General features: G+C 41.5%; 5 protein-coding genes and 1 long non-coding RNA gene across 12 annotated transcripts in view; 2 read left to right on the top strand and 4 right to left on the bottom strand.

Annotated features, from left to right (window-relative positions):
• Positions 1-5,805, bottom strand: part of NDP (norrin cystine knot growth factor NDP) — a 19,190-nt gene extending 13,385 nt beyond the window's left edge. For 2 of the 7 annotated variants that reach the window (XM_032680583.1, XM_032680580.1), the window contains exon 1: positions 5,673-5,803. Coding sequence is in view for 2 of the 7 variants with exons in the window: in XM_032680578.1 (XP_032536469.1) it covers positions 4,611-4,722 (112 nt within the window). In the remaining 5 variants the exon portion in view is untranslated. Of the gene's footprint in view, positions 1-4,610; positions 4,937-5,672 lie in introns of those variants that run through there. The other 5 variants (XM_032680578.1, XM_032680579.1, XM_032680585.1 and 2 more) reach the window with 5 other exon arrangements.
• A 62,187-nt stretch (positions 5,806-67,992) lies between these two features.
• On the bottom strand, positions 67,993-128,380 carry EFHC2 (EF-hand domain containing 2). The gene is made up of 15 exons (XM_032680586.1): positions 128,286-128,380; positions 118,365-118,550; positions 113,920-114,070; positions 106,096-106,319; positions 102,833-103,087; positions 101,169-101,279; positions 100,701-100,839; positions 92,486-92,651; positions 91,333-91,475; positions 87,138-87,334; positions 82,922-83,055; positions 78,373-78,570; positions 77,716-77,808; positions 70,704-70,809; positions 67,993-68,311 (listed from the first exon to the last, which is right to left on the bottom strand). Exons 1-15 carry the CDS (start codon positions 128,325-128,327, stop codon positions 68,216-68,218), a joined length of 2,241 nt encoding a protein of 746 aa, XP_032536477.1. The 5' UTR covers positions 128,328-128,380; the 3' UTR covers positions 67,993-68,215.
• A 12-nt stretch (positions 128,381-128,392) lies between these two features.
• LOC116783230 lies at positions 128,393-136,882 on the top strand. The gene is made up of 3 exons (XR_004355572.1): positions 128,393-128,430; positions 130,190-130,282; positions 136,732-136,882. It is a non-coding gene; the product is annotated as an uncharacterized LOC116783230 (long non-coding RNA).
• A 19,084-nt stretch (positions 136,883-155,966) lies between these two features.
• FUNDC1 (FUN14 domain containing 1) lies at positions 155,967-168,718 on the bottom strand. Its single transcript, XM_032680230.1, has 5 exons — positions 168,639-168,718; positions 166,451-166,607; positions 164,546-164,621; positions 158,193-158,321; positions 155,967-156,612 (listed from the first exon to the last, which is right to left on the bottom strand). Exons 1-5 carry the CDS (start codon positions 168,667-168,669, stop codon positions 156,535-156,537), a joined length of 471 nt encoding a protein of 156 aa, XP_032536121.1. The 5' UTR covers positions 168,670-168,718; the 3' UTR covers positions 155,967-156,534.
• A 27,993-nt stretch (positions 168,719-196,711) lies between these two features.
• Positions 196,712-203,959, bottom strand: LOC116782908 (formin-like protein 20). Its single transcript, XM_032679989.1, has 2 exons — positions 203,441-203,959; positions 196,712-198,170 (listed from the first exon to the last, which is right to left on the bottom strand). The coding sequence occupies exons 1-2, from the start codon at positions 203,909-203,911 to the stop codon at positions 198,066-198,068; spliced, it is 576 nt and encodes a 191-aa protein (XP_032535880.1). The 5' UTR covers positions 203,912-203,959; the 3' UTR covers positions 196,712-198,065.
• Positions 203,960-204,709: 750 nt separating this feature from the next.
• Positions 204,710-288,358, top strand: part of KDM6A (lysine demethylase 6A) — a 150,709-nt gene continuing 67,060 nt past the window's right edge. Inside the window, 6 exon segments of the mRNA XM_032677455.1 lie at positions 204,710-205,044; positions 205,273-205,336; positions 237,890-237,998; positions 250,372-250,421; positions 278,881-278,939; positions 287,078-287,198. Coding sequence (XP_032533346.1) covers positions 204,887-205,044; positions 205,273-205,336; positions 237,890-237,998; positions 250,372-250,421; positions 278,881-278,939; positions 287,078-287,198 — 561 coding nt within the window. The 5' untranslated portion in view covers positions 204,710-204,886.

Genomic DNA, 288,358 nt, shown 5'->3' with positions numbered 1-288,358 from the left:
AGCCCATCTTCTGGTTCTACTGAGGTTGTGCTGTCCTAACATCTGTCTGTTGACAATACATGGTGCTAATAATGCCAAGGTCATGGATTTGATCCCCATAGAGGCCATTCACTTAAGAGTTGGACTCAGTAATCCTTGTGAGTCCCTTCCAACTCAGAATACTCTGTGACTTTGTGACATTGTCCTGCAAAGCCCAAGAAGATAAAAGAGACAGTCAGAATGTCAAACACACTGAGCTGATAGATGAGGGAAACTCCTGCAAATCATTTTCTGCTGTGAGGCTTCCTTAAGTATTTTATTATTTCAGGAGATGAGTAGCTGTGACTGTAAGCAGATTGAAAAAAAAGAAAAATAGGAAGATCATGGCATTTGAAGCGTAAGAAACAACATAGTTATTGCAGCAATATAATGGAAGCACCCTGTGAGCATCAGAATGCATGGGATAGGCACTCATGGGACTGGTTCCTTGGGCTTTGATGGGGCAGCTTGTGTAAGGCCCCCATAAGTGTTCACATCGTGGGGACCCGGTGCATGAGATGGAACAAATTCATCTGAACAGCACTTGAGCTGGGCTGAGCTTCCCTCTCCTTTTGAAGTTTCCAAGAGCATTTCCAGCCCTTCAGGTAGGTGGGAGAGGGGGAGCTAACCGTGCCTTCCTGCTAGGCGGTTGAAATAACAAACCCTAGTGGGTACTGCAGGCTGGCACCTGGCCAGCAGACAGGCACAGGCCAACACAGAGAAAAGGATTTAATGCACTCACAAAGAATAACTACTGGGGGACAAAAGAGTGCTTGTATTTTTATTCTTTCCTTTTCCTGCTTCCAGGAAACTTTAAATAGATTGATTAGGGGCATGCATGGGATATCTCTCTAATGAACCAGTAGAGCCATTTAATGGTGAGGTGATGCCAGCCTTGGATTCTTTCTTTCTTCTTGTGTCTGGCTGAATATCAGAGTAGTCATGGTCTTGAATCTGGGGCAGGAGAGGAATACAGTTTTCCACTTGGTCATCCAGAGAGTTCTGGATGGCATCACTCCTTGGTGAAGCACCAGGCACAGTGCCGAGGTGTCTAAGTAAGGGTGCCCATCCCTCCCAGGAGGCAAACCAGCAAGGGTGGCTGCTGGCTGCAGTGCAAATGTTCCCAGCCAAGCATTAGCTATAGGATTTGCTTCAGTAATTACCTCTACTTTAGTCTTATGACTCAACATGAGGCAAAATGACTCTTGGCCAAATTACAAGTTGCTGAGAGAGGTCTAGGGCATTCAGGCATGTGTCCTCTACCTGTTGGAGTGTGTTGAAAGCAGGTGGGTGGGTTTTGTTCCCTGGTTTTTGCATATCTCACAGAGAACTCAAAGGCTGTAATTATCAGTAGATGCAGAAGTAGGAATGAGTTTCTTATTCTTTAATATTAAGCAAAGACATCCCTGCCACTGGGACCAGCAGAGTGCTATGCATTCTGGAGACAGCACATGATGGAAGGCGATGTTCCCTCTTTTCTGATGTCTGGGGCAAAATCCTTTCTTCTTTTATACACAGGCAAAATTCAGACCACCATCCATATACTTCTAATAATTAGGGGACCTAAATATTTGGCTCATGGCAACAATTTTATGTCTTCTAACAAGGGGAACAGTGTTCCCCTAGGTCCCACTCCCTTTGAGCCATGCTGCTATGACAGTAATGTGATTGTCACTGCCGTGGTATGCTTAACCTTTGCCAAACCAGAGCTGAGGCATTAACTCAGATCCTCAACTCGCCTCTTAAAGGGCAACATAACCTGTGCTGCCTCCACACTGCTGGGCTCACACAGTCTGCAGCTCAGTAATAACGAGCATGTAAATGTGACAAGTGTGAGCCGTAAGAATGACTGATGCAAAAAGAAAACTAACAAAGGGAAGCTGAAAAATAGCGATGAGGAGGAATTCCTAGGACCAGTGTCTCCATGGCACCAGCAGCCCCCTGCCCTGACACCAGAAGAGAGGCTACGCTTGCCTGGGGTAGAAAAGATCCCCATGCCACACAACGGAATTCCAACAAACAGGACAAGGACTGATGGTGTCTGGAAGTGGTAGTGCCACTGCTACCCAGATAATAGTCTGAATTAGATGATGTGAAAAAAGAAGGAATATATAGACAGCCAGCTGCTCAAAGGCTTACTACAACCTTGCTTTTATTGTTCTGCTAAGTTAGAGGTGGGGCATCAGAGGGATTCCTTACATACCACTACTGAGAAATTTTAATATGTTCCACACTGACACAGATAAAAAGGAAATAACAGCTGATCATAGTCAGCCTGCAGCATCTCTTCATATACATGTACAGAATACAGGCAAAGTGCTCTTGGCTCGGACACCCACACCAACCTGACCCAGCTAAACCTTTCTCCTGACACTGAGCTGAGTTTCAGCAAAAGGACTGTCAAGTGGAAAGTCAGGCAGCAGAAAAAAAAAGAGGTGATCTGGGCATGGGTATTCACCCCATCCCGAGATACCAGGACATGGAGAAGGACGGGGGAGCTGAGAGGCAGAACACTTAACACTGATGAAAAGAAACACATGTTTACACAACCGACAATGATCCGGTGGAACAAGATATCACAGAGGGCAAAAGTTGAGCTGGGCTCAGCAAAAGGAGCTGTTATGCATGGGAGGGTTACAGGCACAGGGGTTTTACTTTTAAAGAGTTTTTGGAAGGGCTATAAACTCTTAGGACGCTGAAGGTTCAGTTGATGGGGTTAGGGAAAAATCCTTTGCCACAGCGAGTTACCCTGTAGCTGACTGCCACGGGGTCTCTATGTCTTCCTTTGATGTGGCCACTTCCAGCCATGCTCAAGAGGTGGATTGCTCAAATAACATGGGTCTGTGGCACAGCCTCATGTAGCAAAACTTTTTTAAAACTCAAGACTCCCCTGATAATCAGGAGGACATTAGAGAGAGAGGAATTTGTAATACTGATAATACAACTATAGAATATTTATAATTGTATTTACAATAGTGATATTTGGGTGTGGGGAGAGATTTTTTTTTCTACTTTCAGTTAAACAAGCAATCCACAAGATCTGTTGCAAAAACAAATGTCTCAGTGGCTTCATGCAAGCTTTGCGCCATAGATGGTCAACTCCCTTCAAGGTCCAAGAACAACCTTGAGCACTTCCTAGTGCATCTGAGAGCAGACAAGCCAGGAAGGGAACAAAGTCAGCCTCACGGGAGGTGGGGAATGAAGCCAACTCCAGGAGAACTGCCTGTCAGATGAGTCAAGGTAGACATCAATGTGAGCTCCCACCTGGGCAAAAGAGACTGCAAGCCTGGCAACACAAGCAGGCAAGAACATACAGATGCTATCACGAGCCTCAATGGCACGTGAGGGATTGTTCCAGTGGGACAGGTAGCTTTTGTGGAAGTCAGCCATGCATAAGCAGCTACCTGGAGCACTGCTACTGCAAACTGTACACAAGACTACCCATAGCAAGTATCCTGCTCTGCAAGGGGCAGTCAGCAGCATACAGGCATCTGATCAAAACCAGGTGCTGCACAAACCCAGGAAACCTACGTGGGACACCTTCAGGTAGAGAAATGAGCTTGTAACTAACCAGCAGCAGCTCCTGATTATACCCTGCCCCTAAATCAAATTGCATTTTACTTTGTAAACTTGAAACATCTACTCCTCGCACATTTGCTTTTAACTGGAAAATCTTTAAAGCATTGTTTTATGGTACCAGTTTCCTAAGTAGGATTTCATTATTCCAGCAAGAGCATGTCCATGTATGTATAAGTCACATTGGGAACCCCCTATTCAAGCTGGTAAGTAATTACTCATCAAATAGTTCTATTTAGGTCCAGGGAATTATTCATGTGTATAACTACTCACAGATATGAGTAAGATCACACAGGCTACACACAAATGAGCACTGAGCATCATTAGTAACTTAAAAGAATGGGGGAAAAAAAAAGAGGTCCTGAAATGTAGATATTCTTATATTCTTTTGAGGAGGGACAAATAACATCACTGTGATTATTATATCCACATTTATTGACCAAACCAGACAGCTGAGTTACTTCTATTAGAAAGTAACTTTGCAATAAGGAACTGATTTGAAGTTAATTTGTCCCCATTGCTGGTTTCAAATAATCATTTGCTTTCAAGTGAATTGTCCCCACTACTGGTTTTAAATTTGCCTGTCCTTTTTCAATATGCTGAGTTCCTACCTCTCAGCCACTGGGACAGTTACAAAGCTTTAGAAACTGTAATTAACATTTATCATATAGGAAACATTTTTTTTCCATCTTTCAAGAGCTGCAGAAACCTTAAAAGTTTACTTGCCATGCCATCTGTCTCAAGCAGAAACAAATAAGACGTGTTATGGTGGGGTTATGAGACCCTTTTAAACGGGGTAGGATAAGAAATTTGCCTGACAGTCCCCCGAGAGTCAGTCCACACATACACCATCTTGTAAATTCAGGTTTGCCACAGGAAAATTGTCCTCCCCAGCACACACTGCAGCAGTTATCCAACCCGGGACTGAGATTGGTCTGCACATGGTTTATCTTTGTTACTCTGTTATTTGCCACTGGACCCATTCATTTGAACCTTTATAGGATGAATTCACTCACCTGAATCCCAGCAGGGAGACGGGGCTCTCTTCCTCAGCCAGGATCCCCCGGGGCAGTGTCCGTTCCCGAGCCTCGCAGTGCCACTACACTGACACTTTGTCACTGGGCTCATAACAGTGAAACTCTTCTTTTGTCCCAAAGAAACAGAGAACAGTTATACTCGTGCCTCTGGCGGTGACACACAGGGAAGTGATCTGCCGGGAACGGAGGAGAGCCTCCCTCTCTCCTTCAGCTGGCGGTCTGGGGTCCTGCAGCATCCTCCCTGTCAGCTCCCGGCTGCACAGCCACGCCGCATTACGTGTCACGCTGACGGGGTCGGCTACCTACTAAATATACCCCTCGGCATTACAGCAAAGGCAAACACCGTGGCTTCCCTCACAGGTTTCAGCCAATCAAGAGTGTATGTTAAATCTGTCCTAATGCACAACCAGCCAAGCCCATAGGGAAAGCCTCGCAGAAGTTTGGGTAAATAATAAGAGCGCAAATTAAGAGTGCTCCCGCGAAGTGTGACACACAAAGCTAGAAATAAATGTTGCCTGTTGTTTCAAATTATTCCAAGCACTCCAGCAGATGACTGGCAAGAGCATAGCATGCGTAAGGAGTGATAAAAGTAAACAGTCCAGCTTTAAACTATCTGGCTTGCCTGTGCTCATAGAGCCCTGTTGCAGTGCGACAAAGAGGGTGCTGGCGATACCAGCGCTCTCTCCACGAATTCAGGGCAGAGTCCAGCCTGTCCATTCACTCCAAAGACATACAGCCAGGAGCAGCACAGAGCTGCAGACAGGAGCCCAGCATACTCACAAGAACTGATGTTTAACCAAGTTGCTCAGAAGCACCCTGGGCTGCCTATTTGACTGCTTACAGACATCCTTAGGACAGGAGATAAAGGTAGAAGGAAAAGAAGACGACACGGGTACTAGAGCTGTGTCGATTCCATTTAGACACACTAGAGTTTAAAAAATGGTACAAGGACAACATGTATGTCACAGAAAGACAGTAAGCACCCAGTTTAAGTCCATGTAATACCCAAAATCTGTAGGAATCTCTAATTTGTGTTCTTACCTTTGGTAAATGCACCACTCCTTCCTCCCCTTGAACTCTTCAGAGAGCTAAAAAGAGGTCCTGTTACTTCCAAATGCTTTTGTTCTTCTGTCCCTCTGTCACATGGCTTGCCTTTTATATTTGCAACACACAAAAGTTAGGGCTGTTGTTTAAGAGAGAGAGGGGGAGAGAGAGGGAGAGAGAGGGAATGTCAAATGGAAAAGTGCCATTGCAGTCATATATCAATCAGGGCAGCAGCAGCAGCAGCTCACTGGCAAATGGGAATTCCACAGAAATGTGAAGCTCTTGTTATCTGAGAAATCACAAAACACCACCAGCCAAGCTCCCCTCTGCAGGGACTTATTATTGGCAAGCCAGGAAATAGAAGGAAACGTAGGCGCTTTTTTAATTGTTGTTATTGTTTTGGATCTGGAGATACTTACACTGTGGTATATGCAAGCCAGTGGAATATAAATCCTGAATCAAATTCCTTCCTGAACAAATGCACTGTGGGCAGGATAAAGCAAACCACTGAGAAGCAAGGTAACAGAGTTAATTGAAGAATCTGACAGTAATGATTTAAAGAATTTGATAACTGTTTGCACTGGGAAAATATCCATAGAAAATCTACCTTTTTCCTGACTTACTCATTAATCTCCTTTTTTTTTCCTGAAAGTTTTTCCTAGATTTTTTTTTAACTGTGATTGATCTCAGATATTCTGAATTCAAGCTGTGCTGTTTCACTACAATTGGTCACCTAAATCATCTGACATTCCCTGGCTCTCCAGTTGGGTAAGCAGACAAACATTTTCTATATAAAATTCCGCTTCTTCAGACAACCTGCCCTGAAATTCTGAAGTTTCTCTCAAACAAACTCAGAAGGTTGCTCACAGAAGAAAATGTTGTCTTTTTGCTTTACACACCTTTCTCTGAAGAATTTCAATTTAGAAAAAAAAATCTTTCAAACCTTGTACAAAAATATTTTGGTTTATGCAAAAAAAAAGTATAATTTCCTGAGGGACTGAAGGCAGAAACCATCCACTGGACAACTCCATTTACCACAAGCACATCACAGCTCTGGATGCATCAAACCCTCTTCTCTACTTCCACAGGGGAGAGCATTTCACTTCCCTGTGGAGTTGCCCCTAGTCATCCTGCAGCATTACAGGAAGCACAGACCTAAGCTGGTTAATTAAAAAATAGGCAACAGAGCTGACCATTCACAAGCTGAATCTGTTCAGAGGCACTGGCCAGCAGATGGACGGGGTCCTGTGCCGATTGTGTTTGAACTCTAAAGGAAATTCGGTTTTTGATGGATGATGATATCAGCTAAATGCCTTATGTGGTATAAGATCAAACAACAGATGGAAATTATGCCTTAAAAATAGAATAATCCAAAAGTGGAATGGCCTGTAGTTGAGTAAGCATCATGGAAACAATAAAGGAGACTTTCTTTGGCTTGCTTTGCTGTAGAGCCAGGTTTGACTGGTGGGATAAACAAATGACCCACTTAGGACTGAGATCCTTGGAGTGTGAGTTTTGCTGCACATTTTTTCTCTCATATTCAGTGTTTACATTGTTTTGCCTCTTAAGTCAGTCTTGGGTTTCTTTCACCAAACATGTGTGTCCCAGATCTCTGCTTCCTCTCAGATGCCACCAGTCACTCAGGGTGGGTGATGGCAGAGCTCACCAGCATCTTTTCCTTGCTGTAACTGCAGGACGAAACATTACTGATAATCTGGCACTAAACTTCCCTTAAACAGACAGATTACACACAGCAATCTTTTTTAATTTAGCTAACACCTTCCTTTAAAATGAAGGTTATTGGCCATTTGGTCATTGTACTGTTGTGTTGTCTCTCTTTTTCCATAGGCAAGAAAGTGATTTACACATTCCAGTTATTTGCACTAAGGACCTGCTAAGTAGCTCCTGCATGAAATCCTCCAGGAGACAGTAGATATCCTACTCATGGACCTTACTGAAAATGTTGCTTCAGATTTTTTTACTGGTACAGTTTAGGTTTCTTATATTTGTGTCATCTACAGGTAAAAATATCTGTATTAATTTTTGTTGGGTGCCAAGCATACTTTACACACTCAACAATTATCAATAATACCTCTAACAGTGGAATTTCTGAGTGCTCAGAATTTTGCTACCACAATATAAATTCCTAATACAGGAAAATAAGCAAAATATTTCAAAAAATTTAAAGTGACTTTAAATTTTTTTATCTTCAGCTTCCAGACCCTGTTTGGCAGCCAGTGGAAGTTAATCAGCAATTAATTGACTGCACAGGCTGGTGACTTATAAACTGACACTCTCATTTGTGGCCTTCTGAATGAACTTGCACAAGATCACAGCCACAAAAGTAGAAACATCGAATGTAGCCTCCCCCCACCTCAAAAACATTATGGCCCATAACTTTTTCATAGCTGTTCATAAATCTTCAGCCTCTCTCAACTTCTGTGACTTAATCCCACCCATAAAACGAGTCATTTTGAAGAAACAAATAAAAGTGGAAAGCACAGGAGCTCAGAGCTCAGTTTTCAAAGACGATTAGACATCTGAGATGACCCCAGATATTAGATAATATTTCCTGAAGATTTAAGGTATCTGCTCCTATCAGTTCTGATCTGAGTTCCCTTCAGAGGGAGTTTATCTCACTTCAAAGTAGTTGCCTGAAAACAAAGTGTAGGCTCTTCCAGCAGCAAATGTAGAATTCCTGTCCCAAATTACTTTCAGTACAAGCCCATTTCAGATTGGCATCAATTGAAAATTTTCTCTGTCAACAACCACAAATATTCTGCTGACTCAGTTGAGCTAAATATCAATTTTTTTAAATAGAGAAAACCACGTGAGACAAATCCCTCCCTCAGGGACTCATGCTGTAATTTTGAAGAGATGGAGATCCAAGTGTGCATGGAGTTCTACCAATCTCCCTGGTTCAATCCCCATAAATTCCACCACCATATGACCTACAAGACTCATGTTTGTCCTCAGAAAAGTATTGTACTGCCACTACCTGCAATTCAGTGGGATCCAGTCGTTTGCCCTGTTGGCAACACCAAGCTCAGTGTTGCTTCCTCAAAGGAGCAGGATTTCATGTCTCCATCATGTATGTGTTGTGAAATGCATTCAGAGTTGTGCAGCAAAATCAATATGTCGTTTTCATCTGAAGGGTTTTACAGTGCTGCCACTTTGCAGTCTTCCCCAGGCAACTTTTACATTCTGAGACAGTGGATAACAGACCTCCATGTCCAGAACTCAAATATGCTGTCAGAACACACACTACTTAGTATTTGTGCTGGTTGTACCTGCAAAGATCATGAAAGGAGTACACATGCAAGGACAGTTTTTAAATGTACATATATACTCATGCACAGACTATTGTTGCAAGCAGTCAGAGGGAGTAGGATGCATTGGAATGCTTTTCAGGGAAGGACAATGCTTTGTTCCATTACTGAATTGGTGAAGGGGGTTTTATATTTGGGGATTGGCCATCAGTATTCTTTTCATAGTTGGGAATGTAGGAGGAACTGAAAGTATTGTATTGACAGTCTACAGCAATAAGCAACATAATGCTTATATAACGAATATATACTTCATGCAGATAAGAGGTACCCAGAATTCTTAGAAGAAGTATTTTCTGTCACTTTAATAATAATAAAAAAATATTAGCCAAATAATATTCCCAATAAATAAAATTACACACCCACATACAGAAATGCAGGACCAGGAGACACAAAAGTCTGTTTAGGCACTCAACGTTTTTCATCTCTTCTTTCTCCCCATGCTGCTTTATTCAGATTCGTTATGGAAAGATATTTAAATACCAAAACACATATATCCTTCAGTAACCAGAATGTGCCACTTCTTCCAATGTTTAGATGTATCAATGAATGTGAGTTGTTAAGAAACAGCATCTGGAAATATTTTTTTGGTTATTTGTACATACACAGTTATCACAGCAAGGCTCCCTTCATCTAGGGAATAAGGCTGCTATGGAAAAGACCGTGAAAACTGGTGAAAGATTGAACTATTTTCCTATTCATTTTGTGACAGAAGTCCAAAAGACATATTACCTGTGGACAATAGCCTGTTGGTTGACTTGAAATTGTGACTCTCCCACAGATTTTTCAAGTCCTTTTAAAGCCCGTACAGGATTGCTGGCTGAGCAAGGGGCAGCACACCCTCACTGGATAGCAAGCACATGCTGTGCCTCCTCAGACTGCCAAAGTGTGGGTTCTTTGGTGTCCCTCTCCAGGACAACAATAAGATGCAATACTCCTACTGAAGCACCACAGCTTCTTACATGCCCAAGGAATTGTCCAGAAATTTAATTTTCTCTGAGACCTCAGCCTTGCTGTTAAAATTGGCTGAATTTGGACATCTGGTTGAAAAACTAAAAGGAGACATAAATATCCAGACAGAGAGAAAAAAAGGCAATTCAATCCTATGAGTAAAGCATAAATAAGAGAGTAAAGATGTCTCTTTTCTACCTTCAGGTTGCTGCCAGGTAGAGTGTCTTTCTTCTAGAAGACACTGGGGCCACCATGATCCCCATTCCCATCCTTTGGAGCTACTGGCTGCACCTCTCTGATGTCCTTTGCCACTACTTTATACCTAATAAAGACAGAGGACAGTTACTGTGTTTCCCTGAAATTCAGGGACATGAATAAGACTCTTGGGAGATTTATCCACCCTCCCTGAAGGCAGCTATCTCAGTCTCATCTGGGCTCCTCTTATTGTTGGTGGAAACCACAAATAGGCACTGCCTGAAGGGCTGTTCACTTGCTCGTGATAGGACGAGGTGGGACTGCCTTTTGACAGTACCTATTTATCTCTATTATCAACAAAGGGAGCCAAGAGTGACTGGTTCAGATTTAGTCATCCAGCTGTTGAATGCCTTGGTTAGGGCAGATGAATTCCACCTTTAAGGTTGTTTCAAATTATCTTATAAGCATATGTGGTAGATACGTAACATACCAGGTAACTGTAGTTGCACATGGATCAATGTTAAATATCTCACTTTGTTTGCCAAGGCTGCAGGGAAAGTTTTGCATCAAACAGTGTGGGATAATGACACCTGATGTGCAGTGTGCAGTTTGCAGCATATGCCTTCCATCTGATAGGGGTAGAAAGAGTCTCCCTTTGAAAACTTGTAATATGTCAAATGCTTAGCTGATTATCAAAGAACAGTTAGGATGTGTCCTACAGGATCCCCAAGACAAAAAGCAGGCTGTATTAACCCCAGTCTCTTGTAGGAAGGAGTTACAGTCATGCCCCTCAGGTTTGCAATGTGGAATTGCAGTAATTTCTCCCATGCTTCTCCAGTGTTTGCATCTGCACCTCCCCACATGGGTGACACATGGTTCATCTTGGGCATCAGCATCAGTCTCTCTACCCCACCATCCCAACCCACAAGCAATAACTTTTCTGCTGTTTCCTGCAGCACGGAAAGTGGTCCTCGCGAGGTCAGAGTTTGCCAGAAAGTCCTAAACAGTGTCCAGTGGCACAACTGGCAGTTTTGCCAGAATACAAACTGTGGGTTAATGATTCTAAATGTGGTTTGAAGTATTTTATCTCAGCAAGGATCATATCCTGAGGGCTTGCTTGGATCTTGCATGTCACTGAGCATCAAACTGTAGCTTCATTTCTAGGATGATTTGCATAGAGAGAAAAAACACTAAGGTGAGAGAAGTATCTTCACCTAATTGAAAAAAGCATCATTGCCTTCCTTGGGTTAGGATTGTAATTTGAACAACATTTCCATAATGACAAAAAACTTCCCATAAATTTGCTTAGAGCTGCAAGAATGACCTGGCAAGGTACAGCCAGCTACTAATAAAGGCAACCTTATTTTATTGCAGTCTCCTGCCAATACCCACACAATATGATTTTCTTGCAGTCCAAATGCAATAAGCAAAGTGGAGGGGACATTTTTCTGTGCTATTTACTATGAAAAATTAGAACCAAATAATTTGTCTGTGACACAGGTTTGTGAGGCCACTCCCTGTGCAACACCTCATGTTTTAAAAGGAAGCATTAAATGGGAGTCAGTCTCAGCTAACCAATTCGGGTTAAAACTGCAGGGCAGCTTGGCGTATGGGAAGTTGCTGAGAAGAAATACCATTTAGAGAAGGAAACTGGTGATTCATAATAGACATTAACTCCAGTTACCCTCCAATGAGCATGCTGTACTTCATGTGAAATTATTATAAGCAAAGGAAGGCCATTCCCTTGAGCAAGTTCAAGTTAATGTTTAGGAAACCATTTCAGTTATTATTAGGACAAAAGTCATTACAGTGCAGTGGTCAGATGCTCAGACTGCACCCTCAGCTGCAAAACCTGTGCATTTTAATACCTCTTTGCAGGGAGATCTTTAGACATATGCTCATTTTGGCCAATTCACTGAAATCTCAGCTTCACCAATGTCCCCGGACAAATCTCCCACCTACTAGACAGAGCCAGAAGCAAGTGCTTTTTTAGCACTCCCCGTGGGCAGCTGTCCAATTGCACTGAAATCCGTGCTGGTCTCTAGTTCTATGCACACAAGTCCCTCGAACTCAGAGGAACTCCTGGAGACCCAGCAGTAGGTGGGAGCAGAGCCACAAGGACATGCCCACACACAGCTGCATTTGGACCCCAGCTTCAATGCAGTACTGTGCCTCACCTGGCAGATGTCAAAATTGCAGAAGGCAGCTTGCTGCAGTTCAGGCTAGAGAATGAGACAGCCCAGGGGCTGGGTCCTCACCTAATGAGAGCCAGCAATGCTCTGGGGCTTTTGCTACAATCTGTGACCTTTTGCCAGGGGCAAATTTGGTGCCACCACTGGCTGGTCCTTAACAGATGGATACTTTGCAGTTTGTCTCCACAGCGGAGGTGAAGCTCACTGAAGTTCCTCAGAGTACTGCCCTTTATTCAGTCCAAATGGACATATGAACTTAATTATTCTACCATACTATAAGCCTAGAATAAGGAATTAAATAGATCTTGTTATGGATTTTGATGCGAGTAAAGTTTTGGCATCTTATGCAGTTTTTTATGATTTTTTTTTTCAAGTAGAAGCAGAAACATCTTTCTAATATAGAATATACCTTAAGCTGCAAGTGTAAATCAGACACAGACTTCATGTACAATATCCCTGAGCTTGAGAAAAGCACTTTAAACCACTGCCTCATTACCACCTTTACAAAAGAGAGATTTGGATTCCTCTCTACAAGGAGAGACACTCTGCTGTGCATGACCAAGGACCCCATAAGAAAAACCAGTCACTCTCCATGGCTGGTCAAGTTCCTGGGACCCTGCTGACTCCAGAGGGATACTCAGGGCACAGGGGGGTGACAGGTCATGGAAAACCAAGGCATTTGCTGTCCTTGGCCCTTGCTTGGCCTTTGATAAGCAAAACAAAAGCAGGACTTTTTGGGTAGTAAGGACAGCAGCACACAGCCTCAGGAGCAACACAGATTAAGAAAACATTCTTAGTGTAAGACCTGACAGAACTGAAACACACTGGAGTTGAAGAGGACACTGGAAGAGGATATAAATTGTGGTGTACTGAGAGTGAGTACAGTAAGGATAACAGAGGTTGCCAGCAAAAGGCAGCAGAGGCAGGAGAAAGATCCTTTTCTTGATGGCTCCAAATAATCCTAGGTTCTGCTGGGCAAAGAAGCCATTGTAGAAATGTGAGTCCTGTAGTTCTCCTGAAAGCTAAAAAGATAAATAAGAGATTACCAAATAGAGGCTAAAAAAAGGAAAGTTTGCCCTCAGTTAGCAGAGCCGAATATACAGCACAGCTTCAGGAGATTTAGGAGCAGACCCTTGGCAAGAGTATTCCTTGGAATTACTGCCTGGGGCAGAGCCTGGAGGCTACTGCAGGAAGCAGAATTAACTCTGGAGTAAGGAATTAGGATTTCCCAAGCAAAGGAGGTCAGTCAGAACAGGCCGAGGTTGATGTAAGGACGTACAGAGACTATGAAAAGCACCCTGAGACTGAAGGGCAAGCCCAGTCTGCACTGCACTGGGAGACACTGAAAGACCACATATTATTCACATACCGTGATAATGTACAGCTGTGCCCAGCATTTGGGAAAAGATGGAAGAATCACAACAGATTACCTTGTCTGGGAAAGAATCAACATGAACCTATGGTGCACAGCACGGGTGAGGAGGACAGCGACAGCACCATTAGAGGCAAGCAGTTATTCACAGGAGCCATGAAAAATGCTGTGGTGCAAGATAAAAGGACAACAAGGCAAATGGCAATAATCAATTTTCAGCTGGACAGAGCTGCACAAGCTGATAAGGTGCCTGACAGGGTTACGAGCACTGAAAGAAAAGCTGCAGGCAGCACAAGGTAAGAGAAGAAAGGCCTCAGAAGGGCTGTTCCCCACTGAAGGAGATAAAGGCATGTGCAAATGAAAGAGAGAGTTCATAATAGTGTCAGGGATTTTTAAAATGTCACATCCTTGATCTCACCCCAAGGGTGAGTGCACTGGAGTTAGAACAATAGCAGAAATGGCTGAGGGACTCTTCAAACTGCAGAGCAGAGCACAGAAGCACTTCACTGTCCCCATCCCTGCTCCAGGGGGTTGGCTGGAGCCTTGCACCCCCAGCCCAGGATGAGGTTTGAAGGGCACTGCTGGGAATCAGTTGTCCAGGGAGAAATTCAGCCCTGGAGAGACTCCACATCCATCCACGGGAAGGAAATGTCACTTCCTTAACAAATAAGAAAAATAAAGTCAGTCAGTATGTGAACAGAGCAAGTTTTCTTCTTCTCCCAGTGGGAAGGGGTTCTAAGAGGCACACACACACACTACACTGACACACCAGGCAGTGCTCCTAGGCAGGAGCCAGTATTGAAACAGAGTCCAGAGGAGGGACACAAAGATGATTAGAGGGGTGAAACACCTCTCATACAAGGAAGGGCTGAGAGAATTGGAATTTCTTTGCCTGGAGAAGAGAAAGCCTTGGGGTGACCTTGCTGTAGCCTTTCAGTACCTAAATAGGGCCTATAAGAGAGTGGGAGAGGGACTTTAACAAGGGCATGGAGTGATAGGACAAGGGATAATGGCTTTAAACTAAAAGAGGGTAGGTTTAGATTATATATTTGGAAGAAATTCTTTGCTGTGAGGGTGATGAGACACTGGAACAGGTTACCCAGAGAAGTTGTGGATGCTTCATCCCTGGAAGTGTTCAAGACGAGGTTGGATGGGGTTTGGAGAAACCTGGTCTAGTAAGAAGGTGTCCCTGGCCACTGCAGGGAGTTTGGAACTAGATGATCTTTAAGGTCCCTTCCAATCCAAACCATTCTGTGATTTTGTGATTCTTTGTTCCTGTGGTTCAGGATCCTCATTTCTGAGATATTTTTGCCTCACTGCCTATGAGGCAAACTGGAGGTTCTTCTCAGGAAAAGAAAAAGAAACCTGCCAAGAAAATCCACCTTTTGACTTCACAAATCTTACTGGTCCCTCTTCTTGTCCAAAGGGAAGGCAATCTACAAATCTGAGCTGGGGAAATGACTCAGCCCCCCCCGGGCTGCAGCAAAGTTAGCAATGACTGCCAGCTCCATGCAACAGGGATGGCAGGCCTGGAAGGGGGAATAGCACAGGGAGGGTGCAGGCAGATCGTGGTAGGGCTGAACTCGTTCTTGATGCACCTATCCCAGATGAAAAAGAAAGGATGCCAAATGTCACTGGAATGGTGACCTGCATGGGGAACCTACCTGCAGCACCAGAAAGCTGACAAGGCTCGTGGGCAGCTCTAGCCAACGCTCACAGTGTGTTTGTGCTAATGAAGACTTTATTAATACAAAGAGGAAGAAACCTTTAAAGAATCCTTAACCCTCCACCACTCTGACAATAAGCTTAAAACTAAATTTCTTAGAGACAACTCTAAGCAAATGAGTCCAATGCCTGGAGAGTGGCATTTTGTGCATCATGACCCTGAGGTATGGGTTTGGAAATGCCACTGGCCATCCTCATAAGCCCTGCTCAGTTTTTCCCATTGAGGCAGGCTGGGGCTGAGCTTCAGAGCTGAGCAGTGGGTTTTCTGCTTCCTAACAGCACTGGTGCAGACATTTCAGGCAAAGACAGCATCTTCACTTGGCAGCAAAAGGCTCTTCAGAGGGCCAGCAAGCAGCACTAATTAGTACATTGTTTTTATGGCATTAACTTCTGTGTTGCTGATTCCTTCTCGCTACTTCTATTTTTAACCCTGTAGGAAAGGAACAGGAAGCTTGTTTGGGATGCTTTCCTAAGAACTTGCTGGAGTTATGGCTTTGAGTTGCATAGTTCCTTGCTGAGCTATGCTGGTCACTTACAACTCAGTCACTGCATGAATGAATAAAACAGTAAATGAGCACATTAATTACACAGGTCTTTGTCAGGTTCCCTGGCTTCTGAGCTTCACAGACTTGGCTGTGACTGCCAACAGCTCTGCACTGTGGACTGGCTTAGAGCTGGTCCAAAGCTCATAAAAGATCCAGTTTTCATCCCCTCCTCAACTGTACCTTCCCTTGACTGCACTGGGATCCTGGGTAGCTACAGCCTCTGTAAGACCAGGCTGAGGTCACACTCTTCTACCAGCCTGTAGCATCTATTTGTAATGACTGCAGTGATGCTCTGGAACTGGAGAGCTTCATCCTGTTAAGCTCATTCCTTCCATTCCAAAAGACCACTTTGGAAAGTAAAGTGACAAGGCTGTATCCCTAGTTTGCAAAATAGGAAGGCTTGCATTAATTCCACCAGCAAGTCTCCTAAATTCACATCAGCACTAAATTTTCCCTTCCAGTTATATAGTGATAGTCCCTATTTTGGTATTTTCAATACTTACTAATCTAATAAATCCAACTAATAGGGTGGTGCAGTTGTATTGTTTCAATGCTTAAAATACAGTACTGTAGGATGCTGATTTCTCAGGTAAAGTTTGGGAAAGAATCATGACTGTGCTCTAGGCATCCTAAAAAATCTCTGAAGTTTGGGGACATGGTACCTGTGGTTTATTGTGCTGATGTTGGACACAGAAAAGGGATGGTCAGTCTGTATAAATTGTTGCTATGTTTTTCTTCTGTCATTGATGTTCTGGCTTAAAGAAAAGAGAGGCCTTCAAAACTAGTTGTCAAAAGAAAGAAACCAACAAGACTGATGGCTTTAGTGCCACAGAGCAGACTGTTGGTGCAATGAAGGCTCTGGGAACTGTACATAAAATAAGTGCACCTCAGTCCCTGCTGTCACAGCTGCAGTCCCTATGTGTGCCCAAGCTGCCTCAGATTTGTCATCTGCAAATAGACACACAAACTCACCTTTCTGGTGTTTCTGAGGTGTAGATTAATGCTGTAGGGCCACACTGGAAGCAGGTCAAGCCCATTCAACTGTCTGGAGGACTTGGAGCTGTAGTGTAGCCAAGACACCAACATTTTTGGTACTATGTCTTCTAAAGCTGCTTACAGCACCACGTTAGATAACATGGCAGGAGAAATACTTGCCTTCCTTTCTTCATCCAAGTCTCTCCCCTGTTGTTGCTGGGGAGAGAACTGCAGCTCCTAGATCCAAACTGCAGCTTCCACAGGAGTGAAAAGTCATGATGCCAACTCCCTCAGAAAGTGCTGAAGGCAGGAGGGCTTTGTCACCATGGCAGGGCAGCACAAACATCAGCACTTTACAGAGGGCTCTAGACCATGAGGTTAGTCCTGGGAACAGTCCTCCCCACAAGTTTGGCTGCTCCTCACCACCAGCATCTGCTGCTGGCCACTGTGGAGCAGGGTGCTGGCTGGGTGAACATCTGCCTCAGACACACTGAGGGCTCTGTGCTTGATGCAGTAAGACACTTTGTATCGTGGCACAATAGTTTACTGAATTAAGAGAATCAAATAGTGAAGTCCAAATGAAATGGTTTTGCCTCCTCAGAACAGAAATTCTCAAAATTTGTAAAATCAAGCCTTCTGATAAAGAAATGCAATAACATGGTTTGTTGATTTTGTTTTGTCTGGAGATTTGTGTTGGGGTTTTTTTTCTTGAGATTTTTACATTTTCACAGAACATTTAATTTATGTTTATGCTGTACTTTCCTGGAGAAAATGATGCTGTTAGAAAACATAATTTATCTCTTCTGGAGTTTTATAATAGTAAAATTACAATTCGGGTTCTCTGTAGTGGTAAATCAAATACATTTATTTTAATGGCCTGGTCTACAGAGCTTGAGAGACCAGCTCTGTTTATCCAGTTTGTAATAAATTGATGAACATCTTTGTTCAGCACAGCAGTCTCAGACTGCTCGTAATACTCAAGCATTGATGTCTCTATATGAGCAGTTTCTTTAATTACCATTACCAATTCTGATTTTCCAGGTAAAGACAACCACCTTGCTGAAATTTTGAATTCATTTGTCACCTGTCATGAAGGAGAGAGTTTGTTGGAGTCCTCCTGTGCAGCGAGACGTGCTTTGATACCAAAGTATTCCATCTATGGCATAGTAAGACAAAGCACCACCTGCTATGAAGTTTGACAGACTATATCAAATTTAATTTATGTACATTACCATCTTGTCTGACATAAAAGCCTCTCATAGAGAACAAGAAGCAAAAAAATTTGTAACTGTAGTGTCAGGCAAAAACATCTTTAATTTATGACAGAGTTAATAAGACAGTTATTCTTCCAAACACACAACTCTTCCCAGGAGCTATGCAGCGACTTCATTTATATGGCCTTAAATGAAAAGATTGCCTGCAGTCAATGTAACGGTACCAAATCAAAAATACAAAGATCCAGGAGATCTGATAAACCTGTCTGGTAATTCTCATGTATACAAAGGACCAGAAATCTAAAAATAAGAACTAAACCCACCAGTCAACATCTGCAAACATTCATTTGCAGATCTTCAGCTGGTAGAACTCTATCAGCAACAATACCATCCTCTATGCACAGGAATGGGCAGGAGCATCGCCCAGAGAGATGAGCTCCAGTTTTCACTAACACACATCACCACATCCAGGTCCCTCAGATGCTCCAGAGCTGCCATCCAAGTCCCAAAAACAAAACAAAATCCTTTCGTTCATTAGCAGATTATAGATGGACAGGGACCATCTTAAAAAGGTGTTTGATGCCAGAGGAAGCTGGTGGAATGGCCTTGGGTTTGGGGGCTGCAGTGTCAGGGGTGGAGCAGCCCCAGCATCACTTTGCAGGGGCTGGGATAGTCCAGATACATCCCCTCACAGCACCCAGAGCATCAGGATCCTTTATAGATATGGTATGTTTGTGGGGGCACTGTTTTTCAGGCACGGACCACAGACATATCAACTGCAATGACTTAGAGTATTGTATTGTCGTCCCTACTGTGTCCCTCAAAATATTTGGCTTTATATCTGGGGTTAGAGAGTGAAGGTCCCTGATAAAGAACAAATCCCTACTTGCAATCATGTATGCTGCAACACTCAAAGGTAAGACATAACAGGGGCTTGTGAATCTCATTTTAAAGTTTTCATTCTTGTCTTCAAGTCACGCCAAAGCAGGGGGGATGAACAACCCTCGTGTGGAAAAGTCTGTCTGAAGCATGGTCTGGCATCATTCTTCACCCTTATGGAGAAGTGGGGTCTGGTAGGGTCAGTTGGGAGCACTTCTACCCCAAAACTTGCTTCCCAACTTTAGTCTTTGTGCCCGGTGCCCTCACCAGAGATGTGCAGTGGGGTGCTGACACCCACAAAGCAATGGGGAAATTTTGGCATCTGGGAACTGAAACCACGTGTGAGAAAGCAAATCTCAAAGAGGTGGTTGGAGCAGCTCTGACTTGTGTCGGGCAGCAATGGGCTTTCTCAGGAGGGCATTTTTCCCACAGACCAGGAAGGGAGGTGAGAAAAAGCCTAATGCATCCATGGGATGCCTGCACTGTCCAGATTCCCTCCAGGCACGGACCAGGGAGTCCATGTTGGAAAGCCTCTGGTGGACTATAGGGTCTTGTAGTTCTAAAACAGCAAGTCATTTTTACATATATAGGTCTGGAAAGGAGCATGCAGGCTTGGAATTTTTAAGGAATCATTGCATGACATTTTTTTAACTTGATGCATCTGAACTATCACTCCTTTTCCCAAAACAAGTGAGAGCCTTTGGATCAAATACAGAGATGGCACAACTCTGTTTTCCTGCTTTGCAGTGTAACTGCAGAGGCTGCACATACAGACCAATACAGTGTACAGTTCTCATTTAGATTCAAGTGCAGTGCCAGAAACTGGTAGCAAGGGTTACTCAACCCTGCAAAGTCTAGTTTTCTTCTTGTTTGCCTTCCAAATGAAAAATATTTTTCAGTCCCTTTTTTGATGGGGAAAACCAACATATCTATTGCCCTTTTCTCATTTTTTAATTCCCTCAGTAGTGAACCCCAGCCTTAATGCAAGAACTTTAAAGCAAACCAAAGTGATTTTTTCATGTTAAGAATTTGCACAGACACTAAACATGTTTAAATGTCATCTTCCATTTTCTCTAATGTCTGTACAAATTAAGTTATCCTGATACCGTTCTGCAAATTTGTTTTCAAGAAAAAAATTCCAAGCCAGTGTATCTCCTTTGCCTCATTTCTTGCTTTCTATTGAAATCTGAAGTTTGTTGTTAGAACTTTCTTAAACCAGAGTAAAAATGATTCAACTTATTGCCGAGTTGGAAAGAGAAGTGTTCAGTGGGAAAAGGGCAGGGAGATATCAAGAGCAAACAAGGGGAAAAAAAAAAGGGGTTGTATTTACTGAATCTCTAACTTTCGAGTGTCCAAGCTATGCCTGCTATTGCCAGCAGAGTCTGATGTTTCTACATTTTCTTCTGACATTTGAAGATTAAGTAAATTATGTTTAGGTGTGATAGTACCAGCAGACACTTGACTCCGGTCTCTCCCCACCTCTTCAGGACTTGTCGCCAAAGTGATTCCATGGAAACAGCATCAAGTGGAGATGGCCGGGAACATGCGCCAACACAGGAGACCACCACAATTAATTCATCTCCTAGTTTAAGGGAGCACTAACATAACCTCCAGCTCTGCTTCCCTTCTTTGTTGAGTGGTTGCTATAGGTCTACGTTCATGTGCAAACCTACCTGATAGGCATGTGCTTGTTATCTCCAGATTTCTATTTGCCTCTTAAATTTTTAGTAAAGATACGATTAAGGATACCAGCTAATGGCTGCTGTTTATTTTATAAAGCAAACATGAAGCAATTGACTGTGAGTATTGAGTCTGTAGTGCTGTACTGAGGTGTGATTAGAAAAAAACTAAAAGGCTACTTAAAAGTACTTCAGTTTCTAAAGGTTTCTGAAAGATATCTGAGACTGACTTGCAAAAGCAGCATATTGGCATTGCCTTTATTGTCATTTGCATTTGATCCTGCTTTTTGGGGCTACAACTTAATTTCAGCAACTTTTGCTGATGATGGGTGAGAACAAACTCAAGGCTTTCTTTTTCCTAAGGATTCCCATCCTGTATGGTGAATGAAAACTGTTAAGTGACAGACATGGATGAAGGGGGGAATGGGAGAAAGAAGGAGAAAGAAAGAAAGAGAGAGAGAAAGGAAGGAAGGAAGAAAGAAAGGAAGAAAGAAAGAAAGAAAGAAAGAAAAAGAAAGAAAGAAAGAAAGAAAGAAAGAAAGAAAGAAAGAAAGAAAGAAAGAAAGAAAGAAAGAAAGAAAGAAAGAAAGAAAGAAAGAAAGAAAGAAAGAAAGAAAGAAAGAAAGAAAGAAAGAAAGAAAGAAAGAAAGAAAGAAAGAAAGAAAGAAAGAAAGAAAGAAAGAAAGAAAGAAAGAAAGAAAAAGAAAGAAAGAAAGAGGAGGAATGCAAAGAAGAAAAATACAGAAAAGAAAGTGAGAGCTTTTTTATAACCTTGATTTAACACCCAGTCTGAGCCAAAACTGTTTTACAGAATATGTTTCCTTGGGGGTTTATAATGCAACTACTATAGAGAAAGCAGCATGATCTGACACAGCATGAACTATTCAGCAGCCTACTAAAAATACAAATAGCTCATAATGACAGGAGAATCAAACTGTTACTGCCTGGAATGTGAGATTATAAAATGTGAGATGACAAAATATCATGATCCAGATTGAAATTCAATATATTTGTTAAAGTTGTCGGCAAAGGCACGCAGACTATTGGAAAACAGTCAGTATGTTCCCTACCGTTGCTAACAGCAGCCTTTGGATAAGGCAAAGGGTTGCAAGTTTAAAACGAAAATAAATTAAAATAAGGGGTTCTGATATCAATCCATAGTATTCAAAAATAGAAAACGCAATGATAAGCAAGCAGTGGAAGGCCAACCCTGGAGAGGTGAACAAAGACAACCGCAGCCTGTAGCACTGGTATCTCAAATGCAAAAGGAGCTTTACCCTTACCTGAAGAGTCTTCAGAAGGTACTTTGCTGCAAGGCAATGCCCTTCTGAAGGCTGCAGTGCCTAGGGATTGCAGTATTTAAAGGGATTTGCTTGGATTAGGTAATTTTACATGCACCAAGCTAAATATCAGAGAGAGAACTAGCCAGCCTGACAGGCTAGTTACTAGGGCTAGTGAAGGTAAGTAATAGCTCTAAAGTTTCCCTGTTTGGGTGAGAAGTCAAACAAAAATTTAGACTAAGCATATTATTTAAGTGTTTACTAAAGTAATTTAGTACATCAAGGCCAGATTAATGAAGTTCAACTGCTATTCATCCCACCACACAAGAGCACCCTCCATATCAGAGATATGAAAGCAAATAAGATAAAAGAAAAGATGAAATAAGAAAAGAGGTGCTACTTACCTGTGCTATGCATTTTGTCTTTTTTATGGAGCCATTTGTAACTAATCTTAAGCATGGTTTGTATTAAGTCTGGATCACAAATGACACCTATCATGCAGCTGTTTGCATCTGGCTCACAGGTGTTTAACTGGTGTTTCCCAGGAGTAGTTGGATGCCTTAGAGGGACCTTTCAGGATTGAGATGCAGAGCCAGAGAGAAGGAAAAGGAGAGGGTCTTTACTGTTCCCTACCTCTGTTACCTCCCTATTAAGCCTCCTGTTAGGAAATACAAGTAAACTTGCATGGAGAGTGCTTGGAAAACGCTCCCGGTTTTCCTCTAAGATAGTAAAAAGTGCAGTAATGAATACATGCAGGAGTACAGGGCAAGCTGATTAGGAAAATATCAATATTGCATGGCAATCCAGGTAAAATTTCAGCAGCAGGAACTCAAGGTATAGCCTTTGGCTACACTGGGATTGCAGAGTCTCTTGTCCTGAATGTATGTCCTGTCCCAGGGAACAGAAACGAGTGCATTAGATTAAAAATATGTCAAATGCTCCCAGATGTCTGGCACTGTAGTTTGTACACACCAAGGATCCCACCACATGGGCATTAAAAACCCTTTTGTATGATGAAGAGCTTGATGCTCCTGTTCCCCACAAGCTGAGAGCCAGCCCTGGTTCTGAAAGCTCATTCATCATCATCTACTCAGAAACCAAGTGCTGGGTCTGACACCAGGCAAACCTGAAGGCTGAGGGGAGACCTTATTGCTCTCTATGGCTACCTGAAAGTGGACCTCAAGTTGTACCAGGGGAGGATTATATTAGATACTAGTTAAGATTTCTTCACAGAAAGGTTTGTCAGGCATTGGAACAGGCTGCCCAAGGAACATGGTAGAATCACTGTTCCTGGAATTGTTCAAAAAATGGGCTGATATGGCACTTGAGGACATGGTTTAGTGGAGAACATGGTGGTGGTTCTAGGTTGATAGTTGGACCTGATGGTCGTAGGGATCTTTTCCACTGTTAATGGTTCTATTATTCTGTCCAAACATGGCAGGACTTTTCCCCACTTGATAATGTGGAGACGTTGAAACACACGGGCTGCAAGAAGGGTGCACCACCATGTCTTGCCTACATCCTCCTGCCTGTCATAGCCTGAGAGAGCAGGAAGTTACAGGGCAGGATGCTGCAGGAGGCAGGATGGGATGAATGAGCAGGAATTCATCCCTTGCACTACCAGCCTGGCACTTTCAGAGTCAAGCACGCCAGAGCTTTGGCAGGGGAGTTTTGTCCAAGAGGAACAATGCCACAGACACGGGTGTAACAAAGAGACCTTTGTGAACACCACTGGCCTGTAGCACAGGATAAGGACTTCTTTTCAGGCTGGCTGCCTGGAATACTGAAGGAGGACAAACAGCTACCCAAGTCAGGATAACATGACCGAAAATCCCAGTACATCCCCCTAGCTCCCTGCCTGTGCAACTCCTCAGCCGTGCAGCAACCTCTTCCTCCATGGGAGGATTTGAATGGGAAAGAGGGGGAGAGGCAGGAGGTCAGGCAGCAGCAGAACAGGCAGCTCTTTGCATGCGTGCACACGTAGCCCTGGCGGTCGGGAGCCTGGCTGCCGGCGGAGGCTGGTCAGCTGCCTGGCTCCCGACTTTGGGAAGCCCTGCGGCACACAAAGGTTGCACTGAGACAACAATTCTGAATTCAGAGCTCCTGCTCTCCTGAGCCAACAACACACACACAAAAAGAAATCCCCCACCAACTTCGACAGATCAACTGCTTCCAACTTTCCTGATGAATTATCACAAGGAAGAGAAATGATCCTCAGCCCGTCCTCACACAGAAAGCTGAGGATTTTTTCCTCAAATGAAGCGCCGCAAACTATCACCATTCATGCTTCCACAGTCAAGCACTGTCTGTGCAGCAGCACCCCCAGTGAAATGTTACAGCCTCTCCTAAGGACCTACAAAATAAAATATAGCCACAGATTCCCAACTCAAATACACCACCAAAGTCACCCACTTCATCCCTACCTCCACCAATATTTTTTTTCCCCGTAAATTCAGGCCATAGGCACCCAGTTTACACCAAAATATTCCAATATCTTTTTAAGCCAACTCCAGAGAAGATTTTTTTTTTTCAATACCTATGTCACCAAGCCTATGCTTTAACCAACATTCACAAACCATATGCTCACCAGCTGGATTGAAGCCTGTATTTCGTTTTCAGTTCCCATCATAAATTCGGTCATCAACAACGCCATTGAGCTGCGTCTGAAATACTCTGTCAGCTTCATGATGGGCACTATCATTACAGAAATGAAATCCTAAATCTTCCTTGCACAAGTATGCCTGAAGATCAACACACCTCTCTCCACTAAGCTTGCAGCTATTCAACATATATCATCCTGCTGTGCCTTAGAGGGGACTCCCAGGGACCATTAGTCACTTGCAGGAGAGCAATGATGGCACTTACTTTTCTGGTGTCAGACTGGGCTTTGCTTATCAAAGGAACTACTCTTACCTTACAGTGACTTCATTGTGGTCTTCAACATCCTCACAAGGGGGAGTGGGGAGGCAAGAACTGATCTCTTCACTCCTGTGACCAGGGCTCAAGGAAGTAGCATGAAGCAGAGTCAGGGCAGCTTTAGGTTGGGTATTGAGTAAAGGTTTTTCACCCAGAGGGTGTTTGAGCACTGGAACAGGCCCACTCAGGGAAGTGGTCACAGCACCAAGGCTGACAGAGTTCAGGAAGCATTTGGACAATGCTCTCAGGCACGTGGTGGGATTCTTGGGGTGTACTGCGTAAGGCCAGGAGTTGGACTTGATGATCCTGATGAGTCCCTTCCCACTCAGTGTATTCTGTGATTCTATGAGGAACCAGAAGCTGTTTCAGTGCAGAAACACAAGCCAACCGACTGCCTCTATCCCTCAGTTTTCACATATTAAACCCTAATGGGATCCAAATGGAAAATCATCAAGCAACTACAACCAGCAATAAAATACCATATGTTTTGAAAGAAATTTCACCCAGCATCCAACTTTCTAAATTTTAAATAACCGCCACCCCCAACAGACGCATAATAGGAAGCAAAACAAAATGAACCCACCCTTCAAAAATGAACAGCACCAAGCAGAAAATAAAAGATCTGTAAGCCCATCTCTGCAGCCACCACCACAACTGCCCTCTGAGCAACTCCACTGCGATGCAGGGAGCCTTCACATGCTCACCATGAAACATGACACACACTTACACCCGTGCACGGCAGGACTTACGGAAACTATGCAATTGGACAACACATATGTGCTGAAGTGAACCCTGCTGGGCAATTAATAAAGGACCAGAGCATCCAGTTACCACATAGAGAACATTTTTCTCTAAATGTTCCCTTCTGATGTCTCAAAGGGTCACCCTGGAAAGTGGCTTCTGACACAACTCCAAAAGACAATGGCAAAAAAGAAAATGTTTAACTGTACTGGAGTAAAAAAAAAAACCAAAGTCCGTGTATTTAGGCATACTTTGATCTTCCTTCTGTCCAACTGAATGATGCTCGTTCCACATGGGCTGCCTGGCAACCTGATTCCCTCCTGCTTTGCTCTGAAGAAATAAACATGTTATTCTGCACACAGTGAGAAATGAAAGATCCACTCAGAGCAGATAGAAGTTGACAGACCTCTTGACAAAAAAAATTCAGGATGGAAAGCTAACTGTGACTTAGAGGGCTGGGACAAAGCCCCTGCTCCCATTCTTCCATAGGAATGCTCTGTCCTCCTCCAGGAGCTTGGATGCGCTGGCTGTGCCACATGGCACTCATGGTGGTGGTTGCTCTTCCCACCATTTCCATCCCCATGTCCATGTTTCCCATGCAATGATGGGCCAGCTGTGGTCCTAAGGCTGTGCCCCAAGCACAGTAACCCTGTGTGGCTGAGACTCTGTGCCCTTTTGGCACAGTTTCTGCTGCAGAAGCAGCTTTCCTGAAATGCACGTGAGACTCCAGTTACTTTCAGGAATGTGCCTCCACCAAGGATTAAGCAAAATAAATGTTATCTGGTTCCATATCTGTTTTCATGTTTGCGTATGCATATCTGCCTCTAGCCCTGTCCAATGCTTAGACTTGCCAACAGCTCCTAGCTATTAGAGAGCATCTTGGTTTTACAGGGTCACTCCTCACTTTTCAAGAGCCTTTTCTCTAGAGGACAGTTACATCTGCCTGCTCACGTTCCCTCCCTAAACTCACAGATATCATATATAGAGTTACAGTTCCCTGCAGAGGCACTTCAGAGACTACCCTTGCATTGCAAAGAAATAATGCTGAAAAGAAAAGGAGGTCACATCTAAAGAATACTAAAACCTGCAAGACTTTCTTGGGTGTGCTAGTGAGCTAAGGGTGTCCAAATATTTTTTTTCTGTGGGACTTAGGTGAACTGTCCTCTAAGGCATTTAATTCATACTTCTTTTTGAGCATATTATTTTCTTTGAGCACATTTTCTTCTCAACCATAAAAGCACTGATTTTCTTGCTTCATTTTCAGGCCAATGCTTCACAAAGTGGCCCAAAATTTTCCACTAATTCTCACTGACGCAGCCAGCGGCATTTACAGAAAAGTGCTGCCCCAGAATTCAAGTGCCCAACAGTGCTGATTTCTAGCAGACCGTATTCTTCCTCTTCCCCCACCCAAAACCTGCAGCTATGACATTTACTGGTCTTCTGCAGATGAGAAAACTCCTGTTGACCCTAAGGGAAAAGACCAGTTCTAACACTTGGAGACATGGGGACCTGAAACCTGGCTTCCTTGCCAGCCCATTTTGTCAAGCTGCAAGGGAAGCACCAGTCTTGTCAGCAAAAAACACTGAGCAGGTGGTGCCAACCCCAACAGATTTTTCCTTACAGCCAAGAGCAATGACACTCTTTAAGCTTGAAGGGGACAACGGCATCCAGTAGAACAAAGCAGAACTGTCCAACTTATGCTGGGTGAAAGAAAACTCATTACTGTCCTCAGTGGTCAAGTTCTTCCACCTGCACAACTGGTGTTGGTTAACTGGGTCCTCAACACTCTCCTGTTTTATGCCAACAGAGTTTGGTGCAGAAACTGCACGTTATCAAAAAAATCACAGGCAGCTCTTAAAAATGGTTATGGATGGGTTGTGTGTCTTGGGCATTTCTGAGAAGGGTTCAGAGACAGCTCCTCTGCACCCACAGTGCAGTGGCATCTTGCAGGCAAGTAGACAAATCTACACATCACAGAGTGATGAGAAGAAAGTTCCCCAATGCTTTTTGCACAACAGGTGTTCAACAGCGCGTGAGGCTGGACATTGCAGGTGATGCTGAATGGAATTGTCAGCTCTTGCTTCCCATGGGAAAAGAAGGCAAAGAGATACAAACTATCTCAGTTTCCAGTCTGGAGTAGCAGAAATAACTAGATTATCTCCTTTTGGATGTTTATAAACTATATTTCAGGATCCAGATGAGAACTGTGTGTGGAGCCTTGCAAACATGAGTGTGCAAGAGCATTTGTTGGCCCCAGGACTCAGCCAGTGATTTTTTTTTCAGCTGCCCAAGCAGTGGTGCTTCAGGGTAGATTATTTTAAATAGTGGTCTTGAACCTTTCAGTTGCACCTACAGGGTGGCACTTTCCAGATGAATTGCAGGTGCAAATAAGACCCTGTGAGTTTTTCTTTACCTGTCTTGCATGAAATTCAGCTTGCGGGGGGGGCAGCCCTCAGAGGTATCTGTGATCGGTCCTCAGAGTGACAGCAGAGTGTTTGTTCCCCTTTTCTTCCACTCCTTCCTTTCTGGGTGATGCATGTCAAGACCACTGCAGAGGAGGGGACAAAACCCTTCCCCGTGAAAAAACTCGCCTATTGAGACTTGAATAGAAGATTTGTACCTGCCAGGAGGATGGCAAGGAGGGGAAAAAAAAAAAAAAAGAAAGAAAGGAAAGGAAAAAAGAAAATGTCATCCGGTGGATCTCAAGAGCTGTCACCACATCAGCAGCGAGTCACCAGAGCCGTGAGAACCTTCCTGCAGCCCCAGCCAGGCAGGGCACTGCCAGGCCAGGCCAGGCGCGCTCAACGCGCTTCGGCTCCACACTCAGAAAAGAAAGGACCCAGTTCCTGACAAACAAGCTGTGGGCAGGGTGCCAGCTGCCTGGTTTCTGAGCACTAAGGAGGGGGGAAAGGCTGCTCCTTGGAGAAAGGCTGGACCCAGGGCACTGGAGATGGAAGGATTTAACCCTTCCAGGCTGGTGTTGCAGAATGTCACGGGGACAGCGAGCGTGCCCACTGTGCCAAAACTCACCAGTGACAAATCCTGTCTTGCACAACCTGATGGAGCTCACTTTTATAAGTGTTTGTCATCAAAAGCCTCTATGCAGCACCTTCAGAGCACATAGCCATCTATTTAATAATTTGCAGGATGGTGTCAAATCAAAGACATGACAGCAATTGTACTGTCCCCAGGCACGTAGAGAAAGGCATTTACCATATTTCACCTGGTGGTGTGGCAGTCTCCGTAACTCTAATGCATCTGTGTGGCCAATACTACCCAACAGTGCTTTTTAGCATTTAGCATTCAAAAAAAATATGCATTATCTTGAAAAAATGAGTCAAGGGTAGTTTGTGTAGTGCTGCCAGTTTTCTTTTCCTCTGCAGTCAAATGCAGCTAATCTTCAGTGTTAAACTTCAGATGTTAATTTTTAAGTCTGTTTCCCCCCCAGTTTATTTGTTTCTCGGATATGTACGAATGTGCTTTGATTTTCTTACTTCTTTTATCATCCACAGACCACCTGCCTGCTGCCTCACAGACCAGCACAACATGTTGTATACCACAGACTGGAAAGCACTTTCCTTTCCCTTCTAAAGCCTTACTATTACAAAATGCTGAATTAAATTGTAGCTTTATATTAAGAAAGAGTAACCATAAAATCCTAAGAAAAAATCTAGCAGGATACCTCCAACTGGTTGTAAAGGTAACAAATAAAATACAGGGGGGCTAAAGAATATTGCCTACTTCAGAGAAAATGCAAAAGAAATTTTTTCTCAAATTAGCACACTTTGTAGTAACTTGTAAATGCGGGAGAAGGAGTCTCAGAAGTTTGCACTGTGAATTACTAAGGATATGGAAGGGAGTGCATAAGAAACATGGGGAAAACACTACTGGTCACTTTGTCAGGTCTTGCTAAGGGACATAAGCATCACATAGTTGCTATAGCTATGAAGAAGCAACTTGGATAAGAGTCAGTGTTTGATCCTGTGCCACATCCTACGACTGGTCTGATCCCCTCAGGCTTGCCCAGGTTCCTGACCTTTGTCTCTGCCATTTCCTGATGCACTCTAATCATCTTTTCATACTGCAGAAAGCCTGCTTGGGGGTATTCCATGCATTATGGATGATACATGTGCTTAAGAGCCTCGACTCTCACTGCTCAGGAAAACTCACTACATGATCCCATGTCCTTCTGTGACTGCCCACTGAAACACTTATCTCTCACATGAAATCATAAACTTATATGGCTGCAAAAATAGGCAGTATCATCTGGTTTGGAGCTGTGAATCTTAAAACATCAGCTGAATGAGAAGGGGAAAGCCTGTTCTTCTGCATTAATATGAAAAAATAATTTCCAAGGTGGAAGCCTACACAGAGTAACTTCGCCTAGAGATGCCCGTACCCCACTTTTCCTTTAAAAGCAGATGATTCTGGTTTGAGTGGTGTCAATGCAGCAAATTTGGGAAGAATTAAATACTAATGTGTTGTTTCATCCCCTTTTTTATGTGGCTGGATAGAACAAAAATTCAAATTGCTATAGTAACAGGATTAAACAGTACTCTGGAACTTGTCGATACTTATCCTGTGATCTAATAGTGGTTTGTTGACTGTGCTACTCTGCAAGGCAAGGGCATTAAGTCAGAGCTTTATTCTTTTAACATATGGTCCCTAGAAAAGAAATTTTCTCCTGTGCTTTGTACTCTGCACTACTCTTGAGTGCACCAACAATAAGATTCATAAAGAAAGGTATTAGTTACCTGTGATTAAATCCCACAGCCTAGGTATGGATTTAAAATTTATGGAAATAAAATCATAGACATAAAAATGAGGCTGCATAGATCCAGATGAGTGTTAACAAGTGTGAAGGCCTGCAAGAGTAATGTGTTATTTTACTATTATTGTAGCATATGTTTATCTTTAAAGAAGGTGTCTGTAAAAGGTATTGCACAGGGATTTAAGTCATGTGGGTAGGTGCAAGTAGCACAGGATTAGGTGGCTGAGGCACCAGGCTAAGATCAAGGAAATTACATCATTCCCAAATTCAGAAAACTCAGGAGTGAATCTCAAGGGAATGGGAAGTAGTCCAACAGAAAATGTTTCAGGAGACAGGTGAAAACGAGGATGTTTCATTTTTTGGTTGGTGTTTTGTTGTTGTTGTTGTTGTTTGGCTTTTTGGGGGGTTTGGGGGTTCTTTGGAGCTGTATTCCTGTAAGTCTTTCAAAAAGTACAGTTCTGTTGGTCAGCTCAGGCATCGCTCCCAGACCCACACATGGAGACCCATCTCCCGTGGGACAAATTCTGTTTCCAGAATTACACAGGAGTTTTTGACTTTACTTATTTTTGAAGCTTTTTAGAAATCAGAAATCTGCTTTTTAGGAACACACAGCTCATTCAAAGCTGGCCAGTAAGGGTATGTGGATCTACCTGCAGGACTGGCCACAAAGCCATGCACACTGCCGGCACTGCTGGCAAATCCAGGAAGAGTGTTCCCAAAAAGTCAGGTATGAATGAATTTTGAGATGTGGGATTCACTAACCAAGGGGAAAGCATGGTTTCTGGTTTTAGAAGGGAAGAGTATGACAACATGGAGAATGATAGAGCAGTCAACTGAAGTTCAACACTCAGAAAACTACTCAACCAACTTATTAGACAATCAGTCAGTGACTCTCAGAGCATAGGGGGAAGGGAAATAGCCAATGTGGATTTGTGAAGGGCAAATTGTGTCAAACCAACAGAATTTCCTTCTCTGGCAGAGTCATAGGGCTGGTGAGTAAGGGTGTGCTCTGGATGTGGCATATCTTGGATTCAGTGAGATTTTCAAGAGCATGAGGCTGGAGAGGTCTGAGCAGCACTTTCACAGATAAAACTGGAATTCAAACCAGCTCTGATAAAACAAAGTAAAACAGATCTAAAATCAGCAGGACAGCAGGACTGCTGTTCTCAGTGAGAGAACAGCATTCAGGAAGGAAACTCAGGTGTCCAAAAGAAGGCCAAGCTGGTGAGAGGGACCAGGTTCCTTCAGAAACCAGACTGGGGGACAGAGAAAAGCAGGGATGGAGCATGAATCAACAATGTGATACTGTTGGAAAAAAGGCAAATGTCATTCAAGGACATAACAGCAACTGCTGTAAAAAATTACTCTACTACACTCTGCAGAGCCTGATGCCAAGGTCTGGGCACAGGGCTGCTTCTCAGGGTTCCTCAATGCAGAGGATTCAGGCAGATGGGAACATACAGGAAAGAGGAGCAAGAGGAGCTGCAAGGGACTGAAATGCATTATTTATGGGGAAAAGATGAAGGAATAATTTATTTAGGCTAGAAAAAATGGTTCTGCCATACATAATACATAGAACAATATTAAATACAGAAACTCATGGGTTTCCTGGCAGTGGGGTGGCTTTGCTGGTGATCTGTGAGAGACCTCAGGCACAGAACTGGGGAGCTGGTCCAAAATACTTGGGAATGAGCACACTGCCAGGGACAAAGCAGATACACTTGGGCTTTCTTAAAGGCAGGAAATGGTCCCACTGACCTCTCAGGCCTCCACTTCATAGTCCCATCCTCTTTTTCACCAGGATCCAAACCCCTAGGAGCCCCTGGTCTGAGCTGATATCTCTGGTGAAAGGAGCAAAGGGAACTGAATCCCCTGACATACATTTCAATGTGTGACTGTCCCAGGAAATGCTGAGCCCCTGAGGATGCCATGATGGGCTTTTGGCATGCAAGGTGGGAAGGACAGGGCCCCACTGTCAGTCTGTCTGACACATGGCACCCTGGGGTGGCTACGCAGGTGTGGAGCAAGAATACTTCAGTGCAAAAAAAAAAACCAACCACAAAACAACAACAACAACAAAAAACACAAACCAAACCAAAATCAAAACCAAACCAAATCAAAAAACAACAGCAAATAATTTCTGGCTTTGAAGTACAGGAAATCTGTGGGTGATAATAAATCTCCATAAAGAGTGAACCATTCAACTGAGAGAGGTTGAGCTGGGGATTATTGCTCTTGTCCAGGACTGTCTTCATATGAACAGATGAGGGTGAGGACAGGATACCTTCCTGACAGCATCACTGGCTGGGGTTATCTCTGCCAAGTACCACTCATTTTGGGGTGGGAGGGTTAAGGAGAGTCACATGTGTCTCTGACAGCTGCCAAAATCATACCTGCTTGCCTTTGGAAAACCAAAATCTCACTTACTTTCCCTGTGCTTCACATGACATGTCTCTCCGCCTGGGTCTTTTGAAAGATCACAAAGCGACCATGAAGTTTGCTTACTTTGCTGCTCATGATCATAAGATCATGGTTTTGCCACTTGGCTGGTGCTGCACTGCACAGACCACCTGTCCAGTGATTTTCCTACTCACATACTGCACCTTGGCTGCTGTTATACTGCCCTTTGATCTTCCCTCATTCATACACTTCTTCTGGGAGAAAAAATATTTCTGATAAAGGATTCAAGACTGATTCTGGAACTGAAGAGGAATTTTTTTTTTATCAGTTTTTCATCAGCTTTCTGTTTCCAGACTAATTTTCTGGGTAGCTGTCCCCTATAGTCCAGAATTGGATCACCTTAGAGAGTTCCACTGCTCTCTGACAGTGGTCCAGCCAAAGCAGGTGTAAACCTTCCCCACCTCCAGAGCACAGCTCATACTAGAATGCTCATGGCTTTCCATGAGCCCCCCTCAACTGAGCAGTAAATCTGCAGTACCAAGGATGTGATCTTACTCAGGGTAGAAATGTCTTTTCCATCAATGGACATCTGCTACAGTCCTTAAGTTGTGCAAAGCATTGTATGTTACTGTTAGCACATCTTCTGGGATTGTGCATCCCTTTGGATTCTCTTGGAGGGTTCCCATTCCATCATGTAGAAGGGCAGAGAGAAGTGGTTCCCTCTACTACTGAAAAATGCCCCTCCTGCCCTCACCCCCATGACTTCTTCCTCATAGAGAACAACCAGGCTTTCTGAGAACAGAAAAGAATCATGTGATAGTGCTTTTAATGTCTGCTGCTTTTCTGTACCCTCCTCTGTGTTTGTTTCCTGGGGCTGTGCACAATCTCCAGCAAAGAAAATAGTTCTGAGCAATCCTCTGACAGTCCTCCTCCACTGTGTCCAGGGAACTAATGTTGTGGGACAATACCAAGAAACAAAAAGCACTGTGGGCTTCCTAGTTAGAGGAATAGTCTTCACTTGAGCCATGGATGGCAGAGATCAAATGAAAAAAAAACCAGACAAGCATCTCAGTTATTCTAATTACCACAGATGCTGACTCTCACAAAGTCCTTATTTCCCTTGATTGAGGTGCAACAACGTCAGACTCACAGGGAGCTGTGAGCCTGCATAGCTGCTGTGACAGTCATGGCAACACCCCACTGTGTTCATATTCTGGGTTATGAAACTGCAGTTGCTCCAGGCTTAATGGGTTTGCTTTGTTGTTGTATTACAACCATTTTGGTCTGCACAGTACACTGTACAGAGGAACCGCAAAACACAAAAATGCTCAATATTGGGGCCCAGCATTCAGAACGAGGCTCTCACCCCGTGATGTGCATTAATACATCAGAAAGAGTGATGAGGTTGACAAATACATTCATTTGCCATTATATGAGCCTTCTGTTCCCATATTGGGTCTCAAACACAAGGCGGCTGTCACGGAAAGGAAAGCGCCTGCTCTTCAACAACCACATGGACATTGGTCTGAGGAAATGTTGCTGAAGTCAACATATATGCTACTACAGGTCCTTGCAGAGAAGATAACTTAGAATATGTGCTGCACCTAAAATATTAGTATGTAAAGCAACATGTATTGTGTGTTTTTAAAAGCTTTCTGCGTAACTGGAAGACCGAATGGTAACAATCTGTTCTGTAGTGTATTTTAGATAAGAGCCCATTGTGAGATGGAAGAATTCCCAGCACTGAAAAGTGCTAGTTGATTGCAAAATTCAAAACTTGTTCACTTGAGGTCTGTGACCTTCTCCATGCCAGGCAGCCCTGGTAGATTCTGTGATTCACGTAACTGCAGGTGAGGTGGAGTTAACACTTCAGAGAGAAACCATCTCCCAAAGAGGTAGCAGAGACCAATGTCTTCTGCCTTTTTTTTTTTTTTTTTCAGTACAGTATTACCCTAGGAGGATGAAAAACTAGAGGTCTGCTGTAAGGCTGAGAATTCATGATCATTTCTGAATGGTTGTGTGTCATTAGTGAATCACACTTGTTATACAAATTAGAAGCAGGTAACATCATGGTTTCTGGTTGGACAGAGGAATGTTGTTTACAGCTATATTTATTTTCCTGGAAAATGCTGACACAGATTGACAAAGATGAGTTCTAATTTATGCCCAACATTGCCTAGTTGGACTGGTCAGATAAATAAGACCCTAAAAAACCCTGACAAAGTGAGAAAATAATTAAATGTTCATATTTTGAAGATGAAATGCTATGCTTTCATGACTGAAAGCACAGTTCCAGTTTCGGTTAAACACTTGTAATATTTGATTTCAGGCACAAAGAGTCATTTTATTCAGCCACAAATTATTTTTTTCACTCTTCAGTTCATATAAAACCCTTTGAATATTCTCATTTTGGGGCAGCCTGAAACAAACTGTGGTTTAATTCTTTCAGTAGTCAATGAATTGAAAAAAAACTTTATTAGCCAAATTTTATTTGCAGGTCCCATGCTCTGTTTTAATCCTTCAAAGCCTCTCTGTGTTTTCTAGCAATTGTGAGTATTTCAAAGACAGCATGTGTACATTTATCTCTAAAATAAATTCTGGCACAAAGGTATAGTATGATGAGGAAAAGTTTTCTGATTTACGAGCTGTTTTGCTTTGTCTTGCTTCTTCAATACCTGGCTGAAATGTGGGTAAGACTAAGTTAAAGAGGACTTGAGAAGGATATTTTATTTTAACCTAGGATTATGGTCATTTTAGCTAATGACATATAAGCAGATCAAAGATGTGTTTTCTGTTTCTGTCTGGAAAACCAACCAAACAAAAAATGAAATCTCATCCTTGTTCTGGAAGTTTTAATAATATTAGGATTCTTTTATTTGTCTCTTCTTACACCTACCTGTGCAGTGTCAGATGGTTTGAGTCCTTAATGGTTACTTCTATAAAGAAGTAGTCATTGACTTATGTGAGTGCTGACAGAAACCAAAAACAAAACTGTTTGTCACCATAACAGGAGACACACTGAATTAACACTGGCCCAGAGAAGAGCAAACCATCTGACTAAGCATCTCTTCCCTTAGGGCTGTCATTCTCTGTTTTTAGTAATGCCACCACTTTCCCAGCTGTCCCATGACTGCAGCACCTTCCAGGAATGCAAGATGTAGATAATTTTTTGATTCATCAGCCCTGTGAAACCACATGAGAAGCATCAAGGCTTTGGGCCCCAAGAAGCTGACAAGCCTCAGGACAGGGCTTTGCTCACCCAAAGGCTGCACACAGATCAGCTACAGCTTGTCTTTGCATCTGCAGCTGAGTGAAACAGCAGCTCACACACGCCCTGTCCTCCTCTGTGCACAGCAGTGTCACACAGCACCTCTTGGCCACCCTTGTCCAGGTTGATGTTCCCAGGAGTGGAGATATAACAGCCCAACAGCACTGCAGGGTGCTGTAAAACTTGGTCATGCAGAAAAAAACCCTTTATAAACCAGAGCAAGGCTGATGTCAAAAGGAGAGGCCTAGAGGATGGTTTCTGTGAGAGGGGAAGGGCACAAGTGTAATTAGATGTGGATATGTCTCAACCCAGCCCTTGACCCCTCCAGATCATGTACTTTTTGCAGGATGTTTTGTAGGCAAAAATGGAAGGTGAAAGATAAGCAGTTTTAAAGTGCTGGTGTCTGGCAGCATCTGTGAGGAGGTTGCCTGCACAGGATGTCCATCCCACCCAGGCAGCTCTGCTGGGAATGTAGATTCATTCACTCATCTCTTTCACTAACAGATAAAAATGAATGCTCAACAACATTATAATATCTCCTACATGGTGATTTTGACATGGAAAATACCTGATGGGTGTGTTAGGTGTTCCCAAACAGCTCACATTCCTGGAAACAGCCAACAGTAGTAAAGAAGGAGATTAAAATGCGATGGGCGACCAAAAACCCCCAAACATATACGCGGTTTTTTGTTATCTTTTTACAAAGCTCTTTTCACAGACATTATTTCCTCTAACACCTTGCAAACTCATATTTGTATCGATATATGTTGTGGACGAGCGTTTTTTCTTTCTCTTCACCTTGGTTTCAATGACTGTAAAGGAAGTGAGAGTCTATTTTCCTTTAATCCAGTTCTTCCTCCAATTTGAATCCAAGGTTTACAGAGCTAAAACGTCTGCATTTGTCTTCCACATACTTCTGCCTTGGCAGCGTCAGCTGTGGTATGAGAGTGTTGGCTCCCCAGTGAAATATAGTTGTAGTTCTGAGTTTACTATCTCTCAGACCAAATATCCCACTTTGGCTACTAGTAAATTCAATGGGAAATGTGTCAGAGGTATTGGGTGCAAAACTTGCTATATTAGTGTTAAAAGTAGGAGAGTTTAATCCTGGTTTTATGAAAGTCTGTAGCAAAGCTCTTGCTGTCTTTTGAAGGGTCAAGTTTTCAGTCATTGTGGTTTTTCTAATGAGCAGATGGACAGTGTCAGTCAAACAGGAATCTTCCTGTACTTACTATCTCCTCTCCTAGGAAAAGTGAAACATCTCCAAAATACCCCACAGCTGTTGGTATTTTATGCAGATAGGAAATTTATCTTCCATTTCTTTTGACAAGGCATAAAATAAAATACAATTTATTTTGTTGCCTCAGAATTGTGCCAGCTTCTCTGGGGTGGCAGGAGAAAAAGCTCTATTGTCACCCAATTCAGCAAGCCCCACTTTGAATTGATGTAGCAAGCCATAGTGGCTTCTTGGAGCAGAACTGCACATTATCATTTAGCTGGATGAATGCATGACACAGAAAAGTTGTTCTTGATTAAAAACAAATATCCAGCATGGCAAGAAAATGAGTAAGGATAAACAGTGATTAAGTGTGATATGTCTGAAGGCTTCCCACAGTATAAAAGCCATATGTGGGAGGCATGAACCTAAAATTAAACTCCTAACAGTGTGAGTTAAGGTTTTTGAAAGAGGCACCTGACACAATCCAAGGGGGAAAGTCTGAGTAATTGGCTCATCAAGGGAGGTTCTCACCACTTTCCCATGATCTGCACCTTCTTTCGCCTGCTGTGCTCATCCAAGCAGGAAAACACCATCCAGGGGTCAGCCCAGACAAGCTGACTTACTCATCCCTCCAGACCCACTCATCCAAAGGAGTTCCTGTGTGGAGCTGAAGCAGCCTTGGCTAAGCACAGCTTATTCAATGCTACCCAAGCCCGGGCAGGCTGGAGCTGGTACAAATGCTAAAGTCAAGTCAGCCCACTTGCAGCCTCCCCTTTCTGTACTCAGCCACCTGAAGCCCTGCAGGACAAGCTCCAGCATGGAAAAAAGAGCCACAAATTAACTGCAACAAGCAGTTGCTTTGGGCAATAACCAATTAACACAAGGCCCTTCCTCACAGACAATGAACTGGTGGTTGCTGTCCCTGTGGTCGTCATTATGGGCTGGAGACTCAATGTCCTCACAAGCTGCAAGGTGGGGTGGCACGTTTTCATTTGAGGCTGCCACTTTTTACTCCCTTTGGGGGGTGCTGCAGCCTTGGATTCCATAAAGAGCCTGTACTCCTGGCAGGAATGTCATCTAGCTTTCCTGATGCTTGGTGTCATCTGGCTTTCCCAGCGCCTGGTGGTCATAAGGACAGCCAGCAATTCTCGGGCTCTGCATCGCTTGCCACCCTCTGCCATGCAATGGAATTCCTGTATGGCCTTCCAGAGGCTCCCTACCTTCAGTAGATGAGAGGGAGCCTACCATTAGCAGGAATCCAGCGTCTCCCAAAAGAAAACTGTTTGCACTGCCACTCAAACCGCGTTCTGCAATAGCTGCACAAACACTCATTCACACAGACCAAACTCAACAGCTGTGAGTTGCTGTAGCTCATTAGCCACTCAGCTATTCTGGTTTCTTCCCCATTAGTCTTCATTGTAGGCACAATCAACAACATCTTCTCTTTTCTTCACTGAGGAAGAAATAAACCAGATCCAGTCAGGGTACATTTGTTGGCAGCTGGGAAATCCTGAAGTTTCGGGTTCTCCCTGTAATGCCAAAAGCCTGATTTCTACCTTACCCTGAGGCCTTTGCAGAGGGAGCCCCCGTGGTAGCCTGGAGGCTTTTCCACTCCCACTGGGCATGTTCAAAGAGTGAGACTGCAATCACTCCCTCGACCAGCCTTGCTCACACAAAGACCTGCTGTGACCATGGAAGAAATTCCTGCTCAAGAGGAGCATACGGGGCTTGCACATAACATGTGTTGCAAAATAAAGGTATAAATTAACTCCACTGAGAGAAAAACAGTGGAGACACCAACCCTGAGGGGTCACTATGACTCCTAGAATATGAGCAAAACTTGCCAGCCTTTTGTTACCTAATCTTTTACCAGTTAAATAGCTCTTCTCTTTACCTAGTCAGGGTGCAGCACTCTTAGCCCATGTTTGGCTGTTGTTTTGGGAGCCCCAGGACCAAAACTGTGATGCCTGTAAAGATGCTTCACAGCCGTGGGAAAGGCGGGCAGCACTCAGGTCCACACCCTGCAGCAAGATCAGCTGCAAGGAAGTGCAGTGAGTGGATTTGCTGTTTAAAGCTATTGGCCATCCCTCATCAGGCATGAGGTTAATAAATGGTTGGGAAGGGGAGCTTTTCCTCTTCTCTCTCTGTGGAGGAGCTGTCTTCATCCAACTCCACACTGCTCCAAGATGAAGTAATTTTGGCTCCCTGCATTTTAGCTATTTGAGATAATGAACTCAAATTTCTTAGTCAGGGCAAACTGTCTTAATGTTATGGCTTAATTTTTGCTCTGACTCGTGTTCTGGGTGCAAGCTTTTGGATCAGAAAGACACAGAAGCTGCCCCCACATGAAGCAAGTTTCCTAAATGAGATGTTGTGGAAGGGCAAGAGGTAGAATCCAAGCATTATCAGTAAAATTTCTACGCAGTGCCCACACAACTGTTAGCAGGAGAATTTAATTATTGTAAAATATAACCAAATAAAATGCATAAGAAAAGAGTTGTAGGGTTTGCAGTGTTGCTTACAAGTTCATAGGCTGCCCACTTTTATAGTCATATCTGTTTATTGAGGCTGGACACAGCAAAGAGATTAAGGGAAAGAGCTTCCAAAGATTTAGCTGTTACTAGAAACCCAGATCCCCATCAAGCTCCAAAAGCCAAAGGGATCATGTCTTTTTTACAGTCTACGTTGCAAATAACATTTTTTTATACAGGTGAGTGCACCTTCCTCTATGTCACATCATAGTTGGGTAATAGATATGGTTACTAGAAATTGAATTCTTTAAGCTGCACTTCCTTAGTCAGAGAGCAGAAGTGTGCTGCATGGTGAAACATGCAACCAAGGCATCATAAATATCTGTTACTCAGTGTGACCTGTTCTAGGCCAAGAGAGCAAGAAATATTTTTCAAAAGTTAATCCAGAAAATATTGCTGATTAATGAATGTGTTCAAAATAATGAGCTCTCTCTGAAATGTATTAGAAAGAAAATAAAGATATGAAATTCATCAGATTGATTTTTGCTGACAAATTATTAACCCAACTTTGTCAAAAAGGACTGTATGATCTGCTTTTGCTTAATTGCCCTGTTATTGCCTCTTGGTTTGTCAGTTGTATAGAGCCCTTTTTCTCTTCGTTTAAGCTTCAAAGAATCCTTCTCCATAAAAAAAAAAAAAAAAAGAAAATTGGATTTGAATTGGCTGCTGTGAGGAGGATTAATTTCCATCTACTTCCCTCATCTTAATTACAGTGGTCAGACAAAATTTGGAATCCAGAAGACTGTCAAATTAAAGGTCCAGTTGATTTATTGATGGTATCTGTTTATTTAAGAAATTAGGCATAAAGAAAAAAAACACTAAAACTATTAAAACCTGTTTTCCTGAAGATAGGAATAATCACCATCAGGAATGGAGCTCTTTGAAGGTACCCCTCACAACCTTTCTGGGCAGCAGCTGCTCACAAAGGGCTTGGTCAGAGCTGTGCTCCCTTTTCATCATCATCATCATCTCCTTCCATGGTGGTGTCTCTTATAAACCTCAGTTCTCCTCCAAAAGCCAAGTTTAAATTCTTGAGCTAGTTGTGACTCCTCTGAGCATCATAACTGATACATCCATTTTCTCCTAAAGAAGTTACATCACCCAAAATGTTTCTTCTGTTCCACCAAAAATTTACTTGTTAATGATCTCAACAAAGTCAGTGGTACGGTTAAATGTCAGCTAAAGGGAAACTGAATTTGCTCAGATTTATTTTGGCCATATAAATATGTGCCAAACTCTGCATGTGTGTGTGTGCACACATATGTCTATTTAAATACATATATATATATATATATATAATACATTGTATATATATATATATATATTAAGAACCTATATGTGGTGAGGAAGCTGAAGCTTGGTGAGGTTGCTGGTGCCAACTCAGTGTGGCAGGACAAAGAGGAGAGGAGACCATACACAAAGGTGCTCCACAGAGGAACGTTAAAAACTGAAACAGAAAATTCTGCTTCTTCTTCAGGACAAGACCACCTCTTATCACTGTGTTTTTAACCAAAACTATCCTCTGGGGAAGGTCCTTCTTCTGTTTCCCAGTCTCCTATTATGAGCTAGCTCTGAGATTTTATGACCACCTAATGTAGCCCAGGATGGTAAATGCCCATATTCCTCACTTTCCCACCATTTCTTTTATCTGTCCTAAGGATGGAATTAGAGCATGGACAAATCCCATTGACGCAAATGCTGTGGCGTAGCAAGAATGTTTGCCACCAGGCCATGCTCTGGAATGACAAATATGCAAGAATTAGCATCCATAACTCTCCATAAACATTGGGGTTAATCTCCAGGGTTTACAAGACTCTTTAAATGTGCTTTAATAGGACAATATGCTTTACAAAGGACCCATCCAACACTTCACATATCAGCAAAGTTTACAAGAAGGTAAACTGAGCTGGGGTAACAGTTCAAATGTACAGCCAAGGCCCTAATGAGAATGCCAAAGTCAAAGTAATAAACTGATTTGCAAGTCTACTACCTTCCTAAATGGCTGGAAAGCATTCCAAGTCTGGCAAGACAGTTGGAAGGGAAGAGCTGCGGGAATTATGCTGTTGTCTCTCAAACTCCGGAGTCTAAACTGATCAAATCACCACATCTTCTGTGCAAAATGATGAGCTGGCTGTCAGCCCCACCCAGCTTGGGCAGGACTCTGCTCCCTGGGCAGTCCTGCTGAGGGCACCAGCACTGCCCATGGGGTTTGGGGCTGCTGAGAATGATTAATAATGGTTAATTAAAACTGAAGGCTTTGTCTACACCTGTTATAGGAAAGGAAGACTGAGCCCCCAGACAAACCTGCCATTCTCCACTGATGACAAAAGCCTCCTTCTAGCTTCCTAAGGCCAGGTGAGATGAATCCTGCCCTGGGTTTATTCAAGCCATGAGTGCTTCAGGTAGACTCCACCTCTGTAGTCAGAGCAAGCCATCAACCCCAAGTGGTTTAATTTTGGAGAACAGTTTTTAAGATGACTGGCCTCAGCCTCACCATCCAACTTTTGTATGTACAAAAGGCAGAATAAGCCTTTACTAATAAACGAACAGTTTGTTTCAAGTTATATTATTCTTTCTGTACTTTTCACCCAAAACTGATTACCAATAAGAAAATAAAGCCGGGAATTTTAAGAAGTGATACATTTCCACTAAATCAATGTGAAAACCAGGCAGGTAATCCTAATAAATACAATTAATGAATTTGACATTCAAAAAAGAATTACCTCATATTTCCCTTCTTTATCCTAATTATCACAGAACATTGGCCTAACCCAGCCTCTTTTTCCACTCTGTAAAGACCTGAGGGGACTTTTTGGAGGGAGGCAGCCAATATCGTAGCTGCATTTGCTATTGTTTCTGTTTATCACTCGGATTGATTTGCAGTAAAAGGATGATTGCTTCATTACAATAATTCAATCTGCACTGAGACAGGCTGTCTCCCATGTTATGTGACAAACAGCTAGAGACTTTATTTCATAAGGAAAATTACCACTGGCTGTTTTAAAATGCCAAGAGCAGCTATCATTAGATTGTGGTTTGGCTGGCTCTGTTCTCTGGTGCAGGGGCTGTGGCAGGCTGGGGAGCCTCTGTCTCAGGAAGGGACCCTCTTGGCTCACTGGAACTAAAGAGTGACAAGCAAGAGAAGATCCAACCATTCACGTTAGCATCAAATCAGAAAGTTCAGGAAAAAAAAAAAATCTGTAATTTCTCATACAGCGAATTGGGGAGAATTTTTGTTCCTTTAGAAACACAAGTTTGACCTGGTCACCATCGCTGAAATCTGGTGGGAAGATTCCCACAGCTGGAATATTTAAACCAACCTTTACTCAGGAGGATCAGCTGAGCACAATCTGAGGAGGGTTGTTCACTGTTGGTGAAAAGGGTCTTGGCCTGCTTCCAAATTCCTAGCAACTTGGGAACAAACGTTCTGGAGTGGGTCCTCTGATGTCTAGTAAGTTGAGAACCTGTACTAAAGACCTAAGTCCAGAGAAGTCATTAAACAAAAAAAGATTAATTGATGTTAATGAATATGAATTACAGTCTCTAAATTATAGCAGTGTGGTAAGACAAGGACAAAAGTAGACATCTGTGGTCAGCAGGAGTTTTAAAAATGTGTTAGCTACAAATGGGATCATCAGAAAGGTACCACATTACTTCTAAATGTACTAAGTCTATCAGCTAAGACTGTCAATAATAAACCCAAAGAAGTAAAAATGATGAGTAAATATTTCCCACTTCTGTTTGGGGAAAAGCCAGATAATGCACTGAATCCTATGTGAGAAAAACAAGCCTTTCTTTCATAACAATACTTTCTGAACTTAGAAATTTTTAATTGGCAGTTCCTGAATAATTTGCATCCAAAAGGGAAAGATGTGTACTGAACCCCTGCTGCTGATTTTGAACAAGTCTTGGAACACTAGAGAAGTTACAGATGTGAAGGAAAGATAAAGTTGTGCCAGCATTTAAACACAGTAACTAGGATGACATGAATAAATATAGACTTTTCAGCCTGACACCAATCTGAACAAAATAATATAATGGTTATTTGGGAACTCTCTTAAGAATTAGATGGGAAAAAATAGAATGACATTGAAATTATCATGAACTTATTAAAAACAGACCCTATCAAAACAATTTTGTAATGCAGGCACATGAACATGTTTAATCAGAAAAGGTGATAGAGCTGATATAAATGATACTGTTGGACTATTTTACCAACTGGACTATTTTGCCTCAAATAAAACTGTCTTTGGGGAATTGCCCACTTTCATGAGCTGGACTCTTGGCTTATCACTCTTTAACTGTTCCCTGCTGATGAAGCTGGCAAATAAGGCAGAGACTGTGAGGGATTGGTGAATGGCAGAGCTGGTTTGCTCCTCTGCTGAGAGAGAGCACAAGTCAGGGAGAGCAAAGCAGGCCAGATTTTCCAGGTGAGGAGACTGGTGATTCTGCAGAGATTTCCAAATCCTTGTAGAAAACCAGAGAAACTTCAGCTCAGTGTCTGAAGAGGCCAAGACAACATTTTGCTGTGCAAAGCAGGGTCCATTGTGGAGTAGGTATCTGCTGTGTTTCACCGTGGTGTGGTGGCTCCTACAATTGCTTTGGTGTTCAGAAAACAAATGAAGGGGATTCAGAAAAACACACGCTAACTTGATTAAAGGATAGGAAAGCACACCTTATTCTGAGAGACTCAACGGCTCAATTTATGTGGTATGTCCCAAGGAAGTCTCGGGGATTGAAATCGGGAATTTCAAGAAGGAAGAAACCAATGTGGGTTCCATGGGTTGTATTACAATTAAGATCTTTCTAGAAGGCCCTCAGGTCTATTCTAACCCTAAAAAATTTGAGAAAATAGGTTGTCAGTGGCGACACACACTTTCAGTGGCTCTTTCAACCAGCAGATTGTCTCACCACTGAGAAGAAGGAAGACCTTTCTCTACACAACAGAGCGCTCAAACATTCCCAGAGTTACTGTTTGCTTTTACCAGCCAGATGCTCTTACAGGCAAATAAAATAAGAAGCATTAGCTAGTGCAACCATCATGCTAAGTCACTGTCAAGCTTTTCAGCAGTTGTTCTTTTAATTCTATCTTGACAGTACAGACATTTCCTCATGGCAGCAGGACTTACTGGTCTCAAAAATTAGTGAACATTTAGTAGCAAGGAAGCTAGAGGTTCAAAATCATTTATCCTGTTTCTTTATACTCCTTAGTTCCTTTTGTGGCCTTGTAGGACTTCTTACAGACTGATTATATGAAGAGGTTGGACACATCTTGCTGACAGGAAGCATCTCTGTGAGCAGATCTGCTGCATTCAGTGGGAAAGTTTCCACTTGCATGTCTTGTTCTTTTAGTTCACAGGGCCTTGCAGCCCACTAATTTTACCAAGTCTAAAGTCTTAAATCACAACTTAAGCAAAATCACCACAGTTTTCCCCTTATTCCCATTAAAAATCTGTGAAACTACCAAGTTTTCCGTGGCTTTTGCCCAAAACCACAACCTGCTGCAAATTCATTGAAAAGTAATTCCAAACTTAACCCAGATTAATAATGCTTCCAATTACTATAGCCAAGTTTTGCAGTTTAACAGTTTAAAAATTGTCAGGTTTCGTGTCTCTATGTGAACATTATGTTCCACTCAAGCCACAATCGGACAAGAAATTATTACTGTCAAACTAAAGCTATTAAAAAAAAAAAATCCACCTTTGCATTATGTAAACTACACTTTGGAGTTCAGATCTGCAGTTTAATTTTTGTCCCATTGCATAAAGATGGGAGGAACCTGCTTCTGGATCCAGAAGGGTTTCCAAGTCATAGCCCTACCCAGATCAGGATGTTTGGACCCATATGCTTTTGTTTGGACCCTTTGCTATTTTTTCCTTTAAATGGAGGGTGTAATCAGATCATCTGCAAGTGTTTCAAGCTAACATGTTTTCAGCCATTAACCTCCCCTTAGCTGAAAACCACTGCTGTCTGGCTGAAGTGTAATTCCTAACCACAGTTCCCCACCAGTGCAACGTGAAACAGGTTTCTTGGCCCACCCTCAAGGATAAGAAGGAGATGAGAAGGGTGAACACCTACGAAGATGCTAATTCAATTATTTGTGTTCATGCTGGATACCCCCTACATTTTTCTGAGGTTGGTTCCTTCCCCTGGCCTCTGCATTCTCTCTAGGTATGATATTTGGAGACAGAAGCACAGGCTGTTGATGACTGAAATCACACACCCCAGAACAGGATGGCCCTTGCATTTTCTAGACCAAAGTACTCTCTGGGACTGTGCTGAAAAAAAGATTTATAGTTTTTAATCTCTTCACAACATGTGACTGTTAAGTACGCTGTAATATATAGGACAGGAATTAATCCTGAATTTATTTAGTAAATTTTTCTTATTTCATCTGTCAGAAGAATGCCATTTCAATTATTTATTTAGAAAATTATGTTTTTCAAGGTAAATGCATTATTTCGTTATCTGCTTCCAATTAGCTGGGAATTCACTGTGTTCAGCCAAATGTCCATTCATCAACAAATTCCAGATTCCTGGCAGTCTGAGCAAATTCCCAATTTTCTTCTTTTATGGGTAAAACAAGTGAAGATATTCATGCCTTATGCTAAATTATGGCTGGGGTTAGACTAGCCTGAAGGGAGGCGAAAACAACTGTGGAAGGTCTTGAAATATATTAATAGATGTTTTGATAGAAGTGGAGCTGGAATAGTTCATAGTATTTTTTCTTCAGGTGCTTTGTTATTGTTAACTAAACACCCTCCTGCCCTCCTTCGTGGGCAACTAAATGAATTGAGCTGGTCACCCTCCAAAATGTGTGCAATGATGAGGACACCTCCAGCAGCAGGGCTCTGCCTTCCACAGGGACATTGGTTGAACACTGGAACAGTTTGCTCCCCAAACCTGTCTGAGCTCAAGAAGTGTTTGGACAATGCTCTCAGGCACATGGTGTGATCCTTGGGGTGCCCTGCATAGGAATTGGACTCGATGATCCTGATGAGTCCCTTCCAACTCAGCATATTCTGTGATTCTGTGACATACAGGAACAAAAGTAAAATACAACCCACACCACTGCAAACTCTTCATGTCATGTCCAACCCTTCCAATTAGTGAAGTCACATTTTCAGTGGAAGGCTGTGCAAAGCAGCTCCAGCAGTGTCACAGGCTGCCCTGGGGACACCCTGGGGCACTGAGGGAGCAGTGAGCAGGAAGAAGCACAGTGGCCAGACACATGCCTGGAAATACTGTGGTCTGCCTCGGAAATACTCCTCCTTCCTCCTTTCTCCTTCTGCAAAACAAGACTACCGAGGTGAGTGCCAGCCTATCCCTGGCACAGACACATGGCTTGTGAGACCCCCACCAGTTCCTCAGCCCAGCACCATGCCATGCCATGTAGCTGCATCCATTCCAGCTGGTTCCCTCCCCAGCCAGCTGCTCGCTGGGAGAAGAGGCTCCATGCACCAGTGTGGGAGCTGGGCTTCTTGCAGAGAGGGTCTTTACCCCAAAAAGGAGCACGAGGATTTTTTAAAAGGCAAACATGCTTTTTTAAAATGCCTCATGTCCAAAGGCACCTTTCCCACCTGCTTGCAAATGACACTTTACCTGGCCAAAGCCCTATACAAGGAATCTTCTGGGAAGAAGCCAGGAGAAAGGCTCTGTCCCTGCCAGCTGTTGGGATGGAAGACACACAACAGCTCTGAGCTTAGTTACTGTCCAGGCACTGCTTGGAGTGGCATGTCAGTGTACAGTGTCAATGTATGAGTCATGGGGAGAGCAGAGGACCTGGATAGAATGATCCCACTGTCCCATCTTCTCAATCTTTTTCTAGTGAAACTTCTATCTCCTCTGGTTTCTTCAGTTTTTGTCAAAAATTGTCTGTCCTGTCATCTCCTACAGATTGCATAAAGGCATCTTGGTTTTCTGCTGCCCTTCTCTTTCCCAACTGAGCCATCCCTGATCCTTGCGGGTCCCTTCCAACTTGGCATATTCTGTGATTCTGTGACTCTCTAAGTATATTGGCTTGGTCTTCTCCTCTTTCCTTCTTTATCCTATTTTCTGTTCCTTTTGTTCTCTCTTTCCAGTGATTTGTGGTCAATAATTCTTCCCTTACACTGTGGAGCAGGATTTTTCAGCCTTTCTCATTATATTCAGGTGTTCGTAGATCCCTCCCTCTCTGTGCACACTCTGAGACAGAGTTCTCTTGTGCACCATATTTTTCACCATGTGAATGAAGAAACAGAGTCACCACTCTGCCTCTCATTCCCCAGGCTGTGCAGAAAGCTAACCATCCTTCCGTGGGCTGATACCTTTCCCACCAGACGTAGGAGAGGCAGGAAGACAAGAGTTTTTCCCTCATGTGATTTGTGTGCATCTCAGACAGGCATTGCTGTGCACACAGCAAGACATTTAGACTAAGATTTTGGGATAAAAGCTATGGCATCTTCTCTTCTTGGGGACACAGAGCCCTGAGAGCCACCTCACTGCCCAGCAGCTCTGCCAGTGCTGAGGGCTCTCCCAACAGGCAGAACCATCACCATACCTCCAGCATCTGTGTAATGTCCTGTAGCCCAGGCAATCATGAACTCCTGTGTTTATTTTACTGGTAGAATACACCTGCAACTTGAATATTGTATGATAAGCAGATGTTCACTTCTATAAATTGAACAGTGCACGAAGATTTATAGACCCCAGAGGTTCAGATTTAGTGAGTGGGAGCCAAGGTCACAACTGGACCTTCAGATTCAATAAATCTTGACATTACTGGAGCGTTGGGGGAGGGGAGAAAGGCATCGTTATAGACTTATAACAATTTTTAAAGTATGCCAGTGATGATCTGCAAAGCAGATGTAAGTCAGGCTGGGTTTGATATGTTAAACTGACCCTGCCAGGTAAAAGATGAAATAACTCGGGGTTTGATTTGGAGTCACATATGCAATACAGGAGTGGGAATGGTGATAATAAGCCCCTGTTCATTTGAGAAGCAGAGGGAAAAAATCTCCATTAAAAAGAACAAATGTTTTGTTTTCATGGTCTAAGGACACTGTTGATACCATCAGTGGCGAATTTATTCTAATTAAGGTACTTTAAATGACATATCCGTGCTGTGTTTTTCTTTCATGCAGTACATTAATGAAAACCACCGTTTTAGCTCTGGAAAAAGTGAAGTCCTGAATGAGCAGAGTAGGTACCTGCTGGTGGTCATCCCAATGATGTCACCCAGCCCAGGAGGCAGAGTTAGCATTGCTTGGGTGCATTTGGAGACCTGGCAAAGAGAACAGACTGCCAGAAGTAATTCAGACTGTAATGCCCCTTCAGGCTCTGGTCTTTTTGATGGAGCTTTCAAGACAGGCTGGCAGCAAGGATGGAGGGTAAAGTAGGTGAGGTAGTATGGACAACCTGTGCCAATACCTCTGTGAAAGGAAGAGAGGTTGGAAACCATGAAAGTTAGAGAGTGTAAGAGGCAACAAGGAAGGTTTCAAATGGGCACCAAAATACCCTGATATTGCTGTGTCATAAGCACCTTCATAAGGGCACCTCAGTAGCCATTCCCTTGTGATAGCTGCAATAAGGGTCTAAACTGAAGTGGATAAAGTCTGAAACACCAAAGGCAGACTGAACTGACCCCTGCTAGCCCAGAGCCCAGCCTGGGCTGTAAAGCCCTCCAGTGTAAGTTTGTCTGTTCCAGACTCCTCACCATACCCAGTGACTCTTAAGTTAGTGCAGTCACAGCTAACTTCAATCAGCCAACTTGCTGTCACATGTGACCAACTGCAGATGCAAACAAGAGAAAACAAACACTAAAATGTTGTACTCATTTTTTTCTGTAGTTATGCATGTAAACAATTCCCCCAAACTCAAGTATGTGAAAGCAGAGCTGCCTGAAGCAGTAACAGCCAGGAAGATGTAGCATTTGATGGCTTCTGTGGCAACTAAAATGAAAATTTTCAAGCTAAAGTGAAGTAATCCCTAATAGCCAGATACATTTTTTTTAACTGAGAGTGCTCCGAAATAATACTGTGGGATATAACCTGTCTGCCAGCTGTGATACAGTTAACTCAAAAAGCTGTCAGCTTTTTGAGCTGAAGCATTTGCAAGATTTTCAAACTGCTTGCACAAGGATGCTCTAGGTGCCCACAAGCAGGTTCCTGCATGCCCTCCTGAAGGGAAATCCAGCGTGAAAGGCTGCAGTCAGGCAGGAGAGGTCAGTGCCCAGAGCACTAGCCTTTCTTGCTCTCATTCTGGCTCCATTTTCACTTCTGGGCACACAGCTCATTTTAATTCTCACACCCCTGCATGAAAGATACAGGTATTTTGCTTTAGAGGATGTAATGAAGCTCCTGATAGGTACAGGCTCGGAAAAGGCAGCTGTAACAACCTGATGTACAACAAATCTTCTGTCACCTGGTCTTTCATGACCAGTGGTGTGTTTTCTGCACCCAGCTCCCAAGTTGTGGGACGGAGGCACTTCTCCTGGTGCCACCCAGAAGTCCCCTGAAGTAATCCCAGTCACCACAGCCCCTCACCTGGAGATTTTTTTCCCCACATTCACAAGCTCTGGGTTCATTAAGGAAAGCTATTTCTTGGTTGTTTCCACACTGCTCCTTGTGAAAGTCCCGTACAACCAGGACAATCGGGAAGTGTTTACACTATCTGGCCTTTGTTCTTGCATCTTTAAACACTGACTCCAAAATAATTCTGATTTCCATACCAGACAAGCACATTGTGACCTCCTTGCTGGTGAGACACAGACTGTGGATTTCTCTGACTGGGAAGTTGCAAAAGATAACTCTGGTAATTGCAACATCTTTTAAGGGAGCCCCTGGTGTCCTTAATGAAAAACTCATTTAGGTAAATCAGTGCTCAGCTTCGTTGTCGTCCTGTATCAGACCAGGCTGAGGTAACAGCAAGTTTAGTGGTTACTGTTTATTCCCAGACATTTACTAATCCTATTTCCCCCTGCTGAAAAAGGCGTTAAAAGTCACAGTAATCTCCCACTGAAAGGAAGACTTTCCCAACAGCTGTATCCTTCAAAGGCTCCGGCCTTTTCTTTCCCCTTACCCTGTCCCTAGGTAGCCCTCTGAGACACACGGTTATGTGGGATGCCAACTGCTCACTATTCATCATGGCCCCGCTCTCCAAGGGCCCATTGACTCTCAATAATTTATCACTGGATGTTTTGTGTGCTGCTGCAGAAATAAATCAGCACTGGGAGCACCAGATGCTCCCGCATCCCATCGCACCGCGTTAATTTATGAAAAAAGGGGTTTTCTCAGCCCAGCCGTGGGGTGCAGGGATCTCCTCCAGAAGGAGCAGTGAGGATGGGGGTTAAGGTCTACTGAGCCAAGAGCAAAGAGTGTTGAGAGAGAGAGAGTTCAACGTGGAAGCAGCGCTGACTTGGAAACCCTTGCAGGGTGAGCAGGCGGTCGGCTTTCCAAGCAGAGCTGGTTGTGACTGAGCTCCAAGAAAAATACATTTAGTCCTTAAGTGTGTATTTTTCGTTCTGGGCTCACGGTCTTTTTTTGTTTCTTGGAATAGGTCTCGCACCCGGATACAGCAAGTAAATATCAAGCCATAAATCACAAATTTGATGCTTGCTTTTCTTTCTTCAAGGTTGTATAATACAATGAAAGAGATCAAGCAAATGAGAAGCTATTTTACGCTGCACATGCAGAGTGCAAAAGGCCCTGGGTGTCTTCCAATGACCCTGCAAGAATGATAGGCCTCCTGCTAACACGGAGATCTGTTTTTCTGAAGCATCACACAAATCCTCTCATGGATTGAGGAGTTTCTCCTGTTCTTGTTTTCTTTAATGCTCTTGCAATACAGTTAATTTAACACGTAATGACCCTTCATTCAAACCTTCTGCATATATATATTGTGGTAGTTTCATCAAATGTGCCTCTGGGCAGAACAGGAAACACAAATTTCCTACATTCTCTCCCAGAGTCCTGAATGCACATCAACAGCTTTTCAGTGCTTATCACCCATGGTCATTTCTCATCTCCCCTTCAGAGGGGGAGAACCACAGCTGCTAACATAAAATCCTGCCTCTGACCACACCTGGATGATGGAAGAGTGCTGGGACTCCTCCTTGAAGTTCTGGGACCTTGTCCTTGAAGTCCAGCCTTGCCAAGGTTGCACATTCTGTTCCATCACTCCCTCATGCAGTAGGGCCTGAAGTCACACCACTGGTGCTCTTATAAAATCAGCTTCCCCTTACCTGCAAGGGGAAGAACCAAACCAAGAATTCTTCCTACACCCCAAAACATAGTTTAGGATAATTTCTCTACTCTAGGAGAGTGCCCACTAAACAGGAATAGTATAATGGGATAGGAGCACTCCCAGTACTGCTGGTGCATTAGCAGCCTCTCTGCTCATCTCTGAGCATGAAAAATAGGACTTTAGAGCATCATGTAACTGTCTGACAGCTTTTTTTTGTGGTGACAGCAAGAAAATGCACTTTCTTGACACCCAGCTCCTTTGCCAGGTTTCAAGTCTCTGCCCCAGCTCCCCAGGGACTTCTCAACTTTTACAGGAACGATCTGGCAGGTGGGTTGTAAACCCCCATTTCTGCCTCCTTTCTCTCCTTCTCCTCAAAAGTATCCATTTGCACTGACATTTTCCCAAACTTGTAAGCTGGGGAAAGATATGCATTGTGCATAATACTAGCCTGAAGAGGTAAAGCTTGCCAACGTTATGAGAAAGCATAAGCAAGAGCTTATAATGGGAAGTGTTGGGCAATCCTGTCTTTACTGAAGGCAAAATCCCCCCGCCGCGCCCGCCACCAAGATTAATTCCAGATTTCCTTAGGTTCTTGTGACATGCAGAGGGCCTGTCCCAGAACTGCTTAAGCGCTGTCAGGTCTAATGCTGTCTTTCAAATCTCTCAGCCCAAGTATCAAGAGCATTATTCTGCGGAGATTTTTCCTGAAATCTTCATGAGACAACATTGGGAAATGCTGGTTAGTCAGTAAGGCTGTTGTTTATCCTCCTGGTAAAACACAGCTTCCTCTAAACCAGAGCCATTCCCTCCTTGAAGATAAGCAAATGTTAGTGAAATGACTGTAAATCATGAGATTACTGGTTAAGGTTGCAGCAAAACTCAGTTTGCATCTTAACTCTGCTTTCTCTCATTTACAGCCTTCTTCAAATGTCTTCTTTGGCACCGAAACCATTTGTCTCAACCTAAAAGTGAACTTTGGAGAGAGGGAGTCTGAATAAAACCCCTACAGCTGTTTTTGAATTATCCAAGAAGAAAAAAAAAAAAAAAGATATGCACATTTCCCAGTATAAACATTATCTTGGTTTTATTTTGGGGGTTTTTGTTGCGTTGGGTTTTTTTTCTTAAGTTCAAGGAGAACATTCCGTTTATTTAGAGTTAGACTCTTTTATTTTATTTAGATGTCAGCACAGCACATCTGTACTTCTCGGTGAGACAGAGGAGTACAAGAACTGCTCTGCAAGGTCAGACCAAGGGTTGGTCTGACCTCGTATCCTGCCGGTAGCAGATGCTCAGAGCAAAGCACGGAGAGAACAGGACCAGTGCCCGGGGGCCTCTCCTGGTGTCCCCGCTGTGCTCCTACAACTCCGTGGTCACAGAGCTTCCTGAGCCGGAGCTGGACCGCTGTGTTTGAGAGTCACCAACAGCCCAGTCCTCTCCAAATTTGTCTAATCCCCTTTGGAGCCCTTCTACCCTCTTGGTCTTTGCAGATTCTTGTGGCAAAGGCACAAGCACAAGGCAGCTACGCTGCATGTGAAATCGATACTTCCTTGCCCTCTTTGTAGACCTGATCTTGTCCTTGGAAGACTCCTAGTTCTTACATTAGGAGAAACACTGAATAGGCTTTTTTCCCCTGAATAGGCCTTTTTTTCACAAACTGTTTCATCACTCCCCTTGTGCAAGCTTGGTCATAGTCCTCTTCAGTCTTGTTTTAATTCTCTCTGTACCTCTGGCTCTTCCATATCCATTTTAGGGTGATTGAAGTGTGGCATGGCTTGGGCTTATGCTTCATACAACAACAGCCTTGCCTGGTAGTATCTGGTACTTAATTTTACTATTTTTTACATTTGTTGCAGAGTATCAGAACCGTGTTTTCATAGAATTTCCCATCAATATTCCAAACTCCTTTCTAAAAGGCTTGCTGATGGCCAGCTGTTGGCTAAGCAGTTGTCATTCTGCCACTTCTCCTCTGTTTCATTACTTTCCTCTTCCCGGTGCTGGCTTTCTACAGACATTTTATCTTTCAGTCACTCAGCTGGGAGTGAGTGAAATCCTCCTGCAACTGTTTGCTGTTGGTTCTTCTGAAAAGTTCTGTATCATCCACAGCTTGGCTATCCAATGTGTCTGTGGCAAAGTACCATTTTTGGAAAGCTGGATGTGCTTAGGCACATCCTTACCGACCTCTGCCAACAGATTTGCAAAGCCTGACTCTCTCCTACATAAGTAACGTCTTTCTTCTCACCATCACTCCCACGCACACAGGATCCATTCCTGACTATCACTTCTAATCTGTGATAGAATTTTCAATACCCTACCCGGTTGTAGAAGGCCAGCACATTAGTTTGCAGTTCTCAGGTTCATTCTTGAATTATTTCTAGCTACAGTTAATATATCTGGAATAAAAGGTTCAAATGTGAGACTTTATTAATAATTAAAAAGGCAACAGATATTTCCTGTAGACAGGTTCAGTTATCTGTGTTAGTTTCCCTGTTAAAAAGCATAACTTCTTCGACAGACTGGGCCAAAGTATATCCACAATTAAAATATTCAGAAAGTTCTCCTGTTCCTTGAATGAAGCATTGATTTATTTTTTTCCCCACTGCAAACTCCAATTTTTTATTCACAAGTTTCACTCCTGCGGTCTCTTGTCGGGTCAAACCACAATGTGTGACATCAACCGAACATCCAGAAGCTGTCATGTTGTTTAGCATCTGCAATTAATGCCATGATTTGAGTTCATAATTAGATCCCTCCCACACTGGGAAACGCACTACTGTTAATCTGCCTCTATAATTTCAGTTGTATTGGCACAGTAGACAATGCCCCAAGCCTGTCAGTGTTCAAGGGACAACATTTGGACAATGCCCTTAAGAACGTGGTGTAACTTTTGGTCAGCCCTGAACTGGTCAGGCAGTTGGACTAGATGTTCCTTTTGGGTCCCTCCCAGCTGAAATAGTCCTGTTCTATTCTACTCTATTTTATTCTACTCTGTTCTAAATCAGAGCTTTCCCTGTGCACACTCATTTCCCGAATATTTATTATGTTTTAGTGTATTTTCCTTCAGCACGATTATCCCTAAGTTTTACAAAGCAGAAATGTGCATACTTAGTGTAAACAAATGTATAATATAGAGTAAAAATATGAAAGTCTGTATTTGACTTGTCTGTCTGTCCTATACACCCGAGTACATGTGTGTGTGTGTGTGTATAACACAGCATGAGCATTCATGCAGACACTGGAGAAGATAAATATGCAAAAAGCACATATGTACAGGACTTGTGGGATAGGGTTGTTTGGGTTTTTTTTGAAAACTGCTAAATAAAACCCAAAGAGGTAAAAGTTACCTACAGCAGTGAAGGCATCAAGTGTTTAATCATGAATGTAACTACAAATATGAAAGCACTGTCTGTGAAATCAATGCAACCCATCAGCTGGCTCAAAAATAGGCTCTTGCCTAGATATTTTGCCTACCACGGGCTTCAGTGGGGATCACCATGGTACCTCATGGGTAAATAAATGCAGATTAATGGAGGAAGTGTGGGTGCTTTCCCCTCTTTCCCTCAAAATTAGCAGCACCTCCACACTGTGCAATAATACATCAGGGCTGTGCAGCTTTTCCTCCACCCTTGAGTCAGTTCAGGGCTGTGTTTGTCTCTGGGCAATGTTAAATTTAGGGCTTGAGTTCCAGGACTACTCATCTTCACTTTGCAGCTCTCTCAGCTGCAGTATATCACTCGCAGGCCAATGCCCCTAACCCATAGGGGGGTATCCCATGTGACATACATTAATTTATAAATGAGAATGATATCTGAATGCACCACATTTCAGCAAAGAAAAACAAACCTTATGGACTCTTTCAGGGCTGTGATAAATTAGGATGTGCATGGTACAAATATTTGTCTTGCACCCTTATTACAAGTATTTCCTTTTCACTGGTTAATTTAATTAAGAGGTGTCCCTTTGGATTAAAACTTCGTAAGATGGATATATTTTTCTCCAAGCCATAATTCATTTTGAATGAAGAGAGGAAAACTCATAGCTCCTGAACTTATTAATAATGATCTGAATTAAAATACATTCCTGGCTTCCTTGAACACTTACGTATGTTACGGGATAGCTGGGAGGGGAAGCAAGAGGGATTATTTTTGTTTTCATGAGGAGGACCTGATCCCAGAAACACTGTTGAACATGTATGATGAGGAGTTAGTCACAATGATTTCTTTGGCAAGGGAGAAAGAAGCAGAAACAAAAACAACACTGACCCAACTTTCTGTCAACACGGGGGAGGGGGATGAGAGAGCTGGTAGGGGATAATTCGTCTTCTCTCCTGAAGCCCAGGACCCCATCTCACTCCAAAAAAGCCTCCCTGTGCTTGGCAGCCTGTGGCTGGGCAGGACACCAAGGCCAGGAGCAGGAGAAGTGGTCAAGCCTGCCTGGAGTGGCTTGTGGCCCAGAGTGGGTCACTCTCCTGCACAGTCCTGGGGGGTGTGGGGGCCTCCCTTGTGTCCCCCTCTCTGTGGGATGCAAATCATCACCCAGTGCAGGACACTGGGCCCCCAGGGAAGACAAAACCCACAGAAGATCCCAGTTGGTTCAGCTGGTAAATCTTGGGAAAGAGTATCCAGCCTCTGAAAACGTTACCTGAACTTTGGACCCAAAATGAAAAAGGGAAAGATGAAGCCTGCTGGAGAAGGTGCTGTTTAGGACTTCAGAGGGTCAGGATTTTGCCTTAGGTTGCTGTGCTGGTCTTGGATGAGCCACTTCATCTCACTGCTCAGGACCCCTTCCTGACCTTCCTTGGATTTTTCTTCCAGGGCAGTATCCCTGGATCACAAGCCAACTCCTGCTGTGGCTGTGCAAAGAGACGAGGCTCCGCACACAGCTCTTCTGACAAACAAGCATTACACAGAGTTGGTGACAAAACTGCAACTGTTTTTCCAAAATCTCTGCTTTCCCTCTGCTCACAATTGCCCTAGAATTGTCCATCAGAAAATTAGTCCCCAGCTCAGTCTCTACGGTGGGGTGAGTGATTTTGTGCCTCATTATTCTTCAAAGTAGAGTTTAGACGTACAAATGTTTGGGAGATGCACCTATTTTGAGAGGCCTCTTCTTCCACGAAGGTTTGTGTTTATTACTTCCATCACTGCCTCTGTGACAGGCTGATTTTAATGGCATTCAAGGTTGAATAACAGAAAAAGGCCTGTCCTCTTGCTTCTTCCTTAGAGGAGAATTTTCTGATCAGTTTTGAGTATTGTGTCAATACATCCTGTCACATTTTCTTTCATTACAGAGCCTACCAATACACTGCTAGCAGGCTCATTAACAGGACAAGGGGCATCACTGTCGGAAGAAAAGGCTACTGAAATGTAAATACAAAGTCTAGCAAAACATCTCACACATGTAAGCTTGAACTTGAGTCATTGCTGCAGGCGTAATTGAAGGAGTTTCTCAATACATTATTCAAATCCATGTTCATGCTATTTTGCTTCCCACCCCACTCCAGCACCTGCAGAAACCTCTCTGCTGACCCTAAGACCCTTGGTGAGATTCAAGCCAGAGCATTTGGTCAATGCCAGCTCTTACATCAGTGACTGGCACCTCTTCATGGCTCAGACGTCCCACTTTTAAAAGAATAATTATGGTAATGCTGTGAGTTGAATGACAAAACTCAAAGAAAAATGAACTTGAAGATGTTTCCCTAGCAACTGTGTGCACCAGTGTTCCCACCAGGCCAACATTACAGCATCACACTTGCAACTGAAAAAAAACACAGGCTGAAACCTTTACCACTTAAATGGCAAGTGCAGCCCAGCAGAGACACTGCCTTCCTTGGTAGCACCAGTCAGTGCCCAATTCACAGTGTTGGCTTTCACCTTAAACTATTCTGGATAAGGAAGAGCAAGAGCCATGAACTGAGGTTCAGTGAGCATAGCAACCTCAGGAGCTGGCCCTGAAAATAGAAAAAATAACTTAATTTCAGTATTGTTAAAATAACTGTTGATTATCTCTTTCTCCTTCCATTCCTGATCCTTCTCACTACTACACTAGTGCAATCCTACCACATGCTGTTTAATGAGTCACCTTCTGCCATCTGACACACACTGGCTTTCTTGAAGCAGCAGCCGTGAGTTCCCAGAGGGTAAAGCAAGGCTTACTCACCCAGCTGTAATCATCTTTGTGCAGCAAGTCTTTCCCAGTCCTTCTTGCTCATCTTTCCTAAAACTGACTCTTGGGAACAATATGTCCTGGTGCAACCCACCCTTTCTTTCCTGTCAGACTCAGAGGTCCAGATTTTCCCTCTTCTGTACCACCCAGAGCAGATACAGAGAGTGATGCAAATAAGAGAAGAAGCAACAATCCCATTACTATCCTAATAAACCCACCTATCTTTTGTTTACATTACCACCACCATTTTAACTGATGCAGTCCAGTCTACTGCACAAGGCAAATTTTTATGCTGAATCCTGCATTATTATCTTTCAGAAAGACAGTGACCATTTCCCTCAGGGATGCTATTCTGGCTTGAATATTTAGGCACAAAGGTGAAAGGCTGCTACGACATCATACTTTAAAATCTATTTGCAAATTTAAATTTTCAAATTAAAATCTATTTCCAACTCAGCATACTGTGTGTTTCTATGATTACCTATTAGTTGTGCTCATGAGATAAATGCAACATTATACCATATCACCCCAAGAACGATTTCTGCTCACCTGGGCTAAAAGCCTCCTGTTCAGTAAGCTTGGGTTCCACCTTTTGGACCTTAAACATACTGAAAATGCTCCCCAGAGATGGCCAACAGATTGTTTTCTTTAGCTGATGTATTCTCAGCATCACTAACATGGATTAAATTAGCAATATTAAATCCAAAAAAATGTACCTTGTACTGTGATTTATGGTTTACCTCCTGCAATACGAGAGGCCTTTGGCACATGAGCCAGAGATGCCTCAAATGCCACCAATGGTACAATTTTATAAAAAGATTGTGAGGGGAGGGAAGTGTTCATCAACATCCACACATTAGTTGTGCAGCTCTTCCTCCTGCTTGTCGGGTGTTAATACTCACACCATTCATGCTTTCTATGGCTCTCCACGTGCCACCAGCAGGAAAAGCTTGGCATGGGGTTTTGCAAGGCAGGGCTAAACAGCCTCAGAGCATCTGAAAGCCTCAGCTGATGAAGCAGGAGGAAGACTATGAAACCACCCTTATCCCCAAGAAAGGGAGTGTTGCTTCTTACCCAGGGAAAGCGATTGGTTTGTGCAACTGAGCAGAGCAATCCAGGAGGGGAAAAGAACGATCAAAAAGCTGAAACCTCTCCTTGGTGAGGAGGCAATCCTACAATCGTTGGGTCTTCTTTGGGAAAACAGTCCCCTGTTGGCTTCCAAGCTACACACAGAGACATGGGCAACCAACGAGATCCACAGTCACCTGCAGACTTCAAACAATGAGTTTCTAACCTGAAAGAAGGGCCCAATCCCACTCCTTCTAAATGACAAGGGACTTCTCAGGAGGCTTTGGAACATTTCATAAGTGCATACAATGTAGCCAATGCCTGAGAAGTCCAGTTCTCTTCTCTGTGATTCAAATAACAGCCCACCCACACAGTTAGAATACGATGTACTTTAGCATAATGAGAAGTCATTCATTCTCTTCTTACGAGAGTTTCTTCTTACAAGAAAATTTCTCTGTTACTCCATCAATCCCCTCAGTTGACACAGGATGATAGAGATGCAGTAGTTTAGGCAGACAATATTACAGACATTTTTCTGTGATGTAGAATCTCAGATGTTGTCCCATTCATCAACATACTTCCATGACATCAGGAATGTTATCTCATACCTAGGAATTACTCCTTTTCCCACCCCTGTGCTGTCTTGGTAGTGTTACTCGTAAAACCTCCCTCTACACATAGGTTGAAACTGGCACTGAAGTCACCATCTGTCTTTTCTGTCTCCACAGGGCTTGCATCCAGACTCTCATATTGCTCAGGAGGCAAAGCACAGCTCCTCCTGGCTCCTTGTCCCACCAGGTGCTGGGAGCCAGAGCCACTAATGCTGCAGCCACAGAGGAGTCAGTGTGACTGTCACGGGTTTGGATCACTTAAAGAACCACTGCCAAAGGTATCAGCAAAAGTGGTTTTATTGAAATATGAAGTAAAAGTGCCACTTATCAAAGTTTGACGGCAAGTTACAGTACAGCAAATCATTTGAACAGTGGTTCAAAACCACCAAGGCAGAGTGAAAGTCACCAAGACAAAATCAAAGTTATGGTAACATAAGGTTATGGGCGTCACCAGTTGCTTACCAAAGATCTGCCATCGGTGAAAGGCCTCTCTGCCTCGAGGAGCAACCTGGAGAGGTGTCCCAGCTCAAGGGGAGATCACTATGCAACCAGGCTGCCCAGCAGGCAGAGCTCAGAGAAGGCTCACTTGGGCTGTCATAGCTATAGAATAAAGTGGTTGGCTTGTGGTCACATTACATGAGAAGAAAAAGGTCCATGAGACTCCTTGTACCCACACCTTTATTTCTTCCTTGATATATAAGTCACAGAATCACAGGATGGGTCAGGTTGAAAGGGATCCCAGTGGGTCACCTGGTCCAACATCCCTGCTCAAGCAGGGTCGTCCCAGAGCACACTGCACAGAATTATGTCCAAAGTGTTCTGGAATGCCTCCAGTGAGGGAGACTCCACAGCTTCTGTGGACAATTTGTTCCAGTGCTCAGTCACTGCACAGGAAAGTTTTTCCTCATGTTGAGGTGGAATTTCCTGGGCATCAGTTCCTGCTCGTTGCCTCTTGTCCCATTGCTGGGTACCCCCGAGCAGAGCCTGGTCCTTCCCTGTGACACCTCCCTGCAGACACTGACAGACATTGATGGGTTCCCCTCTCAGCCATCTCTGCTCAAAGCTGAACAGGCCCAGCTCTCTCACCCACTATTCATCTATTGATCCCATGATCAGTGTTCCCAGCTCATATGCATCAATGCTGAGTGTGTCACTCTTGCTCCTTTGTGGGTTTTCAGAGAACAGGTTGGAACCAGAGAAGTCCCTGGTCCAGTTATGGTTTAGGTCTTTACCCCCTCTGAAGCCTGTACCAAACTACTGCTAGCTTGGCTAAGGGGATGAGTGCATCCATCACAGATCCCATACCTGCATATCTGCAATACTGCATTTTGAGCTGGGATCTGCCAGGATCTGACCCATTCCATGCACCTGGCTGCTGCAGCTGAAGCATGTGGACTACCCTGAGACGAGTCGGGGATTCTGTGTGCAAGGGAAGGAAAGCAGCAAAGCAATCGCCCTTTCCCAGAAAGTAAAGCCAAACCCTGTTCCCACAGAAATCAACTGTTGGGACCTCAGAAGTGACAGCTCAGATCCTTCATGATTGTTTGCCTTCAAAAAGGAATTCTGCTTCACTAGGATGCTGAGTCTTTCTAATTCACATATTTGATTTGCTTCGGGTCTTGGGTTGTCTTCATTACACAGGGAATCAAAAGGAGAGTCTCTGAACCCGCTGTGAGGCCATGAAACTTCACTGGAAAGTGTCAGGTGTGGGGTGAAAAGGGAGTGGGCAGGCACATTCCCGAGGGAATGCCCTCCCTGTTTGATACCATTGTTATGGAGAATTAAAACTTCAGGAAGGCCAGTGAAATGCAAATGGCAGGAAGCCCAAGAGACACCATTTGCTCACTTCTTACCAGGGTTCTGCAGAACAAAATATCTGAGTTTCTGCCTTTTGTGAAAATTGGTGTCCTAAAGGCCAAACTCCCTCGTAGGTGTAAAGGTCAGGACTCCAGCAGCAGCAAGGTGATAGACACAAATACCAGCAGTCACTTGAGATGCTTACTCTGGAAACAAATTCTCACACACAAGTGGCAAGAACAGAAGAGCTGATACAACAGCAAAACAGATGAAAACCATGTGTTTGGTCCCAGGATGGGTTACCTACTGGGAGAGGGCAAGGGCAGTGGCTCTGTTGTGTACCTCCAGCTTTCCACATCCACTTGAACCCAGCTGGCAAGCGAGGACAAAAAACTTTCTGCATTTTCATGAGCTTGAACAATATGATTTTTAACTCCACAGGAAGAAATGTCCTTCAGCAGCAAAGTAAGTGACAAGATAGAGGTGGCTCATTCCCCAAGGATTTGCTAAGCAGGGTGGTGCCCAACAGCCACTGCAAAATAAAGCTCTTTTGGACAAAGGAAAGGGCTTTTTTTTGTTGTTGCAAACGGCTTAATTAATCACTTCCCTCAGCCCCAAATGGAAAGAGGCTCGGGCTACAAAAGGTCTGCTTGTATTAATCTCCAGGCGAGCAGACACACTTCCCTAAAATACATTTAGGAATTAGATTTTGGTAGCTCTCAAACCATGACACTGTCAAAAAAAACCAGCAGCAGAGGTTCAAAAATTGTGGACTCCAGGCATTTCAATGAGGTTTTTCTTTTAAAATAATAATAAATATTAAAATAATAATAGAAAAGTACACTGAAACTCAACTCTAGGCAAGATTTTGTTCCCATTTCTCCCGTGGGAGAGGCAGGGTGAGGATACCACTAGTCCTTTACATGCAATCCCTCCATCTAAATGATTTCCAATGGGATCTCCTGCCCTTGCCTGCAGACAAAAGCAGAATGCATCACTGTTGCCAGACCACCTGGGACATGGGGAGGAGAGGAAATTTCCAGATGGGTTTTAAGACAATTCATTTATATTTATGTAGCCAGAATAAATGTTTTTTTTCTGAGATAGCATTTCCCTTTGCTCTATCTAGACCACCAAGAAAAGAGGGAGGCACAGAATTTCTATTGCATTAATAGTACTGGTGTTTACAGTTTTGGCTTTTATGAACTTGTGGGAGCTGTTTATTGAGTCATAAACTCTACTAATGGGGATATTATCTCTAAATTATGTAAGTACTACAGTATTTGGGTTAGTTAAAAGAAAGGTTTAAAACAGTTACACACTTACAGTTTATCTCGATTACCAACATGATCCCATAATGGGAATTTAATTGCTAATTGCTAGCTTATATTGTAGAAGAACTACAATAACAACACACAATATATAGGCTGTATAAACATGTCCAGACAATTCTATATCACCTCCTTTCACTGCTACCTTCTAGCATGTTGGGGTTTTTTTCTTATTACAAAGATTTAATTCCTAAATGCCTCGAATTAGAGATTCCTCTTTGTCAGGAAAGCATTTCCAGCAGTGCTTTGTTTGATGGATTTTAGTGAGCTGCCTGCAACACACTCGAGTGGCTTTGAACAAAAGGGACAGCCTTATGCACACGCTTTAATACTTTGCTAAATTAGATTCTCAGGAGCTCCAACAGAAGAAATTGTACTTTCATTTAAATCAACCCACATTTTCCTGTTTACCCAGCTGGAGTGAGGTTTGACCAAGACCCACTGGCCAGAGCCTGAGTCAAGCTCAAGCACAGCCAGGTCCTGTCAAGATCTACATTTAGCTGGTTGTTTCAAATCCCTTCACAGTGAGTGCAGAGGGATGGGAAGGGGTAACAGGCCTCCTCTAGACATTCCTGTAGGCTGGTCACTCCCTAGACATGCCAATTGCCCTTCCATTGCCAAGTAAGGGATCCAGAGAGCTAGTGCAGGTGCAGACATCTAAAGGCAGGGGACATAAATCTCACCCATAAACCTCATTCCACTCTGGAGGAGGCTGTGTCCCACCTGCAGCACAGCAGCTCTGCAAAGGGTCTTCCTCTTGGCTTTCAAGACAATGCCATTCTTCTGACAGATTTGCCTTTGGAAGTGGTAGTGCCTTCAAGTCCTGTTAGGTGATACAATGAATTCTGTGCTGTTACAGATCATCCCACCACGCTGCTTGACAGGGATGTGCATCAGATTTTGGATAAGTTTGTGAATCAGCTCCTTTCCTTCTCTTTGTCCACAGTTCTTAACACAAAACTTGCCTGATGAAAGGGGAGAGCAAAGAGGACAGATGGCTGGGGTGAAGGGCAGATGAGGATAGCTCGTTTATTTGTGTGTAACACATACCAGAAGAAACTTCCAGATGATTCAGAAGTGACCAACTGTGCAGAGAAAGAGTTCATGTAATCAATCTAGAACCTTAATATATTATAGTTACATTAACTTCCTTCCTTGTCTTGTTTATGCTTCCTCACTAGTTTAGAACTTTACACTGGAAACTGGTGGGGACACAGACTTACCCCCACCCCCCTTTCTGGCTTGTTTGACCACTGCCTAACACATAAGTGCTGCCTCTGACTGGGTCTGAGTCACTACCCTAAACAAACTACAAAAAGGAATTAATTTAGAGCAAAAAGTCTTCTTTCCAGATAGTTTTCTCTCAAATGTTATCTATACTGCCCTCTAAAACCTAAAAATAATTTCAAAAATCTAACTGAGCTCAGATTGTGGTATTTTTTTTTCCTCATGATATTCTAAACTTCTTCTCAAACAAGCTACTGGTTTGTCTTTCTCATTGTACTGGGGCTTGATGGTTAAGTCACCTCGAAGAGGAAGAACTGCTGCAAGTAAACACACAATAGATATGTTACTGAGGGTACAGGACATTATTGCTTAAAGAACTAATGTTTCCCTCCATGTCACTGAACTACAGAATGTTAAAAACTGGAAAACTCTTCTATTAGTTCCATGTCTCAAACCACAGGAACATTTAGAACGGTCCAGCAAGCACACAACTGGTGAGTTACTGTTAGTGATACATGGACTGCTGTTCTCTGAAAGCAGTCAAGTGACTGAAAACATCCAGCATGTTGGTTATTGTGGAATCAGGATCCCTGCAGTTTTCCCACAGAAAGTTTTCCTCTGGGAGGCAGAAATGTCTCCTGGGCTAAGAGGACAAAACAGAGAGAGCAGACGTAGGAGTCAACTGAGCTCAAACTTTTTCTGAGAAGAGCTTTTCTGCCATGAAACAGAATCAACTCCCATCAGCACGAGGGACAAACGCAGAAAGAGGACTTCAGCATCCCTTCTGCTGCTGGTGGTCTAGAAAGACACAGTAGCTGCCTGGATGATGAGCAGGATACAGGAAAATATCCCCTGGTGAGGAAATTCCATGTTTTTCCCACAGGTTTTCTATGGCTCCTTGTGGTGACCATGTCTGAGGGGGCCCATCCGCTGGTGACCGCCAGGGGCACTCTGAACTGGACAGGACCAGAAGCTTGGCCACGAGCCAGCCCGTTTGCAGCCATTTGCTGGCAGCAGCAGCTATTCCTGAGAACTTGGAGCCTCATATTCTCAAATGCCAAGTTGAGGAAACAAACATTAACACTGAACATGCAGCAGAGCCCAGCAGTGGGATGGGGAGCCGGCCCTGTAACGTGAATCCCTCCGCTCCTGCCGGGGACAGCACAGATACTTGTGGAAAGAAGATACCTTTGGCTGCCCTACAGAGATCGAGAGCTGAGATTAATGGCAACTGTGGAGGCTGCCTTCCCCTTTATACCATGCATGCCTTAAAGCTGTGGCCTCCTGCCATCTTGAAACATAATCCTGTGGTATTGTCTTCATTCAGGCCCCTCATAAGCAATGTGAAAAGAGAGAAGAAGCTGGTGGCAGGATTAGAGGAGAGGTTGAAATATTCTGGGCAGCATATGCTGTAAGTCACATTATACAAAGAGGATTATTGGACTGCTCATTGGCCAGGGCTTTCCATTCTGGAAGCATTGCTGCTTGTAAGAGAGAAAACCTGGTGAAAAGTGTTTATAACATGTCAGGTCACAGCGTATGACACACCGTGAGCACAGTGACAAGCACTGAAAATATTTTTCAGGGCCTGTCCGCCCTCTCCTAAGAGATGGTTTTGTGTTTTTCAGGGTTATGCAAGATGCATGGGAAAAGAGGAAAAACAGAAGTGAGACTAATAATTCAGAATGGTATTAATAAACACACTAGAATTACCATCATCAGATGACCCAGCTCAACCTTAAAACCGAGTACTGTAGTCTTGGAAGGCTGTTTGAGATGCTTGTTGTTTTAGAGGTGAGAAACCACAGTTTGTAGTCCAGCTTTAATTTATTCATGACAAATTATACCCATTTTTTTCTTAGACTACCAATGTTCTTACCTGAACCAGATTTTCCTCACCTGGCAACTATGTATTTACAGAGAGCAGTGGTATTCTCTCTGAGACTTCACTTTATTTCACTAAATAAGTCAAGCTCCCTTAGTCACCTTTCTTATCTCTGTTCTCTTGGTCATCCTTCTTATCTCCATTCTCTCGGTCACCTTTCTCTGCACTGGTTCCAGTTTGCAGTCACCTTTCTTGACCACAATAAACCACAACAGAATGTGATTGACTAGACCTATGCACATGGTTACACCCGAAATTATAAAAAACTATATTTCTTGGACTATTTGTTTCTTTTAAAAAGGCTCTTCTTTTCTCATACACATAAAGGAAAACAAAACAAAGTGAATTTGTCTTTTCTAAAAGCTATTTGAGAAGTTCTGAATGTTCAGAGTCAACTTTTCTTGGAAACGCTCATCTGTGCAAGATTTCCACAACTGAAACAAATCCTTCTGAAGTCTAGGGAACATTAAAAATTTACAAGGGAAACTGCATTCATTTACTGTCAAGCTCAGTCTTGGTGGTATGTTATAAAAATATTCAGCTTTCACCAAACTGGCTTCAAAAGCAAATTGTTGTTTCAGTTCTTGACACTGTCCCTGTGGTCAGACATTTTTCTTGTCATGTAAGAGACCATTTTCCTCTTTTGGATCAAAAAGCAATTCATGGTCTTGTCTACAACCTGGGGCACTTAAAGTTCTCCCAGTTTTCTTTTTTAACCCCTAGACACAGACCGCGACTTGCCCATTTTATTGCAAACATCTTCCTAGGTAGCAGCAGCACACATAATTATGCCTTGCCTCAAGACCTTTTTTACTGACAAAAAAAGGTGAAGAGCTGCCAAAAAGTTAATATTTTGCCATATGGTGGGAAAAGAATAAAAATTTCATTTACATTACCACGCAAAAGTGCAGGAAGGTGTTTCTAAATGGAACCTTCATTCTAAAAAGGATCTCCAAGTTTCAAAAGAATTCCTATTGTCTTTCCCTTGGTTTGGGGATTTGGATACATTGAATTCTCATCTTTCTAAATCAAAGAATTCTTCCCCAAATTGTAATTTCAGATTACAGAAAATGCAGGGTACTGCAAGTGTGGGCTTCCCAGGCTCACACCTCTTCCCCTCCCCCTGTGGAATCATCCGGATGAGTCAGCTTCGCCTTCACTTCACCTCTTCCATTCCTTAAACTGGGGGAATTACTTCTCTCACAAGAACATACAGTAAATCCAGATCTAATCATGGCTTTGAGGTGGCATAAGCTTAAAAAGATACAAAAATGCTAACAGGAACCCCATTTAGTCATGGAGCAAAAAGAAAGGCATCAATTAGTTTTCAAAGGGCAAGTACAGTTCTGCTGCAAGAAGCTGCACCCTAAAACTGTACTGGAACACCTTCTCTTCGTACATGTCCCACCCAAGTAAGCTTGGGGGGCTACTAACCTGAGTCACATTGAAAACAAAAAGCAAGAACTGGCAGCTTCCTTGTCGTGCCTAGAAAACATTTGCTTCCACTTTGGAAGGCTATAATTATCCCTGATACCAGAGCAACTTTATACTGTGTGAAAACCTTGCTGGCATTTCCTCCACAAAATAACAAAGTTTGACACAAACAGTACTCGAGCATCACCACGGGGATACAGCAAAAACACAGATATAAGCTGAAGGGCAAGGGAGGAAATTTGAATGCAATTGCATTATTGTGCTAATGCAGTTCGACCTAACATTTGAAGAGGTCATCCAACAACATTTGTTTGCAGAACAAAGCAGGGTCAGTCAGATTGTGCACTATTTGACTCAAAGATTTCTCAATACTTGCAAATTCTCCATATAACCAGACACAAAGATCAGAGGATATAGTTTTAATTATGCTTGTATAAGTATGACAGAGTACTGCTGATTTAAAAGAGGTCCCAAAAACACACAAGTATGCATCAATGTTGGAACGAGAAATTAAATGTAATAAAACCTATATATTTTCTTGTTTTACAAGAAATGTTTTCAGTATCTGTCTACAAAATCTTTGGAGCTGAAGCACTAATCTAAAAGCAGTGCCTTGCACAGATGAAATTATTCTTCCTTGCCAAACAGATCATCCAGAAGAGGTAAGTATTTGACCACTTTCACAGGAGGGCATGTTGGTATTTGGCTCCAGTCACTTTGCTTCTGAAATAAATAATGCAGAGAATATCTTACTATATCATCATGAAAACGAGAATAATTAAAAGTTGGTCAACATATGATTGAATGAGCTGCTTCAATTCCACAGACAAATCTGTGAAAAATTGTGTCTTTATATAGAACATCCTCTCATAAGATTACTACATGCACATTTATATGAATCTTGCAGAATATTTTATTAAAAATATTTTCTGTTGTTAGCCCTTTTACAGACATTTTCAAATTAAATAATGCTACATTTTCTTTATTAAGATGCTTATACTTGAAATTCTAAAGTCATCCATGTCTCAACACCAAAAATCATACAAAATAACAAGATAGAGAGAAAGAAGAAAAAAGTCAGCTAAACAATCACAACTCTGCTGCAGGAATCTAGCTGTCAAATACAGGAGGAATCTAGCCCCAAAATACTGCTATTAATTCATGGTAAGTCATGTACAGAATGACAACCAAATTCTAAAGTTGAACAAGATTTAAATTCCTCCCTTTCTCTGATTTTTTCCATGTTGCATTTACCTCTTTGTAAAATATTCTTGTACTGTACCAAAGACAGCCTAGGCATTGCAGCTAACTAACAAAATAACAAAATCAATAAAACTCAGTAAACTACACTGGCATCCACCAAAAACAGTGTGAGATGTCAGTATGACAGTGACAGCAAAGCTTTGGAGCTGATGGGAATTGATTATCCCAGCACGATGATGATCGATTATAACTTCTATTGATGCTCTTCCTTCCGTTTTGATTTCAGCTGTAAACTTCCTGTACCATAACTCCATGTACCAATTGGGATCTCGGGCATCAGCCACAACCCTAAAGTGCATCCACTGGCTGTCCTCCAGGCAAAGACAACACTTCTTGCATCCCCAAGCAAACCCTCACCTTGTACTCTGATCAGAACATGTTTCACCAACAATGTCCACTTCCACTCCCTGCTTGTTTCACAAGCACCTTTCCCTCCCCACCTTCAGTGTGAAGGCTGCCTCCTGGTTCCACCACCACTTGCACCCCAACTTCACCATGTAGGAGCCACCTCCTTCTCTCACCTACCAGAGGTGCTCAGTGGCTATGAAAGCCACTCTGTGAGGGAATAAAAATGGTCAAAAACATTCAACAGAAAGAATACCTGTGCCTTCTCTTCTTTCACCCTTGCTTTTGGGTAAAGAGCTTAGCACCACCTTGAAGGCAAAAATCCTCTGGGCTCTGAGTTTCTTTCTGAGTCTGTGGTGCTGAGGCCCACAAGAGTCCCTACCCTGACATAATTCACTGAGAGCAGTCACTGTTTAAATACTGAGTTATAACCTAAGCACAGAATTCTTCTGTAAAAACAAAGAATACCCCCTGCACAAAAACTAATGCACATGTTGAACCACAGGACTGCTGCATAAAACATGTGGAAGGGCTTTTATTTTATCTGTACACGATGGAAAAATTCTTCTCAATGACAAAGTGAAAAATAAACCACCATGGAAAGCAGAGCAAGCCCCCAGAGAACTGGGCCCTCAGACATCACTGACAGTTTGAGATGCTACAGAAGAAAGAGCTGGTGAGTCAGGTAAGAGTGAGAAGTCAGGTTAGTAGCACAGTGCTTGAGGAATACTGGTTTAAACTATGTCACAATTGAACTTGAATTCAAAAGAATGCTATGTTTCTAAATGGTCTGAATATCAAACATGTCCTGTACAACACATTGCTAGGCCAGAACAGCAAAACGATGTGTTGGTAGAAGGGCTTTGGATTTATCTCTTACAAAGTTTTTTTAAAATTCAGCATAATTGCCTTATGGACCATCTATTTTAAAATGTTCCACTCAGCACAAGATGGCAAGATCAGATTAATCTCTGCAGTTTGTTGATACCACATTTTTATTTACTCTAAGTAGCAGGCTGGTGCACATATACAAAGTGGATCCATCAGTACTTCTCTCAGTGTACAACTACCAGTGCTGTGGTGTGTTGTGTACAATTTTCTTTGGAGTTATAAAAAATTCACAGTTATTTGCTTCAGTGTCAGTGGAGCTTAAAGTATTTCAGCAAGAAAACAGATCATTTGACATGTGACAATGCTATTTGTGGAGGAAACAGCACTCATGCCCATTGTCCATGGACAAATACATCTGTTTTTCACTCTCTTCTTGTTTTCTTCTGTAAAGATGTTCCAGAGATGTGATAGCTATTAGGCATCTCCTCAGACTTGTTTGACTGCTCTGTTTCATCCTAAACCTCTCAGAAAAAGTTAATTACTTGAAGAAAACAAGCATAAATACACAAATATGAAAAAATATTGTAGTGTCCACTGAATAAAACACTCTTGTTAAAGCTGGAAAAATTGTATCAGTGTGCTGAACTATTCCCTTGATCAGATACACTGGTTTTACCTTGATACGACCCTTTACTGTCGGGACAGGACGGATTTGATTCTCTCTCCAGTTCAGCCCATGCACAAACATGTGATAGTTCACCTGCTTATGGTCATCTTCATACCTAAGCAGAATATCCATAAGATGACTTGAGGTTAAAGGGAATTTTTAACAAAGTTATATAATGTTATCTACAGCACAGTAATACATTACCTTTTGGATAGTAATTTTTTTTACTCCTTTATTTCCAAACACTGGCATGAGTGAAAACACATTACAAGCTGTCAGGAACTTCTATATTATACATTCTTTTCCATATTCTTGCACCTTATTATCGTCTCTTGTAGTAGAATTCAACTTCTTTATTTTTATTTCATTTCAACCAATTTCACTTTAATGTTGAAGCATTGCTCAACCATTTCCAACATTGGGATCTCACAACTTGTGACAAACAGGGTTGGGATGATCAGTGTATGAATCTTTTGTGCAGAAAAGAAACAGGATGATAGGAAAGACCTGTGCTGGAACACAATTGACCTGCTTTATTATGACTTCTACAATCATTTCCTGAAAATAAGCAATCCTTCAGAAATGCTGCTTGCATATGCCTTGGATTAAGTTTACAGTTGACAAACACACAGCTCTCTAACCTACCAAACAATAACCAGACTTTAAAATCACAAGCCTTGTCATTTGGAAGTTGGTTTATGGTACCATTCTTTATTTCCATGGAATAAATACATCTTTGTGTCTGTTATGACTGTCCCCTAAATGCATGAAGATATATATGCTGCCAGCTAAGGTCTACAGGTACATGTGGAAAATGATATTTCCCTCCCTCCAATTTCTAAAATCCTTACCCTGAACTAAAGAACCCCACAAGGACAGATTTGTAAGCCACGTCATCCTTCTGCCATTGATTTGGATGAAGCAGCTTCAGAAATAGAAGTCCTCAATTCAGCAAAACACTGAGGTGATTCAGACACTCTTCTTTCAGCAGCACCAGTCAAATGTTGAAAGATACCTTCAAGCTGAAGCTTAAATCATTCTTGAAATGAACAGCTCAACTGCTCTGCTATAAATACAGCACTGGCAGCTTCTGTGAATGACACCTGTCTCACCTAACACCACGTGCCTGTGAAAGGGACACAGTTTGGGCACAAAAGCACACCCTGGAAGTGTCTGTGCTTCACTGGGGTCCATGGGGAGACATAAACACCTAGCAAGGCTGAATACCTCTTATTTTTGTGCAAAACATTAGGTTAAACAACTCTGCCCTGAGACAAATACTATTGCACGGGAGCAAGATCATCTCCAGGAAACGAGGCTTTCAGGAAATCATCTTCCCTTGCTCTTAAAGAAATAGCAGTGCACAAAACATGGGTCTCAAATCCCTTCAAATAACTGCAGAGGGTTCTGATAAAAATTAATCATGAAGGCACTTTAAGGGAGAATTGATAGCACAAACTTGGAAAACCACACCGGAGGAGAAATAGATCCGGTGACAAAAATAAACTGCAATAAACTGCAGCTCATCCTCTCCCTCTCCTCCCCCCACACCTTTCATTTAATAGTCAGCAGGAGAGATAATAATAAAATATACTGAGAGCCATAAACTGAGATGCTAGTGATAAACTGGAATGTTAAGTACAGTGAGTTATGCTGAACATGAAAGCAAAGTCAGAAAAGAATGCTACTGCTACCAGCACTAAATGGAGCCTGAAACACTGCCATGAGAAACCCTCCAACGACAGCTTGCTTCTTTATCATAGTTCACATGCAAGTTAACACTTCCATAAAGCTTTATTTTTGGGGAATATATCCAGTATTTGAGAAAATTATCATTCCCACTTCCGGGATGTGCTTGTTAGTTGCAGGGGGATTTTTTTGAAGGTGACGATAGGGAAAAGAAAGGAGTTTTGCATTAGAAGTAATAAGACAATCAAAAAGCTTATACGTCCTGGAAAAAAGAAAAGCAATGGCACATAGGTTGGAATTTCAGAACTATCACAACAAATTATTTTTCCTTTTACTATGATGTAGTTATCACAATGTTTGCTCATTGTGAAAAGTCAAAAGATTAATTCTCCTGCCAGGGCTCAGAGCTGTATAAGCAGGATTTTTAAACAAAGAACAAGTGAAGGCATGTAACCACTTAATTTTTATGTCAAGGCAATGAAGTTGAGGAAAGCATTGCTTCTGCTTTTAACAAACATTAACAAGGAGAAAAGTCCTTTGATGTCCCAGCAGTGAGATGACAACACGGGCATGAAATTAATTATATACCAAAGATTTTAACATGGGCAGAGGAAATGGGATTCCTAAATCCCATATTTAAATAGCTACAGAAAGCAGCTTAAAATATTACTCTAGATAATCCAGAAAGAAAAAAAAATCTACTCTTTAGGTCTCCTTACTGCTGTGACTTATTGTATCAACCTACTAAAAGCACACATCAGTGATTTGGCACAGAGCATCCAGATGGACTGAGGAGATGTTATCAATTTGTGCATTATTAGGACAGAGATGTCATACATTTCAGTGGCTGGAGTTAATAAGACTGAGACTGACAGTGCTCTTCAAGAAAGGAAATTAGATTTGTCTTATCAAGAAGATGCAACACAGATAGCTTGAAACCACGGTCCTCCTCAGTTTTGCCCTATGACTTCACCAATGCATGTGATTTTAGGCTATGAAAGTCACTCCCCCATCCCTATCATAGTTTGCAGGGCTTCTTATTTTTCTTTGACATTACAAATATAATGTCATATTTCTGCTTCTAAAAACACATTTGTAATTAAATAATCCAGATATGTGAAAAATCTGGTTAAATCACATTATGACCATTCTTGAGGATGTTTTGGCGAGTAAAGGTTACTTCCTAATATTTTTTTTTCTTTCCCATCAAGAAATCTGTAACCCAAACATTTATGTGAAAATTTAAATGTACTTGCAGAGTTTTTTAAATTCCTTTGTTTTTCATAAGGTGTATTGAGAAGTTAATCTGATAATAACAGAGCAGAAGCATCATGTTACTTTAACTTTGGAGAAAATGTTAGGATTCCTCAGCCTGTTTGATAGTCTCTGTGCAACACAGGTGTACAGAGACTAAATTGTCACAGGTCTACATCTAAAGTGTCATAAACTGCTCATATGGAAAATTTAAACCAGCAAGCACAACAAGTCCAGGCAGCCTATCAGCATGAATTAATTAATGGCTAGCATCTTGTGTATACATTTATTCATGTCTGGAACAACCACGAATTGAACCATCAATTCCTCAAAATATTGAATAATAGAAATAATTTGTTTTAAGAGATCCAAATACAAATGCTAGAGAGTCTTTTCATCACAAATGGCATAGGGAGTCTCAGGCATCAAAGGTAACAAGCACAAGACAGAGTGCAGGAAAAAGATTTTGGGACCATTTCCACTCTTGCTCCTGCTACTGGGACACTTGATGTAGCAGGAAAAGGGGGTTTCCTTCCTGAAAGAAAAAGGTCAGCCCTAAAAAAACATTACAGGTAGGCAATTAGGTAAAAAATTATTAACCAATTACAATCCAGGGAAAAACTGAGCAGGCAGGAGTGGCCTGGCCTGACTTATTAGTGACTTGAGAACTGGGATGACCATGTAGGAAGCCCATTGCTGTCAGGCACTGCTACCTGAGGCACCAGGGATTCACCTTTTCAAAACCACAAGGCCCCTTCAGAGTCAAACAGACTCACCTTGGTAGTGTAGACAGGTGAAAAATTACACAGCTGCTTTTAAAAAAAATTAAAGTACATATTTATTAAAAAAAGGGGCATATAATTAACATGTAAATTAATGCAGAATAATCAACACGTAATACTGGTAAACTTGTCATCCACTCTTTCTTCTCTCCATTTTTTTCTTTTCTTCTCTGTCAGCTGTTTATATATCCTCTGGCAAAGCACTACCTCCTTTTAAGTCCTTGTTAGCACACATTTAGCATTGCAGTCGATAAAAATGACAGAAAAAAACAACCCTAAATTCATTACTTAAGCACTTTGGCAAAATTTATTTATTAAACAACCTATAATTGTTCATTATGCCTGCATAAATTTAAAGAAATGCTTATAATGACTACTGTAGTTTTCTGGCAGAAACAATTGTGTACCATCTGCATCCCTTAATACATTGTGACTAAAAGTTCTGCATTGTTTTGTGACAAAAACAAAGTGAGGAAATGCTGATGACAAAAGGAAATACTTTTTAACGTGCCAGTTCAGGTAAACTGGAAAAATGGATACATTGTTGGGTACCTAAATCCTACTATTTCACCATCCCACAGTTAAAAGTATAAATTAACACTAGACAGACAATATGAAAATGCCTCATGAAACCCCAGTCTTTGTGATAATTCTCCCTGCACTATGTGGCAACTGAGTGGTCTTTGGGTACAATAAACAAAGTCTTGGGTCATTTGGAGGTGACCACAAAATTAGACAGTAATTTCTAGCCCCATCCCGTGCCTTTAATAAGTGACACATCATTGCAGTATAATTTACAAATGTAAATAATAAATACTTTATTACCTTTCAAAATGGAGAAATAGAGTCATTACGTCCTGCGCAAAGTCTTTGCCACCTAATCTCAGATAGCAAAGCTGAATAAACACACAGCTTGAGTCTTCAGCTATTATCTGATCACATTGTCCAGCATCACTTTATAGCTGAATAGGGTCCAGCTAGTGCATTAGCTATATATACTGATTCTCTGGGAACCCAACGACTTTCATTGTACCACTTTCTTCCTTCACAGATACAAATACACAGGGTAGGACAGCAACTACCCCTTGCTTCAGACGTTTCCTCATTAAACAAAAAGAAACAGGGAAAGAATACTATTGACAGACTTCACCCACACCCTCCCCAGGAGCAAGACTGTTCTTTATGAACAATAAATCTGCCTGTTTCATGATTCTTCAGTGTTGAAGAAAACCACACGAAGCAGGAGGAAAGCAATAGCAAAGTCTAAATCTCATTGAGCCAATAAAACTCTTTGATTTCCAGATTACTGGAAATTAACTCCTATTGAATAGACTTCAAAAAAAATCTTTCCCTGATAAAGCAATAAACTTCCTGAGCTATGCCAAGTGCACATATTAAGTATGTGACAATGTTCCTTATCACCTGCAGTGCTGCGACACCGTGTAAACTGCTACCTTGGAGGCAGCTGATGGTGTAACTTAGAACTGGCATTACACAAGGCTCAATATCATAGGAAGCACTTCTCACACTGATTTCCAAGGCCCAGCTTCACACTGTTTACCTTTCTCACAAAGAAATCTGTAAGACAGGCTGGCCACAGCCCCTTTAGAAGCCAAGGAAAATGGATGGTAACTTAGAAATCCAGCTCTTATACCAACTGAGGAGATAACTCTCTCCTTCTCCATCACCTACAGAAAGAACCTACAGCAGCTGAAACCTCCTCTAGTTGTCATGGGTACCTGGCTAAAGCTGGGTGAAATCCAGCTCTTCATCTCCTCCTTGTCTTCTAAGCTTATCTCTAATTTTTATTATAGTGTACTGGGCTTTTGCTTGTTAACTGACTACACTCAGACTCTTCAGGAGGGAAATGGTTCAGGGCACAAAAGCTTTCCCTAGTACAAATTCACAAACAATAAACATGTCCTTGGAGCCCAGGCTTGCCTGTTTCTCATCAGAACTGTCAGTACACAAATAAAAACTTTCGGTCCCTTGTGCATCTATTCAACTTCAGCCCTTAAGAAGTGGAAACTATAAGAACCCCTTGTCTAATACAAGATGTCTATTGTCCTCCAACAATTGTGTTGGGCAGTTTGGTGGGAGTTCTAAAAAATAAGTTTTAGTTTACTGTTGAAATTCAGACATGCTTCTGATGACTCATCAGTCAGAAGTGATGAACAGCAAACAAATTGCCCAAGTTGTGTTATGTCGCTATTGCAAGACACTGTTCTGAACATTTTTGGTATAGAAATGGAGGCTTTCTGAAAAATATCCCCTTAGGCTTCTTAAAGCAGACTTGTTGGTTTTGATTTCAAGTGGAATTCTTGCTTGCAGTGCGAAGAAGCTTTATTAAAATGGATTCCACACTTCTGCCTGACAAGGGGCTTTACATTATTTGATAAACCCAGATACTTAGTTTGCAACTCCTCCTGAAATCAAGAAGCATATCTACCTGAAAGCATCTAAACATGACAAAAGATAAGATCTGCTCCTGGTTTTAAGGTAGTATGGAAGGCACAGACAAAACATTTAAGGATTTCCTACAACGGAAAGAAGAAACCAACGAGTATGCATTTACACCTACTACCAGAAAACCTGGCCATGAAAACCAAACTCAACAAGACAACAGTGTTCAAAGCACCACAGCTTACTTTGAACTCTAGTGTTCAATACAAGTGTACTGAATACTAGTTCTTTTCACTTCTATTCCCATTAACAGAACTAGCCAAGCAGCTTGTCTCAAAACAGTTAAATGTGCTGGGGAAAAGCACCAAAACCATGCCAACACTCCTTTTCCTTTTCAAAAATTATAATAAAATGGGTTTCAGGTGAGGCTAATAGGAGCAACAAACCAATTTTATTGACTACTGATGCTGTCTACTTGATTCAAGGACATTTCACTGGATTCATCTTGATGTGTTTCTTAAAACTCACATAACGTGCTTTCATAAGATTACTGTTTTTACCTTACACACATGAAAACCTAAAGCAAAAAAAGTGAATCTCATTGAAAATGGTATCAGTATACCTGATTGCTAAAAGACTAATTCCATAGAATTGTGCTAAACCTCAGATATTTATCATGCCAGACAAAATGAGGAGAAGTTGCTAAGATGGATGCACCTCGATTATAAATATTCTATAAACAGTAAAGTCTGCATGTGTATCGGGACAAAATCTTCATCATGAAGTGATTCATATTAAATAAATGACAAATTCTTAAGATTTGTGTGGGCAGTAGATATTTAGCATTGATTTGCACCCATGCATGCAGCTCACACTATCTGCCCTTAACTTACCCAGTCAGTAAAGTTTCCAGAACTTCATCAGACAGTGGCAACCTAAAGGACTTGCAAATAGTCCTGCACGTTTCATAGGGCAGCACTCCACATCTGCACATCAGAAAGAGAGGGGTAGAAGCATACATTAGGTATTTTCCAGGTTTGCTAAAGTGCATGTTTCTGTAAATAGGAAAACACATAAGGAATATGGGGATAGAGGTAAAGAAAGCAAGGTTTTATGAAATTTCACTATTACAAAGTCATGAAACTTGAAGGTCACATCGTGGTCTTTCTTTCCCATACTGAGGGAGAGATGATTCCTTAATGATTCCTGTGATTCTTTACAAAACAAAAAGGGTAAATGAGTGGCATAAAGAATCCAAATCCTTTCTTTTATCCCTAAAATCACTATTTTTCCTCTTTGATTTAAACTTCTGTGTTTTGCCTGTGATGTCACAGAACGTTCAGTGCAGTAAAGAGTCCACACACAAAATGAAAAAGAGGCAAAACATCTGTCCATTTCTTGTCTATTCTCACGTGTTGAGAGAGGCTTAACATTACATATAATATTCTTTAGCCACAACATATCATTTGCTCAGCAACAAACAGCAGGGTTGGTCGGTTTACAAGCAGAGCTTCCAAAATAACAGGTTAGGATAAATAAAGGAAACTTACTTTTCACGGTCGTAGTACATAAACACTGCAGACAGTTGATCAAAATTTTCAAAGCTATTTTTCTTCAGTTTTTCATGAGCCCCTGCAAGGAGGAAGGTGAGGTCTGTTTGACAGTCATCTCTCACACCGTAGTGACGTCCAAGAGTCATAATTTCGTGTTCTGAGAAGGCTCCGCCAGTGACGCTGACTATCCAATTTCTGCTCACAAAAACAACAGCCTACGTTAGTTTTAAATAAGTGAGTTAAAACCAATCACTAAATCTGTGGGAGGAAGAATGTCCACATTTCCTCAGCAGTTGGCTATAATGCAAAAATACATACTAATCATGACTGAAGAGTTTTACAAGAGATGCCATCCTGGTATGGAATATTAGCAGAGCGAATTTTGTCATTGCATTTACACAACAAGACAGTGAAATAACAAGGTATTGCTCTGTTTTGTTCCTAATTGTATTTTGCATTCTGCAGCACATGGTTAATTCTCTGTAAACACAAAGCATGCACAACAACAGCAGCATAAAACACAGAGAGAGAAATAACAATGGCAGAGGAAGTTCACAAAGCATTGTGAAAGCTGGGTCTGATGGGCAGCTTTCAGGGAAAAGCAGAAATTGGTCACAGAGAGAGGAAGAAAATTACATTCAAATTGTAATCACAAACCCTCCTGAAAAGAATGTAAGACTGGAAGCAGCAGCAAGACCAGTTTGAGCTTGGACACTGAAAGCAGAGAATCCTACCCCATGCAGGGCTGAGCCTGAGATGTGCTCTCCCATGACTGCATGTGCTGCTCAGAGGAATCAGCCCAGTCCAAGGCAGAAGAAATGTTCCCAAGATCCATCTGATAGGCCAGAGCTGGCACTCACTGTCAGTCCCCTCAGCTGTACAAGTTCTCTTGTCAAACCTGGCTTAGTGTAACTACATTGGCTCTATGATCCCAAACATTTGCCCCTGGTCCACTCACATTCAACAAGATTTTTTTATCAGCAAGCATCAACGTAGGCCTATGTGTCTCAATCAAAATTAGATTAATTACATATATTATTTCTGGATAAACTGTATTATGAAAAAACTTCAACATAATTGCTGATGCAATTAGTGCTGTAACTTGGGGTACCCTTGAGGATACTGAATCACTGTGATTACACACTGATCCTTGAAAACAATTGAAGAAATTAGTAGTGATTCACAAAGTTCTGACACAAGACTCAAACTGCTGGCTGGAGAACACTTAAATTGTTGAATTAATCTGGTGATGGGTCTCTTCACATCCACATGTGACCTGAAAGCACAGAAACTTAGGAGCCTTCCAAATTTGCAAAGTTATAACAAGGAACATAATTTTTCACTTGCATCCTCTCAGAGGCTCGTGTAGTCCTGTTCAAATGAAGGTATCCCTCTATATAATATGATTGCACTTACATAGCTATTAAAAAAAGAATGCTAAACACTGTAGAGTGTCTACTTTTATTCAACTGCTGCTTTTTTCATATTAAATAAATCAGAACAATCCTTTACTTGCAGTGGCAGGAAATAAATACAAGAAAAAGACAAGTTGTTGACAGAAGTAAACCCCACTTGAGATCATGCAAACTTAATGACCAAAACTTAGTCCATCTGCTGATACCAGCATTATCTTGTCAGTATTGTTATGCCACTTACTGAATATTATTATTTATACTGCAGCAGCATTCAAAGATCCAGTCAAAACTGGAGTCTCTTTCCTGCATCCTGCAAACACAAAGAGGAGGACAATGCTGCCTGATAAGCCTGGTACTCCCAATCCCTGGGCTGGCAGAGTTGGAAGCGTGGAGATAACATCAGCCACCAGAATATTTCCACATACTGGATTTCCATACATGGCACAGATTTTTTTCCAGTGTCAGGATTTTAAAAGTCTTTTATTTTCTCAATCCAGTCAGTGACAATCAAATCACCAGAACCCACAGATAAAATTATTGTCTCATTTGGGAACTAAGGAATATTTTAGTGATTGCCAGGGACTAATGAGTGGGACTCAAGACTTACAAACAGAATTAAACTCTAAACATCTAAACTCTTCCTGACAAAAAGAAACAAGCTGCAATAATTTTTCCCACAGCTTTGCTATCTTTTGTTTTCCTTTTTTTTTTTTTTGTTCTAGAAGAATAAGACAGATTGCAATCTGAATTTATTACAGAAAGAACAAATAATAGTTAACTGCTTAAGGGAGCTGCTTCTCAAGCTGACTTGAAGATAGGCATCCTTGTTATACCCACATGGCTCTTTGTCAGTATCAGCAAACAGTCTTGCCAGTAGCTTATGGGAAAAAATAGACTGGAGAGGGCTGTGTGATGCACAGGCACCTAAGTTTTAGTTATTCTTTGTTCTCCTTTTAACAAAGCTTTCAATAGTTTTAATGATAGCTTAAGGGGTAGCTTCAGTGTACATCATATATTTATTTTCTGGATGAAGTACCGTAGATTTGGATTCTCAAAGCAGTTAAAGTAAATTGTGTAATTACAATTCTGCTTTGCTACATCATAATTCTAGGTGTATTTTTAAATGCAGCTCATAGAAAATTACATAGGTAGAAAGGAAGAAATCTGAACAGTCAAACTGAGAGCACAGTGAAGCTTTAGCTGTATTTAAGATAAGAGGATCATCATTGAAGCTGTCACAAAGATAATTGCCTGTACTAAAAATAATCATTTGTAGTTATTTACAGTCATCAAATGCCACGGCAGATTAAAAATAAACAGTGATGTACACAATAAAAAAAAAAAGAAAGAAAAATATATATTCTATTCACAGAAAAATATCTTTGACTTTTCATAGATGCAAAGAAGTGCTCTTGTCTTTGTCATCTTTGTCATAAAAAATACTTCTTCCATTCTAAAATAAGATACATGTTTCCTGTTAGACCCCCTGTCTTCCCTCTGCAGGAGGGATGTAGGCCATTAGTGGGTGTTCAGACTGGCCCAGGTGAGTATTGAGGCCAAGAAAACCTTTATCACGTGGGTTCCCCAGCCCTATTGCTATGGAGAGGGCTACTGCATTTTTTGTTGCTGAAGCAAAGTCCCTCAATACCATACAATTAAACACATCTCTCTCCATGCCACAGAATTGCACCACCCTAAATTAAACAGCTGGGCTGTTCACAGCTGCACAGAATACGGCCATGATTAAATTTACACCCAACTGAGCCTCTTCTTGGTAAAACAAAAATCTTTCTCTGATATTTAAAAGCAGAGTCATCCCTTCCAAAAGTGTGCTTCCCTGACTTCCTCATACAAATGTTCCAAACCTTTGACCTGCTCTTCATGCATGGACAAAGTTTTGCAGATGATTATTTAATAATTTAAATTAAAGCCATAATTATTTGATTTTAAATAGCTACTGTTTACATAAATTAAAACCCTTCTCCAAGTGCTAAAAACTTTCTCCTTTCAATTTTCTCCCCTTCTTACTCTAGTAATAACATTTTCCCTCTTAGTGCAATTAACAATTCGAACTCTTGCTTCTGTTGAGTAAAATATCTGAGTTCATAAATATTTTGACCAGAAGCTGCCAATAACTGTGGCCTTAGTTCAAATCTTACCTATTAAACACTTATTTTTCATTTCCAAATAGCAGCTTGTTTTAATTTCTCACTACTTTCACTTTGAGTTGCTGGAAGAATCTTCTGCTGATCTATTGTTTTTCTGAGATATTTCTGAAGCAGTTTCTGCCTTGTTTAACATCCCTGTGGGGATGACATTCCAAGCAATATACATCTACTTGTACGCTTTAGTTATTATGACTCTTCCTAAATACACAGTGTATTACTTCTGTGAAAACCAAATTCTTTCAAGTAAAATTTTCTCCTCTGTTCCACATAATTAACTTTACCCAACACTGTCCACATGCTGAAGTATTCTGGCTGTGGGATAAGCTGAAATCAGCTTGTATTTGAGCATCGTTTTCTTTTTCAAGTATCTATATATTTGTCCATTGCCATGTCTGGATCACTGCCAGAATTCAGATTCCTGCTCCCTCCATCTATGCTGAAATCACTATCCAAGTATTAATTATTGCTCTCACTACTACTTTCCAGTCTTTTTTAAACATGCTTACCACTACCTCCTGTAATTTCAATACATCCTGGTTCCATCAAGACTCTTTTCTTCATCAGTGATTCAAAACCCAAAAACATCATTTTTGGGAGGCAACACAGACATTCCTCCTTTAATTTCAAAATTACTAATTAATTTGTTTGACTCTTAGGATGGACTTTTCTTTATATTTCAGTGTATATATTACTGCTGACTTGTGCCTTCTTCACAACACCCCGTGCCAGCTCCATAAAAAGTAGACAGATTTGAGTTGTGCTTTTCAGCTTACTCAAAACTATCACATTTCTCTATTTTTTTTATTTTTTCACTTTCTTTTTCACAATCTCCAAGTAAATGCAAAACAAATCTGTGCCATTTGTCAGCTAAAAAACAGAAAGCATGAAAAAACAGTCATGCTCTATACATTTTGGGGGAATGTGCCTTCACTAAATATTAAAACCCCAAATCCACTGTCTTACCTGAAAGTGTCATAGTCAATGACATTGGTCTGCTCAGGGTCAGCAGTAGCAAATGTCTTTCTGATTTCTTTGGAACGAGATTCCGTCTTGTCCTTCAGTCTCATGAGGAGGACACCAACATCAGCCACAGGGAACTTAAGAGAGGAAAGCAAGACAGAGATTGTAAACACCTGAGGGATGGGATGGCATCCAGAGGGACCTGGCCAAGCTCGAGAAGTGGGCCATGGGAATCTCAGGAGGTTTAACAAGACCAAGTGCAAGGTGCTGCACCTGGGTCGGGGCAATCCCTGGTATCAGTCCAGGCTGGGGGATGAGCAGATGGAGAACAGTGCTGGGGACAAAAAAAGATGGAGCCTAGAAAAAAGATGGAGAGGGACTTTTTACAAGAGCATGTAGTGACAGGACAAGGGGGAATGGCTTCAAACTGAAAGAGAACAGATTTAGATTAGATATTAGGAAAAAATTCTTTACTGTGAGGGCAGCAAGGCCCTGGCACAGGTTGCCCAGAGAGGTTATGGCTGCCCCATCCCTGGAAGTGTTTCAGGCCAGGTTGGATGGAGATCTGAGCAACCTGGTCTAGTGGAAGGTGCCCCCACCCATGGCAAGGGTGTTGGAATGAATTGATCTTTAAGGTCCCTTCCAACCCAAGCCATTCTATGACAAGCATTCTGCAACCAACCAGGCACGTTGTCAAGATGTAGGGCAATACTGAACTGCTGAGTATTATTAGTTTCTTCCTTTTCTCACTTCAAATGCATAAATCAGCACTGAGTTAAGTTTGGAGGGAAGCTTGTTAGTGAAAAAAAAATTGCTTCCTACCAAGAACATAAACAATCAAACAAAAATCATCAGATCATGCACTCTCAGAAAGTTTATCCCAGCTACATAAAAGGACATCCACTTTTGCTTCAAACATTGCATTGTTAAAGCAGAAGTCGAAACGTTTAAAGTACAGTTCTAATAACTTGGTCCTCATTTTATGTTAGTGCACCTCACTGGATTCTCAAATAATAAATCTCATTATTAAAAGATTAGTTAATCTTTTCACCATTGGCTCCAATGAAATGTTCCAACAGCTAGTCTCATTCATATGGGACCACATTGTCTTAAACACTCACAATTAGCAGATTGGAAATTTCTTAGGAACCAATTTTTCCTGTTGTGTATAAGAATGCTTAAATACTTATTTCCTCCTAAATAGGCCATTAAAATAAATTTGAACTCAGATTAAACAGAACTGAAGCAGTATGGCTTTCAACCTATATTCATGTTGCTGCATTAGTGCTCTAACAAGGGTTTATTTGCTAAATTCATTTTTAACATAAAATATATAAGTATTTAGTCATTAAATTGGGGTTGAGTTCAAGTATGATTATCTGAGATGTCCTTATATCTGTCATGCTCTACTTACCTTAAAGGCAGAATGAATTGTCTGAGAATAGTTTTCTCCCATTTATTCCAGAAAGCAATGTTGTTTTAACTAGCAATTATTTGAAATTTGGTATGAGTCACACTAAGGGCCAGGACACAGGAATTGTGCCTCGCTCCCAATTATGCTGAAGTGTGTCTACAGCTTTGTGTCAGTCCAAAGCAATCTAGAAAAGAGTATTTAAAGTCCCTATGACACTGCCAGAGCAGTACAAATTGATCCAAGGTTAATCAATACATCAGTGGTTGCAGGTTTTTCTCAGATTCAGAGAAGACAATTTCTGCCCATGCCAAAACTCAAGGTGCAGCCTTGGTAGGCGCCGTGCAAGGCAGTGGTGTGGAACAGCTGGACCAGCAATCAAAGAGTTTTAGAGACAGCAACATTTCCAGTCTCCTCTCAAACAAAGCAAGGAACAGGCAGTGAGAAAAGACTGAGCAGAAGGACTGAGTGAGCAGAGTATTTAAACCGTTCTGTCTTCTCCACGTTATCAAAATAGCTGGTTTTACATCTTTTTTTCTAAACCACATATTCCAAACACCTACATAGATACTGAGTATCTGAGTAGCATGGCAATAACTTTACCCACTTTCCCTCTTCTCATGTAATTGCTGACATGTCAGCATGTAGTCACACTCTAGTTTTGTTTGATAGTCTTGCCCAAGTCAGAGGTCATCATGCTGGATTCAATGGAAGTAAAATCCACTTCCATGTTTGTGCTGCAGTAGGCAGCAAAGTTAGAACAATTGAGACAGTTTCAGAGATGCTGAATTCCCTGCCAAGGAGGCACAGTGATTCCTTAATTGAAACAGTCCTTCAAAAACCTGGATAATACCAGTAGGACTGTGCACAACACACAGGGTCTGTTTTGCAAGCAAATTGGCACTTTCCAAAGAAATATGTTTTCCCTCATATTGGAAAAGAAGTGCTGAAAAGTTTTGAGTTAGACCTTTAAAGTTACTTTCAGTACAGGGAGTAGTCAAAATGATACGACTCGGTGATTTTTCTCTACTTATAACTTAAAAACAATACAACAAGTACAATTTTGAAACAGAAAATTGAAACTTTCAGAATATGGTGTCAAACAAATTTTCAATATTCACCTGCACTACGATTACCAACCAAAATTTCATCTAAATTACCATATGCCTATGGAACTGTGGTCAAAATGGTCATTTCTAGAAGAAAAACATTCCGTATGGATTTCTTTCACCAGTTTTCAGAAATCATACTGATGTGTCCTGCTGAAAGAAAACCTCTGTCTATTCAGAAGGAAAATTATTTATTTTCAAATTTCAGAAACAACTGAAAAACAGTGATCTTGAAATTGCTCCCCCTTCTTTAAATTATCATCCAGCTCTGTTGTTCTCTTATAACTGCTGAAGTTATTATGATTTGAGCATGTGACCCCCTGATGAACTGAGGCAAACAAGGTGTGTCCTTACTTCTGGAGCTCTAGTCAAAGGATGTGAATGAAGAAGCTGTCACTGGGAGAATAAACCTTTTTTTCTATCAGCTCCTTTAAAATCTTAATTGTGCAAAGAATGTTTCAAAATTCACTTTAATGAAGTATTTTCAATGTTGCCTCTTCCTGTTTTTCAGGTTTTATTTTGTTAATGTCCAATCATTCAGTCTGGAAAACTAAGACCTTATTTGTTGGATCCAAGATAATCAATACAAACAACGGTTCCAAGGAACATTTACTAATCTAATGATGTGCTGTGTTTTGGAGGATATCTTTGGTTTTGATTCTAGTAAAAGGAGAAACTGTCCAGCAGTAAGGACACATCATGTATAGAGCTTTCTATTTTACTGCTTAAAGCATTTAGCAGCCTTAGTATTTTACATCCACAAGCACTTTGCAGATATTCCTCGTTATTCCAGGGAAGGCAGGTGGTGCTAATCCCCATTAATTTACAAAGAAATTGCACCATTCTGATAAAGTATACATCAGCAGAAGCACCTCAGCTTTCAATTTATTTTTGCTCTCTCCTCTGAAGACAACACCAAACTCAGTACACACTGTAAGTCTGAATTCCTGACCGTGACATGAATTTCTAATATTACAAGGGAAATGTTTCAGCAGAAAAATAAGTATGAATCCAAAAAATCAAATCAAGAAATAAAACAGTCTCATCAGTAAGACTAAATTGGATGTGCTCACATCTTGAGTACTGTGTACTGCTCCAGTCTCCACATCTCACAGTTACTTTGCAAGTACAGACTAAAAAGGGTGAGAGTCTTCAACTGGACAGGATCAGGTTGAGTGGGAAGGATGTCATAGATTTACAAAATTATGAAGGTGGTGCATAAGGTGAATAGGGTTCTTCACCACACTCCAGAACTGGCATTGAAACTAGTGGGAGGTTGCTTTAAAACAGATAAAAAAATACTTCTTTTATCAGATATTTGTTTTTCATCACAGGCAGTGAACTTTTCAACTTGCTACCACAGCAAGTTGTGGAAGCTACACAGTATCTGCAGATTCAACCAGGGTTACATCAACTCAGGGACAAGAGGTCCATGAACAGCCTCAGAAGGAATAGGCAGGGATATACCTTCTAACAACCCCTAATAGAACATGAGTGGATTCTGAGAGAGGGGAATGGACAGTAAGGAGTGGCCAGACTTGCATGCACTCCTTGGCTGGCATCTCCTAAAACCATTGCTAGGCAGAGAGCACTGGGCTGTGAACTTTGGGTGAGGAAACTGGGTACAAATAATTCAGAAAAATGTATAGCTAAACCACAGTCCTTGAAGATAACAGAAAGCAACAAGAGCCTGCTTCACCTCATTTGCATTCTTCTCCATGTAGCTGAACGTGTACTCATCAGCATCCACCAAAAGAAAGCTGTGGCCATGGAAACAAACTCTGGCTCCAACAAACAGATCATGAGCCTTGTAGTATTCAGATAGCTCACTCTTAAAGAGTTCCTGCCCAGGCTTCTTAATGCGACCTCTTTCCAAGAACCTCCCACCAGGTATCCCTGTGGGAAGAGAATTTAAAATAATTAATTGTGGATTTACTTACAAAAACCAACCAAACAAAAAACACACAAGAAAAGCACCAAAGCAACAACCAAAAGACACCCCAAAACAGATGATTTTTATTTAAACACCAGTTTTTGTGCTTCAGTTTCTTGTCTCATAACACTCTCTCTGTTCCCCTCCCTCTCCTTGCTAAAAGGACTGTCTGTGCCAGTGTCCACAGCAACAGTTACATTGTGCATATTCTGTGACATGTCTCATTTGAATGCCTGCCAAACACCTTCCCCGTTTTTGTTTTCTTTAAAATGGGACAGAAATGTGCCTCTCCAAATCTTTCCCACAACCCTGTTGACAGCCTTGGAACTGACCCTTGAGAAACACAAGATGCAAAAAGTGAGATGCAGGCAATTATCCCTAAAGTGTTAAAACCAAGAAAAGGGAAAAAAACCCACAATTTCAGAGAGCACTGTCCGAAGATTGTGGATTTTAACTTTTTTTTAAGGGCTTTTGAATTTTTTAAAAACACAGGAGTGACATGTCTTTGTCTTCCACACACTGTTCTGCCAATGCAATTTAATTGTGATCTGCTCTTTCCTTCGTGAGGTGGGTATGTCACATGATTTCTTTAAACACTACAATGATTTTATTTGTGTCACTAGAAACCCCACGTGGCACTCAAGGGTAGGTAAGATACTAACAGCAACATTTCACTTTCCGGTATTATCTTCTGGTGCACCACGAGATTGCTCTGCATGTACCAAGATTTCTAGAAAACATTCTGTCACACGTTTGGTTTCACTGGGATATGTGCCCCACAACAACTCTGAGGTTTGTTTCCTGTTGATATTTGAGCTTCCAAGCCAACAGCCAAAAGCACACTTCAGTAACATTTAATGACACCTTCATATCAAGTAGTGATGCAAGTCCAATAAAAGGCTGATGAAGAGTGCTAATAAAGTGCCTTTTATAGGTACAAATGAATGTGAAACCCAAACTACTTTTCAAACCAGAGTTTGGAGCAAATGTCTGTCTTAACTGCTTTATTAGCACCACAAAAGCAAAAGAGAAAAAAATACACTATGGTAGTGGTCAGATCTAGCTGGAACCAAAAAACAATTCTAATCACTAAAGTGACTCTAATCTTAACATTCCTTTTCACCCAGCTATTACAACAAATACAAAATTTTAGGTTATATAATCCTGGCAATTGTTTTTAATATTTAAGATTTCTCTGTAAGATTGGAACTTCACTCTCACCTTTCTATTTCCTTGCAATTGTGCACTTTAACTGGAAACTTATCTTAATACTTCTGTCCCATAATTGTTTTCTAAATGTTATAAGTTAGTACACTACAAGTGGTATAAAGAAAAATGACTGAAAATATCTCATTAAGTTAGAGATTTTGCACTGAAACCTGATAAGGAGTTCTGATGGAAATCTACAAGAGCCAGGCTCAAAGCACAAAATAAACACTGCAACGAAAGACTCTCTTCCATTAAGATCAGATCAGAGTTTGCAGGTGTTTGTACAGCTGTTGGCTGGGTCTTACATTGAGCAAAAAAAGGGGATGTGATCCTCTGCATGGGGAGCCAAAGTTCTCATGCTTTGACCCCCATCTCAAGAAGCGCTTCAAGGTGTCCAGCCCTGTGGATTTCATAGAGCTTCACAGTGTAACTAATAGTGTGAGGTACTTCTCTGCAACCTTCAGGTTGCTAAACTTAGATAACTAAGAGTAACTTATTACTTCCATTTTAGGATTGAGATCTGAAGCTTTATTTGCCAGTTCGTACCAGTTCGTGTAAATAAAAAGGCAAAACCTCTGGACCTGTGCACAGAAGGGATGGTCAGGTTATTTTCCATGCCTTACTCCTTTTCCTTAGCCACTCTTATGTCACTTCTGCAAACCCTTGTCATTCTTAACATTGAAGAAACTCATTCACTTCTCTTTCAGACATGACTAAAATGAAGGAGGGATAGTGACAGAAGAGAAAGGAAGAAGAAAGAAAAGAAGAAAAGTGGGAAAAAAGAAACTTCCGCAGTCCCAGGCCCCTTTCCAACTGCTGCTGTACCTTCTCTACCCCATCCCTACTCCTTGTCCTGTCTCTTCAATGTAGCATTGCACAATATATAAATAAGTGTATGTGTATGTGTATGCAACAAAAGAAGTTGCATAAATTACAGGCCACTCGATGGCAGGAAACAAGTAAAATAATGATGACAGGACACTGCTGCCATAAGAAGTGCTAAATCTTGATGTTGTAGTGAAGCAGGAAAAACTGGGAATGCTCAATGAAGTCCCAGGCAGGTACTCTACACATTTTCAAAACACTTCTCAGAGAACTGCTTGTGATTTAGTTGGAGGTGATGCTCCTATATATGCATTCATAATATAGTTGGATACAAGCAGAGATGCAATCAGAGGTTTTTTGGATTGAAAAGACCCAGACATTCCCAAAAATCCCACTCTTATGAGGGCACTCAAAATTACTTAGTAGGGCCACTGGCACAAGAAATGTTCTCTAGGAATACAGAAGGCTCTAGATATTCATCACACCTTCATTTTTTATGGATGTGATGTTCATAGCTCTGAAACATATTAACATCAGAAGTCATTTTCAGCAAAGGCTGAACTGTAAGGTATCAGGAATACTCAGTCCTTAACTGCAAGCAGGATAAGGGGAGCTCAGAAAGTCAACTGCTGGCACCAGAGCCTGAAGCAAAGGGGAGGGGACAGTCCTCCCTGGGCCAGTCCTTGCTGTGACAGTGAGAACAGGGCAGTACTGAGCACAGTGATGTGGTCACCGTTGCAGCAGTGCCTGAAGTACCACACAGGTGCTCCGTGCCAAGAAGCTGATATAGGGCAATTCAGGCAGTTCCACAAGAGCCTAATATGGTAACTGAGGAAACCTTCTATCACTCTTTTTCCCTTGTCTTTGAGAGAATGTGATTTTCTGATTTTTTTTTCTCTCTGTGGGTTTATCAGAGGACAACAGTAACTTTTAACAGTCACTCCTCCAATACCACATGTTAAGAAGTGCCAGAGCCCTTCTGGATGTTAACTGCTCTGAAACTGCTGCTGCACAAGTTTTGTGGGCTCCTCAGGAACACACCAATCTCTCCAACAGGGTCATGCTTAGCCAAAGCTTCCCTCTCTCTCTGAGTTACAGAATGACTTCCATGTTATGTGTCCTTCCATCCGTGCACAAGACACTTCAAGGAAATAAAAAGATGCTTGAAAATCACAAAACCTTTCATATTCTCAGTTGGAGGCAGCCTACAGCAGACCACAGTGGTCTAAAGAATTTAACCATGACAACATTTGGCAACCATGCTCCAGCAACAGGATCAAGCAACTGAGAAGTAACAAAGCATTTGTCACTTAAACACTGGCAGTCTGGCTCTTGGGATTCAGTTCAGTATTATACACACACACACATACAGACTCTAGCACAGGGCAATCCTCACTCTTTACATGCTCAACACTCCATGATTAATGATAAAGTATGTTAAAAAGTATCACAGCTGTTTGGCTTTCATGAGCTTCTTCTATACAATGGATGCTGTAGAAGTTTCATAACATGATTTTGCAAAACAAAGGATTTAGTCTTTCATTCTTGATGTCTTATATTTCCTGTCCCTATTTATCATCCGTTACAATACAATTCCTGTGTGTTATCCACAACAAAAGCAAGTGTATAAAGGCCAGATTTTCAAATTAAAAAGTAATAAAAGTTCTAATGCATTAAACTTGCAGTTCCCAAGGGCTACTGTGAAGTACTGTCATGCAATGAACAGTGTAGTTCTGAGTGAGGAAGAACATGAATTACTATGACATACAGCTATGCAAGACAATGCAATAGACCTGCTGATGTAATTCCCATTGCATTTAAAAATCCACATCCCTGCTTCTGCTGAGTCTGGCCACAGTGTTTACTGGAAGATCTAACCAAATGAGCAGGGAAGCTGGGACTGACTGGAGGCACTACTACATCTCACCTGTGTTTCGCTCTGTATATTCAAAAACTGAGATGGTGTCGTCACTCAGGAAGAAGGAAACAATGAATTTCCGATCCTTGTCAATAGGATCTTCTGTGATGAATTTTGCACCGAAGCGCAGTGTGTTACTTTCCATGCCATATCTGAAACAGGCAAAGGAAGAGCTAAGAAGTCAAAAACAGAGCATGTGAAAAGTTTTCACCCCTAAGAGATGCCTTCTCTCGAGTTTTGTAACATACATTAATTGTGTTATTCCTGGACCTAGAAGGGAAATGACATAAGATTCACTACTTCGTCAAAAACCATTTTCAGCTTAAATTAACAGAACCAGCTGGAGTCAGCCAGATAGAAAGGAATAGTTTTCAGGGGAAAATTATTTCTCTGCCACAAGTCTGGAATGAATTTGTATTCAAATTCAGTTGCAAATCAAGCTCCAAGTTTCTTTCCAGAAAATTTAGAAAACATTTAGAACGCTTTTAGGTATGTATATTTTCAAATCAAATTCTGAATAGCACGTCATACCAGGATTATCTCCACAAATTCAGGTCCATCAGATGATCTCACCAGTTGGATATTTGTTAAGTGACTGGGTTTTAAATAATTTGCAGCACCTGTATGAATATATTCCCAAGCCTTTTTCTAACAGCTTTCCCCTTTTATAGGGGTTCTACAGGTGAATCTTTAGCACAAGACTTTGCTCTTTTTGTTAGGCTTCAACAACCACTGCCTGACAAACCATTTCATAATGAAAAGTAAAGGGTTACACCATTAAAAGTGCTACAGTAAATTCAGCAGCCAAAAAAAGTATCAGAAAGTCAAACACAAAACCAAATCTGTGTTGGACTGTTGGATCACACAAAATTCTTGATTAATACCTGGACTAAGACCTCCATCAAACCCCCTCTGACGACAGCAGAGGAAAGAAGGTAGGGGATGAGAAGGTCAGAATATTTGCCTTCTCCAAAGAGAAATTTTGCAGAGTTTGCAGAAAATTGAAGTACCACATCGCTAACCCAGTCCTCCTGCACTTGTCCCTTAAAAGCCTGATGAGTTGCATATTTTGCTGAAAAAAAATTACATCCCTACATAGCATTTATCTCCTTCACAAAAATACACAATTTAAAAAGTTGAAATTATTTTTCACACAAAATACCTGTCTTTAACCAGGAATTTCCTGTAATCTTTTAGGGGAGCCTGGGGAAGCAGCTTCTTGCAGGAGTTCAGAGAATCCTCTTCGGAACCAAATCCATTATAAGGGGGAACAGGTTTTTCTGGTTCTGGAGGTGGTGGAGTCTTAAACTGAACCGGGGTGAAATCCACTACAACAAAGACAGCAAGACTTATTTATTACTGATGTGATGAAGCCATTCTACTAAGCATTTAAACTTCCAATCTAAATACTTATTAGCCTATTTGTGTAACAGAGCACTGATCAAAGTCAAACCAGGATCCCTCCTACTGTTACAGGGTAGAAAAAGACTCCATTGAGCCGACAGTAAAATTATTGTTTCTTCAAGGGTTTCAGGATTTCATCTATAATCTTAAAATGTTTGAAAAATATCATTAAGATACACAGGTAAAAAGAAAGACAAATATAGTTTCAAAATGGGATAAAATAGTAAATTAAAAATTCTGAATTAATTTTTCAGTTTTATCCTTTGAGACAACATGATTAAGTAAATAATTGGCTTATGAATTTCCTGCCCTGTGCTTTCAGCCAGAGGAAAATAAATACATGAATAAATGAAATTTTATTCATTATTTAAAGCATACATATATAAGAAGTCTTTGGTACATTGAAGCCAATCGCTTCAGTCCACATCTCATTATATCCAGAGTTTTGGAAGCTTTGTTTTTCCTCATTTTCCCAGTCTCAAATCTTTCTCTGCAGTGATCAATGACAATCCCAGATACACAGCAGGAGCTCTCCTGACTCAGCAGAGGCATGTCTGGTCAGGGACCTGCACTCAATTCCCATAGAAGTTGCTCCTGAAAGCACTGCTTTCCTGACCCTCCTTATTCCTCTGTTGGTGAAAATCTTGTTGTACAATTTGGCCCCTTGTTGCTCCCTGGCACTGCCCTTCCACAGCAGGACAGCTCCCAGCTTCCAGTGGGGTTCACATAAAACTGAACAGCAACACAGTCTGCTGCTTAAATGAGGTTAATGAAAAATGGAAAAAAAGTAACTTGTATATGGGAAAAAGTAAATGGGCAGACTTGAGGAAAATGAAGACCTCAGCCATGGGAACACAGGGTCAGTCATGTTGGGAGGTCTCTAGTGTGGTCACCTGCTCAGCACAGGGTCAGCCCCAGGTCAGACAAGGCTTCCCAGGGCTGTGTCCAGTTGGGGCTCAAAACCTCCCAGGGTAGAGCCTGCACAGCCTGCCCCAGTGAATAAAGTTTTTCCTGATATCCAGCTCTGACACTCTTGTTTCCACTTACTCCTGTTGTCTGGTGTCTCCTGCCATGTACCCCTGAGAAGGGCCAGGCTGCCTGGTCTCAACACTTCCCCATGGGCGGGTACAAGTGGCCACTCAGGGCCCTTCCTGGGCTGAGAAAACCCTGCTCCCCAAGTGTTCCTCAGCCCTGACTGTCCTGGGGCCTGCCCTGAACTCACCCTGGCTGGTCTCTGTCTTTCCTGGCATGGCAGACCCAAAATGGGACACAGTACCTTGATTAGGTCTCACGAGCGTGGAGCAGACGGGAATAAGCACTTTCCTCGATTTCTGGGCAGCCCAGGTTCCAGCTGGCCCTCTTTGCTGTGGTCTCAAGCCCAGCCTGCTGCCCCCCACAACCATCAGAGCCCTTTCTGCATCAGCACAGGTGCAATAAGAGGGTCAGAGCCAACTGGCACGGAACTGTCCATGTGGAACAGCATCACCTCACACCGGGGTGGGCTGGAGAGGGAGAGCTGGCTGGGCTACTAAGTGAAAGACAAACACATGAGCCAAACTGGAAGAAGATGGATCACAAACCACAGCTCAGGAGACAAAGAGTGATTTAAGTGACCAGTGCATAAAAGCAGATCCCATGAAATAAAGGTTTTTCTTCTCTAAAACTTAACTTTTCTATCCAGAACAGAGGAGAGATGAATAACCTAAACTTGTAACATGGGTTTTAGTGCAAATAGACGAGGATGACAAAATCACTGTCACTTGTAACACTGGTTTATGATTAAAATGTTTTAAACATGGCTATATGAGAAGATCAAAGCACAACACTTAAGATCTGACTTGCAGCAGTGTGAGTTGAAAAATAAAGCAAGTGTTCAGATGTCAGAGTTTTTCTTTGACTTGAAAACACGAGATCTCCATTGGCCTTTACCTCTTAGAAGAACGTGGTCTGACTCAAAAAGCTGATACTTTCACCTAAATCAGTCAAAAAGGGGTTCTGCAGAATCAGGCTAGGATTTTTCTCCATAAAAACACAAGCAAAAAAAAGTCCATTCAGAAATGTTTAAAGTCATCTTCACCATGAAAGGTGTAGACATGCACTAAAATCATAGAATCACAGAATGGTTTGGGTTGGAAGGAATCTTAAAGATCATTTAGTTCAGGGACACCTTCCACTAGACCAGGTTGCTTAGAGCCCCATCCAGTGTGGCCTTGAACACTTCCAGGGATGGGGCATCCACACCTTCTTTGGGCAACCTGCTCCAGTGCCTCACCCCCTGCACAGCAAAGAACTTCCTCCTAATAACTAATCTAAACCTATTCTCTTTCAGTTTGAAGTCATTACCCCTTGTCTTGTCATTATATGCCCTTGGAAATGGTCTCTCTCCATCTTTCTTGTAGGCTCCTTTCAAGTACTGGAAGGCCACAATTAGTTCATCCAGAAGACTTCTCTTTTCCAGGCTGAACAAACCAAATTTTCTCAACCTTTTCTCACAAGAGAGGTGCTCCATCCCTCTGATGATCTTGGTGGCCTCTTCTGGACTCGCTCCAACAGGATGATGTCTTTCCTATGCTGGGACCCCAGAACTGGACACAGCATTCCAGGTGGGGTCCACCTGAGCAGAGCAGAGGGGCAGAATCACCTCCCTTGACCTGCTGGTATGGGTTTTTTATGCAGGCCAGGACATGGTTGAATTCTGAGCTGCAAGTGCACATAGCTGGGTCATGTCCAGCCTCTCATCCATCAGCATCCCCAAGTCCTTCTCGCCAGGGCTGCTCTCCACCTGCTCATCCCCCAGCCTGGGGGGTTGCTCCAACACAGGGGCAGCACCCTGCACCTGATCTTATTAAATCTTATTAATCCCATGAGATTCCCATTAAACTTTATGAGATTCCCTATTTTTTACATACTGCTTGTCACCAAAACACCACCTTTTCACGGCGCCACAGCATGCCACTGATTACAGGCAATTCTTGATACCGCAAACAAGCAGCCTGTAAATCGGCATACATGGAGGAAGAAAGCAAACCCCGATGTCCATAGGTACTGAACTCCAGGGGTACCACGCGGGATTCCCCGCAGGATTCCCATTCCATCGCCGGGAAAAGCGGCACCGGGAAGGGCGGCGGGCGGCGGCTCCCGCGCTCCCGCAGCGCCATCCAGTGGCAGCGCGGCAGGACGGCGGCGTGACGAGGGCCGTGATGCCGCTCATCAACGCGAGCGTGAATTTTTTATTTACGCAACAAGTAACAGCGTATTTTACCAGACACGAGCCCCTTCTCTTTGCTCGGTTGCCGCAGGTCCTGCCAGAAGTGCTGGGAGCACCCTGGACGCAGAGGACAAGAAGCTCCTGTGTTCCCGTGCCCGTCACAGCATCTGCACATTCACACTCGTGCATAAGGCATTCATTAAGGAACGCTAAAGCATTTCCCTTTTTATGTACTTTAGTACATGCGGATGAAAAATAGATTTATAAACTAGAAGGAAACTACAAATTAGGAGGAATAGTGTGTTGCCCCCTGAGGGTATGTTAAATCCCTCGCAACGAAAGCGTGCAAGACGTGAAGTCCAAAGAGAACTTCAGCCCTTTGGTTCCCATCCCGTCTCTTTACATGAAGTAAAATGACTTGACTTCACTCATAGAATCATTACTTCGGAAAAGACCTCTGAGATCATCAAGTCCAACTGTTAAGGTCCACCACAAAACCATGTCCCTAAGTGCCACATGTTTTCTGAACACTTCAGAGATGGTGACTCCATCACTTCCCTGGGAACTGTTCCAGTGCTTGACAAACCTTTCAGTCAAGAAGTTTTTCCTAATGTCCAGTGTAAACTCCCCTGGTGCAACTCGAGGTCATTTCATCTTGTCCTGTTGCTTGTTACCTGGGAGAAGAGACCAATCCCCACCTGTCTAGATTCACTAAGGAGAACAGTGCAAATATCCAGCCTTGTGCCACCTATATTTTCCAGGATTTTAGAGGATTATGTATTCAGATTCTCTCCTGTGAGAGAGGAGATTCAGAAAGAAAGTGCCATGGAGAAATACAGTTCACAAAACCAGACAAAACCTCATTTCTGCAGCTTGTGAACAGCCAGCTACCTGAGCTCAAAACTCATTTCATCTTTGCTCTGCCACACAGGATTTAGGGCAGAATGAGACAGGCACTTACACACAAAATGCATTCCTCTCAAAGGCAATCACTGCTGCTTAAGAAAATTACCTATGTCCAGTCCGGAAAAGGAATCAATGCTCTCTTATTCCAGGTTGTAACATTTTCAGTGTGAATTTACAGTGGGTAGAGAGAGAGTAAATTGAAAGTCCAGAATTACAAATTTCTACTTCCAGGAAGAACAGCACAGGTATTTTTCCCATGGACAGTTTCACTCTTTCTTACTGCATCAAACATGTACCACATGCTTGTAGCTTTCTCACGACATCAAAACCTGAGTGAGATTAGAACAAGCACTGGGAGCTGCAAGAAACAAAACAACTTCAGCCACATCTTTAGCATATAAAAAATTTACAGACAGCAAGGCCTTCTTAGTAAGAAAAACTAAATTCTTCAAGAAGAATTTGTTGCCGGAGAGGCAGCATTAAACCAGCTCAAATGAGCTTGTCAGCTTTCAGTTTCAATATACACTGTAAGATTTTGGTATATATTGCAAGATTACCTTCTGCTCTCATCAAAGAACTGTAGGAAAACCCTCATGTGCTAGATAAGACCATATTTCAAGGAAGAGTCAAGTGCTACATACTTTGAATTAGAGTGATAACCATACTGAATATCAGTATATAGCAAGCAGGCAAGAAATTCTCCTTTCAGAGGAAGAGTAGACACCTCTGAGCCAAGAAGAGGAGAGAGAAATCCCACTAGACTTGGACAATATAAGAGGTGGTGATAACATGGATTGATGGCATTGCTACCATGCTGTTCTCTATACATATGAGGATGTGTATAATAAACAGTTGAAACCTGTTTTTATTGAAAGTCTGTTTTCAACTGAGGTAAGAAGTAAAATAAGAAGGCAATAAAACCATCTTCACAACTTTTATGTGCAGGATTAAAGAAAATTTACTGCTCGCAGAACTCCATGCAGCTGAAACATGACAGTGTTTATCCTGATTTAGAGTAAATCTCCATTTACAGAGTCTTACTTCACGACTATTACAGTCACCTGAGGGAAAAAAGGCATCCAAAGGCGCACAAGAAAATTTAGAAGCTGCTGCTCAGTCTCCACCACGTGTAGTGGAGGGGTTGGACAGCAGAGACACTGACCTCTGACGAGTCTAGTGAAAACTGGCAGCAGGCTTTAATGCCCCTACTGAGGGGAAAGCAAGGAGTCAGCTGTTATCCAGCAGCAGCTGCCTGGCCAACAGCACACATGGACTGTCCAGCCCATCACCCCACACACTGCTCTGCCCAGGCAGCAGGTCAGAGAGGAGCCTGAGAAATGAGGGGGTGGAAGGGCGAGGAGAGCTGGGACAGGAGAGGGATTGCAGGGTGCCGTGGAAAGGCAGAACACAAAGGCTTGGGAGGTGCCGGCACAGCGAAGAAAAATCAGTAGGAAACCAGATTTTACTGGTTTTGTTCCTTCAGGAGTAATCTGTTATTTGAGAAAGAACACTTTATACTCAACTCTGTGCTAAAATACTGTATTAAGTGAGAAGGACAAGTATCAACTTCCCCCCACTGCACATCAGTCTCTTTCCCATTTCAGCAGGGTGATCACAACACCTACATGGCTATAGAATATTTTTCTCCTCCTCTGAGGCTGCACTAGCAAGTCTGGACAGGTAATATTGCTCATTAATGCATTTACTCTTGCATTCATAGCACTTCTACATTACAGTGATGTCATTAGCTTGCTATTGAAGGGCATTAGTTATGTTTATCCATAGAAAAACTCTGCTTTTCACAAATATATTAAAACAGGCAAGAAATCCTACTTTCAGAGGAAGAGGACAGAAACCTCTGAGCATTACAGCCAAGAACAGATGAGAGAAATGCCACTAGACTTGGACAATATAAGAGGTGGCAGGAACATGGAGGGATGGCATTGTTACCATGATGGGCTCTATACATAAGAGGACATGTATAACAAACAGTTGAAACCTGTTTTTATTGAAAGTCTGTTTCACAACTAAGGTAAGAAGTTCACACTGGAGATATTATAGGATATCATAATCATGATCTTCAAGAGAAAATCTAAACTACTCTTAATTCTCCTAAAGGGCAAATTCCATGGGCAAGCAACTTATGCTGAAACTGCAGACTCAAAAATAAACGTCGGCCTCTTTAATGGCTTTGGCAGAAGAGTATGACTTGAAGGGGAGTGATGTGAAAACACAGTAACAAAACATCTGGATTGATGCCATGAGGTGCTGAGTACTGTGCCTTGATGTAAGAACTAATTTATCTGCTTGCTTACTCAAGTAAATGGTCTCCCTGGACTCGAACTGCAATTAAGTACGTTTCAGGGTTTAATTGGATCGGGGTGGAATGTCGAGCACTTTGTGGGACTGAGCCCACTGAGAGCACCTTGCACGTCCACCAGACACAAACAAAACGCGTAACTCACCAAGAGTAAAAGGTGAACACTCACTCATTCTCTCTCAAAATCTGCTTCTAAGCTAAAACCTTCCCTGATTCTACTTCTGGTCCACTTTAACATCCAGAGACATCACCAGTAATTACTGAGCCAGCATTAGAGGAGGGGAAGGGACTTTGCATTTGTTTAACACTTGGTTGCACTGCATATTTGGTGCAGGATGGTCAGCTGCATTTCAGTTATTGCCTGCCCTGAGTAAGAAATCCCCATTCACTGTTCCAGGATATTTTGCTAAGATAGAGGATATTGCTTCTCAGGGAAGAAGCCCCTATTTTGCATCTCTGGAGTTAAGACTCCTATTATTATAGATTCTTATAGATAATACTGTGGTTATTGAACACGGATTCCTCACACACTGTCTAGTGCAAGAACAGGTTTATTTTGGTACAAACATGCAAAGGTATTATTAAAAAAATCCTAATGAGACATGTTTTGCCAATTAAAAAATTTAGTATTTGAATGGCAGTGCTATATCATTTAATTCTCCCAATATAGCAGACAGGCTCTGATCCACACACTCTATCCAATCACAAGTTAAGGTAAAAGAAATAGCCTGCTCAGATAATTTGTTTCACAATATCAGAGAAAAGCCATAGAATTCTTCCAATCATCTCTGAACAGTCAGATGCTTAGTTACATTTATTGAATGAATAAACTGCCAGAAAATAACGAAGTCATTTTTGCAGGAAGATGTCCATGACGGAACCATTAGCAAGTCTGACTGAGGACATTCAAAAACAGATAAATGAAAACCACTATTCATTTCCAAAATGCTTTTCCATTATGGACATAGTTGCTAAATGTTTCCAGAATTCCTGTGCTGAAACTTCACAGGATACATACTCTAATGGTCCAGAATACACAAAACTGCATTGTAAAAAAAACCAATAATGTGATAGACTAGTACTGTCATGTCAGAAAATCTTATTATGTGAGGATTTTGACATCCATATAAAATGAAACATAGTAAGAAAGGGAATAATTGAGCTCATTCTACTTACCCGCTCACTACATGCTCTTTATTATTTTCTGACTGCAAACACAGCTATGGGAATGGGAGGGGGAAGGAGAGAAGAAGAAATGGCAGTCTATCCATATGACTATTTTGTCGTTGTCCTTTTAAGACAGAGGCAGTTAGGAAAAGAACATGTGCATTATGTGTTAGTTTTCAATGGAGTAACATACAAGAAAGCTCTTCTGGATCACCTGCAAAATTACTGCTTTGCTGCAAATGGCCTACAACAGATTGTTATTGCAAAAGGTTTTAATGAGCATGTTTTGTCAGTAATAAAATTTGAAGACAGCTCTGTCAAACTCAGGAGTATAAAAATGCTCATAAGGAAAGGATAATTATCACTACTTACCAGTTCCGTACTTTTTCCTGTAATATTCTTTAGTGAACTCATCACAATCACAGATTACCATCTTCCTTCCCCAAACATTAATTACTGCCCCTATTTTCAAGTCGCAGTCTTTGTAAAATTCCTGACGCACCGCTCCTGTCTAATAAAGGAAGGAACATTCATACAGAAGCTCTGTAAATCCCAGCATCCCATAACCTTCCTTAAAACCCAGGTCATTTAGTGAGTGTGATTTAACACATAACCTGCAAAGTCCATTTGCAAGTATATTTCACCCCATGTTAAGCTACTTCACTTTTACAAATGAGGGATTTACAAACAGTAAACCTGAGCGGTTTTCATTTGAGCTATTCTCTAGTGGGAGCACAACTCTATAAATAACCCTCTTTGTTTCAGAGGATAACAATCACAGAAATTACAAAAACTACTATGAAGATATTCAACAGCTGGAAGCATTCAGTAATATCTGACCTGCAGAGTGTCCCGAATGTAGTAACCTTTGTTTCTTTCTGACTTTCCCAACACATTGAGAAGAGTGTAATTGGTGATTGTGCCCGGCTGTAACATCTCAGTGGGAGCATCCTGCAAGAGAAGGGACCAACTCCTCAGAAATACAGTTAAGAGTGAAGAAAGAGAATTCTGGTACCTTAGTATTAGCAGGTTTGTTACAGACTGGCTCTTATTGTAGTATCTTCCTGGGAGAATTTTTAGTAAATTCTAAGGTAAGATTACACCACCAAACCTAAAAGCCAGTGTGTATGTCAAAAGCCAGTACATATTCCAGAAGCAGCATCCAGAATCTTACTGTGCATCCAAGGGTAAAGCCTCTTTTTTTTTCTTGAAAGCAAACAGAAAGCAAAGGTCAACACAGCTGAAGCACCACATCATCATCAACATCTGCTCTAAAGGCTATTTTTTTGATTGGTAATAATTATAAAAACATGCAAAGAACCATTCAGAGTTGGTCTGAACCACTGCACACACACAGGATCTTCAAGTCAGCTTGATTCTGTTGGCAAAACTGTTAGTAGATTTGTTTCTGTTGTGAGTTTCAAAATTACAATAGTAATTTATCCCAGTAATATCAAAGTTAATATGTAACAATTTTATAATTATTAATTAATTGCTGGTTCAGCGGAATCAGGTTTGTCTTACCACCTTCCCTGACACCCCAACTTTTGACTGATCTCCTCTGCTGCCCCTCTCAAAGTTTCCAGAGGAAGAAGCCAGCCCTTAAAATTGCAACATGCACTTCAATGGTAGAAGGTGTCTGATAACATAGAGCCACTGATAAATCAGCATCTCAGAACACAGGATGCACAAGGGTGAGAAAAGTGTAATATTTTGCTGTTAGGTTTTTACTGTAAAATCTCATGTACATCTCTGGCATCACAAATAGACTATCAGTGCTAGAAGGAAAGAAGAAAAAGATTCCCAGTATTTTACTCCATCTGTTGGCTGATGTTATTCTCTCATCAGGATCTGTCTGAAGTGACACAGAAGCGTATCCAGCTCATTAATTTTATAACCATAACAGGGTTACAGAAGACTCAAACCCTTTGAAGATTTCTCTGAGAGGAGTCTTTCTCATACAAGCACCTGATTAATGCCCGACAAAGCTTATTGATGGATTCCTATTGATTTTAACTAGCTTTGCTTAAGGTCCCAAATCTAGAAATTCAATTTTAAGAAATCACACTACATTTTCTACAAAGTAGTATTGCTATGGAATACTAAAACTGACTTTTCCAAAGGTTGCAAATATAAGTCATGGATAAAATCTGAATTCCCCTTAGTTTCACATGAGCTTATCAATATTAATTATTTTTTCTGGACTTCCAATACTGCAGAGCTTTATTAATAGATTTACCTTAATACACTAATATAGGAGAAAGAAAATCATAGGTCATCTCTGTCTTAGTTTAAACATGACAAGCCTTGAGCCATTTTTTCATCACTTACCAAGTTACTACATGAATACATGTGCAAAACCTAAATCATGCAATTAAGATTAATACTCTGCAAACACTTTCTATATATCACGGCAATTCTAGTACAGGATTTTCAAAACAAGGCGTTCAATATTTCTTAACTAGTGGAAGAACTTGAATGACGTTGAAATTTTCATTCCTCACCTTTGGAAGTTTATCTCTTTTGAGGAAATATGGAACTACATCCCGGCCTGAGTTTACTGGTAAAACTTCTCTTATATCAATTGTATCATCAGCCAAATAATAACGAAGAACAAGTTCTCGTGGGCCATAATGCAGACATTCGGGGTCATTCCAGGCACAGGTAAAACCTAAAACTTGTCCATCGTACTCCAGAAATTGTTTCAAAGTGTCAAAGCGCTCGTAAGGGCGCAGTGGATTCGTACTCTCCAGATGCCTCTGAGAAAGGAGAAATTAGGAGAAACATATTTTTAATTATTTGCTCTTAAAAACAGGATCACAACTGCATGGTACTGTCCAACCTTAAAACAAGGGTTTAGGGTTTTCAAATGACATCGCACAATTACAGTACATGAAACACTGCCATCACCAAAGAAGTATTTACAGGGTCACTGTGCCCTCTGAAAATACATGAAAACAATTCTGGATTGGTTTTAATCCTTGTTTTTCTTGCAATAAGGTCCTTCAGATCAGAGAATTGTCAAATTATTTATAGTACATCTCAGATTTTCAACAAATTGCCCATGGTAATCAGATGACTACAACTCCAAATAGTATCACCCTTCCTGATTTACTTCCTTTAAAATTATTTCTCTCAGATAATGTGGCATAAAGAATTGATTCTTTCCTTTCCCTTTGGTATTTTTTTGCCTTTTAACTTTAAAACATGGCTTATTAACTTTTGATTCCTGTTCTATAGCTGGCAGGTACTGGGTGCATATGTTCTCCTCTCAATACGCATCCATTGGTCTGAAAGGGAACAGCAAGTCCCCCAAAAAAGTTACATTCCAGTTGATGTGACCTATGACAAGGTGCTACCTACAGCCATGGTTGCTGCAAAACCAGCATCACTGTATTAAAGTGGATCCCAGGATGATGAACCAATCCAAGGACTGCATTTATATACTGTTGGTTCACATATATAAATGGTGACCTGAACATGGTGTTTTTCCTAAGTCAAAATCAATCCTGTCCAAAAGGCATTAAAAGGGGCAATACAACCCTTCTAATGTAAAAAAATTCTACAAAATGGTTTCCAAAGAAGAATGGTGACAGACACTGATGGGACAATGTAAGCGGAACTGCTTGAACCATTGAATCACAGAATCACAGAAAGAACTGCTGACTGTGGCAATTTATGTCATTGTCTAAATTTCTATTTATCCACTAATACATCTTCTGGCCTTAAAAATCTGAGAGGGAGAAAGTCCATTCTTTCAGAGCATCAAATCTTAAAATAAGGAGAGCAGAACCAAGTTTTGCCTCCCAATATCCCTGGTGATCTGCAGCACTCTTTCCATTTCAGCCATATATGCTACAACTCAGTTACTTACCTTTTTATTGTTCCTTTTTGCTCCTTCCTGAACCTTGAAGACACAATGAGCAACCAAACACGGCCACAGAGCCAGATAACATCATCATCTATGGGATACCATCTCCAAAAATATGGAAGGAATTTCTTCACCGAAAGGGTGGTCAGGCATTGAAGGGGCTGCCCAGGGAGGTGGTGGAGTCACCATCCCTGGAGACGTCCAAGAAACTACTGGAGGTGGTACTTAGTGCTCTGGTCTAGTTGACAAGGTGGTGATTGTTCAAAGGTTGGACTAGCTGATCTCAGAGGTCTTTTCCAACCTAAATGATCCTGTGATTCTGTGCAATATGAATCTAAGTGGTTTGCTACACTTTTCACTGGTGTCATTTTCTACTCCACCACATTCCTTACTTTCCTTGGTACATTTGTTTTCTGGCCACCTATCGGGAGTTTGGTGCAAACCAACTCAATTTTACTCAAAGCAGTCCAGGGCAATAAAAAAAAAATTTACCTTCCACAGATTAGGTACGGGAAAGTGAGAGCATAAGGCAGCCAGAATTTGCTAGATAACTTTTCTGTAATTCCTCAACAACTGAGAACATGAAGACACAGATTTTAGTAACTTTTTGTCTTCTGATGCTCATATTTCTCAAATCTTATTCCCCTCTCCATTCTTTTTAGGCACAAATGTCCACAATACTTGACTGGTTTGCTTGTTGCTTAAAAAAAATTACATCTAAGCAGGTTATGCAGTACCATATATAATGCTGACACAGTCTGACAATACCAAGACAACTCAGCACATGTTAATATTCACAGCTGTTACCTACAATGCCTGAGCAAGAGAAAAGTAACCCATGGCCAGTTTGAGTCACCACAACCAGCAGATGTATTACAAATGCTGCAAAAAGGCTGGCAGTATGAATAAAGATAAACCAACATGTTGGCCTGAGAGAGCCTCAGAGACATGGAAATTGTCCTACACATCTCGGCCATAGTTACCTTATATTTTTGCTGCTGAGACCTGCAGCAGTTTCCTCAATATGAGCATTAAGCTGAATGCAACAGACACAGGAGTATTTGCTGTTTTCAGAGGGCCAGGCTGGAACTGTCACAACAGGCTGCATATCATGGGCTAACTGTCCTAACAGAGTCAGGTCAAGTGCCATCTGCACTCATATTAATCAAGAAAAACAAAACTGAAAGAAACTGTCACTATTACCTGCAGAAAACACCACTCCCACTAATATTCACAGGGGAAAAAAAGGGACCCCAAATCCTGCAAGGGGGAATCCACATAGCATGTAGGAGCTGTGAGTGCGATTTTTGGAGCAGGTGTGTATGTGTGTGTATGTGTTCCCATATACTTATAAGAGAGGGAACTACCTTCAAGTAAAACCTCACAAGTCTTAAAACTGCAGGGCTCTGGGTTCTGTATGGCAGAAGAATTTGCTCTCAACATGCAAAGAGCTGTTAAAAACGTGGGGTAGAGATTAAATTTGACATATGAATAGAACAAAGGAGTCTGCTTGAACCACAATTCCAATTATGTCTTCCTTTAAACACTTTAAAAGTGTTTATTATCATTAAATTAACTCGAGCAAATCCGTAAGTAGAACATGGAATAGGCACACTTTTTTTCTTCTTTTCCGTTCAATACTGAAAGGTTTATTTTATTTTTCCCTATTAATTTTGTTCTGTTTTAAAAGGTGTGTGAACACATCAGGAGAAAACTGGTTATATTTAATTATACAGTACAATGAGCCTTATACCAGAATTTTTAAAAGCAAGTTTTGTCTTGGGATTTATTATTTTGAAATAACCACTTCCTATATGTTTTGAAAGAAAGAATTTATACAATGCATATTAATAATATCAAGTTTTCATTGATAAAAATGCTACTGCCTCATCTGACCTGTCGTCGCTGTGTGATGTATGGATCAGGCGGACGAGTTCCAGGAGGATTTACTCTCACTCCCATCTTCTTCAGGAAATTTTTTGTATACAAGTCACAATCTACAATCTTAAATATTCTGGAATAAAAGTTTACTTCTATGTTGATATTGAAATGAAGTATAGTATAGAACTGATCTTCATGAGGAGGTGGAAGTGGAATTCGATGCCGTCGAAGAATAGTTCCTGTGAAACAATTAGGATAAATTCATACAGTAAATATTATTTGCTCTTAGGATCCCTCCCCAGACTTGCTAATTTTCTATGCTGACAGGACCTAAACAGATAAAGCCATGAGGGACAAACAAAATTATCCTTCATTTAGCAAAAGAATTATTAGGTAAGAGGATCCTTTTATTAACAACAATACACTGATTGTCTTCTGGAACCTCAAGTTCCAGCATTTGACTGAAGTTAATACAGAAAATTGACACCTTCTGAGACAAGCAGGAAACCACTGAAGCAAATTTCCATTTGTTGATGCAAACTTAACAGGTTGGTAATTTTAAAAGTACTTTTCCTCATTATGAAAAGAAATGTCTTCTTCACTTTTTTGGAAAAGCAAGAGCAGTCTCCAGTACTTGTTAGTCTCGTTAATTTTTCTTTAAAAAAAAAAACACATAAAAATTTGTGCATAATGCACATGGTGGGGGTGTCTGGGAGGGACAAGATTTGTCTGCACACTCTGCAGGATGAGGAGAGCCACACAGAGCTAAGGTTAGAGAAAAAACTGCCCTAGCAAGGAAAAAGTGTGACCTATCAAGCATGGAGAATGTTCAAGTGAGCTTCCCCAAGGAGCACATGGGAAGTGGAGACAACAGGGCTAAGTTGGGCTGATTACTGGTCTGCAGCAAAGAATCCATCTCAAAAATACAAAGCCAGGAACTCACAACCCACAGTCTAACAGGAACACGATGCAAAAGAAAAGGAAAGGCGGGGAAGAGGAGAGGAGAGAAAAGAGGGATATTTTAATTTTGCTTAAAGTACACACTTAAATTTTCTTATTCATAAGTCTGTAAATGAAAGGACTGTTATTCTGAGAGCATTGAATTTGGTTACATTTACCACAGTAAAACAGAAGGAAACTGCTATTGGCTATTTATCAGCTGAAAACTCAAATACATTGAGGAATTGGGTAATGCTTCAAAAGTATTCACTGTTGATGAGTAAGAGGCTGGAACATCTCTCGTGAGCAAAGGTTGAGAGAACTGAGTCTGTTCAGTTTGGAACAGAGATGACTCAAGGGGGGGAACACTTCTCAATATTTTTAAATACCTGGTGGGAGGGAAGGCAGAAGATGGAGCCAGGCTCTTCTCCATGGTGCCCATTGACAGGATGGGAGCCAATTAAAAGATACAGAATTCCAACTGAACCTACAAACCCACTTTTTTACAGTGAGGATGATCAAATACCAGAACAGGCTGCCAAAAAAGGTTGCAAAGTCTCCATTCTTGAAACCCAATAGGACATGGCCCTGGGCATCTGGCTCTAGCTGATTCTGCTTGGAGCAGGGGGGTGGACTAAGCAATCTTAAGATATCCCTTTCAACTTCGAGAATTTTGTGATACTACAAGTACTTTACAAATAACTTACGAGTACTTTAGAATCAACTTAGAAACTACAGGCTTAGTAGGTTAAACTAATTTGTAAGACATACATTAAAGACAGGTATGCAGCTGCAGGTATGACCAGCTATGATTTATTCCAGGTTCACAAAGAACAGGAGCTCAGCATAGCTGGGACTAAATTCTTATTTTTAACATTACAACAGAACAAAAAGGACAACAGTCAAAGTTTTACCATACCAATGCCTCAATATACTTCTGTAAAAATACCTTACAGAGAATAAAAAGATGGCCCAGTGTTCGACCTCAGGCTCTTTGTTGTGCTTCTCAACCCGGACACCTCTCTTAACACCACCTTTACAATGTGTCCACCCACTGGCTAAGACCAGACAGGAACCACCAACCTATAATATTATAATAATTACTTGCCACATAGATTCACAACAACTTTGAAATTACAAGAATTCTAAAAGGTGCTGTGACTTAAATACAGTAAACATGCGAAAAATTACAAAGCTAAAAATAGTTCCAACACCAACCTACTACTACAATAATAGATTATTAGACACAATTAGCTGAAAGGTCCATCTCATTATCACTCACTACAGAGCTGGATCTCTTTCCAGTGCCCTTTAGACGTGTATCTGGTATGGTTTCCCACTGAGTCCTGTTTGATGCTTTTCCAGCACTCTTGTTTTGTTTTGGAGGCAGATGAGAGTGAAGGGGGGCTTGGGGAGAGAAGGGATAAAGAAAGGCAGAGCAGGAGGGAGGAAGGTATCACTGTGTGCCTTGTTTGGTGTTTGAAGGGGATTATTCTTAAGTTAGTCCACGGAAAATTTTTATTGTTCACTTTATTTCCCTGTAGACTAATTTGTATGAAATACCTTTCACTACCACCATTATCAGAGTTGTTTGCTAAATTTTAATTCCTACAATGAAAACAAGTCCTTAATTTTTCAGGGGAATAAAGCAACAAAGCAGATTTAGTTTTTGTTCCCATTAAAATAATTATTTAGGACCCATTCAGCATCCTGATGTTTCACATGTACCAAATCCAACATCCTGGTTACTGACCTTTGACTGTAGAACAAATTTTGTCCTCTATCTGCTTGAACATACTATACACCTATTTAAGATGCATCCTGACTAAAATATGTTAGAAAAGGTGTCACTAGCACATTTTGACATGATGCAAAACTGCATTGCATTAGCACTAACAAAACTACAAACTTTAGAATATTTTACCTAATTTTGGCCAATCCTTGCCTCACTCCTACAAAAATCAACAGATAATGTGCTAAGTCAGAACATGCAAATCCTGTTGAATGATAACTTTAGTGAAAATGTAACAGTTGACAATTTTCTAATATGAGGGGTTTTCTGAGGGTTTATTCACCTTAGATTTGGTGAATAAGCCTTCAGCTAGTTTTTCATTTCAGGGTAAAATACACAAGCCCATTTTATTCTGAGGGATAAGAATTTCTTTCCAAATGTGCCTGACATACACACGTACAGGATACATTTTATATTGTTGAATTTGAAATTTAATAATGTGCTCTTGGAAAGGGAGTTGCTGATGGCACTGAGCTCCCACACCATAATTTGTAGCATATCTTTTTGTCTCTTGGGGCTTCTGATTATTTGGCAACCACAGCAGCTGCTTAAGGAGACCTCCCTAGTAGTGAAGGCCTTCTGACAATGAAGCTGGGCAGCAAATTATTTGGTCTCTGCTGTTCCCCTGCCCTGCAGAAGAAATTAAGTGGTATCCAGAGCTTCCTCTCTCTCTCTGCACAACTCAAGAGTGCATTAGAGGGAGGAGTAGAATGACTAACATCTGGAGTTTGTACAGAAAGGAGGAGCAGCCACCACTACTATCCCTGCCACACAAAGAATTCACCCCAATAAACAAGGAGACTTCTTACATTCCCTTATTCATCTGCCTCAGAACACAGCAAGGTCATGATTTGGCCACCATCAAGTATGGCAAAATCACAATTATTTCAAGGCCTGGGGGGAGGCTTAAACTCTAAGATAATTGGTTATATTGGAGGAGCTGATTGTAACTTGGTTTTCCCGCTTGCACTTTTCCTCTCCATCCAGCCGGCCTTGGGAACCCGGCCAGCAGGCAGCTCCACTCTCCTCCTCAGCTGGCTGACCTTGGGGAAACCAGCCAGCTGCTCCTCTCTGCTCTGGCTTGCAGGGCCTGGAGTGCACTGGAAGCTACAGTCAAACCCCATGGGAGCATAAATGACCTTTTGATAAGACAGTATCAGCCAGCCACAGTCCTGTTAACTGGGAATGAGATGTACAAAACACTTGCACTGCCATATCCAGCCTGGCTCTCTATGGGAGGATTTCTCTTTATATTGAAAGAATAATTATCATTCTGGCTGTGGAAGAAGCATTTGGAGTTTGTTATGTGGTTGAGTTTACTGTCCTTCTCTTCACTCTCTACTCCCTTATCTTTACTTGGGTCTTGTGCACTGTGTTTGCCCTGGTGTTTTTTCCTTTGATTCTGGTTTCTCAAGTTCAAGTCAGCCTCTGCATTCCTTTCTCTGTTTGTATAGATTTCTCCTAATGTTTCTAAAATTTTCCAGTCTCCAAAATTAAACTAAGTTTAAATTTCAGTTATTTAGTAGCAACCTTATATGTCCAAATTCACGTCCAAGTACAGCAGCCAATTTCACAAAGCAGTTTTTAAAGACACTGAAACACAATTCTCACATTTATTTTGTCACTCTGAGATTTTGATCAAGGGTAAAAGCACGTCTTTGGGCGCTTTCTTTCTCTGAAGCAAATTTGTTTTAGTTTTGTGAATTCATAATCGAATTTAGAAATTCTTCTAACTTTTTTTGACAGCTATTCCTTCACCAGATCTTCCTGCAGTGTGTAAGCGTCTCCAAGTTTCTTTCTGCACAGCCACAACTAGAACAAGAGTTCTAGTGGGAAACTACTGCATTTCTCCACCTCCACCATGCCCAGGGACACCCACTCAGACCATCAAACTCCCATTTGTGGGTTAAGGCACAAGCACTGGTAATCCCCTGGCTTCAAGGCATTAACCAGCCAAGCTAAGATCTACCTTTGATCTACCCCACCCCTCCCTATCTGCTCTCCAAAAAGGCTCCTGAGAACAGCCATTTCTGCTGTCTTTAAGATCTTTCCTGCCAGGGCAAACATCCAAGTTAAGGTCACCGCCACCTTCTGCCTTCAACAGTTCAATGGCACTTCATCCATCGTTGTTTTTTGCTGTTCCTCCTTTACACAACCTCTTTCCTTCCACAGCAACTCTCCAACTGTTCATGCAGACTGAGGCTATCCTGCTCCTGATGGCCCCACACTTCTTTTTTCACCCACATCCCCACACCTGTGCTCTTTTGTTCAGTGCTGTTTGCCTTTCAATAACCCAAGTTCTCCTACAGATGAACTCTCTACAAATCCCTGGAATTTTAATTAACTCCAAAGTTGTATTTCAGCAGATGTGCATTATGATTAAGATCCTGAACTTCAGCTCAGTTCAGTTCCTCATCCTGTTACAATCTTTTCTGCATGATCATGGGTAAGATTTTCATTCCTTTGTGCTTCAGTTTACCAGCTCCACAATGCAGGCAGTTACATCTCTTGTTCTCGGGCTTACAGAGTCCCAGTCAGGATAAGGAATTTGAATAATATAAGAGACAGAGAGAGAGAAAGGAAGAGAGAGAGAGAGAAAGAGAGAAAGAGAGAAATAAAGACATAGATAATTATAATAAAAGAGGAAACGGGACAATTTTTGATTGAAAATGTAATAAGATTAGCACTTGATGATTTGGGATTTTTTTTTTAAGAAACACTGCTTTTGCATATATTCAACAACAAATATTTAGTGCCTTTAACATAACAACTTTGTCATTAGTCTTCAGTTATGGAGCATGAAATCAATGCTCAAGTGCATGTGAGTAGATAATCCTCTCATAAGCATCACCACCACCTTTTTCACTCTACATCATATTAATCTCTAGGATCATAAGAATATTTATGTAGATGATTATGATAAAGTATAGGCCCCAGATCTATTAATCACCTGTGAATCCTAAACACACCCCAAACAGTCTTTGGGCCTTGCAATCTACAGTATCTTTTCCTTTCTAAACACAGAGCTTCCTTACCAGCCCAGGTACCAGCAATAAATAAATTAAGTGTACTTTGGAGATCCTGGAGCATTTCTTTTTACTCCATCAGTTAAATATGTTGTGTATGTATATTTATCCCACATAAAGTACTCTGACAAAGTCATAGAGGCCTTCAAAACATCCTTGCATGGAAGACTGAGAGAATTCTTGTTCCTCTCTAATACCATTCAGTTAATTTTAGATCCAGTACCAAAGGTGACTCCAACAACAACTAACACAAGATACAACCAAGGAAAGAGGGGGAAATTGCAGCCTTCCTGTCACCAGAGGAAGAGGACTAGACTTCCAGGAACATCAGGGCTGAAGAGGCACAACCTCTGCACAACCCACACTACAAAGACAACGAAAATTACTCATTCAAAGGAATCACCTTTGGATTTGCTTTATCCTGCTCTAATAAATCTGGCTTCCGCCTTCCCTCTCAAAGGTGTCACCTCTGCCTCTCAGGTTAACTCTGCTCCCTTCGTCAACAGACATTCATTCCAAACCACAAATCCAGAAACAGCCGCTCCCACTCCTGTGATGCACAAGTCAAGGAAAACCTAAATCCAATGATGTCTCCCACCTCATGCATTCAGGTGCAGGGAAGGGATAAGTAACTGTAACTTCCCATGGAAAGAGCTCCAACATGCTTTTCCTCACGTTTTGGAAAAGTACGTGCTCAGGAAGGAGCAGGACAAGGTTCCTCTGAATTTAAAATCAGTCCCTGCTGACAAGCCTACAAGGATTCTGGCAAGAACTACTCAACACAGGGAAAGCAGGGCCTGAAGCATTGGCTGAAGGAAGAGATTCACGGGCAATTTTATCCCAGGTCTAATAGTGATGATGCACTAACACCTTTAAATATCACAGAATCACAGAATATGCGAGTTGGAGGGGACCCATCAGGATCATCAAGTCCAACTCCTGGCCCTGCACAGCACACTCCAAGAATCACACCATGTGTCTCAGAGTGTTGTCCAAAGCTTCTTGAACTCTGTCAGGTTTGGTGCTGTGACCACTTCCCTGGGAGCCTGTTCCAGTGCTCAACTACCCTCTGAGTGAAGAACCTTTTCCTGATATCCAACCTAAACCTCCCCTGACTCAGCTTCAGGCCATTCCCTCAGGTCCTGTCACTGGTGAAGAGACTGATCTTGCTCTGCAGATAGATAAATTGGTAGCATCTGTTGATCTGGGAAAAGAATGGGGAGTGAAATGGTTAACTTATTTTTGAAAATTGCTGTGCTAAGATCCACCAGAATGTACAAAATATCTTTGGGGACTGGGAGGCGCAGTCATCCCAAGACGTCCTGCTTCTTTGGATTATATCCCTTGAAAACTTTTCATTTTGGCAGTGACCCATAAACACCAAGAAGCAGCAGCTGTGTTCCCCTTCTGCAACAGGATGTTGACCGCTAGGTCACATTTTTTTTAACGTAAACCAAGTCCATTAATAACCCAGTAAATCAGCTCAGTAAAAACCCTCCTCCAAAAGCCCTCAGGCTGGTCCAAGTGCAGTGATGTGACACACTGAGGCAGGGCAGCTTTTTAGCTTAGAGGCATCCAGGAAAAATTACTGTGCCAAGGACACTTTAATCACAAAAGAACCGAGAGTCAGAGGCACAAAAGATGCTCTTCTTCAACAATGGCAGAGACACTGTTGTAGCTAATGAACAATTACAGAGCTGCCGCTACAGAACTCACTGTCAGTGCCAAGATGGGAGGAGCCAGGCTCGGGAATGGAGACCTAGAACACAAATTGCTTCCGCAGAAGCGACACAACACTGACAGAGACCTACCATCCTATGATTTCAAACAACTGTATTAGAGAAAAAATTGTATGTTTGAGTACAGGAGGGCATTCAGCCTTACAAAGCCTGCCTGATGAGAAACTAAGACAATAAAAATGCTCACATCATGATCTGGAATAAGAAAAGACAATTATAGCTGTGTACTTACATCCTATTTCAGCTATAAGAACTCACATTATGCATCCTTTGGAATGGCCCAAGACTGTACTGAAGAAAAATATAAAGGAAAAAAAAAAAGACTGCTATTAAAAATAGATACCTTGATCTATGCCACTATTTAGCACATGGGGTTCAGTCACTTGAATCGTGTCATCTTCAGGGTAGAAGTATATTTTACAGTGTCTGATTCTGTAAAGCTCTTGATTTTTGTCAGGCACTTCTTCTTCAAAATAGGCATGAAAACACAACACCTATTAAAAAAAATAAATATAAAGCAGCAAAATCTCCAACACCTTTGCAAAATACATCAAGTAAACTTGTAGAGATTATAAGCAAATAAATGTTTACATTTCAGGAGGTAGATTTATTTCTCTGAAATGTAAGAACAGAAATCCACATTAAATCACATAAATTTAAAATTCTTTGCTTGGCATTTTTATTATCACAACATCTAAGCAGAGATGGAACTCTAAAGTAAAGAAATAAATCAAATATAAAACTAGCAGCAGGCTGCTTGGAAAAATCTCTCCAACAAAGCATTTTTGATAACACAATGAGCTACCCAAGTACTGAAGCAAATTTTGAGACTGCTATTGTATGAATTACTGAAAAATAAAGTGCATCATGACAGCAATGGCTTTACCACTGAGGTAAGTGGAAAGAATTCTTTTTAAGCAGATCCTGAAAGCTTTCAAATGAATGGCACTGAAGACGATCAGAGAGAAACTACATTTTTCAGGAGCCATTTACAGCTGTGCAGTATTGACATTTCAAAACTTACCTGGGTCTGCAATTCAGTGAGTGGGGAAATCTCAGAGAGCACAGCAACTGCTCTTCGTGGACTCTTGCAATAGCAATAATGCCAAAAATCCCACCTTCACAGGGGAGGTGCTCAGTGGTTTATACAGTGGCCTTTATTGTCTGGAAGTCTCGGCTCAAACTTGGCAAACCATTACACAACTTTTGCATTTCTTGGTATCATTTATGGTTTTTAATCAACAAGACCAATTCTGAGGGAACATGCAAGACACATCTAATGGGTAGTGCATTATCTACCAGGATGCTTGTTGTGCTAAGTATGTGTAGAAAGGTTTCCATCCTGCCCCCTCCAACACATTTGGGTCAAATCAGTGCTAATTTATACTTCATTTTTCATACTGGTTATATTTAATAAATTCAATTACCTTTCCTCTTGATTTATCAGACAAACTGAAGCATTGAAAAAAAGACAACTTAGCTGTTCCCTATGTTTCAACAAACATCTATCAGACCTTTACTTGAAATGTCTGAAATCCAGTAAGGTGGCTGAGCTCCCTACATGACAGAACACACTGGTCAATAATCTGCACTCCTTTAGCACGTACCTTTGGGAATCTCAACGTACTTCCATGAACAGTGGTGACAGACATTTTAAAACACCTAATAGACGAAACCAACCTCCTTTCCCACATCTGCAGAGAGAGAGAGCCAGCAGCTTGCCCAGGAGCACAAGAATACCACCCTGTGTCCTACTCAGACCTCTTGACAGGCCACATTCCCTTCTCTTGGGCGGACTAGGTGTAAGATTAGAAAAACTCTCCCTCCAGAAATTATTTCAAAGGCTCAGATCCCACTGATTTTCATCATTCATCAAACAGTATGACAGACACATTTTTGGCATCAACTCTCCTGCACTATGACCCTCCACCATTAGAGAAATAAAATTCAAATTATAATCAAATGACATAACTGTTATCTGTTAAACCTGATGGCATTGTATCTTCACACAAAAGAATCTACACACCATCAGTTGTGGCTTTTTTAATTAGCACAACATGAAAGTTTCTGAACAACTTACACATTAAATAGTTGAAAATAAATAAAAAATTCATTCTGACCACATTTTTTAACTGCGGATTTCACTGTTTTATGTATCAAACACAGAAACATCTGACATACAACAAAGCCAACACAAACTCTATCAACCTATAACATCTCCTCTTCCTTCCATTTGTCTAAACATTGGTGTAGAGTGCCATTTTAGATGACCAAGTTATCCTTCCTGGCCCCCAGATACTATTCTGGAATGACTAGGAGCTCTGTATAAATCTCTTGAATACTCCAGGGGACTTAAGAGGTACTATGGTGGAATTGTACTGACCATCCTGGGGTTCAGCTGACAAGGATCAGAACTTCATTCCTTGCCCAGCTGCTGATAAGCCATGCAAACATTGGAAACATGGAAAATTATGTACCCTCTTCTCCCTATTCTGCCAATCCCACTAGAACATAGACTTTCAAACAAACACACTGTTCAAAAGCCCTCTTTCATTACTAACTCTTCTTAATTTTGTCAATGATCTTTCCTGAGAATGATTGTCTCAAGAGACACCAGCCAGGCACAATGGGCTGTTTGCACAGAATTCCAAGCACAATCACACCCTTACTACAGTGGATTTATTTCTTTCTCTGAGCATTCATCTATGTCCTGGTTTATTCCATCTGAGGAGTTTGTGTAGGTTTGCATTTAAATTTTATTCTCTTCATACCCTTATCAACATGATACTGTATGACTGAAATATATGCAGCAACCAACTGCAATTTTGCAGATCAAAGCAGATGATTCAGGGAGGGTGAGGAGGGGAAGGAACAGAAAAGAAGATGACTTACTTTTCATTTTGAAGCATAGTTAATGTTAAAAATACTCAAAATGCAACACTTCCTAACTCATGCCTCATCTGCAGTACATTGTTGTGTGCAAAGTTCCCATCCCACACTTTAAGAAACTGAATGTTACCTCTGAAAACCAACAGTAACAAATATTGAATAAATTCTGTGGCACTTTGTAAAGTTGGCATAAGGCTTTTCTGGCACCCCTGGTAACCAAATTACAAACATCACTTCAAGCCCAGGAGGCCTTGTGTGTATTTAATTGTAGAAGAAATTAAATTTACACCTGCTTCCTATTAGGCATATGGAATTGCAAAAACTATTTCTCAGCCTACTTAATAATGAAGTTTTGTGCCTGTCCTTCCTCCAGTTACTCTGGTACTGCTGAAAGTTAGAAGCCAAAGAAAAATGGTAAGAAAACAGATTACATTTCAAAAGATGAACACCTGCTCAACCCATTTCTCACTCAGTCCATTCTGCTGAGCCACGAACTGCAGCACCAGAGGACAAAGCTGCATTCCAGGGTCTTTAATGGGGCAGCTAAATTAGCTGGGTACTCAGTACCCTTTAACAGTCTGCAATTAATGCAAACACATGAGCCCTCCAGAGGCCAATTCCAAACTTGCAAACTCCTGGTCTGTACTGCCCTGTGGAGGCACAAACTGATTAGATAAGGAATGTCAAAAGGCCAGCGAGCTCCTCTCACCAGCCAAGGCCAAGGGCCTGATGCTCAGTGGCAGGTCCCTCTGCCTCCTACCTAACCTTTTTATTCCATAAACTTGGATCCAAGGCCTGCTAACTTACACATGGCCCTGAGAAGCCAATACACACCTTCTTGTTCCAAGAAGGCTGAAGTTAAGGCAAGTGCAGGACTGGCTGAAACCTTCACACCTCAACATGTTGGACCAGTTCATACCTGAGCATGCTGCTGAAACCCCTGTGAGCAATACAGGGATTCCAGAGGCAATGCCAACCAAAGGCATGTGTAGCTGCTCAAGCCTTACACCTTCTTATTGTAGTTCTGGTCTGCCAAAGATTAATGTGTAATTGTACTGCAATCACCTGCATGGCTTCTCTTTTAAAGCAAAAATTACAAGGTTAGCCATTCTTTCCAAAACTTAAAGGCAGTAATCATTTAGTAATGCAACATTTCTGTGATCTGCTGAATGATTTCTTTTTTCTGGATCATTTTCCTTCTCTGATAGCAGGCTTTTTGCTTTTAGAAATAAAATATCACTAAGTAGAACTCAATGTAAATTTAAACACAGAAAGTACCAAGTATGCTACAGAATTCCTGTCATCACAGATTACAGTTATTTGATAACTCTCTAACTTTAAAGGGTCACTACATTCTTGCAAAATAAAATGCAAAAATGGTCATTTTAAATTGCTGGGTCTATAATGGCCATAATCTATTACACATGAACAGCTCACACAAAAGTTAACAGGACTTTGAGTATGCAAATACAATGGCATAAGTGAATCCCAAGCACATTGCATTTCACTGAGTTTAAGGGTTCCCAAGTGCCCTTGCACCTCTTCTCCTGGACTGGAGTCTGCCTTACATTCACTCTTACCAGGTTGCCAAATAATTCCTTTACTGTCACCATTCTCACTAAAAAGAAATATGTTGACCACTCCCTTAGTTTTGTTACATCCTGGATAAGATACACCCCAATAGAGAAATATTTTTATATTTTGCTGGATATATGTTTACATTAATTGTCTAATATGTGCATATAATGAAAAAATACTTGCTACCCCTCTTATTGTGTATCTAGGAGCTTTTTTTACACACACAAAATAATCTTCTGAAATACCTAACTGAATTTCACTTTATACTCTGTCATATTGTAGCTATTCATAAAAAAAACACAGAGATGGATTTCTACATACCTGCTTGTCAAATGCTATCCAAGCTGGAGGATTACTTCCCATCCCGTCAGGAAATTCAGTGTATTTAGGTTTCGGCCTCTGATCAAGTAATGGTTGACCTCCTATTCCAGGTTTTTCTTCAAACAGCATGGGAACATTATTGCAGTAACCCCAGCGCTGTGACTTGTGGAAATTTTCTCCCCCTATCTGTCAAAAGTTTGGGAGAAAGAGAGAAAAAATTGCCTGTGTGTTTGTCTTTAAATCCATAATAGTTAACTATCTAGGCAAGGAGGACTAAACACGCAAAAGTTTCTCTATAATTATTTTTAACACAGAACCTAAAAACTTGTAACAACTGGAATGCTGCAAGGGGAGTGACATTTTTCGGTGGTCAATTTGCCAGTCTTACAGACAAAAATGGAATAATATTCCAGTAATTTGCCTAGGCTGAGAGACTGGACGATACTGACTGTTTCCCACACACATTCCTTCCCTGGGACAAGGATTGAGGCGTGTGGTAGAAAGAAGCAAGTCACTCCCAAGAACTGTTGTAAAAGGTAGAGGGGAAGAGCCTTTTCTTCTGGTCACCAGAGGGCAAATGGGAACAGTTCAGCAGCACTCAGAGAACAGCCTGCTCTCGTTACTCACGTCAAAGATCTTATTTGCACTTGTGTCCCCGAGTGCGAAATAAATTCCTCTGCACTAGTGCATACACTTGAACTTTGGGAGGTTGGACCTGAATCAAACGACAGAATATATATTCCATCTGGGCTTATTTCAAAACAAGGTCTCTGTAGTGATTTCTCTATATTATTACTAATTTTTCAGGCAATTAAGGATGGAGTGCTTAAAAATACAGGAACAACCAGCTGCAAAGAAACCCATCTTGCCCACTCGAATTTCTTGGCTGGGGCTGGAGCCAGTCTTCAAATAACACAGAAAAGCCTCTGGTCTCACATGAATATCACTCCTGTCTGTGAGAATGTCCTTCCTAAAGAGCTGCCTGCTTTGCTGGCCAGTTCCCTCCAACAGATGCAGCTGTGCTGTGCTTGGGCAGCAATTCCCTAATGACCCCAGGTATCAGTCTCATAGGACAGGACAGGGAAATAGGAAAAGCCAACAGAAAGCTCCACTTCCTTCCACGAGCAGCAATCCTGCCTTGTTCACTCCCCTCACTCTGCTATTCTTCCCTTCCTTGCCCTCTCAAATCCTCAAAATACTTTATCTGGGAAGGCAGAGAGGAGACATTGGGTAACTGTACCCTGGCACATCTAATAAGGGGAAACAGAGAGGACCACAACTGTGCCCTCCCTCAGCCCGGGACTGGGTGAACATGAGGGAAGATGAGGCTAAAGGAGGAAGAACTCACGTCATGAGTGAGCACAGCAAAGGCCCTGGTAGAGGAAAAGGTTGGACAGCAACATTTTTCACAGCAGCACCAGAGCAGGTGTGTCAGTAAAGTAGCAGAGGGACAAAACTGCCTCCCCACTACACTTGGCATCACTGATTATCACAGGCTTATATGTAAACCACTGCTCCCCAGAAAGGGGTAGACAGCTCGAAGTTACTATCATCCATCAAAAAATGGTACAAATAATCATTTTGCATTGTGGCAACACTCAATTCTCCAAGGTAACGTAACACACGCTCAGCACAGCAGTTCTGGGAACAAGTGCAAGCAGTGAAGCAGCAAAACCTGAAAGTACCTGAGCAGTTATTTCATTCTGCCAATACGAAAGAGAGTCAGGAATCTGAAAGGCAGTGAACCAGCCTCATGGCACATAACATTCAATGCTGGTCTACACAAACTACTGCACACTGGAGGGCACAATCTGAACTGTTCCCCTGCCTCAAGGTGCTCCAAATCCAATGACACAGGATGGAGAGATGCTGACACAAACTGCTCAATCACTGCTTTAGCTTAACCTTTGCTTAAAATACTTCTGCAAGGACAGTGGTATGAAAAAGAATACTTACTATTTTTACAAATTAGTATTTTTAATACCATAATAATCAATGGCCATACATTGCTTAGGTTAAAAGAAGCTGAGCTAGCCTTTGAAATAGTCACTACGAAATGAGATAAGGTTCACATTATGAGGACAGAAACAATCAGTGGTATGGAAGCACTGATTGTGCTTAAAAGGTAAGCAGTGTTTTGAACAAAGGTGAATAAAAGGGCACATGACAAGTATCATAGTTTAAAGAATAATACAAAGGGAAAAAACAAGTACTCCTGCACCATATAACTCAAGAACAAGGGTTCTGAATGAAAGAGAAAAATCAACAAAAGGAAATGCTTGTGTACTGACTAGCAGCCCATGGTTCCCCTTAACACAGAGCATTGCTCAAGCCAGGAATTTAACCAGACTGAAAAAAGAATTGCACATTTGCAGGAATAATGCCCAAAATAAAATATTTCACATCGGCACAGTTTTTCGCGCTCTGATATATAAAATGTCACGTCTCAGTGTGCAGTGTCAGCACTGACATCCAGAGATAATTCATGTGGTCATTCCACCCCTTTCTCCAGATGTGAGTACAGGTGCTCTCCTGGTACCTGAATCTGGAACAGGCAGGCACTGACAGGGGCTGGCATCTGCTTTGTCACACATCTACACCTGGGATGGTTTCCTCCCTCTCCTTTGGGTGCTTCTCAATTGCTCTTGCTTCTTCTATTTCTCTTTTCAATAATTTTGTTCCTCAGTAAGCCGATGAAGAGTTGGGGAGAAGTCAGAAAGGAAGGGGGATTCCTGCTTTTATCAGTTCAAATGTAGAATAACTATAGCCAAGCTGAGTTTTTAAAGGGAAGTTTCTAGGCAAGAACACCTGATTTATACTGAAGGTGCTGTAGAACAGATTCACTTGCTGGCACAGAAAGTATTTAATTATTTTCCCCCTCTTACCAAAGCGTGAGTTAGGGAGAAAGGCACAGTTAGAAAAGCACAGTGAGGGTGAGTTTCCTCAGCAAAGGAAAGCTTTTCATGTCCTCAAAGCTTCTTCTAGAAGCATTTGCTGTTCATATGTTTCTGGGTTTCAGCGAGCTACAGTATGGTAAAGTGTTCATCAAACTTATCCAGGTTTGGTCCTGTGGCCAATTTCCAGAATTTAGGGCTAAAATCACAACATCCTTCACAATTAGATATGGAAAAACCATGGCCAAACAGCTTCAGTCCTGTTAAAAATCTTTTGTGGCTTTTTTGTAACTTTTTAGGGTTTGACAGAAAGATTATTTTAGAATCCTAATAAAAGAATTACTTATAATCCCCCGCTCCAGAAAAACACCCAAATCCATAGGCAAAACAATCTCTTCTAAAAGTCTGTACAGTTATTTCTTTAAAAAAAGCCCAAAACAACAGCAGAAACAGAAAGTTTAAGAAAAAGAGTAATTATAATTGAAGATCACAAAAGAGAAAAATGACATTTGGGAAACTTCAGCTAATGAACTCAGACCACATCCAGCCTAAAATAGTGACAGAACATGATGTTACCTCCACAGTAATATTAAATTACTTCTAAAAGAAATCTTTTACAGAGCAGGGAAAGAGCTTGACTATGTCTACTGTGCTAATGCAGCTAAACTGAGCAGGTTGTAGATCTGCTGAACAAAGCTGGACATTTTCTGCGCAGTGAGCCTGAAAAATATTGAGGATACATTCAATAGTGACTAATGCAAAGGTCAGGGTTCTCTAACTGCAGTTACTGGCTTTGCAAACTCAGCCACTGCAGTCCTTGGGGAACACTGCCTTGTGCTCGCTCCATCCTGCTCTGCAACAGTCACAGCAAACTCATCAGGGAGCTGCACATTTCAGCTGAACCAAATACACCTGGAAATGTCTGGAGTGATGGGGGAGCCCTCAGTGGCACACCCTGTCCCAAGAACCACGTCTTCAACCCAGTCCCACGAGGAGTTATGGCAGAAGTCACTGGTAGCAGCCCAGTTCTCTACTCCATATCTATTTTTAATTCCTACTGTGGATGCCCTGCTCAAATCCTGTATCAGGATGAACTTCTGAACTGTTCTAGGCTGCACACTGTGCTGGTCAAATTCAGATTTTAAACTCTTCTATCATTCCTGCCTTCTTGCAGAGCCCTCAGGACGTTCAGAGGTTAAGTGGCACTGTCAAAGGAGGAACACCTTAAGACCCAGCAACTCTGGTGCCCCTCTAACACACTGCAGAACAAAGAACATCAACACTAACAGCTGGATGAGCACAGGAAAGATGTGGATCTGTTGGAGCAGGTCCAGAAGAAAGCCACAAAAATGATCAGAGGCATGGAGCACCTCTCCTATAAGGACAGGCTGAGACAGTTGGGGTTGTTCAGCCTGGAGAAGAGAAGGCTCCAGGGAGACCTTATTTTGGCCTTCCAGTACTTAAAGGGGGATCCTAAGAAAGATGGGGACAGACTTTTTAGTAGGGCCTGCTGCAATAGGACAAGGGGTCATAGTTTTAAAATAAAAGAGGGCTAATTTAGGTCAGATATGAGAAAGAAACTTCTTACAATGAGGGTGGTGAAACACCGGAACAGGTTGCCCAGAAAGGTGGTGGATTCCCCATTCCTGGAAACATTCAAGGTCAGACTGGACAAGACTGAGCAACCTGATCTTGTTGAAGATGACCCTGCTCATGGGAGAGGGTTGGACTGGACGATCTTCAAAGGTCTCTTCCAACACAAACCAATCTGTGATTCTATGGGCTTGCTCTTACTGCCTGAACTGGTACAGCCTGAGAGAAGACAACAGATGGATAAAGTAAAGGATCCAAAATGAAGCCATGAGGAGCAGCTACAGGAAGATTTGGGTCTGGGAGCTGTGAACAGAGAGAGATCTGGGGGAGCAGGGCTGAGGGGCAGGAGGTAGTGGAAGGAGTTCAGGAAAAGACAAAGGGAGAGCAGGCAGGATTACTCATAAAGAAGCTGGCAAATGTTCTGTCAAGAAAAACTACTGTCCCTTTTTGGTGCCAGTAGTAACAGAGCAGCACAAAATAAACCAGGAAACAGAGAGACAGCAACAGTAACACAGTTGAGGGCAATTCCAAGCTCCTGCAATAAACGAGGAAGAAGTGGAATCTCTGCTGCACCACTGAAGTTTGCAACAGAAACACCCAAAACTGGTATTTTCAAGGATGTATTTTCCCCTGAGATCTATAAACTTATTGGATGATTCTCTAAGAAATGCCATGCAGAACTGTTGCACAAAATTCTCTCTCTGAGAGGGATTTCAGACCTCAGGCAAGAAAACACACTGGTCCAATCTGACCCATGTGAATATGTGGTCCTGTCCACTGGCTGCTGACATAAGGCAAGGACATCAATCTGGAATCAGAAGGAGCAGCTGCCTTTGAGAATGGGAGGCAGACCAGGAACACTAACAAAGTTGTGTTGTAACCAGTGTCATCCCTAACATGGTCGAGGCTCCAAACACACAAACTTTTTCTCGCAGTAACAGAGGAAACCTATTACATGCTGCATTTCCACTGAATGCAGAATTAAACATGGTTATCAAGATCTATCCTGACAAACAGGCAACACACATAGACCTTCTATGTACAAAGCTGAAAATGTCATCATTGCATAATTTCAATACCAGTTGGGCTCTGCAGGCAGAAGTCACAGTACCAAGGTCTCCCCAAGACTTTTAAACATTGGCTTCAAAACCAGGTACAAAAGAAAAGAACTGAGGAATTTCCCTTTTCAAGGGGATGCAACAGGTAGAAATTTCCAAACAAGTAACAGTTAGTAACATGTTACTAACTGTTTGTGAAAATAAAGAAACGAATAAACTCTTGAATGCAACAGGGTGGTAAATATTGTGTAAGTACCACACCCTGCCACTACCAGGCCAACAAGGGCATTTGTCTAAGGCATTTGCCAGGACAGAGGAGCACTAGACAGGGGCACTCCCAACACTGACTCTGACCTCCCCAGCCTCAGCAAAGAGGAAAGGAACAGGAGTTTTAAAAGAGCTGAAGGGTGTTTATTTGATGAATGGACTTAAGTGTACACAAAAGACTGTAATTTTGATTTTAAAGATATTTGAAAAAATAGAGGTGGTTCCTTTCTCTCTCTTTGCAGACATTAAATATTTTACACTCCTGACACCTTCTGCCGTCATTCTTCTCCAGGCCATCGAACCAACGATCAAATGTGGCACTGTTCGGGCTGTGCCTGAAGCTTTTATCCCTGCTCTTCATTTAGCACAAAGGAAACATTACCTTATGTTCCCATAGGAACCACTCCATCAGTTCTAGAAGCACCTATCACCTCCCTGAGTTTCCCTCCAGTTGCACCAGCTGTGATGTCCGAGCAGCAAGATTTTGTCCCAGCTATGCGGGAATGCAGCGGCAGCATCGCTCTCCGGGATGTTGCTGAATTGGGCAGCAGTCCCTTGCAGCTGAGGGAGGGAAAAATGGGAAAAAACAGGCAGAAGATGCTGCCTTTCACTGTGCCAGCACCACAGGCAGCTGAGAGCTGCCCAGCCTCACTGCCCTCACTCGCAGTCAGAGAGGAAGCGTCTCTGCTCCTGGGTGGAGAAGGAGTCAGCATTCCTGGTGAAGCAAGCTAGAAGTAACAATGATCATAGTGGAGGGTAATACAAAGGCCAGAGGCTCTTAGATCCAGAGAACCAAGTGCTGTGAAAAGATTTCTCACTCCCCATTTGTCACTGTCGTCCTGATGCCTTAGAGTCAGACTATGTGTCCCTCACTGCCATAAAGCTCTGATTATTCGGAGGCAGCTCAGCCACTTTATTAAACACATCCAAGGTAGACAAAACACGGATGTGCTTCCCTTCTGCTGCCTCTCCTGGGCCTGTAGGTAAGGCAGGTGGAAGCATTAGGTGCAGAGACAAGAGGGTTGTACAAGTAGCTTGAATTCCACCAGTGATGAGTGGAATTAATACCCATAATTATAAACCAAGGGCTGACAGGAACAGCAATCCCCTGTCCTCTATGAATCCTTCTTCAAGGAATGCTCTGCCACTGTTTTTTCTGCCCAATAAGAGACAGGGATGGTGATGCTCAGAGTCCTAACAGGTGAAAACACTTTCTTCCTTTTCAATTTATCTGTAGCAGTGACACTTTTTTTCCCCTTTATATGCTGTTCTCAGCGTCTCATTTGTGGAGCTATATGAAAGTAAAATTAAATCTAATAGCCAACAACAACTAAGTGGAGAGCAGAGATGCTTTTCAGTAAAGGTGAATTATAGTTATTAACTATCTCAAGGACTGATAAAAAGAGCAATCTGGAGCCCTACCAAGGGTATAACCATGGTTTTACAATGCTGTCTTGTGGCAATTGTGACAGCTTTCACACCTTCAGTTCTCACAACATACTCACTGTATGCACTTCAACAGGGGGTGTCCAACACTCTCCATAAGTAACTCTTCCCAAGCATGTAAAGTTAAATTAAACCAATTAAGTTAAATTGAAATTTGGAGACCAATAAGGTCATGGATAACACTGAGCTGCTTCCACCCAGCAGGTACCAGTGGCACACACCTATTTCAGTGTTGCTGACAGGTGTACTTGGCAACCACCTCGAATGTTATACACACAACCAATCCTTTACAATACAAATTCCAATGCAGCAAGAGAGACTTGAGTATTCACCACCAGGTCTGGGGTTTTTTTGCTTCTAAAACAACAGCACCCAGTCTGCTCTTTCCAGGGGAAAGGAGTTTCCTGAAAAATCCCCACTGGGCTCCTCTTGCAAGAGGTCCTGTGTTTGCACACACCTGTGCAGTGCTGACACACCGAGTGAGGCTGGGAGTCCACAAATTCCTAAGGAATTTCATGCCTCATATTGAAGGGGTACTGATGTTTGTGGTACCACTGGTGTTAAAACCTGTCTTGACAAATCACTTGCACATTGTCCCTGAACTACAGTATCACCTTCCATATACTCCCTCATAGGGTGGTCAGACTCAGGAGCTGGCAAAACACCCCAGCATTCAGGATACAGAAATGAGGGCTCTATCATAGAATCGTGTAATGGTTTGGGTTGGAAGAGACCTTAAAGATCTCCCAGTTCCATGGGGAGGGACACCTTCACACTAGACCAGGTTGCTCAGAGCCACATCCAACTCGGCCTTGAACACTTCCAGGGATGAGGCATCCACAGGTTACCTGGGCAACCTTGGCCACAACATGTTCACAGCGTGAAAACAACAGATTTCCTTCCAGACATTTTAGCATTATTAAGAAGGTCTGCAGCTTAGTTTGCCTCCTGAAAGCACCAACTATAGTGCTGTGCATGAATCCTCCCTTTACTCCCTGCGCTGCTTCACAGTACAGACTGTGTTCAGCAAATTTCCAGCTATCCTTGATGAACAAGTTTGAAGTAGTGATGGCAGCCTTCTCTTTTGTTTGCTAGGCTAAAAATACCATCTTATCTATTCAGCCTGCCATTGGTATTAATAGCATTGGCAACTCTGAAACACCGTGTTTGCATCCATGGCATTCCCCTGCTCTGCAAAGTCTTTGGTTTTTGCAGAGGATACCTGTCTCTCCCTGGTTTGCTCTGTTAGAGATGCAAAAAGAGCTCAAACTGCCCCACAGCAGCTGCCAGATCACAGAATGGCAAAATAAATTAGGCTGGAGAAGACCTCTGAGATCAAGAAGTCCAACCTTTGACCAATTACCACCTTGTCAATCAGACCATGGCACTGAGTGACACATCCAGTCCTTCCTTAAACACCTCCAGGAACGGTGACGCCACCACTTCCCTGGGCAGCCCATTCCAATGTTTAATCACCTGTTCTGTGAAGAAATTCTTCCTAATGTCCAACCTAAGCCTTCCCTGGCCTAGCTTAAGGCTGTGTCCTCTCGTCCTGTTGCTGGCTGACTGGGAGAAGAGGTCGAGTCCACCTGGCTACAACCTCCTTTCACTGAGTAGTGGAGAGTGATAAGGTCACCCTTGAACCTCCTCTTCTCCAGGTTAAACACCCCCAGCTCCCTCAGCTACTCCTTATAGGACATAGCATTTTGTTTGCTATGATGAAAACACCATCTTATCTATTCAGCCTGCCATTGGCACTAACAGTATTGGCAGCTCTGAAACACCACATCAGCATCCCTGGCATCACCACACTCTGCAAAGACTTTTTCCTTTATATAGAAAGTATGTGTCACTCCCTGTTTTGCTCTGTTAGAGATCCAACAAGAGATCCAACTTCTCCACAGCAGCTGTCAGATCATAGAATCTATTAAGTTGGAAAAGACCCCTGAGATCATCAAGTCCAACCCATGACTGTTCACCACCAACTCAACTAGACCATGTCACTGAGTGTCAGGTCTGGCCTTTCCTTGAACACTCCAGGGACGGTGACTCCACCACCTCCATGGGCAGCCCCTTCCAATATCTAATCACCTTTCCTGTGACGAAATTCTTCCTGATGTCCAACCTAAATTTGCCTTGGCCCAGCTTAAGACTATGTCCTCCTGTCCTGTCGCTGGCTGACTGGGAGAAGAGGCCCCACCTGGCTACAGCCTCCGTTCAGGTAGTTGTAGAGTGATAAGGTCATCCCTGAGCCTCCTCTTCTCCAGGCTGAACACCCCCAGCTCCCTCAGCCGCTCCTCAACCAGCCCATGTCACTGAGTGCCGCATCCAGCCTTCCCTTAAACACCTCCAAGGACGGCAACTCCACCACCTCCCTGGGCAGTCACTTCCACCGTCTAATCACCCTTTCTGTGAAGAAATTCTTCCTGATGTCCAACCTAACCCCCCCCCGGCGCTGCTTAACACCGAGACCCTTCCGTGCTGCTGCAGAGCATCCGCACCGAGCCCGGCGGCGCTCAGCGCACCCACCGGCACCTGCCGGGCCGGGACACGGGGAAAGGCCTCGCCATGGCCGGGCCGCCTCCGGCAGCGCCCCCGCGGCCGCCCCTGCGCGGGGCCGGGCGGGGAGGCGGGGAAGGGGCCTGGCCCGGGCTGTCACTCACGTTGCGGCGGAAGGAGAAGCCGGGCAGCAGCGGCAGCGCCATGGCCGCCACGACCCGCTAGGGCGCCGTTGCCTGGATACGGCCCGTGACGTCACGGCGGGTGTGACGTCACGGGGCGGGGAGGGGAGCGCGGGGGCTCGTCCAGGTCCGATCCCCGGGATACAGCAGGGATGGAGGGATGGAGGGATGGAGGGATGGAGGGGGGCAGTGCCCGGCCGTCCTCCTCCTCAAGAACCGCGGGAGTGCGAGGGGAGCGCCGGGGATGGGCCCAGAACGGGAGGGGGGCTGAGTCAGGGTTAGCGACCCTTGGGGGCGAAGGAGAACTAAATACATTCTATAACATAAAAAATATATTTTTATGTATAATATATACATATATAAAATATATACACATATATAAAATATATATTATAGATCTATCGTATCTAAAATATATGTTATATATAATATATAACATATAACATATAATATAAAACATATACTATATACTATATACTGTATACTATATACTATATAATGTATAATATATAATATATAATATACATTATATATTATATATTATATAATAGTTATATATTATATATTAAATATTTATATTAATATATAATATCTAATATTAATATATTCTATAGTAAATACATATTATTAAATATATATTATATGTTATATATTATACATTTTTCATATATATACATATATATATGCATATATATACATATATATACATATATATGCATATATACACATATATGAAATATGTATTGCATATTAGGTATTGTATTTTATAACAAATATAAAATATCTATTTCATATATGCATATATTATATTTTATATATTCTATATATACATATAGAATATATAAATTATATATCTATAATATATAAAATATATAATTATATATCTATAATATATAAAATATATATTATGCATAATATATATATTATCTTTATATATAAATATAAATTATTTCTTATATAAGGTACACAATAATATATAATATATATTGCTATTTTTATATTATATCCAATAATAGATTCTATCTATATATTATACAAGTTATCATAAAGATTATACGTATTGTTTATTATACATTGTTATATGTAGCATATTGTTTTTATATATATTGGTTTTTATACATTATTATTTACTAAATGCTACATACATACTAAATCCAACACTAATGCATGCTAAATCCATTTATTTAATTTTTCACAATTCATGGCCATTTTCATCAGGAATCTCTGAAAATTTGGAGAAAAGGGGGCTCTTCAGTAACCTTATCACTCTCTACAATTGCCTAAAATTGAGGTGGGGGTCAGGTGGGGGCTGGTCTCTTCTGCCAGGTAATCAGCGACAGCACAAGAGGAAATGGCCTCAAGCTGTGCCAGGGGAGGTTTAGGTTGGACATCAGGAGGAATTTCTTCACTGGAAGGGTTGTTAGACATTGGAAGGGGCTGCCCAGGGAGGTGGCGGATTCACCATCCCTGGAGACGTTCAAGGAATGCCTGGATGTGGCACTTAGTGCTGTGGTTTAGTTGGCAAGGTGGTGATGGGTCAAAGGTTGGACTGGATGATCTCAGAGGTCTTTTCCAAACTAAGTGATTCTGTGATTTTGTGAAAATGTGCCTCAGTCCCAAAACCTTGTCTTGTCCCCTCGCTCTCTCCCACCTGGTAAAGTGCAGTGACCTGGCTGGACATGGTCCCCCCCCAGTACCTCTGGAACTGGGGTCACGAATGGGGCAAATCCCACCTCATTTGCCGTTTTCTGCACCAATTAATTTTTGATGGTTTTCGTTTTGTGACTGTTATACAGCATATTTTACTCTGAGGCCCTGGTGGGCTTGGGGGAGGGGGGTGTGGGATGCTTTTACAGCTTTTCCTTCGGTTTTTTTTGCATTTTTAGTCCACCGGGACGGTGAAACTGGGTTAGTGGGTTTCCACCTTCTGGTTTCCCAGTGCTGTGTTGAGCATCTGCATTTGCATTTAGTGCAGAAAGGTAAACATTTAAAATGTATTTTAATTGAAAATAAGAGGAACCGTCATTTTAATCACATTCATTTTGTGAAGTGGGTGGTATTATGCTCAAATTTAAATTTCAAACAGAAAATACACTGAGAGTTTCTCACGGATGGTTTATGGGGGGAAGGTTGGTTTCTTTCTTTAATGGAAGTAACATTTTCCTTGGTAATAAGGGAGGGTGCATTCCAGATCGCTTCCAAAGCCAGTTCCAGAGAACAGCAACCATGCTGTGTTATGTTCCTCCATTTTACATAAAGCTGTTCATTAATATATTTTTTTTTTTAGTTAGAACTGCTTTTTACAGAAAAATGAGTTTATGGATAAAGCAGCTTAAACCCAAATATTCCAGTTCTGATCTACTGTCTCAGAGGAGCTGTACTTCAGTTGCTTAATGTCCTTATTCTCATAGATGGAGTGGATCTCCCATGCCATATTTCATACTCTATGATGCATCAGACCATGAAATTCCCATAACATATCATCCCTCCTCCCTGAAACAGAGGCTGATGGAACAGCATGGGTGATGTGTTCAGTCTGAATGAGCCTGGGAGGGACTCCCTGTACAGTTCCCAGTTCCCTGAATTGGTATTTAGCCAAAAATATTCTGATTTCTAAACCTGTGATTTCAGGGGAAATTCTTTGGGTTTTTTTGGTTGGTTGGTTTTTGATTTTTGGGGGGGGGGGGGGGTTGCCAGAAATTTGAAATGGGGAAGGGAAAGAGGGAGGGAGGGAGGGAGGAAGGAAAGGAGGAAGGAAAGAAGGAATGAAGGAAGGAAAGATCTATCTCTCTGAGATGAATGAACTAGCCTTGCTGCAGCTCCATGCAGAATCCCCACAGGCCTCTTAGAACTAATGGCACAGCTTCTCATTTGAGTCAGTAACTAACCATCATGAAAACACAGTAGTGAGGAGTTGGTGTCCCTTTTCACTTCATTTATCCTCCAGAATTGGTATGTTAAGTTTTCGTGGCTCGTTGCATAGCAGGGTGGTTGAAATGTCTTAATACCCTTGTGATATCAAAAATAAACTGGTGCTCCAAGGTGGTGCGGGCAGAGGCTCTGTGTGAAAAACTTGCAAAGGGAAGAGCATCACTGCTGGAGGAAGGTCAGTGAAATGCAGAGCACCAGCAAAGAGTCCAGTGCATTTCCAGCAGAAAATCCTGTGAATTGTCCCTAACTTTTAGGTCAAATCTTTCTGCATAGGATTACCTCTGCCTCACCCAGTAAAGGAGACAAGGGAGCCATGGAGAAGGGGAGCATCTCCCTTGTGCACCAAAGCACTGCTACAATTCACTATTTTCTACCAGTCTTCAATCATTTTTTTTGATTTCAAAAGCAGAGGAGGGGGGGAAAAGGAGTATAATCTACTTTAGAACAGAATTGCTTCTTTCTACATTACCTTCTCTTTGGGGTTTCTCTCACATGTTTATCTTTTTTTGTTCCTTGCTGTATTCGCTCAATAGTACAGACCGAGTGAAAACAAATTAATTTTAATGCCTTTTCTGGGAAAAATAAAAGTACTCCAGGAAAACCAATTTTGATAAAAGCTTTTTATTAAATGGAGATTGTTAATGACAACAACAGCAAGCAGCTGGCAGCAGTAAATTAACTGTGTCTTCTGACTACTCTGCAGATGATAGTGGTGGATGTACATAGGACTGCGTTAGTTGTGCAGTTCAAAGGAGGAAAGAAAGCAGGGGGGGAAACTAAAGCTGGGAAAAATATGGAAAACACTGTTTTTGTGATAAAAAGACAGAGATTCTAGTCTCTTTGTATTGGGATTTTTACTAGCAAACTTGAAATGAGTAGGGGGGTTCAAATTGTAAATGAGCAAAGCGAAACTTTCTAAAGAGGCTTAATTTTTTTAAAAAATACTGTTTTTCACTCTGACCAAATTCTGTTGGCTCCAGGCTTGTTAGTCCATTAGTCTGAGTGGAAGACCAGATCTTCTGCTTCCAACTTGTGTCTGTTTAGAATAGGAAAATTTGGAAAGATGAGGAGACCAGGAAAGTTTGACTAAAATCAGCATAATTTAGTGTCACTTGTCTGTGAAGACATGTCTGTTTCTGTCATACCTGTGACTTCATCCTTTTCCTGGAACTGATTTTACAGACTGTGTTAAGGCTGGGCTGTACAAAGTCAGAACAGTCCTTAAAAATACTGATTTCTTATGTTTTCCCATGTCTTTTATTACCTCATTCATTTTGATTTCACCGGTCAATGAACACACAACCTACGAAGATACTTAATCAGTGGCCAGAAAACAATACTGAGGCCACAGTATTTGGCTGCAGCTATGGAGTGCTCCAGAAAACTCATGTGGGGGAAACTGGGCACTTCTGCAGCTGTAGATCTGTACTGGCCATGTACCACACAGGTGCTTGGTGCAGTATTCCTGCAGCCCCCACTGCCCCAGGAAGGCAAAATGTGAATTTCTATGGCTCATGGCCCGTCACATTTTTCTCCTGGTGATGCCATGGGGGACAGGAGAACAGAAAAGTAGTTAAATCCAGTCAGGTCTCACTGGAGGGTTTCCTTAGCTGGAATGACCTTTCCACGGCCAATTACTCCGATTCATCCTGTCCTAATGAGGCGTGTTTGCACATCAGTCACCTTGCTCAGATCTGCCATGGCCCTTGGGGAGGCGAGGGATGAGGGTGGGAGCTGTAGTACACCTGTTGGTTCACCCTCCCTGGCACAGCCTGGGTGCTGGGGGCCGTGCAGAAGGCTGGGTTTCCTCCCCTTCTGTCCCCATCCCGTCACACCATCACAAACTCATCTGGAAACTTGGCGGGAGAAGTTTGCTGTCTCACAGAACGAGCCCGGTGGGCTTGTTTCACTTTGCTGTGCCTGTTTAAAGCGTTTTGAAGTTCCTACTCATTTGATACCCAGCTCTTATTTACATAAGGTGTGAGCTTCTCAGGGATATTTGCAGTCAGCCTGACTTCCCCGTCATTGAAATCAGGAAGAATATGAGGGGCCACTCTCCTAAGTCCCCCACACTTTGGAAAGTACACGGAAAAAGAAATATTCTGGGCCTGGTAGATACCTCTGAGTTGCCCCCGCTGCATATATTCAGTGAGATCTGCAGTACAGAGTAGCTGCTCTGTTCCTCTTCACCCTCCTTATGTTGTGGACTGATTTGAGATGCAGGCACACTAGTAAAATGAACCTGACAGAAGAGCCTCTAATTTAATTCAGAAGCAGAATGCAGATTTTTTTTCTTTTTTTTTTTTTCTTTTTTTGCAATTAAACTGTAGACACACATTTAATACAGCGTGCAGTGGTTGCTGGGAAGAGTGGGGAAGACTCATGGTATGTAACACAGCTCACACACCGACGGGAGGAAAATACGAGCACGGCGCTCGCAGCAGCGTGACCACGTCAAACTGCAGCTGAGGCCTCAAGTTCTGTCATCATCTGCACCTTCCTCCCTCCCTCCAGATTATACCTATTCCGGGGTGAAGACAAATCCCTTGAGAACACAAAGCCCCTGTGGCAGGGAGGCACAGTGACTCTCTCACAGCCTGACAGGGCAGCCACCCCCAGACAGCCCCATGAAAGTCAGGAAAGTGCTGCTGTTGCTTCAGCCGCAGTGTCCGGGCCCCTGATGACAATGTCAGGCACTGCAGGATGGGGAGTTGCACTTCTTTACTCCTGACCTTTTTGGGAGGTCAATGGGACTGAATCCATCCGTGTCATGAACATTTCCTGACTTTCCTCTCACACTGCCTTTCTGACAAAACTGAAGGGTTTGGTTCAACAGAAATGTCAGTACACCTTCCCTCCCTTCCTGCAGCGGTGTCATTTGCCAGTAGCCTGTCTCTCTATGCCCATTGTCAAAGCTCTCTCATCCAGCCAACAAGGCACCCCAAGACACTAAAAAACCCCAGCTCTGGCTCTGTTCAGCCAGCCTTACCAGTCCTCTTCCTTGTGCCTAGGAAAATTCTGTGGGCGTTTCTCCAAGTCTTGCAAGTTGCCTTGAGGATACGCCATGAGGCTGCATGACTGATCAATTCCTCCCTCTTTTCCCATCCTCCATTTTCAAGCTTGATCTTTTCAGCTGATGGATAACACAACAACAACAACAAAAAAAAAAAAACCCAACAATTTTTAAAATTCCCATGGCAATAAATAGATAGAGAGATTACAGTCAATTACCAGAAACTGCTATTGATCAAGGCTGGTTTAGAAGTATACTTGCTTTCCACGATCAAGCTTACAATACAATTTCCCCTGCGTTCAGCATCTATTTCAATTAAAATGAGAGGGGAGAAAATACCACTTACTTTAAATAAAAAGCTTTCAAGCTATTCTTGCAGGCTGCTTTGAGGATCTAGGACAGATCAAAGCTGCTTTGAGAATTCATCCATTCTGCTTCAATATATGATAGCTCATTGTCCATAGGAAAAAATTAAGGCAGTATTAGATATCAAAGCAGTAAGTGCATTTTGGGTTTTCTAAGCAGTGGTCTCAAAACCGGTGATGCCTGCCAGAATAATAACAGAACAGTAATCCCCTTCTATCACAGAGAACACTGCAATTGCAGGCACCACATCAGAAATTGTTTCTTAATCAAGCTCTGTCTTAATGGTAGTTAGGTCATCTGTGTGGATCAAAAGTCTTGGTCAATACCAGCTTCTCAAAACTGACTGAAATCAGTCAATTATGAAGAAGTTAGGAATTGAGGTTTACCCCAAACCTAATCCCTTTGCTGATTAGGACTTTATTCAAACTTCCAGCCTAAAGGCATTCATGGGAAACAGATCCTTTTGATCCTAGTTTTGGCACTGTCCTTTGAATAACGTGTCTTTTTTGCTGTTCGAAGCCTCCTCCTTACGTAACTGCAGATAGCAATCACATCTCCTTTCAGCTTTGGGCCAAGTTTAGTGAACCAGACTTTTTGGCACACTGCTTATGTGATAGTTCATCTTTCTTCTGAACTCCCAGCTCTGCTTTTCTCTCTGCCTGCTCCAGCCCGAGCGTGTCTTCCTTGAATAAAGGTATCTATGCACAATAACCTAAAAGAACTCTCTCTCACCGAGGTGCTGCACTGTTCCTGTCACTCTCATCTCTGCTGTTGCTCTGCTGTGTCTTCTCAATATTTCTTTCTGCTTTCCTGGGTTTGTGCTTCCTCCTGCCCTCCACTTGTACCGCTTTAGTTCTGCTTCTTTTCTCCACCGATGTTTTTCTCATTGAAGGCCAAAATAAGTGAGAAAAGTGTTGGGTCCTCCTTTCCAAACCTGTTGACTGAACTTGCTGAAGAACAAGTGGTCTGTGGGGAATAGGATTTATTGAGCTGTTAACTTGAATGGAGCCGTCTGGTTCAGCCTGTCGAGTTTCTGAGGACAATTTCTTTCTGCAAGGCTCCACTGCTGCTCTCCCTCTCTCTAAATGTACTTTGAAGGGCTTTTGTATCAGTGTATGAGGAGTATGGGTAAGACCTAATTTAGGGGATGGGAGAAGTAGACTTCACCATCTATCAGAGGTTTTTTCCTGCCCTTAAAATGTACTTTTCAAGGCAACTACTCCTGGTGCTTCATGGCTATACTGCCTTCCATCCTTTGGAATTAGAGATGCTGTCCTGATGGGGTTTTGTCTCTTTCTTTGGAGGCAACCTATGTTAGCAAAGAAAGAAATGTCTTCACCTGAAGTTCATTTTGAACTTGTGATTAAAATCAATCCTTTTTATGAAGGAGGTACCTATTTTTCTATGTTTCTACCTTAAAGATGGGGCAAACTCCAGATCTTGTCAATTAAAGGATAAAGAAGGTTTAAGTGAGAGATGAAACCCTTCTGCCATGCCAGGGCACAACATTAGCTGGTCACTAGCACCTTCCACTCCATATCTGTTTTTGTGTGCTAAATGCTGTAGCAAGGTTAGTTGACAAATAAATAAATGAGTTGAGGTCAAATACTTAAGGGAATAGTTAAGGGAACTGGTACAAAAACCACGGTGAAAGTTGAGACTGTAACAACCTCGACAGCGTCCCTTTAAATTACGCTTAATAAATACCAGGCAGCTGAAGTGTTCTGTGGTTGTGCATATATTTGTAACAAACCGTTGCACAAATATTTGGCTCCTAACGAACTAAATGGTATGACATTTGCCAGGGAAAATTAATTACTTTAACGTGTGTTGTATAAAATATGAGATAATCATGTAACCTATGTGCATGCCGTAGAGTGTTGCTGAGTGACTAAGTTATTACCAAAGGAAATTTATGAGAAATAAACAAGAAATAGTCAGAGATGCTGTAAATGTCATGTTACGCTCAAGGGCCTTTTGCGGCTGAATAATTTTTATGTGGATGAGGAGGACAGGATCATGTTGTGAAAAATCAAGTTAGAATGAGTTAATCTTTGTATTTGCACATAATTTTATTGGTATTTAATGTAGCTATGATGTTTCTGTTTCAAATTGTAGGGACAGTTCATAGAGAAGATGACAAGATCGAATCAGACTGAACTGAGTGATCCAGCGTGGTCTCGGCATCAAATTTTAAGCTGTCTGTGTTCAAGAAGAAAAGCTGCCTATTAAAGAAATGAGAAATAAAGTGGTCCTGATAGCCAAGTCATGGCTGCTGATTTGGGCAAAATCGTATTGCCTAATTTATGTGACTTTTTGGAAAGGTGAAGTCATCTCCCTTGGAGGTCTTGCCTTCTCTGTGCAACTCTCACGTCTCACAGGCAGGGAAGGTTCAGCAACTGCCAGAGCTCTGCCCTTCCCCTCCCACCAGGATGCTCTGCAGAGTCTGCATGAGGCTGTGTACAGGAGGAGGGAATGGAAAGCAGTGAACTGGAGAAATATGAACTGGCGAGGGAAAAGCAGATACACACATTTCTTCTCAGACAAAGAGTGTAGAGCGTGATAAACCCGGTCTCTAAATAGCAGCAGGAAATAATGCGGTAAAAAAATCGTGTCCATTACATTCTTCTTCTTTCCCCTAACTAAGGAACTCAGACAGATGAGGGTCTTTCTTGAGCAGACAGCAGAATAATTTAAACAAAATCAGGGTTGATTGGTTTGGGGGGGGTCTTTAATTACTCTCATAGTACTAAAGAACATGATAAACTAGGGCACAGCCCGCTCAGCAAGTGTCACTGGCATTTTGTCATACAGCACTACAGAAAACAACTTCCCAGGTAGTGATCCTGGAATCCTGGAGTTCCTACCACGGGAGAGAAACAGCTGGGGAGTGAGAAGGTGGAGAACAATGTTGGTGAGAGATTTATAGGATTTGTAAGCCTCAGACAACGAAGGAAGAACAACGTCAACCTGCAGGCAGCAGACTTTAATGAACATGGAGGATATTGGCAGGTAAATTCCCCTGGCAATCAAATCCATGGGAGAAAAGAGCTCCAGAAAGAGTTGATGGTTCATAAAATTTAAAAAAAATAAACAAAAGACAGTAGCCGCAGAATTACAAAATCTCCCAGTATGTAGAGAGGATAGAAAATGCAGTAGGAGATATTTGTGAAATCACAAGCTCTTCAATGAGTTCAAGTGCAAGAAGGGAGTGTACAGAACATAGAAAATAGGTCAAATATCTAAAAATGAACATTAAAAAAACCCTCAGCATGAGCGTACAGAGACAAAATCAGAAAGTCTAAAACACAAAATAAAATACTTCTCCTATTCTTTGCTTATACTAATAAGGCATTTTAAGGACATTTTTCATTGTAACAAAAAGGGAAACTGAGGGAAGAATTACTCTATGGGTAGAAAAATTGGTAGGTGATGCTGAGAAGCTCAGAAAGCTTAGTACCTTTTTTAAAGAAGACTAGAAGTGGACAAACACAGAGATTTTGTTAAAAGTAGGGGCAGGGAATTGTGGATCCAGGGATTTAGAAGCAATCACCATCCCTGTGATTTGTAAGAAAAGACTAAAGCAACTGATCAGGTGATTTATATTTCCATGAAGTTTAAAAATTAGATGAGGCTTGATATGATTTGCCTTTTTGCAAATCCACCAGATTTCCTTCTATGACAAGGAAACAGCTGTTGTAGGTACAAGAGAAACTATATGGGCCACACAGCAGTGTGTGTGTGTGTGTGTGTGTGTGTGTGTGTGTGTGTGTGTGTGTGTGTGTGTGTGTGTGCTGGGGGTCAAGAAGGGACTGGGCAGACCTATCACAAATACACTTGGAGGGAGTTTTCAAACAGGCAAAATGTGAGATCCCCTCTGATTTCCACTGCCAGTGCTGATGCAGGTGCCTACCCTGAAGACTGTGGGGTCTGTAATAGCTGTAAAATACAGGGAGCACCTCAGCTGAAGGGAGCTGGGAGGGAGAGGTGAGTGGTAGGTGTGCTTTTGCAGCTGGGAGCAGTTGTGGCCCTTTTAAAAGAGGATGTGCAGTGAGGAGAGAAGGACGTAGGGAGCAGGATGTGGGCTGGTGGGGCTGTTTGCTGAGTAGCTCTGAGCATGCTGTGCTTCTTGAGCCAAACTGCAGGAAAAGGTGTAGCCAAGAAGATCCCAAAAGCCTTTCAGATAAGAGGGAGACAATCTTCACAATACTGATGCTGTGGTCACATCTTGATGTGGTTCTGCATCCCAGATGTTTGGGCCAATGCTTTAAGGAGAGCAGTAAATGGAGGGAAATTCTTTATCTAGGTTTGTTGGCCATAGTAGATAAGACATGACAAAAAGTAATCCAGTTACACCAGAGAAATTCTCTAGCAGTGAGGATGGTGAGGAAGAGCATCACACCCCTGAGCATCTTCATCTCCCAATGCTTGTAACAACAGGTTATACAGATTTCTGCCAGGTACAGCTCAGATGCAGCTGATGCACCCCAAGGTCAATACGGTGTTGTAAATGAGTGTGTGCACTGTTTTGTTTCAGCACTGTTTTCTTTCAGCACTGTTTTTCACCCAGGATATTATGGTGTGTCTCTGAGGTAATGGCCTGGCAGGGATCCCACTGGAAAGGGAGAGGATGGGTGGCCTTTCACTCATAGCAATCTGGCTCCTCGTTTGCTCCAAGGTGCACATTCAGGCTTGTCCCTGTGGTCTCCTTTCCTCCTGCACAGCTGGCAACTGTATTCCCACCCAGAAATGGCTGAGGAGATCACAAGGACCCATCCAGCAGATGGGATATTTTGCCTCTGGAGGAAGCCAGGACCAGACACTTCAGAGAGAAGCATAGAAGGTGTGTGAGTGGGTAACCAGTGAATAAATTGCTCATTGGTGGAGGAAGAATGGCAAATAAGAGAATCCAGCTTCTATATGAAGAAATTTAAGCCATAATCTGAAGCACAGCTACCCAAGCCCTGAGGCTGCTCATGTTTAAACCCTTCTATCCTAACTGCTGGCAGTCTCATCAGCTGTGCAGTGGATGACATTTTCTTTAGTTCTGCAAGGCTGTCAAGGCAGTGAAGCTTCATCTCCTCATTCCATGGAACAGCCTTCCTCTCCTCTCATCCCCTGCCTTTCTGTGTCACTGATGGGTTTTGTTGTCTTACTATGAAAAAGTCAGGAGAGGTGCCTGGTCTACCTGGTCTTGGCTTCCTTAGCTTGTATAGTTCTGGTTGTTCCCTGCGTAAATCAAACAGCTTCCTCGGTTTTCATTTGTTTGGTTTTTTTCCCAAATTCCCTAACAATTTTCATTAATCAAACCTTACATTTCTGTGTCTTGATAAAGGGCTAACATTAGCCTCTGTTTTAATAGAGAAAACCAGGTTATTCTGAAGGATGGTGGAGAACAGTAACCTATTGTGAGATCCTTGAAATATCTGCTAGGAGAGAGCCAGAGCTCGCTCTTGTCTGAAGAGAGATCTGAGTAAACTCCTTAAGCTAAATCAGCTCTTCTGAGGAGGTCTCTGCAGCATTAGGCTGACCAGGACCAGATCCAGTATTCCAGGGGAATCCCTAAACCTCAATGGCACTAAATGTCATAATATTGAGTCTATTTTTCATCCCATTCTGAAGCCTGTTTGTGATTTGACCACTGTTTACACTGAGCCTCCAGGTGAATGTCCCAGTCTTTCCCTGACTTTGCTGTCTGTGACTTAAGACCAAGCACTGTGCAGAGGGCTTCAGGTCAGCCCATCCCCTGGACATGATTTTGCGCTAATGAGCATCAGCTCAGCCTTAGTGTTCCACTGTCCACATGCTCAGACTGGACAGAACTTCTGGGAATTCTTTTCTCTCCATTGGCTCAGCCTAACCTGGATAACTTGGTGTCACCTTCAAATGTTGCTCCCCCACCTCTTTTCTAGATCATGAAGAGATACTGCAGCTGCCACTCTTTGTGTTACACAACTCATTGGTATATTAATATTAATACAGGATCTAAAAAAAAACTATTGAAAAAACATTCCAGTTACAAAGACAGGAGATGCCAGGATTAAGGATTCTTGTGTAGTTGTGGTCTAAATCCCTCTGTACAGCACTGTACGTTTTAGTCATGGGTACATAGACTATTATTTAGAGGATTCCTTCTAGTTTAGGAGGCAGTGTAGGTTCCAGACTAGATGGATTGCTTTTCTGACCAAGGGTGCATCCCCTGGGTAAAGGGACTGTCACTCCCTGGGCACAGAGGAAATGCAGCCCCATTTCTGATCTGTGCTGGCTGGACAGACAATATAAAAGGGACTTTGAGATGCAGAAGAAGATTCCCTCCTAAACTTTCTTCTTTCTGTTTTATGAAGAAGAAGGGAGAGACGATGTTATTTTATTTCAATACAACAGGAAAATGACTGCTTAGTTAGTAATGGATTTATTTATATCCATGGGATAGGAATTTCACTGACTCCTATTTGAATAAAATAGAAAGTGGCAATGGCTTCTTGAGATTTACCTGTCCCACATAAGACAGCTGATGAAAAGAGAAGGCTTTAGAGGGATCTAGCATCCACCTTCCCACACCTACAGGGAGCTCACTGAGGCGAGGGAGACGGGCTCCTCAGGGGTGCATCGCAAGGGGAAGAGGGAAAACAGGCATAGTTTGAAACAAGAGGTTCAGACCAGACATAAGGGGAACTTGTTCCCCGCCAGAACAAGCCTGAAGTGGAGCAGGTTGCCCAGAGAGGTTGTGCAGGCTCCATCTCAGAGGTTTCCAAGTCCTGTCTTTCTCAAGCCGTGGGCAACAAGGGTTGATCTCAGAGCTCATCTTTCTCTGAGGCCCCCAAGGTCCCTTTCATTCCAAGTTATCCTGTGTTCCAGGGTTGCTCTAACACTCGTTGTTGGCAGCGCTTGATCTCCTACAGGTGGGATCAGTTTGACTGGAGCTCTGCCCCTCAACACCCCTCTCTGCAGCTCTTTCTTCCCCCAGAGAAGACTAATTATGCTCTGGCCAAGGGAACCTGGTGTTGTGTCACCTGTTGCAAGGTTGCCTGTAGGTTCCAGGTGAGCAGTAACTCACCCAGAACAAGGTATGGGAGAAGCTGTGGAAGGGGGAAAACGTATGCCAGGCTAAATTTGAGCTTTGTAACTTCAACACTGTAATTTCCTCCTTTGGTGTGACACACAAACGTGCTTCTTCTGTATTATGAACCACTTCGTGGAGGCGATTCCCTGATATCAGTGAAGCTGCACTACTGAGTGTATAGTGGAACCGCTTTTGCAAAAATAATTGAAAAAAATGCCTTTGATTAGGGATATTACTAATTTACTTCACAGGCACGATGACACCATTTAGGAATACAAAACATTAATCTAAAATTGACTGTGTTTTCATACCTTGTTTTCCTTGACCAGCAGATGACCAAACAACCAAAAATCCACTCCTAAGAAATTGTGCATTTATGAGGTATTCTGCTTCACACAGAAAACATTCAGTGCTCAGGTGATTGCTCATCTCACACATTTCCCCCGTGCTGTGAGTCTCCTAACAAGAAGCAAGTATGAAAATGGGGCAAAAGTGGCCTTGGCTGGTTTGTGCTGCCCAGCTACAGTGATGGGTTGACATCTATACATAGAACACATAGGAGGCCCCAGCCACAATCCTCTTCTACCTCCTGTCCTCCCCCACCAGTATTCCTTCCCCCAGCACCCTCTCAGAACTGGAAAAAGGAGAAGCTGGTTCCTCTGTAATTTCTGTAATCAGGAAAGTAAGCAACCCAGCTTTTTTCTTCCTTGTGGAGAGATCAACAAGCCTAAATTCATTTCTGCATTTTGCAAACAGCTGGGAAAGGCTGAGCCTTAAGCTGTGTGCACACCACTTTTTTTTCGGATTCCACACCCAGAAGTTTGGCAGATTCAATGAATTTTGCTTTGGGAAAGCACTGACGTGGTTAGAAACTTTATTACATGTTAAACATGCAGCTGTGTTAAAGAAATTAATTTAATTATAAATAAGAGCCAAAATTCAGTATAATCAGATTAATACTATGAACTATAACAAGATCCATTGGAACAGAATGATGAAATGTCAACTGCATTTGCAGATTGTGCTGATCTGGAGAGGGAAAAAAATGTACCTGGCAAGACTGTCACCAGAGTGTTACTGGGAGGTTTTTCTGTCGTGCAATTTTTTTAAGAACAAGATCTATTTACTTGTCAATCGGAAATTAAAGCAGTGAGACTCAATTAATGCATGACACTGTTCCCTTTGAGCACAAACATGACTCAGAAGCAGTTCACAAAGAAGACAAGCTCTTGCTTAGTTTAGCAATGTGACCTGCTTAGTTCTCAAAGGGACTCACCGAACTGAAATTAGGCAGTTAAAAAAAAAAATCTAAATAAATTCAGGAACTAACAGATCCTGGGATCCCTCTGCTAATTTATATAGCTTTGAAATCATATTTTTTTTCTTTTTTGCTCAAGTTTCTCTCTTAGGTGAGAACGCAAAGGTGAGAGGAAGTTGTATAGTCAAAACTTTACAGTCTGCACGTCAAGTGACAAGTCACACAAGGCATGATGTCAGCCCTGTGCCAAGAGAAAGGGGCTGTGCTTTGTCCTGTGATGTGTCTGACCACAGTTTTCCATGGTTTTGGTGCTTGGTCAGCCATGGTGAGGATTGCTATGGTGGCACTGATCATTTGAAGCACAAAGGTTTTTGCAGGGCCAAGGTGCCAGCAAGAGCTGAGCACAGAAAGTGTCTGCCTTTCCTACCATATGAACAGAAAGTGTCTGCCTTTCCTATCATATCTAATGGAGCTGCTAGGAAAGGGAAAGGACACCATTCTGCGTGGAGTGTGGTCATTCTGGCCACAACTCCCCTCTCAGCTGAGAGACTCCTCAGGGTGCAACGTTTGCTGTGCTTTGCTGCAGGCAATTGACAGGAGGTTTGAGTAACTGTGATGATATTTGGAAAAATAATCTGGTCCAGTTTTTAAAAACATTTCAGGCCCAGCAGTTTCACACTTGGGAAGAAGATAAGTTGGGAATTGTTTGTCTGTTTTCAATGATCTATAATGAGATTGGAGTGAGACTCTCTGCTGTAGAGACAAGCTGGATCTCAGGGCTATGATTTGGTTGTTTATACAGAGACACCCTGTCCCAAGTGAAACACCCTCCAGTGCCTAAATCATCCATATAGAGCTGGTAGAGATGACACAAACCCCCATATGGATGGCTCACACATCCTGAGGTGTCTGAAGGCTGCTGGACCCCTCAGTTCAGGCACCTGAGTCCTGCCCCTTCTGTTGCCCCACTCGAGATGAGGTGGCACCCAGAGCTACAACATCTTGGGCAAACAATTGTTTGCACTCAGGGATGGCAGCTGTGCTAAAGAGGTCCATCAGGTGAACTTCTGGATGCTTAAGAGGGCAAAATGCCTGAAGGACTTCATTGTGCCTCTGTGAATCCCTCAGCAGCACCAGGCTGCCTGAAAAGCCTCTCACTGCACTAGATTAGTGCATCCCAAAGTCACAGGAATTCTCAACTGGAAGGGACACCCTCCCAATCCTTACTGCCTCACGCACTGATGCAGGGCTGAGCACTTCTGAACCACCAGTGCTGGATGGTTCCAAAATATTCTCCTTGAAAAGTCGAATGGAACAACTCTGGGTTATGTCTTCCAGTGCTGCATGATTCCCATCATTAGGAAGTTTTCTCAATTCCCCAGCCTAAATCTTCTTTACTTCAGCTTAAGCTGATTTCTTCTTGTCCTTCTTTTGATGGACATGATGAGCAGTTGATTATAATCCTCTTTATAACAACCTTGTACCTGCTGGAAGACTGGGAGACAGATTTTCTGAGAACTTGATTTTGGCCTTAAAATAACTCTTCCAAATTATTTTGCTTTTGTGCCACTTGGCCACAAAATAGGCAGTTTTGATAAAAGAAAGAGACAGGAGCGATCATTTGATGACCATCTCTATCCCTCTGCAAACACAGGCTTTAGTCCTCTGAGAGGAGACCTGACAGACATTAAATTGATACTCTTATTTAACAGTGTCATGTGCAATCTGTAAATTCTTTTAGTGAGATAAAGGTTTGCAATTTCGCTCCAACAAAAATGTTTGGAGACTTTAACCGACCGATGCCTCTGATCCCCCATGGAACTTGCAGCGGCCAAAGTCTCCAGCTGCTGAGCCAAGGAAAGGTACCTTAGGTAATCTGGGTAGTTACACAATAGAATTCCTACTTCTCACAAAGCTGGAGATCAGGAAAAGCAGTGCAGATAATCAACAAAACCAAAATACAATGATTTTAGAAATCACTCAGGAGCATTTTCTCATCCGTGTAGGACCAGTGAGGCCACTTCAGCTGCACGAGTGGCTCTGGGTGTGAACCTCGTTGTCCACACCTCCTCCTCTCTTCAGAAAGAAACTTCTTGCACAGAACTCGATTTGCTTTCTCTGAAAAATGGAAAGGAACAGGAACCCTCTCTGAAATCCACAAGCAGTTGGCATTGCTGCTGCTCACCCATGAAAAGTGCTGGCAGCCTTTGAAAAGCAACGTGAAACCTGTGGGTGCCTCACACCACCATTGCAGTTATGGGGCTGGGGAGATAAAATCCATCACCTGAAGGGGATTGGTGTGAGGAAGAAGCAAAGAGCAAACAGGACTGTGTGTCTCCCGATGCTGAGCAGGCTGGAAGAAACTCAAACCCAAAACTGAGAATAATACATATTGTACAGGAATGGTTTCACTTTTAGCAATTTGTAGAAATACTCGTGCTCAGATTTCACTCAGCAAACACCAGTTTTGCATGTTACGTGGCTCCTCGGTGGTGTTACATGTTAGCAAGAGGAACAAAAATAAGGGGTGACAGAAGTGGGCACTGCCTTGTTACTACCCCCAGGTCAACAGGAATTGGAGCAATGCCCACCCATTATGTGACCTGAGGAGCACAGCACAGTTTTGTAGGCTTGCTTATCTTTCCCAAAATACCCACACTAGCTGTGCAGTGCTGTGCTCCCTGTCTCTGTAGCCTCCCCCAGGGAGCTGGGCTGCCTGTGTATGTAGGACCCAAGGCTCAGCTCTGACACAGCACAGCTCTGTAACCTTGAGTCAGGCTGCTGAGAAAGCCCCAAGAAAGTCAGCACACAGTCAAGAGAGGTACAATTACAGTTAGAGGCAGGGATGCTCAGACAGGCTTGTAGAGATCAAGAATTCAAGTGGGAAAACACCTGCAGGGAAACATATTGAATCCTTTAAAACAACAACAACAACAAAAAGGTGAGGTTGTTCGAGAGCTGGTCAGAAAATAGGGGAGTGTTGGGTCATGTCCTTGGTGTTACCTCCCACTGCACAGGAATAACCAGCTTTTTTGGGATGCCTGTCATCCCTTGAGGTAAAGGTGCTTTGAGGCCCTGATGTCCCTGCCAGCCTCAGGGGTTCTGTTCCACACAGGGAGAGATGCTGCTGCAGAACACCAGGGGTATGGCTGTGTCCTATCTGTGTTCCACAGTGTGGAAAAGCAGGAATTGACACCTTGAGGTGAAGCAAGGGCTCAGGTGGATCATGCTTGCTGGACCAGTGCACAAACGCCAGGAGGGTGGTGTGTGCCTGGACACACACACGTGCTCACACACAGCCACGCACTGGGTCACTCCCAGATTTTCTGGCCCTCAGCAGGATAATTCCAGCTGGACTCAGTTGTGCCTTTTTTTTTTCCCCAAGTGCTGAAATTCAGCCAAAGATGAGTTTGGACATCCAAAACAGCACAGATGCTGCCAAGCAGAGCAGAGGCTGTGTTGGAAGATGAGCTGGTGTCCATGGGAAGCTGAGGAGGAGGGGGGTTTCTCCTCAGATGGGAGCAGGACAGAGGTCTGCCCAAGGTCCCAGCTCTGGGTGGCCACATCTCCAGGCATCCTGTCAGGGCTGGCCTTGGCAGCTCTTTTGCCTCTGCAGTGCAGCTGCAAGGTGGTCCTGTCAAGTCTCCCAGCCTTGGGAACCACACAAGAACTGCAGGATCTATGAGGGTCTGCCGGCCACCCTGCAGGAGTGATCATGTCCCACAGACTGTACAGAATTTGGGCCTGCACAAGTCCTGGAGAAGAAGCCCCTCATGGCAGGTGCTGTGTAAGTGTACTGGGCAGGGGGGCTGCTGTGGATAGAGAGGACCTGAAGGATGCCTTTGTGTCCCTGAACACTCCTCTCATTTCCCCAGTGGTGACTGTTCCCACACAGGCTGGTGCTCCCACAGCTCTTGCTTCACTGGTTTTCTCCAGCCAGCCCAGTCAGAGCTGTGCTGCTGGTGCTGGGCACTGTGGAAGCACCCTGGAAAGCATCTTCTCTATCCTTCAGCTGGTGTCTTCTGGCAGATGATTCCTCCTGCCAGCTGGAGCTGGACTGGTTTATTCAACCTCCCTCTGCAGAGGCTGCTCCCCTCGAGAGGTTCAGATTTTTCCATTCCATTTCCTTATCTCCTTTTTTCCCCTCAAGCAGAGGTCCCCATGGAAATGAAACACCCTCTGCAACTTGGGCCCTCCCTCCTGCCTGGTCTCACTCCTTCAGCCCCTCTTCATCTCCAGCTGTTCCAGTACCTCCAGCTGCTCCAGGCTGGGGGTGGGATAAGTTTGGGCTGCCAGGCCATACCCTGTCACCCCTGCCATGGGCATCCCTCACAGCTCCATTCCCTGGGGGTGGATGGGGGTAATGGGACCTTGCATAGTTCACATATTTACAGAGCTTTGCAAAAGGTTAGCAGTTACCTCCTCTATAATGTATATTAATGTAGGGGAAAATAACATTTGAAATTGTAAAAATGTCAGAAACCCTTTGGAAAACTAATTCATGGGTGTAACATTGCCAAAACCTCTTCTCCTATCAACAAGAAAGGATTTACAATGAGAAATTCTATTAATAGAGGTTATTTGCAGAAATCTTTTGTGTAGCAGACTCCAAATTGCTTGTATTATATATACTTCTCTTGTGGCACATATGTTAGAATAATGTATTTTTAATAGTATGTTCATGTTGACACTTATAAATCCACAAAGCCATGACTCACCAGTGTCTAGTTTCTCCTGAAGTCAAGTGCAGTCAAGCTTACAAATCTGTAAATGCCAAAACTTCATTAAACACTCACCAGTCCTCAGTAATTCCCTTTCCAGTAAGTTATCACAATTATCCCACAAAAGCTTTCAAGCATCTCCCTCTCTCTTTACAATCCTAGGATGTGATTTATTACTCCAGTCTGGGTGCTCTGAGAACTTTTTAATAGTACTAATTGCCTTATTACCCACTGCCGTGCAGGAGTAAAACCTTTTGACATTTTCCTTCCTTCCCTCGGGAAAACAAATCCCAGTTCCTGGGATATTGCCTTCTGCTGCCTCTGTGATTACTGGGGCGAGGAATTCCTTTAGGCCCTTTGCCTTATCAGCCTCATCTGTCACCAACTTTCCATTCCCATCTCTCTCAGTGCTTCCTCATCACTTTGCATCTTCTGTTATTCTGTGTTATTTTTTTTTCCATCTTCCTTTTCACTTGTGGTGTCAATCTTCATCACATATTCTATTCCTTATTTTCTATCAATGTACTTTTTCACATCAGGCTCTGTGATACTTACCTTGCCCCAGTTTGCTATTTTTAAATTACTGTAGGAGTGCCTATTGGAAAAAAAAAAAAAGCAATAAATGCATTTTTCTGGCTGTTCCATATTTAAGAATTTGCTGCAACAGCTCCAAGCAAACCACACGCATACACAAATTCCTGTATGTCACCTACCAGAGAATCTTATTTCTGAAAGCAAACCTAATATCACAAAAAAAAATTGGCAGATCTCTAACCTTTCCTATGCTGACACAACAAATATTTTTTTTTAGATTTTTTATTTTTTTTTTTTTTAGTGAAAACCAAGAATTAATCACAGTATCACAAACAGTCAGCATCTATTTTTCCTGCTCAGTGTGAATAGTATGAAGAGATCAGGCATAGAAAGCATTTATGTCATATGTTCAGATGTGAGGGAACACAAGACTAAACCCAGAAGGATGGAGGGGCTGAGTGGGATAACACCTGACTTTCACAGTCTTGTTGATGTGATGTCTGGAGGGGACCACTGGAGTCTTCTGCTCACAGGAGGAGGGTTGGTCACCAACCAGGTTGGGGCAAGTCAGCTGTGGGTTTGTTCAGCCAAATCCTGTAAAATCCCTGAGGGGGGAGAATCCACACCTGCCCTGGGTGACCTATCCCATTGCTGCACCACCCTCCTGGTGGAAAACCTTTCCCTAACGTCCAGTGTGACCCTCCCAAACCACAACTTGTGGCTGCTGCCATTTGTTTAGGAGGAAATGGCTCCATCATCCCTGTGACTCCCCCTCAGGTAGCTGTAGGCTGCCTTAGATTGACCCTCAGCCTCCTCTTCCCAGGCTGGAAAATCTCAGCTCCCCCCGTAACTCCGACTCCTCATCAGCTTAGGTGTTTTTCCCTGGAACCTTTCTTATTTCTCCACATCCCCCTGCAACTGGAGGGCCCTAAAGCAATCATGCTATTCCATATGTGGTCCCATGGGGGCCAAGTACAGACAGGCAGGTCACAAATTTCCATAATTGCTGACCATGCTCCTCCTAAGGCATGTCAGCCTGTGCTTTCCATCATGGGCAGCAAGAGTTCAGGGTTCACTTAAATTCAGTTTGAGGTCCACTATAACCTCCATGCCCTCCCCAGTAGAGCTGCTGCTCCTGCAGTGGCTGCCTGTGGGGTTCAAAAGGCTGAGAGAATTGGGATTGAGTCTGGAAAAAAGAAGGCTCTGGGGAGACCTGATTGCGGCCTTCCAGTACCTGAAGGGAGCCTACAGGAAAGATGGAGAGGGACTTTTTGCAAGAGCATGGAGTGACAGAACAAGGGGGAATGGCTTCAAACTGAAAGACAGCAGGTTTAGATCAGATATACAGAATAAATTCTTCACTGAGGGTGCTGAGGCACTGGAACAGGTTGCCTAGAGAGGTTCTGGGGGGATGTCCCATCCCTGGAAGTGTTTCAGGCCAGGTTGCACGGGGCTTGAGAAACCTGGTCTAGTGGAAGGTGTCCTACCCATGGCAAGAAGTTGGAACTGGATAATCTTTAAGGTCCCTTCCAACCTAAGCCATTCTGTTATTCCATTACTTTCTCTCCTTGCTGGACTCTGTGAGATTGCTCTTTGTGCAATGCTCAACTTCCCAGCTTTGCCTTTGGACTGAAGCTCCACAGTTTACCCTGCCAAACACCTCTCCTAATTTGGTGTCATCCACAATCTGTCAAGGGGCTGCATTTTGGCCCATCACACACATCTTTGATGAAGATACTGAACGATATTTGTGTGGCAGCTGTCCCTGATGTACTGTGCCTGCCACCACTTCCAGCTGGACACCAAGGCAGTGATCACTGCCCTCGGGGCCTGGCAGCGCCCGCCTAAGACCTCCCTCTCTATAGAGCCAGACATTTCATCAGGGAACAGCCTGGCTAAGCATGACTTGCCCCTGGTAAATCACCTTGTCATCCTTCATACCCACGGCAGTTCAACGCGCTTCATGGAATTCATCTCACCCAACCCTCAGCACCTGCGGGTGAGCAACTCATGGACGAGGCTGCCTTTAAAAACAACGGGGAAAAACGTGTTCTTCTAGGCCAGATCCACCTGAGCCACTGGAAATGCCTGTGAGGATGATAAGACAAAGGAACAGGCTGCCCAGAGAAGTTGTGGATATCCCATCCCTGGAAGCGCTCAAGGCCAGGTTGGATGAGACTCTGAGTAACCTGGTCTAGTGGAAGGTGCCCTTGCCCATAGCCAGGGGCTGGAACTGGGTGACCTTTAAGTCCCCTTCCAACACCAGCCATTCCATGACTCTGTGATTTTATGGTTTATAGCGAGGTAAATTTGCCACAGAACATCAATATAAGCAGGCTATGGGGTACCCAGCTCAACATCTGTGTTCAGACAAATTCCACTTCTTGTGCCTTACTCTTAACTCGCACACAGTGAGCAGTCCCTGGTTTTATGATTCTGTGCAGATGACCTGAGGGTCTCAAAGCCAATCTACAGACTCCTTGAACAACATGAAAAGAGGAAAAATGTGTCTACCCCTTCGAGTGTTCTTCCTACCTTCGCTTTCATAGACAAACCAGTGAGTCACCGAAGCACATGCACAGCTTTACTTGCACAATCCGCCTCAAAACAAAGCTCCTACAGAAGCCAGCATGCAAGTTAGCTTTTGAGTTTGGAAACTAAATATTTAATGCCATATGAATAGAAAAACATATTATTAATGTCGTAGAAAGGTAATTCTCAATGTTTTTTAATTTTAACCATCACACACTGTTATAAGAGCATTAAGAATATAGGCTATCTGCTGATAATTTACATTCCTCCTCTTTATTGTCCCAAGTGGATTTTGAAACAATATTTGGAACCACTTGATTTTCAAACATTCCTTTCACGCATCTGTAGGGTTTTTTTGTATTTACAGATTTATTCAGATGTATTTTGGCTTAGATTTCTGTCTCAGCAACATCCAGGCTATCAAGGCATTTCAGGAGGAAAATGAGGATTTGAAATCTGTAAATAAAAATCTGCAGTTTGGCTGCAGTATGAGATGAGTGTCTGTTAAACACATGAGAAAACAGGATAACCTTTACTTCACTATTAATACTTGAAGAAAGTAAGACATTTAATTACAAATCATACCAGATATATTGGTTCTTAATTCTCCAAGCCCCATGAGTGAGTATGGCAAGTGTACGTAGACAGCCTCTTGTTGCAATCAAAGTTCAAATTATCCATATTAAATGGGAATCATATGGTTCAATACTCAATTCCCTTTGTGGATTAACATTTTCTGTTAAGTAATTTTTTTAAAAATATAGAGTCCACATATGCAGAAATGGGGGTTTTTTACAGCTTAGGCCTGTGAGGAATTATTTTTTGGGGGTTTGATGGTGAATCCAAAAACCCCTTGTATCAAGGACTGGATGTATAACAATATATTCCAGTTGTCAGGTAAGCATCCTACCAAACGAGCAGCAAAATATCCTGGCTATAACCTGCCTTCCTTGCTTCCTCTTACAGCATTTCCACCTCAAGCAGCATATTTTAACTATTCAGTAATAACTTCAAGTAAACTTTGAGGAGACAAGACTCGAGTTCTTGTCCGGGCTCCCATGAACACTGAGACACATCCACACAACAAAATGTGCCAGCAGGAGAGACCAAGGACATCTCATACCAAAAATACCTTATGGTTTGAAAGGCAGGATACTGGTCTAGGAAGCAGGAAAAGTTTCCTAGGAAGACACAATGGAATGTGGTCTCCAGCTTCCCCGAGCTCTCTAACCCAGAAGAATTAGCTGGCAGGAAGTCCTAAAGTTGAGCTGACTCATTGGATTTATTCCCCAACTTCATCCCATTTTGGAGCACTGCATTTCCTCTTTTTCACAGCTCATCGTGTGCTGTGCTGCTCTGTTCCAGGGAGCTGGGTAAAAAGGAGGCAGGCAAACCTAAAGCAGGGAGGTAGGAACAGGGAGCCTGCTGAGGAATTGGGGACAAGAGCAGAGGGTGAGGGAGGCAGAGGAGCTCTGGGTGTGGAATCCATGAACTGGGTGAATTTTTACCACTGCAAGCTATAAATTTTTACCACCCAAGCTATAAATTGGATGCAGCTTAGGACCAGCAAGTTTTCCTAGTTAAAGCCTGGCACCAGTTGTGCTGGAGTTAGCTGTGCTGTGTCCAGCCCATGTTACAGCTCTGCTCCATGTCCCTCAGCACTCCAAGATTTAGAAGTCTCCGAGGTTCAATGTGGGACTAAACACAACCAAGTTTTCAGCCTGTGCTGCATCAGCACTGGATGTTTTGTGCACATTTACCCCACAATTATCTTATTTAAAATTGACTTGCAGTCTTACAGGTCCTGATGAATGTCAGCTGTCTCGCTTCCCATATTGCCCCAAAATAACAAAGGCCAGCTCTTCTATGTGTCCCAGTACTGGGACATCACCACACTGCACCAGACCTGCTTCCCAATCCGACAAGGGAAAAAAGAGCTCTCTAAGCTCATCATTCCTGTCTAATTACTGAACTCTAATACAAAAGATAACGGAGGCTGGCCCCTCCTCCCCATGGCAGATCTGACTCTCCTTCTCCCCCACCACTGTCCCACCCCATGTACAGCCCTGGGTGACTAAAACCCACTTTTTTTTTTTTTTTTATTGCTCAGTTTCCCAAAATGTCACATCATTCTAGTTGTGCTGAGTTTAGGTGAACATTATTATTTTCCACTGTCATCTACAGACCCTACAACAGGCACCTGCATACTATAAAAGGTTGATTTTTAAAGTAATTCTTTGAGATTTCCCATAGTTTTCAAAAGGTTAGGGGGATGTATTACTGATGCTTCTTCACATTACTGTATGCTCTGTAATTTATGAAATCTGCACAGGCAGCATTACTCAATTACAGTCTTGACTCCTGCATTTTTCTCTGTTTGCATCCCCCCTTCTTAAGCCCTCATGACAAATGTACTTGAATCTGGGAGGCAGCTCTAATTTTAGCTACAAAATTTTAATTTTTCAATCTGGCTGCTAAAGCAGAAACAGCCTTCAAAGTTTTAGCCAAATTCTGGCCTCTTAAAATTCAGTAATAAGATCACACTGGTTTTGATCCACCAGGTATCTCACTTTAAATTAAAACTCACTGCCCAATGCTGCTTTAACTAAAACAAAATAATTACAGAAGATGGATTATCCCATTAAGATAACTGAAAACAAATAGATGGTTTGTTATCAACCTCTCCCAAAACTCACTATTTAATAAGCTTTCAGGAGCTGTTCACTACAGAGGGATATATGCCATGCTTTCCTCAATTATTTAGCACAGCACTGGACTTTTCAAAGTGACTTGCTCCCAACTATTTGAGGGGGGAAAAAATTACACAATCCCGTGGAAGGCAAAGGTAGGATCATCAGGGCACTGGAATAATTTTACCATGAACTTCACCAAGCACTATTAGGTATGGCCAGAGAAATCCAAAGTTATTTTTCTTCCACCTTTAGGTATAACAGATTCCTGTAATGTTGTCCCACCTCTCCCTGGGGGGAGCCTGGCCCTTGGTCTCAGTAACACACAGTGGAGAGAATTTCCACGGACCCACTGGGTATTGTGGAAAGCTCTTTCCCTGTGCTAGGTCCACATTTTCCACCTTTCAGTCAAGTCCTTCAGCTATACAATAAAAACCATAGGAATGATGGCTCAGCCTTTCATTGATTTACTGACATATTTCTAACACTTTCCTTCTTAATCATCTCCTTTCTAAAATTGATGTTCGTGGGTTTTGGTTGGTTTTTTTTCCCCACAAAAAATGTTCTTCAAAGAAGTTTTATTCAATCTGTTTTTTAGAATCATAGAATGGTTTAGGTTCGAAAGGGCCTTAAAGGTCATCCAGTTCCAACCCCGTGCCACGGGCAGGGATACCTTCCATCAGACCAGGTTGCTCAGAGCCCCATCCAACATGGCCTTGAACGCTTCCAGGGATGGGGCATTCACAGTTTCTCTGGGAAACCTCTTCTAGTGCCTCGTTGCCCTTCCCTGAAACTTGTTAGGCTGCATTAGTTTTTGTCCCAGAGGGCAACAGTAACTTTGAAATCATTCCAGAGAAGACTTCACCACCAGAAACCCGGTACTCCTTTGTGCTCCATTCCACTCCAGTAACCCCACCAACATCCATTTGTCCACTGTACCCTCACAGAGCATGCCCTCGTGCCCAGCAATGGGTGACACTCTGGCTGAGCTGACACACACAAAATCCCAGGTATTCACAAGAAAAGCTGCATTTATTTGTCTTGGTGCTTTCCCCTCCACCCTCTCCTCACCCTGCCAGCTCCACCTGAAGCTCCTGGCAGCGTCTCCTCTGCCTCACCAGCCTCAGGAACTGCATCAGCAAGTGCTGCTGTGCCAGCAGCCGTCCTTCTTCTCCAGTCACGAGTGCAGGATGTAAAGCCAATCCCAATACAAACCACCACTGCTCACCTTTTCAATAACACCATTTCTCCTTGCCTTTTTGGGGTCCTTTGGACGGTTTTATATGTACAACGTTATGTCTCTTATTCCAAAGGCTTAAAAAAAAATAAATCCTCAAATAAATTTAATTCAAAAAATAAAATAAACCCCTCAAATGTGTTTCAATCAGTTCTTGATTCATTGCCTGAGAGTCTCAGATAATGGCATCAGTATAGCAGAACCACCTTCCTCTGCAAAGATCAGTCTTGCATATATACTACTCTATACTTCTGGTTTTAATTCTACCTTTAAAGATGAAGTAGCTTGGTCACAAGAGCAGCCTTTTTAGCAAGCACACCGAGATGCTCCTCTGGAATCCTTTCACAGAGAAGATAAAAATGCACATTTACAGGTTCACACCACAGAGGTGGTCGCTCCACTGCCAAAGCCCTCCAGGATGCCCAAGTTCATTCCAGTCAGGGTGGGTGACTCCTGTCAGTTGGCTTCAGCAACTCTATGGTCATGACAAATATCCATGAGCTTCAGCAGCAGAAAAAAGCTGACTTGATTCCCATTATCCCTTGGGCTGTACACTAAGGTAAAGACTTCCACATTTTAACATTTTCATCTTTCTTAGTTTTTCTCTAAGTCCCAGATAAGCCAGCAGGCACATTCCTCCTCAGGCTTCCCATTTCCAATAAACTGCAACAACTGGGTTGACACAGTTTTAGATATTTATCTTGATATAAAATATTCCGGATGCTAATGTGTTATTTATGGCCGTTTACCTACCTTGGTTTTGGGGGGTCGGTTTGGGGGGTGTGTGTTAGGATATATTTTCAAAAGCCTTAAACAGGATTAATTAAAGCCTTAAACCTCAGAGATGTGCATGACATGCTTCGTATCTTACTCACCTTGGTCACAAGCACACATAGATGAGGTCAACATGTAATACAGGCCTCTGAAGCCCAAAAATGCACAAATCTAAATATTTAGTAAGTTATGTCAAACATCCCATGTCCTGTGCATCCCAAGTTCCCACCCATCCATCCATCTGGTGCTAATGAATCACTGTTGTTCAGACACATGAACAGGAACCCAACAGAATCTGTGTAGGAGAGACTCAAGTTCACATTAACCTGCTGGTACAGCACAAACCAGAGAAATCAGGGTAGAGCAAACTCCTCCTTGGTAGAAATTCTGAAAGGTTCACGAGTTTGAAATGCAGAAAAATTAGAATAACTTAGTAACAAATTACTAAATCCACCTTAAAAACCTGTCTCTGCAAACACTGGCACCAGGTGCCTGCAGGATATAAACTGAGAGACTTTACTCTCTGTGTACACAAAGGCCAGAGTCAAAATTAATTTTCACCTTTAATAAGCTCATGATTCTTTGTTCTTTAATATTCTGTAAAAAGGTATTACAGATTGATAATTATTGCAGTGACTTCTAAAGAAGATGGGCAGCCATGAGGCTGAAACTACAACATCATATACAGTATGTAGTCATTGATACTACCTACTACAGCATGAAGAAAAATACTCTTTAAATAAACAGTATTCAACTGAAAACATAGAAATGGAGCTTTCATTCTTACAGTATGGCTACACAGCTATATTCCAAGAGTAACATCTTAAAAAATGCTAGATCTTGAAAGGCCATAGATAAAAAGAGTCATGATGAAGATGAACCAGTTTTGCCCAGAAACTGCTATAATGAGCACACTGCAGAGTTTTTCAGCAAATCCTAGTTTTGCCAAGCTTCAAGAGGCAAAAGCCTGAAATGTGAAAGCTTCCAAGTTGTCTAGCTAGTCCACTTGTGTTGCTCTGCAGGCCCAGTGACCCACACTGCTCTCACACAGCGTGTCACCACAACTGTTCTCTGCCGGCACGGATCCCATCGGGAGGAGACGGTTCAGGTCCCTACGACGCCAGGCCCAACAAAAAGCCTCCGACAAACCCGCTGGACACGACGATGTTCTGTTTGATAAACTCTGTGGACTGAGAAGAAAAGTAACATTTGGAAAGGACAGAGTTAGTCGTGGCTGACTGCAGGATTTAACACTTATCACAACTGCCTGGAAACAGGAACACTAAAATTATGGAGGGGGAAGCGACCTGTTTAAAACCATATAAAACAAGGTGGCACCTGCTGGCACCAGTGGAGTGCAAACTGACTCTCAGCTGTTTTGAACAACATATTTAAAATGAAGTGAGCCTTTAAAAAGTCAAAATACAGAGGAACTGTTGTATCAATTTCATGCAAATACCACTCTTGCTTTGATAAAAACGAGACAGATGTTTTACAATCTCCCTTGGCAAAAAAGCATGAGAACCGCCACGACTTCAACTGCGATCACATGAAAAATGTTTTACAAAAATACTGATTTTTGGAAGGCTAGATCATTGGAAAAGAAATACACTTCACTCCATTATGAGCCAATGTCCTAACAACTTAATCCCAGAAAAAAATCCACTTATGTATGATGACATTGGTGTACAATATTTCATGAAGTAACAGCAGAGTATAACACATTGTATCAAACATGCCATTTCATACATCCTCCACTTCAAACTGGCTACTAATACACAGAAGAAAGTAATATAATGTGAGAGGAAAAAAAAAAAACACAAAGGAAACCCCAAACCCCCATCCTGTCCCACCCATTTCTGCAGGGCATTGGAGAAGGACATATTAAGCTATTTGGAGTAGAGAAGAAGCCAGAAAACCATCTCTCTTGAACTTTCAGTTCATATTCACACTAAAACTTAAGGTAATTTTTATCAACCCATGTGCAACTCCTTACAGGTTAAACCTGAGATGTCAAAACTCATGAATTACAGAGCTGCTGTTTCACTGTCTGCAGCACGTTCCCAGTCAAGATTCAGCTGTGGAGAAAGAAACTTATATTGCATGTATGGAATGTGAAAGTAGGTAAAAGTAGACTTTCTTAAAAAAAACAAACAAAACACCACAAAATCGATCAAATGAAAGTCTTCACATGACAGGATGAAACAGCCCCAGTGACACTGATCAGTATCAGAGCTCCCTCCTCTCAACACTGTATGTATCTGACAGATCCTGCAGACAGATATTCTTCAAACTGTATAAAAATGAGCTAAAATCACAACTCTAGTCACAAAGCAGTTATAGCTTTCCTCCAGAAAGCTCATTCTTGGCCAGCCAGGTAATTTCATTATCAGCAGCGTACGAAGATTTGGGTTTTTTTTCTTTGTAGCCACCATGTTTTAACCACACCTGAACTTTTTACCACGTTGTGACCTCGCTGGCTTTGTCACCCTCCAAGAGCCTGCACAGACCAAATGGCAAAGCCAGTGGCAGCCCCCAAGCCACAGGAGCTGCAGAAATGCAGGAACTTTGTGTGTCATCTTTAAGAGTGACCAAAACAGAAAGCTAAATGAATAAAAGGGAGCACGATCTGATAACTTTTAATAAAATGCACAGCCAGGCTATTTCTGATGCCTTCCAGTTTTGCACCTGCACCTTCAGCTCATCAGCACCTGCAGGGGTAGGTAAGAAAAACTGGCTGGTAAGAAACAGTTCATGACCTTAGACTTACCTCTTCAATTAGGGTGTTGATTTCAGGAGCTGCCTTATTTGCACGCTTTTTTAACTGTTTTTTTGCTTTGTTTACATCTTTTTCAACTCTCTTCCAGTCAACTTGTACATATCCACTATGACTAGCAATCTAGGAAAATAAAGGGCAGTTAGTACAGTTGAAGTTCACATTTCATGAAGTAAAATACAGCATTTAGTGCCTACAAAGTTGTTTTTCTTTCTTTTTTTTTTTTTTTAATTACACATACAGGAAAAAAAATACATTGTTCCAATTTCAGCAGATTCTCTGCTTCAAACACTGATACCTTCCCCAGTAACAGCTGTACAAATTAGAACAATGGCAAAGTTCAGTAGACTCTTGTTAATTTTACCAGTTTTCTGTTCTTTAGTTATAAAAGCTTTACATTGTTTTCCCTTCAGCATTTACTGTAACTTCCAAGAAAAGTGGGTTTATAGGACAAGAATGAAAAACCTGTTTCGTTTCAGCTTCCTTCAGGATCGTGGAATTCTGATTTGTGACAGAGTATCTGGGGCTAATCAAAATCATCACTAGAAACACTAAAAGCTATTATTTTATCCTATGTGATTTAAACTGTCCCACAAAAAGTAACTGACACAAGAGAATTTTCATGCTTTCTACAAAACACAGCCATTGAGCAGAAAAATAACATGGCCTGAGTATAGCTCAAGTTCTGTCACATCAGCAAAATGGATAAGTTTGGGGAGACTGGTTCATACCAATTTACAAATTCCCAATATTTTTATCATGTTTAATCATCATCCCAACCCTTCTTCTTATTTCTCTCACTAAGATTTGAACCTGGAAAAAAATAAGATGTTATATTACTTGGCCAACAATGACAATCCCATCAATTTCCATAAGACAATTCACAAAAGAAAGACATATTTAAGTGCTTAAAGGATCATAGCTTAAAAAAAAAAATCAGGCAATTGCTACCTGCTCTGGAGAACAGTTAAATAGCTCATTAATAGCAAAAAAAAAAAAAAAAAAAAGGAGAGAGAAAAAATCAAAACTATACTGCTCATTTTAACTGTTAGGACAAATAGATTAAGCCACTAAATTTACAGGTAAATGACTGTTATCCAAAAAACTCTTTGTAAAGAGTGAGATTTCTCAGGTCCTTCTTGAGGTCACGTTTGGGAAATGCACCTCACTTACCTAACAGTGTCCTATGCAAACTGTACATCTGGTAAATAAAAGTCACAGATCGTGAATTCTTGTGGAGCAGATATTTAAATACACAATTTACTAGGTTTAGCCTTAAAAGAAATGTTTCACATCATTTACAGGCATTGAAGCTTGACTTTCACATAGTTCTTTCTACCAAATAACTGAGACCATCTAGTTTGTATTACAACAGCCAGAGCAATTGAGCAACGTATTTCACCCCAAATTAAGGATTTTATGATCCAGAAAAAGAAATAAAACTAAACAAGTGTTAGACAGGTTTTACCTGAATTCAAAACAAAGCTCCTGAAAGACCACCTATGTAAGAAAGTCAGCTTCAGTTTTCATCTCTCTGTAAGCTTTAGAAAAACCAATTCATTGGACAAATGCAAAATGAACTTACTATATTTTAAACTCTCTTTTACTTCACACCTCAGAATGTAACAAAGTAACTGATTTTGCCTGTCTATTGTAAAACCATTTGTTCACATGGGCACTAGTGTTGGGCAGGGACAGCTCATTAAGGACTGGACAGCATGAAAACATGAAACCAGATTGAAAGCTGTACTGGTGGCACATCCAGTCACTGGATGACATAGCAGGGAGAAAATAAAAAGCTGCAGATTGGGGCAATTGTTATTTTATGAATTTAACATCACCACAAGAATTTCAAAAAGGCCCAGGCATTGAATTGGTGCCTTCTCACTCGTACAACTGAAAATTAAATGCGGACTGATCTGCCCAGTCCAACACAATGCAAGAAAAGCTAATGTGTTTGCTGGCTTGTAAAGTGCAATTGGACTTTAAAAGAGACATTACATTAAGACTTGTTTAATTAGCTCAGTTATCCAGACAGCACAAGGACGAGGCAGAAGTTTTTAATTAAGTTCTGTTTGTAACTACTGCAGAGCAAACTTACATTTGCATCAGAACTCCATTTTACACAACAAAAACTGGACTACTTTTCTCCCTGAACTGAGTAGCAGGGATCCCAAATTCTACTCTCGAGTGTTTATACACATCTATAAAATAAGCAACGGAGGACAGTGTTTTGAATATAAACTTAAAAACTGAGAAGAAAAAAAAACCCTGTACTTAAGCAGTAAACAGTCAGAGCCTGTGTCATATCTACTTTGGCTGCAACCCCACTAATTACATAATTTCATATGTAAGGGCAGAAATAATCCCACTGAACTCCAATGCTGGAGAGACAGAATGCAATTTTCAGGCTCTGATACATCATAAAAAATGTTTGCTTACAACAGTAAATTTACTTAAATGCAAATTCTTAAAAGTTTACTAGTATTTTTAAACCCAGGCCCTACAGTAACAAACTAAAATAATAATATTCCATTATTAGTTCCATACTTAGATAGATATTAAAGAGTCATATAGAGCTATACATATTATTTGCATATATTCTTAGAGACATATGGGGGTGTAGATTTTTGGGTATACAGAAATATCTCTCTATATGATAATGGAATAATATATATTACACACATATATATCTCACAGGTCATCAGTAAAACTTATTTTTGTTCAAGACCTCCCAGAATTGTTGAAAAAAACAACAGAATTTTTTCAAAAACACATTTAAAGAAATACATCAATGCAGGAACACTAAAAATATGTGCATCTTTCTCAACATTAATTAAAGCAAAATGGGAATCTCCAAGGGCAGGACCTCATTTTTGGGGTTATACCACAGAAGCACACAGGTACTTTGTTACTGGGACACATTATTAAGAGTAATGAGCAAAAAATGTTTAGGAGCAAAACATTTATGTGGCAAGATGGGAGAAAAGAGTTTTAATTTCCTGGAGGCAAAATCTCTCCCAGTAAAGCAGCCTCAGCAAGGCCAGAGGCTCAGGTGGCCTCCCTGAGCAGTGCACAGAAGCCACGGAGACCCTGAGGGTATTTTCTGCTGTTTAGGAAGGTAACACCCCCCTCACACTGTCTAGTGGGATATTCAACACAAAACTGAGCAAAACTCTCCCTTACTAAGCCCCCAGCCCCAGAAGCAGGTTGTTCTCTCCCCACTTCACCAAGGTGACACACTGGGTTGGAACCAGATGGTCTTTAAGGTCCCTCCCAACCTGATCCATCCTATGGTTCCATGGCCATCGTCATGGAATGGCATCAACAAATCCCTGTACAAGACAGAGCCAAGGATATCTCAGAGGTTATTTTGTTTCTTGTGTTGTTTTCAAAGATTTACTTCTCCTAAGTCAGAAAATAATTTAAAGAAGAATTGAGCAGAATTCATCAGTGGCATATTAATGGACTGAGGCAAAATATATTAGTGAAATAACTGAATAAAAATATAATTTTATTATTAAATAATGGTCAACACACAATAGAAGGACCTGTAACTGGTATCTTGGCTGATGAGCAAAAAGCAGTTAAACTGTTATTCAGGACAGAGGGTTTTAAAAATAGAGAGCTATGAGGTGCTCATTAAGAACAATTGTTTTTAACTAATTCATTACAACAGAACCACGTGAGTTCGTACTTCCCCTACTCTTCAGAATTTCAGTGGACTGTGCTGCATAAACTGGGAGTTATAAATGGAAAATCCTTCCCTTGTTATGAGAAATTCATTATATTTTCCTTAATATCGTACACGGATATTGGTCTTATACCGGCATATTTGAAGAACTACAGGTATTTCAATAAAAAGGACACTTAATTGATCAAATTAAGCTGTTGAAATATCCACCAAAGATGTGCTAACAGATGATAATTCTGAAAAGCTAGGCAAATTTCTTAATGTCCTTTTTATTTTCTTCCTCAGACTACTTTTCATTTAATCTGTATTAAATTCTAGATAAGCTACAAAAATCTGAAAAATCTTTTTTGCTTCTTGTACAAACTGACACTCAAAAATGTATTGCTTTCAGTTTCCTACTAGATTTCTTGAGATGAAGTCATCACACACTGAAGAAAAAATTTATTTTTTTTTTTAATTTTAAGACTTGAATGTTTCACTGAATGGGTTTTAGCCAAGAATCCTGCCTTCTGTAGTTATTATTCTTGTGTTAGCATGTAATTACAATGTCAATATTGCAATCAGCAGTTGAAATGAGATCTGCAACTTCAGAGAAGTTTACAGATAAAAAAGGGAACTTTCTAGCAATGTGCTGAAATGCTCCTCTGCCCACTCAGGGGAAGCACCAAACATGTATTCATAGAATCACAATGTGTGATCTTTAAGTGAACAAATTAAAAACTACAGAAATGTAATTACACCATAGAATTTATGACTCAGCTTTAAAATGCAAAATGTTTTGAATTAAAGGAGAGACCAAGGCATTTCCTTCATTTCCTTCCAACAGAATCTGATCTCACTTAAGACATAGGCAATTCAATCAAAATATGCAACTCATATTTCCTTCTCAGATAAATGAGATCAACCAAGAAATCAGACACTCAAAGACAAGGCAAACCTACTACATGTACAGGAAAGCTCCCCAGACTTGACAGCTCAACAAGCAAAAATCCTGCACAAGGGAAGTGTTTTAAGCAATTTCTATTCTCCTTTGTCTACAGGGGTGTTTTAACTTTCCAGCTTCCTGTAGTCAGAAGTACTAAGGGAGGCATCTGCAGCAAGGTCTGGGTGCCAGACCTCTGCTCCTGCAGCTCTTCATATTTAGAAAAAAATCATCATTAAAAGAATTACGACCAACAGCATACAAAGCATGGGAAGAGAGAGTTAGATCTGCAAGACAACAATATGAGAGGGCTGCTGAGTACTTCAGGAACCACTGCAGATTTAATTCTTCCCTCGTGATTTAGAAACATGCATTACAGACTGAAGCAGTCCGTAATAACTGATTCACTTGCAGGCACAACACATTTTGCCAAAAAAACTTACATCTGGGTGATTATAAACCATTTCAGACTCAACACGCTTATAAACTTCATCCCTATATTTAGGTACAATAACCAGTGATTCCCAGGAGATTGAAAAAGGCCATCAGTGCACTACGGCAAAGTGGAACAAATGCCAATGCTACAAAGTTTCAAATCAAAACTATTTCTCTTTACCTTTTTACTGTTGATGCTTGCTTTTGAGTAATTCAAACAAAACACACCTTATATTTGTTGAAAAGAACTGGAACCAAACAGTCTGAGAGCACACACTCTCTGCAGTTCATTTAGATGTTTAGCATGGGGTTTAAAACAAAAAAAAAACAAACCACAAAACCAAACCCCAAACCAGTAGAGAACATGATCATGAAGGACGTGGGTGTACTTCACACAAGTGACATTTTCATGTCACACAGCAGCAATCAGAGGTTCTACCCCACCCTTCCTGATCAATGCTTGACTGCATGAGCCATTACAATCAAAAGAAGAAATAAAAGTGGGATATGCCTTTCAGAAACCCTCCGGGGTGAAGTTGGAAAGAATAAATATTTATATCTTCAACATTCCATCCCAAAAAACAGTATATTATTGAGCCTAAGTAGGCACCAATCTATTTTTTCTAGAACAATTTGAGGAAAAAGGAGAAGCTCACAAGTATTAAGACATGAAAAACGCCAGTGAAAACCTGGCATCATACAGAAGGATGTGTGAAATCCTCCTTCACTTTAAGTTGTGTCACCTAATTTAAAGCTTTTTTTTTTTTTTTGGAAATATGTCCTCCCCTAACCACAATATCTGATGTAAAATGCAAATGGTCATGCCAGATAACATCATTCAAACTTTTAAAGCTGAAAGCCAGCAGAGAGATGAATGCAATGAGGCTGCCAGGAATCAGCCAGGCTTCAGAGGCCCAACAGATATAACAGGGCATGGGGAGAAAAGAGAAGAACATGGCTCACTCTGGGAACAGAGCAGGCCTTCCACAAGCAACTGCCAGAGCAGCCTACTTCTTCTAAAGCTCTGAAGAAATTCTCAAACCTATTTAAATAAACACAGATTAAATTCTACAATCTATTTTACAGGACAGAGTAGGTTCTGATTTTACCACTGATTCTCATAAATGTCTCATTTCTACACAATATTCCAGCTGAAATGTAAAGTTTTGACTGATAAGACTGAAAAGATGAAGCAGATAAGAAGCCTTCCTAATTAAATGTTACCCAACAGCTGTGTTTTTCCTATTGTTTAGTAAATAACATTTGCCAACTTATAAAGCATGAAATGCTACATACTTGAAGCAGAAGAAAGCCACCACCTACTGCAGTTGCTGCAAGCTTTCCGACTTTCTGGAACAAAAATCCCGCACACCTTAGGGGAACAAAACAAAAAACAAAAAGAACCCAGTCCAGTGAAGCTGTCTGATGAACAATGCCACACTCCACAATTCCTGACTACAACTATTACTATTCCTTCATTTAACAAAGTATTTCACATTTTTAAATTTAAAATTCAGACTATTTAATACAAGCAATGTTTAACTAACAAAGTCTAAAGCAAGTCAACGTGAGTAATGGTTGCTAGTTCATGGCTGGCTGGTGGCCCCTTTAAAACAAGCTTGAGATTTCCAGATCTTGCTGCTATTAATTGTAGCATGTTAATAAAACACAATGTAATAATATAACAGTGCCACTATGACTGTTCCCAGATGGAAAGTAAATATATCATACCATCATTTCTATTAACTACACAGCAAATAACTTAAATATCTTGGTAAAAAGAAGTAACATCCCTACCACAAGAGTTAAACTCAGCGAGTCCCCTCTACTGGGACACGGCCTTAGTCTATTTTTAATGGATCAAAGCAACCAGAAAATTAGTTATCTCATTCTCAGTCTCCAAACCCTCCCACATCTAACAGAGACTGATATCACAGAACAGTGATGGGGCAGGAAGGGGCCTCTGGAGGTCACATGGGCCAGCCACCTTCCCAAAACTGGGCCAGCTGCAGAATCTAATCCAACCTCCAAGCCCAACCAGGCTGCCCAGGGCAAGCCTGGAATGTTCCCAAGGCTGATGATTCCACAACTTCCCTGGGCAACTCTGCTGGTGTCTGAACACTGGCCCACACACAGAGGGGATTTTCCCCCCCCACCCCCACAAGTGAATAGTGAATTCATATTTATAAACATCACTATACACACACAGAGATCTACAGATATTGAAATGTACACTTCCCAGATCATTCAGTAAAGCCAGGTTTTATGGATGCCAGATGAACCATTCCCTAGAAGCTTCCAAGTTTACATGTACACATCTAACTTTTAAAAATAATTTTAAGGCTACAGAAGCAAATAACAAAATCAGGCTGAATGCTAAACCTCCACAGCTCAAAGCTGGACTGAGTCTGAATACAACAATTTCATTTTTAGTCTATTTAATCTTCCAACTCTTGCAAAATTCCACTTTAAAAGCCACCACGCTACCACAATGGTGCTTTTCACTGAAATTGCCTTTTTTTTAGAGTACTGGAATAGACAATTACCATTCAAACACCTCTGACAAATAACAAATACCCTGACATAGCTGCTCAGGCGGTGGTCACATTTTCCAGTTTAAGTTCTCATCTTTACTGTCTAGCTTTCCCCATTAATTATTTTAGTGTAACTAAATGCTGTGGTGTCTCTCTTAACATCAGAGTAGACTGTGAATTTGAGCAGAATGACTCCAGCTGAATTTAGAGGAAAAAACTGTCTCCATGAAACGGGGCTCTTAATTAAAAATATATTCTGCCAGCTTTTATTTTTCCTTCATTTCTTTTACCTGTAAAATATGTCTTAGTCATGATGTAGGTTTTCTAAATCTTGACTAGCAAGGAAATGAGCTTTTCCATACAAATAAAAGCTATATGCAGTAATTTTCCATTTATTCCTTGTACTTTTAGAGCTCTGACATTTTCCCAAATCCTTTCCACAGTAACTAGTACGAATACCCTTGGATAACTGGTGATTTACCAATATTAAAAAACACTTCAGGACAATGAGTCAGAGTAATGAGTTAAGGAATTGTTCACTCATGAATAACCTTGATCACTGCTAAAGGAAATCCCGGTAGAGAGGACACATTTATCTGCTTGGAATACCCTCGGGAAGGGATCTTCTAAAGGCCTAGGACAGTTATGGAAGGGGAAGCTCCCTCACCAGCCAGTCACGCCGCCCATCACAATCTGCGTGGCCACGGAGTATTTTTCCACAATTGGTCCTGAATTCCGGCCAAACAGCCGGTTCCACCAGTGGTGACGCCGCGCGTACTCCGTTAGATCCAGCACTTCGTAGGAATCATCGTCACTGTCGTGGTCTTAAAAAGGAAAAAAAAGAAAAAGAAAGGAGTTATTTTCTCAGTTTTGCAGTAAATTAACTATCTCTGTAAAAACCCCAGAACCAGTGTACTGGCTAATCCAATGGTTTAAATTGCAGAGCACAGGCTACCTATGGTCCAGCAGCTCACAGAACAAGGGATTTTGGGATGATATGCCATAATCTTTGAGACGAGGAGGAGGCTGTAGGGAAGGTGTAATCTATAAAATCCATGACTGGCACTGAAAAGGTGACCTGTTCAAGTGCAGGACCCGAGGCATCAGATGGAACTACCAGCTGGCTCGTTCAACACAAAAAAGGCAGTATTCCTTTCCTCTCCCTCACCCTCCACCTGGCCTGGCTAACCTCTGGAACAGCTTACTGCAGGATGCTGTATGTACCCAAAGCTGATGTGGGCTCCAAATTACAACAGAGCAAATGTAAAGAGGGAAAAGAAACCAAACTAAAACAGAACAAAAATCCACAGAGGGCTGTCAGACACAAAGACAACAACCGCGGCTAATGAGCTGGGCTGAAAATCATTCCAAACATACCGAGAAGGCATCAGTACCTGCTCACCCTGTTCAGTCTGTCTGAGCTCACCCTGAGGCTGATCCCTTTCAGGCACAGGGTGCTGGGCTTTCATCTGACCTCCTACAACTCTGCTTTTATGATCATAATCAATGTGAAACATCTCTGACTTAGGAGAAAGCACCCAGCCCTCCTCTGGATAGACCCTCAGTGGACACACTGAAGACTCCCAGCCCAACGCTCTCCTCAGAGGGACAAACATCCCCCTATGCCAATAAGCCCACGAACAGACACTTCTGTTCCTTTTACACAAGAGGTAAAACAGGTGACACTCGGACTTAAGTTCCAGGTTTGCAGGACAAGTCTGTCAATGTTTTCAAAAGAGGCATCCCACAACTTCAGATTAAGTGATCCTAAACGCCACGTATACTCAACCATCAGAGGGAATAGATGGGTTTAGGTTTTTAAAGAAAAATATTTCAAAACGTGTCATGTTCTGTGGACGTACATACATGGAGTCCTTTGGTTAAATATATTTAACGTGAAATGTAAGTTCAGCAATAAAGGTGGGACATTCCCGAGAGGAAGAGTACCTAAATAACTACCCAAAATTATTAAGACTGTAGATATAAGTATTTTATTAAGAATTTTGGCACTTTTTTTAAACTGTACTGTACTGCAAATACGGATTAAAAGTTCAAAGAGTGCAAGAAATACACATAAAGGTTTCTATTAACACCTAAGTGTTCTTGACTACTGAAAGATAAACAGCAAGACCCACAGTGCTAAAAAGTTGTTATTGAATGGCCTTTCTTTGTCTGAGGTATGGAGAACAATCCGTTTAACTTCTTTAAATGGAGAAGAACACCAAAACGCTGTCACAGACGGTTAGTTATACTAATTCTGTAAATTAATATTTTTATTCAAATCAAAACTCACACACGTTGTGTGGAAAATGACACCGCCAGAGCATTTTGTGCTGATCGAAAACAACCCCTGCATGCGGCACGATGTTACGGACATTCTCCAAGCTCATCGAACTGTGCCAGTGCCAGAAGGCGCCGCACGACGAGGCCACGGCGATGCCCTGGAAGCCCCGCGCGGTGCGGGATGCTGCGGCCGTGGGGGCTCCCGGCTCCCGCCCCGCATCCCCCCGGCCCCGTGAGGGCTCGGCCGCTGCCTGAGGCCCACTGCGTCCCCCTCGAACCCGCCTAGAAGGGGGCTGAGTAGTTAAATCCCAGGAAGGGGCTCTATCCCGCGGGATGCCGGGGGTACAGCGGGGCCGGTGCGCCACGGCCGTGAAGGGGAAAACACACACACGGATGGGGGAGGCGCAGAGCCCGGGCCATCTCTCCCCCGCCCCCGGGACGCAGCGCAAGGCAGCGGGGAGCGGGCTGCCCGCCACCCCCGAGAGGGAGGAAGGAAGGAAGGAAGGAAGGAAGGAAGGGCGCCCGGCGCACCGCCTCCTCGCGTGTCCCGCCGGGCCGGGGCCAGCACTGACCTGAGGCGGAGCGGGGCCGCCGCGCCGCCATGTTGGGCCGGTGCTGAGGCGGCGCCCCAGCGGCCGCTCCGCGCCCCGCCCGCCGCGGGGCCGCCCCCTCGCGGCCGCCCCGCGCATGCGCCGCCCGCACCCCCCATCTGCTGCTGGGGGTCTCCCTTAAGGGAGGGCTGAGCGGAGCGGGAGAGGAAGGGAAGGGGTGGGCGTCGTGGAATGTGCCGAGCTGGGAGGGACACGCAAGGATCGTCGAGTGAGACTGCTGGCCCTGCACAGGACCGTCACCAAGGGTCACACCATGTGCCTGTCAGAGTGTTGTCCAAACGCTCCTTGAGTTCTGTGACCGCTTCCCTGGGGAGCCTGTTACAGTGCCCAGCCACCCAGTTGGGTGAAGAACCTTTTCCTTATATCCAGCATAAACCTCCCCTGACACAACTTCAGGCCATTCCCTCGGGTCCTGTCACTGGTCACCACAGAGCAGAGATCAGCGCCTTTCCCTCCTCTTCCCCTCCCGAGGAGGTTGTTACTGCAATGAGGTCTCCCCTCAGACTCCTCCAGCTGAACACACGGCCCTCAGCCGCTCCTCACAGCTTCCCCTCAAGGCCCTTCACCATCTTCGTTTCCCTCCTTTGGACACACTCTAATAGCTTAGTTTCTTTATTTTATACTGTGGTGCTCATAACTGCACACAATATTCAAGCCTGAGCCCCCAGACCCCTCCGAATAACTCGGGGTGTGAGTGAGGAGCAGAACAGTGGCTGCAGCCGTGCCTGGACAGCGACCGTGTCGCCACGTGCCCCATAAAAATTAATAACCAGAAAAGAAAACAAGCTGCAAAGGCCCCTCGAAGAACAAAGGTTAAAGCCAACACGAACTGTGGAATATTTGACAAAAAAGAAATTTAGGCTCGCCTGACCCCCGTGTGCTCCCTCCTTCAATGCACGTCGGTGGGGTTTCAATAGGCTAAAACCCACATAATTGTGTTTTATTGCTTTTATTTATTTTTTATTGTGTGCAGCCATAACGTGGAGGTGGCTGACACAGTAAGTGCAGCTTCAGCAGCGTTGTGGCAATCTTGTGAACATCAAGAAAGCGTCCATGAACGTCATTTATAAATAATAAAATTGGAAACAGATTATTTAAAAGTGTTTGCAGCCTCTCACTTGGACTCTTACTCTGCCAATACACAAGACAGGCAATTATAATGGAAAAAATCTGCTTTTCCCCATGTCATAAAGCTGTTTTCATGGAGTAAGCATTTAAGATTTTAATTAAACTCCTTAATTACACCAGCCTTAACAGACATACCAAAAAAGGGGAAACATATCTTCTGCAAGAAGGTACTTCTTTAGCATATTAAATTTGAAGTTAGCGTACAAAGTGGTCGTTTGCTTATTAACTGATTTTTATTACAAACATTTGCTTTCGTGATAAGCAGGCAACAGTACGCCAGACAGAACTAGGTAATATATTGCATTCTTTAAGGTCTTCAATAAATATATCTCTGTATGGAACACAAATGTGTCTCTTACGATTTGTTTTGACAAACACCGAATACCTACAGAGTTTTCGTGTTTAAGCGCAAAATCAGCGGGTTTGGTATTCACTTCCCAATCAGCAACAAAAAGCTTGTTGACTTTTATTGCTAAATGAATTACAATCTTTTTTCTCACACTAGCAGTTTGTCAAAAAAAAAAAAAAAGAAGACAAAAAAGAAGACAAAAAGGAAGAGTTTGGGGGAAAAGGCTGCTTTCCTGGTTTTCTTCACAATGCCAAGAGCAGAGAAAAGGCAACCCAGCTAACTCATCCATGGTATCTCTGGAAAAGGTTCCCACTCTTGAGGTTTTTAGGCATTTTGGGTCAGTCATTTTACTCCTGTTTCACAGTCTGGCTGAGTGCATCCCCGTGGAGCTCCTGCAACCTTTCACTTTCCTCGCTCGTTTGGTAGGCAAGGGAGCGAGTAGAGGGAGAGGATTTTCAGGATGGTCATTACTGTGTTTTGTGTCATCTCAGCCAGTGCTTTGAAATTTCTTACTGAAGACTGTCTGTGCCTGACAGACAGTTTTATGTCTGGGCAATATTTGTGAGTCAGATGCCAATAAGGTAAGGGAACTGACTGGAAAGTTTTGCTTGGGTCGTATGTGCCTGCTGGCTGAGATATTTTTGAACCTTCTGTTGCTCAAATTCTTAATATTTGGTTTCCCTATTTTTAACTATGATTAGTTAAAAATAGCAGGACTTCTCAGATGATTTTCCCCATGTCTGTACAAACAATTATATTAATTTTCTGTCAGAATAGAGAGATTTATATGATTAATACTTTTAAAAGATTAACATTACAAACTGGATTATATTCTACATGCAACTTCTGTTTGCCCATTTTTGCACCCCTCTTGCCAAGACAGGGCAGTGTAACAAGCTGCAAGGAAGGAGTTTGGGAAAGAGCCAGGGAAAGACCTTTTGGCAGGTTGTGGGGCCTCTGGTATCTCTCTTCTGGGATCAGGATGCACCTACTTCCTAACACAAGACATTTCCCAATGGATTCCAATTGTTTAGGATGCAGTAGGTCTCTGGCAGCCGTGGTGCTCAGCTCAGCTTGCTCCCAGGGTCTGCAGGCACTGCCTGGGGGATTGGCTTGATGCCCTCGTGGAAAATGTCATCAGGATTGTTCTTGCTTCCTGCAAACTCCCCAACCTGTGCAGAGACAGCAGACCTCATGGCTCCAGAGATCCAGAATACCTTGGAGAGCTTTTGACCAGATATGATGTATAAAATTCCCCAAACCCACTCAAATTTCGTGCACATCGGTGCCATTTTCAAGCTATCCACGGGGATAGTTTTTCCAAGGAAAGGCAGGCAATTTAAACTCAGGCCACATTTTGCCTTCACTCTTAAAGGCCCTTTTAGAAACAAAAGGTTTCCCAGTAGCATCAGAAGGATTGTACAGGAAAATTGCTCTCTTTGCTCTATGAGCCCTGATTCTGACTCTGCATCCACCATCTGTCCTCGTACCTGTGACAAGCAGGTTCAATACCTCGGCTTGCAAGAGAACGTACATGGCCTACACTTACATTACAAATACTAAAAAGCAACAATAAGGAACCCCAAAACCCCCAAAAAGCCGAGGAGAGCCCCCCAACCTTCAAAGGCCTGCGTGACTCTAATCCTAACAGCTCCTTTGTGCTGCTCACCAGATTCCCAAACTGGGACACGCGCGCTTGAATTTTTAACCATCTTGCATGATTAATTATAAAAACTAAAGGCAACAAACGCTGCTGGCCACCTCCACCAGGCCTTCCATGTGAGTGAATCTGATATTCTAAGCAGGTTTAACCTAGTAAATGCAGTCTGAATGACCTGGCAATGAAGATATTGGGAGGAGTGGAAGATTCCTTTTGAGAAGCTGGACTTGACATGCTGTTATTCAAAGCTCGGTTGGCCAGCAAATGGCAGAGAAATATTTTCTCAGATACAGGAAGGGATTTGGGTTCTCAGTCCATCGAGATCCTGGACAAGGGCTGTTGTGGGTGGGCAGCAGGCTCTGACTTTTGGAGGTTACAAGGTTATGCAACAGCCACCAGATTTTTTTGGAGCAGGAGTGAAAGCTTGCACTGGGACTTATCTTGGCTCTTTCTTGCTCGCCTGGCAGAGAGGGGCCATAACCTGAACTGGGATGCAGTAGAAGTTCCAGGACTTCCTCATGAACAGCAGCAGAGGGGCAGGTACTGATCACTTCTCTCTGGTGACAAGTGACAGGATCCGGGGGAATGGTATGAAACCGTATCGGGGGAGGTTTAAGTTGGATATCAGGAAAAGATTCTTCACCCACAGAATGGTTGGGCACTGGAACAGGCTCCTCAGGGAATTTATCAGGTCTCCAAGCCTGACAGAGTTCAAGAAGTGTTTGGACAACACTCTGAGGCACATGGTGTGACTCTTGGGGATGGTCCTGTGCTGGACCAGGAGTTGGACTTCAATGATCCTTGTGGGTCCCTTCCAGCTCAGCATTATTTTGGGATTCTGCGATGTTCAAATTATGATCCTCCTCCGTGTAGTTAACAAATACACATCCTTGTGTCTCATACCATCTCCATATGAGACTTTGGGTGGCTTGCTTGTGTTGGTTGTCTTCAACCTTCCTTCGCCACTTTCCTTTGTAAAATGTTAGTTATGAGACTTTACAAAATTTAATTGTGAGAATTTTTTTCTTGATGTTTGTGAACATCATTAAATTCTGCTTTTCAATTCTGTAGTACTCTAACTCGATAACAGCTTCTTTCATCCTAGAACTACAAATAATTTTGGTCGGAAAAGACCTTTAAGATTGTCGAGTCCAACCATAAATCTTAATTTCATTTATCCTGATGAAATTTCAGTTGGAAATTCCCGCCACAATCCATGTGTGAGGAGAGGAAGAAAGGACAGGAAAAGGGATGTCTGCTGTCTACGTTAACTAACAAGAGTTTAAATTGTCTCTTGCTGAAGGATTAAACTGATACAAAAAGGAAAACTAAGTTTAGGTGTTTAAACAGATAGAAACCAAAGATGTCACCCAAGGAAGATGCACTGGACCCACAGCACCACAGCATTTTACTAATTAACAAAACCAATGGTTAGTGTGAGGTCAGGATGCAGCAGGATACATTCCCATGACCCCCGCCTGGAAGAGTAAGGAAATAAAAATTAAAAGTTAAGGGGGAGATTGATCTTTCCTGCTCATTTTATTTGCAACATGGTTAATAATGCAAGCTGATTATCCATTAATCTTCTGATCTCACCCCTGATGAGTTACCAAAGTTGGACTGCAGCACAGAGCTCTGGTCGTGACCTCCCGCTATGGTACAAATCCCACCCGTGCATTGGGATGGTCTGTGTGCCATGTGTGTGGAAAATTATGGGATCACAGCGAGAGGGGAGCCAGGCTTGCAGCAGAGCTGAGCTCAGCATTTCTTTAGGATCTCTCCAGGAGGCAGCCAATGCTGTGGGAGCTGACTGCAGGAGGACATGATTCCAGTGGCTCGTGAAGGTTCATCGTCTCATGTCAAAATGCTGGAGTGTTCGACTAAATTTGAGGCTTTATGTGATTACCCAGGCAAACAAAGGGTAGTGAGGGGAACTGAATCTTAGAAAAGCAGAAAGTCTTGCAAGGCCCTGGAAGGTTGTCTGCAATGTGATGCAGATCTCAATGAGATGTAGCTCTTGTCATATTCACGTTAAAAACTTTTCTCATGTATACACAGAGTGACTTTTTAATGAAAGGGTTACGCAGAGTTTGTGTTCTGCAACGTTTGTGTTCTTAATTTGTTCTTTTCTTGTAAATAAAAAGTAAAAATTTTTACTGTCTATTCAAAATATAAAATTTCAGAAAGAGGCCCAGGCCCAGACTGCAATACTGTATTATTTTAGAGAAATTCTTTAAACAGCTCTTAGCCGTGATCAAGGATATAGTGATATATTTTATTTTTAAATTGTCATTCAGAGACAAATACCTGATTCCCTTGTTAAATCTTGTAGGTATTCTGGAGTTCCCTGCTACTGTCACAAACCAAAGGAGAGAGTGAGAACAGAGACTGACAGTCTGGCTGTCTGGCTTGCAAAGCAAATGTAAAGCATTACTTTTCAGAGACGATGAATCAATCATACACACAAATTCCATGATTAACAGATGTTCCTGTTAGGTTTCTGCAGCCTAAGTGTACATAAACAATTAAGAGCAAAATAACACTCCTTTGCATGGCTTTTTACAAAGCTAATGCTAACAAGGTAATAACTGGGCAGGGCAGATTTAGAAAAAATCCACACTGAAAAAGCTGAGGACCCTCCAGAAATGCCATCTGAGAGGCGAAGAGCCCAAAGAATCTGAGACTTTTCTGTTCATGAAACCCCACACCAAGAAAAGGTTAAAAATCCTGAACTGAAGGGAAATGTGGTTAAAAAAAAAAAAGTTTTTCATTTTCTTGCAAGAAACAAAACTCAATGCAGAACTGTGATGAGTAAACACTAGACAGGATACAAAGAGAAAAGATAACTCATGTGAGTCATCACTGCTGGCAAGGAAAACCTTCGATCAGTCGCTGCTGTGCCAGTCACAGGTAGCATTCACTGAAACACCTGGATGCTCTCAGCTCACCTCAAGCTTATGGAGTGCCCTCCTACAGCTTCTTCTTCCCTGATGCCTGGTTTTGGCTGGAATAAAACCAAATACATTTCCCCCACAAAACTGAAAACTTGCCAACACAGTCAAACATGAGACTCCCAGAGTACAGGGCTGCCTCCAACTGCCCCGTTCCCCGCGACTGGATCCCCTTCCTAGATGCAAATCTCAAAATAGCATTTCTCTGGCCAAAGGACTGGCTTGCTGTAGCAACCCTGAGATCAGGAGAACTAGATTTGTTTTCCAAGGGTAATTTTTTCTGCAAAGATTGAGGCCCCCTGGCAACTGGGGAGACAGACTGATGAGCTAGAGAGGTGTTCCTTACTGTACACATGCAGAGTAACTGTAATTTGTCACTAAGACTTTCCCTAACTTCAGAAAGGCAGTGTGAAATAAAATTTAAATAATTTCTTTATGAAAGAGATTAAGTCTTGAGAGATTGCCCAAAGGATCAGACTCTCATTTAGTTACCTTTCAAAGCTCAATAATAACAAAATAACCATATCACAGCATTGTTTCCAGTAGAACTGTTAATTTTTTCCAGCTTTTAAATAATCAAATCTTGATTTCTGATAGAATACTAATGCAGTTAGACAAAAATTGAAAGCAGCCATTGCCTCTGATAAACCTGTTCAAAGACAGACAATGTCCACATTTTCCCCCTGGTTTTTGTTAATATTTGTTTCTGTGGGTGTATTCTACCCACCCTGGCTCATCACCACCAACCATCTTCAGCACTTGTGGTCTCTCCAAGGGCTTGATAATGATTTTGAGCCACATCCCACACTAAAGAAGACCAAGCACTGCCCTGCAGAGCTTTCAGTACATGGCAGGACAGAGGCATTGCCATCTGCTGAAGCTGCCTGGGACATAATTCTGAGATAAACATCTGTAGCAGCAGCAGTCCTGAGTCTGACTGAACTGGAAAATGGCATGGGTAAGGATTAGAGGAGGAAACCTAGTTTCCCTTCCCGTCATGAACACACTGACAATGAGTAAGACATTCTGGTTCTGTCTAAGGAGTTTTTGCTGCCCTGTATTTCCTGGCAGTGATACCATGTGCCCAGTCCTACAGGCTGCAGCAACAGTGAGAGCAAGGTACAGGGGCTCCAGTCCAGCCATCGGTGTTTGAGTGCTCTTCTCACTGAGTTTCATCCAGAGTTCCTTGGAGGAGAAGTGTGGGAGACTTGCTTGATCCACTGTCCAACTGGAATCTAAACTAGCATGTGGAGTTCTCCAGTCTGTCCTTGTAGTTGGACGAAGGCAAGGGAAGCCAACAGACCTATGTGCAGGAAGGATCACTTCTGGGAGGAACCTGCCTATGTTCATTTTTTAATTTCAGTTTCATACAGAGGGATCCCTCTGGGTATTTGTCAGATGGAACATTAGGAACTGCAGCAATAGGACAAGGGGTAATGGGTTCAAACTTAAGGAGGGGAAATTCAGGTTAGATATGCAGAAGAAATTCTTTACTATCAGGGTGGTGAGGCCCTAGCACAGGCTGCCCAGAGAAGTTGTGCATACCCCATGCCTGGAAGTGTTCAAGGCCAGGTTGGACAGGGGGGGCTCTAAGCAACCTGGTCTAGTGGAAGGTGTCCCTGCCCATGGTACGGGGTTGGAACTGGATGATCTTTAAGGTCCCTTCCAACCCAAACCATTCTGTGATTCTGTGGTAAATCCCCATTTTGAACGTGGAGTTTATTTGCTCCCTTTTTATTGTACACCGAGGTTTGGCTGAAGTTTTCCAGGGAGTTGTGTGGAAGCTGCACTGGTATTTCCAGTGCAGTCCAGGTATTATTCCGTGCTCAGCTCACATGTGAGCTGCACAGACACAGGTCACACAGGAGAACTGACCTGTGTGTTGCCTGGCAGAGGAGGAGGTTGTGGGGAAGAAGTTGTTGGGCACAGCCTCCACCATCTGCATAAAAAGATGCAGTAAGCTGAGAGACACGTATCGTGATCCAAGGGAGGAGTCCTTCCAAGCTCCAGAAAAACCTGACTAGTACCTAAAAGGTGCTCAAAACTGGGAAGAAAGTTGGAGCTATGAAGAGGTGTAGGCCTTGTGTGTGTGTGTGCATGGACATTTTTGTATCATACGAGGTAAGATCAACAGTGACTTAGAGTTCGAAACCTTTCTGTGTCCATTTACCTCAATTTTGCCATTTCTCAAGATATGGATGTTTTCAGGACTGTCCCAGGCATGGATGTTTGTGTTGCCAGGGGGTTTTCTGTGTCAGCACTGGTCTCCAGAGGCCTGGATAGATGTGCTTTGGGACTCGTCAGTGTTCACCAAAGATGGCTGGAGCCACAGAAAGGGGACAGGGATCCGTGAATCTCAGAATAGTTCACACTCATGTAGTCACCACACAGCAGCATCCTCCAGAGGGAACTGCAGCAGGGATGCACATCAGCACGGGCTTTTGTTCCACGGGGGCCTCACCCTGGAGTTACCAGGAAGGTGGTGAAACCAGGTGGGATGTTCTGATAATGATCCCTAGTGCAGATGTGCTTTATCTCTTTCTTGCTTACTCAGGACAGTCATATCACCCAAATTAAAAACCAAACCAGAGAGGGGATAATAAAGCTGGGCATCAGCAGCTCAGTATTTGCGAAATACAACTTCACAGCATATTGTCTATAAACTTTGCTTTACGGTGTTTGTTTTCTGGTTTTGCTTATTTGTATTTTGCATATTTTATGTGCATTTTATATCCCATAGGCAGTTCCTAAATTCAATTCAGCTTTTTTTTTTTTTCCTTCTAATTGATCAGGAACGGTAAGTAATCTTTAGAAAATTTGTTTGTTCTATTTGTTCCTGTCTTCTTCCTAAATGTTTGATGAGTGGGTGATTTGTTTGTGCTGTCGTTACGAAAACCATATGTTGATGTGGTCTTATGGGGGAGTGTTTTTATTATTTTAAGAGTTCAGCTAAGGATGTTTCCAAAGGAGTCATAATTGCTCTTCTAAGTACAAAGGCTGAACAATGACTGGCTTACAAATAATGCCAAAAATCTGTTCAGCTCAGTGTAATTATTTCAAAGACTAAAATCTGTTTCTCAGAAATGTCTTCTTTCCACAGTCTGAACTTTTTAACATACTAAAAAAGTTGTATTTCTGGAAGTTCTCTATGGATCATAGTCCCTGGAGCAAGGGAAAGTGTCCAATTTTTGGTGTATATGTTGCAGAATCACAGAATATGCTGAGTTGGAAGGGACCCACAAGGATCATCGAGTCCAACCCTTAGGTTGTCCTTTTCATGGCTGTGATCAAAACTAAAAGGAATTTTCTGCCAGAGAACTGACACGTCTACTGATACCAGCTGGTCAGTGTTCCTGGAAGCACCTCATGAGGCTGTTTGGTGTCACAGGTGAGCAAGACAAGGTTTTGACATGGGTGATACCAATATCCTCCAAAAATATGAAAGTCCTGCTGACATCTGGGGGACTACAGCATGTACGAGGAATGTACTGGTGGTAAAAATGGTCCGTAAACTGGCTGGTTTATAAGGTGCTGAATCCAACCCTGGCAAAAGGAGAATCCCTGAAAGTGCCTCAGCGCCCAGGAAAAGCTGCTAAAGAGGGAACTACGTGGTAGAGACTCAACTATGTATTTTATATACAAAATATTAGGTAGGGACTATTAGTCAGTGCTGCAGGAGTAAAGAAAACGAGACGAGGAAAATAACTGTGCCGCAGGCCAAGACCTTGAAAAGGACAGACTTTTCCATACAATTTTCAGAAAAACAATTTCAAACCTCCCTGCTGCAGAGCCTCCTACACAACCCTCGCAGAGAGCCTTTCAGAGGAGAACTTTAAACAAAGGAGTGCAATCGCGTGGCAACGTTTTGAGAGCAGCAAACAAACGCCACACGTTTATAGGTGCACGGCAGCCAAAATCAGGTACTGATGAAGCTGCTTTCTTGTGGGTTGCAATAAAAAATTTATAGGAGGGCAAAGTATAAAATACTAATTTTGCAGTGAGAGACAACGTGCCTTGCTAAGCATCATAATAGTGCATTTTAAAAACATATGTGTTGTATATATAATGTAAATGCTACATGAACCATGCATATATTGCATAAATGCCATTAGACTAAATATTATCTGAAATGAATGTGCATGCATTTCTGGTTTTTGTGTGTCTCTGTATATAAAACATATATAATGTAAAATCTAGATTATTAGTGAAATGAACTGCTTATTTTTTTCCATAATCCAGCAAGATTATAGAGGAAGTTGGTCCAGTGGTCAAAGCCTCAGCCTGGGATTTGGGTTCAGGTGCTATTGTCTCTCAGACTTCCTCCCTCCACTGTGTTAGGTGGGACCTCTAAGCCTCACCTGCAGTGTGTCTCACAAAGAATTTAAGAGGATAAATAATTTAAAGAATTAAAAACTCGAATCCATAATGTTAAGGGCTAGCTGGATACCTTAGATGAACACAATGGCAAGGGGTTTAGAACTAGATGATCTTTAAGGTCCCTTCCAGCCCAAATCATTCTATGGTTTTATGAAAATAATAATGGGTAATTTTTTTCTGAGGGATTCCTTTATGGAAATTCCTGCTCCATGTTTTCTGGCCTGCAGAAGGATCTTTTGCTGATCATTGACTTCTAGGATATCATGATCAGGAGATCATGGGATCTGAAAGGTGGTGTGAACAAAGAGCTCTCTCACGGTCGTTGACTGAGGAATGGGAAGTTGCATTCCCAGCTTTCCTTTGGTTTTGGTCCAGGTTCATGATGGTAGAATGCAAATAGACTTCAAATCATGAGCAAGGCCGGGTTTGGGTGTTCTCACACCGCCTCCACAGGGCACTGCAGACACCTAATGGGAAACCTCTGTCTCCAGAGGACATTCACAGGTCTCTGTGCTCCCAGGGAGATGAAGTTGGGAATCTGGGACCCAGCCTCTCCAGGGTATCTACTCTGTATGGTGCCTGAACCCCTGGAGCAGCCACCTGCTCCTGACCCTTTGCTGGAGCTTCCTGGCCCTTCCTCATCCCAGCTCTGCCACTGGGGCGTTGAAGGGACCACAGCCAAAAGCCATTCTGCCCTTAAACCAGGTGTGGTGCAGGGAAACACATCAGGAAAAGGCACAGCCCCATTCCTGGGACTTAGATCTGCAGAATCTGTGATTTTATCAGGCCCCTCAGCCGGTGGTGTGAGCAGAGGAGCAAGGGCTGGCCAACACTGCCTCTGAACGTGGGCTGCAGCCAAAAACACGTCCACAGCCTGGACTCTCCCAACATATTTTCCCTGGTTCTCAATTCAAAACCATGCCATATTATTCTTCTGCTTTGGAAATTATGCTGAAAAGAATTCCCTTTCCTAGACTTCAATTAATAACGGAGTCCCTCAAACTTATGGTGAATTTACGGGAACAAATGCCATTTTTCCCTACCCTATCGAGGCTGTAGGTTACAAATACAGGGACAGGCAGAGCTGGGGCTTCAGGAGAGGGCTGAGAAGCAGTTTCTTATCTATATTTTTTTTTTTTTTTAACCAAACATATCTTACAGTCCTTCCTTGCTTAGTTTGGTTTCGTAGACTTGCATTCCTGGCTCCAGCTGCTGACTATAACGGTGTTGTTCATATTTGTTAAACAAACCAAAGAGCAGAAACCTCTCCCTTAGCTGGCTATGCCATAGCACAAAGACAAGCAACTTTAAAAAGAAAACCAAAACAAACCCTAATATTAAGCTTCTTGCAGGATATTTTCTTATGGAATGTTCCCTGTGTTTCCTTTGGGGCTGTAGTAGCCAGAACAGCCAACTGAGGATACTGCTGAGCATTGTTAATCTAAAGCAGAGGATCGCTCCTTTGGGAAAATGGAGTATTTTCATGAAGGAAAATACTATTATCTATTTGCTGTAGACTGTGTTCCTCCCAGTAGGAAAGCAGGTATTGGAGCAGCTTTGGTATAACACTATCCCTGTGCCCGTTACTGGGGGAAGCTGGTGGGACAGAAGGGGTGGTGGGCTCCCCAAAGCTGAACTGCAGCCAAACCCTAGGGCAAATTTCTGGTTTAGCTCCTAGACAGAAACCCACCCACCAGTTTTCTTTGGGAAGAACAAGAATTCAAATATTGGTTTGGCCTAAAAATTGTTCTGGCTACCCCAAAGGCAAAGGGGAGGTGATTCTACAAAGCCACAAGAAGCAAGTATTTTAATTCACAAATCATTTCCCTGATTTAAAATGCTAATTTTTATCTAACATTTTCCTCACTCCAAAACCACATTGGGTTTCAGTTACGTTTCCTTTGAAACCAGAAAGCAATCGTGCTGAAAGGCAATAAAAGGAACTAAAAATACACTTTTTTTACTCCCTCGCTGCGCCTTTCTCTGCCTCCCCAAATGTCAGAGGAGCAAAACTGGATGATACCATTTCATGGATTTGGGGGCAGGAGCGAATGGTGCAAGGAGCCATCAGGGAATCAGTATATTTAACACAGAAGGGGTATTTCAGAAGTTCTTAGCTAGAGCTGGTTGTGGCCGTGGTGGAAGAGCTGGCAGGCGCTCCTGCGTTTAACTGAGCTCACCGAACTCGTGGCATTTAGAGCCCTCTTTCTGTGCCTGCTCTTTGCAGTTACATTCCGTGCTCCAGGTGGATTAAAACCCCTTAAATGCACAGAGTGACAAAGGGAGACCTGTGGTCAGTGGCGGAGAGAAGGCAGCAGCTGCTCAGGGTTCCCTGGGCGGGGACCTGCCAGGACACCAAGCGATGGTTTCACAGCCCTGTTTGTCAAGAGGGACAACTCGGAGGTGATCCATATCCGAGATGCTGCCATTAGCAAGAAGATAACATCCCTCTGTCCCTGTAGTCTCTGTTTTGAAGGAAAGGGAGAGAAAAAGCAAGTTCCTCTTTGTCTCTGGAGCAGAAGGAATTTCGTTATCCTGCACGGAGGCCGGAGTGCGCAGGGCACTCGAGAGCTCTGTGGTGTTCTGACACCCGGTGTTCCCACAGCTTGCACTGCTGCTTCCACGTGTGCAACGAGGTAGGAGACATTGCCACACTGGCCTGTCAGCCCATGCTTTGCAAAACTGTGCGTGGCTCCAGACTGCACAGAACAGAGGGGATACGGGCCTGCTCCTGGCAGGATCCATTCACTGCCCTTTAATGGCTTTTTATTAGTTTGTAGTGAAATGTGAGGAATTAATCACAGCTCAATTACGCTCATAAATACATTGCTGTATTTTAACGTGTGCGTGCAAGTTTGTCTGTTTTTAATTACCTGGCAAATGTGAAATTAGGATACTAAGATCAAAGAATTCAAATTTGTCCCTCAGTGAAAAACATCGCTGCCTCGCCACACAAAGCCAGGCTGGGAATGAACATAAAGAAGCAGGGAACAGGGCACTTCCCTTCCTGGCAAGGAGGAGGACTGGCAAATGCAAGAGTCCAGACAATCTGAGGAAAAACGGATCCTCCTTGTTTTTCACTCCCACATTTCCTTTCCTCAGCCTGAAATTCACTGTGATTTTTTCCATCAAGTCCTCACCTTGGCAACTCCATTGTACTTTTGAGGTGGGGCAGGTGATCCTGTGGTTCTTCCTAACCTGCTAGGGAGTCTGCTTTGGGGGTCAGGCAGCTCTCTGTCCTCTCAGCTGGTTCAGATTTATCCCAGGGTTCTCTTTCTTCTTTTTTTTATCTGTATTGGTAGTACTGGATATCCCAGTTTACTTTTGGCCTTGCCTACTGGGAATGTCAAGTGAGGATAAAATTAAACTGTGGGTAGACAAAACATAAGGAGGTTTCTACAGTGAAATATGATACATATTAAAATCAACTCATTCATTAGCACTCACATTGTGAATTTATTAAAGGCTCTTAGTCAACAGAGTTCCTAGTTCAATGTCTAGTGCTGCAAACAGCTGCTTTCTGCTTACAAAATAAATGGCATCTTCCATTGAAAAAAAGAAAAAATATATAGGGATTTTTATTTCTTTCCAACAAAGTCTACTAAAAAGTGCTTTGGCACCTTACACATACAGCAGCCACAGCCTGCTCCGAGTCATTGTGTTCACTAAAGGGCTTCCTTGTACAAACACTGTTCAACACATAAAATCCTCCTTCTCACTTCTGCATATTAATTTATGCAGACATCAGAAGAATTTGGATAACATTTCTTAAAATGCCTTTAAATTCTTAGCTCGCACTGAGATTCCTGGGCAGTGCTGAGGTCTGTGCCTAGAACTCAGCTGTCATCTAAGTTGCAGTAACAATATTGAAACAAGGAATGGGAGCTTTCCAATGGAATGGACCCTACATCGAGCCCCTCTGATCAGGCCAAAACACCTTCTGGCCTGGGATCAGTGGACATTTACAACTACTCAGCCATAAAGAGAAACAGGAGGAATTCTTTAAGGAAGTAGCAAAATTAGAAAGCCAAAGTGTTTCTGCTCTTCAGGTGAACAAGATTAAACCAGGCAGCAAAGCAGAGTAGAGGAGCAGGAAAGGGGATGTAAGGGGAGCGTGATGTGATCCAGGGAGGCAGGTGCATCCAAGGGCTTCAGCTGGGCACCTTGGAATGGTGTGTGCTGGAAGGTGACTCGTCCATTATGCAAACTGGCACCACGTAAATCGGGAGAGAGGCAAGAACCTGTAAACACCTGCTCTGAGCTGGAAGATTTCTGCGGCTCCTTATTGGTTATTACAAAAGATACACAGCTGTTTTTCTAAATATAGAAAAACGGACAGTAGAAATTACTACAAAGCACTCTGGATTACTTGAGTTAAACAAGGGCAAGCAATGCTTCACTTTTTAGTGCAAATGCTATTTACAGCATCATTCCCTGCACTAATTTTCGCACTTACACAACATGTTACTGTTCCACAGAGTCGATAGGACTTTGGAAGTGTAAATGAGGAAAGGTCTCAGTCACAGCGACAAATTAAACGACCACAGGCAATTACTGTGAAATCAGAAAAAGTGTATTTATACCACACATAAAATTGAGCTTCTTTATGATGATACTCAAAGAAAGTAAGTGCAAATAGATCCTTTAGAAGACAGGGGTAATAATTACTGATTACACTGTGGTTAGGGCTGTTTATGTCTAAAGTATCAAGTGTGATTCTACAAGGTCTTAAGCCATGTTTTAATAGCAGCCATTGATTGATCTTGCTCCTGAAAAACATTCTGGTTTCTAAGTTTCCAAACATCACATTTTATTCTGTTAACTTTCATTTATTTTTATTTGGGAAAGAAGCATAGTGGGCATTATATCAATTTCTTACATAGTGATCCCAGACTAACCTCTACACTAATGACATCTGAATTAAGAACAACAGAGCAAAAGATTTTTCACTCACAACCTCCCAGCAGACAAATAGATCAATAATCCAGAATTATTTGGCTCTTTCATAATTCCCCATATAAAATAACTACTTTATGCTTGATGTAAGAATAAGATGACTAATCCTGGCTGTTGTGGAAAGCAGCTGTTTGCTAAACCCATCTTCAACTCACTGCAAATGAAAATGTCATCTGTAAAGGTCTCTCATTTTTTTTAGGAAAATTCATCACAGTGATTAGGCACCTCCTGAAGCAAGACATTATCGACTCCTGGTTTGGAAGAGTTAATTCACTGTGCTGCAAACTGATGTAAAATGGAGGAATTGCAGGGAAAGAAAGTTTTAGCTTTCATATGAAAAATGAGCAGAATGAAGCTGAGAGAGACATCAAAAGGAGCTTTTTATAGAAAGCACTCTGTAAAGCTGAATCACAGAATCACGGAATCAATGAGGTTGGAAAAGACCTCTGAGATCGTTGAGTCCACCCTGTGACCCAACACCACTTTGTCAACCAGACCGTGGCATGGAGTGACACATCCAGTCTTTCCTTGAACACCTCCAGGGACGGTGACATCTCCCTGGGCAGCCCCTTCCATTGTCTAGTCACCTTTTCTGTGAAGAAATTCTTCCTAATGTCCAACCTAAACCTCCCCTGGCCCAGCTTCAGACTGTGTCCTCTTGTCCTGTCACAGGCTGACTGGGAGAAGAGGTTGAACCCACCTGGCTACAACCTCCTTTTAGGGAGTTGTAGAGAGCAATAAGGTCTCCCCTGAGCCTCCTTTTCTCCAGGCTAAACACCCTCAGCTCCTTCAGCTGCTCCTCACAGGACTTGCGCTCCAGATTTTTCACCAGCTCCATTGCCCTTGTCTGGACTCACTCCAGCCCCTCAATGTCCTCCTGAACTGAGGGGCCCAGAACTGGACACAGGACTGAAGGTGTGGCCTCACCAGTGCCGAGTACAGGGGGACAATCACTGCCCTGGTCCTGCTGGCCACACTGTTTCTGATCCAGGCCAGGATGCCATTGGCCTTCTTGGCCACCTGGGCACACTGCTGGCTCATGTTCAGCTCCAGTCTCCCTGTTCACTCCCAGCACTCTGGTCAGCAAGAACACTGACCCACAACTGGGCTGATGTGATGCTTGGGCCCTTCTTACAACACCTCCAGCTGAGCTGCCCACCCCTGCAGCACCCAAACCACATCAAATGTTACTCATGAGCCCTGTTATTTGCTTTCCTTCCAGTAAATCTTCAACACACATCTTTATACAAAGGCAGGCTATATCCCAGAGACCCTGAGGTAACAGAGAGAATGCAGTTCTGGTTGGGACAATGCCTAATTAAAAGTGCTGCCACTTCTTCCCGTAGGTAAAGGGATAATCTTGGCCTCCAGACATTTTTTTCCTGGCAGATATGGATTTCCAGAGACTGAAAATCTTGTAGTCGATCTCTCCATATGTACAGTCTTTAAAGAGAACTGAAATAGATGGCAGAACTGAAAAATAAGACTGACACAGTAAATCACAATGATTTATGAGCATTTAGGGATATGGGAAAATTTACTTGTTCCCATTTATTTAAAAATAAATACATTACTTATTTATAGTCTTCATTCTTATGCAGCACAGAGTACTTTGGTGCTGTCTCGCCAAACTGAAGTCATTGGATTTTACCAATTATAGGGTCAAATTCTTGTATCCCTTGCATGCCTGTATATGCAGTTTCAGATGGATGCAGTACAGATTTTAGATATTAAAAACCTATTCTATTAGTCATCCTAATACATGCAACCAATACAGAATTAATCACCGATTTTTCCATGTCTTTTCCTATCTAGTTTAAATGTTCAAAGGAATGATTTATGCTGCCATGCAGACTTCAGTAACTAAATGTTTGCTCATAATTAGCCTGAATCTTGTATTTTTAAATTTCATCTATTTTCTTTCATTTTGCTTAATGAGTTGCACTTTAGGTCCCTACCAGATGCTGTAGGGCTCCCTCAGTTTATCTGCTTCAATGGTATGTCAATCCTGAATATTTAAGCCCGTTTTAGAAGTACACACAAATTTGGGAATGGGATAACCAGGAAGCACAATAAACACTGTCAATATTCCCTTTTTTTTCCTGATAATTTTAGTCTCTGAAACTGTAAACACATAATGTCAAACCTTGGGATCCAAACCTTAGGGAGCTTAGTAACTCCACTCACTCGTCAAGAGATTGCTAATTAAGATAATCAGTAACAATTTCATGTTTGGGGTTTTTTTTTTTACATCTTGCTGTTTAAATCATAACTTTTAATCTCCCTGCCAGTTTTCTGTTCTTTTGTAACTTCCCTAGTTATTTTTCTGCTAACAAGATGAAACTGAAATCAGTATTTCAAATGTGATCACAGAAGTTGGCCAGGAGTACCACAATTTGTTGTTTTCAGCCTGCTTTTGCACTATTTCATTCCTCTCTGGTGTTTGCCTGTCAGAATTTATGTTAATTAACAATAATCAGCTTCCTTCCTTTTTTTTCCTAAATGACTTATCAGTTTCCTTCTTTTGAAATAATTACAAAACTATGGCTGGGAGTACAAAATTTTGTGCAAAACTATTTATCAATTAAACAAATTAGTCTGAACTACAAAAGTCCACAGAAAGCCTGCAGGAAGACCATCAGACATAAAAAAACCAGGAAAAGAACATTTAAACTACCAATAAAAGCCCCACAAACCTTGGACAGAAATATAATTTGGGATTATGGACATCTACTGTAAAGACAAAACACCACAGAGTGTGTTAATACAAAAGGAAGAAAACAGTTAAGACTTTATTAAAATTCTTGAGATAAAGAATCTTCAGGGACATCAGAATCCTGAGCATGGCCTTCTCCCTGCAAAGTCTGGTTTGTGTCACTTAGCTGAGAATGAAAAATGAATTTACTCTGTTTTAATTAAATAATCTACAGGCATTTGGAACCATTATTAATTTATGTTTGGCTGAAAGTAGCAGTGAAATTTTGAAACATATGAGAACAAATTAAGGTTATAAAGTTCAATATTTGCATGATTACTTTGATTTATGGGAATAAAACCAGCATTTTCCCCCCCTTGTCACAACACTAGGAAGCTACTTACCTATTGCACAGTTCATTAATTGTTTTTTCCTTATTTGGTGTCTGATTTTGCAAAAATGGATGTGGCACAAAACAAAACAAGACATATGAACAGAAATGCCAGACTATTTAACTAGATGTAGCAGCAAAAGAACAAAAAGAAATCATATTTTATACAGGATCCTATGAATGTTTATTTGCTGGCTTGACAACAACAAAAAAATGGATAAAATGTTAAAAGAACCTGCATCATTGACCAATAATAAAAATTCTTGGGGGTTTTAAATTACTTTCATGTCCTGCACTTTGTGATGTACTAATGTTAGGCCTGTTGATGATCCTTAGCCCTGCTTCAAACCCTCTGTGTTGCAATGGTCATTTAAACAGCATCCAGTCAGATAACAACTACTTTTAGTTCATTCTAGTTTTCCCATATCCTGCTCAACCTTTTATTCCTTAAACGTGATCTGCTTTAGCCTTTTCCAGCTGCATTTGCACTGGGAAGATGTAATAATGTGTCTTTGCATCTTCTCCACAAGACTTGTCCTGTTTGGTTTGGCTTTCACAGAATGAAATACTTTGCAGTATTGTATTTTGTGTTCTCATCATATCGAGTTGAAATCTCGTGGATGCTGATTCATGTCTTGGAACCTGCACTGTGTGAACAGCTGGCACGGTTTGCCCTGCTAATTCCCCTGTCCTCTGACTGCTGATTCCTGATCCCATGGAAGGTGGTGGAAAATCCTTCACTTGATTTCAGTACAACCAGAATTTGTCTCTGACCAAACCACAATTAATATGGGGAAAAAAAGAATCCAAGTAACTTAAAGACAAATGCACAAAACACCCCATTAGTTTTGACATAGCCCTCTGATGCACAGATAAGTCACTAATAAAGTATTTAACCTCTCCATACACCTACTTGGAAAAAACCAACAGAACCACCTGAATTTGGAAAGTTCCACCCACTGAACTGTGATGCAGCAGTGCAAGCACAATTTATCATTTTATTAGCAATGCAGAGGAACAGGATTATTTCCCAATAACTGGTGTTTATACATTGCATTGCATGTCATGTCACAAATGCGCAGTCCCCAAATATTTTTGTTTACAAGCTGCCACATGGAGAAGCCAACTGGCATGTTGTTTAGATACTGATTTCTGACACGTGCTTTGTATACAGAAAACCCTGATTTATGAAATGTGAGATAGAAACTTGTCAGGTTTTTTTCAACATATACAAAAATAACTGACAGCACATAAATCACGACAACATCCACAATGCATTCCGAAAAGCTTGGACTGCTCAGTTTTAAAATCTGCTGTGATTTTGCAAAGTAATATTTTTTAGTTGATTTTGGATTAAATTTCTTGTAATTTATGCAAAACATTAATATGCTGGATGCTTTATGGACCAAAAAAGGCTGATAATCCAAGTCTGATGCAGTAAGATTGTGAGTGAAATATGACAGTGAGGAGACAGAGGAAGGCTAAAAGCTACAGCCCTTCAATCCATAACTCAGAAACCATATGTGCATCTTGTCAACTCGGATGAAGTATTTTAAAACATATTAAATGTGGGCTAATACAGTGGCTAAAGTTTGTGCAACTTGTCCTCAATTGACCTGGGTGGAGCTATGCTAATTCACAGTAGAAATGGCAGAGAATTTTTTAGAAAGACAAAACTACTGTTATTCTGTACGAAACAACTGTAAACCCTTTAAATAGGTATTTAAATAGGGTATTTAAATAGGGTATTTTCTCAAGTTAAAAATTTCCAAGAATAAGTATAAAAACTTTTTTTTTTCTCCTTTGTTTTGTTCTTCTTTTACTCTTTCCTCCTTTTACCCTAACCCTTTTCTTTCCCCCTCTTTTCTGATTTGCCTCAGAAAAAAAAGAATGCATAAGGACAAATAAGGAGGAGAAAGATGAATATGGCAAGAGTTTATAATTTTTTAGTTTCACTGAAGTTAAATGAAAATGATAAAACACAGAAGTTCCCACAATAATTTGTTAGGTTGTCTTTCCACTAAAAATGGCAACAGAATAAAAGGTTGATGTAGATGAGGTCAGGTCTAACCATCTAAAAGGGTGTCTTATACATTTTGTTTTGCAATTTCTAAAAGTGACTCAGAACACTGGAAACTCAGAGCAAAATTCACCAACTTGATCTAATGGCTTTGTCTGTCTGAAAAGAGGAAACATCTCCTGCATCAGGGGGAGCACAGAAAAAAAGCCTCTGGAAGAAGCAGCTTGACAGAGCTCTGAGAGTGGCATTGACCATCAATGAAAGGTAAGTGCCAGTGAGACTTGGCTGAGTAATTAGACAGGGAGAGAGTTAAGAAGAATTTGAAAGCTGAGATTGCCCAGGTTACCTTTCTTTAAGTGCTGAATAATCTTTAAAGTTGCCAGTTCCTCCATGACCTAGCCTTGCTTATTCCTGCAAAATCACAGCTTTTGTTGCCATCATTGCCAACAAAAGCAATAAGCAGGGTAACAAATTTACCGTTTGTTAATTACACAGTAAAATGCATGGAAAAAGCACATATTTTCTTTACAAGAAATCACAGTTATAACTTAAATTTTATGTGTAAATCAGGATGGGACACAAATTATGCCAGATGAAACATGATGCAGCCTCAGACTGACACCATCCAACAGCACAAGCAGACAAGACCTGGGCTTTAGTCCTCTGACCCTTTGGGGATGATCATCACCATCATTACACATAATGCTCTGACATTTTCCTACAGAAACAAGATCAATTTGTAATGGATAAACAAATGGACAGAGAAAACTGAAGCAGAATTGGAAGATTTTTTTTGTGGTTTTTTTTTTTTTTTTTTCTGGGCACAGCACCACAGTGCTGAGAACTTCCCTGGCATTTAAAGATTATTCCAAGTAAAGCATTTGGTGTATGATCCATTGTGCCCCATCAGCCTATTCTTTAAAGAGTGTGACCCTGAGCACTCCTCCCCTTTTCTCCAGGCATTACATCCTTCTGCATGGAGTTCCTAACACTTCCTGCACGTCTGTGACCATCCTGCCCTTTGCAGGTACCTGCTCTTCACTGATGGTTTCTGGCAAGAATTTCTTTTCCTGTGCTTTTGTCGCAAGAGAATAACCCACCTTCTGAAGCCAACTACTCTGCCTGCACAAATGCTAAGTAGCTTTTCTAGCATCCAGCAGGATATTTCACTGCAGTAAATGCATTATTTTCCAAATAAATTACTCTGGAAATTAACAGTTCTCTCCCTGAATGATATAAGTGTTGCTGACAGATTATCTGACAGCCTAGATGTCAAAATATTTTTTTCAGTGTGTGCTTGCAAAATCTTCCAAATGTTAAAAGTGACTGTCAGGATTTTGAGCTTGGATGAAGTTCACTTAATTTCAGAAAAAAAATGGATTTTTATATATTATATTCAGTTGCTTTGTTATTGAAGTACAAACTGAAGTAAAGTGAGGACAAAAACCCACACGAGAAACACAGACATTTTTCTAAACCAAAACACTTTCCATTAAAAAGGGAGGTTACCTATAGATAGGACTGAACAGTGGACTGGAGACAGGTCAAGTGGCAATGAAGAGCCTGTTGTGGGGGATGACACAATTTCTCCCTCTGCTTAGAAAAACGGCAGGACGTGCTTTGCATCAGTTTTACAGCGTGACAAGGAAGAATCCTGGAAAAACACACTTGTGGAGCACACACATCTCCCCTAAAAAGAGTTAGAAATCCAAAGGCTGAGCAGAGAACTGTGCAGTGATTTCCATTACAAGGCTGTGGAGGACGGCCAAGGAAGGACAAAAAGAACAAGAGCCATCTGAGAGTGTGTAAATAGGTTCAGCTGAAAAGTTATTTTTAAAATATTGTTATTGACGTGAAAAAATAAACAATGGAACCTTCAGGCATCAGTCTGGGATACAGGCTGGCTGGTTACCTCTATTCCCACACGTTTCTCATATGTACAGGAATGAAAGTCTGCCCCAATAACCTGCTGGAGGGCTATTCTATCCAGACTTTCTTTAAATGGAAAAAGAGTTGTTGTTGTTTTGTTCAAGGATTGTGCCCCAGACTATAACATGCAAAATTATATGATAGCAAAAGGTGGTGCTGACAGAAAGACTTTGAGAAACTTCTCCTACAGTACCTGCCCTGCTTCTCCCTGCATTAACTGTTGCAGGTAATTCCTATTTTTTTTCTCAGGAATTTGAGACAATGCCATGCCAGCAGTACCCAAGCTTGCTCCTATGGCAAAAGCTGACTCTGTGCTGGGATGACTGCCTTGAAGTTTGTCTGCACACGTGCCACAGATCTGGGATCCAAATTTTGAACCCACGTTGTGTCGCGTGATGAGGACGATCAGGAAAGGCAACGCTCCGAGCACACTGCTGTTGGGAGAACTATTGGTGCAGGTGATTGTTATTCCCTGGCTGGATCACAGGATACAGGGTGGCTGGGAGGGGGCCAAATGAAGTGCTCTGGTAGGTCTCAGTCTCCTCCTGAGGAAAGAGTAATAGATTTTCCTGAAAAGAAGTCATGAGGAAACACGACAGGAAGCCTTTAATGATCTGCTTAAGAGATAAGACAAAACATTGCTGGGTATCTCTTTATGATTAAATATCTTTTGTAATTGTTGGACTCTGTCCTAATTAGCTTTGATACATCAGAGGGCTGCTTTGTGAGCTGTTTGGTTAAGACATGTTGTTCTGTTCTGCTTCCTTTCAGATGTTCTACGGATAACATTATTAGGCTTACCTTTATGTTCATTCACTACACTATTTCTGTGCTAGTAGGACATCACACATATGCTCTTAATTTGATTCAATCTCTGAATAAACTGTCCAACTTTAAAAAAGAGATTTATCTCATTCTATTTCAGCACTTGTGCATCCCCTGATTCCCCAAAAGCTTTAACTGTTTCATTAAAGCATGGGTGTATTTGAATTCGCATCTCCCTTTCTTGTAACACTGTTAAAGTACCCAGTATTTTACTATAAGTTGTCCAGCTAATTCTACTAATACACAAATAAATAAATAAACTGTTTAACAAATTCTATTCTACTCTTTTCAGGCTCTGAATCTTCACTAGGAAGTCCACAATACGGATTCTATTTTCATCTTGAACCTCTCGGTTCTTTGCAATTAACATCAAGATCCAAAATGCTGCCTCCTGTACATTTCACAGCGAGAAGTTATTTATAGAACCCGATGGTTTAGATTAAGCAAAACTCTGCTGAAACTGGAGGATGCAGTTACACCAAATTCTGAGGACAAAAGTGAGAAGCAGTTGCGCTTCTTGGAGGAATTAGAACCTGTCACACATCGCAGCTCACAGGGCAAACCACATGATGGATGCAAATGGAGTTTGCTGGGACTTGAACACTGACATGGCCCAAGGTAATGAGCTGTGTATTCTTTAGAGGAGGTGTATCTCTGAGCAGAAAAAGATGCTATAAAATTGAAAACAGCCAGAAAAGTGATGGAGTGTTTTTCTAGAAAACATTTGGAACTCTGAACAGAAACTCTCCTGATTTCCTCCTGTATTTCAAACCAGCTCAGTTGTTTCTGCACAGGAATATGGCTCTGTGGGCTTGGTGAAGAAATATGTTTGCCTGTGAAGAAACACGCTCAATAAATTTAATTTACTAAAGAAACCTATCTGCAAGACCATGTAACTGTTTACATCAAAAGAAGTAACAATGTGTTAGAAAATAATCAGAAATTTCCACAAAGCAGAACTTCATTTATCTCTGAAATAAAAAGTTAACCAATTTCCACACATTGCAACAAATAAGCCTGTACACTTCCATTTCCTCAATATATGCTTGGTTTCATTAAATTTTACTGAGCTAAATCTTATGTGTTCCTCATCAATATAAATTTGGCCAATCTGCAGAATCTGAAATGCTCTCCCTGATGTAATTTTACTAGTTACACTGAAGTCATTAGCTGGTATTATTCTTCCATTTTAAATACCCACAGGCGTGATTCTAATTTCGAGTACACCAGTTAAGCTTCTAATACAAACAATTACATGTTCATGGGGAAAAACTTTCTGAATATTAATGTACAGCAGGAATCTCACAGCGCACGTACTAAGGCTGCAAAGCCAGGAGATAGTTGTTAAAAGTTTAATTTCTAATCTTTAACCTTCATGGTCTTTATTGTTTATTCATCATTACTTTAAACACTTTCCTGAATTGACATCTATGATTCCTATGACTCCATAATGGAAACATTTCAAAGCTGTGCTTGAGAGGGAGTGGTTAGCTCAGGAAGATAATCTTAATACTTCTAAACTTAAGAATTAATATATTCTGAGGATTATTTTCCTCTATAATCTGCCAATTTTATCATTTGGTAAATGCTGTTTCCTTTTTAGCCTTCCCAGCTGTACAGAACTCGCTCCTTTTAGACCAGTAGGAAAGAAATGTGTACACTTCTGTGTGTACATAAGTAAGCCAGCAAGTATTATCTGGAAAAATGAGTTATTCCTCCTTGTGTGTGGATCAGGGTTTTGATTCCCAGGAACAGCTGCTCCATCAGTGCAGGAACAGCACAAAAAGAGAGATCGTGATAAAGACCAGCAGCAATTTGTCCAACTCTTCCAACTTAAATCTCACTAACGAGCAACCAAATTAACAATTACTCAGAGGCAGTAAGGAGTTAGCAGCAGGTCATTTCTATGGCTCATAAGCTTTTGTAGGTACCAGGTTTTTGTAATTTTTAACTTGTTTTTTATTACTCTGATAGCAATCTGCAATCAACCTCACAAGATTCAGTCGTCTTACTGTGTTGGGCAGCAGTGCACCAGCTCCTGAGGCACTGCTAGGAATAGGCTGGACATCCTTAAGAAGGAATCTCAGGATTCCTCACAGCAATGATGCAAGATTTACTAACAAGACAAGTTTTAACTGAATTGATACTCAATAATACAATCACTGTACCACCCGTTTTGGCATTTCATATTAAAATGATGTTAACCTTAAATATTTTTCAGGGTGCCACACATTATGGCATGGGAATAATGACCATAAAAGTTGTCTGGAGCTATCAGCTCTCCTCTGGAAGTTCATGCGGTTTTATTTGTTGTGGGAGGTTTTGTTTGTTTGTGGGTTTTTTTTTGGTGATGTTTTGTTTGGGTTTTTTTCTCTTTGCTTTTGGGGTTTTTGTTCTTTTTTTTTTGGCGGTGGGGAGGGAGGGGAGCTGGTTTCTTTGTTTTTAGCTGAGGTCATCTCAATGACTTTGCCTCAGTTTCCAGTATGGCGTTGTAACAGTTAAATCAGTGTTGCTGAGGGATGGCAGAGGGTTGGTAACAGTGGCTGGGAAGGAATTGTCAGAGGCAGGGTTTGCTTTCCCCAAATTCATGTCATGTGACCCCATTCTGAGGCACCGTCATTTTGGTTACCCAGCTGTGTAATTTTTGACAAAGTGCTGACACAGTCATTTGTTTGGGTAAGACTGGGGAGAAACCCCAAATCCCACGTGATCGTTTCTGCTTTTTGCCAGACACGTTGTCATTTTTAACAGAACACTCATGTTCTACACAACCAGAGGAAAACTATGACAGCCACAGAAGGAAGAGCTGGAGTAAGGGACTGGTCAAGAACTGGCTACAGAAAAGGCCTCTGTCCAGCCAGTGGCCAAACCTACCTCGTGCCTTGGCTCTCTTCTCTCCTCACCACCTTGTTCACAGAATCACAGGATGGGTCAGCCTGGAAGGGATCACAGTGGGTCATCTGGTCCCACCTCCCTGCTCAAGCGGGGCCATCCCAGAGCATGTGGCCCAGGATTGTGTCCAGATGGCTCCAGAATATCCCCAGTGAGGGACATCTCACATCCTCTCTGGGTAACCTGTTCAGTGCTTGGTGACTGCACAGGGAAGCAGTTCTTCTTCGTGTTCAGGTGGAACTTCTGGGCATCAGTTTCTTCCCATTGCCTCTTGTTCTACTGCTGGGCACCACCAGCTCCTGACGGATTCTCCCTTTCTTTTATGCTGCCAACCCACCCACCCATGGCAGGGTTTAAAACCAAACCCCTCCACCTGGGAGACAGAAACTGTAATCCTCCTGCTTCTGTGTCCCATGCTTTCTTTGCAGACCACTGACAGATAGCACTTGCATTGCAAAATTAATAACCCTAAATAGAGTTGAAAAAATTCAATTGGTTCATAAGAGAGTCTTAACAGTGGCTGTGAAAGAGTTGTTCTTAACTAAGGATACACATTGCATTTAGTTATGTTTTCAGAGAGACTTTGCAGGATGTCTCCATTAACATGGGTTGATGTAACAGAAACCAGGAACAACCTGAATTTGCAAGAAAACCTGTGTCTTGTCTGATTTCCTGAATAAAGTTCCAATAAACATTGAAACTTTGCAAGATTATCTGAACTGATCCATTAAAAATGGGACTTTATCTGTACTGAGCAGAAAGTCTCTTCAGAAGGTATTCCAGAACCTGCAGGTGTGGCTTCTTGGCATGGTGGGATTATTCATTAGAAATATACCTGCACTGAAGGGACATGTAATGAAAACAAAACCAACCAATTAATAAAAAAAAGAACCAATTACATGATTGACAACAGTATTTAAATTTTAAAATAACACATTTGTCCTCCATTTTGTACAGTAAACAACTGTAACCTGAGCAGGACCAGTGTAAATTTCTTAAGATTATGCCCCAGTCATTTTTGTGTAACTACCCTTGGGAAGAAGAAATGTATTCAAGTTCTTTCAAAACTTTTGGTGTTTTGAAAATAGAGCCAACTGCATCATTACTTGTGTGGTCTCTAGACCTCCAGTCACTTGGATTCCTATGTGTAAGCCTGTGAATTCAACAGGGGATGTGGATTTTTTTTGACTGAGAGGAAGGAATATTAGAGGGACTTTCTTCTCATTGATACTAAGAAACCACTGGACAAGCATTTTGTCATACAAAGACTTAAATCCACAACTTAGTGAAATTTTGTGTATTCAGTACTGGCAGAAAAAGCACCAATTTAAGCAAATCAAGGCTTTGGAAAACATTGCCCATTCTTAGTGAAGCTTCCCGTTGCTGCTCCTTCTCCCAAGAGCATTTTGTCCCATTGAGACCAATGGCAATTCCCTTCCTCTCACTCGGCTTTCAGTTTGGGATTACATATCCATGGAGAGAAACATTGCGTTTTAACTTTCCTCACAAGAGTAAACCACCACAGGGCTTGTTACAGCCAAAAAACCAAACCAAAACACCACTAGAGAAGAGCTCACAAACTGACTTCAGTAGTACTGAGTCTATTTATATAAATACACAACTACAAACATTCAAACGTAAACCAAACTACACCTCGAGAAATTTTAAGATGGGAAATTCTCTCAACCATTCCTAAGGATTTCCTGTTTCACAGGTTCCCAAGTGAAGTGCAGCTGATGGATGGAGGAAGCCAGGGGAAAGGCAGGGACAGCTTCTGGCTTTATGAATGTCAAGCTGACAGTGGAAACTTCTTGTCTTCCTCACACCATCCTGGTGTGCTCTGCCCTGTGATCCAACTCTTACTGACAGTGGAGCACAAACCACTAGAGAAGTTCTGAACATAACCTACCTCTTGATAACAGCCATTTTATATTAAAAATGTGAAAATTTCAGTTTGGTGTGTTATCTTCCAGTTACATACGATGAACACATTTACATGCTTTGGGTTCAAGCCTGTCCTGTATTCATTGTGTCCTAAGCATCAAATTAACAGGGTGCCACCTGTTAATTTTGGGAACATTCAAAAATGGAAGAATATAAAGGTGAGTTGCATGTCCTACAGCAACAGTCCTCAGACTCAAGCATCACGTTTTATTCTATTTGAAATGCCCTCTGACTCACCCATAGCTCTGAGGGAAGCCTGAGCTGTGTTAAGAGGACGATGGAGAACTGTCTTTGTCTGGGCTTAGTAAGTATAAGATGGAGCTTCCTGAGCCACTGCCTTAACTATGACAAACCCAAAACCCAACTCTGTCCCAAAGCCACTTCTGCTATTTGCACCTTTAAAGTCTCATCTCTGCACAATTACAAGATTTAATACCCACCATTACTTGTGCAAAGTACCCGATTTTCAAAGTGGCTGCCCAGGCAGATGTTGTACGAAATGGACAGGAGAGAGAGACTACAACCAAAAGACATTTTCAGCTTGGTTACTGAAGGTTTTATCCTTTCAGACACCCACAGGAACATTAACAAAAAGCAACATACACAATGGATGAGGCTTTTAAAATAAATAATTCTCAGATACTTTCTCAAAAAGATTTTTCTATGACACTGCTAAATTAAATCCAGTAAGAGCACGTGACACCCTCTGCTCCATGAGAAAAACAAAAATATCAGATAATAATGTATTTTGGATAATATTGCATTCTGTCCCAGGATTTACAGAAGTTAACAAGATATCCACTCACCTAGTTCACTCAGCATCACAAATGGCTCTTTTCAAATGCTTACACAGAAATCCTTTGCTCAGAGCTGGTTTACAAATGCAATTTACTTGTTTTTACCTACAAGCCAGAAAACCAGTTGGCTACAAAAGTATCAGCCCAGCAACTTACCTTAACTCAGTACATACAAGACCACTAAAGAAACACAAAGCTGGGGCTTTTTTTCCCCTCCCTGACAGCATTGGCCAAGTTCTATAAAGTTACAATTGTCAATCTGAAGAGAAGTTAATATAAACACAGCATTTTATCTTCAGCTTCTCAACAGACACATTAAATTCCTGCATAGTGACAAATGCAAGAAATCCCACCTTCTCTGCAGTTTTGGAAGAGCAGAGATCCTTGTTTGTGATCCCCTTCTCTCAAACAGGCGAGTTCTTCGGAAGGTGGCAAGTGCCACATCTGGTTCCTAGAGGGAGGGCAGACACTTACCTACTTATCTTCCAAGACTATTCCTACAAATGACAGCAGTCCACATTTGGAATACACACGAATGGACACCATCAGAGCTGCCAGGAGCGGGAGGTACAGGCAGGACTGTAAATAAAATTAAAAATCTACTAACAGAAGCAGCGTAAAGGAACCACTTCCTGGACAAGTGTGATACAATCTTTTGTATCATTTATTTCTCCAGCTCTGCAGAAACTGTCAGTATTACAGATCTTCAGAGCACATGATACAGTGGTAGCATTTCTAAAAGTCTCTTCTTCTGTTGGTCACACTTCAGCAAACAGGTCAGTGGGCTCATGCTGACAAGCAGAGAATGTCTCTCACACTGCAAATCTACAGAATATCCAAAACCCCCTGATTTCTGAATTTCACGAGCAGCTCAAAATACAGTCAGGGTCACGTATACAAATTCATGGTTCTCCATGTTGCTGCACAGTGATGGACATTAGCATTTACCTGGTATCTGTGGGCACTTCTTATGACCATGAACTACCACTGAAATTCCAGATGAATTTCAGCATTAAGCCTTTAAAACCTGGATTGTCTCTGAAAGTCATGTTTACCAAGGGGAACAGAGGGCAATACACAAAAATGACTGCAAGATTTAAGCAAGACAGAGCAATACTAATTAAGGTCTATAACTAAAGCATTTAGTAATAACTAGGTTTTTTAACACTTTATGAAAGAAAAATATCCTTTTTTCTTTATAGTAACACATTTCCTAGATCAGCTCACTTTTACTCCCCTCACTACCCAAAGTTAGTAAGGTATTTCTGAGACTGAAGAGCAATTTTTTCATCAATGTAAGGATAAACAGTGTCAGAATGACTTTTTTTCCCCAATATTTTCTATTTTCAATAATAACTCTTCTACAAATGCACTGATTTTCCTTATTGCCAGTAAGAGCATTTGCCTTTTTGTGCATTTTGGGGAAAAAAAAATAAATCAAACCAAAACAAACCCCTTGGGTTTTATATCAGTTTCCCCCACTTTCCTGACCACGATACACTGTCAAAATATAACACAGATCACACAACACTCATCAGAACTTTAATGAGGGAAGTACAAAGAAAATGTAATTTGCAGATCATTTTATTGTGAACTCCTGGACAACACAGGAGCTACTGCTAAAATACAAAAATGAAGTACTGGGGGCTTATTTGTTCCCAATTTCAAGAACAAAACAGTTTAACAATTCAAGATTTTCTGCTTTTACCTTGGAGTAAATGAAGAAAAGAACAGTAAGGAAAACAGATGCAGAAACTAACCATGTTTGTTTCAACCTCCCATAAAAGTGGGAGGTTAAATGAAGGGGATGGTTTCTCCCTGACTGACCTCTTGTCACGTTGTATTACTTTAAGCTGCTTTCCCTTATATGCCAATACTCACATATTTTGGGCAACTTGACTAAAATTTGGCAAGATGGCAAAAATGCAGGCATTAGATTTATCTTTTGTAAGACACAAAATGGTACCCTGTGAGTTCTCTTGGTTTGCCTGCTTTTTCTTTGCTGTTTTTCAGTTTGTCACACACATCCAAGGTTGTTGTCCTGTCACATCGCTCCTGAGCTACTGCAAAAGGATTTGCCTTATAGTCTGAGGTCCTCTGAGCCACTCTGAGCATCATGTTGACTGCACACCTCAAAATCCTTTCTGAACAGCAGTGTCAGCAGAGATCACAGGTGCCTCCTGAGCTGCTTCAGACTCTTGTGTGAAGGGGATGACTGCTGCCCTCACCTCCTCAGCAGCTCATGGCTTGCAGCTGCCAAGAACTTCAAAAAGCAGGAATGAAAGCCCAGTTGGAACTGATGTGCCCAACTTCAAGCACCTTAGTTTTTCTAAGGGCTGAAATGATGAATCTTGCTGTAGGTGACTACCTTGGACTATAGAATGCCATAAGATTTCAGTTGTATCCAGTAGGGACTCATCTACTTCAAATTTGCTACCTGACTTTGAGGTGGCACCAGATATATTAATAAATAATCAATAGTTCCTCTAAATCCTTATTCTTGGAAACAAGCATCTGAGAATGGACCAGATGGGGAGGTCAGACAGTAAAGAATCACAGTCATCCTCTCAAGGCAGAAAACCTTCATGAAGCGAGTTTGGCTTTTCAGTACACTTGGTATGATCACAGAAATGCTGCACTGAACCTCCGCCCTTTTGTAAAGCAAAAGCTACAGAGACATAGAAAATAAAGCCAATTTGTCCAGGAAAAAAATGTGGTTTTGAGAAAGCAGGTTGGTGGTACCTGCCTTGTTGACAATGGCAAACTACACATTTGATTTCTGGAGCTGATGGCAGTGAAATGTAATACTGATGTGAGAGCACAAAGAAAAAGCAGACCTGAAAGCTGGTGATCCTTTCCCTGTTCCGTGCTACACAAAGTTCTTTTCCTGGGATTGTGTCCCTATATATGCGCTCAGGCTTGTCCTATTTGTCAGTGAACCCAAATGCTTGAGATATCACAACTACCTTGGACATCAATAAGATGAGAGTTTGAATCCCACTGTTGGAGCAGAGTCTTCCTTCCAAATCAGCTTCTTCTGGCAGTGCTTCAGGAGTTGTTTTCAGCTTAGCAAGGCATCAGGTGATGTGTATTTATTTACAAGGAGAAATCTAAAACAAAACTTCTGCTGTTGTTAATGTTACTTTCAAAAAGTGGCACATTAACTTTGGATCTCAATTTCAAGCTGCAGAGATTCCCAGAGTGCCAAACCCCTTCCTGGAACACTGAGGTCTCTCTGGCATGAACTAGCAGTGCTCAGCCTCTTAACAGATTGGGCAGGTCTTGCAGCATGACAATGTACAGGAGTACACAAAAAAACTGCATGGAAAATTAATGGGGGTGGAAACACACAGGAAAGGGGGAGCCAAAGAGTGGTGTTCGGCCACAGACTTTTATCAGTCCACAGCTTTCACACAGAAGGCAACAAAGTGGTTCTGGAGACTCACAGGTAACTTCCACATTTAAACTAAGTTAAAACCTAATGAGTCAGCTAATACTTCACAGAATTATAGAATGGTTTGGGTTGGAAGGGACCTTAAAGATCATCCAGTTCCAACCCCGTATGCCATAGACACAGATACCTTCCACTAGACCAGGTTGCTCAGAGCTCCATCCAATCTGGCCTTGAACACTTCCAGGGATGGGGAATCCACAGCTTCTTTAGGCAGTCTGTGCCAGTGCCTCACCGCCCTCACAGTAAAGAATTTCTTTCTATTATCTAATCTAAACCTACTTTCAGTCTGAAGCCATTCCCCCTTGTCCTGCCACTCCAGGCTCTAGTAAATATTCTCTCTCCATCTTTCCTATAAAGGCTCCCTTCAGATACTGGAAGGCCACAATTAGGTCACTCTTTTCCAAGCTGAACAATCCCAATTCTCTCAGCCTTTCCTCATAGGAGAGGTGCTCCATCCTAAGAGTCACTTGGTGGCCCTTACTCGATACAGAACAACAGGGTAGTTTCCTTCCTTCTCCTGAATTTAAAGACACATTCCCTCTGAATTCAGCTTCCAGGGCATATCTCAGCACTGGAGGCATCACACTTGTCTGAAACAGTCTCTCTGCTTTCATACAAGTAATCATGTATCCCTGTCAGCCCCAAAATTGTCACCTGCCTATTTGCAGGCACCGTCAGTGTGCATGCTCAAGCTTTTCTTGTTATTATTAAAGATTCTGAGCCTTAGATACATCTTGAAGACCTGAAGCAATATCCAGGCTTTTGTGGTACCTCTCAACTCATCCAAGCAGTAGATCAAATAAAGCAAAAAAAAAAAGGCATCTGGAAATTCAATTCCAGGAGGATGTGGGGGGTTAAGAGTAGCATTGACAGTACTAGAGAAGTCACTCAGGTGGTGTGACTTAAAGTGCATGTGAGTTTCTCATTATACTTCCAACTGAACTAAGATTCTTTTTTGCTTCTACAGTGCCTTGATTTGCTCTGCAGTTTAGTAGATGCCTTCCTTCTACCCAGAAATGGTTCTGTCTTCTCTCCTTTCTGGTGATTTATCCTTGGGACACTGCAAAGTGGGAACTCAAGACCTCAGAAACAATCTGTGTTGAAATACCTCATTTTTGGCATGTTCCCAGCCAGTGAAGCCCTTGGTGCCAAGCTCAGTACCTGAGGAAACACTGCTGAGAAAACACATGACAGAGAATCCATGGACAATACAGAAGAAGGCAGATGTTTGATCACAGCTGTTTTCACTATTAGTAGACTGTGGCCCATTTCCAGAACCAAAAATAACTTGGGTTTTATCTGCACTCCAAACTCTTATACAAATACTGACAAACTGGCTGCTTGTTTATGAAGATATGCAACCTCAGCAAACCCAGGTGCTTTTCTGTTCTCCCTGCACTACCAAGAGAAAGCAGAGCTATATGACAATAGTTTGGTTTTAAGGGGAGCAAGGACATCCTAATTTGAGTCTTTGTTTGCATTATTCAAGACTTTGTCTTGCCCAGTGTCCTGTCAGTGTCTCTGCACCACCGGGACAAGAAAAAAAATGTGATGATCGACCTGGAAAACATCACTGGTGCATAAGTGTTAACTTAGCACCTACAGAGGCAGAAGTGTGCTTCAACATAACGAGCACATGATCTGAGGGTGGCAATTAAAGGAGATTCAGCAAGCAGCAGCACTGTGACTGAACATCCCTTGCACGGTTTGGCCATTGATCTTGCTCACATAATTCCCAAAGGCACTCGATGGCTTCACCTTCGCTTTAGAGCGCCTGGCAATCACAGAAGAGGAAATTCCAATGGGAAAAGCCTGCCCAGACACAGGGCTTCAGCCTGACACTGGAGAAGCAATGCAGACTTGTTACAGAACAATGTTCTGATCCATTTCCAGGAAAAGGGGGATGAGCTGTGCCTCCACAGCAGACTCACCTTCTTGTACGCATCACAGGAGAGCCGCAATCAAACCATTTACAAACACCTCACTTAAAAAAAACCACCACAAAGCCTGCGTGGCACTGTAAGGAGAAAACTGATCTCTCGACTTCCCGGGTGAGCTGGGAAGGGTCGAGGACCCAAGGAACCCGAGGATGGTGGTGATGCACTGGCACAGGCTGCCCAGAGAAGCTGTGGATGCCACAGCCCTGGAATTGTTCAGGGCCAAGTTGAACGGAGCTCCGAGCACTCTGGTCTGGTGGAAAGGGGCCCATGGTAGGGGTTGGAACTGAATGATCTTTAAAGTGCCTTCCAACCCAGGCCATTCCGGGACGCCCAAGCAACGCTCCAGCCACAGGGCGGCCTGGGGGGCGCGTTCAGCTGTATGAAGAAGGAGCAGAAAGCAGCAAAGCCAAGCCCCTTCCCCTCCGGCGCGCCAAGAAATCCAGACCTTTACTCACGCGCGAGGCGTCCCCAGAAGCCCGAATTCCCAGGCTTTCCTCTTCCCTTCCCTCCCTCGCGCCTTTCCCGCCGCTCCAAGCCCGGGCCGGGCCCTTCCCCGCCTTCACGCCCCGGGGCCGCCGAGGCATCGCGAGACCCCTCGCGCCGCGAGTCTCGCGCGAGGCGCGCGCGGCGCCACGTGACGGCCGCGGGCGGGGGCGCGCGCACGCGTCGGGTGCCGCTCCACCTGTCACGGGCTCGGGAGGGGCGGGACGGGCCGAACCAAGAGGGGAGGGAGGGGGGGAAGGAGGAAGCCCCCCCGCCCCGGCGTTAACGGGCCGCCCGACCGCCGTCGCCTCGGAGCCACCCCGGCCAGCACCGTCCGCGCTCCCCGAAGCCATTATTTGCTGCCTGTGCCAACTGCGCCGCGCCCAGGGCAGGGCGGGGCAGAGCGCGACGCGCAGCTGGCCCCCGCCCCGCCGGTGGGGCATGGCCTCTTCCTTAAGCGGCGTCCACTCCCCCAGCCCGGAGCCCCCGTTACGCAACTCCACCCGAGTCCCTCCTCCTCCCCCTCCCACCTCACCGCCCGCCACTCCCGACACCTCCCCCCAAGCCCCCGCCGCCCGCTTTTAAAGGCGCACCCCAACCTGCTCGCGTCCGCTAATCGCAAAGCTCGTGTGACCGACGGCGCTCCCGACCTATCACAGACGGCGGATCCGCGAAACTCCGCCCCCTCCCTCAGCCGCCGGCCAATGGGGTGAGGCCGACGGGGGGGCTTGGGGAGGGCGGGCGGCGCGCGCCAACCGCCCCGGAGAGCGCAGCGGCAGCGGAGCGCTGTGACTGACGTAAGTCAACAAAGGTCACGTGGAGCGCGGCGGCGGCGCGGATTGGCCCGGGGGGGCGGCGCGCGCGGGGGGGGGGCGGGGAGGGGCCGAGGGGGGGCTCGCGGCGGCGGCGCGCGCGGGGTCCGCGGGGTGACACAATTGCAACAACTTTTGGGCAGCGGCGCCGCCGAAGTTTGTTCGGGCGGCAAAACACGCCCCAGGCCGCGGGGTGGGCGGGCAGGGTGGTCCCCTCTCTCCCGTGCTCCTCGACACCCCAAGTCCCCCCTCTGCCCGCCGCCGAGGGGCTGAGCGGCGATGTAAACACCGCTCCGCCGCCATCCGCAGCCGCCGCCTCCTCCTCCTCCTCCTCCTCCCCCGACTCTCCAGCGCTGGGGCTCCCTCCCCCCTCCCCTCCCTCCCTCCCTCCTCCTCCGAGCAGCGGGGCTTCCCCCCGCCTCCCTCCCTCCCTCCCTCTCCCCTCCCCTCCCTCCCTCCCTCCCCCTCCCTGCCGGCTGTTGTTGTTGTAATAAAAGTTGTGGTGTGTGTGTGTGTCGGGCACCCCGCCCCGCCCGGCGCTGGGGGGTGTTGGGGGCGCGCAGGGAGGGGGGGGTGCGATCCGCGAGTTAATTACGCTGCGTTTCCATGAAATCGTGCGGAGTGTCGCTCGCCGCCGCCGCCTCTGCTGCTCCTTTCGGGGATGAGGAAAAGAAAATGGCGGCGGGGAAAGCGAGCGGCCAGAGCGAGGAGGACTTCGCCAGCTTGACAGCCCAGGAGAGAGAAGCCCTCTCCGGCCTCGACAGGTACCCGCTCCCCACTCCGCCCCGGCCGCCTCCGTGTCCCGGCTCGGCCCGCGCCCCCTCCCCGTGTGTCCCCCCCCGCTCCCCTGCCCGCGGCTCCCCGTGTTGCCGCTCCCGGGCCCCGCGCTCTGCCCTCGCCCGCCCGCCGCGCCGACTCTCCGCTAACGCCGGTGCCTCTCTCTCTCTCTCTCTCTCTCTCCCCTCCCTCCCGCCCCGCTCCCCTCCTCGCAGCCGGCTCTTCGGATTTCTGAGGCTTCATGAAGATGGCGCCAGAACGAAGGCCTTGCTGTTAAAGGTAAGCGCGAGGGTGGATGTGGAGCGGGGATGGCGCGGGGAGGGGGGGTGGTGGAGGGGGGGGGAAAGCGGGGGATGGGGGAGCGCGGCGGCCCCGCCGCCCCTTCCCCCGGGACCCCCGGGCCCGCACGGTGAGTGTGTGCGGGGGGTGTGCGGGGGGCACCGACACCTCCCGCGGGGTCCCCCGCTCGTCGCTGCCGCCTTTGCCCCCTTCCCCCCCCCCCCCCCCCGCCCGAGCGGGACGAGGGGGGAGCGCGGCCATGCGGGTGTTCCCCGTCCAGCCCCGGGACGGAGAAAGTGGCGGAGCCCCGGGGCCCGGAGCGGACGGGCCGGGGGAGGGGGGCGCGGGGGCGGAGGGGGGGGAGGTGGAGGACGAGGAGGAGGAGGAGGCGGCGGCAGCGGGGGGAGAGGAGGGAGGCAGGGCGCGCTCGGCGCTGCTGACGTTGCCGCTGCCCGGACCCTCCCTCGTGATTTTCGCCCCGGGAGCGGGGCCGGGGCCGGAGCCCGCAGGGGAGCGCGGGGTCCGGGCCGGGCCGGGGCGGGCGCGGCGCTGAGCGGCCCCCGGAGCCCGTCGGAGTGACTTGTTTACTCGCCGGGCCCCGCTGCCTTCGCCCGGCCCCGGCCGAGCCCCGTGTGCCGCCCGGCGGCCCGGCCTGACAGCGAGCGGGGCGTCCCGCCCGTCCCGCTGTGTCCTGCGAGAGGTGTTTGCCTCCGCGGAAAGTTGTTGGCCCTGTCATTTAGTTAAGTAATGGCTGCTCCTGTCGGCCCCAAGATGGCCGGACAGGGAGGAGAAAGGGAAGGGGGGGGAGGTAAACACGAAACAAACACCGGGGGAGCGAGTGTGGGGGGAGCGCGGAGCCCCCGGGGAGGGCCGAGGGAAACTCTCCTGCGCATCCCAAGTTCTTTCTGGGCGCTTTTCCTGCTGCTCCGCGGCGCCGGTGCCCTCCTTATCAACCTGTAGCACGTTCTGCTGCCCATCCGTGAGCTGCTGCTGACAAAGGCTGTGCGGGCCGAGTGTCTGCCAGCTGTGCTCAAAACACCAAACGCCAGGGAAACCTTTGGGTAACAGGATAAGCGGGGCTGTTTTTAAAATGCCACCCGGCTGAAGCGGAGGGGACGGTGCTTCTCTGGTTCCTGCTTCCTGGCTTGTTCCTGTCAGTAGCCTGGCGTTTGACACTGCTCATCCCATTGTTGTGCCCGGGCTGTGTCGTGGAGGATTATTTTTTTCTTTTTCGTGTTGCTGGTTTTGGTTGATCTGAAGATCTCACTCCGAACCGTGTCGAATTGGATACCCCAGGCCCTTCCTTGTGTTTAGGTGTTTATTTCTAGCAGGATTGGAAAAGCTCAATGTCAGGACGTGGAGGGGGAGGGGGGAGGGATGGAAGGAAAAGCAACTACACTTTTTCTTTGTGCTTGTATTTTAAAAAAATCTCGCGGTTTCCTTTCGATTTTCGGAGTTATTTATAAGAGCACTCTTTCCCATAAATCAAAAAGGTAGGGGAGTGACATGTCAGGCCAGTTAAATAACGTACGTTAACTGTTGGTAGACCAGAATTCATGTCTGCTCTGTGAATGCTGCTGTGGCTGTCGGAAATATTAGACAGAATTCCGTATGGGATAGAGCTTAAGGATGCCAGATAGCAAATGAAAGCATCATATGTAATTAGATCATCTGTCACATAGCGTTCCTGCGTTAAGTTTTATTTTGTGTACTGTAAAATCAAGTGATGCAGGCAGCAATTCAGCATATTAGTTGAGTTTTGAGTCCTTTCTTACATATAATGCATTAATGCTTTTTTTTATGTCAGGCAGTTGTAGTTTAGTATGTACAGTCTGCTGAAGTTGTGGGGCATTTTCATAGTTTTGAAATATATTTCTACAAATACCAGTGTATGTTTTGTGCTGTATTAATGTATGAATGCATGCAGCAAATACTGAAATACCCCCAAGCAACCAAATATTTTGCTGTTTCACCTCAGTTTTCAGACAGCGTTTTGGACACTTATGAATTGCACAGGAACTCACGAAGCTTGTTCTTCATAAAACTTGTCTCTGAAAAAGGTGGATTGTTAAGGAAGTAGAAGGATTAAACCGTTACTGTTTGGTGCAGAGATGTTCGAGAGGGATTTCGTGGCTTGAATCAGTTTCGGTTTTGTTTGTTCTTTTTACTTCCAGGGACTGTGCATGTGTTTCTGCTGCTGTTATCGATAAGTAAGAAGTTGTTATTTTTAAGGTGTTTTCTGCTTAATTCCTTTTCTCCGTGCGTGAGGCTTCGTGCAATTTATGCTGTACAGGAAGGTTTAGGGTAATTAATCTAGCAGACCACTTTAATTCCGTGTAGCAGTTATTTTTATTGTACAAAGTGTGGCCGTATATACGTGCAGTTAATTAATAGGTTTTACGGTGATAGCAACAAAATCTTTCCTTTTGTGCGTGGAGCAACAACAGCTAACAAAGACCCTAGACTCCGTAATTATGAAATCCTGACTGACTGATTTAAGAATCTACAGCACATTACAATGTAAGATTTATGTGCAAGTGTAGCAGGTAAGGAAAACCATTGAGTCATGTTTCCAGAGGAATCCTTCACAAAGGCAAAAATTTACCTTCAGTGTGAGAGCAGCACACTCGCCACAGAACCTTTTCAAAAGGCTTCCAGGCTGAAGCAGTGACTCCTCTGTGAGGCCTGGAGTGTTCCCTGGTTACCTGTGGTTAAGGTGACGTGGGCAGGGTGCCTGTCTGGGGAGACTGGAAAGAGGTCCTGGGTTGTGAGTGTTTGGGGAACAACTCTGTTACCTGCCTGGATGCTTGTGCACCAGGAGGAGTCTCATGGGCTTCAGTTTGGTGCCTCGAGGAGGAACTCCTCGTTTTTGGTGGGGTTCACTGAGGCGTGTGTTGGCTCAAGACTCTTGGGGGAGATTTCAGGAGGCCTTTGCAATGGGAACTCTGATTAAATGAAGCCACACCCTGACAGAATTTAATAAGGAGAAAACTGGGATCTGTTTCAGGGATGGACGAAGATTCGTGTCCAGAGCTTTAACGTGGTTGTTGGTTTTATGCATGCTCCAGGTCTGGGCTGCAGCCCCCCTTTTCTGGTAGTTTTGCTTTGTAGGATGTATGGCTGTAGTATGGTGAACTAAGTTAAGTCCTGCTGCTGGGTGCAGCAAATCAGAAGAGCCTATAAGACATCAGATCTATACAGTTTTATGAATTATTGAAGGTATAGACTAAAGGTCAGAAATATTGTATTGTTGCTCCATGTATTGGATATGTGATAAGCCAGAAGAAATCAAACTTTCCTGTAATGGTGTACACACTGTCAGTGTGTGTGACAGGAATGGAGTTTGCTGCTGCCAAAAATTTTGTGTTTATTTTGCAGAAAGGGAGCTTGAAAATCATAGTTTGCAGCTAGTGTGGTTTTGGGGCAGTGGAGGCAGAAATTGAGAGAGAGATCACCTTTCAAACTGGTTGAAATGCTGGAAATCCAATGTAGCCAGTCTTGTGTATGAGAAAGTGCTCACTATTATGCCTCTGTAGTTGACAAGAACATTAACGTGAAGGAGGGAAAATAAACCCAAAACAAAAGCCCTGCTGCTGTCTTGATGTCTGTTTCTCCCAGGAAGACAATTCTGGCAGGAGGTGAAGCCTTAAGATTATTTGGGGGGGGGGGAGGGTGAGGACATCCATTGTATTGGAAGTGAATTGCAAAGCATTTCCTTTTTCTTTCTTTCTTCCTTCTTTTTGTTTTCCTTTTTTTTTTTTGTTTTTTGATGATACTTCCAGTGTTTAGCCCAAGTTGACTTTATTGCAGTGACAAATTGTCGTTTCATAAGCTGTAATTGGCATGTATACAGATGTAGGTTGATGTAGCTGGTCTGATGTATTGGGTATAAGATGCTTGTTAATTCCTATTCATTGAGTTTAATCAGTTTGTCATATCCTGTGGACAAAATCTGAAGCATGTTTCCATTTAGAAGTATTGATGTTGAAGTCGATTTAAAGAGAGATGGAGTAGTTCCGCACAATATGCCACATTTTAGTCTGTGTTACCTCTCATGGTTTTGCAGCCCTTTTGTTTTCCAGCTGATTTTAAAAATGGTATTTCCTTTGTGTAAAGGCCACATGTGCTGACAAAATTAACAACGTGCTTATCTGTGCTTCTATTAAGCTTACAAAGTAAGTGCACAGTGACAGTATTCTTTAATTTTTCTTATAATTCTCGGTGTTGCTCGTTTTAAAATAGTTTTGGACAGTGTGAATTAGTATATGTTGACTTTGTCCCTTCAGTGTTGACATTAATGTTAATTTTCTACTGATCTATAATTAAATATCCTCAGTTTTATTTATAACAGTCTGCTTGAAAAATAATTACGCAGAAAAACATTTTAGCAGGTTAGTCTCGGTGTAGTGATTTTTTTCTTAATGACTTTGGAAACATTTTGGCTTAATTTCTTTTCATCAAAACAAAGAAATACTGCTTGAAAAAAAATTATAGTGTTTACCTTATATAATGGCAGTGCTGGGAATTGAGAAACTGGGAATTGGTACCAAGAGACATTTGTAAAGCATTCCAGGAAGTGGGCAGCCTCTCCAATTTCTGTAAATTTATATCTGAGCTGTTCCTTTATGTGTTTTTAATACATTATGCATTTCTAATTATTTGTTTATTATCTACAGTACTGTCTACCCTGTGGAACAAGTTGAAGTTGGTTAAAATTTTGTAAATTGTGTCATGGGTGGAACTGGTTTTCTGGCCTTTTTCGAAGGTGTCACTTTTTTTTAAGTGTGTTTATTGGTTAATTGTAACTGAGCCATAGATTTTTATTTTTAAAATCAGCATTTATTTGTGTGCAGTTTGGGCTTTGTGTTAATAGGATCAGGCTTTTTAGGATCCAGTTAAGCTGTAGTAGGTTGACATGTCCTATAGTTCATGGTTGTACCATGTTTATACTTAGAAATTACAGTTGCAGTGTATATAATATTTATATATCTTGGTACTTAAAGGCTTGGTTATGTCTTTGCATTATTTGTAGTTCATCTGGTATTAAAAAAAAACCTTTTTTCTTTAAATGGACATTACACAGTATTGTAAGTATGAAATACTTTGCATGTTTTGATACTTTCAAAACTAGATTTGAGGTATATTTCTTTAAAATAGTGGGGGTTTATTGCTCAAAACACACATTCTTGAACATTTTGGCTGTTTCTTAAGTTTAAAGTGCAGTACTGGTACTACTTTCTCAAGGCAAGGAAAGAGATAAAGTCAGAAATGTTACACTTGTCATTTTAGTACATTAACGAAGAAACAAGGATGTATCTCATCTCCACAAATAACATGCTTTTGTTGAGGTGTAATTAGGGTTGCAGGACACTTGGCATATTGGTATTTGCACTTCAGCAAGCTTTAGGTTTTCTATTAGGAGACTATTAGTAGGGAATATAATAGAAGATTTTTCTTTGTTATAGTGGTTTTCATATTTCCTATGGAATACATGTGACATGTTGTAGCTTTTAAGTACCAGTCTACTGAGTCTGGAGGCTGAAGTGGTCCATTTCTCTAAGTGGTACATGTGCATCACCTTAAGGTAATTCATGCCCTACTGACTTAATAATCAAGCAGCCAAGGCAGGCAGTGGTTCAGGATGGAGAAGAGAGAGAAATATCGCTGTATTTTAGCAGCTGAGGAGTAGAGATTCTGATAAATTATTTAATTATTGAAAGTGTGAAGAAAAACTGTGGCAAAACCAGGACACAACTGTTTTCCTTCCATTCCATTCTGGTGGTTTAACCATTGATCCTTTTGTGCATCATGGTACTCGTGGCCTGTGGCTTTCAAACTTCTGTACAGGTAATCTCAGGTGTGGTATGGGAAGAAGAAGTAGAGAATCTCTAGCTTTTCTCTATACATGGTATTCAGGTGAGCTTTCAGCATGGCTCTCTGCCTCTTGCCAGCCTGCATAGCTGTTTGTTCACTGTAGTGGGTTGAGTGGACTTGATAATTATAGAGGTAAAACTATCTGCAAATGTTGATACCATCTGAAGTAAGTGTTGAAAGCATCTTCTAAAAGCTATGCCATATGTTTGTTATACCATTTTAGAAAAGAGTAGATGTTTCATACTTGGAGAACTCGGTGCGTGTAAGAACCATTTGTTTTCATTACATGATACAAAATTTAAGAGAGTCATGGAAAATGTTTATGGCTATAAAGTGATTTTTATACTGATTAACATTTGTCATAAGACTTTCCAGTGCCAGAATTATATGCCATGGCCCACTGTTGTTCTTCATCCCACTGAGAATTAGGCAAACTTATGTTCTGTGGAGAAGTTAAGTGTTGGTTTCCAGCCTTACAGATTCATCAGTTAAACTTCAGGTTTTTCTCTGACTGCTGAACAAAAGCTGTTCTTCTTGGTCCTCAGCTGATATAACTTTTGGGTGACAGGAGGGATTTTGCAGTATTTTCAGCAGACTGAAAGGGAAGGAAATGCTTGTGTTTGTAGTTTGAGAATACTAAAATAGTTGTGTAAAAACTAGTTGCTGCTCAAAGGGCTTCTGCAGAGATGGATGAAGGAGGTGGGCTGTGAGTGTGAGGTGAATGCAGAGCTCAGCTGGGTGGCAGGTTTTAGTGTTGGATCAGATAACTCCAGGAGCTGAGCCATTGTTCCGCTCACCTTGGACAGGTGTAGGTGTGGATACAACTTCCAGTCTTTTAGTTTCACACCTACCTTGTATTTTCCATGTGCAACTCATGTAAGTTACTTTTTTGTTTCAGCCTCCCTTCTCGGTGAGGTCCCAAAGCTGTGGTGTTTGAATTGTAATGTTTGAGTAATGTATTTTCGCAATTAAATATTGAAGTGATGCTTATTAAACTTGAGGCGTCTTTATAAATGAGACCACTTGACTGTCTTTGTTACAAATGTTAACAATGTTAATCTTGTTCACTAGCAGAATGCTTGTTTGTAGTTTAAAAAAAAAAGGACAAAATTGAGCTAAGTGGGCCTGTGTGGAGCCCTGCAAAGGCTGCCTGGGTTTCTGTAGGTGCATCTGTGAGGATAATCCTGGTACTTTACAGAACATTTTTGGTATAAGGAAAGAGAGGAACTGTGTTTGACATAGTTTGATCTGAGTTTGTTGGACCAGGGATGTTTGGTAAAGCAAGAGAAAGTAATCAAATATTTTTTGTTTCCTCTTCATGGAAAGGCGTGGTAAAGAAATAGCCACAGTATTGTAATTCCTCTGTGGAAAGGAGCTTTCCAAGCCTGGCCTGTTTAAATACCGGTCTGTTCAAAGCTTGTTTTCAGGACGACTCCTACTGATACTGTCACGAGTAGTAAGGGCCATTTGATAGTTTGCTTGTGGACCTGATAAAGTTTGTTGCATGGCACATTTTGAAGACGAGCCTCTGTTTGTCATCGTTTCGCAGTGGATCAGGTATTATTCTTGATGCTGAATAACATTCTTTGTATTTAAAGAATCGCAGGAGAGTATTGCTTACGTGCATAAAATACAATGTTAATGAACATAAAGCCCATTAGACGTGTTTGGGAGTTGAAGAATATTTTTTTCCTGGGTATTTTGGGGTATGAGATGACACACAGATCACCATCAGAGCTGTATTGACAAAATACCTTCCTTTATGATTCTTGGATTTCCTACATAGCATTCATGGAAGAAGCTTATTTAATTAAGATGTAGAATTAAGAGCTCATTTACAGTTTTGTAAAGAGAGTGAAAAGTGTGTTATGAATTACAACCAGAACACTGTATGTCTACATATGAATTTCCTTTGTGGTAAGTTGTTAAATTAATTGTTGTTTGTTAGAATGGCTTTAAGTCATTTCCTTTTCTCACAGTGGCATTTGAGGATTATGATTCACTTCTCAATATAGATTGGTTATTAAAATCTGAAGCAGACTGAATTGTGAATGTGCCTTTCATTAAATTTCTGCTTCCATTTTGAGAATTTAAAATTCTGAACAATTTCAGGATATAGCTTTCAACATTAGACAAAAGATCCAGTGCAATAGTTTCTAAAATAGAGCCAATAGATCTCTTTTTCGGGGTAGTGTTATGTTGCTTCCATTGTAGTTGCCATTTTAATTTTTTTGTATCTTATGATTTGAAAACTTAGTTGCACAAGAATCTAAAGGGGAATGATGAAGGCTTTAATTTTATGTATTTTCCTTTTAGGAAGCAGAATTTTAAGTACTCTCTGTTTCTTCTTATATGTGTCAGTGAAACCATCTTTGGGCTTGTGTGATTTATGAACCAGGCTGGAGAACTGCTTTAGATCAAAAATAATCTAGTAAAAATAGAAAACTTATTAGTTTTAAGTAACCAGTACTGAAGGTTAGTGCTAAAACAGAGGTTTTAGAAGAGGAAACTTCAGCTTGCTTAGAACTGGTTTGGGAGGGATTCTTTGGGAAGCTTCCACGGAGGATAAAGGAGCTAGCCAGTGCCATGAGTTTTTCAACAGTGCTCTCTTGGAAGGACAAAACCAGTTCATCCTTTAAAGGGAAGGGAAGTAGGTGGAGCAGGAGAGCCCCTTGTTTAACTGCAAGCTCCTGAGTCTGTTCAAAATTGAAAGGGAAGCCCACCTGGAATGGGAAAGTGGACAATTACCCTCTGAAATCATTGCCAGAGTGTGAGGAGATGCAGTTAGAAAAGTAAAAGCTCAGCTTGAATTGTATTTGGCCAGAGATGTCAAAAAGTACAGGAAAGGGTTCTCCAGGAACATAAACAACAAACAGAAACAGAAGGAAAATACTGATCTGCTGTTAAACAGGAGAGGTGAATTAGACACCAGTGATGCTGAAAAGTCAGAGATTCTCAACACCTTCACCTCAGTCTTTGCCAGCACTGTTGGGCTCCTGACCTTGGGAACAAAAATCCAGGTTGCTACAAACACAGACCTACTGTCAGTGAAAGAATTGTTGGTGTGTGAACTATTACAGGAGTTTGACCCCTACAAATTATCCACCCGAGGGTGTTAATGGGGTTGTTGTGAAGCTGTTGTCCATAATCTTTGAGAAGTCGTGGAGATCCCGGAAGACTGGAAGAAGGCTAATGTCACCCCTGTCTTCAAGAAGGGTTTAAAAGAGGATCAAGGAAATTAAATGCCCATCAGTCTTACTTCAGGCCCTGGGGAAGTTGTGGAACAAATCCTCCTGTGGACTATCACAAGTCAGATGAAGCACATGATTGGGAAGAGCTGGCGTGGATTCACCACGGGCAAATGGTGCTTGACAATTCTGATGGCCTCCTATGACAAAGTGACCTGCTTGGTGTATATGGAATGAATGGTGGACATTGTCTTCCAGGATTTCCTCAAAGCTTTCCGTGAGAAACTGGTGTGTTATGTTCCAGACAAGGGATCTGTACTCTGAGTGGGAACTGGCTGACTGGGAACAGCACCCAGAGAGGGGTGGGAAGCAGCTCCTTCTCAAACTGTCAGCCTGTCACACAGCCAGGGATTGATACTGGACCCTACACTGTTTGATATCATCATAAGTGATCTGGATGGAGGGATCAAATGTACTCTCATGGATTGCTGATGATGCCACACTGAGTGGGGAAGTGGACCTTCAGAAGGGAGAGCGACCCTGCAGGAAGACCTGGATAGGCTGGAAGAATGGGCTAATGAGAACCTTATGAAGTTCAGCAAAGAAAAATGTAAGGTCTTACATCTGGGAGAACGTGATCCAGAAGTGCAGCACAGCCTGGGATCTACCTGGCTGGGGAACAGCTCTGTGGAAAGGGATGTGGGGGTCCTGGTGGACACAAGCTCAGTATGAGTGGACAGTGTGCTCCTGTAGCAAAGGAAGCCAAAAGGCATCTGTACTGGATTGCATCAACAAGGGCATCATCAGCAAAGACAAAGGAGTCATTGTCACACTCTACTCAGTGCTGGTCAGGCCACACCTGGAATACCATGTGCAGTTTTGGTTCCCACTAAACAAAAAAGATGTGGACAGGCTGGAGAGGGTCGAGAGAAGGGCCGTGAAAATGAACAAATGACTGAGAAGCTGCCATGTGAGGAACAGATGGGAAAGAGGAGAAACGAAAGAGTCTATTGGGAAGGTTTTTCAGAATAGTGTTATAATAAAAGGAAGAGATTTTCAGTTAAAGAAGTGGAGGAAAGGTTGAAAAAGGGTACTTAGATGTGAGGATGAGTAGGAAACCAGGAATTAAATGGATGACTTAGGGATGCAGACCAAATGGGGAGGGGCGGGGTAAAGGGAATGACAGTGTGAACCATGGTGTGTTTATTCTTTCCAAGAGCTACCTGAATCTTGTTCCTGGATGCTTCCTAAGTGTTATGGCTAACTAGTAGCATTTAAGTGCTTGATGGTGCTGGTGCCTTCCTCAAAAGGTTTTAAAACAAGGTAAAAAGGAACAAAACTGCAGAGGGGTTGTGTAGGGTGTGGAATGAGTTACATGCACTAAGTTCAGAATGTAACAGAATTCTCTCCCATTTCTGAAATAAAAGTAAGATGTTGGCTGTGTTCTCTATGTCTTTATCTTAGACTGCTGTTCCCTTTTCCCTCATTACCCCTCAAGGAAGGGAAGAGTAATGAAATCTCCTGCTTCCACTCTTTCCTTGAGGTGAAAGTGAAGAAGCCAAGAACGCTCATGTCTGTTCTCATGTCATGTTTTGCTACCTTTAGATTTGAAGGATAAAGAAAGCTGAGCAAGTGTGGAAGATAGAGGTGGATGTTGAAAGGGCAAGAAATAGTTTAAAGTGTGAATTGAAAGCTTGTGTAAAGGAGAACGATGCTGAACTAGAGAATGGAATGGTGCAGTTTAATGCAACACAGTGTAGAAGGAGTGTAAGATAAAGTGGAAGGATAAGAAAAATGGAGAACATCCATTATATAACATCATAAAGCATGTCAAAAGCGATCTCTGGGAGGGGAGAAAAGATGGAATGATATTGAGAAGAATTAAGAAGTACAAAAATTGAATACATTGGTTGGTAAACTTTAGTGGTGGAGCTTCTGAGCAAGTTACAAATAGAGTAACTGAAGGCAGATTATGCACACATGGTTCTCAAAGCTTTATGTATGCCTGCTCTCTGATGTGGTGCACAGAAGTATGTTGTTTTCTGAGTATTTTTAATCTCATGGGTATTAATGGTTGGAAGGGTTGAATTTGTAATTTCGTTAACACGTGAACATTCTAAGTTTTCTGAGGATGGGAAATTACAAAACTTATTGAAGGACCACCGGATTTCAAGTGTTACCTGTTAAGATAATGAACAGATTAGGTTTAAGGGTGTTTTTTGCTTCCTAACAAATATTTTTTTTTACTTGTGTTTAAGAAGAAATGAGTGTTTGTTTTTTCTTAATTCAGAAGAAAGGATGAGTATAGATTCTATTCTGTATATGGAAAAGAAATTATAGTTAGAAACAGTCCAGCTAATTTTGCACCACAACAGTACATAGTCTCTGTTCCTTGTTCAAGAGGTGGGGAAGTCAAAACCAAAAATTATGCCTGAAAAAAACCCTGGAATCATTGGTTGGAAGTGGGGAGATGTGTGTCTGAGCTGGCCTCTTCTGCAGCCTTCATGAAACCCCTCAAACAGACCTAAAATCATAGAATATCCTGAGTTGAAAGGAACACACAAGGATCATTCTGGTTCCTAGCTCTGCACAGGACAGCCCCAGGAATTCCACCATGAGCCTGAACAGACATCCACACCCCACCTTTAGCACAGGAGTGCACAGAATTTAACCAGAAAGTTATGTTTTCGTAGTGAAGGCTTTTCTTAACTGTAGTTACTGTGTGGAGGAAATTAATAGTTGAAATGGCTTCTTCTGATTACAGATGGGGAGGATTTGAAGGTGTTCATGTTTATAGTAGAGTTCATTTTTGTTGCCTAAGTAAGATGAGATCCCAGAGACCATCATAGGCCGTGTTAACTAAGGAGCAGAATTAGGTCTCATTTCCAGCCTTCAAAGGTATCTGTTAACTTCCAAGTTCATGTGTTAAAAAATGTATTGGTTTTGACACTTTTCTGGGATTAGTTATACACTGTCCATCTGTGCTGAATTGGTGGGATTTTTTTTTAATGTATAGTCTCAATAAAAGTAATTTTTAAAAGTTTATTTTATATAAATAGTTTGAAAAAAGTATTAATGGTTGAGTGGAATCTGCAAAGCAGGCATTTGTTATGTTAAAAAATATGGAGAGCATAGCAGAAGCCACATTGTAGTATGGGAATATATTGAAGGTGGATGTATTTGGGACAGAGGGAAAAATTGTGGAAGGTTTACCTAATTGTGATGGTAAGGGTATGATCACTGTGTAGGACTGTGGTGCCTAATCTTGAAGATTGACTTCAGTTAATCTGTGAATGTAGAAGTGTTCAAACTATATGAGGAAAAAAACCAGAACTGGAATATTGCTATTTATTCCCTCCCAATAAAAGTTCTGTCATATTCAGTTGTATTTTTCTTTTAGTTGATTTTCTTCCGTGGTGGCAGCTTGTTTTCTGCTTTTGAATGGTAGAATGTTTTCCTGTAGTGCCAGTTGCAAACTTGGAGCTTGCTGGCATTGTGGCCAAAAATCTGAGAACAATGAGGACTCCATTATATGCAGTGAGAAAGGAACCTTTTGTACTACTTGCTTTTAATTGCTAATTAAGCCAAGTCCTTGGTAGTTAGAAAGAGTGGAATAGTTTATACCCTCCACTTTAGACCAGGATTTGCTACTCGGTTGTGGAGAATGATGGAAGGGGTGATTTTTTTTTTTTTTTTAGGATTTCTAGAGGAAGGTGAAAATGCCTGAGAGCTGTCATTTTGCACAAGGAGCTTTTGGGATTCAGGGAATACCGTGGTGCCTGTGGAACTGAGCAGCAGTTTAGGACTTCTATGCTGCTGGAGAAGGCCAGGCCACACCTGCCCCATCCCCAGCACTCTGGGTTTTGCCTGACTGCTCTGCTTCAGTTACTGTATTTAGTGATTAAAGTTAAATTCGATTGTCCAGACGAGAATAGGTTTTTTTGAGAAAACCTTTTCATATTTTGAGATAATTTGAATTTGTTCTTGATTATTATTTTATTTTTTTTAAGCTACGAGATCAGAGTGATGTTTTCTTAAAAGTGCATCTGTGGTTCAAAGGCATTAAAACTCAGTTTCTTCAGCACAGGTAGGTAGGAATTTTCTGACACCAGGAAACTGTGCTTCCAGGGGGATGGGTTAGCAGATATGCAGATTTACCAACTGAAAAGGGAAAACAATTTTCGACTACAGGTCATTTCACAAGTTTTTCCTCAGGGCTTTCTCACTTCCACAGTCAGAACTCAGAAATGGAACAAACTGATTCAAAGCAATTCATTAATGAGTAGCTTAAGGTCTGTGAGGCTCCAGACAGCTGGGAAGGAGAAGGAACACGCTCCTGCTCCAGTGACTTCATTTGCATGATTTTTCTGAAGCATTTGAGAACCTTTCCAGGTTTTTGGCATGTCATGGCTGAAATTAACTCATGTGTTCCCATCACCAGATCGCCCGTTTCATGTAGCACCTTGTCTGCCAGTGATTCCTTTTTCTAAATAAAAAAATAAAATTACTATGGAGCAGTAGTTATCAATATCTGTACCTGTTGTTATCTGGCTTTGAAAGGAGCGTGCTGTCAAATTCAGACAACCTCTTGGTGTTTATGTTCCCACTTGGATCTCAGATGGACAGCAGGCTCTGCTGCTGTGGTTGTGCTGGAATTTCCTCTGTGATCCCTACACAGTATATTCTGACAGAAGTTACTCTGTTGGCATCACTGCACTGTTACCTGCAATGGCAGAATCAGACCCCCTTAGAGCTCTGTGCTGCTGCCATAGTTGGAGGGTGGTACCAAGTGTGTGTGGTTTTGTTTTTTTTTTTATTACCCTTGTGCCTGAACATGGCAGAGCTGATTGCTCTCTGCAGCTGGGACCTTCAGGTGCTGCTTGTGGGAAATAAGCTTTGTGGATTTTAAAACTGCAGTGTAAGAGGAATGACTGGTATTACTTAGGTGGCAGAAGAATATTATTAAACAACAGATACATTCGTAAGACGATGCAACATTTATGTAACTCCATAGTGCTTGTTAAATTGCTAATCCATTTCAGTAGAAGAAATTCACATTTCGCTTAGAAATTAAAGAACAGACACTGAATGAGTAAGGGAAGGTACTGTGATACTGCCTCTCCTTCCACAGTCAGATAAGGGCATCAAATTAATTTAATTGCTGTTTCTAAGTAGTTTTGGTTCTTAGTGTGAAGGTGAGTTCTATTACTTCTTGAAATGCACACTTGAAGTGAAATGTTGCTTTTTGTTTCTGAACATAAATCAGAATCTTGGCATTTGATTATCCCTTTGGTTGGACCTCTTGCTTTGCACATAGAACTTGAAGGAAGATTCCCTTAGCTTTGGTGAAGAAATACCTCATGGGAGACACTGCTGCACAGCACTTGGGGGTTTAGCTGAAACGAGAGGTGAAGTTTCGATTGCCAAGTGGCATTTACTGTAGAAAAGTGCCCATGAAGTTGCACCTACATGTCTGTGTGAAGCTGTAAATCTGTGTAAGTTGTCTTGTCTTTGGCTGGTTAGAAACAGTTAAAGCTTAAAGCTCCATTGCTTGTGTAATGTTGCCCTCCTGACCTCTCCAGCAAGTTAACAGATTCTTTTTTTTCGTGTGTCTCCCATTGTGTTGTCATTTCCTCCCCACTCCCAGCATTTTTAGCTCTACTTATCTCAATTTCTGCATACAACTGGCCTCCTGTCACATAAGTGTCGTGATGTGTGAGGTGTCAGTCATAAGTTTGCATGTAGTGATATGAAAAGGTGGGGGTGATGGGAAGACACTCATTAACTTCAGAAAAAATAGTTTCAAACTGGTTATTTTCAATCCTACTAAATCCTCCACCTTTGCTCAAGTGTACTACTATACACCTTCAGTCCTGTGTTCAGTTTTGGGCCCCTCATGACAAGAAAGGCTCTGAGGTGCTGGAGAGTGTCCAGAGAAGGGCAGCAGAGCTGGGGAAGGGTCCAGAGCACAAGTCTGATGAGGAGCAACGGAAGGAACCAGGGTTGTTGGGCCTGGAGAAAAGGAGACTCAGGGGTGACCTTATCACTTTCACCAGCTACCTGAAAGGAGGTTGTAGCCAGGTGGAAGTTGGTCTTTTCTCCCAAGTAACAAGTGGTAGGACAAAAAAAAATGGCCTCCAATTGCACCAGGGGAGGTTTCAGGATATTAGGAAAAGTTTTGTCATGGAAAGGGTTGTAAGCACTGGGACAGTCTCTCCAGGGAAGTGGTAGAGTCACCATCCCTGGAAGTGTTCAAAAAGATGTGGATTTGGCACTTGAGCACATGGTTAAGTGGTGAACATAGTGGTGGTGCTGTGTTTACAGTTGGACTTGATGATCTTAAAGGTCTTCTCCAACCCTTAATGATTCTGTGATTCTGTGGTAGCTTGGGTAAATCAGGAAGTTACATGCTTCTCTTCTCATGTGTTTAAAACTACTGTATCCAGTGGAAGGAGGATCTCGCAGGATTTTGGGAAGTAACACATATTTGGGATATAAATGTAATGTCTCCATTAATTGTTCATTCTGAATATAGGCCTCTAAAATATAAAAGGCTTGCAATGCTAAACTTGGGTTAACAAGTACACCCTGTACTGGGATTGCTTTGTTGGTATTGAGGCAGCTCTAAATTGCAAACCTCCTGTTGCAGCAGAGCAATATCTGGTATTTGCCTCACCTGAAGATCAGTAGGTCAGATACAAACTGACCTGTTTGTTGCCTCTGGCACATGAGGTCATGGCACAGGTGAGTGCTGATGGTTGTAAATGAGTCCTGGAAATGAAGGAGGTGCGAGCCTTGCTTTTTTGGGGGAGTTTTGAATGCACAACCCATAAATAAATCCCTTTAAACTCTAGCAGGAGTTTTCAAGAGTGCGGAGGGATGTTTGAGAATTGCACAGCATTCTTTAGCTAGTGACATGTAGTCTCTCTGCAATACAACTACTGAGATTGTTGTAGTAAAAAGAGGATTATTTCTTTTGTCCTTCCCTTTCCCTCAAGACTCACTGTTAACAGCACAGAATTTTGGTTTATGCAGTGGACTGTGTTCTGTGGTATCTTGTAACCTTCCAGATTGGTCTAGCAAGACTTTTAAAATCAGAGAATGAGTGGTGCCCGTGGATGTAAATTTAATTCTGATTTCCATGAGTGACACTTTCTCTTTTCAGGTCTGTGATGTGCATGTGCTCATTTGCCACTGTTTGCACCTGAAGTGGGGCTGCCTCTGTGCAGTTCCTGGGCTGCTTTTCAGCAAGACTCAGCTCTCCTTTTTCCCCAGATTGTTTTTTTTTTTTCCCCCATACCCAGTGATCTGCCCCTCTACACCAGCTCTGAAACTTGCACGTTGTGCTTGTGTTACACAGCTGCTGATGGTTGTGGTGGCTTTGGCATCCCTGAGCTCTCCTCCTGCCTGTAGAAGGCAGTGCTAAATAAACCATAGTGGATTTCTTAGGGCACAGAAAGATTCTCTCCTGTGATCCCGTTAGCAGGTCAGGCTCACGGCATTTCTCGGGGGAAGGTGTAACAAAACATTTCATACTTCTTTGCTCCATACCTTGGCTGTGGAGTTCAGCTGCCACTGATGCAGCTGGAACACCAGCAGCTGCTTTCCAGTGACTGTTGTCACATCTTTGTGGACAGAACTGTGTATTTCCTGTTTTCAGGACATTATTTAGTTGCTCTGAGCCTTCTGGAAGGCCTCACACAAGATTCCACTTGCAGTCAAACTATGTGTTAGATTTTATTGACAACGGTCTTTTCACTTAGTATTTTTATACTTAGCATGTCACTCTGAACACCTGTTTCACCAACCTAGAGCTACAGTTTCTATTTAAAAGGTGCATTACATTTTCAGATAAACTGTATAAAAATAGTGGTGGTGATATCACTATCAGCAGCTTTCACTGTGATCGCGGTAGACAATGATGGGTTTCTGATAGTGAAAGCAAGTAGCAGCATTAGGACATCAATACTGAAAATAGCACTTTTCAAATTTTAAAATACCATGCCAGATTTAGGCTTGGGTTGATGAAAATGGATAATAAATCAGCTATTTCATTTTTGAGTCCTGAACAAAAATGACAGCAGACTCCAACCGTAATGCTGCATTTTGCTGGATTTGCTGCTGCTTTTGTCGTTTGCTTTTGATCATGTTGATGACATTTCTGCTTCGGAGAGAAAGACTGGCATTCGTTGGCTTTATGAGAACTAAGAACATTTCAGAAAATAGGTGCCAATGGCTGTTGTTTCTATGTATTTTGGAAGAAGGAGTAAGTCTGAGCTCGAAGCCTTCCAGCCAGATAAATGATGCAGCAGAAAGCAAATCACGTGTGTATCTGCCCATTTGACTGGGGGTGGGGGTAACAAAATGCTGTGAACCATTACTTGGAACATACTGATTTTGGAGAACTTGAGAGGGGTAGCTTAGTGTTATAACACTCTTTAAAACGTGTAACCACCATGATTACTGAGGGCCTGGTTTTCCTGTAGCATGTTAGTGTTATCTCTTGAGGTCAGAGAGCTCCTTCTTTTGGCACTGTGCTGGGGGTGGCAACACGTGTTGGGCACGAGACATCCAAAGGTGTTTCAGAAGTGATATCCTGTCTCATTTCTGCTGGGGGAGGGTGGTGCTTGTTGTTTGTTTGTTGCCTCTTTAAATGGTTTGTTAATGAGGTTATGAATAGCCTTTTTTTTTTTCCTTCAAAACCATTTTCATTCTCTGCGTGAAGTTTAGGAAGCGTGTAATGCTGCTGACTTTTTGTGAACATTGTTAACTTTTTTACTCTTTCATTCTTTTTTTTTTTTTATTTGGGGAGTTGTTGAACTAAAACATTTTTCTTGGAATTTTTGGAGAAAATTGTTTCACAAGAGAGTTTGGAAAAGCAGTTACCTTTGTGTTAAGGAAAGCTAGTTTATATGAGGATGGGAAGCTTCGGTTGTTTCATTAGGTGATGCTGACAAACCTGCAACGTTAGTACTTGTTTTACGAGATTAATGATGAAATTGAAGCCAAAATATAACCTGAAAGACCACAATAAGTGGGTTTGGTTCTTAAAAAATTAAACATATTTGCTAAAATGTGACATTCCTTCATGAATTAAAATTTAAAATGGAGATTCTCTAGAGAGGCTCCAGGCACTGAATCCTACATGTATTTATGTTGTTGAAGCTGGACAGATATCAGATATTGTCTGTGGGTTTTGCAGTTATTCTCTCCACTTACAGACAGCATTTTTGCCTCCTGTCTCAACAGTAAGGATGTGATAGTTCAAAGTGTTAAGGATTTAGTTTTACGGGAAGTTTCTCAAATACTTCTATTCAGAAGTGCTTCAAGGGCATAAGCCCTTTGTTTAACAGTTTATCTCTGTATAGTAAGTATTGGTATTGGTCTGTTCTCACTCAGAATTGTTTCAGAAGTCCTGTACACAGCCTTTAAGAGGGAACACAAAAGAGTGCAAAGACTTACATGAGAGTTTCCAGCTGTTTTGCAAGCCTGTCCCTTCATTTTGCAGGTGGTTGTGTCAAAGACACCTGGGTACATTTAATGGCATTATGTTTATGAAAATTGCGATCTTAAAAATGATAACAGAGTAGTTAAGTGCTCTTTGCCTCTACTCTTTCCATTTAAATGCTGTGCAAGAGCCTGATTTTGTGATTCTTCAAATACTTTTTTTAATTTTTTTGTCTAAAATCATACACATTTGTTTGGCAACACTGTTGTTAGGCTGAAACAGCTCTTCTCTTCCCCGGTGTTTTGACTTGTTGGTACTTGTAAAAAAGTCATAACTAGCTTTTGATTTGCTAAGGTAAATAATTTGAGCTGTTTTGATTTCCTTTTGCAGGAGAGACTCTCCTGTTATCCCTGCATTTCTCTTCTAAATTTATTTAACTTCTATCTTTTCTGAATGCAGGGAAATGGTATAGAATGCTGTAGATCAAACCTGCTGAGACGGTATTAATATTTTGGCTTCTAGAACAGGTTTTTCCCTGTCTCTTCTACTGCAAGAGCTTGAGAGTATCAACTGAAACTACCAGGAAAGCAGATTCAAAACAAGATGGTTCCCTGCAGTTAATCTGTGGAACTGCTTGCTGTCGAATAGTGTTAGTGTGAAATGAGTGGACATGGGTTTAGAAAGCAATGGGGAAAATTAATGGAAGGAAAATCCATTAAGAGCTGTTGAGAACAGCAGTACCACCAGGAAGTTCCTGAACTTAAATTGGTGCAGTCTGGAAAAGTATTTAGAAAAAAAATACCATTGTGCTAATCTTTTATTATTGCTATTTTGGTACCTGTGCTGTTGAAGTAAATGTGAAGGCAGGCTGCAGACTGCTGGTTTGACTTATCATGGTTATCTTACTTTAACTTTGCTGGAAATTTATCTCCTGTTACCTCCAGAACTGCAAATGCTTTTTTCATCTGCCTTTCCATGTACTTTTTCTAATCTTTTTGGTTTGTTGCCCCATAATCCAATAATTAATGTACTTGAGGCTTTTTTGAGCAGTTTTAATAAGCCTGTTGCAGAGTTCAGGATCTTACATGGCTGTGTAGTGTTTTACTGCTATGTGTCTCTTGGATTGCCTTTCAGAATCCATCTGTGGCATGATGATGGGTGTGGTTTGGAGCTGCAATGTCCTCACCTCATTTATAGTGGATAGACCTAGAAAAATACTGTAAATTCAGTCCAAAGACCAATATCTTAATCACTGCAAATTATGGAGGTAATGATAGGTTGATAGGGTATCACCAATAAGTGTACTTAATATTACAGCAGTTCACCTTTCATGTTGGATTTTGTGCTGCTTAGTCACTATTAAATACCTGTGAAAATGGATTTTTGGGGGAGCTTGGTCTGACTCACAAGAAAAACGAAAGCATGTTGAACTGTATATGAAAAAAGTGCAGAAGACTGATCCAGAGTCTCAAATCTCATTCCATTACTACACAAAAGGAATAAATTTTGACAAATTTATTTACTCCTGCTGCACAGTGTGCAGCATAACAGAGCTGTTGTAAGTGTTATGGCAGTGAGGATAATGGAGTTGAGGTTCTGCTCCTTTGAGTCTACCTGGGTGTGAGAGGGACTAACATAACGTTAGCAGCCAGGTCTCCACATCTGGAGAAGCAAGGAAATAAAATCAACAAGAGCTTCAACCTTCCTTTTAATACTCTACAAAGAACTTTGAGGTTTTCAAGTTATCTCCCAGCAAAAAAAAGTTTGAAACATTTTCAGTGTACCGTAATGTTTTTTTAAGTCAGATGTGCTCTCCCCTGAGCCCAGGACTCCTTGTCACCTCCTTGGCTTACCTGCCTCATGGTTCTGCTTTTTCTGCAGGCCTGGGCCTTCCTTAAGGAGCAATTCTACCTGCTCAGCACATGGAGAGGAAGGAACAGCAGAGCAGATAAATACAGGAGGAAGCCCCTCTGTCTGCTGCCCTCCTCCCCCCAGTCAGTGCTGCTGGCCCTACCTGTGCTGGCTCAGGGAGTTTGTTCTCCCATAGCTGTTCCCAGCTAATTGACCAAGAAGATGGAAGCAGTTGAGCCTTTGCATGAGCGGAAGAGCAGCACAGGCCTGGCTAGTGAGGAGTTTTTCCCTGTGAGCCACATGTGCCTTGTGAGATCCCAGTTCCCCATCTGTGGCCTAAGGAAAACATAAATATCCTCTCTTGCACGTCCAAGTGTTGTTGGTGTTTCCAACCTTAAGCATAAAGGTTACACACCTCCTGTTGCTTGCACAGGACAAAACACAGGTGGTCCAGAATGATGGGATTTGCTTTTTTTAGATATAAGTAAATCTGTTACTGCAGAAAGCTATGAAAAATGAACCTTTTGTACTACAGTTGCCACTTTAAAATAAAAGGCTTACAAAGATTGACATTTGGGACTGACCTGCATGCTACCTTTTGCCTTTTATGATTACTCGAAAATGTCTTTAATTTAAATTTGATGCATTTTCAAATGTTCCTAAACTCTCTCACCTTTATGTTTTTTCATCCTCCTCAAACATTCCCTGCAGAGGGATAATCACTTGTTCTCTGAGTGACTGGCACGGCTGAGGTGATTATTAGGTGGGGATGCTGTGTGTTGGGTGGGTAATGATGGGAGGCTGTTGTGCTGCCAGATGGAGCAGGGATGGAAGGATAACACAGGGAAGAAGGTGCTGTCATTCAGGGCTCGAGTAAATTGTGATCTCTCTGCTTCCCTTCTCTGCTGTTCCCCTGACGAGGGTTTCATTTCGTGTGTTCCCTCTCGCTCAATCCTTTACTCTGTCGGAGCTTTTATTTGCCACTTCTGAGACTGTACCCAGTGCACTCTTTAGAACTTGATTCAGTGTCTGACTCTTAGAGATTTTTGGTTTGGTTTACTGTTTTCCTTGTTTCCTCTCTAGGGAATTGCTTGTTCACGGTGACACGGTGTTTTGACAGGGATTTTTCTACAGTGTAAGGTGGGGTATTTATGTATATTAATGAAGGCAAGTGTAGAAGTGTGTGCACCTTTCCACATACTTTTTCTAATAATGATTAGTTTGACTCCCCGGGGCCAGTACTTGAAAAAAATCCAGTCTTCTGCGGAAATAAGCTTTTCTTGCATTGTGAAGTGTTCTTGTTAGCGGCAGTTGTCACACTGGTGTGTTCTGTCAATACAAAGATCTACGATCAGGTCATCGAGTGCTTTGAAGGTGAATTTATCCTGTAAACAAAGGTAGATTAGTGACAGTGAAATGGGAGACGTGGGTGTGTCCTGTTCATCCAAAACCTTAAAAAGGAAGACAGTCAATTCTGGAGTGTTAAGGAACTGTCACTTTTTAGTGACTTTATGCCCTGGCTCGCTATTTTTTGCTACGTCAAGTTGGTTGCATTTTGGAAACCATATTGCCTGTGAAACTGCTGGAGTTCATTCCAAGGTTTGGCATTAATGTGTAATGGAAATTGATGTCTGCCACTGTAAATAATGTCAATTGATCATTCATCTAAAGGCTCAAGTCATGACAGCTTTAGTTGAGAAGTGAGAACTTAGGAAAACACCTCATCTTCTGTGGAGTGAATCCTGTGGAGTATGGCATGTTCATCAAAAATGGAAGTTTCTCAGCAAATGTCTGAAATGTATATAATTCAGTTATTTATACAGTTATTTGATTTTAAATGCAAACCCCACAGTAATGTATCACAAGGGGCTCTTCAGAGGTGTTTGGTGTATGAATCACATTGACATCCTGATTTATGGACGGTGCCAACAGCCCTCGAACTTCCTGAATGCTGATCTGCACACCTGCTCTTTTTGGGTACTTTGTCCCACTTCGGGTCTCTGGTGATGGATTTCACACCTCATTAGGTTTATAAAATGCTTCCCAGCAGTTTGATTGCTTAAAGATTTTTGAGTTTTCTCTCTGGTGAGAGACAAACAGCATTCCGAGTGCTCGGAGATACCGACTGAGTCCCTCTGGAAGGCAGCGTGGATGCAATCCAAGATAAACACCAGGTTAAAGATTTGGGGTTCCATACAGTGGAATTCCACTTGCATTGTCCAGTTCTTGATTTTCAGTCTACAAATAGTTTTAAGAAATAAATGACCATTAGCTGTTTCCTGTGATGGACTGGCAAATGTAATGAACAGTGTAAGGGCAGTGAATTCTGTGTAAATTTTTATTTCTAGTTGTTTTTTTTTTTAATCTGAGAAGTTGAGGAGATTGACCTTTGGAAACAAGTATGTTTGTGATGTTATTGCTTTTCCTTGAGTGTAATGACTCATTTTTAAGACAGTTTTATGATAAACTCATAAAATTCTATACTTGATTGTGGTTTGAAGATGAGGAAGTCAGTTTTGGATATTCAGTTATTTCATAATTTTCAACTTATGGTGTTCAAGGTTGAAATCTAATACAACTTTAACCATTTTATTTTTTTTTATAATCAGAGTTACATTTTCAGGAGTTAGGTGTGGCTGGTTTGAATTGGTGGTTTCTTGTCCACAAATATTGGAGTCTTGTGTGTTAAGTAGTCATGATATGTGATGACTGAAAGTTAGGCCCAACAGAAGGGAATATTGTAGTTTTTCCAGCCAAGCACAGTAGAAAAGAGTCTTTGCAAACCCCTCTGTTGGAAGGAATAGCATCATGATGGAATTGAGAAGAACTCGTGGTTTAGTCTGTTTGTAGTTCAGCCAAGACAGGTGATGTCATGACCCCAAACTCCTCAGTACCCTCCTCTAAAGGATTGCGTTTTTCTTTATCATTTTAAATCACAAAATTCACCTTTTCTACCCATGGTCATCCTGTAGCTGTGGGTAGGGAACTGAGTTCTCCATGTCTAAGTGGAAGTTTAGTGTCTGTTGTTCTGCCTCTGTCCTGCTGAGCATCATCATGGTGACTTTTGGCTTAAAGGTGAGGTTGACTCTGGAATCTGATCCTTAAGGCATTTGCTATGAGTATGGACAACTTAAATCTTTATTTTAAATAAGGCAAGTGCCTGAATTCTTGGTCTTTTCAAATCAATATCCATACCAGATAGTTTTAACGTTTGGGGGGTTTTTTTGTGGATTTTTTGTGCATCCCATTTCCCCCAATAATAGGATTGGTTTCTGACCTGCTGTACTCAACAGGAGCTGTGTCCTTTGAAGCAGACCCTGTTTCCTAGTTCAGTAGTATCCCTGAAAAGATGTACAGATACATGGAGAATTGTCATTAAGCTTTATAAATGTTTTTCCACTTGGTATTTCTGTATATTGGATGTCAGATTTGATGGGGCTTGGGAAGCATTATTCAAGGAGTTCTTATATCCAGCTCCAGGGGAATGTTAATTAAAACAGTCTGTGGTGACAACCTGCATGGCTGTTTACCCTGCAGCTCCAGGATTCTTTAGGATGTTTTGCCTGTGACAATTCAGTACCAGGTTTTATTTATCTAAAGACTTTGGCCAGTTACTGAGCAATTTTTGAGTGTATTGTTATTTTACCCGGTGTTCAGTGCACGTTATGATGCAAATGCTTACTAGCAGCTAAAAGAATTTGGACTTGGACTTTGTAGTGCATAAATATAAAATCTGAAATCTGTATGAATGTACCTCCCCCACCTGTTGCTGCTGCATAGCAGAAATACACTTTTTTTTTTTCCCCCTGGAATGAGGTTCACCAGCTCTTCCGTTCAGAAGTGGTACTGCTCATTAGCTGTGGGCTGTATCCAGAGGACTGCATTCCTCTTATTTCCTCATCCCAATTTCTTCTCTTTCAGACAGCCACATGAGGGAGGGAAGGAGAGGGATAAGGCTGGGTGTTTGCTGGCATTAGCAGGGGAGGGTTACAGCTCTTCATGGGAATTAATGTGGAGATTTTCAAGGTGTTTACTGGGCATAAAGGTCTCCAAAACATTTTTCTGTGCGGGCTACTTTTCGTGCACGTGCAGTTATGTTCCAGTGTTCCTCACTTTTATATGTGAGCATAATTGTGGAAGCATAATTAGGCAGCTACAGAGGAGTAAATGTGAGTGGCTGTGGGAAAAGGAAGGTGATATGTTGAGTGTACCTGTATGGGAGATTTCGGGGACGTGATGGAAAATCATTGGGGAGGACCCTTCTGGTACATTGACAGTGCCAATTTCAGAAGTACCAGTATTCTGAGACTCCTTGAAATAATGGTATTTCAGTATTTGAAACCAGGCTTCTTCCATTTAGGCTTTTTTTTTCTTTTTATCCTTTGTGTCTTAATGTACCTTTACCAATTTTATGTCTCCTGTGGTGCTGAAAACTCCACACTTCCCACCCTATTAGCATTAGTTTTTGCACTTCCTTCGTGTAACAGCTCCTGACCCATTTTCACTTCCATTCTTCTAAAATAAATCTTCTTTTCCTTGTATTTTCAGACTAAGCTACCACCAATATTTATTCCTGAATACCAGGTCATGTCTGGTGCTTGAACCCTTTTGGGGCTGAAGTTTAGACTGTGCAGGTTTAGCAGAGCAGGGCAATTGGTGCTAGTTTTTTAAGATTTTATAGTAGTTGTCCTTTTATGTTGCCTTGTATTCAAAGAACAGCACAGAAAATAATTCTCTGTAGTCCAAAACTTACTTTCACAAATATGTTTGTTGTATCAGTCTTTTTAATTGTCTTGTCCACATAAATGCACGTTGTTCTCTATTTAATACCTTTTTTCCCAAGCTACTTTATTCTTTATTTCATTGTCATTTTTATGCTTGGTGGCTGATAGTGTTACATTACCAAAGACTTGTCTAGATCCAGAGACCTTTGCATGAATAAGTTATTCACATTTAAAATTTGAGATGTTTTTTCCTTAGGCAAAACAGGCAGCTATTAATGCAGACTCTGGCTTGAATTATGGGTGGGTTTCTGTGTTTGTTTGGGTTTTTTTCTGTGTTGATTTTAATTGTATTTCCAAAGTTACTTACCCAATGAAAACAAAACCAGCTATTTATTTGTTGTATCATATCTAACTTAAAATCTGTGTGGAACTCGGTAGACTACTAAATAAAACTGGTATAACATTAAAATATATATATATCAGTATTAACTATTAAGTGTTCCGAAGTATGACATGCTCGCATCTTAGTTGTGATGTTCTGTGTTCATATAGGTAAGAACTGATAGAATAAAATCAGATTTAGTGGTCTTAAATTTTAGAGTGTGGTGAACTATTCATGAGCTCAAACAGCTGCTAAAATAAGGTTCTGCAATTCTATTTGAAATAGACTTATTGTGGTAAAAATAGCCAAAAAGATGTTCCTGTAGTGTCAGATAAAAATAATCTGTTTCAGTTGCCTCTGAAAAATCTACTTTTTTTTTTTTTAAAAGGTGTGTTTTCTTTTTTTTAAAGATAAATTATGAAGGATTTGGAATGATGAAATTCCATACACAGTGCGTCATAATCTCCTGAGTCATCTGATAATGAGATGTTTTCAGGGACAGCATAGGATTCTGTTTGATAATTTAGAATTTGTAGAAATGATGTAGGTGTGTCTATACATACATATATGTGGGTGTTTGTAAGTGTTTTCTCCTGTATTTGTGAGAAATAGCAGAGGGGCTGCATCCTCCAGGTGATCTCAGAATTAATGCAGAGTGATGCACTGCATGAACTCCAGTCAACAGATTTTTTCTTAAAATGCAGTTGGTTATGGACACTGTCAGCTGCAAACGACTAAGCTTCATGTATTTCACGTATGTAAACTATTTTTAATATGTAAACTATTGAGTTTACATCTGTCTGGCAGAAAATACTTGTCAAGAATGTCTTATAATAATGTTCTGTATTCAGCGGAGGCAAGTTGGGCTTTTTACTCTCTGCTAAAATGTCACTTTTCTCCATTTAATCATTGATTTGCATGTATTCTATTTTGTATTCTGTTCTACAGTTCTGTGCTTTTTGTGAAGCAATATCCCTTGGTTTTCAATGATAATTAACTTAATGTTAATTTTCACTTGTAAACTTGGCAACCTTGACCTTGCTTCTGCTGTTTGCTGTGTCATCTCTCATCTACCGTAGGCATCATTTGAAAGAAATATTTCACATCTTCAGCAGAATCTGAAAGTGGAAAAGTCCTAGACCACAGTAGTGGCTTTTAAAGAAACTTAATCATAATTGTTACCATCGAAGTGTGCATGTAGCCAGTGTGTGCAACTGTTCTTTGTTGCTTGCACTGTTTACTCTTGAGTCTGGTTTGATGAAGCAGTAATGATAAGAAAATAAATTGCCCAAAATTGCCGATACGTTTCTTGATAAATGTTTGAGGAGGATCAGTTTGTGTCATTCTATACTGATTATCCCTGAAATGGTGAGGACTTTGCCCTTAAGTATTATTAGCTGATTAGAATAAATTCATGATGTTCCAATATACCATAGAAATTTTGCAAGAACAGAGTTACTGAAGAGGCCAGTCCATGTTTTTCCTCCTTGAGGCCGAGTCTTTTGGGGTGTGAGCATTTTTGTGTTCAGCACACTGTACTTTTACCAGTCTTATTGAGGCTTTTGTGTAGTATAGTCCATACATGAAATACAAGAGAGTCAACGTGCTAAACTGAGGGAGAAATTTTATAACACAATATGAGCATCACAAAGAACATATAAAGAAGCTTCGAAAGCTGGAGTGGGAATTGATATTGAGTAAGAAAGTAGGGGAAGTTAAGAATATTGTGCCAGTATATAATATGAGAGATTTCAGTGGAGGAGCTGCTGCATTAATTTAGGTTATCTTCAGTCAAATAAGAACGATATGCTTTTCTCTGCAGAGGTAAATGAGGTGTTCTTTTAAGTCATCTACAGCTCAGGAGGTGATGTTTATGGTGGAAAAAATAGTTCAGTTTCTGAGGAATTCAGGGTTGTCGTCTTCTTGCTTAGCTGAAGTGATCTTTGCCTTGTGCACACTGGTGTTGCTGCAGAGCATGAGCTGGAGCTGCACCAGGAGGTTCTTGGGGCAGTAGCTGTCATTGTTACAAAATCACGTGGCTTGGAGAAAGGGGTGGGAAGAGAAGCACTTTGGAACATCCTCTGTTGACACCGAGGTAGGGAAACGAGCCCAGCACACACAGACACTTCTGCCTTTCTGGTCTGTAGGTACCCTCTGACTGGCTGGTAGTGGATTGTGTGACCATCACCTCAGTGGCCACGTAGTTCTTTCATTTTCCAGGAGGATAAAATATCCTTTAAGACCTAATTAATGTTCCATTTCTAACCATTAGTGTAGTATGTATTTCATTTGTGAAGAGTCCACTGACGTCTCCCTCTTGAAATTTTTTCACATGGAATCTTCTTCGCGCTTCCAGCTTTCATTACCTGCTCTCAAAGCCCAGTTGGATCACTGGAGAATCAAGGAAAATGGAGCAGCAACTGTTTATTTGTCACCCTCCCCCAGTTCATCTATACAATAGCGTTTTCTCTTGTGAACTTGAAGGTTCTAGGAACATCTTGAACATCTTGAAGCTTTGAATTTGTCATTTTACACTATATTGTCTGCATTAAAACGCTGTCTTTTTCTTGAGCTGTTCATTTATTACCCAGTAAAATTCAAATAACATCTTTCACTGTATATTACTGCCCAGCTGTTGCCATGCTAACAGTTTAAATTGCTAGCTTTTTGGTTCTCTGTAGTTGCCAGTGTTTTTTCTATGTTTTAAGTAAAAATCTGCTGACTTAGTGTACTCCCCCATTTTTGTATGATTAATATATTAAAGAATTAACATTTTGTCATGTTTGGCCATTTAGCCCTGCTTGCTTTCATAGTCAGTCATGCTTGTCATGATTAAGAAAGAATATCATTCCACTGTCTTCTTTAGAAACAATTCAAACAAGCTGTATTGGGGTTTTTTTTTCCTTCTTTTTAGTACACTTTTTTAGCAGTAGTTTGAATTTGTGCTGCAAAATAGAAATAATTACAACCAGTGATAATGGTAAAGTTTTTTTTCTTCATATTAGTTGAGGTAGAAATAACATTATCCTTCCTTTTCCCTTGTAGAGCAGAGCTGTAATGTGTTTCAGTGACTCCTGTATACAATATTTAGAATTCTGGTTTTATCCGTTAGATTGTTTTGGATTGGGTTTATTTATTTATTTACTTGTTATGGTATATTCCCAAATCTAGGGTCTTTTATTCATGAAATGACATGATGTTCGTAAGAGCCAAAACTGGGTTGGTTTTGTTTGGTTTGGGGCTTTTTTTATGAGTGTGGGGAGGGGGGTCAATGATCTTACAACAGGTAGAAAAAATATATCATTCTTTTCCCTTTGAAATGATAAGTAGTGAACACAGGGGCTTGGTAGCACATTTTAAAGGTGATACTAGAATTCCTTTTCCTTCTGTGAACACATGTGAGCGTTCTGCTGGCTTTTTCCAAGTTGGCAAATGCAATAAGCCTTTTTCTTCACTATGTCGTATTTAAAGGTGTCCTGAGAATTGGTGGCTGAATTTGTGAGATCAGGATGCCCCCAGTCACGAACTCTGATGTCACAAGAGGGAATTAGTATGGCAAATACAGAAAGTCTATTACTTCAGTTGAAGCTGGCAAACAACATGAAGATTGTTACTTTTTTTGGTGTCATATAAACCAGTTTGTTTCCTGCAGCCATTCCTCTGTTGGTTCCCTGCTTCTTCTCTGGTTGCCACACTGCAAAAGTAGCTGTGGGTGCTTATTTTGCCAAGCTCCTAAATTCTTCAGGTTTCCCTTTTATCTTCATGCAGCCTTGAACGACGGGAAGGAAGTGTATGATGTTGTCTCCCTTTTCATTCCAGGGTCTTTCCCTTTCTTGGTAATTTGTCAATATTAGGAGTTCTCAAGGCTGACTCCACTGAATGCACTTAGAGATCATACAGTATGGAGAAATAACATGTTATATGTAAAAACCTCAGGGGTTTTTAACTTCCCCTGAATTCTTGGTGTCTCTGGATAATTTAAATGGGTTGCACAAGTGGTGTAATAGATGGCCTTGGCAGTTAAAGATCCACTGAAACTTGATCTTTAGATTATTCCTTCAAAGAAATCATATACAAATACATGTAGTTGTGTCCTCCCTCTTTACATCTGTTCATTCAACAAAGAGACAAATTCCTAGCTGTGCAGAAAAGTACTTATTACTTTCTTAAGATGCTTGTGGACTGGTCTGATGGGGAAGAAAGTTTCTTGACCAAAACCAAAGTTGGATAAATCAGTTTGTCTGGGTGAATCTACTGGGAAGAACCAAGAGCCCAAGTAGGGACTAACCTGAGACAGGGAGGCTGACTTGGTGTTCCCGCCAAGGAAATAAAGCTTGGTTTTAGTTTTTGTTTCATTTTGTTACAATGTGCTCGAAGAATTTTAAAAATTCATTTGAAACAAACAACCTTCGCAAGTTAAGTTTGCATAAAAACAAGTGTTTTCCTGATGCTGTTGCAAACAGGTTAGAGATCGGCTGGGAGGGTTTGCTTTTAATGGTGTAATTGTGTTGGTCTTACAGGAACAGAAAACTTACAGTTAACTGTGGCTTAAAGGGGAAGTTCTGGAGTCTTAAACCTTGCTTGGTTCCAGCATTAGTGAGGTGGCTTAGCAGTATCTTCAGTGTGTATTCTAAGGCAAAGGAAAGTCTGCCTCGTTGGGAATTGATCTGAGATGTGTGAAAGGCTTGGGCACAGGCTTTTGTACCCCTACTATACACAGTGCTTCAGATACTTGTGATACATCTTTTAATGAGGGTTTGCTTAAAAAGGAGCTGGTCCCCAGATGCTGAGGTGTTTAAGTTTGTGTGATATATAATTTCCTTGAACATCTGTACAGAAAAATCCTGTTAGATTTGTTCATGAAGTCAGGTTCTCTTCAAATAACTGTAGCCATCTAATTCAGGAAATAAACTACCTCAACTTCCTCTCCACAGTTTTTCTAAGCTACCTGCTGTGGTGGCAGTTTCTATATGCTCTGAACAGTGACTGAATTGGAGAAGACAAAATATTAATTTAAGAAACTGTTGTAGTGTGAATATTCTCTTCAGCAGCGGCAGCAGGTATTGCCAATGATCAGAAAACAGAAAGCCTGTCTGCAAATCAATCTGACAGTAACATTAGGGGCACTACCAAGAATTTTGTTACGATTTGTACAAATGGAGAGATGAGACCAAAAAGTGGAGAGAGGAAGCACAGCCCCAAAACCAAGATTCTGCATTAAAATATTTGCAGGTGGGAGCAGGTTCAGCTGGGTGAATCTGATGTTGCCAGTCAGTACATACACAGATTTAAGAAACTTACTTTAGATTTGTATGCTTTGCTTCTGATTTCAAGGATCATATACTTTAGGTTGAGAGTTGACTGACTCCAAGAGGTATTGATAGTAATGGAAATGAGATTAAAGGAATAGTAGCTTTGATCAACAGTGGACAGAATTATAGTCCTTCCAGTGCAGTTTGCTAAGGCAAAACTTGCAGCATGAAGGAAAAGTGCTGTAGCAGTTCTCTGATGTAGAGGCAAATACACATCTCAATTTGAACTCTTTGGAATATGGCCAAAGAACTGCAGAGTTTGAAATACGTAATTTAAATGGCTTTATTAAATCATTGTAATACCACACATACAGCTGCAGTTCTGTAGCAGCATCGCTTTGTTTTTATTCATCAGAACTTAGCCTCTGAAAACAGCCAGAAGATAAGGCTTTGCTGGACTTGGAAGTAAATGGAAGTGTGTGATGTATCTCAGTCTTGGGATATAAATTGAGATCCGCTCATAACAAATTAGATCAGTGATTTGGATTCTCCACAGGTGTGTTTAAACTATTTCTTAACATTTCCTCATTTAATTTTTGGCATTTCTCAGTTCTATAATTAATACAAGTTTACACAAAGTAGATTTTAAATATGGACAAGACTGCTAATTGAGTATTCAGCTTGATTTTTTTTCTCCCCCTACCCCCATTTCAGATTAAGTATTAGGACCTATGATTATTGTGATATATTAAAATCAAGCTGTTCATAACTGCAACCAAATTTGAAACTTAATCAGACCATGAGGTGGTGAAAGTCCTGGATTAACAAGATAGAATTAGAATTCACTGGAAGTGTGTCAAGCTTTTGAAAAGTGTGAAGTCGTCTGCTGGGCGAAGGACCTTCCTTCCTTTTAGGTTTATCCAGCTGCTTCAGTTTAATGACCAGTACATTCAAACTCAAGAAACTGGAAGTTCAGAAAGTTGGGAAACTGATTTTATTTATTTATTTACTCATTCATTCCCAAAGTATAAATAGTATCACGAAGTAAGGATGTAATAGGTTAAAGGTCATGGCCATTCTAGTGAATAGAAGGTGTCAATTCAATTTGTTAAAAATGTGTGTTGTAGCACAGAACAACCTTTGTGTGTGCCACTTAAAAGCTTCTGGGGCAACTTTTCTCAAAGTAAAATTAATTTCTAATTGGGTTTATGTTTCTGACTTTACTTAGTCTGCAGTAGCTGTGTAGTAAGTAGAAGGTAATAAACTGTATTTTATGACATGATAGAGGTAATTGAAAAGAATGAGATCTTGGGAAATAATGTGAAGGTGCATAAATTGTCCAAGCAAGCATGTTAAGATAGTGTGTTCTTCAGTTTAGCAAAAATGAATGAAATAACTGGTAGAAGGAAAAATGAATTTTCTTAGGGAAAAAAACCAACACAGAACGAGAACAAAATCAGAGATGTCTCTTTCTTGCAGATTGGAAATAATAATAAATCAATAAAATCAATCATTTTGCATTTCACTGATTATTATTTTTTTTTTTAATGAAAAAAGCCATTATGTAAGTTAGAGGTTTGTTTTGTGTTGGGGAAATTGAATGTCCACAAATAAACCAGATTTGTTGTTGATTTGCATTACAGTCAGTGAGCTTCTGAATCTGTTCCGTCTTAAATATTACAATTCTTCTTTGAAAAGTGATGCTCTGTTACTGAGAGTGTTTGTAGACTTCTTGTCTTGCAGGCTAATAAGAAACTTTATTATTTCTCAGAAAATGTATTATTTGCCTTAGTTAAATACAGAATTTTGAAAACCTTGTATTTCTCTTTCCCAGGCTGTTCGCTGCTATGAATCGCTAATTTTGAAAGCTGAAGGAAAGGTCGAGTCTGATTTCTTTTGTCAGTTAGGTCACTTCAACCTCTTATTGGAAGATTATCCAAAAGGTAAGGCTTTTTATTTCTTCTGAGAAATGTCTTTGGGGATTGTTCTTTGGTGTGACACAGCAGAATGAAAAACTCACTGTTTTCTTGGTTTGTACTATATTTCAAAGCCTGTGAAAGAATTAAGACTGGTGAGGTCTTTATGAAAAACAGTTGTATTCTTACTTCTCTTTTTTTTTTCCCTTAATGAAAAAAAATAATCAAACCAAAGCACTACTGGTTCAGTTTGTGCAGTTGTAGCACAGTGCCTGCTTTGTTTTTCTGGTTCTTTATTCCATGACTGCACAAGCAGTTGAACCCCCGAGGCCTCTGAAGGATTATTGGGATGGTGGGGGACAGAGGGGCTTGGAATGAGAACCTGTTTTAGTGCTTGATTTATGTCCACAACCTCAACAGGTAAGGCTGGGCTGAGAGTGTTAATTTGGCAGCAAAAATCTGCACACAGGTTGTTCGAAGTTCTGTTTTAAGTATTGATCAGAAGAATGGGTTGTAAGGGCTTGGGGGTGGGTGAGGAGTTTTTCAGGTCTACTCCATCAGTCTTTGAAATTAGTGAAATGTTTTTGGCCATGGTTGCAGCCAGTGGACACAGAACCTTATGTATACTTGTGCTATGTTGCTTGTGGGTCAGCACAGTGGTTTTTGGCAGTGGGGTGGATTCCCAGAGACATTCTGCTGTGTTGCTGACAGAGATACAGGGCCAGACCTTCAGCTTGTCCTCTTTCCACTTCATTGCACACTGGCTGTCAGTCCCAGTGTCTGATGGCTGCCTGCCTTTCAGTGATGGTAGAGTTGTGGGTGAGAGCCAGTTAGAACAGGGTGGAATTTTTTTTTTTTTTTTTTTTAATGGGGAGTCCTTTTTCATTGTTTTTGCTTTTTGATTTTGATATGAATACAGTTCTGGTTGACTTTGTGTAGGGGAAAGCAAACAACACTGACGCCCTGTAAATGCACACTCCCACCCCATACCCTTTTCCAAACAGAAATACTAGTTTACAGTTACCTTGGGATGTAGAAACAGGGAAATGAATGATAAGTGATAGTAGTTCAGAAGCACTGCTCAGTGACTCAGGCTGGCTGTGGGTTGTTTCACAGCAGTGTCTGAGTCCACTGGTTCGCTGTGTCTGACGTAAACCAGTGTGAGTTTGGGTTCCTGGGACCTTCATTTTTGAAGTGAGAAGTGATTAGATTTGAGATAACTCGGGAGGAATTTGCAGTTATCTAAATTCAGTCTGAAAATTCAGAAGGGTTTGGGTGATGGAGGCATCTGTCTTGTACCTCATCCCAGCCAACCAGTGTAATATAACCTCTGGTTATACCGAGTCCAGAGCCATGGGAAAATGTGAAGAGAACATGGCAACGTGTTTGCTGTGGAATCTACTAAGTAATAGGCTGATCCTATGTTTTTGTATTTATTTTGTTTTGTTTTATTTTAAGAAAACTCTGCCACCCCCTCTGCAAACAGCTTACAGTGCTGTTCCTGATTAGCCTAATACAATTAGGTGTGATGTGAGTGCAGTATGACTTACTAGATATATTTTACTTAGCAAAACCAGCACAGGATTATGGGCTGAACTGTATTAACTCTGCTTTTGAGTTGATAACAGTTAAGAGTGACAGGACCAGGTGTTGCTATGGATCAGAGGCAGGGTTTACTGATGGGGAGTCTGCTTTGTACTCTGCATATGGTTTTTAAGAACAAGCATTAAAAAATCCAAATGATGATTGAAAATACCAGTTCTCTAGAACTGTAAATGAACACGAGCAGAACTATGTGGGAAGAAACATCTAGGCATTAAAAATCTGAATTAAAATACTTTAAACTTTCTTAGATGTCTACTTAAAGTCACATCTCAATCATGAAAGAAGTCTCAGGAAGAGAAAAAACTTTGTTAGTTGTGGAGTATTAAAAAAAAAAAAAGGTGTATCTTTATTTTTTAAAAAATGGGGTAGTAGTGAAAATAATACTGGAGAAATTTAAATTGATGTGAAAAGAGAAGTTAAAGGGTTTTTTAATTAAGTGAGGGACACATGTGCCTATTCACAACAGTTTTTGAACTCCAGTACCAAAGACTGTAAAAGTATTATCCTAAATGCAAAAAGTCATAGGTGTTCTATAATTAATTTACTGCTGTTATTTGAAAGAAGTAGAATGCTTGTGTTGCATTATAAATTTAAAGTAAAAATAAATTTTATTCCATGGTATGGATTCTGTTACTTAATTATCATACATTCTAGTTGCAATTATAGTTAAATTTTAAATGATTTGCAACAGAAAAGAGAGTTCAAAATGTTTCAATCTCACAAATGTGTATTTTATCCAGTTTTTAAGTCCTGAAATTCCGGAAGTATAAACTGCTGAAGAAGCGTGATCTTCAGAACTATAAAACTGAAGTTAGTCTTGAACAAAATTATGGAGAGGTTGATGTGTTTAATACATTGGATGTAATTAATAAAATATCACAAGATAGCAGCATAAGTAATGCTGCACAACTTTTATTTTTTCTTGGAAGCCTATTATTTAATTAAATACCTTCAAGAAATATGTACACCTTTGTATATAATGTAGAAAGTGTGTCTTTAATAAAGGCAAAAGTTTTTGTTTAAAAATGCAATAAAATTTGTGTGAAGCAGAACAAAATTGTTAGTTGACTGCAGAACTGGTATCAGTGGTCAAGGTGAAGCAGTGCTGGGTTGATGGAGATCTGGGTTTCATGCTGATAGTTTATTCTCTTGATCTCCCTCTCATTTTTTCCACAAATACTTTGACAACCAAGGACTGTGCAGTCGGATGCATTTGTTATGTATTAGTATTTTTATGTAGCTAATACCTTCTTTTGAATGTGGTAAAAAAACCCTGTAGGTTGTTTCTTTATAAGAAGTAGGATTCATACCCTGCGAAGAGTGACCTTGAGAAAGATTCATGACAGGTTGCAGAATAAAACCAACATTATTGGAGCTAACCAGGCACAGCCCTTGCTGTGTATACACAGAGGATATCAGTGAGGGACAGGCTATACCTGGGAAAGTGCAGGAAGCTGATGTCTACTGAACTCTTCAGTATATTTAGCATATATATTTATATTTTTAATGAAACCTGTTAAATGATGTAGTAATTTCCCTTGAAGTGCATTATGTTTTCTGTCATATAGCCACTGAAGTCCAGATTTAATATGCTTTTTGGTTTTTTTCATAAAAAGAAGTACTTGTCTCCAGCAGAACTTGAATTCACATCAGAAATTACTGGATGAGATTCCTTCTCATTATATCTGAGCTTAGATTGGAATATCCCAGTGTAATTCCTAGCCTTTAAAATGTCTGAAGCTGGTCTGCAGCCTGTAGTTTTTCCAAAATGTAATAAGTTTGAAGGGCTGTTGATACCTAAAGGGTTTTCTCTGAAGTCATGTAATGGAGTTTTCTTGTTGTAGTGGCACTCTGCTGCTGTTAGGAGAAGATCCTTTTTGCATATTCTGAATCCTGTGAGCCAGTGACTTGAGCTGAGATACTTCTGACCAAGGCAGGTGGATCCAGCTTAACCCATATGCTCAAGATGGGTTCTGTGCTCAGCTTTCCTTGTCTTGATTGTGACTGGTCAGTATTTGGCTTCAGGGTTTCCCAAAATGGGAATGTTCTCTCCTCTCAGTGAGGAAAAGTATTTTGTTTCCTCAGTAGCATTGTCTTTAATCTGATGTCTTCCTCCTTTCTTTTTTAATGAGGCAGCTCTTCCCCAGCTGTTGGATTGTTTCGGAGGCTCCCAAAGCCCTTGTTCCTGGGCATGCCTTTAGTGGCACCCCCGTGTCTGTGCTGGCACAGCTGAGCCTGCAGCTGTGTGGGGAACTGATCCAACTGAAAAATAACCCAGCACAAAAATGTGATGCAGTTGCCCCAGAATGTGAAACCTCAGCCTTGGGTTTTGCTGGAGGAGGCAGATGGGTTGTCATGGAGGCTTTTGGATGCTGAGAGCATTGAGAATCAGGATAGGACTCCCTGGTGTAAACCTGTGAACTTAGTTTGCTACTGCATTCCTTGGGAGGGCTGGGTTTTTACCAAAATTATTTGCTCTACTCTTGAAGGAAACTGATGCTACATCACTAGTTGGAGATTATTTTTTATTTCATGGCTCTGCTTTCCATAAGAAGTACAGAGTGTGTAGATAGTGATGCTTAAGGTTTGGGATCTAGCTGACTGCTGTTTAATGAGCTCATGGACTCTCACATCATCTGGGTTTTCCTTAGGGAACCTTTCATCCCTTTTGTAGAAGGGTCACATGTGTTGACCGTGTTCCAGCCCGTGACTTGGAGGACAGTTGCACAAGTGGTGATGTGCTTTCATAATTTGCCTCCTTGAATTGCTGTTCTCTAAGCAAAATTCCTGGAAGTAGAAAATGCAATTAATGAATGATTTGGGACAAACATGCAATTACTCATGCCACAGTTACTAAAGCACAATAAATACTGCACTCAAATAATTCTTATTGCTGCACTCAAGTGGTGTTCACGTTTCTAAATGTGCTGTGTCTGAACAGTTTTAGCCGTACTTATTTTGATTGTAGGTAGTGACTGCATTGTCAAAACCACTAATATAAAAATATTTTATAGAAGATAGTGTTTCTTAGTGCAGGGGAATTTTTTTTAGTCGTTGTTAAGCTAAAATTAAAAAAAAAACAAAACAAAACAAAAAAAAAAAACCGGAAAAACCCCAGAATGTTTATTGAGCAGCTCATTTATTAAGAGGCAGCCTAAACACAAAACTTAAACATTTTTTGATTGTTCATGTGTAAAATTGTGTGCTTGCAAGGCAGTTGCAGTTCTGTAGAGAATTTCTCTGTGGTGGTTAATGTCTTAGTCTTCTAGGAATTTGAAGGAAAGTGTTGTCATTAGGGAGCATTTCCATGTGCTGTGCTCTGAGGTACAGGATAGTAGGAGTCATTTTATGAAACATAAGGGAGAACTTCCCAGCATAAACAGGGTTTATGTATTGGCTGCTGCCAGGCTGTTCTGTCTTACTGACGAGTCCTGAAGAACTCAAATGGATTTTAAGCAGCAAAGCCACCTCAATGAGTTGAACAGGACATGACTGTTTTCAAGTAAGTGTGATTTTTAGGTTTAAGGATTTTTATTTTGTTGTTTGTAATTGGTAATAATTGGTATAATTTGAGTTGCTTCTGTTTAGAGCTGTTTATTTCATCTTCAGGATGGAGTTAAATTTTAGGTGGTTTATTTTCAGGTGGTTCAAACCATTACATCAGATTGCTATAGAAAGAAGAATGTTATCTTAAGCCTAGATCATTAAAATGTTCTTTATAAATTGTATGTGTGTGGAGCAAAGTTTAGCAGTAGAGAGTTTTACTATAAAATACACCTGTACCATGGTCGTTGACTGGTTGTCTGAAAATTTTTATTTGGGGCAGTGTTCTAAATAAGCACTTAATTGTTAAAATTCCTCTTGTGAATATGCTCTTTGAAGGATTTTTGAGCTTGATGAGAATCCATTGGGTTTCTTCTTCACTAATATTCTCAATATTTTAAGACCCTTCATAGAGTTCATGACCTAAAGGATCTGTAAACTTCTTGCCAAACTCTTGTGTATATACACATTTAATACTTCTTGGGACAGTGAGCTTCACACCACTTTGCTGCATTGTATTTCCAGATGAGGATGTGCAGTTGTTAATAATATTTCTTAGAGGACTGTTTGCTGATTTTTCTTTCATAAATGTATGCTTGTGTTGCCTTTGTGTGTCTGCCTTCATTCTGTGTTGTAAGGAAGACATGTTTTAGGCTTCTTTGATGGTCTCTTTGGTACTTTCAGCACAAATCTCTGGAGGAAACAGGGAGCAAAAGCAAACTCTTGCCTGAGGCCTTAGAACAAAAGACCTGAGCTGCATTTGCTGCTCTCACTTCCACAACATTTTTTTGGTTATTATAAAATTGCAGAATCAAGTAGGTTGGAAAAGGCCTTTAAGATCACCCAGTCCAATTGTTCACTCAGCACTGTGAAGGCCACCACTATGCAACACATCTACACATCTTTTAAATACCTCCAGGGATGGGGACTCCACCACTTCCCTGGACAGCCCGTTCCAGTGCTTTGCAACCCCCTTGGGTGACAAAATTTTTCCATATATCCAATCAAAATCTCACCTGGTGCAATTTGAGGCCATTTCTTCTTGTCCTGTCACTGGTTACTTGGAAGAAGAGACCAATCCAGCCCCCACCTGGCTGCAACCACCTTTCAAAGAGTTGTAGAGTATGATCAGGGTCTCTCCTGAGCTTCCTTTTCTCCAGGCTGAACACCCCCAGCTTCTTCAGCCATTCCTCATAGGACTTGTGTTCCAGACCCTTCCCCAGTTCTGTTGCCCTTCTCTGGACTCGCTCCAGCACCTCAGTGTCCTTCTTGTCATGAGGGGCCCAAAACTGAACACAGGATTTCAGGTGTGGCCTCATCAGTGCCGAGTACAGGGGGAGGGTCACCGCTGTGGCCCTGCTGGACACACTGATACAAGCCAGGTGTCAGTGGCCTTCTTGGCCACCTGGACACATGCTGGCTCTTGTTCAGCTGCTCTCAGCCAGCACCCCCAGATCTTTTTCCACCGGGCAGCTTTCCATCCCCTCTGCCTGTAGGGCTGCAGGGGGTTGTTGTGACCCAAGGGCAGGATCTGGCACTTGGCCTTGTTGAACCTCACACCGTTGGCCTCAGCCCTCCAACCCTTGTCCTGGTGGTTGATGATGATATTAAACAGGACTGAGCCCCAGACTGAGTCCTGGGGAACCCCGCTGGTGACCGGCTGCCAGCTGGATGGAACTCCATTCCCCACCACTCTCTGGGCCCGCCTGTCCAGCCAGTTTTTTACCCTGTGAAGTCAATTCCATTGACTCAGCCTTGGAATTTCCTCACCTTTTGACTTCTTGAATTTTATGTCTCAGCAGTGTTCATCTTGCTAGGTTAAAACACTGTTGTGGGTAAACATTGCACTATGTAATAAGCTGTTTCTACATTCTGCATATGTCTCCTAAGTGTTTAATGAAGATTTATTTTTTCCTGGAAGTAGTCAGATTTAAAGCAGAAGATGAGCCCTTTTCATGCTTCCATTGTGCAGTTCTTCACTTAATTTTCTATCTTACTATTCATTTTCACATCAGTTAGTGCTTGCATAAAAATTAAAATCAAAATAATTCTATTTAAGAAAACACATATTGATTTACACAGAAGAATATGGAGCTTTGGGTTGTTTTAAAGCTTTCCTTTCAGGGGTATGTCATCCAGTTAATGCTTGCTGTTTTTCAAGTTCAGTTAGCCAAAAGTCTGTGTTAGTCACATTTAGCCTTGCAAGGTGCCACTAGATGGTGTTAGTATCTAGTTCACTTTTTCCTTACTCAAGCACTAAAATACTCAAACTGCTCCATGTTTGCCTCACTTTCGAAGGCCTCTTAAATTTTAAGGTATCAAAAAGTAGGTTTGTTGGAGCAGACCATAAAAGCCATCCTTCGGTGACTGCATGATTTGTGATGAAAAGTGCTAAAGATGACAAGTGGGTGGGTGTCATTCAGTCTAGACGTTTTGCTCCCCATTTTCACCTTTCTTGTTTGTTTAGGTTATGTATTTTAGACTCTTGGCATGAGGAGAGATTGTCTTATTACTGAAACAACTATGCATTTTATAAAGTTTTGCCAATTTCTTAGGAAATTAAGTAGATTAAAAATAAATAAGATCCCAAAACCACCTACATGATAATTATGTCAAATCTGTTTTGTATTCTCTATGTGATAGAATCACAAGGAATCTTAAACAGGGGTAGATGAGAAAGAAGTGTTACCCATGTTTTGATTCTGACATATCCCTTGATCTCTTGGTAGGAGAGGAAGCCAGACTCTTACAGGGCACATAATAAAGGCTGTCAGGGTTGAAGTAACCCCACACATTGCAAAGTGGGTAGTTCTGGGTGTCTGTAAAACCCTGTAAGAAGAGGAAACCGATAGACTCTGTGTGAACTTACTGAGGGTCAGCTCTGCATTTAGGTGCCTGAGGATTAAAGACAGGTTCTGAAGCAAACCTGAGCTGAGGAGGATTCTTACTGATCAGTAGCTGTAATTCTTTTAGGAAGGCAATGTTTGTTTTTCAGAGCTATTTTAGGTAAGCATTCTTTTATTTTCATCAGGCAGTATAGCTGATGGTGATTGATTTGAAAAGCTACATATGCCTTTGGGGTGTACCCCTTCCCTACCCTCTTTAGGGAAGAGTGCAAATGCTGTGCCTGCCACTCAGCAGGTTTAATGGTTTTCAAAAATGTGATCATAAGGATGTCAGGAAAATAATGTAAATTGCAAGGATTTGGAGAGAGATGTATAAACTGATACAATAAGTAATGAAATACTTGGGTATTTCAGAAAGAGGGAAATAGGTAACTGAGCACTTTTAGGAATTCTTGGGTCACTTGTCCAGTATTGTTTTAAATGTCTGAATGTGGTCTGTCAGCTTTGTGTTTTTAAGAGAGTTTTCTGTGGTTGACTAGATAATTTTACAAATGTAGTTGTCCTACTGAGTTGACACTCAGTCCTGTTTTTTCTGAGTCCAGGCCTGCATTTTCTGGATGCTCAGGAGTGTTTCGCATGTGGAAAAAAGAAACTTTTATGTCCTTCAACAGTTCCATATGTGTAAGAGTTTCAGTGGCAAACTTCTGGATTGGAAAAGCTCAGTAATAAGTTCCTAATCAGAAGATTGTCTGCAGAATCCTACTGTGCCCAAAAGTGATTTCAAAGCACTCATTTAGTAATGTTTTGAAAGGACATTTTAACTGAAATGGGGTAATTTACTTGTATCTGTAAAAATGAGAGTTGACCCTGTTTTGAAAGAGGGGCGGTAGTTGATAGAATCGTTTTGTGACAAAACTTTTATCACCTTGGAATGACCAGTCTTGGATGGAAAGTAAAGGTGCAAATGACATTGCAGGGTTTAGTGCTGAGGGGGTTTTTCTGTTTGTTTTTGTTTGTTTGTGGTTTTTTAATATTGCTGATGTGGTGCATGACACAAGTGACTGTTTTTTTCACTTTTTCATAAACCAGAGCACACCCTGTGTTTCACATAGGGACTTGTGTAAAATTCCTGCTGTTTGATCTTGAGCGGATCCTGTTGCTCTTTTTTTCTTCTTATTCCAGGATAAGGTTTGCATGTTGAGGGATTTGCACTCATTTCCTATAGATACAAAGTTAATTTAAGGGAGAAGTTGCTTGTAGTTCCATGATACATTTTTTAGAAAAGCTACTAATTTGTGCACTGTAGAATTAAGGATAAATGTCTTCTTTCTGGTGGCTCACTCAGAGACTAGGAAGTCCTGAGTAGGTAGGATAGGGTTCAGATTTATGGTTCATAGTCTGCTTTTTAACTAGGTTGGTTTAGTTCTTCAAAAATCTTGCTTTCATAATTTGATTTCTGACATCTTATATGCAAGATTCTTCTTAGGGGGATATGCTTGATTAGGGATGTTTCAGGTGGGCTCTGGCAAAAAAAACCCCCTCAAAACCATTTTCTTGAATTCTCTTTTTCTGTTCCTTTAGTCCTTTTCAGCAGAGCTTGAGTGCTCTTGGAGCAGATATTTAATCCAGATGTAAAGGGGGCTGAAGTAATGTTTCACGAGTAACTTACTGGAAGTTGAGCACTTGTTAAATACTGAAATTGTGCATCAGCAACAGTTTCTAGTTGTCTGACTTCCATAAGGAGGAAAGGGACATTTACCTCTGGTGTTAGGGAAGCCTCCATGATTCATCCTTATGCATTTTCAGCACAACTCTTGAGAATTTTAGCATTTCATCTGCAAGAAGTTCAGTAGGAGCACAGTACTGTTGGCCTGGAGGCAAAGCCTGGATCCCTGGGGGTTGCTGAACCCAGAAGTAGGACTGGACACTTCAGACACTGACGGTGACTGTGGTGTCCTCTGAATTCCTCTGGAAGAGTAAAGTGACCTTCCTTTGAATAGAGGCTTTATCTTCTTAGCATGTAAACATGAATTCTCCTTCAGCAGTCCACGCTTTCCATGTGCTTGGTTTTATTTGTAACATGAGCTTGGCATGTCAAAATGGTCACTTCAGCTGTTCCTATGGGAAGTTGCTCAACTTTATTGAAGAATGGAAGAGAAAATCATTGGCAAATATCAGCACTCTTACTGAAAACTGTAGAATATCATGGAGCAAAGTCTCCTTTCTGTTATAACTTTTCCCTATATTAAATGAAGGTGCTAAAATTTGCCTGGGCAAGTTTGTTTCTGAGCGGTTTCTCTCTTGCTTTCTTCTTTTTTTCCTATTCTTTTTAAGGTCTTCTGTTTATTTATATATTTTTTATACTGTTGACATTTTATAAACTTATTAGGAGTACCTTAACTGCTATAGGGAAACATATTCCATCTCTCTTGTTTAATTATATATGCTCATGTGGGTGCTCCCTGTATATTTTAACAGCTACAGTGAAAAAGTTCTCCCTTTTATTTTCATAGTGTAAGTCCTTAGCGTCGTATTTAATGTTCTTTTCATTTTTTATTTTATCCATACATTGTATATTTGACTGCAGTACTTACTTTGTTACAAAAATAATAGTTTACCAGAAGTTCTCAGTTTCCTAATCTTGCATAATATTGTGATGCTGACCTCAGTGTTTGAAATATACTTTAACCTTTAAAATGGGGATAGGTACTGCTTGAGTAAAAAATATCCTTTTTTTCTTTTTTTTTTTTTAAAGTGTGGTGCATTACAAAACTGTTTCATTGCGTGTGTGTGTGTGTTTTCCTGTTTGGGAAAGAAAAGTCATTAGCATGTTCAGAACCTAATTATTCCTTTTTGATGAAAAGTTATTAATGATACCTGGAAGAAGTTGAATCTGGAAGGACTGTTTTGGGGTAGGAGGATGTTTTGTCTTATTGTGAATGCCCTTTATAACATAATTACAGAATGTGACTGAAATAGGCTTATTTTTAATGTTTGTAAACTTACACTCTTAGACTGTAGTCATATCCTTCAGTTTGTACCAAATTTTTTGGGAGAAGTGGAGGAGGAATTGTATTCTTAAATTGTGAAAGACTTTGATTTTTCAGTGATTCTGTTTAAGTTGCACGTAAACATTTAAACATATTGCAGGTTAATAATGTCCAGACACCTGAGTTTATTTTTCGACTCTGGGCATGTAAATGAGTCACAGTTTAGAGCATCAAAATTAGAAATTGGCTTCACAAGCGTTTCAGTGGTGAGGGGAAATTTCTGGGCATTGTTCAGCATGTATGAGTTTACAAATAAAGGTTGTGAGACTCTGTAGACAGGTGAGTGCAAAGGTTTATATCTAAGAGAAAACTCTGTGTGCTTTATTGTTATGTGTATGTTGTTCTTATTTCAATTAAACTCAAGGACTTAAAGTTACAGAAATGAATATTCAGGACAGGTATTGAAAGGTATTAAAATTTAGGGACATGGTGCTTTCAGGAAATATATCTGCACATAAAATACATGTTGTTCTCTACTGTTTGTACAGTGCTTATAGTTTTTCAAAGCAGGAGTTGCCTTTTTTTATTGTTTGGAAAATACATACTGTGTGGAAACAATTCTTAAATCTTAAAGAGCAAACACTTGAAAAATCAGTACCTTGGTGTTTTCTACAGGGAGTCTTTACTTAAAAGTCTTCATTTTTGGGTGGTTCCTTGTGCCATGTTCCTGGGGAAATGCAAAGCCAGTTTGGGTTCTGGTCTGGTGTGGCCTGTTAGCCAAAGGGGCAAGATGAATCAACCAGAATTTTTAGTGGGGAAGAGGGAGCAGGAATAGTGATTTGAGAAATTGGTTGCTAAGTAGAGCTGATATTCTACTGAGCAGAGCTGTTCTTAGCACTAATTTCCAGGTTAGTCTTGGTCCTCGCTGCTGAATAAAATGTAAGCTTTTTTGCCCCCACTTGCTTCTGCTTCTCTAGTTACAGAATGAAAGGGCATGTAAAATTGATTTCTCTTTGTATGTCCCTCCTCACCAGTTCTTTAGAAATTACAGGGCATCAGGGAGCATGGTAAATGAGCTACATGATTAAATTTTTAAATCTTACAACAGCTTTGTCCGGGATGAAAATCCCAAAATTTCAAATGATTTCTTTGTTATAGGTTTTCTTGAAAATATTGCTTGATTTACATTTGTAAGATTAATAATAAATATACTTTTGGGTTGACGTTTCATAAAACAAAATTATAATCTTAAGGAATGCATTGCCCACAACAGTGTACTTACCATGGCACTGTAACTTTTATTAAACCATTTATCATTTTAGTGTTGTGTATTCTGACTCTTAAGGTTTTCTATCTTTTTTTTCTTCAAAGAAAATGAAACAAAACAAATTGAACATTCATTTTTCTTTCCTACAGCATTATCTGCATACCAGAGGTACTACAGTTTACAATCTGACTACTGGAAGGTCTGTATATGCTGCCTTTTTTTTTTTTTTCCTGTTTTAATGTATTGTTGTAAATCTTTGAATTTTTAAAGTAGATGCTGTTTAACATAAGTTTGGAGTATCTGCCTGCAATTACTCTTTGACATACTAATTGGGTCTTAATGTAAATGTTCACCTGTATGTACGATTTATAAGAAATCTCAGTGGAAATACATCTTCACACCATGTGTTGAAAACAGCCCTCAATTAAGTTGACAAGTTTTAATTTTTTTTTAACCATCATTATCCATTGCTTCGGGGTTTTTTATGCAGTACAGATATTTGGATATATGTGAGTATTGAGAGCATCAGAACCACTTGAAAGCTGCTGTGCAGGCGTTTGACCTGTGCTAGGAAAAATGTTCTCAGGTTGATTTTTGTTTCCACAGGCACCAAATTGTTTATATAAGACCTTTTCAGTATTTTAAATAACGTTCTTACATAAGATAGAAACAAATCCTGTTAGTATAGCTGCCCTCTCTCTAAGCTCATGTAGAGGTATCAGCACTTCAGATGAATAAAATTGAAAAAGTTCTTATTGTCAAAAATAGTCAGCATTGGTAGATTGTCACATGAAATAATCTGAAGGTCATGTTCTAGACAGAGGTGCAGGAAAGCACCTAACACAGTACACAGTTGTGTGGTCTTAAACAGCTGTTTTCCTTAGAAGTGGGTAAATGCATATTTCAGATGGGGGGGCTACTGGAGATACATCAGGTACCTGGTGTATCTGGCATTAGAGAAACAACATTTTTTGCGTTCTTCGCTTTTCATAGGGACTGTCAAAACATTCTAAAAAATGATGTGGCAGCTTCTTCCACTTGGGTATTGGAAAGGGAGAAAGGCAGGGCAAATTAAAGATAGAAGAATGAAGTGAAATAAGTGTTTTATGGCAGATGGTCCAATTGGAGGGTCCTGGGAAAATGGTTGGTGTTGTCCTGTAACGCTTCTGCTCCGGCAGAAATTGTGCAAGTGCCATTTTTGCACTGAGCCATTTTGGAATTTAGGTAGTTTCTCCAGAAGTAACCCCTGCAGTTTAAAAATTACAACAATAAAATCATTAATCTGTTCTTCTTACATGCTCTTGGAGAGTTAGTTTAAAGCTTGCTGTAAATGAGTGTTGAAATCAATCATTTAATGAAAAATCTATTGTAATAGCTTCTGTTGTTTGTGCTCTTTGACATTAAGCATTTCAGAGTAGTTTATGACTTGAATTATTTTTTTCTGGATTTTATTCTAATGGCTCATTATTGGAAGAAGTGGTAGATGATCAGTAGATTATTTCTGCTGCATTTTCGGAGATTTCAGGGGAAATGTAAATTGTTATATGAATTTCTACAGGCATAGGGTGTTTCAGTGTGGCTCAGAATATTGTCTACAGTTAAAATAAATGCAAACTCATGAGTGTTCTGCAGTTTAATTTGAAGAGCATGGATGGCAGTAAAATGCGTGATCTGTGCTTGACTTCTTGAAAGGAATTTCTGTTTGTATACAAAGGGATCATACTCTTAACACACCTCTTCATTGTGTCTGTCTCCAGAATTTTACCATGCAGAGATTATTTCCAACAATTCCAGTTGTAAGCATGAGAGCATTTTTTGCAGCTGATGAAACAGCATTTTGTCTTCTACAAATGAAAAAAAACCCATAACCCAACCAAAACAAAACAACCACCAAAAGAACCCACCAAAAAACCATTACTTTTTCTTCAAGTGTTCCTCCCCTGTGAAGGATCCTATACTTTGTGATCTTATTTCTTACAAATGTGTAGTCCAAAGTGGTTTTTTCCCTCATAAGCTTAGGAGATTCTGTTAATTTTTATATTCATGAAAAAGAGCCTGAAAGAGTCCAAAACCATTTTTCAGCTAATAACTTTTTAAACTGAAACTGGTAAAAATCACAGGTGAATCATATTTCATCTTTTTAATGGATGATGAAGCTATTCTGGAGTTGGCAGTGGGAAGCTGCCTGGATTGGGTCTAGAGAAAGATCCTTCCCTCCTCCCCCCAACTGAGAGGATTTATTATTTCTTGTCATCCTTAATGCCTTGTGTCTGTAAGTAGTCAAGAGCAGTTAAGTTTGTGGTGTATTTTTGGTCACATTTTTTATGCTGTTTTATTCTACTTTGTGATTAAATTTTTTTTATGAAGAGATACAGATGGCAAAAAAAAACCCGCACCCCACAGTCACATTTCCATCTTTAACTACTGTAGATTTTTTTTAAAGTTGGGGGTTTTTTTTCAGTTCTTACAGGGTTAGATGTCATTGATATTAAGTTGTTGGAATTTGTGATGATAAAGAAAGGAAGAGAAGGGTATGAAGGAAGGGTGATATTTGTGAGCTGTGTGAGACAACTGGGAAATTGGAGAGCACTGCATCACATGAAGGTTATTATATAAGGCAGGTTTGGAATCAGACAGGAACAGTCTTAACAAACTTGGGCAGTGAATCTGAAATTATGTACTGTCATGCAGTGCAAATTTCTGTGGTTGAAATAAGTGGTCTTGTAAGTTCTTTGTTTTATAAAGAGAAAACTTCTAGGATTGTGAGAGACTTCAGGTTGCTTAGGGTGTAGTTTGGCCTCCTTTTATAGTATTTTTAGTGTTTGCTACTTTGGGTTTTTTAAGTTCCATGGGGATGGTAATTGAGCATTACTTTCATGCAATGTTCATACTATGATGTTCAGTCTACAATTCATCTTTCTCCCCCTCTCCTCCTCCAGTAGATTTTTCTGATGGTCTGAATTTCTTACCAGGTTGTTTTCTGTCAGAATTTGGTGCCTGGATTGTTTTGTTGGTAGTACAGTAGGCATCGTGTTGCTCCTTTGGAATAAAAAAAGAAGAAAAAAAACACTTTAGAAAATATATTCTGAATATATACTGTAGTGAGAGAAGTGAAGTTGAAGGGTCAGGATGATGCTGTGTTTTGCTGTTTACCAGATCAGTACTCCCTCTGTGCTCACGAGATATTATTTCCTTTCCAGGAAGTAATACCTGCATGGAGAGTTTTGAAAGAGTTGGGTTGCATTGTGCTATATATTCCTAAATAAACTGCTTTTTGTAGTAATTTGGGCACCCACGGATCAACATAAAATGACTGAGTTTCTGCAATTTTTGTTCTGCACAGGCACTGTGGTACCTTAACTATCCGCATTTTAAAAAATTATTTGACTGGAAACCTGATGAAGTAAATATCTCAACTTGGATAAAAGCTGAGATAACTTTTCATTCTTGCATTCAAGTAGTTTTCTCAATGTTCCTTCTTATGTGCCTATGCTAAAATAAATCTCCCTTCTGTGCAGTGTACTTCATTCTGATTTCCTTTTAAAACTCCCCTGTGTCAACATGTTGGGGGAGGTGAGGAGGACTGTGGGGGATGAACGGATGTGAAGGGCAGTTCAGGAGAGGGAGACAACCAGAACTGCAGTTTGTAGGTTTTGATGCTCCTGGGAAAATAAAGATATCAAGTGTAAGTGTCTGCCATGATTATCAGTTTTGACATATTCTGAGGAGGCAGCATTAGAAGCTCAGCAAGGAGTAAGATATTCCTGATTTTATACAAACATGATGGCAGATATCTGGCACCTGTAGAAAGTTATTTTGATCATCTTGTGGTTGTATTATAATGGGCTTAATCATACTGAACCTTTTTATATAATGCTTGGCTTTGGGTAGGGTCGCCCTAACAGAAATTTTGGTGGATTGAGAGTGTTTAAGTGTATGAAATATCTGGGTCTGTTACATTGACTTGGTTGTCCAGGGCAGGAGAGACCTAGAAACCTTATTCCACAGATTTGGGGCTGCAGGAAGTTTCGGTGCTCACTAGGGAGATTCCTGGGAGGGTTGTACAGAAGAGCCTGGTTATCTGGTGCTTTGATTAGATCTCATCTGCTTTGGCATGGCACTGCTACTGCAGCCCTTCTGTGGTTTGATAATCTTGATTAAAGAGTATTTGTGGCGTTTGCAGGTCGATGAGTGTTCTCACATTGTCAGTTAGAAGTTACATGACTGTAGCTGTTGCAACACAGAATAAACCAAACCTTTTGGTACAGGTATATTAAGTAGCAGCGAGTTCCCATGTGCTCAGTCTCTGCAGTGCTTCCATGACCATCTATTAGTGACTTCTCTGTGCTTAGGGAATGAATGTGAAGCTTTCTAGACAGGATTAAATCCAGGGGATTGTGGACAAGTAACAAGGAGCATGAGGACAGCACTGCTGTTGTACCTTATTCTGTATTACTTCATCAAAGAGTAGCATCCTGTGTGACTTCAAGGCTATTTTATAAAAAGTTATGTTTTATCAGAGTAACAGAGGGTACACAGGTACTTAAATATTTCTGTTTGTGTGAATAAAATGAAGGATTGTCAAGGCACAGCATGTAGAAATGCATCTAAGTGAACCTTAAAATGATGGCAGTTACTGTGGAGTTACTCCTGTATCAGGGAAGACTGTTTACCCTGGACTAGGATGCTGGAACTTAGACTGAGAATGCCTGAGAAAGAAAAGAAACCTCAATTTATTCAGCTATACTCAACTGTGGTATCTCTTTATAGAGTAGTGCTTGGAGTGGATCAGTCAGAAAGTCTGAATGTTCCTAGAAATGTTTAAGGAACACTTAATTAGTGAGTTACATCCTCCGGCATGAATTCAGATATAGACTTCTTGTTAGCTGTTGACTTTGGCTGGAAAGTTGCCTAGAAGGAAAGTAAATCTGTCAGGCACTCCTTATCATGTTATGAAAATGGCCCTAATAAACTTTCTTTTTAATAAAGATTTCATTTAGGTGGCCAGGGTGAAAACATCAAAGAGGTTTAGTGAACCCCAGCAAGGATTTTCGAAGACCTACGTCTGTGTTCCAGTGGATTTTAAGAACATTTGGGTGCAAATATGGTGCAAGCTGAATTTACAGTTGCAAGGCTATACTGTAGAAGACTGAATGGTCTAGTTAAAAAAAATAAATAAATAAATTGAGAGGGGGAAATAAATCCTATAGTTTTCCAGCAAGGTAAGGTATAGATTTAGTTATGGGAAGTACCTGTGTGGTTCTCCCTGCCCATGTGAACTGGACATTAGAATTACTGTCTGAGTTCAAGTGTTTGCCTCAGACCTTCTTCATTTTTGCTTCTTAAATAAAAGAAATGATTCTTGGAAATTAAATTTTGGCTATATATATGCAAATAAGAGAATTTACTCTCACTTTTCTCAGATAGTCTTTATGAAGCAGAGGAGAATCCAAAATCATGCAGAGATATTGCAAAAAAATGACAACAACTACAAAACGCCAAAAAAACCCTAAAATAAAAAACCACCTAAAATTCTCTTCAGAAAGTCAAATACCAAAGGAAAATGCAATTGTGTATGTGGGTGCTAGTCATGTAAGAGGGATGTAATCTTAGTCTGTGCTGAGTTGTTGCTTTGTTACAGAAAGCAATTTTACAGCACTCCTTTTTATGTTCATCTAAAGTGTATTTGAGTGCCAGGTAATTTTTTAAAATGCTGTTCTGTAATTAAAGCTATGTAGAAATTTCTCAACCCCATGGCTGAAACATTTATAATTAGTAGCAAAGCTTTTTTTTTTTTTTTCCAAAGAGCTGGAGTAACAAAAGACCATGAATGTTAGTTTTCAAATGTGTCCTGTTGCTTGTTTCAATTGTTTTATGCAGCTTCTTTTCATGCCTCTTGGGGTTTTTTCCATTTTGTTAGGTGAAATTGCTTTTTTGGTATGTTTTCTTAATTTTGTAAAATAGGAAAACTAAAAACATTAATGCTTTAATTTTGTTTAAGTTTTGCTGTCTCTTTTTTTCTCCAGACTGTAAGTCTGTTTCTCCCTTTATAAACAGTTGGACGAAAAGCAATTACTAGACATACTGATAACAGCAAATAAGAGAACATTTTGCACCTTAGAGGATCTGTTATAAGACAGCAATTTTCCACTTCATTGACTCACAACTGTTTTATTTTCTGCAGTAAACTCAAAAAACCAAGTAGTGTTTTAGACAGAATTCATCAAAACTTCCATTATTTTTTAATTAGATACAAATGCTAGGATTAATTGAAACAGTATACAGTGGTACAGGATCAGGTTTGCTGGAGCAAACACCCTCCTGGAACAAAAGTTGGGGAAAGACGTAGGATGATTTGTGAATGCTGCTTTTTATTTAAGAGAATTTTAAGAGAATGGATACACCATATAAAGAGGTAAATTTCCCTTCAGAAAACAGAATTTAAAAATGACACGAAAAGCCTTTAATATAAATTATTGCCACGTAGCAACACAGGGTTTGTACAGGAGAAGCAGAAAGACAGAAACAGTCCCTTTGATCAGAGGAGACATAATCAGAGAAGCATCGAGAAGACTTGATCAGGAAAGCCAAGTTTCAGAAATCCTCACTGAAGGTGAAGTTTGCTGAGATTAAGAGCATTGCAAAAGCAACGGGGAGATGCAGCAGTGACCTAAAGATGGGTGAGGTGAAAACCTGCAATTCAGAGCGTATTTTCAAATGAAAATGATGGGGTAGCAATGGAATAAATAGAGGAAATGGAAAATCAGAAGGTGAAAAATAAAACCAGAAATTGAATAGAGATTCAGTGGCTCTGCAGGAGGAGAGAGATATTAATAATCCCTTCTGTCTGCTCTTTGCTTCTGTCTGACTCTGTAATGGTTGTCAGCAAAGCACGTGGGGTTCTGTACCACCCCTCACTTTTGACTAAACAGTTTTTGGATTTCAGTCCTCTCCCTTGAAGGGTTTTGATGAAGACATTCTGGTCATGTTCTGAGAAGATATTTCACTGAAAAAATAATACTTTCAAGACCTAATGTAGACCGGGGGGGGGGGGGGGGGGGAGACGCGTCTGATGATATTGTGTGTTATGGAACAGCAAATGAAAAATAGAGATAAGTTTGTCCTAATTTTTAAATACTGGTGAGAGTGGGTCATCATAATGGAGATAAAAAGCATTTTTATGGGATTTAATGGGCTAAGCATTTTCAGGAGACTGTTGTGGAAAGCAGTCTGGAAATAAAGTCTGAGTCTGATACAACATGATTATATAGGATGGGAAAAAATCTCATGCCAAGAAAAAAGAAAAGGAGAAAAGGGGAGGGAGAAGACTGAGGAGAGAGAAAACTGCAAGGCCAAGTGAGACTGAACAAATAATATGAGAGAGAAGAAAATGTGGCTGGAGAAAGAATTGCAGGAGTGGAGGAAGGAAAATTGTGGCCTTGCTGAGAATTTGAATGTAAAGGAGATGAGAGAAGTAAAAACAAACTTTAAAACTAAGAGCATATGGGGAGAGGGGAGGAAGGTATATATAGAATAATACCAGAGTGGATTGTGGGAGATTTGAACTGAGGCTTTTGCCAGCTTTCTCCCTGAACAGCAACCTCTGTGTCATAAATTCACCAGGCATGGTGGGAGAGATGTAAAATAAAAAAAAGAAAAGAAAGAAATCCAAGGAAGACAGTAACTGTTCAGGTGAGGAGCACAGTATCCTTCTCCAGCAAAGGACCTGGATGTCCTCTATTTTGAGAGAGGAAGAAGGTAGAGTATGAAGCACTGAGGATCACTTGGGGAGCCAGATAAGTAGATAATAAAAATTTGTGATCTTAGATTCGAGGAAATTACAATAGCAGGGCTTCAACTGATAAAAATGAACTTTGTGTCCTGACCTTACTGGAGAGCCCACTCCACTCTTAGTAATGAAACAACAAAGAATTTTAATGTATGTAGCTGTTTGTGCAGCTGGTGATAATTTAACAACTTTCTGTCACAAAATAAAGGGGTTTACAGTAACAAAGGATCTAGGAAGTGCATAAAGTGTTTTACTGAACTGCTGATGAAAGATACATGAGAGCATATTTAACATAATAGTAAGTTTATTAGGGGTACAGTGGGTAAGAGTAATTTTGCTAGTGAAAAGTTTTCACTTTGATCCTGAGATACACTGGCAAAACAAAGAGTGGGAAAAATAAAGTGCACATACAGCATCATCAAAGGTAATTCTAAAGATTTTTTTTAAAGGTTATTGATATGTTTGGATCATGAACTTGTGCCTTTAGTATGTCATGGTGGATAGAAATCCCATGTGAGAAGATATTTGAAAAGATAGAAGAGTTGTTAAAAGAACAAGACCCAAGAGAAATTTGGAGTATGAAGATGCTAAAGTGAAGGGCTAAATCTATGAACTGTGCACCATAAGATCTCTTTTCTGCATTGGAATGCTTGGTAGCTTTGGTAACACTGTAAATGGGGTTATTTCAGCATCCCATAGGTGTGATCAGTGTGATTGCTCTGTGATGTGAAAAAATTGGGATTTTTAAATGCAAACTGTGTTTATGAAGACTGCAATTCTGTCTCCTAAGAGTAAAAGAATTACGTCTATGCTTTCAAAATATTTCAGAGAAAATTATTAATAAATAAAGGGAAACTCAGGAATGCTGGAAAGGTAACGATGATTGTGTTACCAATAACAATCGGTCATCTACAAAATGCACAAAAATAGAGCAAATTAATAACTGTATTTGGGTTTCAAAAAAAGATCTTTTAATATTGGATGCTAAAAATAAATGTAATTTCTTGTAAGTCAGCAAAGTAGACAAGTTGAAGGAAGTGTACATTGGGGTTTTTTTCAAAACATGTTGTTAAATGAATGCTACATAGAAAGATTAAGAAGAAAAAATGTGTTGTTATTTCCTGCTGTTCAATTAGAGTAAAACATAACTGATCTCTAGTTTAGAACAGAGTATACACTTATCCAGATATTTCTTGAAGGGTAATAAATCTTAAGAATTACACGTTTAGGTTTTGTGTATTCTGGGGAGGGTTGGCTGCGTGCGTGTCTAAAATTCTGTCCCTCTGTTACTAAAACACTGAATTTTTAGGTAGTCAGTCCCATGACAGAGAAGGAAGCAGACACTGTTTTTTACTCTTGTTAATGCAGACAAATAATGCAGCATGTCCAATTTTCTGTACAGGAAAATTGTACATGGATCTAATAACTAACTCTTACTAGATGATTTGGCTAATGACATTACGACAGGAGGGTGTGCTTCCTCTCCTTGAAAGGAATCAAGAGTAGGTGTAAAATCTTACAAAGAATGAGCCAGGCAATTTTAATTAATAAATTTTGACATTTGGCCTTTGACCTCACGATGAATTTGATAGAGTTGCTTCTTTTTTATGTCTCTTTCTATGAGTCGTCATAACACAAAACAAAGGAATCCCCCTCTGCACATATAAACTACGTACCTGTTTGGGTCACAACAGCATTAGATCTTTTTAGGGAGCATGTGGGTTCCTGTTTGATTAGGAATATTTTACATTTGTACTAAATTAGGAAAAAAAATTATTTCAGTGTCTGCAGTCCTGATTTTTCTTTTATATTCATTCATTAAGCCACTCATCCGTTTTAATCAGTGGATTTATAGGAACTCAGAACTCTGACAAATATGTAATATCCTCAGAATGTTAATGGTAAAAGAGGACAGAATGAGATTTGATGGGGAACAATTGTGCTGGGGTCAGGAGAAGGAGGAGACAAGACAGAAACACTTCCCCCCTCACCCTGGACGTGGCATCATTTTCCAAACAATGTTCATAATGTTTTCTAATGGTGGTGCTTCACCCTGGAAATTCAGCAGGAAAGCTTTTCTTTTCCCCCTGTATGTGTAATCTCTGTCTATAAGTCCAAACAATCTTCAGTGGAAACAATGTAAGTATCATCAGGACTGATGGAAAGGTCTCCTCAGAAAAGCTTTTTATGCATGTTGAGTTTTCCTGCTGCAGAAGTTTCCTTTGTGCAGAATAAAAAACTGTCATCGTTCATCTACTAGTATTTAGAATAATAGCATGCTTTCTTGCTTCAGTCCCTGGGATGAGGATTCAGGATGCTGAAATATTAGACATGCTGGAGTGTGGCAGTGGAGAAACTCATCAATTCAGTTTGCTGGGAGGGAGGCACATTTAGCTGAGTAGAACAGCTCTGGCTCAAATGGAGGACACGTCTTCAGCAGGCAGGAATAATGTTTGAATATTGATAACACTGAATGACCAAATGTCTCTTTTTCTAAATATAAACAACTATATTAACAATGCATGTGACGCTTTTTCAAAAGTAGCCTCTTGTTTGCAGAAACCCCAGGAATGGTACAGTCACTTCATACCCCATATGATTGCTCGTTCCTGTGAAGGGTTCAAACAAAACACACCACTCTATTTTTCTAGTTTGTAGAGTCCTGTTTGATCTCTGTGTAGATACTGTGGCTCATGAATTGGCGGCTTTTCTTCAGAAATGAATCTTTCACATTCTAAGGTTCATTCTTTGAAAAGATGAAATATTTGCTGAGTTTTAAAAACAAAGAATTACTTTATTTTGCAAATATTGAGTTTTCGAGTTTGCTCTCTCCACGACTGGCATTTCAGTTCTAGTTTTTTAAACACTCTTTCAAGCATGTACCTAATTAAAGTATTGAGCTGCATCGCTTCCTGCTTTTCTGAGGGATACAGATCCAGCCTCTTCCGTGTGGTGGAGGTGGGTGGGAGAGGAGGACTGGTGGAATGTGACTGGGTCTCATACAAATAGATGGAGAAGGCAGCAAGTGGGAAGATGGGAAGACAGAACTTGGGGGTCTCTTTTTTAAAGAGCCTACGAGTAGCTTATGTGAGGCAGTTCAGTTCATGCTTTTAAGGAAAGGCAAATCATTTAAAATGTTTTCAGATTATTGTTTGAGCGTGATCATGCCCTGCTCTCTGCAGCAGCCTTATAAGGATGAGTGTTTAGAGGAGAAACAGAGATCAGTTCTGCTTCTCATTTTTACTTGCATAAAGGTGTGCAGCAAGAAGTGGTCTCTGGTGTCTGCTTGTCTGCATGGAGTGGAGTCAGTGCTGAAACACAGAGTGCTCTCCACGTAGGGAGGGCCAGATGCTGAAAAAGTACTGGCCACTCAAATGTTAAAGAAAACCAACAGCAACCAAGCAAAGCCTCTGAGTTCAGGTAATTTCAAGCAAAAGTATTTCTAAATGTTGGCTCAGAAGGTCTGCAGCTACCTAAAAAGCTCATCATCTGTTCCTATGCAGCAGGTTTGTAGTAAGTGGATGGGGTTTTAGCAGCATTTGGAGGAACCTGGGAAGACAAGCTTTTCACCTTCTACCACTTCTCTGGGCTGCTCTATTCAAATTATTCAGCACTATTTCCTGAGTCCCTGTGCAGCCTTGTTTTGTACAACGTATCTCTTCCAGCTTCTGAGGGATAGCTTAGAACTCCGAGCTCCTCTTCCTCTTGCTGTGTCATTTTTCTCATGTTGTTTAGGAGTGGGATTGATGAGAGATACAACATCTCACATATGGGAGAAATAACAGTCAGTTACAGATCTCTTACTGTGTTTTTTTCTTTGCCAGCTTAGTCTTTGTTCTGCAAGGCCAGAAGTTTCTCAATTAAATTTTGCCTGGTATTACCAGCCAAAATAAATATAGTTATTTTTCCTGTTTTTTTTTCCTCAGTCTTTCTCTCTGGATTAGGTTTTACTTACTGTTTTTCTTATTACCCGGGTTAAGTTTTACTTACTGTTTTTCTCATTGTTTCCATTTTTTTTTTTTTTTTTGGAATTTGCAGGGTCATCAGTAAAACAGCAATAAAGCTGTATTACCAGACATCATAACTGCACTCATGCTGTCTAACATGTTTTCTAAAAATATCTCAGGTATTGTTTCTCTCCCTTCCCAATGAATATTGGGATCCATTTCATGTATTTACCTACCTGACTCTGATTATTGGGATCAGACACAGCTCCATTCCCAGGTATCTTAACGATATAATCAGAACTTTGTGAACTTTTTCTGAAAACAAGTAAGCTGAAAATTCCAATTCCAATCCTGGTAAACATGGTAGAAGGGGAGATGGTTTTCGGTCATATGTGCAGTTTTGGAAAGGAAAGGAGATGATAAACTGAGTATCATTCTGAAATATCTTCATTATAGCTAAGGGAGGAAAACCTGTGGTGGTGACAGAGATGGGAGAATTTCTTTATACAAGGCTAGTGCTGATAATTCCATTTTCTCTGTTTTCTGTTCTGTTGTCAACTACTGCAGGAAATTCATGCTTAAACTGCATCTTCCAGAAGATTTTGTGTCACTGGTTGTATGGAAAGTTACATCAGTTTTGCCGAATGCTGCAGACTTGCAGTGTTTTAATGGTTTCAGAATGCAGCTGAACAAATTCAGGGAAGAAAATCCATTAAGAGCAATTAAATAAGAAGACATTTTGTCTGGCTTTGGAAACTCTGAAGCACAAATCACTGGAGCTTGGGGAGGGTATTCTTGGGAGGGGAAGGCTTAAAATAGTGGTCGAAAAGTGAATTAAGTTACACTGAAATGTCACTTCAACAGCAGCATTTGAAGAGTTCCATGTTACTTCTGAATTGTACAATAGCTGTCCCCTCCCTCCAGGGTCACCTCCTGGGAGTTATGTTTCCATTTAGTGGCATGGTCTTTACCTTTTGGACAGCAAGGATGATTTGCTGATGAAATGCCGTCACTGGATGTTGTCTAGAGCAGAATTACTCAGTGAAGCTACACAAGAATTCAAGAATTTCAGTATATATTATCGTGTTCACTCCCTCTGAAATCCATAAAAATACAATAACATAAATGAAATCATCCATCTAGTTCATAATGGAGCATTATAACCCTGTCTCCGTTCTGTTTCTGGGCTCAAAATCTAGGCACAGAGAGCCCTCTGTCTGTCTGAAAGCTGTGAATAACTTCTGAAGAAAAGCTTGTCTTGAAGGCACTTCCATTTCACTCAGGGTGTCTCTCAGAGGAACGTCAACCTTTTTTCTTTCTTAAACTTTCCTCCCTGTGCCCTGTTGTCAGCCAGATTTCTTGGGAGTCTCTCCTGGATCACGATGGCTGTAATACTGGCTTTTTTTAGGAAGACAACCTGTTGGTGCTACACTTGCTGGTGATTTTTTCCGACCTGGGCTTTCAGTCAAGAGAAAACTGAAGTGAACAGATGACAAATGTCACTTGTCAAGACAAGCCCAGATGAGTGCTGCCACAGGAAGGCAACTTGTCTTGAACTGAGTGTGAATATTAAGTGCTGATTGGAAAAATACTACAAAATAAAAATGGCTCTAAAGGAACACAACTGGTACTTTTGGATTTTCTTAAATGCTACCATTCAATGGTTTTGCTAGTTACAGCATTTTGCTAGACATGTAACTCCAAATTTATGTGGCATCTTTCTGTGTTCCTTGTTAACTAACCCCTCTAAACCTTGGTTTTCCTTTTTTTTTCCTGGAATTCTGGTTGTCTATTTTTAGTACATTCAAACGGGGAGATTTTTTGTGTGTTTTGAGATGTTTAGGTGATTGAAGTTCAGGGAGCAAGTGCCAGAAGTAGGACTTTCCTTCGTCATGTGGCTGGAACACAGGGAATCACTGAGGTGTTGGGGCAATGTCTGGAAGTACTAAGTGCTCCCTTCCATGGTGACTCATCTGTTCTGCCTGTGAAAAGGTGGTCAACAGTTTTGTAATTATGGGGAAGAATGTGAGCTGCCATGTAAACAAAGAGCTGCTCTGTAAGTGGAACAAAGTTTCTTGTCTCTCTGCTGTGTCAGTCAAGTGTGAAATGAAAAACAACTCGGTGGTCTGGGCTATCAAACCCCTCTAAATCCACAAGTGTTCATCTTCTCCTGAGGCACTTTGGGAGGCTTTGCTTCTAGAAACAGAGAGTGACGGGTGGGTGTTGTATGTAAGAAAGTCATGGATCTCATAAAGCCCAGTGACTCAAAATCCTGGATATGGAAACTCCCACTTCACTTAAATGCAGGTAAATAAAGTAGTATATTTTCTATTTGACGCCTTTGACAGGCAGCAGAGTTCTCCAGGGGGTTTGAGGAGGGCTGAAATGGATTGTTAACCTAAGTTTTCTCTTTGTTTTACTGAAGAGAATCTGAATTTTAGGCCTGAAAAGTAATTATGAGAGGTCAGGCACACAGTGAAGGCACTAAACAGGTTTAAAGAAATGTTTGAGAGGCATAGCTACCATTCTGTGAAGTATTAAGAGAAATTGAGAAGTACAGTGTATCAACCAGATGATACAGAATCAGATATTTAATTATCCATTAAACAATTAAATATAGCCTGGACTTCTTAAAGCACATCCTAAAGTGGATGTGCTTGAGTTTAAGAACAGGATCAACTGTAATGTTGAAAACATGTTAAAAAGAGAGAAGTGTTGCACAAAACTTCTTACTTTAAACACTTACCCAAGACATCAAGCACAAATTGGAACTTCCAGAGGATGAGCTTGTATTCTCTTCTTTTCCCTAATCATGAAGACACCTTTCTTAAACTCCCTGCCTGCCATATTCCCTATCTGTCAAAACAGGCTTTCAATGGCTGTGGTCTCCCAAGGAGTAAATTTTTTGTATTTTATATTGGGAGTTCTTCCTAGCAGATCAGTATCCAAGTACCCTTAATTAATTCCCATAATCTCCCCATGCTGGTGCTCATTCTCTTGTACATTTGAGAGACACATTTCCTCTTTTGTTAAGCAAAGTGCTGTAAAGAGTATTGATAATTTTAAGGTGGTATATTTGTGCCTGCCCATTTTGAGATCTGCTAGGTGACCACAAGGTGATGATCCCAGGTTTATGAAGCCACCCACATAATTTATCTTCATGCCCTGTAACTATCTCTGTCTATCTGTGGGTGGGATTTACTTAATCTCTGGTATCTGCAATTAAAGAAATTCCATTATAATGGATATCTGGACCTTAAAAGAAAGTATAAAAAAAGCCGTTAAGTCTTTTTTGAAAATGTTACTTTAAATAAGAAGGTAGAGAGATTCAGATTACACTGGAGAGCAATCACATGTTCAGAAAAGATGTGAGGTAGCATACAGCATATATGTTTAAGCAGTCCTTTAATGTTCTCTCAAGTATAAAAAATTTGTTAATTACGAGGGGGGGGAAGCCCCCACATCTTTGATCTGGGAAAATAAATGTAAATTGGTGTATATTAGACAGTGTCATGGAAAAGCTGTAAATGTGGGGGCTGGTATTAAATATTTAATTATTTTATGATTGAATGGTTTTGATGATTGGGTGTGAAAGTGAATATTGATATTCTAAAATAGGAGATAAATTTTGCATGTTGAATGGTACAAATTTAGAAGTACAGAAAAAGATTTTGGAGAATTGAGATAGCAATTGAGATAGCAACTTCATATGGCATGTTGAGATTTTTTAAATGGTAGTATTTGAAACAAGTTGTATCACCATCTTATGTACCTGGTGTTCAGGAAACTGAGGTAAGTATCAGAAGAAGTAGAGAATGTGAAGACAAAATGAGAAGCCCAAACAATATTTAGTTTAATAAAGAACAATATAGAAGCCTGTATTGGAAAGCACGGTCTTATGTAAAAGATAAATATAGTTTAACATGACATTTTACTGGAATCTAATCACCCTCCTCTCAGACACAGAACAGCAGAATGAAATTTCAGATAAATGATAAAATCATATCCAAGAACTGTTTGCAGAGGAGACAGACAGGAGGGAGGGTGAGCCAATACCTACCCGTTAGAGGGTTAGAGAGGGATTCTGCTGACTTTTGCAGGATGAAGGGGGTATCCCCTCACACTGAGGAGCAGCAATTATAACATAAAATTAATTTGTGGAACTCAAGCTTGGCAAGGTATCTTTAAATAAGAGCTCCCTGGAGTCTCGCAAAAGGATGTCAAATGAACAGAGGAGGAGAAAATCCCTATATGGTGGTGGTGGTTAATTTGCCCTCTGGTCCTCTCTTCCCTCATCCTTCAAGCTGTCACCTGACTGTACAAGCAACAGAGTTTAGGAATAAACTGCCCCAGAGGAAAGACTTTTAAAACTACCGACTTTCAGAGGTTTCTTACCTTTGCTAGTAAGGTGAGGTAATAGTCAGAACAGAAGAAAAACTAGTGTATTTAAAAATGTTTCGGTTCCTGATCCAAGATGGTTGTGGTGTTTACATTTGCAGTTTTTCAGAGTCAATTTGTCAGAAGTTAAAACCGTTGACAGAAGCAATTAAGTAAATTCAGGTAGAGGAGCAGTGGTATAATGGTAAGAAGAAGAGGGATTAGTGAGGGAAAGCCAGCTGGGCTCTGGAGCAGATGAAGAGAGAGCAAAGTAGAGCAGTGCAGAATGAGCAGAGATGGGGACAGTGACAGAAGTGTCCTGTCATTTGACTTGTATTTTTTTTTCTTGGTTTGTTTTGCTTTTAGAAATAGAAGGCTCTTAAATTCACTGGCATATATATTCCCAGAGTGGGCTGAAAAATTACCGATGTGCAGTTTTCTGTTAAGAAATGATGATTTGATGGAATTGCAGTGCTCTGTGGGAATGGTTGGTGGGCTGCCCAGCTGCTTTGCTCTGCTCTTGGCTGTGGGCCATCCTGTCTGCTCCCCCAGCTGCCTGTCATGTGGGCCTGCTGCCTTGGCTCTTGGATCCCATTTGAAGTATTTGTACATTCCAACAAATAAAACAGCAAATCACCAATTAGAACACCAATTAGTGATCACTACTTAACCAACTACAGTCTTAATTGGACAATCATTTTCAGTAATAATTGATTGATCCCTAACTAGCAACCATTAATCAATGATCTTACATTTCACTGCTTAAAAAAAAATGTAAAAAATTAAATAATCTTGGTTTAATTTTCGATATATTTATTGGAATACATAAAATATATACCAAAATACACTCTCCAATAACATTTTCGGTTTTCAGATGTTACTGACTAGTGTAAAAATCACGTAAAAATTAAAGCAGTCCATGAGGGTTTTTTCCCCAAACTTGATACTGGGAATTTTGTTCCAAATGTGGGATTTTGTTCAGTTTGCAGAACAAACTGTTTTTATGCTGGAGCTAATGAAGCCTGAGCAATGACGAGCTGATGTCTGTTGTCCTTTCACGCCTCCTGTCCTTTCTTCTCCCACTTAAGCACACACAAACTGAAATTCCTGTAGTTTTCCTAGTGCAGCATCCTGAATGACATCTTGTTCCCTCTGAGCAGGAAAAGCACATGCTTGATTTAAAGCTATGCTAATGGGCTGAGTGTCTCTTCCCAAGGAGGAGAGAGTAATTAAGCTATGTATGCTTTCTGAAAGTAGGCTTTGGTTTGGGGACTCTTTTTTCTATCTAACAGGTATTTTCAGTGACATTCCTCAAGTTTTTAATCTTTGAGCTACCTCGCTTTCTCTAAAATTCATTTGAAGGCAGCTAATAGGTTCAAGAGTTACTCAACTAGAAAAAACAACATAAAAGCAGCAACAGCATTCTTAGGGGACTTGGTTAAAAATTAAGCTTTAAATTTTTCCATTAAGCAGAGTTCCAGATTGAGCTGGAACTGCCCGGCACAATGTAGCTTAATATTCAAGGGGAACAACCATAGAGAGTTTTGCCACTTAATTTTTCTGACTGTTTTCCTTTGTTTTTACTCCTTTGTTTGTGTGTATTTGAATCTCTTTATAGTCATTCATGCCTTAGTATGTTCAGCTTGTCCACTCTGCTTTTCTGTGGAGTGCTGCAGGTAGAACAGCTGTGTAATTAATGATAGTAAGGCTTTTTTCCAACACTGGTGATTCTCCAGCAGTGAGAACTGACAGGGAAATAATGGGGCTACTTGTCAACTCAGTGGGATTCCTATCTTTGCTGGAAAGGGTTAGAAAAATGGTGAATCAAGGACAGAAAATTCCATACTAGTAGCTCTACTTCATAAAATGTTATAAAGATGATAGGTATAAATAATGATGATTTGCCATTATAAAAGAGAATAAAACACTTCAATAAACTGCCCAAATGTCATCTTCCAAAAAAGCTGTTTCAGTGATGTTTGTACGTATACATGACTGACATTAATTTCTGTGCTTTTATTGAAAATACTTTTGAAGAGATCTAATAGTTTTTGTCAGGTTAGCATATCTGGGTGGGGTAGGAGAAAAGCCAAATCCTTTAATAAGTATGAAATAAGAGCAGTACTCATCAAAGAAAAACAGGGATTGAGAAGAACTGCTCTATGCTTCATTTGCTTGTGCTAATCAATCTTTGAGTCCCACCTGAAGGGTATGAACAAAATAAGGAAGTGCCTACAGGAACCATTTCTGTGGGAATCTCTGGGAATTCACAGGACTGGGTGCCTCTCTGAAGTGTTTGTGCACAAATGGATGCAGCATGGGCACAAATACAGGAAGAGTTAGAAATCCATGTGCAACTGCAGGGCTGTGATCTCACTGGATCCCAAAGGTGCAGTGGGACAGCTCAGGCTCATCTCCTGTTTGCACTCACTCATGGAAGAACTGGTTGTCAGGCAACACTGGCTGCTGGGGCTGTGAAATGATGGAGTCCACAATCCTGGGACAAAGAAACAAGGCAAATGGGAGAAACAAAACATCACACTTAGGAGAGGAGACCTTGGTCTGCTTAGGGATCAGCTTGGAAGAATTCCTTGGACGTGGCCCTGGAGAGAAGAGGTGTTCACGAGAGGGCTAATTTTGAAGAGTAACTTTCTCTGAGCTCCAGAACAGTCCACCCTGGCTTGCAGGATGTTACATTAAAAGGAAAGGAACTGTGCATAGATAAACACAATGCTTCTGAAAAACTCAGGCATAAAAAGCATATAGGAGGAAGAAGCAAGCGTAGATGACTGGAGGAATATGGAGACATCATCCAAGCGTTCAGGAATCACATAAGGAAGGACAAAGCCCACATGGAACTGAATGTGGTGAGGGATGTGAAGGGCAGCAAGAGAGCTTCTGCAAGTGTATCAGCAGCAAAAGGAACATGAAAGAATATGTGAGTCTGCTGCTGAGTGAGGCAGGTAACAAAGGAAATGGAGAACACTGAGGTACTTAATATTAGCCTTCTTCACCTTGGTCTTTACTGGTAGGACTCACCTTCAGGATTCCAAGACCCTTGAGACCAGTGTGCAAGTCTAGACTCAGGAAGACTTACTCCCGATAGAGGAGGATCAAGTTTGGGAACATTTAAACAGATGGGATATCTGCAAGTCCATAGGACCTGATGGGATGCAACGAGTGCTGAGGGAGCTCATCTGTGTCACTGTGAGACTACTCTCAATTATCCTGGAAAGGTTGTGGAGATGAGAGGTTTCCTGAGGCCTGGAAGAAAGCAAATGTCACTCCTGTCTCCCAGAGGGACAAGAAGGAGGATCCGGGGAACTACGGGCCAGTCAGCTTCACTTGTATCTTCGTGAAGGTGATAGAGCACATTATCCTTGGCAGCTTGTTTCCAAGCTCACCCAGAGTGGGTAAGTCTCTGGAAGTCATCACCATGAATTTATGAAGGAGAAATAATGTTTGATGAACCCATTTGCAACACAATGAGTAGCTTGGTAGAGGGGGTGAGAGCCATGGATATTATTGGTGTTTACTTTAGTAAGGCTTTCCACACTGTTTCACGTAATATGGTCATAGACAAACTGATGAAATACAGACTAGATGAGTGGTCAGTGGGGTAGGTTGAAAACTGGCTCACCTGGGTTGAGAGGATTGTGATCAGCATCTGTCATGGTCTAATCCCAGACAGCAACTAAGTAAGTACCACACAGCCACTTGCTCACTCTACTTTTTCCCAGCTGGTTGGGATGGGGAGAGAATCAGGAGGAAAAAAAGAAGAGAAAAACCTTGTGGGGTGATATAAAAGCAGTTTAATACGTCGAAAAAAACCCACATAATAATACTTATGGTAATACTTGTAATAACAATAAAAAGGAAAGTTAAAACCCAGGAAAAACAAGTGATGCACAATACAGTTGCTCACCACCCAGTGACCAATGCCCAGCCTGTCTATGAGCAGTGATCAGCCCCTTCTGGCCAGCTCCCCCGTGTTTATGTCCTGGACATGACTTTCTATGGTGTGGGTTATCCCTTTGGCCAGTTTGGATCACTTGTCCTGACCATGTGCCCTCCCAGCTTCTTGTGCAGCTTCTCCCTGTCAGAGCATGGGAAGCTGAAAGGTCTTGATTTGGGGTGAGCACCACTCAGCAACAACTAAAACATCCATGTGTTATCAACATTATTCTTATCCTAAATCCAAAGCACAGCACTGAGCCGAGCTACTAAGAAGAAAATAAAGTCTATCCCAGCCAGAACCAGGACAGCAACACAAAGTCCAGCTGGAGACCAGCCACACCAGTGGTTTACCCCACGGGTTGGTAGTGGGGCCAGTGCTCTTTGTCATCTTGGGTTAATGACCTGTGTTGTGGGGTAGAGTTCACCTTCAGCAGGTTTACAGAGAATACAAAACTAGGAAGAGACAACATAGTTGAGCTGCTGTTCAGAGGGAGCTAAACAGCCTACAGGAGCCTCATGGTGTTCAACAGAGGCTGAGTCCTGTGTCTGAGGAGGAAGAACCCAGTGCACCAACACAGACTGGGGGCTGACAGGCTGGAAAGCAGCTCTGTGGGAAAGGCCTGGGGTGTCCTGGTGCAGGAGTTGACTCTGAGCCGGTGGCATCCTGGGCTGTGTAAGGCAGAGCATCCCCATCAGATTGAGGGGGGGGTGATCTTTCCTTTCTGCTGAGCTTGGGTGAGATGTATGTGGAGTGCTGGCTCCAGTGCTGGGCTCCTGAGAGACTGCAGCAAGTCCATGGGCCCATAGGGCTGAGTAAGGGCTTGGAACGTGTGTTGTACAAGGGGTGGAGGCTGAGAGAGCTGGGGCTGTTCAGCCTGGAAAAGGCTCAGGTGCATCTTATCCAGCTGCACAGATAGAACCAGAGTGTTCTTGGTGGTGCCTGGTGAAACAAGGAAAGGCAGCAGGCACAAAAAGAAAACACAAAATTAATTCTAAACACACAAAAATAAATTTAATTAATTAATCGAGTGCGAAGGTGATTAAACAGTGAAGAAGGCTGCCCTGAGAGTTTGTGGGGCCGCACATTTTTCAGTCCTTGGAGGCAGTCAAAACCCAGCTGGACATCATCTTTGGAAACTTGCTCTGGTCGTCCCTTTGTTGAGCAGAGGGTTGGACTAGAAGGTCTCCAGAGAGATCATCTCTTTTTGTGCAAACATTAGACAAACTGGTTTACTTACAAAGCATCCAGTCTCAAATATGGCTTTCTATTTGGAGTGAGGGGGTTTGTTTGTTTGTTTGTTTGGGGGTTTTATTGTTTTGGGGTTTTTTTGTTTTTTAAATCATGTATCACAAAAAATAAAATAGAAACTTTGTGATTGTTAACAGCATTTGGGGAATCCGTAGGGAGAGTATTAAATTCGATTAGGTGAATCATCTCTATAAAATGTCTGTCAGAGTGAATTTAGTCTTTATGCATTGCACAACACCTTTGCTCACTTGATTCGTTTGAGAAAAATGTTGTTTTCTGTTTAAAATACTTAAATTATTGAAAATATTTGTATCAAGTGAAAAATGAAGATGTTTACATCAAGTGAGATTTTATAAGCTTCAGTGGAAGGAACATAAGTCAGATACCAGTAGCAACAATCATAATTTAGACATTTGCTTGTCTGTCTGAGTGACAGATGTGAGGAGGTACAGTAGTTGGTCAGTAATCCCTTCTGCCAAGGCCCTAAGTTTGTTTATGGATAAGGAAATACCCAGTTTACAAAACTGCACAGATTCCATCATTAAAGGGGAGGATTTGAGTTATTTATTGTTGTTTTATCATTTTGTCTTTCATATGAAAGTTCTCCCTATAAAGTGGGCATTGCACAGTGTGTTACTCAGGGGATTTTGAAATTATTAATGTCTCGAGTTAGTTGCTGTTTGTGGGTTTTGATAATTTTCTTGTAGTCTTTTCTTCATATACCCTGTTCTTTGCTGTGTGACAAGAAGCTTTTTTTACAGATAGTGCTGGAAAACCACTGGAGGGACAGTGTTGGATCAAGGCTCCCACTTCAGATTGTTCAAGCAGGTCTTGCCATGTGTGTTTTAGTCCATGGGTGAAAATAGGGCCATAGCAGTGTTTTGGTGGGACAGCAGTGCTGCTGAGAAGTTGCAGTCGTTTTCATTCAGAGGGGAGCTATAGGGAATGTGGAACTGTAGCACTGGTGGGATGTTGCAAAGGGTGTGGACAAATGTACTGTCTTTCCTAAAGAGGAGATGAGAAGGGGGCAGGATGGGGAGGAGAGTATAGTAATTTAAAAGCTACCTACCACTTACAAAGGGGGGAAAAATTTAAACTTTGTAGATGATGTGGGATTTTTGTTTATTTGGGTTTTATTAGTTTCATTTTTTTCTGCTTCGCTTCTGTTAAGAATTTTTTTGTGAAAGGAAAAAAAAAAGGAAGTATTTTTTATGAATTAAGAAAGATGTATTAGCCAGTTTTGTTCTACAACTAGTAGGTGTATTTTGGCAATACTTACTCTCTGAAAAGATCATCGTAAAGACAGTGAGGAATTACTTTGTAGTTATTTACCAAGATATTACAATGTGGAATTACTTTGTAGTTATTTCCCAAGATATTACATATGTCAGAATATATTTGTCACAGGAATAATGATTTTTATGTATTAATTTCTTCCACATGGCTGCTGGGATGCAGGCACACGCCCAGTAACAGATTTTTGACTATTGTGATTATTGCTCAAGAAGCAGGGTCATGCAAGCCTGTTAGAGATGGCTGTATTTTAGAGATCCTGATCACCTAATGATTTTTCAGGTGCTATAATATTTCTTGAAGGCAAAACTGATTATACTACTCTGCAATACTCCCCTCACAGGTACCTGAGTATTTCTGCAGGTGATGGAAACATGCAGAAAATGTAGATAGGTAGCTCTCTTCTTCATGTTTGTACAAATGTAAACAAATTTTATTTGAACCCTCCCCTCTTCTTCCTGAACACTTACAGTCTCTGTGCTAGAGCCTGTCAGCTCCCAAAGGTGTGGAGCTGTTTGTGCACAGGAGCCCAACTGGAATTTTTATGCTGTACAAACTCTCCAGGGAGCTGTTACTACGTATTGAGTAGTGTCAGGAGGAAGGATTAGGCACCACAGTGTCAAAACTTCATCTTTCTTTTTTTTTTCCCCTGGTAAAGAAATAAACATATTCACACATTTAAGCACAAAAACTGTTCTTTTGCTTCGAACAGGTGGCCGAGAGACCCTGTGACCACAGGATGCGACGTAAACTGTAAACCCTTGTTTTCCTGGTTGGGTTTTCTGAGGAGCAGTGGCCGCCTGCCCACGAGTGTCTTGTGCAGCCTGCAGTGATGTGGGCTGGGCTGTGGGTTCCACTGGGACTTGGGCAGCTCAGGAAAGGGCTCAGGCCTTGCTGGAGTTAATATGTCATCAAAGACTTGGGTTCCTGTCAATAGTAAGCAAGTGAAAAACAGTCACTGTTCTCTCCTAAGGGTACTGAACTCCATCTTTTTTCCACAATTTTCTTTCAGACTTCCACTAGCTAACTACATGGGGACTTTGTTTCTCTTGTTTTGTTTATTTTGTAGTGTGGTGAGGTACACAGTGATTTCTGTCTAAATATTACCAACTTTTTAATGAGGGCATATTATTCTGTGAATTCTTTTACCTCCATCTGGCCCTTCCCCATAGAGTCACAAAGAATCACAGAATTGTTAGACTTGGAAGGGACCTCTGGAGATCATCCAGTCCAACCCCCCCCTCTCCCAAGGCAGGGTCACCTGGAGGAGGTGACTCAGGAATGTGTCCAGGTGGGTTTGGAATGTCTCCAGAGAGGAAGACTCCACACCCTCCCTGGGCAGCCTCTTCCAGTGCTCTGCCATCCTCAGCGTAGAGTTCTTCCTCAAACTGAGGTGGAACTTCTTGTGTTTTAGTTTACAGCCGTTGCTCCTTGTCCTGTCGCTGGGCACCACCGCAGAGAGCCTGGCACCAAACTCTGACACCCCCTTGGAGACATTTATTTGTATTGATAGAAGAAATGGTGTATTTGCCTATGTGTCTCACTGGTTAAGGACCTTGCATGAAGGATGCTGACAGAAGGCTGTGACGGCATTTCATGTTTTTATCCATCTTGTTTTTATCCATCTCGTGCTGAGCCATAGATGCTGTTTTCTCTCAAGTCAAACATTGATATGTAGCTTAGGAGGCTTCAGTAGTGTTTGAAAAGTCACTGTAGGTTTGATTTGCATTTTGGTTGTAGCAGTGTAGGCTTAGAGAGCTTTTACTTATGTTCCAATCTTTTACTTGTGCTAATGCTGTTGTTTATGGGGGGCTACCAGTGAACTTGCCTGGGAGAACGATCCAGTTAAATAATCCTTTTTATCTGGTTATTAATAACTCAGATCAGTTCTGTCATTCAGTTGGCTGTAGTACTCTAAAAATGCTTGTGTCAGCACAAACGAGAGGCAGTGTTTGGGAATGTTTCTGAATCAGCAGGACCATGGAACTATGGCAAAAACTGTTCCTTTCCCTTTTTAAATGGCAAGGCCCTGGCTGGATGCTGCCCTGAGACTGCTCTGGGTCTGTAACGTCTATCTGTACTCTCTAGGAGTGCCTGCTGGAGAGATTTTCGTTTACAAGCATAACTTCTCGGTTAAGTCTTGTGTTTATAAAACACGGATTTGGAGTCAGTAACAGGGTCTCAACTGCATGTGACAGATAAGTGTGTTACTGGTGGAGAACATCTGGGCCCAGATGTGGCAGCCATACATTTGCAGAGTCAGTCCAAGATGGGTGTCTGTAATCTGAATGTGAGTGTGGCCACTTGTTAGATGGGACAGGTGCATTTTTCTGGCCCTGTGTTTATTATAGATAAAGTGTCACTGTGATGGGCTGGGCTGTGTCTTTCTACTGGATTTGCTGCCTGCACCCTTAAAGATGGAGAAAAAGGCTTTGTGTGGACTTGGCCTGAAATGCCTGGAGAACAGAACTCCTGGAATGTTGGGGATCTGTTTCCATCTGCTGCTTCAAAGAGATTATAAACCAGTTGTTTGATAGAAGGCCTGTGAGATGGGTGGAGTCTTCCTCATTGGTTGTTTTTTTTTTTTGCTTGATTGCTCAAAACAGACAAGACTAAAAGTCTCAAATGTGCTTATTCAGATCAGTTGCCTAAAAAGGTACATAGAGATGTATTTTTGCCTTCTGAGTTACCTGTTGACAAAAATGTATATGCCACGCTGTTTTATAAAACAGAATTGAACTGTTGTTCAGCCTTAAGTAGTGCGTGTAAGTAGCAGAATGCACAATAAAAGCTTGACAATTTTCTTAAATTGCATAAGCGTGGAAAATGGAAAGAGGTATTTGAGCCATCTAGTGGTTGGCATGAAACATATTAACATATTAACATTTTTTGATAGTTCATAGAAAATGTAAATGATGTCAGCTTGGAAATAGCATTTCTGATTTCTCTGCTTTTAGTTGCATGGCTGTAGAATGAAAAAAATCCAAACATTCAGCTTCAGGTTTGAAGCACGGTCTATTTTGGTTTGTATCTTTTTTTTATTCTAGATTTTAGTGAAAAGAAAGCTCTGATAACATAAAAATTAAACTAGAAGTTAGTAGCCAAAGAATGAATTTTGCTAGCATGAGGTCTTCAGAAATTGTGTGGGTTGTCAAGAAATTCAAGCAAAGGATTGTAATAAGATAATTTTATTCTCTACTTCTCACTAAAAAAAATGTTAGGAGGGAATAAATTTGGCTTAAATTCTTCCTCACCAGCTGTTTGTAGCAGGGACAAAATTACAAGAGTAATCCTTACTGGAACACATGGAATGGATATTCTTTGTGAGAAACTTGTCAAATAAAACTAGCAGAGGCAACCGAAAATGGATTTCTTGAGGCGGGCTGTGTTGTGGTAAACAGAGCCACAGAATCTTATGATTTTAAGAGAAACGACATTTTGTAGATGAAAATTTTGTGTAATGATCCTACTTGGTCCTGATCTGCATTAAGCTGTTGTAGCTTTTCATATATTGGCTGTTACCAATAGGAACTTGACTGCATGTTGAACTCGGTATTCTGCAAAAGTAATGAACTTTGTGTGTATTTCCAGTGCACTGGAACACTGTGGTGTCTTCCAGTCCTTGCGAAAGTCGTGTTCCAAGTTCAAACTCAGTTTAAAATATATTTTTTAATCTTAGTTTATTAGATCAGTCTTAATATTATGAACAAGCAGTACTAATGGTGTTACACGTGGTTACACGTGTGTCAGAACAGATAAATTCATGATCCATACTGACATTTCAGAATTTGCACCTCTGCGTTTGAGGTGATCTCGTAAATCTTGCCCTGTTTTTCACTGAGAAGACAGTGGCAGCTTAACATATTTTTGAGATCAGTCCTAAAAGGTTTTTAAGGCTAAAGGAGAGTGAGAGAAGAGTGGAAAAACCAGTCACAGAATGAAGGACAGTGATGGTTTATTTGCATTTTAGTGGCGTGAGGTCCATCTGAAAGCTTTATGTGAACTTGATACATAAATTGCATTTTGACAAATCGCCTGCATCTCGGTTCTCTTGTGCCTTGAAAGTTGGTTCCTATTAACCCTTAGGATCAAAATATCATCAGGGAGATGATCCTGAATCTGTAACTTGCTTGGACTGTAAATTGGATGGATTCCATAAGAGGAAATTAAATCCTTTGCAGGTTGAAGAGGTTTTAGTGGTCTGGCATATTTTTGTATGAATTTTGCAGTGTGGCAAAGAAGGATTTTTGTGATCACTGTTATTCTAAATCTTTATGATGATCTAGACTGGACTGAGATTGGGGGATATCAGAAGGGATACTGGATAATTTTAAGTTCTGTTCTACAGATGAACCTGACCCAAGCACAGTGAAGGTTCCTGGGGTGTGCTGTATTTTGTAGGCTTCCATGTGGCACTTGTGAAAATCTATTTTACTTCCTCATTTAAAATTACTTTTAAATCAAGGTATTACATATGCTCAGCTTTTGAGCTTGCCTTCCACCTCGTCTCTTGTTCCCAGAGCACACTTGGAAAGTGGAAAAAACATGGAAGTTCTTTTATCTTTATGATGTCCGTCTTGTGTTTTTGTTGAATTAAACAGGAATGTGGTTTTATGGTAGTGTTAAAGTGTCATCCTCTATTGTTTATGCACTTCCCCCTCCACTTGTCCTGTTCACATGTTCCAGTGCTCTGATTGCTGTAGTATCTGGTCCTACCACAGCATTTTCTTGGAAGCTCTCCATTGCTGAAGCCATGATCCAGCTGTACTCGTGAAAGGATCTTTGGCATTTCCCCTGGTTTTAATTTGCATTTAGAAGACGCAAATGAGGGATAATGAAATTGTCATATTAGGTCCTGTTTCTGATGAATGCTGCTCTTTGAGTTGTCTTCTGGTTACCAGTTATGTTATAGGAGAAATTTGGTTATAACTTTCATGTCTGGATTGGTTTTAAGGCAGTTTTAGGATTCCTTGTGTGGAATTGCTTATAAACGGGATCTGCTGAAGAATTGTGTGCAAGTGGAAGAGGGATTATCTTGAAGTACAGACTTCAACAATGGAAACTCCAGCTCTTGTCCATGTGTCAGAGCTTTGGGATCTATACCTACTCTTTCAGAATCAGAATTATGTATAAGAAAAGCCTAAAAATGTGTCACAGGCAGCATGTGCAATGTTGTCTCCTGTAAATAATGGATTAGCTCTGCTAAATAGAAAACAACTGTGCTGTGGCCTAACTTTGCAAAAGAAAAAGCAGTTTGTTTATTTTTCAGAATTTAGGAAATATGTATTAATTATTTATAGAACTGGATAGTTAAACATTCATTAAAAGTCATTAGTAATTTCACTTTAGAAGTAAATCACAGTTTCTGTGAAAAGAAAATGGAGGGAAAATGGGTTTCCAGAAGGGGAATGTTTTTTTTTGTTTTGGTTTGGTTTTTCCCTTTGGCAGAATAGGGAGATAGGAAATAGAAATTTGATTAAGGATGAAGAAATATGATTGTCATAGGTTTGAAGCTGATGGTCTGTATTTTTTGGTATTCAGAAAAGTGACATTTCCTTAAGCATATTCTCAGATTCATTTAATTAATGTTCTACATCAGACACAAATTACAGTGTGTAGCTTTGTTTGCTTCTGTGTAAGTATAAATTATTATGACTATGAAATGGTGTTTGGTAATAAATTTTTTATTATTATTATTATTATTATATTAAATTGCCAAAGATTTCCACTTCATCATTTCCTTGCCTTCTTTTGGACAAGTAGAACAGAGCACATCGGTTTCTCTGGTGTAAAAGTGCTTGAATATTATTATTACTTTTCCTCCAAAAATATCCCCTTTTTTGTGATCATGGAGAATCACTTTTTTTTAATGTCTACCCATCTTTTCATTCCTTCTTTTTGGTTCTTCCTGTTCAAGGTGAATTTTAAATACGTGTATTTTATAATGGAAATAGAATGTCAGAGGATGAATAAAATACTGGAAACTGAATCTTAGAGCATATGGTTGTCTAATCTGGGTTTTAAACACTGTTTCTTTCCTTTACAGAATGCTGCCTTTTTATATGGCCTTGGTTTGGTCTACTTCCATTACAATGCCTTTCAATGGTAAGTTGGAATAAATTGATAGTTTTTGTGGTGTTTCATGGGTGTGTGAGTATTTCGCCTTCAGTTCAGTGTGAGTGTGCCATAGTTTATTTTTGGTTTTATTAGAGATACGATGTTTGCAGGTGAAACTGTCCTGGGTCACATACCTGACTTGGGGCAGCCACAGCAGTTGCTTGAAAAGGGAAAGCACTGACAGGAGAATTTTAGCTCCCTGTAACAGGCTTCAGGAAAAGGGATGGAGCAGAATGACTCAACAGGCTTTTGTGAATTGTTGTTATCAACAGTCTGTAGCCTGTGCATGTTGGAAAGCCTGTTTACAAAAAACTTTCATCTTGGAAAAGAAGTGGGAAAATGGGATTGTTTTCATTTCACTTGGTAGTCAGAAATTTTTACATCAGGGGAGAGTTTTGGACGTTGGAGGCAGCACACCCAGACTTGAGTCAGCGTTTAAAACTGATGTAAAAACTGAGAGTTAAAGAGTTGTAATTTTTGTCTTGGCTTTGGGGACTGAGCAGGGCTGCTGGGCATGGAGGGAAGGTGGTTTTCAGTTGAGCTTTTGGTTCTGCCTTGTCTGTGATGGGAGTGGTGAACAGCGAACAGAATGGACTCGGTCACTGGAGTTCTACTGAAAGATCCTCAGACTTTCACTGGGGTTTATTCCTGCAGGGAATGAAGTCAGTGTCATTGCAAAAATGTCAGAGGGGTGTAGTGTTGATAACAGTGCTTTGTTGCACTCAGTGTGGAAACTGTCAGTACAGTAAGTGTGACTTTACTACTTGATTGATTACTAGAAAGGTTCATTGTCTTACTGAGCTAAGCATGACTGCAGTTACAGACACACTCAGTGACCACCAACTGATGGGTTGGAGCAGTGAGGTAGGATTTCTCCTTCCACCCCTCAGTAAATTGTTTTTACGTATCTGTAAGACAAAAGATTTTTGCTTTCCTCAGGAAAATGCACATGAACTTTTATTTCTCAAATTAAAATAGGTTGGTTAAGTCATGAGCTCGAAACATGGATTTTTTTTTTAATCTTGCAATTTACTGCTTTCTTTATTGATACCAGTGAAATGAATGCCGTGTATTGTATGTGACATGCAATTCTATTGCATTCTAATTAACAAGAACAGAAAAGTTTTCAGAAAACCTGAGAATCCACTGTTTAAGATTGGGATCAGCCTTGGCTGAATTTCACCAAGTTCCAGATTGTTCTGTTTCTTATGCAGTCTTGTCTTCAGCATTTAGCATTCAGAAGTATTCTGTGCACAAGGTCTTACAAGGTGGATCTTGTTACAGCTTGCACTGTGAAAGTGGTAGATAAAATTAAATAACACAAAGCACTTAGATTTAGAGTAGTTAATCTTTCATATAACCACCTGTTCAACACAGGCTTTTGCCATTAGCAGATTGTGCTATTTAGCACCTTACAGCGGATGTAGCAGCAAAGTCAGGTGGTTGTGAGGCCTAAGTATTAATAAATTAGAGTTTTGAATTAATTTAGATTTTTCTTCCATGCCTTTAAGTGAGGTTGTTGAGAACATGAGTATAAGCTGGTGCCTTAACTGGCATAACTGCACATAAAGCTTATGTTAAGGTTGTGTAGAATAATCATACTTGCCATTTCATTCGTACAACAAAGTTACATATGGTGTGATAGTAAGAAAATTGTGTATCATTAAAGTATTTGGTAGAATTTTTAGAGGAAGAAAATCTAATGTAGGTAAAATCTTACACCTTTATGTGCAATGTTGATTTTTAACCCCTTTGAGTGCCTTTCCTCCCCCTTTTTCTGTGTTTTCTTTGGAGCGAGCGGAGTGGGATGTGTGGTTGTGGGTGTTTAGGTGTGACAAAATCACAATAAACGTGGAGATGAGACAAGTCATTTACAGGGGATGTTCTTGGTAGACCTTAATCCTCCTCAGGAGTCTCTTGCAGTTTGCAAGGAGAATCCTCCTTCTTTCAAAGTGAAATGCTGGTCAAACTGCCTTATTTCCTGCTGCATTTTTTCCATCTATTTATGGTCATAGGACACAGATCTTTATATTTCAAGCAGGTAGAGGAGACTTCTAGGCTGTTTAAGGTGGTTTAAGCTGTCATGCTTCATCCATTTTTTTTTTATTGACACCACTTTAGATATTCAGAGATTTTAATGAGAAGCAAGTACATAGTCCTCCTAAAAGGAAGGGGTGAGGAAGTGCTTGAGGTTTTTTCATGTCTCATGTAAACAGGGATAATAAAAAAGCAAGTGGGAATAAGGTCAACTTTAGAATTCTTGTTCATATTTTTTGACATTATTTCTTAAGTTTTCCAGCTTTCATAAAATGAAGTATTGGATTAGATCCAAGATGCATATGCAATTCACTGTAATTCAATATCGTACACTCATTTATATCCTAATGCAGCTTTACAGCATTATCTTAAGTACAAATCCTAGCTGATACAGCATTTTATGTTGGTCATTTTGTTTGACTATTTGTGCAAGTACTGAATGTTCTCAGCGTATATACAAACATTGCAACAGAAAGCTATTCCATGCAATTATAACAGTAAGATTTGCCATAAGGGAATAGCTCCATAAATTGAATTGAGTATAGTAAAATAGGTCTTGGGGATCTCAGATTTTGATACTCCCTTCTTTTACACCATTTATCATCAAGCAGTAAGTAAAGTGGTTGTCTGATTTTCGCTATTGTTAGACAACAGGTAGAATAGAGTTAGCTGAGATATTCACATCACTTGAATAATTTCATGTCCTCTGTAGTTGTCTTTTAGATTGAACATAAAAGAATTTCAGTAGTTAATCCAAGGCTACCCTTCATAGGTAGCAATACCTGCATCCGAGTGTAGTGGCTTGGATGTCAAATTTTTTCTTTACTTCAGTGAGGATTCTGAATCTGACTGATCTGTCATCTGCTGGTTTACACTGGCTTCCAGCAAGATGGAAGGATGGAGTCCAAGCTCTGCTGTTGTGTCCTGGAGTGCATTTAACAGCCTCTGGATCCCAGTGTGCCAACTGTGGTGCTCCAAGACCAGCCTGCAGTGTTTTCAGTGACTGTCACCTTGCAAATTGCTGGACAATGTGTGTGAGAAAGACACAGGATTCCGTAGAAACACCTTGCAAGAAGCTGAGATCAGTCACCCTTACTGCCCAGTTTTAGGCTCTTTGCTCTGAGGCTCCTCACCTCAGTCCAGGGTTTCCTTATCAGCTGTAAAAATTGAGTATTGCGTAAAACTCACTCCTTCAGCATTGACCTTGAAAAAAAGCTAAAGATGCAAGAGATGATCCAGACCCTTTTTTTCACCTCCCTCATGGCTGAAGATGGAGACTGCCTGAGGAAAACTGGTCATCTCTGAGTGCAACTTCTTGACCCATGTGCAGTGATCCTTGCCGAAGCAGAAGCACTGTCATCATCGTTCATATCTGGATATCACGATATCTGGGACCACCATGTCTGCTTCTGACTCTCCAGCTCGGATTGAAAATTGGATCTTGTCATCAAATTGACTTTCTTTTTGTTGTCTTTCTGTGATTGTACAGCAAACCACTTATTGGACTGATGAAAACTCTGCTAATGATAGGAAAAAAAACCTACTCTCAGCTGCTGTTCTAAGACTTTGCTGCTCAAAATATTTCACCATTCAACGGGACAGAGGAGTTGTAGCTGAAGACTGTTAAAGTATTTCATAAACTGCAGTGCCTGAGTACTGCTGTGTATGTACATTTTGTGTATGTTCAAACTATGGTTATGACTTTCAAATAGGAATTACTCAATCATAGCTCACAACACTTTCATTAAATGACATGAGGCTTAGAATAGGTGGTCAGAAAATTGAAAGACGATAAGAATAAGAAAAAGAAAGTTTCACTCCAGCTGCATCAAGTGGTGTATTAGAATAATGTTAGGTTCTTTTATTTTGTAGGCTCATTCTGATTTTCATGGGTTTTGTTTGAAATGTACAAAAGTGTTAACTTTTGAATAGTTAAATTGTTACTCTTTTATTACATTCTTTTGCCTAGTACAAAGCTGATTTTATTCACAGTCTATTCAAACACAGCCATCCAATAAAAGTCTTATGAGAGTTCACTAAATGTTTAATATAATCATCTATTAATTATTATTCATCTGGTTTCTTCACTTTCATAATGGTAGGCATCGTTGTATAGATTAGTGAGTGGGAAGATAGCTGCAGTATTGATTCTGGAAGTCTTGATTTAGAAATGAAGATTCATGTCATTTTTATTTTTCCCAAATTGCTGTAGCAGTGCTGTGTAAAACGAAAGTCCGGAGGTGCTTTTCATCCCTCATAGTGCCTGTTTTCCAGTCCTGTTTTCCCATTTTGCTGAGTGCTAGATAGCCTTTCCTGCCTGTTGGTAGAAATGCTCTCATGCTTGGAGAAAAATCCTTATTTGATTTTAATCAATTCTCGTAGACTCAGCCAACGTTGTGTCTTACCACACAGTTGGCAGTGTCATCAGGAAACAAAAGGAGAGTCGTCTCTTGCTGAATTTAGAGACTCTCATTTATTTCTGCAGTACGAGAGCGCCCGGCCCTTCGTTCACTAATTTCTCCTGTGGACTCGTGTTTGTTTAGTCTGCTGAAGGAGTAAAATTAAAAGTTCTGTCTCTGCATGAAGGGCGGTTACTTAGTGGTGGAGACACTCAACCTACTTGAGGAAGGCTCTGTGCCATCACCCCTGAAGGAGGACTCTGAAGCCAAGTTCTGCTTCGTATGCGACAGATCACGCAGCTGTTTGGTTGTATCTGCTCCTCTGTTTTTGTTCAAACCATAAAAGAGCTTTGAGGGAAAACATCTGGGTAACTTGGATGCCTTGGATCCTCTAGACTCGTATCTTTCTGGATGTAAGCTTGGACAGAGAACAGAAATGGGATTAGTGATGTTTCAGAGAAAACAAAGATCTGTACAAGACTCAAGTGACTCCAGCTGTATCTGGAAGGCCCCACTCAACCCATCAAACAGATGGGCTGGGAAGGACTGAAGCTTCCAACACTGGGCCATGTTCTCTCCTGTTTCCCTTTACTACCACAACACTTGCTCCTGCTTTCCACGTCCTTCTTGTACCAACCTGTACCAAGCCCCAGTGTGTCTGACCACTCTAAACTGAAATGGGTGTCAGTGATGCTGCAGATGTTCTGCTGTTGATGTGGTGAGGGACCAAGTCTGGAGCTCTGGGCATGGCAGTGGAAAACAGGCAATCCCAGAATAAAACAGAGGTTTTTACTGTAGTTGATGTTCTTGATGTGTCCGGTATTCGTGAGCATGTTGCTATTTTAAGTGTTTCCTGTAGGTGAAAATACATCAATATTAATTCAGCTATGATGTAAAATTGCTTACCTGTCTGTAAGAGTTAAAGAGTAAATGTCTTTTCACAAGTTGAGTATTTTATCCCATTAAAAAATTCTACTGACTATTTGAAATGAGGCTATAGTTACCAAATTAGGCATGAGCCCCTACCACTGGTAAAAATTATTGAAAATGCCCTTTCAGATCACTTCCTTGGTGAAATTTTGAGGATACCCCTTTTTACAGAAGTAGTGGAAGTAATTTCCATTTGTTATTATTCATGCTTTTCATCCTGGAAAAACTACAAATTGTAAAATAACTATGGAATTAACACTAGAGTTAAGTAGAGGATAAAACCTGATTTTTAGTTAGTTTAGTCTGCACAGAGATAAATCTTACACAAACCTTGGAGGAGTGTGGATCAGCAGGTTCTGTGCTGAATGTGACACAACTTTTTTATGTTGTCCACTGATTACAATTTACTGGTTTTTGGGTGCTGTGCTCCTCTGTAAGACTGGGGTAGGAAACATTCTTGGTTTTTTTGAATGAAAACATACATTCAAACTAAATTTCAAAACTGTCCTTAAAACTATTTTCTAATTTTTGTGGCTTTGTTTAATTCTTTTGCTCAACTGTGGCAATGAATAATATTTCCTGTTCTGTAACAAGAGACTACAGGAATACTTTTGTCTCTTACAGATTATTTTAAGCTTTTTTAGAAGTCCACCTTTCTGTGGTTTTTACAACTGAGACATGACATAGGAGAAATACAGAAATACTATTTTCTGACCAAGGAAGATAGCTAAAAGGAAGAATGCAAAGTTCCCAAAGTGTCTATGAGCATAGTCACAATCTCTGTTACAGAACTGCAATGTCTTTATTCCTGATTTTTGTTGTGACTTTGATAAGACAGTGGTTTTCTTCTTTTTTTTGAACTTAGGATACTGTCTTTGAACAAGATAAAAATAATGGATTTTAAATACCAGTGGCTAACATACCAAGTACCAGATTAGAGTTAAGACAAGAAATGCAAATACATAATCACAGAATCTTTCCTTTGGCAGAACAAAAGCCTGGCTTAAAATCTGTGCTGGTATTTAGTATCAGTCTTTGGCTTTCCAGTTTGAGCAGGGTTCTTGTAGGTAATGATGATGATGATGAATGTACTGTTATGAGACATAGGTCCTTGTTTGTTTTGAAATCAGTGTACATTCTGGGGTGTGTGATTCACCACCACCCGTATGATTCCAGGGAGGTTTAGATGAGATGTGAGAGACTGCTGAGCCTGGTACAGGTTTGTCCCTTTAGCTCTTCACTTGCTCATTTTCCTTGTGTAGGCAGAAAAGTAGGGTACTGGGTAAGCAAAGTCTCTCTGAAGGGTTGTAATAAAGGAAGCTTCAGTTCTACAATAGAAATGTAATACTTTTTTAAGCTCATCTGCTCTTAACTTCTATTTAAAGAAGTGAAATAATGCTTTAGGTATGAACAGTTGTTGCATTGTCTAGAGGAAGTTCTGTACCTTTGGCTTGCTGTCAATGAGAAAAAAGCCTGTAAGAATTTTAGAGCAGAAGCATTTTTGCTGATGGATTAAAAAATGATCATTTATGTGTTTTCTAAATAAAAAAGTATGAAAAACATTAATTAAATTTCCCATTGCAGCTGCTTACCTTTTTTTCCTCATAAATAATACTGCACTTGGAGAGAGGGATTAAGTCAGTGTTCCTAAGCACTGTGTGCTTTTAGGCACTGTGGGCAGTTCCTGTCCCATGTCCCTGTGGGAACAGCTCTCCCCGAAGACTGTCCTGTCACCTGCCTACTTGGCCTCGATCTCTGAGTTTCCCTGGGACAGCAGATGGGACTGTGCTCCCTGGCCTGGGGGCTCAAACCTACCTTAAACTGGGACTAGTTCTTGTGTGAGCAGTGGTGTATGTGAAGGTATTTTGTTTCAATCTGTCATTGAATTTCAGGCAACAATGAGTCTTAGCTTCTTTCTCAATTCCTCTGTGACTTTAATTCTATTAACTTTTAGTTGCATTTCAGCTGTCCCAGTTTTATGCAGTTGTCCTGAGAGACAACACAGTCCTGTTTAGAGTCACGTTGTTTCTGCTCCAAGACAGAGTTGCTAGATGGCATTTTTGTTTTGTCTGATACAGTGCCATCATTAACAGGGGCATGTGGGAGAGGATTTGAAGTAGAATCAGAGGCATTTTCACCTATCATGGGAATGTGAAAGCGAGTTACAGAGGGGAGGAAGCGGCAGGCTTTTGTATCTATGTTTTCCTGGGAGTAATTGAGTGACTCGGAAGTAATGGAGCAGTAGGTGTTAGCTGAGTCCCTGCATGGCACTGGTGCTGGGGAAGGGAGGAGAAAGAGGAAAAAGGAGCAGGTTGGTGCAGTGAGAGATGTGCCTGATCTCTCCTAGGCTTTCCCTTCTCCTGCTGCTGCTGCACTATTGGAATCAAAAGCAACCTGGCTGTTGGTAGTGACATGAACGATCTCTGTATTGTATTTATTGTTCTAAAGTTGCACTAATTTGTGAGTCATCCTTTCTGAAATATCAGATGTGATACTGTATTTCATGCAGCAAATTACTTTCTCTAAACTAATAGAAAAAATTAGACTTTCAAATGCACCAGGATATCTGGAGTACAGAATTACCCAATCTTTGAAGAATCAAAAGCCATGCACCAAAAACGTTACTTGTAAACCATTATTTTGATATGTTCTTCTGCAACAGTGCTTTCTGATCCACTTTCTGTTAGTCATATAAATAACATTGATTGTAAAGTAATACTTGAGTAAAAAATAATTTTTTATTCTGTGTTTTTCTTTCAGGGCAATTAAAGCATTTCAGGAGGCGCTTTATGTTGATCCCAGCTTTTGTCGAGCCAAGGAAATTCATTTGCGACTTGGGCTTATGTTCAAAGTGAACACAGACTATGAGTCTAGTTTAAAGGTAGGTTTTGAGTCCTTCCAAATTGAATTAACGTTTCTTAAAAGTTGTGTTGCATCTTAAAACTGCAAGGAATGCATAAGGATAGAGCAGTTAAACACCACCTGCTATAGAAAGAGAAGTGCTTTAGTGGGAAGTGTCTCTAAAAAGAATAAGGATTGGATTTGAGGTGTGTGAGGTGCTACATATACTCAGAAGAGTCCAGCAATATTACATATGAGCAGTGATACTCCAGAAGATCAAAAACTCAGTGTGGAGCTCTTGTTAGATTAAGTGAACTGCATGGGGAGACTGAGGATGTACAGAAAGTGGAAGGAAAAAATAAAAGAATTAGCAGCTTGGATTACTTGATTTTTTTAATTTTTTGTTTCTATTTTTTCTCCTATCTGCCCTATTGTCAACTGGAAGCTCTTAAAATTAGGAAAATAGAAAATTTTTATGCAAAATAATGTTTTCATATTTTTATATTGTTTTTGCTTTTCTAGCACTTAATCATTCTTTTGTTTCCTGGTTTGAGAGTCAGCTTCTAAGGCAACATTTTCTGGCTAATTAGTTGGATATTATTTGTGTTAATACAGCACTTTGTTTCTTCTGTGCTCCTTCAGACTTTTTACTGCTTACATTCTGTTTTGGTCTCTGATTGTAATCTGTCACTTTATCTCCCTCCATTTAACAAATCTGCCCATTTTTTTTTCCTTCCTGGCCTCTAAATTTAGCTGTGTGTGTCTTAGAGAAATTAAGTTTCTTTTAACAGAGCTGCATATGCTGGGAAAATAAACCTGAAAGGCTGAGAATTTTGTAATTAAGTGTAATTTATAAACATATTTCTGCATATTAATCTTTCCCAAAACCTACTGAAAGCATCAAATTTTTTGTTGTCAAGAATCTTGTGGCACCCTTTCTTGTTTTTCTGGAAGTTATATTTGCAAGGCTGTCAGAATCACATGGTCCAAGATTTGAAAGAGTAGAGTACTATTCTCAGTTTTTCCTTCCAGTATTTTTGATAGTGGGAACTATTTCTCTCATCAGGCTTCCTTTTTCATCCAGAGTCCAAGATTTCACCTGCAGAGATGGGTAGAGTTGGAAATTGTGATTGGAGAGGATGATTCTGCCCAGGAGTAGGAAAGATTATGTGCAGTGAATGGTGAAAGAGAGCACGGGGA

The sequence above is a fragment of the Chiroxiphia lanceolata genome, chromosome 2, assembly GCF_009829145.1.
Source record: "Chiroxiphia lanceolata isolate bChiLan1 chromosome 2, bChiLan1.pri, whole genome shotgun sequence".
In the NCBI taxonomy this organism is placed as follows: Eukaryota; Metazoa; Chordata; class Aves; order Passeriformes; family Pipridae; genus Chiroxiphia; species Chiroxiphia lanceolata.
This window is presented reverse-complemented; position numbering and strand designations above follow the sequence as displayed.

What these genes read in the sequence shown, in the direction of transcription:
- EFHC2 (XM_032680586.1), bottom strand. Translation starts at nt 128,327, where the DNA reads ATGGCGCTGCCGCTGCTGCCCGGCTTCTCCTTCCGCCGCAAC. An exon ending in GCTTCTCCTTCCGCCGCAAC is followed by an intron (nt 118,551 to 128,285) that starts GTGAGTGACAGC and finishes AACTTTTGACAG; the next exon opens with ATAGGGGGAGAAAATTTCCA. An exon ending in GGATAGCATTTGACAAGCAG is followed by an intron (nt 114,071 to 118,364) that starts GTATGTAGAAAT and finishes TTTTTTTAATAG; the next exon opens with GTGTTGTGTTTTCATGCCTA.
- FUNDC1 (XM_032680230.1), bottom strand. Translation starts at nt 168,669, where the DNA reads ATGGCGGCGCGGCGGCCCCGCTCCGCCTCAG. An exon ending in ATGGGCGGCGTGACTGGCTG is followed by an intron (nt 164,622 to 166,450) that starts GTGAGGGAGCTT and finishes TGTTCCCCTAAG; the next exon opens with GTGTGCGGGATTTTTGTTCC. An exon ending in TCAACACCCTAATTGAAGAG is followed by an intron (nt 156,613 to 158,192) that starts GTAAGTCTAAGG and finishes TTTTCTTCTCAG; the next exon opens with TCCACAGAGTTTATCAAACA.
- LOC116782908 (XM_032679989.1), bottom strand. Translation starts at nt 203,911, where the DNA reads ATGCCCCACCGGCGGGGCGGGGGCCAGCTGCGCGTCGCGCTCTGCCCC. An exon ending in CTTCTGGGGACGCCTCGCGC is followed by an intron (nt 198,171 to 203,440) that starts GTGAGTAAAGGT and finishes TTTTATTTACAG; the next exon opens with TCCTGCCTGTACCTCCCGCT.